Source organism: Carassius gibelio, chromosome B3 (assembly GCF_023724105.1).
Source record: "Carassius gibelio isolate Cgi1373 ecotype wild population from Czech Republic chromosome B3, carGib1.2-hapl.c, whole genome shotgun sequence".
NCBI classification, from domain to species: domain Eukaryota; kingdom Metazoa; phylum Chordata; class Actinopteri; order Cypriniformes; family Cyprinidae; genus Carassius; species Carassius gibelio.
The window spans coordinates 24,382,677-24,622,074 of record NC_068398.1 but is presented as its reverse complement, the minus strand read 5'-3'; the positions used below and the strand labels follow the sequence as shown (position 1 = coordinate 24,622,074).

General features: G+C 37.5%; 13 protein-coding genes, 1 long non-coding RNA gene, 2 other non-coding genes and 1 pseudogene across 36 annotated transcripts; 5 read left to right on the top strand and 12 right to left on the bottom strand.

Annotated features, from left to right (window-relative positions):
• Positions 1 to 1,269: 1,269 nt before the first annotated feature.
• Positions 1,270 to 27,309, top strand: mapk8ip3 (mitogen-activated protein kinase 8 interacting protein 3). Of its 15 annotated transcripts, none has more exons than XM_052552817.1 (34): positions 1,272 to 2,270; positions 5,931 to 6,051; positions 6,159 to 6,229; positions 6,614 to 6,687; positions 8,150 to 8,173; positions 8,473 to 8,524; positions 9,151 to 9,367; positions 10,248 to 10,350; positions 10,568 to 10,686; positions 11,186 to 11,197; positions 12,129 to 12,146; positions 12,572 to 12,629; positions 12,719 to 12,871; positions 14,143 to 14,200; positions 14,735 to 14,883; positions 15,750 to 15,806; positions 16,005 to 16,175; positions 17,179 to 17,305; positions 18,335 to 18,385; positions 20,030 to 20,116; positions 20,192 to 20,344; positions 21,358 to 21,523; positions 21,613 to 21,807; positions 21,883 to 22,039; positions 22,202 to 22,321; positions 23,309 to 23,389; positions 23,650 to 23,717; positions 23,844 to 23,992; positions 24,081 to 24,252; positions 24,476 to 24,589; positions 25,072 to 25,110; positions 25,899 to 26,060; positions 26,140 to 26,286; positions 26,371 to 27,309. In XM_052552817.1, exons 1-34 carry the CDS (start codon positions 1,971 to 1,973, stop codon positions 26,490 to 26,492), a joined length of 3,867 nt encoding a protein of 1,288 aa, XP_052408777.1. In that variant the 5' UTR covers positions 1,272 to 1,970; the 3' UTR covers positions 26,493 to 27,309. The 15 variants fall into 15 exon arrangements, with proteins under 15 accessions (XP_052408779.1, XP_052408780.1, XP_052408770.1 ...); XM_052552815.1 differs by having other exon boundaries at positions 17,146 to 17,305; XM_052552806.1 differs by having other exon boundaries at positions 8,473 to 8,617; positions 14,753 to 14,883; positions 17,146 to 17,305.
• A 577-nt stretch (positions 27,310 to 27,886) lies between these two features.
• On the bottom strand, positions 27,887 to 32,275 carry nme3 (NME/NM23 nucleoside diphosphate kinase 3). 2 transcript variants are annotated; one of them, XM_052552826.1, is made up of 5 exons: positions 32,163 to 32,275; positions 30,229 to 30,359; positions 30,042 to 30,143; positions 29,809 to 29,921; positions 27,887 to 28,562 (listed from the first exon to the last, which is right to left on the bottom strand). In XM_052552826.1, exons 1-5 carry the CDS (start codon positions 32,206 to 32,208, stop codon positions 28,445 to 28,447), a joined length of 510 nt encoding a protein of 169 aa, XP_052408786.1. In that variant the 5' UTR covers positions 32,209 to 32,275; the 3' UTR covers positions 27,887 to 28,444. The 2 variants fall into 2 exon arrangements, with proteins under 2 accessions (XP_052408786.1, XP_052408785.1); XM_052552825.1 differs by lacking the exon at positions 32,163 to 32,275 and adding an exon at positions 31,535 to 31,738.
• A 930-nt stretch (positions 32,276 to 33,205) lies between these two features.
• On the bottom strand, positions 33,206 to 36,291 carry mrps34 (mitochondrial ribosomal protein S34). Its single transcript, XM_052552824.1, has 4 exons — positions 36,154 to 36,291; positions 34,852 to 35,174; positions 34,648 to 34,690; positions 33,206 to 33,904 (listed from the first exon to the last, which is right to left on the bottom strand). Exons 2-4 carry the CDS (start codon positions 35,167 to 35,169, stop codon positions 33,603 to 33,605), a joined length of 663 nt encoding a protein of 220 aa, XP_052408784.1. The 5' UTR covers positions 35,170 to 35,174; positions 36,154 to 36,291; the 3' UTR covers positions 33,206 to 33,602.
• A 251-nt stretch (positions 36,292 to 36,542) lies between these two features.
• LOC127953600 (SPRY domain-containing SOCS box protein 3) lies at positions 36,543 to 42,164 on the bottom strand. Of its 2 annotated transcripts, none has more exons than XM_052552821.1 (7): positions 41,996 to 42,164; positions 40,637 to 40,783; positions 39,910 to 40,087; positions 39,641 to 39,828; positions 39,119 to 39,221; positions 38,882 to 39,007; positions 36,543 to 38,057 (listed from the first exon to the last, which is right to left on the bottom strand). In XM_052552821.1, the coding sequence occupies exons 2-7, from the start codon at positions 40,760 to 40,762 to the stop codon at positions 37,702 to 37,704; spliced, it is 1,077 nt and encodes a 358-aa protein (XP_052408781.1). In that variant the 5' UTR covers positions 40,763 to 40,783; positions 41,996 to 42,164; the 3' UTR covers positions 36,543 to 37,701. The 2 variants fall into 2 exon arrangements, with proteins under 2 accessions (XP_052408781.1, XP_052408782.1); XM_052552822.1 differs by having other exon boundaries at positions 40,728 to 40,783; positions 41,996 to 42,157.
• A 1,405-nt stretch (positions 42,165 to 43,569) lies between these two features.
• On the bottom strand, positions 43,570 to 48,042 carry LOC127953605 (V-type proton ATPase 16 kDa proteolipid subunit c-like). Its single transcript, XM_052552828.1, has 3 exons — positions 47,788 to 48,042; positions 45,534 to 45,717; positions 43,570 to 44,728 (listed from the first exon to the last, which is right to left on the bottom strand). Exons 1-3 carry the CDS (start codon positions 47,858 to 47,860, stop codon positions 44,521 to 44,523), a joined length of 465 nt encoding a protein of 154 aa, XP_052408788.1. The 5' UTR covers positions 47,861 to 48,042; the 3' UTR covers positions 43,570 to 44,520.
• Positions 48,043 to 50,026: 1,984 nt separating this feature from the next.
• On the bottom strand, positions 50,027 to 50,098 carry trnac-gca (transfer RNA cysteine (anticodon GCA)). Its single transcript has one exon. It is a non-coding gene; the product is annotated as a tRNA-Cys (tRNA).
• A 146-nt stretch (positions 50,099 to 50,244) lies between these two features.
• On the bottom strand, positions 50,245 to 51,990 carry LOC127953606 (uncharacterized). The gene is made up of 2 exons (XR_008153312.1): positions 50,822 to 51,990; positions 50,245 to 50,636 (listed from the first exon to the last, which is right to left on the bottom strand). It is a non-coding gene; the product is annotated as an uncharacterized LOC127953606 (long non-coding RNA).
• Positions 51,991 to 54,637: 2,647 nt separating this feature from the next.
• On the bottom strand, positions 54,638 to 69,633 carry LOC127953601 (LIM and SH3 domain protein 1). Its single transcript, XM_052552823.1, has 7 exons — positions 69,382 to 69,633; positions 63,643 to 63,737; positions 59,294 to 59,378; positions 57,682 to 57,789; positions 56,343 to 56,433; positions 56,155 to 56,249; positions 54,638 to 56,074 (listed from the first exon to the last, which is right to left on the bottom strand). The coding sequence occupies exons 1-7, from the start codon at positions 69,448 to 69,450 to the stop codon at positions 55,901 to 55,903; spliced, it is 717 nt and encodes a 238-aa protein (XP_052408783.1). The 5' UTR covers positions 69,451 to 69,633; the 3' UTR covers positions 54,638 to 55,900.
• A 3,068-nt stretch (positions 69,634 to 72,701) lies between these two features.
• Positions 72,702 to 72,773, top strand: trnac-gca (transfer RNA cysteine (anticodon GCA)). The gene has a single exon. It is a non-coding gene; the product is annotated as a tRNA-Cys (tRNA).
• Positions 72,774 to 80,432: 7,659 nt separating this feature from the next.
• LOC127953845 (ADP-ribosylation factor-like protein 5B) lies at positions 80,433 to 83,578 on the bottom strand. Its single transcript, XM_052553179.1, has 6 exons — positions 83,206 to 83,578; positions 82,387 to 82,447; positions 82,120 to 82,267; positions 81,903 to 81,986; positions 81,260 to 81,411; positions 80,433 to 81,129 (listed from the first exon to the last, which is right to left on the bottom strand). The coding sequence occupies exons 1-6, from the start codon at positions 83,249 to 83,251 to the stop codon at positions 81,081 to 81,083; spliced, it is 540 nt and encodes a 179-aa protein (XP_052409139.1). The 5' UTR covers positions 83,252 to 83,578; the 3' UTR covers positions 80,433 to 81,080.
• Positions 83,579 to 85,745: 2,167 nt separating this feature from the next.
• On the bottom strand, positions 85,746 to 119,080 carry LOC127953709 (voltage-dependent L-type calcium channel subunit beta-1-like). Of its 4 annotated transcripts, none has more exons than XM_052552977.1 (14): positions 118,795 to 119,076; positions 111,634 to 111,720; positions 100,520 to 100,639; positions 100,019 to 100,141; positions 99,683 to 99,819; positions 99,178 to 99,245; positions 97,598 to 97,740; positions 94,446 to 94,526; positions 94,292 to 94,350; positions 93,962 to 94,071; positions 91,565 to 91,716; positions 90,660 to 90,755; positions 90,175 to 90,360; positions 85,746 to 88,277 (listed from the first exon to the last, which is right to left on the bottom strand). In XM_052552977.1, the coding sequence occupies exons 1-14, from the start codon at positions 118,885 to 118,887 to the stop codon at positions 87,807 to 87,809; spliced, it is 1,926 nt and encodes a 641-aa protein (XP_052408937.1). In that variant the 5' UTR covers positions 118,888 to 119,076; the 3' UTR covers positions 85,746 to 87,806. The 4 variants fall into 4 exon arrangements, with proteins under 4 accessions (XP_052408937.1, XP_052408938.1, XP_052408941.1 ...); XM_052552978.1 differs by lacking the exon at positions 97,598 to 97,740 and adding an exon at positions 96,038 to 96,066 and having other exon boundaries at positions 118,795 to 119,075; XM_052552981.1 differs by having other exon boundaries at positions 85,746 to 90,360; positions 118,795 to 119,080.
• Positions 119,081 to 120,497: 1,417 nt separating this feature from the next.
• On the top strand, positions 120,498 to 122,649 carry rpl19 (ribosomal protein L19). The gene is made up of 6 exons (XM_052553226.1): positions 120,498 to 120,557; positions 121,368 to 121,474; positions 121,569 to 121,691; positions 121,870 to 121,990; positions 122,175 to 122,285; positions 122,457 to 122,649. The coding sequence occupies exons 1-6, from the start codon at positions 120,553 to 120,555 to the stop codon at positions 122,578 to 122,580; spliced, it is 591 nt and encodes a 196-aa protein (XP_052409186.1). The 5' UTR covers positions 120,498 to 120,552; the 3' UTR covers positions 122,581 to 122,649.
• A 12,518-nt stretch (positions 122,650 to 135,167) lies between these two features.
• On the top strand, positions 135,168 to 152,175 carry LOC127953592 (alpha-2,8-sialyltransferase 8F). Its single transcript, XM_052552793.1, has 7 exons — positions 135,168 to 135,776; positions 142,199 to 142,267; positions 142,580 to 142,660; positions 143,013 to 143,157; positions 143,242 to 143,354; positions 143,466 to 143,558; positions 150,719 to 152,175. Exons 1-7 carry the CDS (start codon positions 135,691 to 135,693, stop codon positions 151,197 to 151,199), a joined length of 1,068 nt encoding a protein of 355 aa, XP_052408753.1. The 5' UTR covers positions 135,168 to 135,690; the 3' UTR covers positions 151,200 to 152,175.
• A 3,167-nt stretch (positions 152,176 to 155,342) lies between these two features.
• On the bottom strand, positions 155,343 to 187,844 carry LOC127953947 (gap junction gamma-1 protein). 2 transcript variants are annotated; one of them, XM_052553320.1, is made up of 2 exons: positions 187,310 to 187,844; positions 155,343 to 159,384 (listed from the first exon to the last, which is right to left on the bottom strand). In XM_052553320.1, exon 2 carries the CDS (start codon positions 159,328 to 159,330, stop codon positions 157,897 to 157,899), a length of 1,434 nt encoding a protein of 477 aa, XP_052409280.1. In that variant the 5' UTR covers positions 159,331 to 159,384; positions 187,310 to 187,844; the 3' UTR covers positions 155,343 to 157,896. The 2 variants fall into 2 exon arrangements, with proteins under 2 accessions (XP_052409280.1, XP_052409281.1); XM_052553321.1 differs by lacking the exon at positions 187,310 to 187,844 and adding an exon at positions 163,988 to 164,162.
• A 5,688-nt stretch (positions 187,845 to 193,532) lies between these two features.
• LOC127952295 (116 kDa U5 small nuclear ribonucleoprotein component-like) lies at positions 193,533 to 200,418 on the bottom strand (annotated as a pseudogene).
• Positions 200,419 to 210,350: 9,932 nt separating this feature from the next.
• LOC127951820 (ATP-sensitive inward rectifier potassium channel 12-like) lies at positions 210,351 to 217,961 on the top strand. The gene is made up of 2 exons (XM_052549862.1): positions 210,351 to 210,997; positions 215,782 to 217,961. Exon 2 carries the CDS (start codon positions 215,856 to 215,858, stop codon positions 217,122 to 217,124), a length of 1,269 nt encoding a protein of 422 aa, XP_052405822.1. The 5' UTR covers positions 210,351 to 210,997; positions 215,782 to 215,855; the 3' UTR covers positions 217,125 to 217,961.
• A 6,817-nt stretch (positions 217,962 to 224,778) lies between these two features.
• On the bottom strand, positions 224,779 to 234,507 carry LOC127952294 (myosin phosphatase Rho-interacting protein). Its single transcript, XM_052550683.1, has 19 exons — positions 234,502 to 234,507; positions 233,496 to 233,883; positions 232,775 to 232,868; positions 231,721 to 231,943; positions 231,476 to 231,532; positions 231,327 to 231,395; positions 231,141 to 231,230; positions 230,953 to 231,062; positions 230,753 to 230,776; positions 230,113 to 230,620; positions 227,749 to 230,016; positions 227,505 to 227,652; positions 226,592 to 226,697; positions 226,318 to 226,477; positions 226,122 to 226,229; positions 225,773 to 225,859; positions 225,430 to 225,532; positions 225,260 to 225,333; positions 224,779 to 225,172 (listed from the first exon to the last, which is right to left on the bottom strand). Exons 1-19 carry the CDS (start codon positions 234,505 to 234,507, stop codon positions 225,101 to 225,103), a joined length of 4,695 nt encoding a protein of 1,564 aa, XP_052406643.1. The 3' UTR covers positions 224,779 to 225,100.
• Between the last annotated feature and the right edge of the window lie 4,891 nt (positions 234,508 to 239,398).

Here is a 239,398-nt window from a genome sequence, read left to right as displayed (position 1 = left end):
TGTCTTAATTCTACGTGGCTTTGATTCAACAAGGTGCTGAAAGCATTCTTTAGAAATGTTGGCCCATATTGATAGGATAGCATCTTGCAGTTGATGGAGATTTGTGGGATGCACATCCAAGGCACGAAGCTCCCGTTCCACCACATCCCAAAGATGCTCTATTGGGTTGAGATCTGGTGACTGTGGGGCATTTTAGTACAGTAAACTCTTTGTCATGTTCAGTAAACCATTTTGAAATGATTCGAGCTTTGTGACATGGTGCATTATCCTGCTGGAAGTAGCCATCAGAGGATGGGTACACGGTGGTCATAAAGGGATGGACATGGTCAGAAATAATGCTCAGGTAGGCCGTGGCATTTAAACTATGCCCAATTGGCACTAAGGGGCCTAAAGTGTGCCAAGAAAACATCCCCCACACCATCACACCACCACCAGCAGCCTGCACAGTGGTAACAAGACATGATGGATCCATGTTCTCATTCTGTTTACCCCAAATTCTGACTCGACCATCTGAATGTCTCAACAGAAATCCAGACTCATCAGACCAGGCAACATTTTTCCAGTCTTCAACTGTCCAGTTTTGGTGAGCTCGTCCAAATTGTAGCCTCTTTTTCCTATTTGTAGTGGAGATAAGTGGTACCCGGTGGGTTCTCCTGCTGTTGTAGCCCATCCGCCTCAAGGTTGTGCGTGTTGTGGCTTCACAAATGCTTTGCTGCATACCTCGGTTGTAACGAGTGGTTATTTCAGTCAAAGTTGCTCCTCAACAAGGCATTTTCTCCCACAGGACTGCTGCATACTGGATGTTTTTCCCTTTTCACACCATTCTTTGTAAACCCTAGAAATGGTTGTGTGTTTAAATCCCAGTAACTGAGCAGATTGTGAAATACTCAGACCGGCCCGTCTGGCACCAACAACCATGCCACGCTCAAAATTGCTTCAATCACCTTTTTTCCCCATTCTGACATTCAGTTTGGAGTTCAGGAGATTTTCTTGACCAGGACCACACCCCTAAATGCATTGAAGCAACTGCCATGTGATTGGTTGATTAGATAATTGCATTAATGAGAAATTGATTGAACATATATATATGCTTGTGATCGTTTTATAAGTTTTGTTCAAGAATCAGTACAGAAATGCAAACATTTTTGTAAAATCTTCACAGGAATTTTATTAAAATGGACAGTTTATCTTTTAATAAAGGTGCGTTCATTGCAATCCTATGTGAAGACGCGTGGGGGCAGCGGGCTAGAGAGCAACATGATGCAATCTGTGATGGGTTTGGCAAGAACTTTTGCGGTTGGCAAATTAATGCACTAATATTTACATTACAGATACATTAAATAGCATAAATCATGTCGTTAATGGTTGTTGGATCACAGCAGCGATGAGACATGGCGCTGTGACGTCACCCGGCCCCTCCATCATCATCATCGTCAGTCTGCGAGGGTCATTGACGGAAACAGCATCACGAGCCACCACCGGATTGATCCGTTATGCCAAAAATGATCAGGCTCACATAACGCTGCGATTCTCAATGACAACGCGAGCCCATATGCACATCGCACGGTAGCTATTTATTCACGTATTTATTTATTTATATATTTTTTCTCGGGTATTTTTTTTCCTCCGTTGATTTGTCGGTAATGGCTGGGCTCGCGAGCTGCGGCTGTTAAGAGGCAGGTGCATCGTCGGACAGACAGACGCTCGCGGGGCGTGATGCGATGCGATGGGTTTGGCTCCAGCGCAGCGACCGCGCGCTCCGTCTGATCGACAAATACTGAACATTAAACGGTCGTGCGTCCCGAATCCGGCTGTCGCTGGCGCTACCGGACCGTGGAGCGAAGCGGCATCATGTGCACCTGATGGCATTGTCATGAACTCGTAGAAGCCGTTTCGCCCTTTTCGATTCGCGTCGCCGGTGTGTTATTTACTGTTTCTCTAGTGACGAGCTGCGACCAAACGCCGCCAGGATGATGGAGCTGGACGAGGTGGTGTACCAGGATGACTACGGGACCGTTTCCGTCATGTCAGAGCGGGTGACGGGCCTGGCCAGCAGCATTTACCGCGAGTTCGAGCGCCTCATCCAGAGCTACGACGAGGAGGTGGTGAAGGAGCTGATGCCGCTGGTGGTGAACGTCCTGGAGAACCTCGACTCGGTGTTAACGGAGAACCAGGAGCACGAGGTGGAGCTGGAGCTCATCAAGGAGGACAACGAGCAGCTCATCACGCAGTATGAACGGGAGAAAGCGCTGCGCAAACAGGCGGAGGAGGTCAACAGTACTAGCATTTCATCACACACACCTTCATTCTCTCCCTACACTGTCCTGTTCACACTACAAGGTTTTTATTATTTGATCATAACATTTAAAATAGCCCTGTGAGCACTGACACTGGGGCTTTAACCCTGTAAAGCCTGCTGGCATATGACTTAATAGTTAGAAAAATCAGATTTGTCGAAATGGAACCGCTTAGAGAACCTATATAAGATGAAAATTCTGAAAGCTTGTAAATCTCTTACGTTTTTATGACGGTATAACAGACATGAAATGTATATAAATATAAGTTGTAACCGTCTTTCCTGGTGTCACAGACAGGTCTTAAGCCTAGTACCTGACTAAAATGTAATTCTCAGCTGTTTCAACTGAAAGAAACTTTGTTTTGTCTTGATGCACACCGGTAATGTTTTTTCTAAGGCATGTTAAAACATAAAAAAATTACTTAAATGTCCTAATTAAACCATGGCCTAGTCCTGGTTTAGTCTAAACCCTGTCTGTGAAACGGGCCTAAATCTCCCCAAAATATGACTTTGTAAGATGATATTTAAATGCATGGTTTTATGCACAAGACTCTGCAGTTTTAATGGTTGGGTCCATAGCATAGTGCAATGCAACACAAAGATAACTGAGAGATGTATAAATAATTGTTCACCAGAAGCCTGTTGTATAATATTTAATACTTAAATTTTAACAAGATTTTTCTTAAAAAAAAAAAAAATACTAAAAGGCCTTTTACTTATTAAAAAGTGTAAACTGTCAGTTAGACGATAGAAGGCACATTTGTGAACAACAGGTGTTTTGATCATGTTGATAATTTGGAGGTCATAAAAGTTCATGCAGCAAATATGAAACTGTAGGCTTTATAGGGTTCAAGCCTCTATCTACACAAATTTCAAATGCTACCTTCTTGCTTTACTTGCACACAGAACCTCATGTTGTAAACAGCTATTGCGGTTTGACCTGGTCAGTTCATTGTCCTTGACCCTGGGATGGCCACTTGAGAAACTTAAGACAACAATGCACTATAGTCATATGCACTATACAGATCTTCCATCAACTCCTCTGCTTTGTCCTGTAAAGAAAATGGTATGTGTTGCTAAGCCTATACTTGCTGGAAACCAATCTCTAAATCTCCTCCGATAGATTATTTCATACATGTTTATACATAAGTAATAAGCAGACAAACACTGTCTCTTATCTTTTTTGGGTGTCAGCACAGGCACTGCTACAGGGAACAGATGCCCTTTATGACTCTTCACATGCTTCGTCACTACATGCTAACACATTTTCCAAACGTAACTATATTATCGACTGCACTCCCGGAACATTATTGGGATTCTTCTCCTGTTAAGCTTTATAGCAGAGTTTAGACTGTAGCATGTAATCAAAATGTGTGTTTCCTCTTTAAGCAGAAGTCTTTGTTGTAATTGTAGAGATTAAGTGTGTGAATATATAATGGAGAGTAAGTGTTGATAGATCTGTCATAACAATAGGAATGTACTTTAAGAGCTCACTGGATCAGAAGAGAGTAAAAGGTACAAAACAGAGAAAGTATGGGCTGTTTTTCAGTATTGTAGATGTTACAGAGAAGGGACATGTGCTTATGAAATGCAGCAACTGCAGTGATGCTTGTCCCCCATTACTTGATTACTTCCATTTTGTTATGGAGTTTCAGCGTGAAAGCCGGCCACACTATTTATTATATTCTAGATCTATATTCTAGATCTTTATTCTAAAGATATATATATATATATATTTATGATTATTATTATTATTTATTTGATTTTTAAATGTTTATTCCAAAGAATCTGCATTTTTAAGTAATGTTTTTCCCCCCATTTTTTAAATTTATTTCTAGACGATATTATACACGCTCCCATAATACTAAAAACTATATAATGTCTATTGTGCATTTTCCCATGTTGCAGTCTCTTGACCTAAAATAACTAATGCCAGTAAAGAGTTTTGCATAGCAGGCTTGTTTCTACTGCAGAAAGAAATAGGCTATGATTTAAAATAATACAATTAATTAAATCAAATAGTTAAGTGTTAGGGATTTTATTGCAGCAATGCAAAGACTTATTTGCTTGGGCTGCAGCGGACAAAAGCAGGAGGATGATGGGCAGGGAGGGTGATTATGGGTAATCAGTTTTCTCATCGAAGGAGGCTGGCTGACGCTGTAACCTGATTCTCATGTTTTGAGTCAGAAGCACAGAGCGAGTGAGATAGTGAGGGATGGAGGGAGGGACAGGGGAAGTAAACAGCATTCTCCAGTTTCACATCCTGTGGGATTATGGCAGTAGACTATAATGGCCACAGTAAGAACATTTATCTAAGTGTTTCTCGCTGTCTTCCTCTCATACAGACTCATCCATGTGCGAACACATATTCTGAATGTCAGGCAGCTTGATATAATACAATTATTGATCCTCAAGGGAGAAATCAGTGTCTAATAACTAATTGAACACCTTTACAATGACCTTGCATTTTAGAATTTCAGCTGTTATATAGCTTTAGAAAAAAGTGACGTCTAACAGTATAAAAGCTTAATGTATACAGATTATTGACGACATAAGACACAAGGCATAGGAATGTTTTTGCTTCATATTCTCATCTTTCTAAATTGCTCCTACTCCAGCTTGACCTATATAATTTTTTTTCATTAAAATCTCATATCCCTGCTTAATATGCAAGACAAACACAAACAAGATTGTAAGTTACTTCCTACAAAAAGTGTAAACTCTGTGATTCTTCATATTACTCATTATTTTGGTGGCATCCCAACCAGCCTGACACAGCAGTTTAATATCATCCAATGCCGCAGGTTTTGGGGCGAACCAGTTGCAGACAGAGAGATCTAGAAACACTCATTATTTTGTGTATTCCTTTCAGTGTAACTAGTGATGCAGAAAATACGCACTTCACCTTTAACGGCTGCTCATAACTAAACTGCAGTATTGAATGAGGGATATTGTTATGTCAAGGTATAACAACAACTCAGATTAGAAGTCTGGAATTAATTTATAAAAAGCATTACATAACATTTAGTGCCTCTATTATCCCATTTGTAGACATGCTTCTGATATGAGGTGTATATAGTACTCTAGAAATGACTTCTAGTCAAACCACTCATTAGAATGACATGATCGGTCTAGTGTTCACTGAAGATGGATTTTAAATGTATAGCGTTAGATAGAGTGTATTTGGTTCTTCCCTCTCTTTGCAGTGCTAGGATTACTGAATTCCAGGAGGCTGTTTGTGGCCGGGCCGCACTGCAGAAAGAGCCTATTGTGTTCCACTTAAATCCATGCAGCTCAAAGTCACCACACACTGCACTTGGAGTGTGTGTGTTATGTACCCAGCCAGCTGTGTGTGTGTAAATGTGACTGTATTGTATTCGAAGAACAGTCCCTTGTCATGAAGGCTTTTTGACCTTGTGCTGTTCTGCTTTATAATGTCGTTATGGATAATTTTGCAATGAAATCAGTTTATATACAGACACACACTCTGCAGTGATATATCTCAAAGACCACATACATCTGTCTATCTATCTGTCTGTTTTATCTATATCCATCTATCCATCCATCCATCAAATTCAGGCTGTAAAATAAAGGCTCTGAGCTTATTTGGATGTGTGTGTTTGTGTGTTAACAGAAGTTCATTGAATTTGAAGATGTCCTGGAGGCAGACAAGAAGGAGTTGCAGACCACGGTGGAGACTTTGGAGCTACAAATAAAACAGCTGGAGCTGAAGACCAAGAACTATGCCGACCAGAGTGAGTCTGTGCACTTGAACAAACTACATTTGTTCATGCACACAAATTGACACAAACAAAGATTTGAGTTTCTTGCACTATGCATTTGTGACGTTCCTCTCTTGTAGTCTCTCGTCTGGAAGATCGAGAATCAGAAATGAAGAAAGAGTATAATGCCCTTCATCAGCGCCATACGGAGGTCCGTAAACCCCCCCAGCACAGAATGATAACTCAAATTAACACAGGGTTCCCATGATAATAGTTAACCTGGGAATAAGGACGGAAGAAGTGTGTAGGAAATGTAGGAAAAGTTATAAAATAAAATATAATGAAAGTTAATGGAAATTTCAATATAATTTTTTTTTAACGTGTTTTACCTGCAAAAAATAGCTTTTTGTGATTGTGATCTTAATACATTTATTTATTTTTTTGGCATGAAAATCATTGAAAACATAACGAAAATTAATTAGTCTAAATTTGTGGGTACACTATTAGCAATAACTTGAAAGATACAAATACAAAGCTCCACTTTCTTTGAAAATGTCGGCATGTACACTGACATTGTTTCTTTTTCTTTCTTCAGATGATACAGACATACGTGGGACACATTGAACGCTCAACGATGCAACAGTCCGAGTCTACAGGCTGTGGACGGACGTGAGTAACTTGTATAATCAGCGTGATGTGGCCATCGCAAGCCTTCGTCTACATGAAGAGTTCGGAATGTGCATTTGGAATTCATTTGAGTTTTGCATGTTTCTTTTGTGCTATTAAATAAACATGTTTTGTTGGTGACCAGTTGGAATAATTTCTCTGATTAGTTCTAAAGAGAATTTAATATTTAGAATTTTGAACTGCAAACTCATTTTGGAGCATCAGCTGTGACTGTATATTGCAGTTTGGATGTATGTGTTGGATGATTTAGATTTAGATTATACAAAATGGCCCAGTATTAAGACAGTTGTCTTGGAGACAGTGTTGCTAGGCGCTGGCAGGGTGATGATGCTCAGTGACAATTTGTCACGTCTTGCTTAGTCTGAGCTAGAGTTGTGGCTAGCTTGTAGTCAAACTAAATTGTAAACACATCTACACACACTTATTTTTTCATTTAAACACAGTCAGTTGATTTCATCTGATTTAGCATTGCCATAGACAAACTTGCAGTTTTAAATTTTGGAACAGATTTGTGAAGTCAGAAGTGATTTATTTTGCCTAGGAAAACAAAGCTTCATTTAATGTACTAATTTACTAAATCATTAGATACAGATATTTTAGATGGGTTTAGGTTTTAAACTTTGACATAACCTGGCAGAATGATGGTCAGCTGCACTGATAATCCACTTACCGACAGAAAGTAAGAAATATTTGAGTTTTTTAGGGGTGGGCGATATACTGGTATACACGATTATCTGTTAGAAATTTGTCAACCAGTAGAGATTATTTGGACTATTGTGGTTACACGCTCATGTAATGTGCTACGTGGTCAGGAAAATGAATTGTTTGCGTGCTTTTTTAAGTTTTGCAGTAAAAAAAGTGATTTTAAGCCATTGAAACAAACAGCAGCGAAAGACAACTCAAACAGTCTTAGAGACTATTTCTGAGTGCTGTCAGTGAGGTGCGCACGTGAAGACGGTGTTCATAGAGCACGGGAGCATTGAACAAAGTTATTTTCGACTCTTTATAGTCCTTGAACGGTTAAATTCACACATGTATGTGTCAAAATGCCCATCTTTGCAAGTTACCTCTTGAACACAGGTTTTAAGTGAAATTTAGGTCTTAGGTGAGAGAAAACAGCTGAGAAAGAAAACGTGTGCGATACACTGGATCTGGGAAGCTCTTAAAGTGACAGCAGTCTAATATTCCTGATGTCTGTCATTCATGTTAATCAGACAACAAAAGAGAGAAACTCTCTCACTGTTCTTGACTAAATCACTTTTGTAAATGTATTAAGTCATAAGTCAGTTCCATGTATTTTTTACATGCTGTGTATACTGTACGTAATGTGACATTATGTCCTGTGTCAGTATAGTGTGACTGTGTTTGTGAGTCTGCGTGTCTTCACCTTCTTTTTGTTTGCTTGTTTCTTTGTGTGCGTGTGTCTCTGTGTGTGTCTCTGCAGTCAACGACACAAGTGGAGGAAAAGGTAAAAATGCTGTGCAATCTCTGACAGCTCCCAAACTCTGATAGCTCCCAAACCCCTGTGTCTCCCCGTGGGCATTATATCTCCCATTTGACTCCTTTAAAATAAAAAATTAACCTGCCGTCCACCCAAACACCCAGTTTAACAGTCCTGAAGTCAGAGACTAAGTAACCTGTACCTCGTTCTCCTGTGTGGTTTTGTCTGCACCCTGTCCGTTGCGTTTTTGGCTCATGTTGATGTGCCAGTGTTGGTTTAGTGTTTGAAATATTTAACCTTTCCTGTCACTCTTTCTTTTTCTGCAGTAAAACAGAGCGCCCCTCATCACTGAGTTTGCATCCTGGCGGAGATGGCATGGTACGTGGGGGTCCTGGGGGGGCTAGAATGGTTTCGTCAGATGTCTGGCATTCCAGCGATCTCAGCAGACCTGTCTACGCCCCTGGCTATCAGGTGTGACAGATATGACTCCGCCCTAAAGTGGCAGGGGAGGAGTCATGTTAATCATCATTCTCTCAGCCACGCCCCCTTATGGACTCAAAAGGTCCATGATTTTGGTTTGGTTGTCCATCCTCTGCCTTGTCCTGTGATGTCTTTGTCGTCTTGATTCTTCACTTTCTGTTTTCCAAATGACTCAAGAGTTATGTTTGGCAAAGTTTTTTTTTTTTTTCATCTGTGGAACTTATATGTTGCCGTAGAATTTTTATAAAGATAAATATCTTGAAACTGGAAGGACGTAGTGGTACTGCACAGATATTTGATTATTTGTAAATGTTTTACATATGCATATGTGTATTTGTATTACAATGTATTTTTGTCCAGTACAAGCCTTGCTATAAATGTATAAATGCTATTAAGCATAAATATCAGTCAAACTAGTCAAAGCAATACCAAATCAACTAGTTTATAAGGTTAAGTTTAGAAGTTTAGCAGAGTGTGTTAATTATTAAAATGTGTGTGTGATATGTGGTTCTCTCTGTGTTAAGGAGGATGGCTCAGATTCAGACCCACCCAGCAGCACAGGGAGCAATTCAAACACGCCCACCTCGTCTGTTCCCTCGGCAACAGTTACCCCTCTGAATGATGGGCTGGTATCGGTGGGAAGGTACAACATGTCTCGGGGGCCGAGCCACAAGAAAACAAAGCGTCATAGTAGAAACATGGAGGTGCAGGTCACTCTGGAAACCAGGAACGTCAGCATTGGTGAGAAAGGAAGAAATGAGACAAAGAATAAACACTAAATAAAAGAAGAAAGAAAACTAGTGATTGACTGATGATGGCAGATGCCAATGCTGATGTTCATCAATAAATCAATATATGTTAACATATTCCCGTTTTTAAAAATGTTTTTAAGAGTATCTTTTGGTTACCAAGGCTGCGTTTATTTCAACAAAGATACAGTAAATACAATTTCCTATTATTTGAAAATGATTTTTCGTACACTGAAAAGTATTTACAGTCACTTTTCCACAGTTTAATGCATCCTTATTGAAATATTTTAAATCATACTGACTCCAAACTTTTAAATGTCTTTAAATTTTATTTTACTCTAAACTTTTATATTTTAAAGGAAACTTAAAATTTGTAAATGGCATATCCACAACATTGTTTCAATAAAAATCATCATTTTAATATTTTTAGATAATATTTACCAAATAATTAATTCATTTTAAATAATTAAAATGAATCATATAATAATTAGTTTATATAGTAGTCGTATCATGATGACAGTAATTTGAGCGTGACAAGTGGTAAATATCTTCCTTGATTTTGTTCTGTAATCTTATAATAGAATAGCTGATGATAATAAATGAAAAATGTCATAGATCAGCCTCGCTGATAAACTGATCGCCCATTACCGGACACCCCTCCAGTCACTTGCATTATAAGCAAAGAAACAATTTGTACCGACATTTCATGTACATCACACATAATGCACTGATTAAATCCATACATGATTTGATAATGTCAGATGAAGGCATGAGGCGTTTGTGTGCATTCTACAGATTGCAGAAGTCCAAGTTTTCATTACAGGAAAATGACAGTCTTCCTTTCATTGTCATGTGTGTGTGTGTGTGTGTAGGTATGGGCAGTAGTGATGAATGGTCAGAGTTTCAGGAAATTATAGACTCAACGCCGGAGTTAGATATGTGCTTGGACCCTCGAATCTACGGAGGAGGAAACAGGTGGACAGATACACATCATTCACACAGTTAAAAACTGAATAAAAGTACAAAACACCTGATCAATACGAAAAGACCATCACAGTTAAAGTTCTCAATCATTAAAAAAGAAAGTTTAGAAAGTGGCTTAGTGTAATCTAAAGAATTCAGCAAAAAACATTGAAGCTTTGAAGTGAAATAAGGCACAGAAGTAATGCCGCAAGCTCTTGTTCCTTCTCAGTCCCTCTCAGGGCATAGTGAATGAGGCATTCGGCATCAACACAGACTCTCTGTACCATGAGATCAAAGACGCCAAGTCTGACATCATCGGTGATGTGGACGCAGGAGCTGAACTTCTCGGTAAGCTTCATCGTTTTACCTCCGCAGTTGATTGACAGTTTCTCATAAATGCAGGTTACCTTGGTTTATATGTACCCTGCATTTAAGATCAATGATTTTCTGTTTATATTTTTTTTATGCACCATTGCTAAGCGTATGGTGACTAGGGCCTTTCTTCCCTACTCTTTGAATTGCATGCCTTTTGTCAGGAAGCCCCACTGCTATATATACCCAAAGCATGTTCTCTTGGGATATCATGCTTGCTTCATGGCTGTATCTCCTGCCCCCTAAGCACATTTTGGTCTGATGAAGTTATCCTGAGTTGTTTCATTTGAGTAATTCCCATTATTTACGTTGGCAGTTTTCCGACTTGTCTTGTTTCATTATCAAGGTAGAGCTGTTGATTTGTTTATCTCAGTGTGAAGGTGGATCTTTCTTTTGATTGGCCGTCTCACTCACTGACCCTTGACCCCTCTCTGTGCTTCCTTCCTGTGTGTGCTTCTCTCGGCCACGCCCCTAGGGGAATTCTCAGGTGTGTATCTGACCACTGATTGGTTGCTACTTTTAGTTCTCATTCTTTTTTGCTCTTCATGACTTTTGCATGGATTTAACATCAACATGAAACAAAATTAGTCATATTACTTTAAACACAGCTTTAGACTATACGACAAAAGACTATATGAAATGTTTAAAAAATACACTACTGTTCAGACGTTTGGGGTCAGAAAGATTTGTAATGTTTTGAAAGAAATTCATACTTTTGTTCATCAAGGAGTTTTAATTGATTAAAAGTTACAGTGAAGACATGAACTTTCTATTCATCAAAAAATCTAACAAAAATCTAGCAAAAACATATTCAACATTGATAATAATAAGCAATGTCTCTTCACCAAATCAGGAATGATTTCTGAAGGATAATGTGACATTTATGACTGGAGCAATGATGCTGAAAATTCAGCTATGCATGACAGGAATAAATGACATTATGAAATACATTTAAATAGAAAACAGTTACTTTAAATGGCAATGATATTTCACAAGATGTATTACTGTGTTTTTGATCAAATACATGCAGTTTTTCTTTAGATAAAAACTTCAAAATCTTCCTGCCCACAAACCTCTGAATGTGTATGTGCATGTTTTGAATAAATAGCTGTTTTTTTAAAGGCAGTACCTCAAAAATATTCTTTATTAAAAAATACTTTTTAATGTAATCGTGATAGCTGATCATTTGTTTTACTGATTTTGCTTTATAAAGGAACTATAAGGTGTGTGTGTGTGTGTGTGCGTGTGTGTGATGATAAATATCTAACATGTACCTGTCCATTTGTTTTTCTCTCTTCTCTTAATCTTTTCTTTTAATCCCATCTCTCTTCATTTCCGTCATTATCTTCTTCTTTGAATCTTCTCTTTACTCCTCCTCGCCACTTTCCTTCTGTTTCCTCCTCGGCTCTCTGTTTCAGTCCGGGATGATTTCTTTGGTAAGGCTCATAGCCTCCTTTTCCCCCTCCCGTTATTCTCAGTAGGTCATTGTGATAGGTTCCTTTGGTGAGATGTTCTCCTGTGCTTCTGCTCTTCTAATCCTGTTAACTTCGGCTGCTCAGTGCTGTGCTTTCGAATGCATGGCTTTATGGCTCATATGAATCACATTATCAATTCAGTTTGGATGTTCAGACCGTGATTATACCCCTTTAGATGTCTTGTAAATAAAACCCTTAAAGGTCATGTTCAGTGTGACAATAAAAAGGAGATTTCACTAACTTGTGAAGTGATCAAATGTACTGTAATTCTTTGTGATTGTGGTGTAATTTCAAACAATCGTGATGTATTTTTGAATCAGCTGTCCCTTAGACCTGGAAAGAGTTCCTGGTGGTCTTTACTCCTGCTAACGCTGTATGTCCCACAGGTATGGGGAAAGAGGTGGAAAATCTGCTAACAGAGAACAAACAACTACTGGAGACCAAGTAAGACAGACAGATAGACAGAATGTGTGTTTATTTGCCTGTGTATGCATGCATCTTCATGCTCTAATGGGGTCATTTGATGTGTGTAGAAATGCCCTGAATATTGTGAAGAATGACCTGATTGCTAAAGTGGATGAGCTGTCGAGTGAACAGGAAGTGCTCCGGGAAGAGCTGGAAACAGTCAAACAGTCCAAGAGCAAAGTGGACCAGAGAGTGAAAGAACTGGAGGAGGAACTAAAGAGGTCTGTTCTCTCACAACATTGACATTTGTGGACTGATTTTTAAGATTGTTCTTTAAAAACAGTTTTAACCTTTAAATACCCTTTAAATTTAGAAATACCTTTTAAATTTAAAATTCCTCAGTCTATTGATTATGAACAATATAACAAGAAAGGAAATATAAAATAATATGTGTTTTCTGATGTATTATGTAAAATGTATAGGGTCGCTAGCAACCCGAGGTATGCAATAGTGAAAATATGTTTTTCCTGCACAACAATAATTAAATATCTGATGCCTCAATAAGTGCAGTTCACCTTTATTCCTCAAAGTGACACTGTTTGATGGGATATTTCATGCATAATTACTGCAGGCATGAAGCAAATAATATCATCTGCAAAAATTCTTCTACTACAGAGTAGTTACTGTACGCAATGAAATACGAGTGTCACTGTTATTTGATGCTGGATGTGGAGAACAGCGATCAAAATTGTGTTTTTTTGAAGATGTTGAAAATGAGAGTCTTGAGAATATGTTTGAGATCCACATATTATGAGCCAGATAATTGAATGTGCTGTGGAAAAGCACAGTAATGGTCTGCTTTTGAACCCTTCCGAGTTTAAAAAGGTAATGTTTTATTTTATTCTTTTTTTATTCAAATATGAGGAGAGTCCTGCCACCACTCCTCCCTAATATTTGATATTATTGATGCAGTTCTGCTGCACTTCATTACATGTCACTTTCTCTGTTGTTAGGATAACAAAACTGTGAAAAAGTTCAATGTCTGCCTCAGTGCTTTAACATCTTGTTTATCATTTATGTGATTTATGTATTTTGCAACTGAATGAGACAAGGCAAGAAACATTTAAATAGCCTTTGTTGTGAATGTGTGCATATTTCTAAATAAAAATATTATTTACAGCCTATTTAAACTACCACTAACATTATTTTAATCCAGGACTTGTTTTAGGGGCCTTTCACAAAAAAATGTGTTTTTGAATTTTGCAAAAAAACATAAGACGTGTGGCAGTGAAATGGGCAGGAAATCAAGGTTTCATGTTTTATTAAAGTTATATATTTCAGTTTCTATAATGCCTTGTCGTGTGTTGTGTCACTGGAAAATATGTGACGTTTGAGCACAATGGTCAAACGTGTCCATTTAGCACATGTTTCCACAGACAATAGACAAAGCAGCACAGTGGAATGCAAAAACGTGTTCTGTGTCCGAAAGTGGCTTTTTAAGACTCTGTGACTCCAATCTTATTAAAGTCTGAATGTCTCCCTTTGATTTAAGGCTGAGAGCTGAAGCTTTAGGAGCATCTCAGGACTCTAAAGATGACGGCGGAGAGGATGTAAGTCAAAACATTTTAGTCTCATTTCAAACACTCCTTATTCTGCTCCAGAACGTTGTGTGCTGCTACACTGCTGTCAATAGTTAATAACACCTTGTTTGAGCTCAGTTCAGTGACACCATGGTATATCCCAGAATGCACTGTGATGAACTCAGTGAAAAAATCATGCTCACTAGGTTTTGGAACAGAGCTCTGAAATCTCAAACACTCAAATAATGCTTGTTTTCTTACATTATTAATAACATTAAAACCATTTATGATCTTTGAAGTGAGAATTTAAATGCTTTGCATTAAATCAAGTCGTAAACAGTCAATGGTTGGATATGAGAAGTTTTACTCCCAGTCACTTCTATACAGGCTTGGCTTTTTTAAATTAAATTGGTATGCGCAGTAAACCTTTAACCTTCTGGCAATGCTTTAGTAACCTCGTGTTTGATGCTGTGAATGCTGAAGGCCTGATGCACTAGCACTAGTCCGCTTCACTGCTGCCGTGTTTTGTGCTGCTGCTCTGTTCTGTGTGGCTCTGTGGTGCAGTACTCATCTCCACTGCAGGACGATGTGGCCATGACGCAGAGACGGCGCTTCACCCGTGTGGAGATGGCCCGTGTGCTGATGGAGCGCAACCAGTACAAGGAGAGACTGATGGAGCTCCAGGAGGCTGTGCGCTGGACAGAGATGATCAGGTCAGGGAGAAACACACAGACATACAGTCTCACATCCAGATCAACTCTCAGTCAGACACTTCATCTCATCTGGCATCAAAGCATGCAAACAAAATCGCTGACATTTGCACATCTAAATGACTTGATCAATACAATTCTCATAAAAACCTGGTCGATAGGGAGTGAAAATGCATTAGTAATGTAATGTAATGTAACATAAAATGTTACAAAACACCCTAATGTATGTAATTGATTACATACACAGCACAAATATTTTTAACAGTGATAATTATGAGAAATGTTTCCCGAATGCCAAATCAGCATGTTATCAGAATGATTTCTGGATGATCGTGTGACACTGAAGACTGGAGTAATGATGCAGAAAATACAGCTTTGAATCACAGAAACAAAGATTACCGTTTTAATGTGTTTCTGGTCAAATAAATGCAGCTTTGGTGAGCATTAGATACTTATTTCAAAAATATTAAATTGTCTTACCGACCCCAAACTTTGATTTGATTTGTAGTGTAAAAAAATAAAATAGATAATAATAAGTAAGTAAAAAAATAATAATTGCTTGAGATGCATCATCCAGGGACTTCTTGGAATATCCTTTTACTGTCCTTTTACATTTACATTTTTTTATTATTATTCCAAAAAAACATTCTAAATTAAATTTGATTTATATAAATAAAATTTAATTTAGAATATTTTTTGGAACTAAAAAGTATGACTTACCATATCATTTATGGCTTACTTAAAATTAATTTAGTACTCATCAGGAAAATACATGTGCTTTTAAAGTAAATTATTGTTAAAAAGATGTCTGTGTGATGTACATATATTTTACAGTGCAGACTTTCTGTTTTCTCTTTTGACTTCCACAGGGCATCTCGAGAGAGTCCTCCTCTACAAGAGAAGAAGAAGTCCATAATCTGGCAGTTGTAAGTATTACAGCGGTTTTAGACATTTTGCCTGTGTTTAACTCTTAAATCAGTTTGCAAGGAAAATCAGGGGCTTGATTTCACACAGCTGAAATATCTTAATGATGTTAAAAATGTTTAGCATTAATTTTTGTCATTTGCATTTTATCTGTTTTCCTGTTCCTTTAGCTACTCACTTTGCTCTGTGTCTCTCTCCAGCTTTGCACGTCTTTTTAGCTCATCTGCGAGCCCTCCTCCAGTGAAACGGCCGAACACCAGTGTCAACATTCACTACAAGTCTCCTTCTCCTGCTGGCTACAACCAGAGACGCTCCCAAACCATGTGCCAGATCTCCACCTCCAGCCGCGTACTGGAGTTCATGCCTGAAGAGTGAGAGGAAGCATGCATACCTGACTGTGTCTTTGTCCCATCTGTCCTCACATCCTCATCCACACACTGTCCTCCCTCTTCCTCTGTCCCCCAAGTCTGCTCTCTCTTTCTTCTGCTCAGGCAAGCTGACTCCTGCTAAATGCTGTGTGCTGATGCTGTGTTTGACTGTTAGCTGTTGCACACTCACACACACGTTTACGCACAGCAGGAGCTGTCCAAGGAAATATCACAGACTTTAAATAAAATTAAAAAAAGCTTTAAATAAAACCAATAATAAAAACTATTTCTAATGATTAATGCTAACATTATCCCTAAAACAAAACTTTTTGAATTTATGGCATTTATTTAATATTACTTATTTTAGGTTGTGGGGTTTAGTTTCAGGGAACATGCATAATGATTTTTATAACTGCATTTTTATTTAGCTTTTATTTTTATATTTTCAGTTTTAATTTAAATTTTAGTTACATTTTAGTTTGTGGTTTTTGTTTATTATATTTCTTTTTAGGTTCATTTTTATTTTAGTTTTAGTTTCTGTAATTTTAGTACTTCCATATTATTTTAGTTATTTTCTTTTTTCATTCAGTTTTTTTGCGTTAGGTTAAGTATTTCATCTAATAAAATTAAAAATTTTATTTCATCTTTTTCAATTGATGAAAATGATTTTTAATAGTTTCAGTAAAGAATAGCCAAACTGCTGCCAAATGAATAAATGTAAATGCTTTATTAATTCATTATGTCTTAAAACATCAGTTCACATCAACATATACATATCAAATGGTTTTTTTTTTTTAATCTGTTTGCCTCGCCCTCTATATGCATTAAATATCATCTGCCTAATGCATAAATGTAAATGAAATATAACATTTTGACATCACGCAGTGTGTCTGGCATTTGTTTTTGGCCTCTGGCTGGCTGGTTCTCTCGCTCTTTCGCTGACTGCTCCCTCTCTCTTTCTCTTCACCTGTAGACTGCCCAGTAACGGTGTTGCGTCTCTCCTCAGCGATTCTGCGCTCTGTACTCGCAGAGAGCAGCGGCGAGAGCAGTACCGGCAGGTGCGAGAGCACATGCGCCGGAAAGACGGCCCCATGCAGACCTGTGGCTGGAGTGTCCCGTCCCGACTGAAACAGGTATCTGCTCCTGTCTTCACCCTTGACACCGATCTCTCTAAGCAGATTATCTCCACATAGGAAGAAAAAATAAATAAAGATGGATCCAAAGGCCCAAAGGGGCGTGTCTTAGTTTAGCTCCTCCCAAGATAAGCAAAGTTATCTGAGTTTATGAATTGCTTGTTGAAGATGTGCAAGAAAAGTTTAGTGAAAAAAAATTAAAAAAATAATAAAATGAATTAGCTACACTACAAGATAGTGACAAAAAATGGCAAAGTATGTAACAGTGTCAGATGTTTATAAGATAAATATACAGGTAAAGTCTGCAGTTAGAGCTTCCATCTACCATAAAAACTGTATATTATGGTGAAATCATTAAAGTGAGGTTAATTGGAACTTATAAATCTAGAAAAAGTAAAAACAATCGTGATGAAGAACTTAATTTCACGTAATATTTCACAAGAAAAATGCAAGGTTTAAAAGGAGTCAATGATAGTGTTATTAATTAAAACTAAACTTTTTTGTTGTTAATTTAAATAAAGCTGAATTAAAAAAATGTATATGTGTATATATATATATATATATATGTTTTTTTATAAGAATTTTTTTTTAATAAAAGACAAAAATTTACTAAAATGGAATAAGTTTAAATAAGCTGAAGCATTAAACTGACTTCAATGAAAAGATGAAATTAAGTAATTATAGGTACATTTAAATATAAAATTGTTAATTAAAAAAAAAAAAAAAAAATTGTAACAAATTAAAATGAATAACAATTAATATCCCAACACTGTATATGAGTGATAGTCTTTGCTTATTTTTTCTGTAAAGCTGAAGAGTGTAAAATACAATGATTTAGTGCTTTGTCCCGTTTAGTGCTAATTGGCTTAACCTGTTCAGTGGCACGGCGTCCATCTGAATCCTGCGGGTTAGTTAGTGTGGCACTGTTAGTTGTTTTATGGGACTAGTTGACTGTTTTCTGGAGCGGCAGCAGTGTTAGGGTTGCTGTGGTGACAGTGTCGCCGTGGCTCTAACTGTGATCTCCCACAGAACGGCTCGCAGGCGGACAGTGCTCAAGATGCCACAGCGAAGAGGATGCAGGCAAGTCTGAGCGCCAGAGGACCAGCATGCACCTCTCCACCCTGTCCCTTTAACTCCCGGCCATAACCTGACTCAGCCTCAGTCAGCAAACCACAGCGTAGACGCAGCAGAAAACTGACAGAGCTGAAAATAATGCCTCTGCTAGGTTTAATAAATCTTTAGGAGTGAAAGCTCTGGTGTTTTATAGCTGTCGCCATGCTTTCCCGTCGTCTCACTAACACTATTTACTTGCATTTTAGACATTTGGCCAATTTTACAGTCGATTACAGCTAACGTTTATATATTTCCTATGCCAGTCCTCCTATGCTTTGTTGAAAGATGTAGTACCATGTATCAAAGTGTAATTCATATAGAGTGGTGCGTGAATATGGTAATCAATCAGCACTTGATATGCAATAGTATATTGGAGTAGGAAGGACCTTTGGAGTACCATTCAATGGTAAATAAGACAACACTTTTTATAATATTACTGTAATTGTATAGAAAGTCTACTGTTCTGCTAAATTTCAGCTCAATTTTAACTTAAAAAAACAATTAGCATTTAAAAAGGCCATATATGTCTTATTTTCTGATTTCTTGTAATAGGAAGCAGGAAATATATATTTCATACATATATTTATACATATATTTCTTTCCATTCAACATTTTTCATATTGGTTAGGCAAGTAATGCAGTGGCTGTAGTTACTATTACAAGATAAGATAATTACAAGTAAGATAACTATTACAGTTTAATTTTAAAACTTAGTTTGGTCCCTTTAATATATACATTTATTTCGTTTTTAAAAATTGTGCTTGCCAAATATATGATATTCTTGAAATAAAAGGCCACTTAGATGAACTAAAAGAGAATACACTTTTGTGACAGTTTCTGGACACGCTTAAGTAATCTTATAAGACAATATTAAAAAGTTTTACTTTAAATTATTACAGCTTCATGATTATAAATGTGGAATTGCAAATGTACTTAAATGACACAGGTCTCCATAGAATTTATATTTAAGCATATTTACCATATAGTTTATGGTTTATCATGCCTACTTGTCAGTACTTTTGCCAGTAGTTTAATCGTATTTCAAAAGCTAAAACAATATGAATTAAAAGTATGTGAAAGTCTTTTTCTTTTTCACAAGGGTTGCCTTTTTAAAGATAAAAAAGATAAAAGGTTATTCAAATCTAGTATGTAGGCAGAGTTTAGTTGAACTCTGATCTAATCGTTTCAAAACAAATTCCAGATGTCTAAAATGTAATGAAAGCTCATTTTAATATAATCACAATTTCATATTTATACAGAATGAAAGTAAAAAAAAATCATTCAGATGATAAGAAATACTTGAACATGATATGCTGGCCCGTATCGATCTGTCCCCTATCTTAGAAACACTTGAATCATGATTTGCTGCTCTCTCTGTCTCTCAGTGGCATTAGTGGACTATACAGCAGATTGACTGGCATTTCTCATGCGTCTGCCTTTAACAGTTTTTGATCTGTTGTGCTGGGTTTCCTCTTTCTCTGTCTGCCCTGGATGAAAGCAGTCTTATCCAGGGCATGGTGGGAGCTCTGAGGATGACTTGTAGTGAGTGTGTGGCAGTGATCTTATTGACAAAGGCCTTGTGAACATCTCTGTCTTCCTGTGTCCTCGCAGGCCAATGAGAAGGAGGATAGTCGCATGAAAAATGTCCCTGTGCCCGTGTACTGCCGCCCTCTGGTGGAGAAAGACCCCAACAGGAAGGTACAGGAGACACACAGGCGTCAGGCTGGTTGTTTTGAGGATTTGAAGTTGTGAACTCAGTCTCTTGTTCTTCAGCTGTGGTGTGCTGCTGGTGTGGATCTCACTGGCTGGAAGAGCCCCAGTCAGGAGCCTGCAGCTGTGAAGACGTCCACTGGCTCAGATCCTTTGACTGCTGAAGATGAAGCTGCCGACAGCAAGAGTGAGCAGAGCTCACCAGAGAAGAAGAAGGTAAACGGATTAAAAAAAAAAACAAGAATAGAATGCATTAAATTATATTGGGAAAAATAAGAAAAAAAAACAACACTTTTGTGAGAGATGTTGGGAAAAATGGGGATCAATATTTTTTTTAAGAAATTACCAATTTTATTTAAGGATGCTTTAAGTTGATCAAAGGCTACAGTTTTCTGAATGTTTTATAATGTCACAAAAATATTATTTAGAAAACGCAGTTACTTTGAACTCAAAGCATCCTCAAGAAAGTAACATCCTCTACAAAAAAAAAGCTACATTTTTTACATTGATATTAAGAAATGGCTATTGTGTATTAAATCACCAAATTAGAATGATTTCTAAAGGATCATGTTACCGAAGACTGGAGTAATGATTGATGAAAATTCTGCCTTGCATATATAAAATAAATTTTTTATTGCAATAATATTTCACAATTTTTACTATTTTTGTTTATAAAATAAATGCAGTTTAGGTGAGCATAAGAGACTTCTTTCAGAAAAAAATAAAAAATGTACCGACTCCAAACCTTTGAACAGCAGTGTTAATACACAGACACACCGGGGGGAAAGTCTGAGATATTCAGAAAGCCATTCAGAGTCCGTGTCAAACATTTAATTCCAATCAAATTTAAACCTGGAAAAAGCAGAAAATTATTTTGCAGCGAAATTTATAGTAAAGAATGTAAAGAAATTCTGTAATGTAAAATAAATAGAGTTATTTACATTTCTACACATTTGATAGGTATCTAATCAAATAAGCAAATTTAGAACTGATTAAAACAAAGGGCAGACCAACCAAATATTACGAATTAGATTTTTTTTTTTTCAGCCTTTTTACTTTTTTATTATTCACTAGTCACTAGTGGTCATATACTTTTGCACCCCACTGAACATCTTTTACATTTTACTGCTTCCCTTTCTTTCTTTAAGTAAATAAATGTTGGAAGTAAACATGATAATTATAATTTGAATGAACCTGCATCTGAACATTGGTCATTCTTCCTCTTTTAGCCTAAAGAGCTGCACGAGACCGACTCCATGAGCAGCCGCGTGTGGATACTGACCAGCACTCATTCAGCCAGTAAAGTGGTGATTATCGACGCAAACCAGCCCTGCTCACTGGTCGACCAGTTTAATGTGTGTAATGCCCATGTGCTGTGCATCTCCAGTGTACCAGGTCTGTGTAGTGCTATACTCAAACAGCCACTCTTGACCCTGTAGAAGATGTGTTAACCCTCACTTGTATTATTCTTGTTGTGTGTGTAGCGGCCAGTGAGAGTGATTACCCAGCAGGTGAGATCCTTCCGGAGCAGCAGGCTGGAGACGGGGCTCCAGAGGAGAAGGGTGGAGTGGAGGGCATGCTGGCAGGGATCACCATCGTGGGCTGTGCCACGAACTGCAGCGCGGTGCGCAGCAACTGCTCCTCTCGCACCGACACACCCGTGCAGGACCGAAGCCAAGGTCAGCAAACTGATGGAGAACGTATGTTCGGCATCTTTGAGACTACATAGTGGACATCATATGTCTTGTGTCTAGCTCCTACAGCTCCGGTGTGTAAAAGCCTAGCAGTGTCACAGTCTGCGGAGGAAGCCACAGAAGCCATTGAGGTGTCTGAGGAGCCAGGGCCTACTGAGAACGAGGAGAGCACACTCAGACCTTTCACCGAGCATGTCTTTACTGACAACACACACAGGTATAGCCTAGTGAACCACAACACATGCTTTTTGCTGTTTTCTAAACCAATCCTCTTTTTCTCACTGCAAAAGGACGGGATGCTGTTTTCTGAATCCTTTAGGGGATGGTTTAGGCGAGTGTGTTGAATTTCAATGGTCTGCTCTGTGTGTTGTGCCATCAGTGAGGCAGGTGTGCCGAAGGAGCAAGTGACATCAGCCGCCACAGACTCTGAAGAGGCAGGAGACGACGGGGCAGGAACAAGTGCTGCCCCGACCATGTGGCTGGGGGCCCAGAACGGCTGGTCGGGAGCATATTTTCACATTCTAAATTCTAAATTCTATCTCAAACGGGGTGGGCGATAAACCAGTCGACACGATTAACTGATAGAAATTTGTACACTGGTAGGGATTTTGGACTATCATCTCTTTCTATCTATTGCTGTGCTACATGGTCACGAAAGCATTATTTGCAAGTGATTTTAAGCTGCAAGAAACGAAATCAGCAGTGAAAGAGAACTCAACTCGGAACTGGTCAGAGGTGGTCAGAGAGGTGCTCTTTATAGTCCTTGAACGGTTAAATACACACACTTATATGTGTCAAAATGTCCGTCTTTACAAGAATCCTCTTAAACACCGTAATGTAGGTCTTAAGTGAGAGCAAACAGCTGAGAACAAAAGCATGTGTGTAACAGTGCATTGGATCTGGGAAGCTCTTAAAATGACAGTAGTCTAATATTCCTGATGTCTGTCATTCATATTAATCAGACAACAAAAGAGAGAAAAACCTCTCACTGCTCTTTACTAAATCACTTTTGTAACTTTTATAAGAAGAAATATATATTTAATTTACACTGTGAAGAATATGCAGTGTTTTATATATTTGATACATTATACAATGTATGCAGAACTCCTTATTTATTTGTTCCACTGTACTTTTTTGTCCTATCGCTTGTAATTAGTTTCTTCTTATTCTTATTTAATCGTTGACTGTTTACTTGTCTTCAGTGAGCTTGAGAATTGTCTTTTATTTTATTCTAATATTAGTTTAATTCTTTTGTGATATTGACACTGGTGTCAAGAATTCTGACATTTTTATGGTATTAAAAATGAAGATATCATAAAGGGCCTATTCAAAGCTAAAAAAAATAACTATATTATAATACAAACCATAACTGTGAAATAAAATGACTCTAGTCGTGATCTTTTGGTCATATCGCCCACCCCGAATCTCAAATATTATATGCATCATGGGAAATACTCTCTAAGGTCTCTGTAAACTCTCTCCTCAGGCTTTATGTCCACTCTGCAGTGTCCAACTGGAAGAAATGCCTCCATTCAATCAAACTCAAAGATTCTGTACTGAGTTTGGTGTAAGTAGAGTCTTAAGGAAGTATGTACACTACCGTTGCGGTCGGTTTTTAATGTTTTTGAAAGAAGTCTCTTACTAGTTAAAGCCTTTACTGTCACTAATGCCTGCTTGCCCAATAAAAGCTTAAAAATATATTTCAGGAAAAAACTTTTACTGAGTGCCAACTTTAGAATGGTATTGTATATACTGTAATAAAGGACTGAAAACTCCAGTTTTATGCAAAATACCAATAATTTTCTACTTTGTCTCTTTGTGGTTCAGACACGTGAAGGGGAGAGTTTTGGTTGCATTAGCTGATGGAACTCTTGCCATCTTCCACAGAGCTGAAGGTTTGCTTCATCTAACTAATGTTAAACCTATGAGAAATAGGAAAAGAGTTATCGGTCAAAACTGTTTGGGTATAAATATTTTTCATGCATGCATTTTATAATAACAAATGTGAAATGTAAACACAGATGGGCAATGGGATCTTTCGAACTATCACCTAATGGATCTGGGAAGACCCCACCACTCCATCCGATGCATGGCTGTGGTTCATGACAAAGTCTGGTGTGGTAACAAGAACAAGATCCACGTGATCCAGCCCAAGAGCATGCAGATTGAGGCGAGTCAATCGCAGATAGTGAATGTGATGGCCTCATTACAGTCTGTGTCTTGGGACTCTATGTTGTGTTTCTCTCTCCTTCATACAGAAATCATTTGACGCTCACCCACGCAAGGAGAGCCAGGTGAGGCAGCTGGCATGGATTGGTGATGGTGTGTGGGTTTCAATCCGGTTGGATTCTACGCTGCGCTTGTACCATGCTCTCACACATCAGCATCTGCAAGATGTGGACATCGAGCCTTACGTCAGCAAGATGCTGGGTAGCACTTCTCACTTTGTTGCGCTTACTTTAACACTTCTGATGTTATTTATTTAGCAATTTAACAGAAAATGTACACAAAAAACTCTTAAGTGTACATAAAATATGATTCAAAATCATCATGTTCATTGTTCTATTTATTGATGGAATAATTTTGCCTAATATTTATCAAATATCAGTTGCAATATAAATGTTTTACGTACTATGTTGTCTGTGGTCGACAGGTACAGGAAAGTTGGGCTTCTCTTTTGTCAGGATAACTGCGCTGCTGATTGGAGGAAACCGATTGTGGGTGGGGACTGGAAATGGTGTCATCATCTCCATCCCTCTGACTGAGAGTGAGTATAATGGGTGTTTGTATGTACACATGCTTTAATGTTAACAAGGTCCTTGATCATCTGATCCACTTCTCTTTCCCCTCACTGATCAGCTAAAACATTTCTCTGGCTTTGGTTTATGCTTGTAACTGACACTTTTGGTAGTTAGCCATCTTGCTCTTACTCTTGCTGAATCTGAAGCTGGCTGATCAGGGAAGTCTTGCCGGTTAAGCTAGTTAAGAGGCTTTAATCACAGCATCATTGAGTTTATTGCCACCACTTTGGGATTAACCTGCAAACTTTAATGTCATCATCCCAGATCATTAACCGCTAGGTCAACTTCCTCAGTCCATTAACTACCCAGCAAACCCTCTTGTTGTCTCTTTCCTAGCTTTTGTCCTGTTCCTTTTTCTCTATTATTCCACTTCGCTCTTTCACTTTGTCTCATGGGTGTTGCTCTCTTGTCCTGCCTTGTTCCCCTTCCCACCTCCTTCTTCCTGTAGCCGTAGTGCTTCATCGAGGGCAGCTCCTCGGACTGAGGGGTAAGTGTGGAGCGTTACATCTGTCATTATTATCATGTCCCATCACACTTATGGCTTCTCCATGTTCTTCTTTCATTTACGTTTCATTGATTAATAAACGTGTTTTTTCACGTTTTTTGCATGTTTTGGTCTTGAATTATCTGTCCTCATTATTTTGTTTAGTTCTTTTCAGTGTTATTTATTCATATAAATATAGACTAGAATCAGCTTTTATTTGCGCAAACAGATAAGGAATTTGTTGTGGTTTCTCAGCAGCTCTTGGTAAATACATGCATACCTATATATATATATATATATATATATATATATATATATATATATATATATATATATGGTAACATAGAATTTAAATAAGGAAAACTAAGGGAAAATGTTGAAAATAAAAAATAAATAATGTGGTGTACCTCTGGAACAGAAGACTATAAATCCACATATACAAATATATATCAGGAAAACTGAAAATCAGTAATATAATGAAATATTTGTTTCAACAAACTAAAGAAGTTAACACTTCAGTCTCCCTTCATGCACTCATTTGTCAGTGGTTTTAGCATGTTTTAATTATGAATGAATCATCCCTCTGTGCATTGCTTTCACCATGTTAATTATGTAGAATCTTTTTCATATTTTTTGTGTCTTGAGTATCTTGTGGATATTTCTGCATGCTTTGATCTGTTTATTACAGTTTTAATCTGCAGCAGATTAGTTTTCTTAAGCACTGGCAGTCCCTGTGAGTTTCTGCTATTGGTTGTTACGCTTTCTGATTGGCGGCTTGTGTTCCCTTGCAGCCAATAAGGTGTCGCCCACGTCGTCGGGGGGCGTGATCCATGTATACGCAGATGACAGTAACTCTGAGAAGAGTAGCTTCATACCATACTGCTCTATGGCACAGGCTCAACTCTGCTTCCATGGACACAGGGATGCCGTCAAATTCTTTGTGACAGTGCCAGGTTAGTGTCCATTTGAAATATTAGAGAACTATGTATTCAGTTAATGTTTTCTTACATTCGTCTCATCTGTGGTCTTCAGGCGATGTGTTGTCCACCCTTAATGGCAGCGTGTTGGACAGTCCGTCAGAGTCTCAGGGGTCCTCAGCCCCGACGGACACAGAAGCACAGAGCCTTCAGAACGTGCTGGTGCTGAGTGGAGGAGAGGGTTACATCGACTTCCGTATCGGTGTGAAACTATTAACACACTGTATGAGCGTATTTGTTCGGTCATAGATAGCCAATAATAGCATTTCCTTATTCTCTTCCTCAGGTGACGGTGAAGATGAGGAGACAGAGGAAGCAGATGGTGAAGCTCCTCAGATGAAGCCGGCGTCATCTAAAGCAGAGAGGAGTCATATCATCGTGTGGCAGGTGTCTTATGGTCCGGAGTGACATGAACAGACCCCTCCTGCCTGCCCCCCTTTCAGTCCGCCCCCAAAGATGAAGTATGAATCCTTTCTGTAACTATGCCCTGAATACTGTACCTAAGCTATGTAACTACCACGGCCTTGTAACTACCTACCTATGTTAGCCTGTATTTTCCTACCCTCGATTATAACTACCTGTACGATCCTTCGATCCACCTTGTAACGTTCCCTTCCCAACAAAAAACACACACAGTTCAAGAACTCCCTGCATCTTATGACTGAATTGCAATTTCAGATGAAAAGTAAACCGCTTAAACAAGTACCCAGTTTTTGCCAAATACCCTGACGTTTATATTTACAGTCCGTCAGCACACAGCTCACTGAACGACAGGATTCTGCCATGAACTCAAGAGATGAGAGGAATCATTTTTCTAGATGTGTAATGGAATACAAGAGGGAAAATGCAAACGAGACCTCAATATGTAAATACTGGAACGCAGCATGGCCTGCAGAGAGAGACATAAGAGTGATAATAGTGAATATCTGTGGATTTATCAGGATATAGCACAACCCAAACCTGTCCTAATGCTATTTACCAAAACAGCTCAAAATCCCTTCAACCGTTAGCAGCTATCCATTTTCCATTCTCAGTGAGATGTGTGCTGACTAGCTCTGCTAACTTCCCTTTTGGGATTAAGAATGAGGTTAACAGCCAAACCGAAGCCTTCAATTGGATGAGGTTTGGAAGAGAGGGACGTCCCAGTCGCATTGTATGTAAATCATCACTCTGTGTTCTCTGTGTGGTTAAGTATTAAGAAATAAACATGTTTATGTGCTGAATACTTCTGCCTTCAGTGCCATCATTTGTTGAAATGCTGTCAAGTCTGCATAGTATTCTCTTTCAATGTGTAGGTAGAGCAAAACTTTATACATGTTTAAAAAATATTTTAGTGAAAAATACTCTACCATTATTTTTAATTTTTTAAGGAAAATATCTTTATTCAAAGATGCATTGATCAATATTGAGCTTAACTAAAATACATTGGTAATCTTACAAAAGATTTATATTTTAAATAAACTTTTATTTTGAACTCTATTTACCCCCCCCCCCCCCCCCCAAAAAAAAAATATATATATATGAATTTCAGATTAAATCTACATATTATAATATTTTCTAAAGGATTATGACTGCTGATTTCAGCTTTGAAATCATGGGAATACATTTATTTCTATATATTAAATAATATATTATAAAGACATTTTAAATTGGAAGATGTTACTCTTTTGACTGTATTTGATCAAGTAAATGCAGCCTTAAAATGCTTGAGAAATACTTTTTTTTTTTTTCAAACATTTAAACATCTTAAAAAACCCAAACTTGTGTATAGTTTACACAAAATAAATACATACAAATACAAATGAAGAAAGCAATAATTTATTTGTAAAGTAAGGCGCCCTTTGGTCAACTGACTTCCAACCACTAGACTAAGAAAGCATTTCAGGGATATTCAAGTGAGTATTTTTCAGAGCATGCTGGCTCTTTATCATTCATTATTGCCTTCCTTTTGGGTCATGATGAATACAAGTATTTTACAGAGTGCATCAAGATGACAAGAAGCATTTCCACATTAAAAGTTGGAGGTAAAAATGTAAACAACATCTTTCAAAACCTCAAATAAATCATCTTCGAGTAGTGCATGACTTACTAAAGATTAGTAATGAAGTGAATATCTGTGAAGATTTAACATTTGCAAAGAAAGCAGTAAGAAAACCATTACATTCAACATAGCTTGACCAATAACTGGATTTCAGGCAATCCAAACAAATGCAGGTTACTCTGTCAACATACCGAGCTAGCTTTTCTTTTTACAATTTCTTGGTCACTTTATGGCTTGGGCAGAGTTTTCTCTGTAAGGAGCGGATGAAGCTGCAGTAGCTGTATGTACTGAAGACTGTGTGAGTGTTATACGACTGGTTTCAAGCATAGATCCAGTGCTCATTACACTCTTCCCAGCAGAACAACTCATGATGCTTGAACCACAGTGAGATCTCTCTCTGAGCACTTTCAACTGAATCACTGCCGTGAATCACATTCCTGCACAACACACAAACAAAAACAAAAAAACGTATGCATTCATGTAAATACAGTTATAGATAAATTCATGCAACACAGTCGTATCAATGAATAATACTTTAAATCTATACACCTTGTAGTGTTATCAAATGACCCAGTACTTCGGTACCAACTCGGTACTAAAAAAATGAAAGTGTCACGATACCAGGTTTCTTGAAGTACCGGTGGTCCAGAGGACCCGGTCAACCCGGTTCTTGTTGCCTACAGTGCTATGATTTCCGCGAAGCAGAAAACGCGGACGGAATCTCACAATCCAGTCATGAAAAGGAAACTTACATTTTAATATGGACAGTCAAGGAATTCGTCAAAGTTAGCATAAATTAATCAAATCAAATTTCCATATGGTCCAGCATTTGTAAATGTTAAGCCGCAAAAGTTGGTTGAAATATGAGTCCTGCGTGTTCTGCGCGTCTCTGTGTGAATGAATGAATGGTTTGCTTACTACATGGACTGAAGCGCTTGACGCTTGTCTCAATGAGGACATAAATACATCAACAACATCACCAGAACTGTTCTGAGTCACTTCACAAGCATTTTACCGTTTCATTTGAGTAAAACCAGTGTCAATTTAAAGGTATTCACAGCAACCCGTCAAATAAAAGTCATTTTTACATAAAGGCATTGTGCTAGAAATATTACTATTATTTAGTAGAATTATACAATTTTATTTTTTAAAGAAATAAATCAAACAATATTTCTTCCATGTTTTAATTTCAATAGCAAATCCTCTTTATTTACCAAAAATAAAATTTGTTTACATTTCATTAATTAAAAGACAAATTTAATTTGGGTGAAACTTGTTTACTGTTTTTCATAATTATATTACTTGTAGAAAAACTTTAAAAACAATTGAAAATAAGTATAAAGAATGGCACTGATTTTATCCTTATTGACAAAAAAGGTTTTTTTTTTTTTTTAATTAGCGTATTTTTGTGTTTTGCTTTAGTACCGAAATTGGTACCGAGAACCGTGGATTTTCACTGGTATCGGTACCGAATATTGATATTTTGGTACCGTGAAAACACTAATACCTTGAATATATATTTACTTTGAAACAACTTACTAGTGCTAAGAATTTAACAAATAATTACATCAGGAATTGAATTTAACAAAAATTGTAAATTGTAAAGCAGAAACACTGAAACAGTATTTTCTTCAGCTTTATCTATACATCCATCTATCTACTGTTTAAAACACACAAACTAACCTGCCCACTTCAACACAATAGTCTCCTCTGATAGTGCCTGGGAGAGAGTCTGCTGGGTTTGTCTCTCCAAGCATCTTTCTGGCAGTCTTGACCACATCCAGCCCTTGCCATACCTTGATAAAAGCATACAGAGAGACACACATAAGTGTGACATACCATTAGAAGTCTTAAGATGGTAAAAACATAACAGCATGAATGCAGAACTCATATTTTGGAGGGTCTGTGCTCCTTACCATTGCAACAATGGGCCCAGAGCTCATGTATTTGACCAAGCCGTTGTAGAAAGGCTTCTCCCTCAGGTCTCTGTAGTGCTGTCTGAGCTGCTCCTCTGATGCCTACAGGCGTGAATGAATGCAGTCATGCAGATGATATATTCTCCAAGTAACTGTTGTATGAAGGATGCTGCAGTGCTGCTCTCACCTGCAGGAGCTTCATGCCGACCAGTTTGAAACCCTTGCGCTCAAAGCGGCGGATGATTTCACCGACCAGCCTGCGCTGGACTCCGTCTGGCTTCACTGCGATGAACGTGCGCTCGTTTGTGCCGGTCCATCCTGAAATCATTGTCTGAGATTAAACTCTTGTTCTCTTGACTCTCAATGCCAGTGCTTCTTTGTGTACAGAAGAACTTTATTTAAAAAACTGATCTGATTGGTACAAGTTATGTGTGGTATTCTAAATTATTACACATTTCACTTAAAAACAGATTGGATTTGTAGAATTTACTATGGATGGTGTTCAGATTTATTACACAGTTCATTCTGACTGGTCAGTCGAGGCATTTAAATTTCTTATTAATGACAGTTTCTTTCATAACTATATATATATTAATATATATATTTAAAGTGGATTAAAAAAGTTAATCAAAGTTGTCCTAAGGTAAGAATGGATGTTTTGGTTTTAGGACAACTGTAATGAAAGTATTTTCAAAGATTTGAAAATGCACTTCAAATGTTGACAATATTTGGCCGAAATACAACTATTTGAAAACTGGAATCTGAGGGGGCAAAAAAATCTAAATATTGAGAAAATCGGCTTTAAAATTGTCCGAATTATTTCTTAGCAATGCATATTACTGATCAAAAATTAAGTTTTGATATATTTGCAGTCTGACATTTACAAAATATCCTCATGGAAGATCTTTACCTTAATGATTTTTGGCATAAAAGAAAAATCTATAATTTTGACACATGCAATGTATTGTTGGATATGGCTAAAAATATACCCATGCTACTTATGACTGGTTTTGTGGTTCAATGTCAAAAACAAGTATCTGAGTAATAAGGGAGATACTTTAGTGAAACCATTTGATTAAAACTCATTCAGTGTTACAAGGTTTATTTTGACTGACTGTACAATACAACGTCTAACATATATATTTTTATATGGTATATAAAAAAAAGTCAAAATAAATCTACACATTATTTAAAAACAACAAGGCGTTTTGAAAACAGCAGATGCCCTATTAATACCAAAGCAATAAACCTCTTAGTGCTGCTGCTCGCCACCGCTCTGTAAGACGCACAAATAACTGACGCAATCAGAACGCAGGTTCTTAATCAAATATATTATTTATATTTAAATAAAGATAAATATGATTACAATTTTATAAAAAGCCATACAAAAGTAGTCAATATAACACCATCTCGATCTTGTTCTATTCGAGGTCAATGCAATGTCGTGTGATGGCTGGAGGACTCTTTGTAATAGCAGGTGCTGTTCTGCATACCTGATTCAATGGTGCTGGTTAAATCCGCAAGCTCTTCTGTGTCAGACAAAGACCTTTCAGAGCCCATTATTATGTGTGCAGCAGTCTCGCGCGGAACAGAACCCCGTCTGACCAATCACAGGCGAGCACTGCCCAGGCAGACACTCAAGAACCAATTCAAACGCCACTATTAATACGATCAAGCTAAGAGCAGAGAGTCTGCGGGAACGCGTTTTATTTATAGACTGTGGTGTTATTACATGTTTTCTCATTTATTTTAGGTTATGAATGTTTAAGTCTGGGAACAATCACATAATCTCATTCGTTATCAGGGCAGACTGGGACTCAAGACACGTCTCGGTGGTAACCTCCTTAGGGAGATGAATGACGTGAATGTGCCGCATGTGTTAAATAGAAATGCTTGCATTGTAATGCATATGTTGCGGTAACTTCGTATGCTTTATCTCTGATAGTACAGTCTCGTCCAAAACCTGGCAGTTTGGGCGTGTATACGAAGCGCCGTAACACAGGCTAGCAAACAATAACTCACGAGATAAAGTAAAACGAGACGCAGACATGAGGACTGCTCGAGTCGCTGGCTGCATCACTTGAAACTGAATGAATCAGCAGCATAAGAACGGCTACTTACCAGTCTTGAAAACGTACGCAAATATCGTTAAGCAAAGTATGATCATCGTCGCAGTACAAGAGTTTCTGGAGCGAGAGACGCGCACGCGCGCTGAGGAGTGTCGCTATGTGACGTGCGCGTGCATGGCTCATTTTGCATGTCAGCATTAATTAGGCAACATCTTGAAAGAAGAGAATAAAAATCGCTTACATCTAGATTATTGTATTTAAAAAAAAATAAATAATTTGAATTCAGAAGTGCATCAATATCATTTATATATATATATATATATATATATTTCACGTGTAATATATGAGATTTGTCGTTTTCTTCTTTGTGACAGGCAAAAAATAGATCATACTGATTGCAAAGTTAAGGATTCATTAGTTTGATAATACACTGAAACAAAAACATCTTAGATGATAATTCAGTATGTTTTTGATAGAGAGAGCACATTTCAGTAGTGTTTTTGTTTTGGTATGGACCGCATCACTATACTATACTAATAATTTTAAGTTTTTCATTAAGTTTAATAATTTACAAAGAAAACAAAATATATATTTTTTTACTTTACTTTTTGATGCATCAGCTCACCCCCACTTTGTTTTTGTTGATAGTTTGATGTAGATTTCTTTTATTTTTTATTTCCGATGGATTATTTTTGATGGATTATTTGTGTTGTATGCTTTCCTCTTGTGCCTGTATTGTTATCTTATATTTATGTGTTGAGTGTTTCGAAATTTTCTTTGGTTGTTTGTCCTGAAATAGCAATTAAGTTTGTGACCAGTAACACCTGTTATATGAATTTTCACTGGGTGATCTTTGGACTTCATTTCTTTTATTCAAGAACTCTTGTAGGAAATGTAACTGTATGATTCACTGAAGAAGGCTTGGTATATGGGAAACATGGCTGGTTTAAGTATGCATGGTAAAGGTTAAAAACACGTTTTGTTAAAAACCCTTTTTGCCCAATTATTCTACATTTTGATGTTCCTTTAACTTTAATGACTGAGATTATTTGTAGAAATTAAATTTGACATTAGGCATAATTGCAAGACAACTCATTTTCAAATTTAGACCAAATTCACTTGACCCATTTTTATTCTCTATCTGAAAACAATACATAGAACTTCATATTTAGCTCACATACTGTAAAGAATATCACACAGAAAAAAAAAAAAAAAAAAAAAGTCTTTCCACAGAGGATTATCCTTTTGGGTTTGGTCATATGTCCGAACAGATCTCCTATCATAAGCCACATGATCCCAGGAAGAAATATGTAAATGTAAGGCTATATTTTGTTTTCCCAAAATACAGCATTAAAACACAAACTAGTCTTTAACCAGCCGGCAGTGACTATAAATGTAGGAACAAAAGAAGCAGTTCCTTTCAAGAAGAGCACTGCAACATGACACAGATCTCCTCGCTATGACCTTAACCCCTCTGAAGAGGACTGGAGCATCAGACAGGTGTACCCTCCTGTTTCTTCTTCTCATCCTGACTCCTGACGTACTCATGACTGAGCAGGGCATCCCGTATCAATGGGAGAGTGGGCTCTGGGATAGTGCTGGCATCCACACCCGGCTGCTTGGCCTGCTGGGACAGGATCATGGCACGCAGGAGAGGCGGGTATCTCACGTAACGCACAGGAGGCTCAGGGACGGGTTCACAGCTTTTGAAGACCTCTTCTTCATGTTTGGGCACCAGTCGCCAGTCATGGTACATCACCTTATCCACCTCACGCTCTGTAGGCTCCTCTTTACCTGAAACACACATCCACACAAAGTGTCGCAGTGAGGCTGCTGTATTTACTTGCTATATTTGTTTAGTTTGTATAATTTTACTGAAAATATAAAATCTTGTCATTCATTCATTACTGTTCAAGATTTCAATGGTTTAAGTCTGGGGTCGTTACATTTTTTGCTTATTTCAAAATAAATGGGGTGGGGGGGGGGGGTCATTTTTACCAAAGCTGCATTTATTTAATTAAGAATACATTAAAACAGTAAAATAGTGAAATTTTATTACAATTTAAAATGACTGTTTACTGTCATTTATTCCTGTGATGGCAAAGCTGAATTTTGAGCAGTCATTGCACCAGTCTTCAGTGTCACATGATCCTTCTGAAATCACTCTAATGTGATGATTTGGTGCTCAAGAAACATTTCTTCTTATTATTATTATTGCTAAAAAGAGTTGTGCTGCTTAATATTTTTGTAGAATCCTTGATAAAAAAATAAAAATGAATAAAAAGTTCAAAAGAATAACATTTATTTGAAATCAAACCCTTTTATAACATTATAATAGTCTTAGTCACTTTTTATCAATTTAATTCATTCTCGCTTAATTTAGATTTCTTAAAATAATCTGTAAACATCAGTGCAAAAACACCACAATACTACATAGCTAGTGTAAAAGTAATTCGGCAGAACAAAAGAGGAAAGAGCTTTAAAAAAAATAAAATAATTGGCATTATTTATGTTTGTGGATTAGCTTTTTTTTTTACCTTTAAATGTTAGAACGCCCCATGCTTTCCCATGATCCATGTTCTAAAGAAGAAAACATCGGTGTTTGAATTCACACACACACACTCACTCAAACAGTCATTTGCACAACTATTTATGTTGTTGTTGCACAGGTTTATACAATCACAGCTAGACTGACAATGCAGAAGACACAAAAAAAACACACAAACACAGGCAGAACATACCTCTGCTGTATAATCCACCTTGACTTTTGTTATTTTCCAGTAGCACGGTTCTGTATGCTCGTCCAGCCATGACTTGCGTGTGAAGATTCGACCCACACCAAACATGCGCATGCCAGCCAGTAACGTAAAGAGGCGTGTTTCTTGCCGCACATCTTTCCAAGCCAGCACTGGCAGCTTTTTGCCAGTGAAGGGTCGTGTCATGGTGTCGTAGTCTAACGCATATCGCTGAGAGTCCTGGGGTCGATTCTTCAGCTCCCGGTAGGCCCGGATCTTCCGAGCCATCTCGGCTATGAGCCTCAGACGCTTTTTCTTTACCATGCTGCCTGGATGACCAATAAAAAGAATTACAAAAAAAGCTAAATATGGACATCAAGTTTCACAAAATACTTGTGGAATTTATCCAGCTTCAGAGCTGCTGTCAATCTCCTGACATCATACACTCACCTTCACAGCATTACAAACCTTGTAAACAGTTGACGCTGGCCAATGAGCTTTGTTTTTTTTAAACATACTAGTGAAGTCAGTGGCTACCAGGAACTGTTTAATTACCCACGTTCTTCGAGATATCTTCTTTTGTGTTCAACAGAAGAAATAAACTCATACAGGTTTGGAAAACTTGAGGGTGAGTTATTTTAAAAAATTTCAGTTTTGGGTAAAAATATCAAAAACATTATGAAATTCACAGAATGTTTTCAACTAATATTTTCACTCAAATTGTTATGCTGATGATAATACAATTTTAAATAAAAGAAATAAAATGTAAAATACCAAATAAAATAATTATTACTATTAAGAGCATGATACATTGTCACATGGACATCTATGTATTTTGCACAAAAGCACTTAAAGACCTCAAACCTCATCTGAATTTGACTGATCAGTAATTATAAGTCTACTTTTAAATAAAAACATTACGACATGGGTTATATTTATGATATAAAAAAACCAGACCAAACGTATAAAAAGCATGCATTTACAGCTATTGCTGAAAACATTTACCTAATAAGTATAAAACACGCAGCGTTATGTGCTCATCTTGACGATATTTTGGACGTATGTTTATATAAACTTAAATATATCACATATAGACATCTGACCAGTCTAAATTTGAAGGAGCAGCTAAACAATCAGCTGCACAGTCTGATCCACGTGTTACAGCGCGCTGAATCACAGGATATTTGATTATATTACACACATGGACACAAACCACTTCTGCCAAAGTCGGCAGAAGAATATTACATGAAATGAACAAAAACAAGCGTGCATTTCACACCATATTTCTGTCAATGACAGTCATCTTACCTGTCTGTTTGACTTGACCTCCACACAAAACCGTCACGCCTTCTGCTGTTCGTCATTGAAAGCGGTCCGCACGCAACCCCGCGTGTGTATGGTTCCGCTTTGCGCAAGCAATCGTGAACCTCACAACATAAGTGCTACTATCTAACGTTGCTTTGAAGGAATATCTCAGACGTCTTCGACTTGATTTATTAAACCGTCCAGCTACAAACTCCATTATGCAACAATCTGTCAGAAACAGTCAGCACAAAATGAGAAATTCATCATGCAAAAGATGTTATATGTTGGAAAATATATAACTATATGTTACTTTTGCGTATTAAGAGCAACTGTATGATGTTTTTTTTTTTAAACATTTATTAAGATCTCAAAAAGAACAACAGACAAACACATATTCAGCCCCGTTTTTAATGCATATATAATTTCCCATATTTTTTTTATTCTTGACTCATATAAAAGGCCATGCTTTATGTATGGTGTAGAAGCGAGAAGGAAGAGAGAAGACAGAGAGTGAATACGCCTAGAACACAGCATAGGGACCTGTATATATCTCTACATACATACATACAAGCGCAAAAAGTGCTTTATGCATAACAAAATCATGACTTGCTTTTTTAAAACAATGAATTACAAAATCTGCAATATAAACCCCATATGAATTCAATATGAACCTCACGTAGAGATGTTGCACAGATTGAACATGAATCAACCTCCACTTAGCATCAGTCAGTTCGACAACTGCATCCAAGTATTTCCAGAGAAATAGACTTTCTATGGTAATACGGTTCAGATACACATAAACACAACTAGGGCCCAAAGTAATTCCTAGAGACAAGAACTGTCAAAATACACAGGCTTTTTTTCTCACCATTTCAATATAATGGTATTTCAAACACATTTATGCATACAATATTCATCATGACGTCACTGTTGTGTTGTTAAGTCCAAGTTGTTTGATAAAATAAGAATAAGTAAAAACATAGAATGATCGTTCAATCATACAGAGAAAACAGAACTTGACACTCTGCAGTGCTGAGATATCTGACTGGTCTGTAATCGAGAGACATGAATATCCATTACTTCAGAGGAGATCAGGTAACTTTTTCTGCCCCCACGTGACGGCAGTAATGGAGAAATGTACAGTTGACTCAAACTGAATTATTTGGGTTTATTGTGTGAATGCAAACAGTGTGTGTTTGTCTGCATTCAGATATAGTTCCCCAGATCAGAACAGGTTCATATCTTGCTTTTGTCTGAAGAGCTGATGGTCCTCATTCCACTGGGAGTTCATGTCATCATAAAAACTGACTACAAATACTGTAATATATATCCAAATGTCACCTGATGGAGCAAACTACTTTTAAAGCCTTCGAAAATGAATATTTACCAGCGATGGAACTAGTAAATCAGGCTTGACTGACCTTGAAGATACTCAGCCAGCCCTGTTATCCACCCTGTGTTTATATGTTGGTTCTTTTTTATTTTAATTTGTTGAGACATTTTCTGATGTGTGCATGATGATGCATAATGGACGTGCACACGGAGCCTGTCTCAGGTCCAGCGGCAACGTTTCCGCTGACAGGCCTCGGGGTCTGAGGAGCAGCCCTCAGAGTCACTGCCCGAGGAGGGTCCTGGCGGGGTGTGTGTGTTCGAGTGCGTGAGCATATGATCCAGGCTTAGCACCCATCCCAGTTTGGAGTGAAGAAGGTGTCTGAGGCCGGGCGGCAGGGGCAGGACTCGGAGGGCATCGACTCCAGACGGGAGCAGCTTGCGGAGGCGTGAGCAGCACAGGTACTGTAGAGAGGTGGGAGCGGACACCGAGCGAATCACCTTCATGCTGCTTTTGGCCGCGGTGGAACACGCCATCGGAAAAACATGCTTGTTCTTCATCTCTGTAGCTGCTACACCTGCCACACACACAACAGACAGGATAAATTTCAGTGTTAAATGTTATCAAATCAGTGTTAAATGTTATTAAACTGTGCTAAACCTGCTCCGTCTCCAGCTGTGTGATTGTCCTTTTGTGTCTCTAAAAACTAGGAATGTGCAGGGTTTTTACACAGGACTGGTACGTGGGTTGTTCGAACAACTACTAGTTATAGCCTTGCATAAACGTTCACCAGACATGGACAGGATGTTTCCCATGTATTTAGGGGCGCAAAGCACAAGGTAACTGAAAAATATCAAAATAAATGAGTGAGATAACTGTAAACTTGAATGAATTCATAGTTGTTACCAAAGAAATATATATTATGCATGCTTAAAGCAAGCCATTGTTCAGAAATACATGATATTTAGGCAAAATAAGAAAAATTTACACATCTTCTTCATTCTGTTCAAAAGTTATCACCCCCAGCTCTTAATGCATGATTTTCCTTCTAGAAAATAAACAACAACATGCAGTTTGATCCCTCTAATTTTGGCACATTAATTAACATTTTGCAGATTCTGCAAGGTGTATGTAAACTTTTGACTTTCAACTTCTACTGTATACACACAAACACACACACACACACACACACAATAATAGGAAAAATAATATAAAATGGCCTGTTACTGTCAATTATTAAATTGTTATACATGTCAAAAACATGTTTGGCTTGTTACTAAAATCAGCTCTGACATTTTTTGCTGAGAGAAATCTCAAAAACACTTAAAACTGTGTATTATATTTAAAAAAAAACAACGAAGATAAGATTGCAGCTGAAAGGAGTACTGTATGTCATCTTACCGATGCACTTGCGGTTTTTGTAGAAGGTGAGGGTGCCGTGCCAAGTGTCCAAGTGAACACCAATAATGGAACCCTGTCCGAAACGTGATGAAAAGCTCACTTTATCACCGTTATGATGTAACAGACCTGAGAAAAACACACATTACATTAAAAACAATTCCTTTCACACCATGCTTTCATGTAAAGTATAGCTGCTTGTGAACATGAGTATGTGTTTGCGAACTGAACCCGTTTTACCTGTATATGACAGACCCCAGCTGTCTTCATCTTTACCCAGCAGGCTGCAGAATGTGTGTCTATATTTGTCCAGATTCACTTCTGATGTGCCAATACCAACCATCTGCATGAACACACACAGAGAATTCAACCGTTAAGTTTAAACATCCTCACAGTCTTCTGTGTCACATGATCCCTCAGAAGTCCTTCTAATATGCTGATTTGGTGCTCAAGAAACACTTCTGATTATCAAATGTCAAAAACAGTTCAGTGCTGCTTTTGAACTGCTGTGTACATTTTCATGCATCGCGACTCACATCTTGGAAATCTCAACTGATTCAGCAGCTCTCATCCTTATTAGCTGTATGCTGACAGTTATGCTTCAGTCTGCTGAATCAGCTATGCTGCTAAAGTTTAATATCAGCCCTTTTTATCCAAAATGCCCTAAATAAGCTAACTGTCTCCTATTCACAAAAACCATACCGAATATCTCTACCACACTAAACATGCATATAGACACACATCTGCACTTTAGTTTCTCACCATGTCTGTGCCGTAGACTGGGGAAGTCATTTTAATCTCCCAGAAGTGCTGTCCCTCTGAGAGCTCTTTGGAGCCGCGAATGGCTGCCGTTCCACAGCTATACTCCGAGTGGAAGCTCACTTTCCTGTTCTCACAGCTCAGCAGCGTGGCAGATGACCGGCTGCCCTCATCCCACACCCAATCAAAATCTGACAAACAAATAAACAGCCAATAAGAGAACAAGCTTGATCAAGGTAAAACTAATGTATCAGTGTCGCATGTGGCACCACCTTGGTCATCTTCTCCACAGTGGCAGTCTCGCAGGTGTGTGTAACCCCGGAGCCGTGGGTTACAGCTGAGCTCCATCTGTGAATCACAGCTGCAGTATGACTCTCCGGTTACAGGCACTGCGCTCGGAACCGCCGGAACGATGGCTGGATACTCGGCTTCAGAATCAGAGTCACTGTACTGCAAGACACATGCGTGCAAATTCAGATCTGACATAGTCGAGGTCCTTCTGGTGTGTTATTTATGCTTTTTTTGAACAAAAATGGCTCCTATGATGTTCAGCCTTTTCAAACAAAAACTTAAAGGAATAGATCAACTAAAATGTAGATAAATTAGTTTCTTTATCCAAACAGATTTGGAGATATTTAGCATTATATTACATGCTTTGATATGAAGGAGTGGCATCAGAACGAGAGTCCAAACAGCTGATAAAAACATCATAATTAACAAACTGTGGGACTGTGAGTGGTGTGGATTCATGTCATGTTTTTATCAAATGTTTGGACTCTCATTCTGACGGCACCTATTCACTGCAGAGGATCCATTGGTGAGCAAGTGCTGCAAAGCTATGTTTCTCCAAATCTGTTCTGATGAAGAAACAAACTCATCCACATCTTGGATGGCCGGAGGGGGAGTACATTTTCAGAAAATCTATTACTGTAAATTTGTGTGAATTATTCCTTTGATTGCTGCCACATCTACAGGCCTTTCCACATCCCCCACACCCACCTGCTGGCGATCATAACCCCACTCCTCATTCTCGGAGGCAAGCACCAGCGCTCTTGCATCTGCATCCCGTCGGATTCCACTCCATACGTACCTCCATGCCCTGCTGTTTCTGCTCCGCCTCGACATGCCAACCAGGAGCCTCTGCACCTGTCAATCACAGAAAGAACAGATGATTGTTACAGAGCGAAACAGACAGAACAGACAGTCCTACTGGAAACACACAGCAAACACTGTTAAGTCGAATTCATTTCAACAGCGTTTTCACAATACACAATGTATCAAAGCAGCTTAACAGAAATATGACAGACATATGTGACCCTGGACAACAAAACCAGTCATAAGTAGCACAGGTATATTTGTAGCAATAGCCAAAAATTAATTGTATGGGTCAAAATTACTGATTTTTCTTTTATGCCAAAAATCACTAGTTTTTTAAGTTAAAGATTATGTTTCCTACTGTATACATATAAAAAAAACTTAATTTTCGATTAGTAATATGCAATGCTAAGCATTTGTACAATTTTAAAGGTGATTTTTTTTCTTAGATTTTTTTTTGTCCCCTTAGATTTTCAAATAGTTCTATCTCGGCCAAATATTGTCCTATCACAAACCATACATCAATGGAAAGCTTATTTATGATGATGTATAAATGATGACTGGTTTTGTGGTCCAGTGTCACAAGTGATAACTGTGACTTCAGAGATCTTCCAGTAATCACCATAAAAATCACGTGTGTGTTAAGAACACAGTGTACCAAAATATTAGATTTTAAGAAGCCAGAAACGTATTTTTATATCCTTACCACGTGTTCCACATTAAATCTTCAAATAATTAATAAAGTGACAAACGGATTGTGCCTTTCATTGCAACCCCGTTGTGCGCTCGTGAAGCTAAACTTCCACCGTAACAGTGTGTTTAGCGCGCGAGATGTAAACACCTAGCTGGCAACACGCTCGGTTTCATTTCCAGTGTGTATGCATTGAGTCAATTCAATACGCATAGGCAGTCATTTAAGAGCTAGCTGACATGTCGGTATACTGTAGCTCCTAAAGATAGATTCCGGAAAATACAAGATGTTTTCTCTGCTAGGCCTCGCAGAAGGTGGTCAGCGACATCCAGGCACCTATCAAGTATGTGGATATGAAGGCTAATTCGCTTACAGAAGAACAGATCGCCAACAATCATGCTAATACTATCGAATACTATTAGGATTTCACTATTATCCCAGCCCATATTAATTGTAAGACGCTTCGTCATATATACATGATCTTGGCGCTAAAGTAGGCTCGCGGACTTAGCAGGGCGCTAACGTTACATCCCGCCTGCTGCATTCACTCGGATAACCACAAGCAAACGTACCTGTCTTTCAGGGGCACCACTGCGAGCGCTGGAGTCTCGTATACCTGAAGGTTTTGGAATGACACTGTAATGTACGTATCTGTAAAAGCAATCGGGGTCTGTCCACCAGCTAACTGTCACACTTTCCTGTGACCTACTTTCACGACAGACGTAAACAATGCTTTAACAAGCCCCGCCTCCTCGGTTCAAACTCCATTGGTCAAAAATTCCAAGTAGGCGGGGTTTATTTTAAATCTTGCGTTACTATAGGCGTTTCAGCTGTCACTTAAATGTCAAACTCGTCCCAAGACTGAAGGCTAAACCCCATGCAGACAAGTGTAGCGACAGCACATCGAGATGCAGATGTTAAACTGTCATTATTAATGAACTAGATTACTTTTGGGCTGTTTCAGTAAGATAAACAGATATTTGCTGTGTTCTTTAACCGAACAGTTTAACAGACTATTTCAGACATTCCGCTACGCTTTAGAACAAATCTGTTTTCTGCTGTTTCAACTTTGTTCATACCTACAAAATTAGATTTTGTTCATAAATCTTGATTAAGATATGTTTTTTGTTTACGGATTACATGTGTCATGGCTGTTTGGATTTAGCTTCCATTCAAAAGGATAAATAATAATAATAATATTTGTTGTTGCTGTTGTTGTGTTCTATAAAAAAATAAAACCTATTTTAGGACAAATTTTAACTCTTTGGTTATATTATTTCTGTATAACATAATTTTCTAAAAGGAAAGTACATTTTAATTATTGTAAAAAAAAAAAGCATGATTTATATCTGCTTAAATAAAACAAATTATGGACATTATATAAAATAAATAATGTAAAAATCTGAAGTTAAAATTCCAGGCCCATTCTGAAACTTTTTTTTGTGCTTAATTGTCATTTAAATAATGTTACTGTGAAAAAAAAAATTATATATAGATTATATTTTTAAGCAAAATATAATTATCTTTGTGACCCTCACTCATAATCACAGTAGGCTAATACATGTTGCTGTTATAATAAAATCCAGAACTTTAATTTGTACAAAAAATGAGATAAACGGTCTATTCTATTGCTGATGTGATATAATAAACTAACTGTAATATAGATAGCACAGTCACTTTGTATTACAGTTTCTGGTCTTACAGTAAGAGGTCAGGGTAATGAAGGAGTGCTACTCTATAGCGCCCCCTTCCACCTGTGGAGGGGTGACTGCAGCAAAGCGGAGCGCCATGAAGTTTGGTTGAGGCTGCAATGCAGTGATTCAGACAACCAGATGGTAACCTGTGGATTAATCCCTCATGTTGCAGTCTATTCGAGTCTCTGTGATGTGAGAGCATCTTGATTATTAAATGTTTGGTTGGGGTTTCTGAATATATTTTATTGAGACACTCCTCAGATACCAATCTTTCATGTTCATCAGTGATAGATTAATTTGCATACTTGGAAATCATAATAGGCTGTAATTTGTGCACCTTAAATTGAAGGACACAACATGTTACAGACCAAAGATGGGCTTGCACTTTGACCGTCTGCAGTATATTTCCATTAACACATCACGTGTGTGTTTGAATAAAAAGGAAACTGAAATTAGGTTGAGGAAGTTTTATTCGGAAACTGGACAAGCTGCGCTGGTGTTCACCCATGAATGGAGCCAGAAACAGTATCAACTACAGGTAAAACACTACACGTCTGAAGAATGTCATGTTAAGAGTTAAAACACATTCACACACACACACACTTGCTCACAGGCACACGTGTGCATCCATTCATTTCACACACACTTAGTAAACTTGCACATTAATACCTTGATTAAGACAACGGTCTCAATGGTAATCAGTGATTACAAAAGAAACTCCACAAATTTCCCACAGTGCAATTCACCTACCTATACAGATTTATATGTATATATATATATATTTCTCATACACACACACACACACACACTTATGTACTTAGATGAACATGATTTCAATAAAGACTTTGATCCATTTAACGGTTTAATGAACATCTCAAAATCTTCATAAATAATCAGCAGAAACAAAAACAAACAGTAATAATTCCATCTTTTTTTTTTTTTACACTTAGGTCCTCAGCATCAGCATTCAACCTCAACATTTAGATTTGAATGGTCCCAAAAGTGAGAAAACTAAATGACGGCTGATTTGTTCTTTTGAATGTGAATAAAATTGTGACGAAATAAAAGGATGACAAACAAGTGTAGCGTAGGAGAAAGAGGGCGTCTATTGAAACACACACACGGGAAGAGAGCAATAGCTACACAGCGCATTTACAGGGGAACGCACAGCAGGCTACTATACACAGAGAGGAAGATCAATCACACATTCACTTGCAAACAGCACACTCACGATACACGCATGCACGCAAAAATTCCTCTCATCGTTTCGGATGGTGAAGTTACTCAGTGTGTATAATTAGGAAGATGTTTGTGTTTGTGTTGGTGCTTGCTTGTGTGTGTGTGTGTGTGTGTGTGTGTGTGTGTGTGGATGGTGGTTCATATGTAAGAGATGATAAGAGCCATTAACCCTTGGTGGACAGGATAAGAGCGACAATAAGCCCGTAGAGCCCCAGAACCTCTGCGAAAATGAGGATGAGGATCATCCCCACGAACAGGCGAGGCTGCTGGGCTGTGCCCCTCACTCCTGCATCTCCCACGATCCCGATGGCGAAGCCAGCTGCGAGACCACTCAGACCCACACTCAGCCCGGCACCCAGGTGCAAGAAACTCCTGAACACAGGACATGCACAGAGTTACATCTTTTCTGTTTCAGCACTGGTTACATTATGAAGACAATATAATAGACAATGATTGAGGTAAACATAATTAATAATTATATAAAGTAATATAAGTAACAACAATAATTTACAAAAAGAACAATATGGTTAAACCTTCATGTACAGATACAGTAACAGTATATATTCTCATATAAAGTTGTAAGTATAAGTCATTTATATATATATATATATATATATATATATATATATATATATATATATATATATATATATATATATATATATATATATATAAATAAGTTATAAAAAATATCTATCTACATACAAAAATTGTATTTCGTAATTATAATGGAGTACATATTAATAAATACCATATAATAATACCCAATTCATACAGATAAAGTAAAAAGTCTCTTTAATTGTTTATATACTCTTACTATCTATCATTTTTTATATAGTGTTAAATCTTTAAATTTAAGTCAATAAAGTGTAGAATCATTAAGATTCTTCTATTTTAACCAAATACAAAGTGAATAAAACCCTTTCACCTCCTGTACAGATAAAGTAAGAGCGTCTTTGGTTGTTTATATACTCTCACTACCTCTAAACTCTTCTACAGGGTTAGATCTAGATTAGTCACATCATATCAAACAGATAATATAGTCAGCTGTTTAAACAACATTTCTCAGCCACCAATAAAATGTGTGCTATTTATTTATTTATTTTTATGAGGATGCTGAGAGTGATTTGCAGGAAAGTCCTAAGCAGACAAGACACCAGCAAAGAGCATGACTCACTTGAAGAGTGTGATTTCGGCAGACATGTTGTTGGCAATAAGTACAGCCACCACCAGGCCGTAGATGGCGATGATACCCGCCATGACCACGGGAATGATGGACTTCATGATCAGCTCCGGCCGCATCACCGACATGGCAGCAATGCCTGTGCCGCTCTTGGCCGTCCCATATGCAGCACCCAATGCTAAACAGAAAGGAAATGGCTATTAACAAAGACACCGAGAGCGAGAACAAGCACTTAAAATGGGTTAAAGTTGAATGAATACAGGACAAGGCACATGTTGTAGGTTTAAACAAATACCCAGTAATGAACACCACTAACACACATGTCTTATAAACCAACCCCCCAAACACAAACCAACACTTCCAGGAATACTTCCGTCCAAAATAACAGATACGGAATCGAATCGCAAGCGTGTGAATGAGTATCAAATTGAATCAGTGAAATCTGTCAAAACCTAGCCCTAGTGTTTATAGGTCTTTCACATGATTTATATACATCTGTTCCTAATTTTCTTTTCCTGAATGTTGACTGTGTTTTCTGAAATGAGACATTCAAAATACCTACTGTATAAACCTTCAATAAGTTTGCATCTGCTTTTATCTGATGTTCAGAGAATGTTTTCAAATCCTTTTTTTTTTTTCAAATACTTTTTACCCACAGGTTACCCACAGTCTCCAAAATTTCTTCTTTTGTGCTCAACAGAAGAAAGAAAGAGAAAGAAAAACTCAAAAGGGTTTGGAACAGGAGTCTTTTTTTAAAGTTCATTTTTGGTGAACTGTCCCTTTAATTAGATAATAAATAGCTACAACCTTTCAGAAAACTTAATGTCTGCTTTAAGATCAAGTTAAAGCATTTTAATGCTGTCTCCTTTTGTGTGCGGTGCTGCTCACACAGATCTACTCGGAGTATGTCCTGTGTACATCTAAAACGGTTTGATTTGGCTCGGCTACTAAATCAGACATCAGAAGATTACATTGGACAGTCGGGACTGCTCAGAGGATTACTGCCTGCAACCTCCAAGATCTTTAAATCAGAACCAGAGTGAGGAAAAGGGCAGGTAAAACCACTCCGGACCCCTCAGCACCCTCCCTGCGCTACAGAGCACAGACCACCAGGACAGTCAGACACTACCTCAGTTTTTCCACAGGTCATATCTCACCTGAACAAAACATAACACAACTCAGGACTGCACATCTGTTAATAACACAAGTGCACATTCACAATTCTGTCTCTCACATTTATTTTCTCGCTATTGTTATGTATAATTGATTGGACCTTCTCTTTATTCTTAATGTTTCTATCGCATGCATGTCTGCACTCTCTGTTCTTGAAGCTCCTAACACTAAGAGAGAATTCCTTGTTTGTGCGTTAACACACTCGCCAATAACGCTCTTTCTGATTATGACCCTATTCATCTGTGCTGTCTTGCTTTAAAGACCTCAGAGACAAGGTCAGCAAAGCATTCACACAGTCTCCGACCGCTTTCGTCCTCTGTCCGTCACATGACTAAAGAAGCGAGTGCCTTTCGTTTATAGGAAGCGAGCGAGGAGTTGCGTCAAATCTATCAGGATGTGTCCTGGACTGAGGCACGACGCGCTGACACGGCACTTTAAACTCTATTAAATGGCAAGAGCAATGGCTGTCGTTTGAGTAACGTTACAGACAATACGTGTGTCCCTGTGATAACCAGTTAAACTGACAAGGACGTTTTCCCTCTGTTTTAAAAGATGGGCTGTCGCAGTAGATAAGCGCAAACCGGTTTATGTTCATTAACGCAATTCGTCTGGAGCTGAAGAAAATCAATGGCATTTAATCGGTCAGGCGACGCTATAGTTACAGTCTAGACCAACACACGTAAGGTGTGCGATCATACGAAGATAAAGAACAAAAATAAATAAGAACAATCCGACGTTCTTCCAGCCGCAGAGGACATTCTATAAATGACGTGCTTGCGCAAATATTCCAACAAGAGCTTCGGCTCGCCCGACACGAAAGCGGCTTGAGTTTAGCATCCACGCAGGGTTCAGTGAGCCGTAGGGATGAAGGAAATAATGAATCGAAATAAATAATTAATAGACATTACGTCAACCGGGACGTCATGTGCCTTGATGGAAACCATCGCATCCCTTCTCCTACTACAGGTACACGGCTCAGCGAGCATCGCGTCGCGTTGACCAGGCCTATACACCTAATAAGGGACTCAAAGTGACGGACACTTCAGTTTATAGGGTAAAACGACGCGTCTCTTACCACTGAACACCATTGCTGCCGAGGCACCCATCACTGCGAAGAAGGGAGCGTACTCTGGGCTCTGGGCGGACATTCTTCTTGCGCGTTCAGTCACCTACAACTAAAGACAGAGAGGGAGGAAGGCTTCAGTCTGGGAGGCTTGGGCTCTAGAGAAGCTCTGGTCTGGGCTGACAGGTCTTGTAGGAGCGCAGGAGACTGTCACGGATCCGACAGGAGCTTGATCGCCGGTGGAGAGGAAGAAAATGGCGAAATGGAGAGAGTCACATGATCAACCATGAGTGCAGGGTGCATTTCCGCTTCTCCAGCGATGACTTATGAATACGCAACGTATTTCTTTCTATGATTTTGCAATGACTGAGTGTCACGGGACCTCGGAAATTATTTTCGACGTTTTAGTAGAATTTAATACACGTTATTAGTTTTGTGTGGGCATTTGTTGCTTGTGTCGCTTGAACGACACCCCTGTTTTATTGGTGATTTGGTATGTTCCATTGCAGACTTCCACTACGATCTTTGAATGCGTTCACCGATCATTGAAATATATAGACTTGAAAAACAGTTGTTTAGCTGGTTGAACTTGTCTCATTTTTTAAAAACCGACAGATGTTGGCCACATATTATATGGATACATTTAAATCTCTTATGGAAGTAACCATTTTGCGAATAAGGTTGAGAAAGTGCAGGATAAAACAAACATATACACATAAATAGGCTATACTATTTTAAAAAGCTCAAAATCCAATAGACCAGTTTTCTCAGTGCATTTACTACAGCTATTTGTACACCTCCATTAATAAAACTGGGAAAAAAATGATTAGTGAAGCATTGAAATATCAATGAAATGCTGAAGAAACGTTATTTTAACATTGCATGTGGAGGTTGTATTAGCTGTACATTGTCATGTGCTTAGTCTCATGACTTGGAGCTGGAGACTCCAGAGGGGAAGTGACTTTATGTTGCTCACTCTCGGCCACAGGCGTATCCAGACAAGTGTAATATTAACGTTTCTTAGTTGTTCTGGATTGTGTGTGTGTGTGTGTGTGTGTGAACTTCCCTTTTAGTTATGTGATGTTTGATGTGAACCTAAATACTGAAAGTATTGCTCCATGTTTTTCTTCCTCTGCAGATTGGGTGCTGATGACAGTCACCTGAGATTATACCACCTACCACCTTTAACACAGTGGTAGTTACTATAAAACAGATCCGGGAGAGGAAAATTCATTCTTGTCTTCTACTGATTAACAAAAGGGTGCACATTGGGTGTAGGCTACTTTATATATTTGTATACTAAAGCAGACATTGCCAGATGCATTGTGGGGAAATATTTCTAGGAACTATAGATGTCTATAATACAGTATTGCATCTATTAAAAAAAATAACACACCAGTTTTCCAAATATTAAAATATGCAATGCTTTAATAATACAAATAAACTAAAGTAGGACTTTTAAAATGACCAGCCCCACTCAACCCAAGCAGCTGAGTCCTTAGCCATCTTCAAGAACTGGCTAAAAACACTTCCCTTCCATCTTTAGTTGACCCTCTAACTCTAGCACTCTCTATTCTATTTCTATTCTATCTGTTTTCTTTTTTATTTATTATAAAATAAAATAAATACCCTTGTTACGTGTAGCCTACTGTGTTAGGCTAAATGAGACTTGTAGCTCATTGCTCTTTTGTTGATTTTGATTGCTTCCATCTTCCTCATTTGTAAGTCGCTTTGGATAAAAGCATCTGCTAAATGACGAAATTGAATTGATCGAAGTGTTTTATATAATAATAACATCAACCACGCAATAAACAAATGTAACTTGACATGAAAAATAAAACAGCTATAATGAAATGTATAATTGAACAAGATAAAACAATTAAATGTTTCTGGTTTGACTGAGGGAAATCTCAATCCACATATATATTCAACAAGGTGTTTTTGGATAAGCTGGGTGGTTAATGTATGTGGTGCCGTTGGACGTCGCTGTAATTCTTCATATTCCTTTCTTTTCATAATTATTGTCTACGTGGCACTCTCTGATCTGCTGTCCCATACTGCTCCCTAATGGTTATCTGTGTCCAGCATCGCTCAAAACCAAACGAATCAGTTGACTGAAGTGTAAATGTGTCTTCATTTTCGTTTGTCAGGCTCGTCTGAAGATGTTACGAGAGCGGATGGCTTGTTTGCTCGCGTAATATTTACAGATATGCAATTAAATTACGCATATGTATTTTCTCAAAACAACTGTAGGGGGCACCCGGATTTGAACCGGGGACCTCTTGATCTGCAGTCAAATGCTCTACCACTGAGCTATACCCCCTATCCGTGATCACTCTTCATTTAGTGACACTTTATTTATACATATTATTCATAAAATATCATAAGGTAAATATACTATCACCGTAGACTGTTTGATCATGAGTTTAATACATTAATGACACATGAATGATTTCACACCGAAGGCAGTTTCATCCTCACAAAGGCTCTTTATTTTGAAAATCAGTCATTCATGAACATCCTTTGACAAAATACATGAGTTTGATGGTAGTGTACATTGCACTGGGAATTTGTAAACCGTTATTTGCAGAAATACTACACAGAGGAACAGAAAAAGAAAAATAATAGCAAGACATCCATAGATCTTGGGGTTTAGTGCTCCTGTTTCAGCCTGCTTTGGGAAAAACACATCTGAACAGCGTGTGCTAAATGAAAGGATTGAAACAACAGTGTGGTGTAGGTTTTGTGTCAGCTGCTATGAACAGTGTTTGTGTGACACAGAAATATGGGTGAGGTCTCATCTTGTAAGTGTATCCTCCAGTGAATTCACATCACGATGATCCCATTAACAGAGCTTCTTCCTGTAACATGTGAGCAACATGATCAGGTACAGCTTCATCTGTGGCCCCTCGTAGAAAGAGGCCAATACATCTATTGTAATCTATTGTGCTATTATATTTTACTTTATTTTGGAGCAGCATGCCTATATGCATTTTTTTTCTAGAAGAAATGTAAAAAATATAGAATTAGCTACTCCATCGCTAACCTGCGAGCTCAGATCTCTCCCGTGAGTCACGCGCGCGCTCTCACGGCGGCGCATCGGTGCTACCGGCCCGGGATCAGAGGACGTAGATGATGTAAGACAGGAACACAAGGCCGATGATGGCGAAGAACATCAACAGCAACACATCCAGCATGATGCTCGCAGAGCAGCGGGTCCAAAAGATGCGCAGGATGCTCAGTCTCGATGACGGCTGGAGACCCTCCTCCTCCCTTCTAGAAAGGTGCAGCCAGCAGTAAATGGGGCCAAACGCTGGAAATGGGATTCTTCCACTCTTAAAGCGTACAGACTTGGCTTATTAGGAGCAAAAAGATGAAGGCAGCTACATAAAAAAAAAAAAAAAAAAAAACTATGGTCCCCTTAGAATTTGAGTAATTATCAGGAATAAGAGATTAAATTATACAATTGTATTACATTTGAAAATTGAGAGGGATGTAACTGATTCTCAGAAGATTTGACTTTACATGTATGTTTAGATGGAGAACCACAGTATAACAAAATGCAACTATATATTTTCCAGTTAACGGAACGTTTTGAGTATCAAATACTAAAAAAAGCTATTTTCTTGAAACTAGGCCTACATAAAAACCCTTGTCAGGACAACAAAATCACCCCAAGAGTTGTCCCAACTTTAGCAATTTCCCATGAGAATGAGTTGGCAACATTGTATAAAGGAAGGTCGATTTGCTGCTAAATGATGTTGTGATGTCATTGCGCGATGACGTCATCACAACACAAAATTGCCACTGCATCAAGTCTCAGCAAAACGTTTTTTAATAAAACATTTTATAAGATGCTAATTTTGTTATATATGCTTATTTTGATTTGTTCATAAAATAATGCATAATAGGCCTAATATTCAAATATGAATAACTGTATCTAAATACAACATTGGATTATTGAACTCTTACACATTTTTGAAGAATTACAATTTAAGTTTTTTTTATTATTAGCTAGAAAACTAGTAAAACTACAAATTCTGAACAATTATACTTTTAAGCAGTGTATTAGCAAAGACAATTCTGTAAAAAAAAAACTATTCTATTATTATGACAGAATTTTCCTATTGATTTTTCAGTGGTTTATTTATTTTTTCTAAATACCTGCTTTTTAAGTTTCTTAAATACACATTGTGTTTTACGTTTTCGGGTTAGGGTTCGAACGGATAATGGATAATGTCCTGGAAACAAGCTGCTACTTGTGTATCACAGTGTGCTCGGCTTGAAGCGGCGCTGCGCAGATCGATCAGTGTTTGACATCAAAGATCCGCGAGACGACCAGTTATAAAGCATGCAGATCCCTCTAATTATTATTGCAAACAGCCGTTAACTTATTTCACATAATGTGTGTACTAGGCATCTTTGGTTAATTTTTTTCTTCTTGTAATTTAGATGGAAAATGTGAACTTTCTATTTTTTTATATTACTTAAAAAAATTCCTAAAAGTTGCTAAGTTATATATATATATATATATATATATATATATATATATATATATATATATAGCTAAATGTGTTGCTAAGTGCTTTTGGAAGAAAAAATTGATAAGTTAATCTGAAAAGTTGCTAAATCTAGCCTAAAATGTTAAAGCTGCGGTAGGGAACTTTTGACGCTCTAGCGGTTAATAAACAGAACTGCTTGCGTCTTGCGGAAGAACATCGTAGCCGGAACTACTTCTCTCTGTTTATGTCTATGAAGAATCACAACGGTACTGGGTTACTCCGCCGCGGTACCCCCGAAGCAATCTAAAATAGTCCGAATATAAACACTTATTATAGGTGCACCCTAGTGATTCAGGACAAGCCAAAAACACGGTTTGGAAAATGGATTCATGGTGTACTCGCTTATTATATACATTTTTCTACATTTTGAACACAAACAAAGTTACGGTCCGTAGCTCTGATTGGTTATTTTTTACCGGGAGCGCATGACTTTCTGCAAATGGCAATAGGACCACTGGGAGGAGCCAGAGGAGCTTGATTTTTTTCACAGATTATGTCTCATATTCTACTGTCAGGACATAATCACAGGTTTAATAAATATGTAAACATTTTTTTTTACAAAAGTTCCCTACAGCACCTTTAAGGCTTTGTGATTTCCCAGCATGCATTTCTGCATGAATTAATTATGCAGCCACTGTTATAGGATTATTGTTTTGCAGTTTGACTTTAAACTCTTTTGTTATTTTGTCAGTTTTGTTAGTTATTTGTTGTACTGTGATGTAAAGAGCTCTTTTTTTTTAACAATTGTTGATTGCCACCGTTCAACCAACTGAATCCATTTTATGGATTTTTTGTCTTTTAAGATATTTTACGAATGAAGAGTGTTGTTTACTTACACATTTAATTAAGATATCCATTAATATTTCCAAAACAGTTCACTGTTTGTCATTGGTTTATAAATATAAAATATGGTGACTTCTTAACACATTTTTGTTTACATCCAGGATGTCGAAAATAAATTACAACATTAACATCAACAATTGATGTTTCAGTTTTATGTGACAATAATTTTTTTCTATTAGTAAAATAAGACAATCTGCATCGCATGAACAAACAAATTTACGTTGGATAAACATAGTATCTTCAGAGTTAAAAAAATTATTGTTGAGAGAACTCTTCAGAAGTCTTACTGCATCAAGTCACCTTATTTTCTTTTTGCATTTCTAAACTACTTCTTTACAGTGCATGAGGGCAAACATTGAGTTAACATTCAAGTTTTTTTTTTTTTTTGACAAGAGTGTCATATTCCTCTTTATATTTTCCACCTTTTAGTTCCTTTTCAAAATCCTTGATGGTTATTTTTGGGTGATTTGTCATTTATCAATGATCATTACTAACAATGAGACATTTTACTATACGGTCACAGATTTTCCACCAAAGAGTGCGTAAAAGAAGAACAATCTACTTCAGCTTGAGCTAAAACAGTCAGATTTATGCAATGGAATGGAAAGGAAAAGATCTTGGATAATTATAGCATATTTACAAATCTTGTTGTATCCCTTTAGATGTCTTACCAAAATAAAAACTCTGCACGGCATAAATGTTTTAGAAAGGTAAAAATACATGAAGTTAAGAAACTGATATCTTTTTCAGCAAAGAAATGTATAGTGTTGTAATATTAATTGATGTTTTAATATTGAGCCGCACAAATGCTTCAACATTATAATAATGATGTTTCTAATCATTACAGAATGATTTCTGAAGGATCATGTGACACTGAAGACCGGAGTAATGATGCAGAGAATCGGGCTTTACCATCAAAGGAATGCATTCAATTAAAACTTATTTTAAATCATAATAACATTTACCAATTTTACAGTTTTCATTTTGTTTTTGATTAAGTGAATGCAGTTCATTTAATCCTATTTTTTTTTTTTCAAAATCATAAAATCTTACAAACCCCAAACCTTTGAATGCAGCAGCTTTTTAAATACATAATGTTATAAATGTACAGAATAAGGCATTTGAGGGGATGCATTAAAGAACCGGAGGAACACCGGTGACAGTTATATTACTGCTATTGAAGATTTCTGGAGAATAGGTTTTACAGAAGAGTAAAACTCAAATGAGTAACCCAGATATTATACCTTCGAAGTAGCAGTAGCGAAAATAGTGTCTTGAGAAAGCAAAACACTTACTTTGATCATTTTCTGCATCTATATTTAGGCATTTTTAGAGAACAGTGATCAGTAGAACCTCATTAGAGTCTTTGCACAGTAACATTGTTTCCAGTTAGAGAGAGAAATACATGCTAAGCTCTAAAGCATTCTGATACCGTCCGTCTGACAAACCCGCCTGCCTTGGTATACAAATAGATTTTTTTATTCCACTGATATTGATAAATTGACATTAAAATTCGGTCTTGTACAATACCAGCAAGGCAATGAGAATAAGCAATGATATGAGGAAAAAAACAAAAACATCAATAACGTCTTACAGAACAGCTCTGAGATACAGTTTGATACAATGCACATGGAATGTTCAGGAACCGAAATGGAATAATTAAAATCCAAAGCTAAAATGGTCCATAGAATTGTGCTTGGCCTCCTCTCTTCTCTCACTAATCTACAATGCTGTCCTGCTCCTCGCTTGCTAAGTGACTATATTGTTTCTTTTTTTTTTCCCTTTATGAAGAACAAAATACATCACTATATTCTCGCATTTTTTAAAAGCAAGAGCTGCAGAACAAAATGACACTCATATATTAGAAGTAATTCTGTAAAGGGCTAAAGGAATGTGAAGGAGCTTAAGAGAATATGCAAGTATCGAAAGGCTCCGTCCTTTTCATACAGTTTTAGGAACGTCCAGTTGAAAAAGAGGAGCCTTTTCTAGATTCCAGTTCCAGCACATGATGCAAACGCTCAGTCGTACGGAATGAAAACTGGAATGACCAGAAGTCCCACGGTCGAGAAATTGTTACTCATAGACCCACAGCCGATGAGATGTGAAACATTACAATTACAAGCTGCAAAGAAGATTAGAAACAATGAAAATATATATATATATATTTATATAATATATAAAATTTAACAACTGAATATCGGACCAGATTCTTTCATAAATTGTCATAGCAACTGATAAGAGAAGTGTGTTGAGATGTCTGCGAAGTGCTCTATAGCAAACCCTAAATATTTTAGAGGCCCGTGTGATCATGTGTTTTGAAGGTTGGTGTACGAGAGTCTTGTTAAGACTTAAGCGCCACTTGTGACAGCACCTTTCCACGACTGAGGAAACACTTACTAATAAGACAAACAGTCAGACAGATAGACAGCAAAAGCAATAGACAGAGAGAAAAAAGATGGGTGGAAGTAGTAAATCATTCACTATTTATGCGAGTGCGTGTATGCGCTGTTGCCGTGTATGATTACGTACTGAATTATGTTTGTTTGGGATCACGAGCGGGTCATAGAGGCCGACCCCTGATAGGACAGTTAGTGCAGGAAAAGAGAAGAGGAAAAAGCTGAGATCTTGAAAGGTGAGATGGCACTCGGCTAATCATCTGCGTCTTTCTGCAGCAACCCCCTCTTTTTCTTTTCCTCCCTTCCCCCTTTCTCTATTTATGTTCAGATGGCCTCGACGTAGTTAGCCGGCAGCATCCCCTGCTGGCCGGTGCGCTCCACTCTTCCGTACATCCAGCCCTCGTCGATCTGCTGCACATCCAGGATCATGTCTCCATCCATGAACGACACCTCGTCCTCATCAGCTGCGGTGTAGTCATACACCGCTCGGTAGCGCTTCTGCAACACACACACACACACTGTAAGGGCTTGAAAAGAAGGAGTGTGTAGGCCAGAGTGTGTAGGAGAGAGTTTGTTACCCCAGAGCTGGGCGGAGGGGCGGCAGCGGCCTGACGCACAGGCGCAGGCTCAGGCTCATAGTGATAGTTATGAGATGCTGCCGAGGGCTGATATGCTACCAGAGAAAAATGGGATTATTTTATGGCCTGTGAAATTGAGAGGTTCGTGATCTTCCAGAAGAACAGAGAACAAGCGAAAGGTTGTGTACCTGGAGTTGTGTTTTGTTGAGGTGATTGTGGGTGCATAGGCGGGCCTTCACCTCCCATCCGGCTCTTCTCAAAATCCTCGTGGTACTTGATCTAAAACACACAGAGACATGCACAGCCTTACATAAACATATGTGGAAACGTGGTGAATTCTGCTAAATATGTCAACAAAGTAACATTATTTAGCTGGATAACAGTGAAAAAAAGGAGCACATGTCTCGAAGCTGTTTGACAAGTTGAATATTACAAACATACACTACATATGACATTCAATTCCAATAAAAATGTGTACATGAACATGAAGATAACGGCTGTAAAATTGTCAGCAAAGCATTTGTTGTAAAGCAAAGGTGAAATATTTTAATTACATTTTTATGACGCATAAAAATGTATCATTTTATATTGTAGAATAATTTGTAATGCAGCAAAGCTAGTTAAAATGCTGACAGGGAAAGAACAAAAAATTTACTACTGTCCCAATTGGTCCATCAAAAAAAAACAACAAAAAAAAACAACAAAAAAAAAAAACATACAAATAAATGTAGCTCATGTGGTTAAAACATGTTAAACTGATACTGTAATATGCATCTATTTTGCAAGTTGGTATTCTTCCAAAGGCAATCATGTAAGTTTGGAGTCTATAAGACTTTGTTTTTCAAGCTTATGCTCAAAAAAGGCGCCATTTATTTGATCAAAAGCAATGTAAAAACATCCGTTTTTAAAAATCCATTACACTTTAAAATGAAAGTTTTGTATTTGAATATATTTCAAAATGTAACTTATTCCTGTGATGCAAAGGAGAAATTCCAGCATATTTCAGTTTTCATAATCACACGATCCTTCAGAAATCGATCTAATGTGCAGATTTTGGGTTTAAGATGCATTTCTTATAATTTTTTTATGTTAACTCTCTGGGTTAGCGGTTCAGACTAAATTAACTGCAGGAAACTGAGGCGAGAAAGAAAAAAACGGAATGCACGAAGCAGAGCGATGCAGTGCTCTCTCATAATTAAACCACTCAGAAAACAGCACTTCACTTGGTAAAGGGCTGGTTTCAAAGTAAAATGTTTTATTTTAATTAAACGTTATTCTGAGCCAGGGTGACAACTAATAGTAATTCCTGCATCTTCCACAAGGTGTCTTCTGAGCATGAAAAAGGAGTGCATCTTGCTTTCATACTGACAGGAAATGACATCGCAAAAAGGAAGTTATTGGACATAAATGTTACCAGGCAACCAGCGCAGATACTTCAGTGAACAGGTGTGGTGTGAAGAGAAAATATGAAGCACAGAAAAGTGAGTAATATGTCAAAAGAGAGAAACACACAGGTGTTGGACCTACGTTGCTGATTTGGTCTTGTGTTTTCTTGATTCTCTGCAGCTCTGGTGTGTCGGCCACAACGCTGAAGCCCTTTCCTTTGTTCTTCTCAAATTCCTCCTTGTAGAGCACCTGCAACACAAACACACACAGCCAATCAATCATACTTGTTCTTTACATCCGTAACAGGTTCCCTCCTTTTACAGTAGCATATATGAAGCTTAGTTAATGGATAATCATAACATTTGCCATTTTCCACATCCCACAGGCTACAAAGTCTTTTATAATGAACAGTCAGTGAAAGCAAGGTGCATAACATTTTAAAAATGTTTATACTCAATATTATGAGCCATTTCATTTTCTATTAATTTTATATATTCTAAATAAATATTCTAGAAACTTAGTTTTCTGTAAAGTTGCTATGCAAACTATAACTAAATGAAAAGCGCTACACAAATAAACTTGAAATTAACTTTATTCGATGATTTTGGGTCTAAATACAGTTGAAAACACAACTACAATAAATTAATGGTAAATGATATACATAAATAAACAAAAACAATCATACAATAAAATGAGTATAATGTTACAAAAAACTAAAAAAAAAACAAAAAACGGTTGCAAACCAGTCTCAGTGAAGCTGTTATAAAGTGGGGGTTAGCTTGTGAAAAAATGTTGATCGACACCAACTGATAAACTTATTTCCCATAAATTAAATATTTGCTAGTTCCTTTTTTTCCTGCCAGTAACACAGATAGCAGGCTTTAATGGTTTATCTTTACTAATGCGATCAACACAAATATTTGTACCGAGAAAATAGTTGTTGTAAAATGTTGTGATGTTTGGATTTGAATTGTTGCTTAGATAACAGTTTATCAGTTATATATAATAGTTCTCACTAAAAAACATGGGATTTGTGCCTCGGATGTTTTCAAAGGTCATAAATAAAAACACATCAAGATGTTATGAGCTCCACATAGTTGTTACTCACACAAGAGCAGTGTTGTGTTTTTGGGGCTTTCAGACTGGCATTTTAGTTTGACATTTTGGTTCACATGAAAAAAAATAAAAGTGAAAGCGGTTAGCGGGGTACCAAACATGAGACGACCTGTAGAAGATGGTCGGAGATTGGTTGCAGTGGAACTGTGGTGTGGCTCGCGTGACTTGATCAGGAAGTAACGTGCCACACAAATGTGTTTTGGCCAGTGACAACCTCATTCGTTTAACAAAGCAAAGGATGACAGCAGTGATGATTAACCTTGGATTCAGTGACTACAATCAGAGAATCAGCTGTCTCCACAAAACAGTTCATGCGAAGCACATACAGTAAATGCAAGAGTTGTTCACTTTGCTGCACATAAAAACACCAAATGAATAAAAAAATACAATATATTCTCCCATGTTCTGTTTTCTATATGCGCCGTACACCTTCGTGATGACGTAAGGTGAATGCAAATGCACCGGGGTTTGAAAGAATCAAGTGAGAATGAAACCAGACCAATGCTCTCAGGTTCGGACCGCTGCAAACGTGCCCAGTGTGAAAGCAGGTGGAGCTCTGGGAGATGATCATGACTTGATTTAAGCAACCTTTTAGGAATGGATTCGAGTGTTCAGAGCGTACGCTGGCGGGTCATACCTGGCTCTGCATCTTGCTTTGCTGTTTCAGGCGCAGGTTCTCGGGAGTGTCAGCAACACTGGTGAACGACGTCTTGGGATAGTGTCTGAAATACACACAGTTAACATCAGCATTCAAAAAACTGATTTGCAACTAATATCTCAGTATTTCTCCTTGTTGAATGACAATTTTTTTTATTTTTAATCATTATCATTTTTGCACAGTCACCAAATGTTAGGTAAAACCTTTAATGCATGAACTATTTGGGTTAATTTTATTGTATATCATTGGGCTTTTCATGTCAGTGACTTATCAAGGCTATCAGGACGCTCTTTATCCGTGTGACTTGCTTGCTGCTAAAGAGGAAGATCATGAATTAGTGGCGGTGAAGGTGAATGTCCACATTTGCTTATCGCTGATCTGTGTGAGCATAGTGAAGATGCACAAGTGAAACTTGAGCCTTGTGTAAACAAGGCAGCATATTTGTCCTATTTTTCACAGACCAACGCAAGACAAAATTAGCATGACAGTGACAAACCCAAGCACAATCATCCAACGCAACACACAATTAGATTGCCAGAAATAACAGAACTGTACAACAGAGAATATCAATTACAATTACATCATTAAAGTGGCTCTATTATGGATTTTTGAATATGACATTTCATGCAATTGAAACAAAAGTTTTAAATCTGAAAGTGCTCCGTATATAAAGTTATTGTCTCTCATAAGAAAGAGTCGACTCTGAATCATTGAAACGAGTCGTTTTTAAAACGAATCCCAAGCCGTTTAGTGTAGATGTCAACATGAAACATTACCATACTGCTGCACACTTGTTTCTCTTTTCATATTGGTCTGAATGAAAATGCTAATTCTTTTTGTTCATCTAGGTGATGATTTTTGAAGCAGTAAAAATAGTGCCGGTAACACTGTACACAAAGCAACACTGCGCTCACAAACGCTGCTTATCAGGCGTTACAGGCTCATGATGAAATGAAAATGAGATCAATCAACCAATCATCGCAGATTACCTTCATGCAAAGGAGGGGTTTGGAAATATTAATCGTTTGGGAATATTTGAGCAAATAAGTTACAAATAAATGCATATTATAAAGACAGTAAAAAAGTTTTTTTTTTTAAGTTTATTTTTTTACCTTGCATGCATGTTAACCTGTGGTTGGGGATTCCCAATACCAAAATATGAACCTTTCATTACCCATAATAGGTGCACAGTAATTGATATATTTTGTAATAAAGTCGTAATCATTTTGTAATACAGCCTTAATCTTTTAACTACAGTTAGTTAATCGTGTAACCATATAGCAACATATAGTGTGCAACAAAAGGATTTAACAGGGCTGATTCAGAATTCAGAAGAATCATATTAACAACACAACAACTGAGCCAATCAAAACCTAGTCTGTTCCTGGTTAGCACAGGACACCCTGTCTGCTACCTCTGTATAGTACACAGATGCTGTGTTGCTGCAGGCAACCTCCACATAAAACAACACATGCTCCGTAAACCAAATATAGACTGATCCAGCTCTACCTTAAAGAGCCCTGCCAAAGACTTCACAAAATTCAGGTAGCGGACTATAAATAAGGGTCAAACATACACGTTTTTTTTGTGTGAAAAATTACACTGGTACCGTACTTTAAGTTTTAGCAATTTGGTAATAAAATGGTTTAATTTGTATTGCTAATATATATATATATATATATATATATATATATATATATATATATATATATATATATATATATGTGTGTGTGTGTGTGTGTGTGTGTGTGTATATATATCATTATAAACAGAAGAACTTGAAGTTTCAGTCTAACTAATTTAAAGCTTTTTTTTGTTTTCTCCAAGAATGAATGAATTTCCAGAATTTTAAGAAAAACGCAAGCAACGATTGGCCGTTTTTTTTACAGTGTACTTAAACAAAAACTCCTGAAGTTTGGATTTTTCTCTTTAGAAAGTTGTATCTGTAAAAGACGTCTATTTAGTTTACTAACAATATAGATGTGTCCACAAAACGTTTAGGGAGTAAAGAAAATGGAATCAGTGTTATATAATAAAACACGGTAAAAAAAAAAAACAGCAACAGAAAAAAAAATGGAAGGTGAAAAATATTATGAACTTTATAAGAATTATTTACATATTATGCATAATATAAATGATCAATCTGCTGGCTGTACTTTGCATCAGAATCGATTTTACCGGGACATCGCCTAGCGTTGGGGAAGACAAATTCCAGAGCTTTATCCGATATGTACCTCAGTTTCATCCTTGTTTTTCATTTGTTTTATATCAAAGTACTCAGTTGCGTGTTTTTCTGTGCTTTTTCAGAGAGTTCTCTCATGCAAATGTGTTTTTTGTCTTGTTTTCATGCACGCATGCCAGACTTTACTTTCACTTTACACTGGCTCAAACTTCCAATGAAAAATCATAAATGGTGGTTCAAAAGACCAAAACCTGTTTATTGGTTGAATATGGGACAGTTTGGACCAATCTGGGCACAGGGGTGGGACTAAGCATTAACAATTGTTTCTGTTTGGCTCAGAGGAACGAAATGCATTGGTCGTCAAAATGTAATGATGTAATCACGTACGCTATGGAGCCTCTGAATATCCAAATAAGATGAATGTTATCTCCAAAAAGTTTTTTTTTTTTTTTCCCCAACACTTTTTTAAACATTCAGATAGGATTAGCGGTTATCAAACATTTAAGAACAACCGTTATTTCTTCTATTCTTTCTAGTTATGTCTTCTCTGTCTTTGAGAGTTAACAGACAATCCCAGCGTAATCCAATCAGATGTTTTTTTCTTACTTCCGGTGGACGTGTACCATCAGACCATCACTCCGAGAAGCAAACAGGCCTTTATCTGTTGGGTGCAAGAGGAAATTACTTTGCCATGGTCACTTGCTCAGATTATTTTCGTAATAAGGACTGAGTAAACAGTGGAAGAAGCAGATCTAGACAGAAGGGCAGTCATAAATCATTTGCTAAATAAAGACTAAAATCCCCTGGTGTATCACAGAAGTGTGTGAGAGTGAGAAATAAGGACCTTGAGATACACCGGCACTCACAAAAATAATACATTTGCATATTTTGTATGCCAGCTGGTCATCGTGACTTTATAAACATTTTCAAGCCATGTCAAAGCAGCATGCTAGGCCTGGTGGACTGCACTAAAACACTGCAACTTGAAGTATGAATGGTAACCTTTTAAAAACAGAAAAAGCTATAGCTGAGGTGTAGAACTCACAAGACTATTAGTGATCAGAAGTGGACGCCGGAGAAGTTAACTCATTTGTGTATGCATGTATGGGTCATTGTTTTGAAAATAGGAATTTCCCTCCAATACCCTTCGACCGAATGCATGCACAAGTCAGCTACTGTGTTCGCAGACGTGACCTTTCCACGATCAACTAACACTTACTGAGACAAAGGACAATCAGAAACAATTAAAGTATAACATTATATCAAAATAGGCCCATATATATCAATTTTGCCTTCTAAATGCATGTTTCTTGTCTTATTGCGAAAGATGCATCAGTGCACGTCATTCAAAAGACAACAGTGTCTATCTTTATATCCTCAAAATGTACTTCCTCTTCTTTTGAGACACTCTTTTTTTTCTTCCCACTAACATCATTTAAACCAAGCCTTTTACTGGAAACAGTTAGCCATTTGTCAAATAGACCTTGTTTTAGAAACCTTGCGTTTTATCTGGCTCCATTCTAATAATCTGATTCATTCTCAATATATCAACCCCTGTGTATAAAAAAAATAATATAAATATATATATATATATATATATATATATATATATATATATATATATATATATATATATATATATATAATTTTTTTCTTGTTAAATATCTTAACTAAAATAGGGTTGCAAAGTGCAACTGATGGTGGCTGCATCCAAATATGCCTATGTTCATACTGGATGGAAAATGTGAAAAGCATAATAGATACATATTCCTAATACTGTTCTTGATACCACCTGGATGATTTATGCTTATCACTTTGAGGAAGTGTAGCTGACTCTGGTGGATGTAGCACATCCATATTTTATTCATACTACATAAAATGCACTTTTTAATGTGATGTGAAGGATGTGAAGTAAGGTTAAAAACCAAGTACAGTACCTACTAGACAGAATGCAATTCTGGATGCAGCTTGTGAATTTATTTTTGTATTATGACGTATTTCCAAGTAAAACACACCAGTAACAGAAACATAATAAAATAACATTTATTTCACCACATCTTGAGGAATATGTAGCAAAAAAAAAAGCTAACACACAATAAGAGCAGACATTTAACACACACAAAACTCACAGAGCAGAGATACTTACGCATTACAGTATGGTCTCTTCTCAAAGCCTTTGTAGTTCTTCATGTTTAGAGTCATCTTACAGACTTCACAGCTAAAGCATCCTTTATGCCAGTACTGAAAGAGAAAGATACAGAGTGATCAGAGCTATAAACTGTGTTTGTATTAGGTGCATGCAAAGAAATAGGGAAATTGTCTGCAACTGATTTGGGAAAGATAAAAAGAGCAAATGACATGAAGCCCTTCAGATCCCTGAGCGTTGCTAACTCAGTCACCATAGCTGCTACACAGTCAGGATTAAATAGAAAAACAATGGATTGGTTGTTCTTTGAAAGCATTTGGAAAGAAAAAGAGGAACCAACACCTTGTGTGTCAAAAAAAGAAAACCAAATTGAGGTTGTGTCCATTTAAAGTAAAGACATGTTGTTGTTTCCTGGTGTGTGTGTGTGTGTGTGTGAATGCATCAGTTTTAAAGACTTTCTGAAACCGACATTTTATAAGCACCCATCTGGATCACACTGGTTGTCAAGTGGTTACTAACTGAGTTACATCACCATTTTCCCAGCTTCTTGCGACATAAGGGAAAACCAGAAAGAATGATCCACAACGAAACAACAAATGCTGGGAAACACCCTGACTGAGATACTGGACTTCAATAGCTATACACTAAAGTATGCAGCTGTAATTTATACTAGACCTTGATTACCAGCTTCCTTAGTTAATGTTGACCAAGGGAGTGTTTCAGTGATAAGAGACCACACACTCACACGTACTGAAAATGGACTGGGGGGACTGACCTGACCCGCTACCCTACATTACATCTATGCAGCCAGTCATGCATGCTGCAATGCCTATAATTTAGATGCTATTTTTGTCTTCCTATATCCAACACTTTTTTACCAGTCAGCTGGAGTGTAGTAGTTTGAACACATGTGCATGAGTAACAAAATGATGCATCTATCCTGCACTACCAGGGAGAGGAAGCTGCTAGCACAGGACTGAGCACAGATTCCGTTTATAACCAAAAATAACTAACCACCCCACCTCCACTCATGTGCTACAAAAAATCCTTTTATAGGTATCTAGTCTGTTGCAAAGAGTTTAGAAGTGAAGAAGCAGGGACACTATAAGAACAAAGCCCAGAAGAAGCACACGAGGAAAGATCTGTAGAGAGGTATAAGAGATTTATGATGTATTACAATGGAATAATTAATGATGTATTCTATCTATAGACTTCACACTGAAATTAGCTTACAATAGTACAGTGCATGGTGTTTTACTGATGGATAAATACAAAGCACTTTGCAAAATTGCCACTCAATTCCTTGAAAGTGACAATGGTTAAATGTAGCACAATGTATATGATATAAAACATTTTCTGCAATGGTCTTGGTTTCACACTGTTCAGCATGGCATCATCTTTGCATTATAATAAAAACGTCTGCTTTAAACCCATAAATACAATTGATTCATAAATGCACCATTGTGTAAATTTGATATTCAGTTACACTACCATTCAAAGGTCAGTAAGATTTTTTTTATGTTTTCAACCATCTTATGCTCACCGAAGCCACATTTATTTATTCAAAAATACAATACAAAGTAATACTGTAAAATATTATATCAGTTTAATAAGTTTTCTAGTTTAGTTTTTTATTTAAATAATTATATTTTTTATATATATATATATATATATATATATATATATATATATATATATATATATATATATATATATATAAGGATCTAAAGGATTATTAGGAACACCATCCTAATACTGTGTTTGACCCCCTTTCACCTTCAGAACTGTCTTAATTTTACGTGGCTTTGATTCAACAAGGTGCTGAAAGCATTCTTTAGAAATGTTGGCCCATATTGATAGGATAGCATCTTGCAGTTGATGGAGATTTGTGGGATGCACATCCAAGGCATGAAGCTCCCGTTCCACCACATCCCAAAGATGCTCTATTGGGTTGAGATCTGGTGACTGTGGGGGCATTTTAGTACAGTGAACTCATTGTCATGTTCAAGAAACCAATTTGAAATGATTCGAGCTTTGTGACATGGTGCATTATCCTGCTGGAAGTAGCCATCAGAGGATGGGTACACGGTGGTCATAAAGGGATGGACATGGTCAGGAACAATGCTCAGGTAGGCCGTGGCATTTAAACGATGCCCAGTTGGCACTAAGGGGCCTAAAGTGTGCCAAGAAAACATCCCCCACACCATCACACCACCACCAGCAGCCTGCACAGTGGTAACAAGACATGATGGATCCATGTTCTCATTCTGTTTACCCCAAATTCTGACTCGACCATCTGAATGTCTCAACAGAAATCCAGACTCATCAGACCAGGCAACATTTTTACAGTCTTCAACTGTCCAATTTTGGTGAGCTCGTGCAAATTGTAGCCTCTTTTTCCTATTTGTAGTGGAGATGAGTGGTACCCGGTGGGGTCTCCTGCTGTTGTAGCCCATCCGCCTCAAGGTTGTGCGTGTTGTGGCTTCACAAATGCTTTGCTGCATACCTCTGTTGTAACGAGTGGTTATTTCAGTCAAAGTTGCTCTTCTATCAGCTTGAATCAGTCGGCTCATTCTCCTCTGACCTCTAGCATCAACAAGGCATTTTCTCCCACAGGACTGCCGCATACTGGATGTTTTTCCCTTTTCACACCATTCTTTGTAAACCCTAGAAATGGTTGTGCGTGAAAATCCCAGTAACTGAGCAGATTGTGAAATACTCAGACCGGCCCGTCAGGCACCAACAACCATGCCACGCTAAAAATTGCTTCAATCACCTTTCTTTCCCATTCTGACATTCAGTTTGCAGTTCAGGAGATTGTCTTGACCAGGACCACACCCCTAAATGCATTGAAGCAACTGCCATGTGATTGGTTGATTAGATAATTGCATTAATGAGAAATAGAACAGGTGTTCCTAATAATCGTTTAGGTGAGTGTATATGTAACTGCCCTAGTTAAAAATTTAAGATGTTTTTCTTTTTGAAGCTTGATATTCATTATCTACTGCTATTGTCTGGAAAAGGTCTGTCTGGTCAATTTGCTAAACTTCTCTTTCTGTGTGCCACTCTAAAAATCCTTTGCTTATTGAACACCACAAGCAGGACCGTAGCTGGGGTTAGTAGGGCCCCGGTGCAGGTTGTACCAGTGGGCCCTGTTTGAAATAGTTTAATTTGTATGTTCGCTCTATTTAATGGTTTGTGCTATTTTAACAACTATTACGTTTTTTCAAGTTTGTAGGTGTCCAGGTACAGAAACTGAATAATTAAATGTAAAAAATAGCACTGCATAGTTTTCACTGTAAAAATTAAATATACAGTCAAACCCAAATTTATTGAGACAATAATTTATTTTTTATTGAGAATTTGAGACTTTTCTCACATTATCACAGCTTATTAGCTATAGTTTAGAAAATGTTAATAAAATGTCAAGAACTCAAGAGTTAAACTGTTAGAACAAATTCATCTTGATAATGTCAGATAACTTTGATAGAAAGGTATGTAATGGATTACAATTATTTTGCTATACCCACTTAAATAAATGAATTATAGTGTCCTGCACCTACTAGTAAAAAAAATTTTTTTTTAAGTATATCTGGTGTCTGAATAATTGTTAGTTTCACTGTAAAATTCTTGTTTAAACTACAAAGTAATTTGGTCGAGCAGTATGTGATTTTTCTTTTTTTCATTTTCTCGTATTAACATTACAGCAGCTACAGTAGTAGCTAAATTAGGCGCGGTCACTTTAAGAGACAATGCATCCATTATAAAAATACTCATCTGATTTTTTTTCTCAGCTGTTCACTTTAACTTAAGACATAACCACAGTTTTTTCGAACATACTTTCCAAGATGGGTATTTTGACATTTCCTCTTTAGTATTTGTTGGTACAAGAGCAAAAAGAGGCAAATTCAGTGTTCAAGCGTTTTGAGGCGCGTCTCTCTGCCTGAGTCCTGAAAACCTTGGGTGCTGAATTGGGCTCTTTCACATCCTTTTCTGTTTGTTTAAACAACTGGGATTTGTATTTGTTCATTCAGGTGCAGGAGGAACTTCCAGGAGAATTTCACAAAGGAGAGCTTAGGTTCAGTGTTGCGGTCTTTGAAACATGGCTCTCTTTGTGTGAACAGCTACTCAGTTCAGCTTTTCGGTGTCATGTGTTTGAATGCTTTAAACTCTTTTGAATGTTTTACTTGGCAAGGCTTAAAAACATGTGAAAATAATAAGCTTTCGTGAAGACGCACTGCACTGGCCTGTCAACTGTCCTGATCGTCTTTCAGACTGGCCTCAGCCAGACAGTTGAGATCACTGGGGGCCCCTCCTCAGCCGTGGGCCCCTATAATAGTCACCACCTTTCACCTCACTAGTGACGGCCCTGATGACAAGGAAGAGTTCATATTCGTTTTTGGGGGGCACTCTCTCTTAAGATGACACAGAAGCACCCTGCCCACCTCTCGCTGGTTGCTGTTCTTCAGAGATGTTCTCCAGAGTGACAGCTGATGAGCTCAAGCACTGAAGCAGAATCACAAGCGATGGTTGGCCTCTCTTCAAGCCGAGCGAAGCACTGGCATGCCTCAACAAAACAACAGTGTGAAGCAACTCAGGCGCGCGAGGCCTCTCCTCCAGGCAATGAATGGAGCTAACTTGTGTACGTGTGCGGGGTCAGTGCTGTTTGTGACAACATCTGTGGGAGGTGTGCCATCAAACGCCCCCCGTTTACACCGCATGTCTCATTCACGCATCACAGGTCTGTGGCGTCATTCCTCAAGCTGCTTCGTTCAAGGCCAATCGATTGATGTGCTCATAACGCCCATTACACGCGTTAGCACTCCGCCCCAGTTCCTTTCCCTCGCAAATACTTGCGCTGGATGAAAATAAAAGATGGCGACCCCACCCTCTGGAGCAATCTAAAGCAATTGAAAACTCAAGATTTCGCCAGAATCAAAACGAGAGCGATAAGGATATGGGTTAAGAGGGGGGTGGGGTCTGCATAGAAAGCGTTTCACAAGCGTGTCGAGAAGCAACACTTCCTCTGGCCAGTTGGTAAACATGCTAGATGGGCACATTGTGTCAACGTTAGGTGATATTTCAACAATGCATGTAACATTTTCCCAAAATTCGCATGTTTATTTTTTTTTCCTTAACAGGCCTCAACGTTATACACCCTTGAAGTTGCACATCTGCAAACCAGGCTGGATGACAAAAAGCGAGATCGCGTACAACCCAACCGCGCGTATAAACCCGTTTCGGGGCTGTTGGTTATAAGAGTATAATATCCACGTTAGCTTTTGACATGGCTTTGGCAGTTTTGTGTTTTTGGGTCCGTCCATGTCGCCCACAGAACAGACTGACACGTCATAAACAAACCTCCTCCTCCTCGCGAGCGAACGAGGCCAAGAACAAGCGTCGGTTTGAAAAATAACGACTCCAGCTGCGTATATCAGTTGATATCACACGATAGTCGCACTGAGGAAAAACGAATAAACGATAGACAACTTGTAGCGTGCTATGAAGTTATCTCAATCGAGTTTTTTTCATCGCTAGCCAGCTCGCTTCACGTTGCGCGTTTCCGCTCTGTCCACATTCTCAATAGTCATCGGAAACGGTCTATTTTAAGCCACGTAAAAGAAAATCTAGATATTAACACAAACAAATCCATTTATATGTATATATGAACCCCATTCTCGCAGCCAGGGGTGTAACATTAAGCTTTGCTAGCGAATGCTAAGTTTCACATAGCCTTACCTTGTCAAGGCAATTCACTTTTTCCGTGGGATACACCACTCGGTCACATCTGCTACACAGTGGATTCATTTCGGAGGAATTGTATGGCGACGGAACAAGACAAGGAGTCGGTCCACTGAGCGCTGTTTGGGTTGATACCGATCGCTGTCCGTTGATGAAGTCCGGTTCGCACCGCTGGCTGACTGTCAGCGAACCAATCAGACGCGGAAGGCGCGCGCACGCACTGCCGCTGTGTCCTGGCGCGCGCGTCCGTGCAAGGGCACTCCGCGGAAGACTTTCGTTCTCTCGAGAGTGTTTCTAGAATTCTTGAGCATTCGAAACGTCATCGTTGAGCATTTGAAAAGAATGCTAATGAGTTAAATGACTGAAGCTGATCTTATCTTGTGTTTAGCTTCGGTTTGAGCTGTTTTAAACCCACATCATCAAGCGGATGTTAGTGATAGATTTGTTGGGAGTGTACCTGGCCTCGCATTGCTTATTCAGTCAAACTATCACCTTCTAGAATAAACACTGATAACATAGTGTTTTACATAATGTGCGTTCAGCATACTCGAACTTTGAATAGTACTGACACAGCACAGCACTTTGATCATCCTGGTGTTTGTTCATGTAAATCAGTTTTCACACGAGTCGTTCAAATTCTATCCAAAGCAATGAAACGCACCATTGTTTCGTTTTCGAATCGGATGCGCCAAAAAATCTTCAGTGTAGAGTTACACTTTCTGTCGCTCTTTGTTCGAGCGATACCTGGTGGCTGTATGTGCAATTCTGTGTTAGAAGGCCTAACGTTACCTACATGACCGTTTATCTCATGCGATTGACATCTGTCTGTTTTGTGTTTTTGTCATACTCAAGGTTCATTAAATGTGTGTATTGCTCACGGAGTATATTTTAATTTGCATCTTCCTGTTAGGGGAGAGTGGGGCTAGTTGTCACACAGGGATCGTCACAATGGTTACATATCAGTAACTTTAGGTTTAAAGGCTATTAGACAAACGTGTCTTGTATCCAAACTAAAATTTCAATTGCACTGTATTTTTGTTATAGCTGAATGTACGAGCATCACACTGATAGACATTCATTGATATACAGTCAGGTCAATATATTTGGACACATGTACATTTTTATTTATTATTTTAGCTGCTGACCAAAATATAATCAAGTTACAGTTACATAATGAACGTGGGCTCAAAGTGCACATTCTGAACTTTGAGGGTATTATTATCATCACAATTGGAGGAAAAGTTAAGGAATTACAGCTCTTTAAGGTGTACCTCGCCCCTTTTTCAAGGGACCAAGCTGAGTCAAAAGCCATTTCATGGTCAGACATGGGCTATTCCTTCATTTCTTTCCAACATCAATTAAGCAGGTAAAAAAGGTCTGGAGTACTAAGATTCTAAGTGTTACATTTGCATATGGAAGCTGCTGCTGCCGCCCCACATCATGTGGTCAAAGGATCTCTCCATACAAGTGAAACAGACCATTGTTAGCCTTCAAAAAACAAAAGAAATATATCAGAGAGATAGCAGGAACTTTCTGAGTGGCAACATAAAAAGGCATGGACATCCACAGAGGACAACAGTGGTTGATGATCGGAGAATCCTCTCCATGGTAAAGGAAAACCCTTCCACAACATCCAGCTAAGTGAAGAGCACTCTCCACGAGGTAGACATGTCCCTGAAAAAGTCTACAATCACAAGAAGACTTCATAAGAGTAAATACAGAGAGTTTACCACAAGGTGCAAACAAGGCCAGATTAGCCCCCCCCCCCCCCCCCCCCCAAAAAAAAACAAACAAAAAACAAGCCATACCTGTTCTGAAAAGGATTCTCTGGATTGATTAAATTTTAAGAAAGTATGGAGAAGGCTTGGAACCGCTCAAGATCCAAAGCATACAATGTCATCTGTGAAACATGGTGAAGCGGTGTGATGGCATGAGGATGGCTCCAGTGGGTCTGGGTTACTGCTGTTTACTGATGACCTGACAGAGAGAAGCAGCTGGATGAACTCTGAAGTGTATGGGGATATATCTGCCCAGATTCAGCCAAATGCAGCAAAGTTTACTGGGTGCTGCTTCATAATACAAATGGTACATGACCCAAAACATACAACAAAAGCAACCCAGGATTTTTAAAAAGGTAAAAAGTTGAATATTCTGTAAAGGCCAAGCGAATCTCATGAGCATGCACTTCACTTGCTGAAGACAAAACTAAAAGCAGAACCCCCCCCCCCCCCCCCCCAAACAGACAACAACTGAAGTCAGCTGTAGTAAAGGCCTGGCAAAGCATCACAAATGAGGAAACCCATTCTTTGGGAATGTCCATGAGTTCCAGCCTTAAGGCAGTCTTTGCCTGCAAAGGATTCTCAACAAAATATGAACAATGAACGTTTCATATTTCATATATTGTTAATAAAAAAATGAACGTTTTGTTATGATTACAATTATTTGTCCAATTACATTTGAGGCCCTTTATGCTGTGTATCAAAATGATTGTAATTCCTAATGTTATATTGTTGTTCAACCCCTTGAATTAAAGCTTAAAGTCTGCACTTCAATCACATCTCGACTGTTTTATTTCAACTCCATACTGTAGTGGTGTATAAAGGCAAAAGCACAAAAATGTAAACAGTGTCCCAGTATTTCCAGACCTGACTGTGCATGTCTATTGTGTAATGAAGGTACATATTAACTGTGCACATATATTTATTTCAGGACATGGGTATTTTTCCTAAATGTCACAAAATGTTATAATGACAATTTCCATGTGGTTTAATTGTTCTAAATTTATACAGGTATTAACTGCACAGTTAAAAAAGAAATCAGGCCTCACATACAGTACATAAAATAACATTTGTTTAACAGATTTTGTTGTTAGGTCAAATTTCTTGGGCAATATTGGTGGCAATTTATTTATTTGATAGTTTTTGTAAATTCCTTTATTATTCATTTGTTTATTTTTTTAGCAAAGATTTAGTGACCAATGCTGATGCAATCCAATGCAATTACCTGGGCGATAATGTGTGACAAATGGCCCCAACCCCCTACCTGAAAAAATACAATCATAAATGGGATGAATAACATATGGCAACACTACTGCATAATATCATTGTTCAACAGATTTTCATACTTTGTGGCCTTAACCACATTTAAAGAAACAAAACAAAATCCTGATTATTACAGTAATTTCTGGGTATTGCAGCAGGAGGCTCTGAACATACACAAAACACACACACTCACACCTGTATACACACCCATTATATACACACCAACCCTGAGTGACTAACCTGCGAAATTATCACATGTGCTGAATTGTTACAGATGGGGGTATAGCTCAGTGGTAGAGCATTTGACTGCAGATCAAGAGGTCCCCGGTTCAAATCCGGGTGCCCCCTAGTTACTTTTTAATCCAGAACACTTAACAAATGAATAAAACAAGAAGAGGGTTTTCAAACAGACTTTGGGGATAACATAGGCCGGATGTATAAAACCTACCATGAATAACAACGAGCAATAACACAGAACCTGGTTACCACACACATGTCTAGATCCATTCATTGCTGCATGAAGCGTTTAATCTTTGATTATTTATCTGATTTTATTTAAAAGGTTGTGAAACTCAAACCAAATGTTTGTTGTTGTTTAGGCCAACAATAGTAAGATGACAATGAAATTATGTGAATATTGCACGGAATCGAACCCAGGACAAACTGCTTTGAGAAAAGAAACAGGCACAGACAAACTCCCTGAGCTGAGTTATCTGTAATGACGCGCAACTTAATCTGATGAAAGTGTCAGGATCAAAATCAAAATGTCTACTGTATTTGGAGAGGATTGCATGTAGTTGTGTATTTAGCCACTAGATGTCGCCCCAAACAAAGGTGAAACAAATCAGAGAACACTGATTATCAAGAATCTGGTGGACACTTTGACATGTTCACTTAATCTTACTTTAAATCAGTTTTTTAAATCAGTCCGTTTTTTTAGCATATTTAAATATAAAAATCTTCATGACCAACTTTACTAGAATTTATCACGTTTTATTGTATGCTTATCTCTTATTTTTCCACGTTTCTACGGTATACTGAAAAACAATCAGCATATCGTGGCTACGTTTTAAAGGATTTTATTGGCAAAAAATATATACAAGCCAACATTTACAGTGTTGACCCTTGTTCTTCATAACCTCTGGCATGCTGGATATCAGCTTCTGGGCTAAATCCTGACTGATGGTGGTCCATTCTTGCCTTATTAGTTCTCAGAGTTGATCACAATCTGTGGGCTTCTGCTTGTCCACTCGCCTTTTGAGGACTGACCACAGCTTCTCTATGGGATTGAGATCCGGGGAGTTGCCTGGCCATGGATTCAAAATTTCAATGTAATGATCTTCAAGCCACTTCTTTCTGACTCTTGCTTTGTGACATGGGGCTCCATCATGTTGGAAAATGCACAGATTATCACCAAATTGCTCATGGATCATTGGAAGAAGTCACTCTTGCAGGATGTTTTGATACCATTCTTTATTCATGGCAGTGTTTTTGGGCAGATTTATGAGAGAGCCCACTACCTCGGTTGAAAAGCAACCCTACACATTATCTCAGGATCCTTCACTGTTGGCACATCACAGGACTCATGGTAGTGTTCATCCAGATGTCCCAAACAGCTGGAAGAGAGCTTCATCAGAGACAATAACTTTGCACCAGTCTTTTGATGACCAATCCTTGTACTTCTTGCAGGATTTCAGTTTGTCCTTGATGTTTTTCTTGAAGAGAAGCGTCTTCTTTGCTGCAGGCCGTTGTCCAAAAGTCTTGGCCTCACTGTATGTACAGGTGCTCTCACACTGACATGCTGTTGTTCCTGAGCAAGCTCTTCACTGCTGGAGACACGATTCTGTAGCTGAATCCTCAGGAGGAGACGGGTGCTTGCTGGGACATGATCCTGAAGACTTCTTCACTGCAATCGAACCTCTCTCCTTGAAGTTCTTGAATCTTGATGATCTGGTAAATGGTTCTTTCAGGTGCAATATTCTTTGTAGCAATTGCCTTGCACGTGAGGCCATTTTGATGCAAAGTGATGATGGTTGCATGTGTTTCTTTAGAGATAACCATTGATAACAAGAACACAATGACTGGAAGCACTTCTTCCCTCCTTTTATAACAATCAGTCTGCTCTTACAATCTAATCTAAATAGTATGATAGTGATTAACTTGACTAGTACTACTAGTACTCATTCACTTTCCCATGTGCTGCTGATATGATGAGTCAATTAATATTAGCTGGAAATTTTTTATCAGGATCGAAAAACAATGAAATTTGTTTTTATGAGAAGTTTTTTTTTTGTCCAAATAAGCTTTTAGAAATTATTTAAAATGTATCTTATCACACACTGTAAAAACTAAAGGTTCCTGGAGGCACCTTTTGGGGTTCTTCACTTTGCCACACCGGCGGAACTGTCTGAAGAGCCTCTAGGCACCGCTCTAAATGGGGGTGGTTCTCTGAGGAACTTTCAATGGTTCCTGGAGGAACCCTTTTATTAGGATGGACAGGAACCACCTAATTATTTCCCTAATTTCAGTTCTTTAATGCCCCCCCCCACTGGTTTATTTGTCCTGCTATTGACCTTTTTAATGATTAAAAAAAAAACTGAAAAAATAAAACAAATGCGTATAAAACAGTTTATTGATAAACAACAACAATATCCATAATCACAATACTGCACATCACAAAATCCCATTCATGGCAACATCAGTGTTAATACTGCTATAAACAACAACAAACAAAAAAGCATTTACACCTTGGTAAAATTAGAAACAAATAAATGTGACTCAATAATCTTAGAACATTTTATGTACCTAAAACAATGATTTTAATTTTAGACACAATGCAATTAATAGTAACATATTCTTTCCTGTTCTAAATAGTGGTGACTGATTGGGAGAATTCACACAGGACATTTCAAGAAATTGCTAAGCCTCAAGATAGATGTATTTAGCTTAATAAACCAGTTTCTCAGCAGCGTAAATTGTTATAGTTGGGTTAACTTCGAGAGCAGTGAATGGGAGAGTATCACAAATATATTTTTGCATTCTCATTTACTCAAATAGCAAAATGAAAAACTCTACAACAGCAATTTCACAACTTTCAATCAAAGGAAAAAATCTGACAGCGACTGATAACAGCAGTCAGAAGAGAGAACAATGTCAAATTTAGCATTCCTCCCAAAGACTCTGGATTAGAAACACCCTTGCATTAGCATTAACTATTTTTTTCTGTAATTTGATATGAATGTGATGTAATACAAAGTATAGTGTTATAAATGCACATCATTAAAAAAAAAATCAAAATATACAAACATTGTGAGGATTTACGATACAAACACAGCTGAAACACATCATCAGTCTTGTGAAAATTGTCCATGATCTCCTCCTGAATGGCCAACAGATACAGCTGAAAAATAGTGCGCTTTAGTGAACTTTTAACCCTTTAAGCACGATTTTCAAAACAGGGCCCGTGTTTTCAAAACACTACACCCAATTAGCATAACACTACAGAACCTTTGCATAATTAAACACTCTTGGAAAAAGTATACACTTCTGTTTAAAAACCACACTTTTTTTGTTACCATATGAAACACGCACGTTTCACGTTACTATACTCCGTTTGCACAAGTTACACTCTGCTGTGATAAACCTAAAACACTTTTAGCACTTCTACTTCCCTATGATTAGAGTAGGCTAGCATCAACAAAGTACAAATATAATGTAAATTCACCAAACAAAACACAAGACCAATGTTGCAGACTGAAGAAACTCATTTCTCAACACGCCCAAAATGTTGACATGGAGATTCATAACAAAATGTCACTTTACATACTGTACTGCAAGTTTACTTTAAAAAGAAAAAACCACCCTAGACATCATCTCATCGCCTAGCTGGATCTGGCCAGAGAATTTCATCAACATCGGAGGCAAGGTTGTCATTACACCTTGGAAAGAAACATCTTGAATGGCGAATCCATCCTTGTATTGCTGCTACCTCCATCTGGTCACAGGCCTCCTCCATGGCTTGGATGAGGGGTACCTCGGCCTGGAGACGGATATCACATATCAGATAGAGGACGGTGAAATGTGGATGTTGCTGAAACCAGTTCTGAACCAGAGCAGAGCGGTGGAAAGACACATTGTCCCAGACAACAATGTATTGCATATGATCGATTTGATTTGCTGCCGTTGTGTTGTGCAATTGGTCCAAGAATGCAAGTATGAGTGCTGTGTTGTAAGGGCCCATATGGGCATGGCGGTGGAGGACCCCATTCTGTGTAATGGCTGCACAGAGTGTTATATTACCTCCACGTTGCCCTGGGACACTGACTATAGCCCTGTGGCCAATGATGTTTCTTCCCCTCCTTCGTGTTCTTGCCAGGTGGAACCCAGCCTCATCTATGTAAATGAACTCATGCTGGATCTCCGCTCCATCCATTCGTAAAACTCTGAAGAACAGTGTCAGGCAAAATTGTGTAGTTCAGTGTAGATCTAGTATACATATTACAGTACAGTAAAATATATGAGACAGTATGCAAGATCACACTGCTAAAGTGAGTACATGCCTCTGCATAATCATGCCGCAGTCGTTTCACCCTTTCGGAATTGCGCTAGAAAGGCACTCGATAAATTTGCTTCATTTGAATGTTTTTTTTTAGGATGTGTGCCAGTTTTGATGTTGAGACCTGATGAATATTGTTGAAACTGACGTGGTTATTGACAATGTTAGCTTGTAGCTGATTGAGTGTTATAGCATTGTTGGCCAAAACCAGATTTACTATCTCCCTCTCTTGCTGTTCTGTGAACATAGGAGGCCTTCCCCCTTGTCGTTCCTGACCCTCAATCCTATGTAGAAAAAAAAAAAAAAAACAGGAAAAGGTAACAGAAATGCTGATTTACATTTACATTTATTCATCTAGCTGACGCTTTTATCCAAAGCGACTTACAATTTATATATAGGTCAGAGGTTGCACGCCTCTGGAGCAACTAGGGGTTAAGTGTCTTGCTCAGGGACACATTGGTGTCTCACAGTAGATTCGAACCCGGGTGTCTCGCATCAAAGGCATGTGTCTTATCCACTGTGCCAACACCACCCCACAGCCTCCCTCAGCGTCAAGCCAGTGTTGCGCGGATCTCATTCGTCAGATTCGGTCCTCTTTGAGCACCTTCTTGTCTTCCTCCTCCTCCTCCTCCTCCTCCTCCTCCAGCAGCATGGGCTCCTTCTCTTCCTCCATCTCTTCCTCTGTTGATTCCTCTTCCTCCCCTTCCTCCTTGTCCTCCTCGTCTTACTCTATCTCCGACTCTTTCCATTGTGCTTAAAGACAGATGAAGTCACCTGCTGCTTTTTATAGTGTTTATACACCTGATTGGTGTGTCTACAATTAAGCAAACAATTGTTTCCACACCTGATGACTCTGTTGAACCAATTGGTTGGACGGTGCGGTGATTTGACAGTCAGTGCTTTGGTATTGCAAGGAAGTGACTTCATGATAGATTTTTGTGTGTAATGTATGTTAAGTGTGTTTAGTGTTTTGCAAATCACTGTGTGTAGAGTTTTGCAACAAGTATGAGGTTGACAATGTGCTTATAGTTGTGCAAATATGGGCTGATTTTTTGCTTCTTGAGTGTAAGGTTTTGCTAATAGTGTACTACTTTTAATTTTAGTGTGTAAGGCCTGGTTCACACGGGACGATTTTAAAATTGTCGGCCGATTTTCCAAACCTGAGAGTCCCCACACACTGCGATAAAAAATCAGGGATATCTTCTTCTTCTTCTTCTTCTTCTTCTTTTTTTGTGAATATTAGAAACCCTTAATTATTTTTTATTTTATTTTGCTGTGTCACACCAATATTTACTGTGGCCTCATCTGGCCACCACTAAAAAATGTTTCTGGGGGCGCCACTGGCAAAGCAAGAGTCTTCATCAACATTTCCTTTATCCACTTCGAAAACAAAATAACTTCCAGAAATCAAAACCGTTTTCCCCCCAGCAGGAAGCACGTTATGATCAACTGTAGCAGCGTCTCGTCTCGTGTTTGAGTAGACAGGTGTTATGCGCGCACGCACCAGCAGGTGGCTCATGTGAGTCAACATCTGTAACAGAACCAGCTAAATATAACGTTATTATGTAAAAATACCACTGATCTATATATATAGATCAGTGAAAAATACTCATTTATCTAATTTTAAATTAAACAAATGTAATCCTGATATTATTCACGCTTTTTACAAAATGTTCTGCAAAAACCGTTTACACTTCAACCCCGCCAGTATCCAAACCAAAACTACGCCCTTGCCCAATTGATATTTTCTGAAGAAGAATGTTTCACTCGCATTTGTGGAAGCAGTATATTTTTGGGGGTCCTAATCAAGATGTATATATATTTCACTTTCACTGCTTTCCACTCTGTAGCAGGGACGGCGATGAAGACCCAGTGCTTCATTAGATCAATTAAAGGCCAAGAAGCACCTCCTTTCCAGAGTAGAGTAACACAGCATTGAACCAGAAGGTTGGTATCCCTGGAATCCTGTATTAATCTATTTGAATGGAAAAAAAATGTATCAAACTCAGGCTGTCATACACACCTTTAAATACATTAAATTGTTACGAGTGAACCATTAGGGGACTGACCTGTGAGCTTTTATTGTGTGTGGAGGTATAGCTCAGTGGTTTGATGTCAGGTCGAGGTCCCTGGTTCAACTTTGGGTGCCCCCTATGTGAGTTCTTCTTTATAGTTTTCAGTTTGATGCAAAAAACCAATGTGACTATGCATATAACTAATTACATATATGAACAATAATATAAGCAAAGAACCCAAAGCCTTCTATGAATCTTCTTGACCTTAAATCTCACCTACCAGTAACACACAGACACCGGGCCTGCTTACCAAACACACCCTAACTGACTAAATAAGCTATTATTTCATTATTTTGCATTAATTTCATGACTAATGAGAAGGCGAGAGCATTGATAGACTGTCATAAACTTCGCTCACTCAACAAACCCACACTGTCATCAGTGGAAGCAGCAACTCCCACCTATCCCATACACACACAAACATTCAAATAATGAGACATGCTCATTTCAGTGATTGTCATCTATTGACTTTTATAATAGGTCGTCTGCATATATTTCATCAGCACATCAAGTTATTTACACAGGTTGGAGTATTGTTTAGTATTAATGGCATTTAATATTTGTTTGTTAAATATTAAAAGGTAAGGCTTAAAGGATTAAAATCATATGCATGCCTGTCAGTCATTTGGTTCAGCATATCTTGAGCAATGCTATCCAAATATTTGTACTCAACCTTATTGAGGCATCTTTATTGTGGGTCAAGATATTCCATAAAAAGCATCCTTTCTTTTCTGCAGTTTTTACGAAAACTCTATGTACAGCTTTATTTGAATATATTCTATATGTCAAATAGATTCATTTTTTAGTTACAGTAATATTACAATCTATAATATTTTGTGAAGGAAGGCATACAAATATTTCTCTAATTAAAAGAGAACTTATACTTATTTTCTCATATCTATGTATACTCATAATAAACTGTATTGTGACATTTGACCCATACTTAAACGGAGAAAATCTCTTGTGCTTCTGTAAAGATTTTCTAAGTTTAGCACACCACCTATAAAGGAGTGCAAATTAGATCTCACCTTTGGGAGGCGTACAAAAAAAAAGAAGCTATTCAGAAAGCTAGATCGTTAGGGACAGTCTGTCCAGTGACAATGATATTTACCTAAATGCATTAGCAAGTTAAAAATGCACACAACATGCATATCAAATAGGTCTATCCTTGGCTTTAATGCATTTGCATATGGATCTATAAAAGGACAGGACAGATTATCATCTAAATGATCAATGCAAATTGAGCTATAGTCAGCTTCTGTTTGATCTAAAAATCATTGACGGTCTTTATCTCACTTGGTTCGTGTCTCTATTGTACCTACTTAACGATCATATATTTTGAAACCTGGCTAAATATATTTGTCAGGGACAAAGAGGCATGTCGGAGTAGATTTTTATTTGTACAAAACTTTTGTACAAAATTATATAAGAAACATACTATGAATATCCAATATACATACTTTCAAAAATAAAATCCTTCAACACTTCCATTCTGCATGCACACATCTCTAGAACACAAACAAATCAATTCCCTTTAAATACTTCAAGTAATGCTTGTTCAGTAGCTTAGTGGCTCATCATGAATCAGTACAGGCATGTGAACCATCACCCCCCACCTCTCCTTTGAGATGTATGCCTGTAAACAATAACTCCATGTGAGAAGCGGAGCCGTCAGCACAGCCGGAGGGAATACAGAGGCGAAAACACATGATCAGCTCAGGTCATTGCAAAAGTCAGTAATGTAAACATGTGGACCTCTAGAACGGAGTCACATAATGTACAAACACAATGTTTATACACATTTACACACACACACACACACACACACTCTCTCTCTCTGGATTTCTCTCTCTCACACACACACACAGAGTCTCCAGGCTTGTTCTGGTATCCAGAGTAAGTGGATGAAGCGCGTTTCTATTTGAAGATTACTCCAACAGAGGCACTGAGAGCTGGAAGAATGTCTTAAGAAGGCCTGATCTCTATTTTAGCAGTTCCGGAGGTTTAAGAAGCATCACTGCTGGACTAATTCGCCACAACACGGGAGCGCATCCAATCTAGACTGGCTGGTAAGCTGTAGAGGGAAGAGAAAGAGGAGCGTGCACATCAAATACATAGGCTTTCACTCATATGAGGCACTTGGAAACATTTTAAACAAGCAAAACCCTCAGGTAAACATACACACTCCTAGAAAACACACATACCCTTCTCCAGTGAGTGCGCAGCAGGCCTGGACATGCCAGGAGCGAGCGTTGAGCGAGCCAAGAGTCAGACTCTGAGAGATCTCTGCAGCAGACATGCTGTTCTTCATGTCCTGCTTATTCGCCAAAACCAGCACGGATGCGTTCTGCAGATCCTGTGTGGACACACGAGGAGGAGAAGCAATGAAATTAAACTGTCAACATTAAAGATTAATGTTCAAAACACTTAAGACTAGGGCTAGTCTCACTTGGGCTGGTCTAACCCAACCCTAAGAGCCTGATTCAATCATTTGTTTGCATATCTAAAAAGTACACAAAGTCCCTAGAGTCAAATGTTAAAATGTTGTCACTGAAATAAAGATAAATGAACCCTAAATAATAAGAGTTTAAGAGGAAAACATTATAAAATGACAAAAGCACAAACAAAATAATTTTTTTTTAACTACAACTAAACCTTAGAAAAATAAGAAAATTCTAAATATTGAAAAAAATAAAAGCTATAGTTACACTATTTTGAACATACTGGAAATCTAAATAAATAAAATTAGGTAAAATAAACATTTTTATTAAACCCAGACATTAAACATTTAAAGTGTATGAAATATTCATAACAACTGTGTCATGAAGCAGCTGAATGCAAACTAACCTCGTGTGCAAGCATGCGATGAAGCTCCTCTTTAGTTACAGTCAGGCGTTCTCGATCCGTGCTGTCAACCACCAGGATGACAATCTGTTACATTCAGAGAGGCAGATTACAGGTTTTAGAAAGTTGATAACAATACACTGTCTGCCTCTAAGCAGTAGAGAAAGAAAAATCATGAGAATGTGACAGATTTCCCGTCACATTAGTTAATGACACACACCTCTGTGTTACAGTAATACGAGTTCCAGGTCGCTCGGAGACTCTCCTGACCACCAATGTCCCAGACGAGGAAGCGCGTTTTCTTCACAGCAATTTCCTCCACGTTGCTGCCAATTGTGGGAGAAGTCTGCACGGCTTCTTTAGTTAAACTGGAAAGAACACAGTGTCCGAGATTAAAAAGCTGAGTGGAAACAGGCAACATGTAACAACAGACCGACGAAAGTCATGTGCTTCTCCTGTTTATGCGTTCAAAAAGATAAACACTTACAACTGGTAGAGGATGGTGGTCTTTCCGGCATTGTCCAAACCGACAATAATTACTTTGTGTTCTAAAAACAGAGAGAGAGAGAGAGAGAGGACGTTTAAATCTGTTCTGTATGACTGGTCAACTGATAACATCGACCTGATTATTACACACCATGCATTTCTAAGAACACAGTGTGCAGTGATCTGTATCTGTTTGGCTTTAACAAAGTTCAGAGAAGCTGGGTAAATTGGTCTAGAATACCTTTAAGCAAGCAAAACACCTACGATCTTTGAACCTCAATGGCATCTACAATCTTATCCGACATGTTTACAGACAGAACACAAACTTAAACAAACATATGTATGTGTCAATGACATGTTATTAGGGCCACTAAAATGGGCTCTTAACATTAGAAACCTGGGTCAGTATTAACCCTGGGCACTCTTTGTTTTATTTGGCCTCAATTTGCCTATTAATGAGGTCAGTAGCATTGGATGGACTAAGAGTACGAATATGAACTTATTAATAATATGTAAAAAGTTCTGAGTGGAAGTCATTTTAAATCTAAAACACATGAATAGCGTCACCGTTAGATTAAACAACGCGTGCGAGTTTTAGAAAACAAACCAAACTAATGAATATTTAATGAACACGAGCTGAGGACGTTTATGATTGGCTGCGTGCTACTAAACAAAATCAGAGTTGGAAGAGTCGACCGTTTTACAAAATGACAAAACAAACCATTTTGACCAAGGCCACTATACGGTCATATTAAAGGCTGCTACAATACATAAAAATACGAATAATAATAATTAAAACGTATTTTTAAAGTTGTCTTACCTCTGTCTCCGAACACAGTCATCAGTTTGGCGAACAGAAGCCCCATCCCCGAAGGCAGTGAGTCTAAAGGCCGGTTTTGTCAATCGATCACGCCGGGTTTTCTGAATCCGCCGAGCGCTGGAGTGAATTTGTTCAAATCTGGGCTGTAACGTTAAATACTTCACTACGTTAAAACGATGATCCAACGGTTTATAGTATTCCCCTTCTGCTTGTTGCTCTGTATCTCAAACAGATCGCGAAGATGCCGGGACTAGTGGTCGAGACGTTAGGAGATTCTTCTTTCCCTGAGTGTCTGTGGATTGATCACTCATCTGGAGTACACGGAGTCTCGTCGTGTTTTTCGTGGGCGTCTGCACTCAGCGCATTTAAACGACGCGTGATGACGCAGAGGCCGCGTCACAAGTTTCAGGGGTAGACTAAACGACAAACCCTCATTGGACGCCCACGGCGATGACGCGGTTGTCCGTGCCGTTCGGGGCGGGGCGTTGTTCAGTGTGTTGTTTTGTTTTCGCATTACTGGGGATTTTGAGAGGAAGTTTATCAGAACTCTAATCAGAAAGTAAGAGAGAGAGAGAGAGAGAGAGAGAGGGAGAGAGAGATAGACCGAAGGAATTCCCTGGACTCTCTGGAAATTAGTTTCTGTTACATGTTCTTCTTACGGAAACAAAATCAGATATTGTCTATAACTGACTCAAATAGCCTTAACATTTTCTTCTTACTTCAGTGACCTGTGCGATTCTTTATCAACCCTTATACAAGCAGAAATCAGTCACCGACACCAACCAAAACAATATTACTGACTGTAGTATACTGATTTGAAAGGTTGAACTCCAAAGAACAAAATGTAACACAGGCTACGTGGACCCTGGACCACAAAACAAGTCATAAGAGTAGGTTTTTTAAAAAATTGAGATTATACCTCTTAGGATAGGACAATATTTGGCTGAGATACAACAATTTGAAAATCTGTAATATGAGGGTAAAAAAAAAAAAAAATTCATCACCTCACCTCACAGAATATCTTAATGGAACATGATCTTTACTTAATATCCTAATGATTTTTGGCATAAATAAAAATCTGTAATTTTGAGCCATGTATTGTTGGCTATTGCTACAAATATACCAGTGCACCTCATGATCGGTTATGTGGTCCAGGGTCACATATTATCGCCAGAATATAGCAAGTGATGAAACCACACGGTTTCCAGAGTGTCATGTGTTCTGCTCTTTCTGTTCCTCTTGATGTGATCTGAGCGTGATGAGTTTCCTGTTGTCACTGTTCCTCTAAGAGTGTCGAGCTGAATCAGGTTCCTTGCACACCCACACCTGAGGCCTTGTGTTTTCTCAGAATGAGACTGTGTTTTGAACAGACTGAAGTTAAATGAAATGGTATGCGGAATAATGTGACAATGTGAAAACATCTGCTACAGGAAGAAGAGATGCATGCGACGCACCGTGCATGCAGATCAGTCTGCAAATGCACGAGTGTGGTTAAGTGTCATCCGCACATCTAGGCAAGAATTGTGTAAAGTCTTGTTGTGGTGTGGTTCATGTACCCACATACCCACCTGTGGACAGAAACCGTTGTTGGTTTAGTTCAAGATGTTTGTGTTCAGACAATAAGAAGGAAAGAAAAAATGTTATCTTATGCATAATCACAATTTCCAGACAATGCAATCATATTTTGCATGTTATGAAAGAAATAATAATGAAAATTGTGTCATCATTTGTTCCAAACTTATATGAACCAAACAGCAGCCACTGATTTCCACAGAAATGACTTCTATGTTTGGTTACCAACATTCCTCAAAATATCTTCCTTCGTGATCAACAGAAGAAAGAAACTCATACAGGTTTGGAACAAGTGGATAGAGAGTAAATCAGTGGGTGAACTATCCCTTTAAGATGGTTTGATCAGAAAATGTTTGCATGACCTGCATGTAATATACGGTTGACTCGAGGGTTCGACTGTAAACCAGGATTGCCCCCATAAATGAGAGGTGATAGCCATCTTTTCAATTCTTCCTCACGCCCCACTGTCTCTATCCTGCATTGTTTCCTCGCTCCTACCTTTGTGTTCTTCCTGACCCCCCACCACCACATACTCATTCTCACCCTGTCCACCCCCATCACTTCACACCATTACCCCATTCCCCTCTATTTATCCCTTCACTTTGTCATGCCTTCGTCTCATGTTTCTCACAAGTCCCTAGTGGATCTTCTCAGACTTTCTGACTCAACAAGGCTCTAAAATTATATTTTAAGGCCTCCCCACACATACACTAACATACTTCTGGTATCGGTGTTGAAACTTAAAGTAGCTTTTTTTTTTTTTTTTTTTTAATAGATATATTAAATGTATAAATATGCTAATTAGTTAAACATTAACAATACTTAATATTTTATCTTTAGCATATTTAAAATTGAACATACCAAATTAAAGAATCATTATAATCCTAGAATTTGTATTCTGTATTCAAGAACTATATGCTCTTCGATAAAACCAAAAGTTATTGAGGGGAAGAAAAAATAAACAATCGTTTTCAGATTACATCTTGATTTTATTTGGCATTTCAATTTGGATTAGAGTTTATGTAATTATAGAAATGTATAAAGTTAACTCATTTTAAGTCATGCTTGGATGTTCACTGAGGCCCCTGGTTGAGAATGACTGATACTTTTCATCCATATGTATAGATGACTAAAGGAAATGAAAATAGCAAAGGCACAGGAAACAGTTGATCCAGATTAAAATTTTTAATTAAAATATTAATTTATCCACAGATTAAAAACAAAAAGTAAAATGGAGCTACAATCAGGCACCAAAGAATACATCGGTTTTCCTTATATTTTGAAACAATTGCAATAATGCAACAATAACATTATTTAGTAAGCTATCTACTTGTATATTTAGCTAATTTCATCATGATGATCTTTTCAAACATAGGGTGAGGGTAAAAAGAGGCTCAGAGACACTCACCAAGGCTCTGGTTACATAAAATAGTAAAGACTTCAGATTTTCTCGCATTTCATACACACACACACGCACACACATACAGTCTTGACTTAGAAATTGGCCACAGAGATAACAACACAAAAAGCAGTAGCATTAGCTTGAATTTGGCTGTAGGATGTGTGTATGTATGTACGTACGTCCACTTCTCAGCCTGTGAAGTGAATCCTTAAACTGTCATGCAACACACAGCTTGTTTAATCTTCAAATGGCTAGCAGTGCAAACATGTTGCTATGATAAGGTAAAATGGCAGTGTTGACTACTATCACACAACAATAACAACTATATGTGTTGCACCGAGTTAAGACAACCCACCATATTTATGGTGGGAGTGGCCTGATGAAAGATTATGGCACTTGTGATTGGTTGGCCTGTGTGACTGACGTGCAAATAAGGCAGAATATGTTTCAGTGTTACACTAGCGACACAGATGCTAAAAGCCCTTGAGCAGGCACAGAAGACGGGACAGAGCCGGTAACAATCAACACAAAGCTTTTTGTGTTCAGCTTTAGCGGTGGTCTCAAACATTTTGGGCTTTTAGTTCTAAAATCTAACCCTCTTAATTGTCTTATTTATATTTGCATATTAGCCTTTTAGAACTGCTTGTGGATCTGGATTATCATCTGTTGATACACTTTAGCGCTTTTAGCCCCATTAAACTATCGCATGTGAGCACCACAGCACCCCTTGTGGATTGGAGTACACAGCAGCGGTGGAGCCCGGTAAAGGTTTTAGCAGGCTAAAATCTGGATAGACCTTTCGAGACTCAATAAATAAAATAAATAGAATCAAATACGAAACAAAAACATGCTCTGCAGTAGTGTGGTCTGGGAAAACAAATTGGTGGGACACTCCCAAGACTACTGTGTGTCGGAAAGACCCTGTTTAAGACTACAGAGGATAGACACGCGTGCACACATACGCACCCAACCACGAACGCTAACATACACTTACAAGATTTTGGTTATACATTCTGAATCGTGTTTAATGCTCAGAGAGAACAGTTACTAAGTTTATAATGATCAGCAGTCATGCAGTAATATACAAAAGTAAAATAGAAATGAAGAAAGGTTCTCCTGCTTATTCTCCTCAAAAAAAAAAACAGATTTAAAACTAGATTAGGGTGACCATATGTCTTTATTTTGCCAGAATTGTCCAGGCAAAGATTTCTAAAGTCAGTTAGACAACTGTTAGTAACGGTAAAGTCGGTTAGTAGCGCAACTGCTCTCACGGTGACCCGAGTTCGATTCACACCTTGAGGTCCTTTGCTGATCCTCCCGTCTTTCCTGTCATCTCTCAACTGTCCTCTCACAATGAATCTATAAAAATCCCATAAATATAACTTAAAAAAAGAAAAGAAAACCTAGCCAAGAAGTAAGCCTTTCCGAGAAAAATAGGACATGTGGTTGCCCTCAAATATGTAATGACCGAGAGCTTTGTTAGCGTAAAGTGAATGTCGTGAGTGTTAGCTGTACAGCGTTAGTCAATGACTGTGTGTTTCTCTGGGTTGTAAACAGATCCAACTATAGAGATTCTTGTTAGTGTCACTCTAGACAAGTCCTCACCCTTGTCTCAGGTGAACCTGCTCTAGCGAATGTACACATCTCTGCTCCAATCCTCCTGGTTATGGTTGCGGCCCGTCGTCGCTCCGCCGCCTTCTGTGTCTTGAGAGTAGCGCTCCCTCAGCTTGCCTCGTCCACGCTGATGTTGATTGGCTGGTGGTGGAACCATGTTGAGGTTCTCCTGGTCAGGCTCCGCCCCTTCGTCCTCCCAGGAGGCCTGGCGAGGAGCGTGGTGGGCGGGGTTCAGACGGTACGAGCGACACGGGTCCGGCTCCTCGTACGGGTCGGTCTCCATGTCGTCGGTGTAGGCGGAATCACGGCTGCCCTGCGTTTCGGAATCGAACGTATCCTGCCGGGACAGACCTCGGCCACTGGTTAGCAACTGGCTGCGTGAGGAGCGCAGCGGCTGCTTGCCACCCAGGTCGCTCTGGTAATCTTGGAGTCTGCCACGTTCAGGCCCTTCCCTCTTCTGTTCTCCATGCACCAGGAATGGCCCCTACAGCAACCCCAAAACACACCACAACATGCCAATGTACACACACACACACACAAAACAGAGCATGCAGCATGTTAATACAAAGGTTAGACAACATATCCCAAGCAATACTATAACCTCAATAACAAATGTCATACATTAAATACATTCTTTACTCATGCTATTATGTGAAAGCCAATTTGTGTAGTGAGATGCCAGGGCTCATAGTGTTTTCTAAGTGCAACCTCTACATTTTATAAGATGCAATTTTAGTATGTAATCATAAATAATTATCTTACTTTACTTTAAAATATACAATCGGGTTTGATTTTCAAAAACGATAGAAAGTTAAATGTATTTGATAAACTGCAGACATAAACGCACACCATGCAGGTAATGTAAAAAAATATGAATCATAAGCGCCCTCTAGTGGCCATATCAAACACACCACACAATAAATAGTGCTCCTTTCAATTTTTTTTTTTTTTTGTGATGATTCAAAAATATTGGGCTAGATTAGTTCATATTAGATCATCTAAATTAGAGCAGTCATCTCTGGAGTTAAAATGCATCTCATATTGCAACCCTCTTCTGAAAAATGCATGTACAAAAAATTGCCCAAAATGGTTTATCTCTATCTTTTTATCTGATAAGTTATGTTTATATTTTTACCAGTGATTTATATATATAAAATGTAAATCAAATTAAGAAGTAAATCCATATTAGACTCGGATGAATAATTTGAAAACATTAGAAAAGCAAGTCACGTAAACATTGAATGTAAACATTAGCAAATAATAAATAATAAACTGACCATGAAAACAGTATTTTCCAGTCAAGATGGTAAACAGATTTTTTTTTTTTACCAAGTACCATTATGGGGGTACCAATATGTTTGGAAATCTGTATTGTATTTCAATCGCCATCCCACCACTGTTCTTATTCCACAGGTCCTTAAAACCTCTTCAGTTACATTGTTTACATTTAAGGCTTCTTAAACGGTACAAAAAGTCAAAATTATAAGAGGTCCTTGGGGACGAAAAGATAAGAATTGCTATATGGATTGATATGACAATTAAACTTTAAAAGGCTATGATTTCACTGAATAAACTTGCTGTCCCTTGTCACTATCAAAGTTGCCCGTCCCTGCTGTAAGAGGATAAACTGACTTATTCATCTCAAAGCTACGTAACTTTGGTCTCCTAGACAACTGTGTAATGGTGAAGACCGAGCAGATGGATGCTAATTTTTTTTTACTGTTCAGACTGCAGTGAGATCTGACTGATCTAGCCTCTGATCTATCTTTTGTCTCCCTCACTGACTCACTTTTGCACTAATAGTCTCTCACTTCTGCACGCAGACACACACACACACACGTTTGTTTATCTTGGGTAAACAACACTGGTGTCAATGCACATACACAAGCTTCTGTTAGAATTTGGGCTCAGTGTTAATAGGATAATGGACATGAGTGTGTTTTTCAGAGCTGGTGCCATGGCAGCCTGGAAGAGGGTAGCGATCTGAGCTACGATTCCCAGACAGCAAGAGGACACTGTAAAGTCCGGCAGGCGTTTCGAATGAGGGGACACTCTGTGGACTGTAGAGGACTTATGATCATGTTGATCACGTATGGGATGTTTTGATCATGTGTATGTTTGTTGCATTATTTTTATCACTGAGAGATCAGTCAAAGGAGAGGAGCAGAGACAGACAACAGAATTAGTCGGGCATTTCTATCTCTTGAGCAGCCATCGTTACATTTCTGTGATTGGGAGATGGGTACGGGACCCTTCAATATCCCATTGTAATCCTGGCCCTGTCTTTAGAGGGCGTGTTCTTCTTCCCGTTGCCCTTGCCCTGGAGCAGCGTAGCCATCGAAGAGCTCCAAGTTGCGACGCAGGGAAGTGAGCACCTGTACCTGCAGGTTGGAGACGGGTTCGGGTGAAGCTGCCAGGGCGGCCGTGGCCATGGTGCGGTTGAGCAGAGGGTTGGGGGGGTTGCTGCTCGGAGGGTGTGTAGCCTTCCAGTAGGCCTCCAGGTATTCAGCCAGGTGTTCACATGCATCCTCCAGCTGATTCTCATCTAATATTATGTCAAAAAGCTCCTGAAAAAGAAAAAGAAAGCAGACATGCAGTCTACAGGTTGGAGACAATAACTTTGTATATGACTAGACAAGACTGAATCTTAAATTTGAAAAATCCTGTATGTGCCCAAGAGACAAAGAATAAAAGGAAGAAATTAAAAAGAAGAGGAAACACAGAGGAAATGCATCCTAGGTATTAAATGTGAGAGAAAAGCGCAGCTTTCACAACTCTCCAACCACATTAAAACCAAAAGCTAATTATCCACATCTAAACGTGTACAGAAATGTTGATCAGTAGAAATCAAAAGTCATATTCTCACAGGAGGACACTGTGCAAGCTTGTCAGCTGCCACCATTTGGACGTTGAGATGTTTGGCCTGAGATTTACCCCTGGACTTTATCAGCCTCTGCAACACCTGATCGCGAGGGAGACAGAAACACAAATGTACATTCAATAAACATGTTCAAATACATTATGATGTACACACTAAAATATTTGAACCAAAAAGGCATCTTTTTTAGGCAAATGTATTGAAACCAGTTTTTAAAAAATACTGTGATGTTTGGGTCAGATATGAACTAACTTTTGAATAAAAAATTAAATGTAAAAATTGAACCCAACAGTTGGGTAAGTGCATATTTGACTCAAAAACGTTTTGAAACATTTTTTGTGTACTTTTCTTTGAAAGAAATTAAGACTTTTATTCAGCAAGAATGCTTTTTCATATTAAACTGATAAAAAGTGACAGTAAAGACATTTATAACGTAACAAAAGAAAATATATATTGAAGGAGTGGATGCCGAGTTGCCATATCCTTCATACTGATATTAATTATATTATTACATGATTTCTTGTTTAACTATTAATCAAGTTATGGCAAGAGTGAAATGTGTAACCTTATGTGCGCTTATGAGATATTAAAGAATCTGGTTCTACCCTGTATTTCTTTTACTCAAGATTAATGTCCACCTATTATGTGTGTGTATTTTCGACAGTAATGATAAGACACTCGCCAGTGCTAGAAAGCCTTGAATTTGAGATAAGTTCTCTGTGTATGTGTGTTAGTATCTGTCTGTACAGGGAGAAGCTCAGACAATTAATTTTTAAAGTTTAATAAAACAAATGTAACCATTGTGAGCATAAGAGACTTTTTTAAAAACATTCCAGAAATCCCAGCGGCTACAATCATTTGAACGGTAATGTGTATTTTCAGCTAATGTGTACCTTTGGAGAGGCGATCTTGATGTAGACTATGATAGGTGCCAGTGACGTCTTGGCCAACTGAGATGGATGGTTGATGGTGTCGGCATCCAGAGCCACTAACTGGAGCGTCCGGGCCAGCTCAAAGATCCTCTCGATCTCACTCTGTACCTCAGCTGCCAGATAAAAGAATAATCTATAAGAATATGTCATTATTAGTGGATATACAATATATAACTACATCCAAGCACAGAAATCCCCACTTAGTGTTCGTCTATTGCACATATTGGCTAACCAAAGTTCATTTATACACTGCAAAATTCATATTCTCAATTTGTATCTTGTCTTGTTTTCTAATAAAAATATCAAAACATCCTAAAAGGATCATAAAAATAACCAAAACGAATAATTTTTCTATTAGCATTTTCATTTAATTTAGCCATACATGTCACTTAATTTTATTTTTTTTTGCAGTGAGCAGAGAATAGAGAATGGACACATTAGCACACCTTAAGTTGCAATAAACAAGATGAATATCAGAAAGACTTACCTCACAGTTTGATTTCACACTCAAACCTATGTTAGTATATATCATGCATGTGGGGGTTATTATGGTCTGCTTGAATATATGCATGTTTGAGCGTGTGCTCGTGTTCGAATTTAGTTCCATTTAACTTGAAAGTAAATGGAACGCTGAACAGTATGAGGGCAGTCTGCAGAAGAGCGAGCTTGCTGCATTGATCCATGGAAGTCTGTGGAAAGCTGCAGTTATGTAGATCAGTATGCGTGTTTGCGCATGTGGGTGTGAAGTGCTATATGAGAAGTGGCATCACACTTCTTAGTGAGACAGAATCTATGCATTCAGCTTATTTGAAAAAAAGCAGAAAGCTATCCTACTTTTTAGTCAAGTTACCATTTCAAAAAAAAATAAATAAAATAAAATGTAGTTGCATTACTTTGAAGCTATTTAAGGGGCAACATCTATAAAACTAACCTATTACACATTTTACTACAAGGAAATCAGATCAATGTTTTCCTGAAATAATGAAGATCTCAATTAGGGTGACAGTATCTTTAAAACATTAAAACATAAATACACAGAAAAAAATAAGTACTACTAACTACAAAACACCATAATAGGACTGAATGAAAAACATTGTGATAAACAACAGTGTTGAACTGGTCCCTGAGCTTATACACCACGAGAGGGAAAGCTGGATTCCTCAGAGAGTACTGCACACACTCTAAACACTCTGCACACATAATGAAAATAGACCTTTCTGGTCACTTCATTTACATATACACTAATGTTTTTGAATGGAGTCTCCTATGTTTACCAAAACTGCATTTAGTTGGTTATAAACTCAGTAAAACGGCAATAATGTGAAATATTATTACGATATAACTTTTTTTATTGTAAGGTAATTTAAAGTGTAATTTATTCCTGAATTTTCAGCACCATTACCCCAGTCTTCGGTGTCACATGATCCTTCAGGAATCATTCTAATATGATTATTTATTGCTCAAAATACATTATCAATGTTAAAAAACAGTTGTGCTACTTAATCAAATAATTAAATCAAAAGTGATAGTATTTGAAACTTATACTCATCATAGAATCCTGAAAAATATATGACGCTAATTCACACTGCCATGTGTTGGGAACAATAGCTTGTTATTGGAAAAGCTACAGTGTTTTCAAAACATTTGAACTAGTGAAAATTTTGTTGAAAGGTTAGTGGTGTTCTTTTTCTAGTTAATAGTGTTAGTGTTATAGTACATAGCTTAGTTAATAGTTCGTGCTTTTTTTAGTTAATAACACCACAACTGTGCCAAAAAATGAAGACTGTGCACTTCAAACTCAAGAAAGAGGGTTAAGCACAGGGACAGATGGGTGAATGGATGAGGACATGATTGAATTGACAGATGGATGACTGCAGAGGGAAAAAGGGTGGGATGATAAGATACGTACCCAGTACGTCTGAGGTGAAGAGAAAGAGAGGAGGAGGAAATGTGTGGAGGGAAGGAGTGTCAGGAGAAAGCAAGATGAAAAAGAGAAAAAAGGCAGATCAGACAGAGCCAGAGGAAACACTAAGAAAAATGTTCAGGAAACAGAAAGAATGTTCACTACTGTACAATACTGAAAACTGACAGGGCTTGGCAAATGCATATTTGCAAAAAAAAAAAAAAAGATTTTGTCTACAAAATCAGAATGAATTTGCATTTCATTCATCCCAACACACAGGCTATTTGTCTTGCTCAGGACGTGAAGAGCTCTGTAGTTTGAAATGTGCTTGGTTCAGAACATTTGTTCTCCTGGTCACTCAGCGTGTTGATAAATCACATTATTCAGCCTGCTCTGGCTTTCTGACCACGTGAGGGAGCTCTTTCAGAAGCAGTGTGTGCATGTGTGTTTCATACCCAGACTGGATCTGGTGCTGGAGCGCTCGATGATGGTGTGTTTGCTGGGGTTGTTCAGGACTGAGCGTTTGGCAAGTGAGATGTCTGCTGTCACCCTGGTGATGGATATTCTGGAACAAACCAGCCATAACCATGGTATGCCAATTATAGCACGAGCATATTGTGATATTTCCAGCATTAATAATCTTCACACAACTTTGCCATTTATATTAACAGTTTCTTTAACAACATAAATCCTGCCAAAATTTCAAAACGATTAACCGATTAACTGAAATGAATTTCTTTATTAAATCTTTATGATGACCATGAAATGTATATTTTGGTACCCACCTGCCTTCGAATTTGTGTTTTAGAAAATCAAAGAGAGCTTTCTGCATCATATCTGTCACCTGCAACGATACACACACAACGGAGCACATGAAGAACATGACTAAAAATGTTTAATAGACATTTTTTATAGATAGACATAGATCTACTGTCTTGCCTCGTAGCCTTTAAGGGATGGTCCCACCAAAATAATGGGTCTCATGGAAGGCACCACATCATAAGGAGGAACATGTTCCATCTGAAAGTTCAACATGCAAAATAAAACCTCTTTAGTGAAATCATGATACACACATTTGCCAAAACTGACCTCAAACATCTGGATTTAAAAACAGCATTCACACCCAAGTGTCTTTTTCTAAACTTATGTTTTACTGATGCTTCAAAAAAAATTGTTTTTTTCTTAAACCACTTTCTTCTGTTTCCCCTCTCTAACCCCATCTGATATTTTTAGCAATGGTGGTCCATAAAGGAATTTTATGGGTAGCTGATGAATTAAATAATAATAATAATCAATGAATTTAGTGTAAACTGATAACAATCAAAATTGGTTTTCTTATTATTTAAGTCTTGTATTTTGTTTAAAATGTATGCTTATATACACAGTCAAATCTCTTAATATCTTAAAATGGTCTTTGTATATATTGTAGATTTCAGATTTAATTTAAAATGAATTACTATTAATATGATTATATATGTATATATAGGTTAATATATACATATACAAGTTAATATAATACAAATTATGGCTGGTAATATTTTTTTAAAAGAGTGAAATTATAATAATATAGGAGGTTTATTAAAAAAAATAATTAAACATTTATTATATATATATTTTTTTTTTAACAAAGACATTAGATTGTAGAAAAAAATTGGCGTTTAGAAATGAGTTAATATACTGTGTTTACTTCCACATCATGTGAATGACTCCTTATTTCAATTGCTTGAAATATGAAAATACATTTCTAATAAAATATATCTTAATACATTATATGCAGAACTGAATAAAATGGCAGTTAAAACATTTTACATACAATGTTTATTTAAAATATATTTTTTAGGATGCTTAGCTCCTCTTTTCTCCCCAGACAGACCATCACTTTAATCTAAATTAAGACCTCTTCATGTTCTTCACACCATGAAGTGTGTGTGTGAGAAAAACAGAGCCTGTTATACAAAACATAACTGACCAAAAGTTTCAGATGGGCAGCTAAAAGTAATACTAGGTCATCTTTTTCAACTGTAATTCACCCAGTCAGCATCTGTGCATGTGTGATTGTGTGACGGTAGCCATTGTGACAGCAGTAACAGGCGTGGGCTACTCTCGATGTCACAGACCCGTAATGGAAACGGAAACCGTGGAAACCTGTCAGGGTGTTTCTGCCTCATCGTGAGTGCATGTGCAAGAGCTGGCAGACTCCCCATGTGTCCACACGTGTGGGCGGACACATGGGCCGGATTCATTCATTCCTCGATTCAATCTGAATGATATGTACGTGTCCTATAGAGCTAATAAACCCTGACAGTTTTTTCCTTTCTTGACTATTTTTTGTTACAGGACTGGTAGAGAAATCCTATCTGTGTGCCACAACAATTCACATTCGATCCTTTAGAAAAGCAGGAAATAAGAAAAATCATTTGTCTTTTCTGAAATATATGCACATGCTCCTCTGATGACAATAGCCTTAAGATATCTTCATAACAAGTACAAAGACAGAAACACAAAGAAAGTTTGTTGTTACTATGACTCACCGATTTCTGTTTCTGTTTGGCAGGCCCACCTGTCATTCCACACGCACACACACAGCAAGAGAGAGAGGGCAAGCAAGCAAACAAACAGAAGCTTGTTAGTGGCAAATTGTTAAAACATTAAGGATGCTGGGAGAGAATGAATCAACAAATCAGAGGTGGCCAAATGAAGACAAGATGGAAGCACTTAGGTATTAGATAGACTTTCCTGATTAATCATCCAGGTTGTTGTGTAGTACAAGTCTCCCAGCATGAACACGCTCTCACGAGGATTAATCCAAATGACAGGAATTGTGAGTCCAGATTCACCCAAGAATGCACATTCTGTCGCTCTAAACATGTATGACTTGCTCACATTCATGAAACACAAACGGATGTGAGAAAATCACAGAGAGCATCATTGATGGACCGTAAAAGTAGCCCATATGATTTATCCACTATGCTCAATGATAGCTTTGTGTGAAAAGACACAATTTACAATATTATTTGTCAATAAATGTCTTCACTGGTGATGTTGTGCAAATATCAACATAAAAGTATTACACCAGTTATAATATTTCAATTTTTGTTTAAAAGCACGATTTTTCAAGTATACCTGAAATACACTTGCAATATATTTCCACTTCAGCACAATCAAATATACTTCAATATATCTTTAGTTTGACTTCAGCACTACTTCTGCACAATTAAAGTGCAGCAGTTTAGTGTACAAAAAGTACAATTGCAGAGTATTTGTATTAAGCACATAAATACATAAATGTACTGTATATGTAGTATAAAAAATAAATGTATTTAAAATATTTTTTTCATATATGTACCCTGGACAACAAAACCAGTCTTAAGTGTCAATTTCCCCAAAATTTAGATTTATACATAATCTAAACGCTGAATAAATTAGCTTTCAATTGATGTATGGCTTATTGGGATCAGACAATATTTGGCCGAGATACAACTATTTGAAAAGCTGGAATCTGAGGGTGAAAAAAAATATCTGAATACTGAGAAAATCACCTTTAAACTTGTCCAAATGAATTCTTAGCAATGCATATTACTAATAAAAAATTAAGTTTTTATATATTTACGGTACGAAATGTACAAAATATCTTCATGGAACATGTTCTTTACTTAAAGCTGCGGTAGGTAACTTTTGACACTCTAGCGGTTAATAAACAGAACTTGATTTTTGAGGAGCTTGATTTTTTTCACAGATTATCCGTCTCATATTCTACTGTCAGGACATAATGACAGGTTTAATAAATATGTAAAAAATATATTTTTACAAAAGTTACCTACTGCAGCTTTAATATCCTAATGATTTTTGGCATAAAAGAAAAATCACCATACAATGTGTTTTTGGTTATTGCTACACATTTACCCCAGAAACGTAGGACTTGTAATAATGCATTAACTTCATCCCTTGGATGTGAATTCTAATGCAAACAGCAAAGACTCCCCTAATGTTTCAAAGACACAGAAGTTGCTTGGTTAGGAACGAGTCTGATTGTTAGTCACATCTGAAGGAGGATTTCTACTGATGCATTCTGGGGTTATCACCAGGGTTACCTTCTTAAAGAAAGGGAGGCGGGATAGGTTGCCTTGAGGAGAGGTGACGCTTCCACCCACACCCTTTTGGTCACGGGTGTTGGCAGGCTCCACCTCCTCAACTTCTGAATCCGAATCGTCATAAAGCCCAGAGGACAAGTCAGCTAGGGGACCAATTGGGAGGTGGATGGGTTTTAATGAAAGGATAGCACAAGAGAGGATGGGGGGTGGGGGGTGGGGGGTGGAAGAGAGAAATAGAGAAGGAAACAAGGGTGAAAGAACAGAGAAAACAAGGGTAATGGACAGAAAATGAGAGAGGAGGAAGAGAGGAAGAACAGCAGCATGATGTACAGACATCACTGAGTCAGGAAAGTGATGAGAGCACAGAAGGTGTCTTTAAAAGGACAAGCAAAATTAAAAAAAGAAATGGCCTTTTCAAGAAATACAAAGAGAAAATGCTAAATCTAGTTTGTTTCTTTTTACACTTTCCAAAACAATAACATTACACTGTAAAATGTTTCTAATATTCACTAAAAAAAACTAAAGTAAAAACATGTCAGCTACAGTAAGTTACCTTACTATATACTGGGAGAAACTGTAAATATGTAATTTCACTGTGAAATCAAATGTATGTTTTTATTTTTATGAAATATCATATAACATAGGGTGAAAATAGTAAAAGAACCTTCCAAGACATCTCTGGGTGACACAATGATTATATTTAATATAATTTAATATACTTTTAAAGATAGTTTTGTTTCTGTACATTACTGCACACGTCTTAGAGGTGAACTTTCTATAGCTATGCCACTTAAAAAGATCTCGGATTCATCATGTGGCTTTCTGTTTTCTCAGCTGCATTATTATGGTTGTTATCATTTCAAGGTACAACACAAGTTTTAGTACATTGATATATTAATATATATTTTATGTACTACACGATTTTAAATAAGTTATACAATGATTATATTTTAGTGAATTATTTACAACCACAGCTGCCAAACTTTTACTGGAGGATATTTTTTTGCGGTGTCAAGTTTCAGTCAAAATTATTTATATGTGAGTTTTATACTTTACCAGAAGTCCCCAGAAGTGGTGAATTCTCCAGTTAAATAAGTTAAAAGCAGCACTTCCCTTCTTTAAAAATGTATATGCTGGTGTACAATGTTTACTTACTTATATTTGTTTTATTTTTGGGTACTGGTTTTGTACTTGTTATTATGTTTGGCTCAATTATATCAAGGAGCTCACTTGCCTCCTGAGAAAATGCCCCTGATTACAAATGAATCAAACTCTCAGAGCTGACACAGCCATGACAGATCGCATAAATCACAGGTAGCTCAGTGTAAGAAAGATTTGGAACTACAATTACAGATGATGATGACGGAGAAAAGGAAAAAGAAAAGAAAAACATCAGAAAAGACTTGAGGACTAGAAGAGTGAGTGATAAGAGGGATGGCAGAGGGGATCCTAAAAGGGCGCTCTAACTCTCATTGTGTTCAATGATTACCCAGTGTGAAAGTAATGGGATTATGTTCTGTAAATGTGTGTGTGTTCGGAGGGATTTCATAACCCATCACAGCACTACTGTCAGACCATACCTGTTCCAGGTGGAGTAGGCCTCCGGGCACCAGTGGCAACATCCAGACTTGAGCTTCCACCAGACTTACTAGGAAACAGATAGAGAGACAAATGGAAAGTAGTTAAGACAACAATATGGCCACTGGCTAAACACCTTTTAAATGTTTCTGCTAAATGATTCTGTAAATAGTCCACATACTTTTGAAAGAAGTCTCTAATGCTCACCAAGGCATTCCTAATTTATTAATGTGCTGATTAATACATATATGGAAACCGTGATGCAATTTGTTCAAGATTCTTTAAGTAATAGAACAGCATTTATTTGAAATCGTTTTTTTTTTAACATCATAAATGTCTTTGCTGTCACTTGAAATCAATTTAATGCATCTTTGCGGAATACAAATATCAATTTCTTTCAACAACAATCATGAGTGATATAAACAATAATGCGTGAAGTATGTGTGTGCTTCACACAGCAAAAACAGCGTAATGCAGCAGACATAGGCTCGTGTGATTGGCTGTTACCTGGAGCTAAGGCGGTTCTGTCTCATTCTCTGTTCTTGTAATTGACGGGTGCTCTCAAGCTTCACTGGACTGGGGATAAACCCCACCTCACACCCTTCCTTCACCAAACGCCCAATCCACCAGTCATTATTATACTTCTGTTAACAGAAAAACACAGAAAATGCACAAGTGAACAATTTCCGCTTAATAGCTTTTGAATCATGTTAAGCCAAATGTCCAGTTATCGTCCATTTAACATATGTATACATATACATCATCATACTGAAGATCTATATATTGATTACATTGAATATCAGATTACACAAACACTTTAAAAGGGAAATATGTCTGTGTGACCTCTTTGATGTGCAGGAAGTCTTTGGGTTCGAAAGAGATGGCCATGCCCTGAACTGGTACATCATCATTAGGGCCTGGGTTATAGCCAACGTTAGTCCTCACAGCAAACGCTACTGGCTTGGTCTTCAGAGAGGAAAGGGATGAGAGTTATAAATGGGGAAAATTTAAAATATGCCAAATTAACTTCCTGATGGACTGACTGATCAATAGAGTGCCATTAAAAATCCCAACTGGCAGTGATGACAATCACAAGACTGGATACTGAATTCGAAATTCAGTGCTGAAACAAAACATAACTTGAACACTTACTTTTGCTGCCTATAAAGTACTTATATTTCCGTAAATCTAGTTAAACATACAGGAGTTTTTCAGGGGTTAATCCTCTCAAAAAAAGATGTTCTTCACAATCAGGTCTATTATCTTCACTCGGAGCAGATTCTGAATAACAGACCAATGAGAAAGTGAAAGAAACTGGAACAGAACATGGAAAAAGTAAGAGACCTTAGCCTTCTCTAGCGTGGCGAGAGCTTGTCTATCAGCTTCTTTCCTGAGAGCCTCAGGGTCCTCCTCCAGAGACACGTCAGAGTCTGAAGGACGACTGGTGTAGGAGTCTGCTGAGCCCTGCCAGAGAACAGAGAGGGGGAGTGAGAGGGAGGCTCAATCGCTGTTAACAGCCCTTGGCACAGTGTTTGAAAAAGCCCTTTTTGTTCAATTCCTATTCCTTCTCTAAAATCACCCACAATAAAAAAAAATCTACATCTCTTCTTCCACCAGGCCAAAAGAGAAGCGGCTCAAATGACCACACAGTGAGTTATCATCAACATGCTAACAATTTGTGAATGAAGAACTGGTTGAAGGAGAGGGCAGGAACAGTGTGGGAGGAAGTGAAAGAGAGCAGAAGGTACAGTACAAACAGGAGAAAAGTGTTTCTAAGAATATGAGAGGAGCAAAACAGGAAGAAACAAATGTTTAGAGCAGCTGAATCAACGGAGATGAGCTTCCCATGATTCTTACAGTTTGTGTACGTGCAAGGATGTAAACAAACATTCAAGATACTGGTGTGTCCTCAACGACAAGAACTTGTTTGTCACAGGGGTTGATTCTTATTTTATTTTTGTTATATTAAGGTCATATTTCAATCATCATAGAAACGTTTCAACGTGCCTTTATCATTTATTCACGCTATTTAAAAAAAAATATATATTTAGCTTTTCGTTTTTATAGATTTTACTGTTTACCCATCAAAACTGGTGAATATATATAAAAAAAACAGATCATTTAAAATGAAAAAACCTTGATACTTCTGATATATAAAATTAATAATACCAATTTTTACATTCAATTACACGTGTCACTCCCATCATGATCAACAAATTAGCAAATAATGAAGTGTTACTGAATGCGTTATGAGTGTTAGTGTTACCAAGGCGACAAAAGATCTTTAGATGAAATATGACATGAGAAAATGTGGTTAAGAATGTGAGTATCACCTGTGTGCAGACCATTTGTTTTTACATCATCATCATTATTTTCAAGGCAAAATGCTAGCAAGCACAATATATAATTTGAGATTATGATTCAAATGCATATATAAACACTGCTAAATCTCCAGAGCCAGTTGAAGAAACACACATATGTCTGTATTGATTTGTCCTTGCTTGAGTCTGGGTAAGTTCATGAAGGTACTAAAAGCAGACAAAAACACATACACAAATCGTCTTGGCATTGCCTCTCACAGTACAGTACGGTGTCAGAACCTTTATATAAGCCTCCCACTCCTCTCATCACTTTTTTCCATACTTTCCTCTCGCTTCCCTGTCTATGTTTCAGGTGTTGAGCGGACTCTCGTTCGTGGGAGGTGTGGACGGCGTGCGGACAGCTGCAAGAATGACTCATTGGATGGATGCGCTTTGCGTGTGTGAACACGAGTGCATTAGGTTTGTCACATATTTGTGTGTATGTGTGTGTGCATGTGCGTTTTAAATAGAAATGAGAATGTGTCAGGCTGACATATGCCATATGCAATGATGTTAAATTATTCATTGTGAAACAGAGGGTCACAGGAACCCAGCGCACACGCTAAATATCAACGGCTTTGCTAGGCAGCAACAGACTGCACACACACACACTTTGCCTGCTAGACTATCACGGTTACAGCAGAGATGTTATATTTGTAATTGATGGTACAGCGGCCATAAAGTGGGCTATATCCAAATCCTGGCAGAAACGAATCACACAGACACGTTTTTATATCCTTGTAGGGATTTTCCACTGACATCTATACTGACCGAATGATATTTCTCAGGGCAAAAATGTTCCAAATGACATTTTCTTCTAGCAGACAGACTATTCAAATTTCAAATAAAACCATTTCCCTCAGACCATGAAAGCTGAGGACAATACAGTATCACTGACTGAAGCAGCAATTAATTAACTAAATTTAAAAAGCAAATCATTTAAGAAGATAAACCTGTATTGTGATTACATAAAGAGGAAATTCATCACACAACAGTTAGAAAGTTATGTTATTAAAATCAGCAGAAAAGACCTTTCCAACACAGTGCTGAGAAATGTACTGTAAACTAGCAAAAGGAAAAGATCCAGGGAAACAAAAAAAGTAACGAAAAAAAAAAAAAACTTAATTTATTTTCGAAATTAAAGGGTTAGTTCAGGTGTTTGTTTTCAACTATTCAGAAGACGGGAAACAGAATGCGTGCATCTGTAATAAAACGTCCCTCGCATGGCTTTTTTTCCTCACTTCTGCTGACTATGGGGAACTGAATTAACCCCAGATTTCATTCATTTGCTCATTTTTGTGCACTTGAAGGGATAGTAGATACAAAAATTATTCTTGTAGCTTCATGAAATTAAGGTTGAACCACTGATGTCATATGGATTATTTTAATGATGACCTTACTACCTTTCTGGGGCCTTGAACTTGTCAGTTGCATTTCTGTCTATACAGGTTCAGAAAACTTTCATCTGAAATATCTTAATCTGTGTTTCAAAGATGAACAAAGGTCTTACGGGTTTGGCATGACATGAGGGTAAGTAATTATAACACAATATACATTGTTGGGTGAACTATCCCTTTAAGAAGCTTCATGCAATCTCTCACTGCATTTTAATTCTAGTATTTGCACCTCGGCCCTGTTTTGTGTAACTGTCAGCCGCCTATGTGCTTGCCAGTTTTCAAGGTCGGTATCAGGTCACCTCAGTAAAGGTCTACGACATCCATTCTCTAAAAACATCACAGCAATATCACAGGCCTAAATGTTATGAAGTTGGCTCCACAGTAGTAGCAACGTATTAACAATAATATTAGCATAGGCTCTGCAGAGCTCGTAAACAAAGTTGACATTTTCCGTCTTCCTGCGAGTAAAGTTCCCCAGGCTGTGTAGAAAACAGCAGCGAACACTATACATCAATAACACTGTCAGACTCGCGCTAGTCAAGCGGCGACAAGACAGGAACGAGGAGCGAGGAAAGAAACAAAAGACATGCCAGAAGATGACGGCTGATCGAGGGAGAAGATAGCGAGAAATGAAAAGGACTGTGTGGGAGAGGTGGAGAGGAAGGATTAGTACTAGATCTGAAAAAAAAAAAAAAAAAAGTCTCCCACACACACATTGTGGGCTGATCAACTGTAACAACTACGCCTCTCTGTATGAAATCAACAACAAATGACTGGCAGATTATTCTGATGGTTTTCAACGTGCAATTCCTTTCTCCGGTTTTTAGAAGATATGATTTCGGTTTAAAGGAATGTTTTGTGTTTAGTATATGTTAAGCTCTAAAATGCAGAAATTACTACATAAAATAACTTCTTAGTTAAAAAAAAAAAACTCATGGTTACATAATGGAAGTTTACAGGAACATTCAAGACACATTACAGCCATATTAAACAATATATACGCTTCATTTTTCACCTTTTGTAGTACTGTAACATTTTAGTAAATGGACCAATTCTAAATATTAACTAGTTGTTTATTTGCAAGCCTATTATTAACATATTGGCTGTTTATTAGTTCTTAAAGCAAATATTCTGCATGATTATATCAAACATCCCTAATCTAATACCTAAACTTAATAACTACCTTACTAACTATTAATAAGCAGCGTATTAGTTTACTGTACCAAAACTCTTAATTAATGGTTTGATAATGGTGAGAATTGGACCTCAAAATAAAGTGTGACCAAAAATACAGTGCAAGTTATTTTACAAATAATATTTTAGTTATAATATTTCGATTTTACACATCCAGGTGGACATTTCACACTCGTGGTGGTTGAGGAGATTTCCTCCTTCAAAAATGTGTAAAGTAATTTGCAAAGCAAAGTGTCAAGGAAAGCACTATACAAACACAATGAATTCTATTTTTGTTAAAGTTAATGTAACACAACAATAAGTCAGGTAAAACCAATATTATGGTTTATTCTGCTTTCTAAATAACCATCAAAAGACTAAAATCACAGATTAAGCACAATTTTAATCTATTGACAGTCATAGCTTTATGTTTCTCTTAAGGTTTACAGTTACCAGTGTGGTGAGCTAAATATTTTTTTAGTTATATTTATATTCACATTAAAAATAGGGTCTTTACACATACAACTATATGGCTGCCTTTTACAATTCAGAAAGGGGGCAAGTGTATTAATATCTGGGGGTTCATAAGCATCAGATTGTTTAAAACATGCACTGTCTCTTTGATAAAAGAAACAAACTGAGGAACATACAACATACTGATTCTTTCAGTGATTTTTTACATTTTAAATAACATGTGGATCTGTTTACGTACTTTTACTGTCTACAGAGTCCAGTGAGTATAACGTGAGAGAGTCACAAATGCATGTGGCTTCTGGCAATGTGCAACAAAGCCATAAGCTTCTGAATTCATTTGTTCCCAAAGCACTACATGGATCAGATTATGCATTATTTGTCCTTAGGACAGCTGAATTGTTAAGGGTATTAAGTGAACAGTCACAGCATGACAAATAATGGTAAACACATGCACACAAACAGACAATGTTCATGTATGAATGCATTGAACCCTGCAGCAAAGATTAAGATATGCTTCTGAACAAACCCTGAATTCTGTTTGCATCTGATTCCATCTTCACAATCTGCATCAATCTGATCCTAGACACTCACACATCTTCAAGCCACTTAAGCAATAAATCACAGCTTTACCATGCCACAGGATCTGACCATCAAACTTAAAAAGACACATTTAATGCCAGATCACATTTAGAGACGTATTGTATATCTTACAGCTATAAATCTGACAAGCCAAACACCCTGCTGTGAAAACACAGTGGGACTAAACCTGTTGATGACACAAAATACAACATTTTCTTCATATTTCTAACTGTAAAAGATGCCAGTCAGCAGCCTTCAAATTCAACCGAACCATACAATTTTACAGTTTACAGTGCCACATACGATTCAGTCAACCAGTCATCATAACTGATTTTTTACCAAATACAGAGCCAAGCTTTCCCTCAGCAGTTCACCTGCTCTTAAATATTACACCACAGCATTTTAAAGCTCAAGACACTTAAGAATGGCTAATCTGGCATGAAAAATCACCTGTGAAAATAGCTTTTTCACCCTTATTTCTTGTTCTACCTCTTTAAAAGTTTATAATTTAAGAACGTAACGAAGAAACATAATTAAATCACATCTGATGCAGTTCCGTAACAACTTTATGAATAACTCCGTTAGTTGGTACGTATAATTTGGTTAAATAATCACACTCCGTGGGTGTCACGACCACACAGAAACCCCGGCAAAGGGCCCTGTGACAGGGCAGCCAGCACCGCAAGGTCCCTGAGCAGTGCTGGAGGTCTAATTTAAACCCAGCAGGCCCAAGCAGCTGCCCAGCCCAAAATGGAATCAAACGGCAGCATGAGAGAGAGAGAGAGAGAGAGAGAGGGAGAAAATAAAGGAGAAAGAGGTAGAGAGAGAAGGTGCAAATAAGGCGTAGGCTTAAGAAAAGATCCATGTGTCCGAGGCATTTTTTGGATGCAGTCATTAATACGCTTAATTAACCAGCACACAAACTCACATGGATGTTTCCGGGTGTTTCTTACCATTGCGGGCCTCTGAATCCGTGCGTGGTTCTCCATGGCATTCGCTCCTTGCCACGGTGACAGATTCACACCCAAAGATCCGAGTCTACGCCGAACACGAGGTGTGCGTGTCACACGAGGGTTTGTATTAATGTGTGTGTATCCGTGATGGGTGTGTGTTGCAAAAGTTAGCTAGAGGACTATACGTGTGTGTCAGGGATTGTCCAACTGCTCTGCTAACCTCATCACCCCCTCCTGGCTCATTCTGACACTCACTCACACACACACACGCGCACACACACACACAGCTGAAACCTGCACTCGGATTCTAAGTTGAAGGGGGTAAAGAGAGAGCGAGTGAGAGAATTGGTTGGGTGGGGGGACGATGGGGGGCATCAAATTGCAGGACTTGTGCTACATTTGCAGACTGAGGGGTTAAATTTAGCTGTGACAGGCAGTGGCAGATCTCTCTCTCTCTCAGCCTCTATCGTGTTTAGCTCTGGTATAGAGGGGCGAGTGCCAGAAAAAGTGGGAGACCGAAGTCAGAGACAGAAAAGAAAGAAAGAAAGAAAGAAAGAGCAGGAGGAGGTAGTGAGAGACCCTTTTGAACGATCCCCTCTCTGACACGAGGCCACTTGACTCATTGTGTCTGTTACCGGTGGATCCCACACATCCGTGTAGTCAGTCATCCACCTGAGTTTGACTCACACAAGTGGAACAGCTTCATTTAGTTCAAAATCACCTGCGTGAGACCTTGTTAATAGTGATAAACTGATATATATATTGGTCAGGCTGATAGTATTCGAACACTTTCACATTATTGGCCATTAAGAGCGCCTGCAGAAGTGATTGTTCTTCCTTGTGATATTTAAAAAAGTATACCAACAGGGAGGTCAACAAGTGCACCGTTTCGGTTTTCAAATATTTTCACTGAAATCAATTCATATTTATTTCCACTATATATGTGTAGATCTCAACTGATATAATTAAACTGTATTACAACACTACTGTGCAAAAGATTGGGGTCTTTAATGTCTTTGAAATACACTTGTTCTGCTCAAAAAGGCTGAATGTTTAATTTTTTTAATACTGTAAAAACAGTTATATTGTGTAATATTAGTACAATCCAAAATAAGTTTTTAAAATATATTTTGAAATGTCATTTATTCCTGTAATACATAGCTGTATTTTCAGCAGCATTACTCCAGTCTTCAGTGTCACACGATTCTTCAGAATTCATTCCAATACGCTGATTTACTGTTTAATAAACATTAATTAGTAGTATCAATGTTTCCTGCAAATGCAGTTGCAGGAAAATATTTATTGTAGTCAAACAATGAACAATTCTTAGTCTTCCATATTTTCTTACATGCATGTTTGAGGCATGGTTAAAATCAGGCATTACCTCTAGTGAACATCACATACCTACATTTTCTGCAAAAAAAAAAAACAAAAATCCATATTAGTTGACCACAGTCTTCTAAAATAGATTTAGTGCTTGTCAGGTGAACAAAGAGGTCACTTCAGATATCTGCTCAATGAAGCAATGCAAATGTAAGCACCAATAAATAAAGTACAAAGAAAACTAATAAAGCAATAAAGAAATGAGATACAACATACATTTTGACTATAAGAGTCCCAGACACTGGTGAATATATACGGACATCCTGAAGTGGCATGTGTTTGTCAGAACCACTAGAGGGCGACCTTTGACCCGCAGGAACAGCCGGTCCTAAACCTCTGGACCACTCTGACTGTCACCTCTCACCATCTCTGTTAAGTTCTCTCGCCTTTATGGCTCAAAGAGAACAGAGATTTATTTATTTATTTTACTTTTAAAGGGGCATAATATTTCTTAAAGGGGTCAAGAGCTAAGAAATCTAAACATATGAGAGGTCATTGTGTTATAAAACATCCTGTAAGTTTCAGACCTCAAAACTTTGTAGTTAGTCTAAAAACAGCGTATACTGAAGCCAATCCGCCAAAACGACAGCTTGTGGAATGCTCTAATCTATGATGTAATAGTGTGGTTAAACACAGCCTCTGCAGAAGAAGATCAACACCTGCTTCTACATCACTGCTTTAGCCCCGCCCACTGATTTAAGCATATGGTGTTAATGACAAGAACGGCAACAGCAGGTCTGTGCAGAAACCAAACAATGAACTTCATTTGATGAACTGATGAAGTGCCAGACCGCATCAGTAAGAACTTGGGCCTTTGTTCACTTCATTTTACCACAGATTTAGTTTACAAAACAGGCACAATTACACAAAGGATTTGCAAAAAGATCTAGATTGAAAGATGATGCTGTACTGACTAAACTGGATCCAACTGTAAGTTTGAGTAACTGTTTTCATTAGGTGATCACTATTGCTTTGTCTCTTCTTACATATTGCTTGATATGTACTGAGTATTTATGTGGTTTTGACCTAAATCACAGCAGTGTGTGTCTATGAGGAATGTAGGCTGTCAAACACACAGCTATTAGCCAATCATAGCAGAGGGCGTCTACAATCCGCCACGCCTATTCAAATCAGCGTTCACATGAAGGGGGGGTTAAAACAGGACAGAAAATAGCCTATAATCTCCCAGTTATGTTTTGGATGTAAATATCTTGATAACATTTTTAGTGGACCTCAGAGAACAGTACAAAATAAAAAACAAAGGCAGTTCATGACCCATTTAAAGGAATAGTTCACATAAAACTTGCAGTTCAACATGTTAATTGATGCCCAGGAGTGTTGTGGATTATAGTGATGTTTTTATCAGCTGTCTGCACTCTCATTCTGATGGCACCCATTCACTGCAGAGGGTCCACTGGGGAGCTAGTGACGCAATGCTACATTTCTCCAAATCGGTTCTGAGAAAGAAACAAACTCATCTACATCTTTGATGGCCTGAGGGTAAGACTTTTTTTCAAATCATACATTTTTGGCGAACCATACCGTTAACAGTGCAGTTGCGAAAACAGATAGTTTAATTTTCAAGGGAGGAACTAGTGATGTGAGGGCTAAACACTGGGGGAAAACTGAAGCTGATGCTTCGGTTTATAGAATTCAATGCATTGACCAGTGCTGACTCATGCCATGGCGGAGTACACTAGCCTTAATAGTTGAAAGTATATTAGGATATTACCACAACAAAAAACAGTGGAGAGAAATCCCCCCACAGCTAAGTGCAAACTGGCATTCAGATCTGCCTCCATTTTGTTAGCAATGCCCCAACAACCATGATCCAATCAATTTCCGAAGGATCAAGTCCCGCCCTCACATTTCAAATGTTGTTTCACTCAGATAGATGTCACAGTAGAGAAAAAAAAGACAGTCGCTTCTTCCATTTCATGCCGACTTTAATAAATGAACATTGGGAAAATTCATAATCCATCCTCTTTAAACCTGACTGAAGACATAAAAACATGCTCGAAATCTTCCTTATCCTCTTTCATATACTTCCTGCATGCAATGCATTTACATTTGTCCACACTTGAGTTTTATGCAGCAATAAAACCATAGAGATAAATATAAAAGTGCTACTCCAGACAAAACAGATATAACCCAGACAAACAAACACAGTAAACAACTCGCTCAAACACGTGCAAACACGCACACACATATGCACTGAAGCAGATAGCACATAGCGGCTTTTGTGTGGCATCAGGTGTGACCGTGGCATAAAGGGAAATGTGAGGGGATGTTCTGTTGTGCAGCTGCCATTTGAAGCCATGATCAAACACACCAGCCGGCCCTCAGAGAGCCAAGAAGCACTCAACCTCAGCACCAACACCATGGAGGTCTGCTCTAATGGCACCCAAACTAATGGGAAAATTAGAAAGTGATCTATCAGGAGAATCCGCGGGGATAAGGGAGTCAATTATGCAGGGGCCTCATCCTAATACACACTGGCTTGAGAGCCACACCCCTTGACTCACAACACAATACTCTGTGTGTGTGTGTGTGTGTGTGTGTGTGTGTGTATGTCTGACAGTGGGACTTATACACGATCCGGCTGGTTGCGATCACACATTTTTGTCAGCAATCAACACCCCCCCACCACACACACACACACACACACACCTATATACACAAGCACACTAATCCATTTGCCTCCTCCTCTTCCGACTGTGCAGCATGCTGCGGGGAGATTCGGGCCCTGTCACCATGGAAACCTGGCCAGTATAAGAGCACAATCGTGTATGTGTGTGTGTGTGTGTGTATTTGTTCATATGTGTATTTGCGTGGGTGTGTATGAGACCAAGGCCTACACAGGTTTTTGTACTTTCGGCTTCCAAAGAGGGGGCAGACACATGTGGAAACATACTATGTGATCATAAATATTCATGAATTCTCTAATGTCCTTAAAGGAGCATAATATATCTTCATCTTTTAAGGTACACAAGTTTCTGAGCATTTAAGGGATACGCCAACCCAAAATAACATTTTGGTTATTAATCATTTACCCCCATGTCATTCCAAACCCGTAAAGGCTTAGTTCGTCTTCAGAACACAGTTTAAGATATTTTGGATGAAAACCGGGAGGCTTGTGACTGTCCCATAGACTGCCATGTAAATGACACTTTCCAGAATAGTCCATCTGCAGTCAGTGTTTCAACCGTAATGTTATGAAGTGATGAGAATACTGTTTGTAAGCGATTAAAACTAAAATAATGACTTTATCCAACACGAAACCCCTTGTGGATGGGCAAATGTCATTCAGCAGTGGCTACTAGGAGGGCTTTAGGAGAGGAGGACACATTTGAAACTTAATACTAACTATGTATTAATTACTGCCTTACAGGACCTGATTACGTTTAGGGTTGCAAGGATATTAAAATTCAAACCAAAATGATGAGCCACTAATTATTTCCATGCCTGATAACTGATACATGGCTCATATTAACATTCCATGTTTTTTTGTCTAAATTAAAAAACAAACAAACAAGTTTTAAAAGTTACAAATAAATGTAGACATTATAACATTATAAAGCAGTATAACAAATGGATATTCATTTTGAGATTTGCTGAAGATCCCATTTAACAGAGATATTAAATTATAAATAAATAAATAAATAACTTAATTTCTGTTTTTATAAATGAACTTCAGGTGTAAAAATAATATTTATGTTAGTATACTATTTCAAACACACCCACTGTGCGCTTATGTATCCCTCAACAACATATTTGTTTGTTTCCATTTTAAAATAAATCTTGAAATAGCATGAAACAACAAAAATTTTGACTGAACTGCATCCTGCAGACAAGAAGAATAGAGACGTTTCAATGAAAAGGAGAAGAAGTGCACAAACACCCACAGACCAACAGCAGAAACTACAGGCCGCTGTCAGCAGAAGAAAGGTCAGTATGGAAATGACTGGAGCTACAGTCCATGCAGCTATAGAAGCTGGCATGTGATGGTTTTAAACTGGATGCTGAGAATCTGAAAACTAAATGTCATGGTGGATGATGGTTTAAAAAGGGGAATTATCCCTTACAATGACTTCTGCGACTGATGCAAGAGTGACAGACAAGATATTTGGGCGTCTTACCTGTCGGACGAAGCTGTTAGAGGTTGTGTCTGAGGAGGTGCTGCCATCTGAACGTTTGAAACGGCTCTTTCTCTTTGCATACTTCCCCTGAAACATGAGGGAGAAAAGAAATTAGAAAAGAATAGACGCTTCTCTGTATGCATGCCCACTCACGCACACATACAAAAGCACAAAATATGGATTCTGGGTCCTGTCTCTATGTCCAGATATGATTACCCATAATTACTCATGTCCGCCAGTTTTCTCTGGGAATCAGTAATCTGATTGGCCTTTAAATTGGCCAATGGCCTGGCTGCCCTCAGCAGGGCCCTCTATGTGGCATTCATAGGTGCCAGACTCCGTTGCCATGGAGATCAGAAGAAGGGTAATTGGGTTTGGTGGCACTAAAAGACCCTAATGCAATACTGTCTGTAATATGTTCAAAACCAGCCTTCACATAAATGCACACAAGCATGCAGGCTGAACCATTTTTTTCTTTAACTGAATCCCAGAACTCCTTCCTCTTTCCATCAGGTAATCTACTACAACAACCAGCAGACAGTTTTAGTTTAAAGAGAGATGTGCAAAGTGTGTCAAATAATGATTGTCGTCAAATTGTTTGACCTTGTATGTCACTCGTTTGGCAAACAGATAGTCCTGCCGCAAACTCTCACTATTGGTTCATCCAGTGTTGCTATATGTCGGGCTGGTTGAGATGCGCAAACAGACTGATCAATGTTTTGAAAGGGTTTTAGACCTTTCAGGGAATCAACTATGAATTACTTGGTTAAGGTTTGGATGTGATAAAGAACTTTAACAGAAAAAAATTAAACATCTAAATGGATTTGGAAAGTTATTATCTAGGGGTCATACAGGGTCCAGACAGTTAACATTGACATAATTGCTTCATGGGGAAGAACATCTGAAAGGTGCTATGTAATAATTTGGTGCTTGAATGCCTCAAATATAATATGAAATGCTTTTTGCGGTTAAGGAAATAAAATATCTAAAATCATAAGTAATGCAAAGGGACATTCTTTTGCTGTGTAGTAGATTTTGGGGACACACCGAAAACAACTGCACAATATTATGATTACAGACACAAACCAGTTGCAAGCTTACTTGAAACTACTGCATAAATCAAACCACAATGCCATATCTTTCCCAATATTGGTAATCTCCCAAGGTCTTGTCTCTATAAGAAATCATAAAACCATTGAAATCATAAAACATTCATTTCAAACTGAATAGAAGGTTAGAATTGCCTGCATTGCTATTGCGTCATTATAAAGGGTTCATAATAGACATTATGGTCACAAAAAAGGCATAAGTGAACACTGCCATTGCAAGTTACTGTGGTATATGCCAGACACAAGAAATACTTCTTTAGCTTAGATAATGCATTTCAATATTATTAAAGTTAATATAAAATCAGTTAACTCAATTTAGTTCCTTAAGCAGTCCCTCCAGTATTTTGCTGAACTTTTTTTTTTCAGATTTTTGCGGCCTTAAATGACTGATTTTGCTGCTGCTTTTCTCAAAATTTGCAGTGATATATGCGGCATTTCTTATTGTTTTGCAGTGTAAATATACCACAGACAACATTCTAACACTTTTATGACTTTTCTGACTTCGAGAGCCACTGTAGGGCTCCAGACGAAGGTTTGACAAACACCAGCACTAGTGCCATTAAGTTCTATAGAAGGTGGCACCTTCAAAACACTCACCCTAATCGCACATGTACATCTCAGAGACGCCTATTTAATGTCTGCATTTACATATGTAAGATATATTTTTAAGAATGCTTTCTTATCTGCAATATGTCTCCAATTTGTTTCCTGTCAGATGTCAAATAGACATTTATTAGATGCATGTAAAACTGCTTCTGAGACGTTTAGAGTACACAGCAGATGAATCCCAGATCTTTAGCAGATGTCTTACAGACCTTATTTCAGTATCTCAGAAAATTAGAATATAACTTAAGACCAATACAAAGAAAAGATTTTTAGAAATCTTGGCCAACTGAAAAGTATGAACATGAAAAGTATGAGCATGTACAGCACTCAATACTTAGTTGAGGCTCCTTTTGCCTGAATAACTGCAGCAATGCGGCGTGGCATGGAGTCGATCAGTCTGTGGCACTGCTCAGGTGTTATGAGAGACCAGGTTGCTCTGATAGTGGCCTTCAGCTCTTCTGCATTCTTGGGTCTGGCATAGTGCATCGTCCTCTTCACAATACCCTGTAGATTTTCTATGGGGTTAAGGTCAGGTGAGTTTACTGGCCAATTAAGAACAGGGATACCATGGTCCTTGAACCAGGTACTGGAAGCTTTGGCACTGTGTGCAGGTGCCAAGTCCTGTTGGAAAAATGAAATCTGAATCTCCATAAAGTTAAGCCCCTTTCACACTGCATGTCTGAACCCGGAAAATTGCCGGAACATTGCCGGGTCGCCTTCTGTGTGAAAGCAAACACGTCCCGGAATTAATTCCCGGAGACTGATCCCGGGTCGGGGACCTAGTAACATTGCTGGGTTCAGTCCCTTAACGAACACTGTGTGAACAAAAGCCAGATCTAATCCCATGTCGCAGTGATGACGCACGTTATCGCGCAACTCTTTTAATGGTTCTCTCGTAGTGGTTCTTGAAGCACTGACTCCAGCTGCAGTCCACTCTTTGTGTATCTCCCCCACATTGTTGAATGGATTTTGTTCCACAATCCTCTCCATGGTGCGGTTATCCCTATTACTTGAACACTTTTTTTCCACCACATCTTTTCCTTCCCTTCACCTCTCTATTAATATGCTTAGACACAGAGCTCTGTGAACAGCCAGCCTCTTTTGCAATGACCTTTTGTGTCTTGCCCTCATTTTGCAAGGTGTCAATGGTCGTCTTTTAGACAACTGTCCAGTCAGCAGTCTTCCCAATGATTGTGTAGCTTTCAGAAGATAAAGATTTTTGTAACTATTTAAAAGCCTACTATTAATATGATTTTAATAAAATATGATGTGTTATAGATTACTAGCATCAAGTGATTATCAGAATCAGAAAGAGCTTTATTGCCAAGTATGCTTGCGCATACAAGGAATTTGTTTTAGTGACATAAGCTTCCAGTAAACATTGACAACAACACACAGACAAAACAAATGCAATTTTTTTTTGGCTAATAAATAAGTGTATAAACAATTGTGCTATAAATGATAATGGAATAGGATTGAGTAAGATGCAGGGATGTACTAGGATGGAGGGGTAGCAAATAAATATAAGGATATTGCACGTTTTTATTGCATAAGTGGGCAACATTTAACTGTTCATGACTTAGATTGCCTGGGGGAAGAAACTGTTCTTGTGCCTGACTGTTCTGGTATTTGCGGCTCTGAAGCGCCGTCCAGATGTTGACCTGCCTTTAGTAGCCTCCCTTTGCTCTTTTGTCTTCTTTTTTTTGCGAAGGCCTTTTTTTTGTCTACAAAGTGTGAACAACAGCTAATTTTTTGTTATGTACAGTACAGACCAAAAGTTGGGACACACCTTCTCATTCAAAGAGTTTTCTTTATTTTCATGACTATGAATATTGTAGAGTCACACTGAAGGCATCAAGGGCTATTTGACTAAGAAGGAGAGTGATGGGGTGCTGCGCCAGATGACCTGGCCTCCACAGTCACCGGTCCTGAACCCAATCCAGATGGTTTAGGGGTGAGCTGGACCGCAGACAGAAGGCAAAAGGGCCAAAGGCAAAGTGCTAAGCATCTCTCGGGGAACTCCTTCAAGACTGTTGGAAGACCATTTCAGGTGACTACCTCTTGAAGCTCATCAAGAGAAAGCCAAGAGTGTGCAAAGCAGTAATCAAAGCAAAAGGTGGCTACTTTGAAGAACCTACAATATGACATTTTCAGTTGTTTCACACTTTTTTTGTTCTTTATATAATTCCACATGTGTTAATTCATAGTTTTGATGCCTTCAGTGTGAATCTACAATTTTCATAGTCACAAAAATAAATAAAATTCTTTGAATGAGAAGGTGTGTCCAAACTTTTGGTCTGTACTGTATATTTGATCTGATCGGGTATAATAATTTGATTAGAGATTCTAATTCTAAGACTGTGGATATTTTGTTGTTATCACTTTTAAAGACCAAGAAAAATCATTACCGAAAGAAATACAAAAACAAACTAACAAATGACTAATTCAGCGAATCATCCGCTGACTGTAATGTGGATGGTAATGCATCTACCTGTTAATGTAACTGCAATTGGGAATTGTGGTCTGCACTCCAGAGAGCAGCACGCACACAGATCATGAGAAATGCTGCGGAGCGGGCGGGAAAACACTGAGCGGATTAGTGGAATCAGCGGATCTTTAGCGGAGTGGGAACAGACCGCTTTGAGCTTGAGTGATGGGGGGATTGGTGAGAGGGGCAACTCAGCCAATGAGGGCAAATGGGCAGTGGCTCTAGCCATTGGGCCACTCCCCTGTGAACGGCCCTGCTTGTGACCGTCTCATAGACTGACAAGTAAAATACTCTGTCAAGGTCCAGAAAAGTATGAAAAACATCGTCAGAATAATCCATCTTCTATCAGTGGTTCAACTGCTACTTTATGAAACGCCGACAATAATTTTTGTACTTGAAGAAAACAAAAATAGCGACTTTATTCAACAATTTGTCTCCTGTCTCTCTCCACATCAGCATAATGCCAATTTGGAGAATATGAGCTGAACGTAGACAGCTTATGCTCTTTTGTGTACATTTTCTATGTGTATTTACGCTTTATGAAAGAAAACAGCACATCCTTGTAGCGCGGCTGACAGAAGAGTGTATGCTGCCTTGCGTTCACCACATTTTCTTCAAAATGGCGCTACAGAGATATGCAGAGACAAAAACAAATTGTTGAATAAAGTCTTAATTTTAGTTTTATTTGTGTACAAAAAGTATTGTCGTCGCTTCACAGTTGAAACACTGACTGCAGATGGACTAATCTGACGATGTCTTTCATACTTTTCTGTACCTTGACAGTGTTATCGACTTGGCAGTCTATGGGACACTCACAAGCCTCCCGGTTTTCATCCCAAATATCTTAAATTCTGTTCTGAACGACATGGGGGTAAGTGATTAATGACAAAATGTTCATTTTGGGGTGGAGTATTCTTTTAAGGACTCAAATACAGGACTGACAACCATATTCTGCTGCTGTGTGAACGTGGCCTAAATGTTTTAATCTAACAACCATCTTTAAACACCACAAATTGTTCATTCTGGAAGGTTTGTGAGAGGCTGGAGATGCTCATATACTGCAAAACCAGATCTGAAAAAGGCCAGCAAAATGTCATGGGAGGGAGGAGGGATGTATTGCTATGGTGATGAGAGATTTCCTGTTGACAAACAACCTCTGAGGCTAATTAGGTAATTAAGGAGGAAAAGCTGTGCCATGGTGCAGGGGGAAGGATTTTAGAGTTTAACAGTGTCACCACTAGTTCATCACATGAAGAGAAGAGAAGAGAAGAGAAGTTTAAACACAGTGTCCTTAATTGACCATGTATGGCTATAATTATATCAATCCAAATAAAAACTACATTAAATACCCACTTATGGTCTTATTCTTAACAAAAATTCAACAAAACTAGGAAATTCACTTTTTTATGTATTCAATCGGTTTGCTCTCTCACACACACATACACATTCACTTCTCAACACTCCACCTCCTCAATCATAGACATGATTCAGATAGAGCCCCTCTCCAAAGCACAGGTCACACGCATTAACACTACCACATTATATAAAGACCATTATATAAATACAGCCCTAGCCATCAGAAACATTACTGCAACATCCATCCATACAACACAAGCAGTAATAAGATGTGCCTAACAGGATGATTGAGTGGCCTGTATGGAACCGGTGTACATTCATACATCAACCATCCTCTGAAACAATTCACAAACACAGAACACGGCAAAGCCAGAGTGTGTCATCAGAAAAGATGGATTCTCAAAATCGTACAGTCAATGATAAAGGGGTCAAATATCCACAAAATGCTGAATACCAAAGAATGTGCAGGAGCTGGAGGATTTTTTTTATCGGACAGCAGGCAGTTGAACCGCTCAGGAGAATCATATACAAATATCACAAAATATAAACACTTGTGGATCATCCAGGTAATGACAGTATTACAATTTTTTGATCAGGGTCATTTTTATAAGTTTGGTTATTATTTTGTCTTGTGAAGCATATGTAAACATCTGAAATGGCTTATTCATGACAGAGCCAATTAAAAAATAAAATGCATTTTCCCCCCTCATGTTTGGAAAATAATAATAATAATAATAAATAAATAATGATAATAATAATTCTGCAGTGGATGTGTAAACTTGTGAGCAGAACTGAATCCAAATAAATGGTGATCGGGAAGCTGTTTGGGGCATTTTTGTTACTTTTTTGGTAATTGGTAATTACCAAATGGTAATTTTACACACTTGCTGCAGTAAAAGATAGATAGATAGATAGATAGATAGATAGATAGATAGATAGATAGATAGATAGATAGTCTGGTAAATGTATATGATATATCCATGTGGGCGTGGTTTGAGGTAAAATCCCCACAGTGGAAGCACTATGTGATTACATCACGTTTTTTATCGCATATGTTGACATCATCTTTCCTGTACTCAGTGTGTCAGACCACTTTTAATAAACTTTAACGTTAAACGGCTCATGAGATCAGCTCTGCTCTGAGACGCACTTTAAAAAAAAGCGATCTCTTATTTATCAGTGATGGTTCATAACTTATCAACAGAACAGACTGTCATAAAAAATGCAAGACTCTAGGCTAGCTGTCTAGAGGGGCTAGGTGATGAAATAATGTTATCTCCCTAATTACCGGAGGAAATCCACGTTATACCCAAACAAATATCCGTATTCAAAATAACTTGGCTCATACACAAACAACTTTGAGTCGCTTATTTCCTCGCGGCGCACTTTTAAAAGACCTTCACGGTATCAACAAAGATGCCGTGTCTTGTTGCCAAGTAACCACTAACGTTACTCGAGCTACCTTCTGATAACGACTAATCCTCGCCGTAAACAAAATCTGTGTTTTTCACTCAGTCATTCTTAAATAGCGGGCGGCGGGTAGTATTTTGTATTTCACCGGTTGCATGCACTTGTCTATGAGCAGTACAGTGGCTCTCTTACCTGAGGCTGAGAGCCTTGGTGATCAAACATGTCCATTTGGATTTCCTGGGTTGAGTTGGAAGGCGTCCTGGACATAATATCCTCCTGTACCATTAATTTAAACTTTAAATTCGATTTTATTGTTTCATGTAGAGCCTGCTTTCAGTTTATTATACATTGTTAAGTAATTAAAGGTAAAATAAAAGAAATGAAAGTGATTTTCCTCCTTCCTGTGGCTTACAGCTGGCTTGTCACTGCGCTGTGCAAATACACCGAGCCTAGTCTCCAGCTGTTCAGCGGAGGGACAAGCCCCGCCTTCCTCCGCTTATCAATCAATCAGATAGGGATGGGGCGGGGCTAGTCGACTGTCTTCGCACCGATTGGTTGATCGAATCGAAATTACCATGAGATGGACGATGGCTGCCCTACTCCCCACTCTACTGTGCATAATGGCATCGGCGCATTGCTGACCACACCCATCGTATATTAAGGAAAATCACAATAGGCCATTTTTGCTGTTTTTATACACTATATGGACAATTGTATTGGGACAACCCCTTCCAAATAACAGGTTTGACTACTTTATTAATTATGTGCTTCTAATTTTATAGCAACAGTTTGGACAGGACCCCTTTTCTATTCTAAAATGACAATGCCTCTCTGTATAAGGGAATGTTTTTTTTTTTTTTTTTAGATTTAACATTGATTCAGCCAGTGTGGAAGAAATCCCAATTGACCACCTCTGGTGTGACTTTAAAAGTCAGATCATGAGCCAAAAACTCATCACCAATGACTTTTTATGACACTTCTGAAACTGTTGCAACAGAGATAGATGGCAATGCAATTTTTTAAAGATATCGTATCTTTGTTGCCACAGTTTTGTAAGTGCATTTTTCTGTTCTAAAGAAGGGGGTGTCCCAATACTTTTGCCCATAGGCTAGAGTATGAACAAGTCATTGTTTTTTGGTGACGAGTCTTTATTCATTTCTCATGGAAATTACTAAAGTATTTAAACCTTTTCATTAGAAGGGGGTGTCCCAATACTTTTGCCCATATAATGTATGTAATATATTATTGTGTTAATCAGTCTAATCCATATTCCTGTTTTCTACAAATGGCTAGGTTAATATGGTTTGTTTTAATAGTTTACCTACTTGGTTTTCTGCATTGCCCTCTTATTCATTCAACAGTCAAAGATACTGTAGATAAACACGACCAAACAGACTGAGAATATTCAAATAACCAATAATCAAGACGGAAGCAACTCAGACTACATTATGCATCTTTTCTAGTAATTTGCACATTCTCATTAATTCTTCTAATACTGCACTTTGCATTCATCACACCACCAATTTATTTCAAACACGAATCCACAAGTGCTCATCTTTCAACAGGTAAAACACTGTCCTCGTATGGCCTTTTAATGAAACAGCATTAAAAAAAACTGGCCTACAAATACCATGGAACTACAGTTCCCAGCAGCATCATGTGTGGACCGTACCATTCCTGTTCCCGAGGTGGGCGTGTTTTGGTTTATATGTATATTAATACTCTTACTTGATGAGGTTATAATAGAATTGCTTGTAGCACTGATTGCACCTCGAATAAATAATTGTAATGCCTGTAAAACCATTTGTCATAACCATTTTCATTTGTAGTAATCTTGAAGTGGTTGATTTCCCGTGCAGTAATCGCACCCCTCCTTCCCGGAATATAACTGTATAATCTCAACGTCTCCGGCATTAACAGCCTCTTTTCAACTTCCGCTGAGTAGCAGCCATGAGGTAAATGTCTTTACACGTGCAATACTCGGTTTTTCTCAAGAATCTAATTGAGAAAACGTTCTGTCTTGATATAGACGTTCTTTACACGTTTTAATAAACAGTTAAAGAAACGTATTTGAGACGATTTATGGTTTAATGTCGCTATATGCGTATAAGCGCCATGTTGCGTTGTGATACTAGCAATCGCCCTAACGTCTGGAGTCTATTACATTGTACACAGTAAAAAATTTCTAGCAAAGGTTCATCATTATGTGGAACTTCGTTTTAATCTGCCTTTCGTTAATATTATTGTGTTGTATTTGTTTTATCGTAGGCGGCAAAAGTCCATTTGGTGTGTATCGTTAGCAAACGTGCTCAACATGCTCAGACATGCCCCGTATATAGACTAGGGTCACTAAGATGGCCTGCCTGTCCTAAAAACAGGAGCAGGTGGAAGACCATTTGGCCCCATTTTTCCACATTTTGCTAGATTTGAGTTAGATGACCGGTCTATTTCATGTTATAATCATAATAAAATACCCTTACTTATTGTACTACGTTAAGCTAACGGAGACTCTTCACAGCACTTGTATATCATTGCTCCTTTGTTGATTTTGATTGCTTCCATTGTCCTCATTTGTAAATCGGTTTGGATGTAAATGCAATTAGTTTTTTAAACCTAATCCAGTGGCTCATAGAAAGGAAAGACAACTTGTTAGGCAGTAGTGTATATTATGTTGCAGTTAGTGGGTAAAAAAAACAGGTGTTTCAGTAATGTAAAATTTTCTACTGAATGTCAAAAATTGTGATCTACATTTTTTTTTTCTCCAGCATGCTCAGGCTTCAGAAGAGGTTGGCGTCCAGCGTTCTGCGCTGTGGAAAGAAGAAAGTGTGGCTGGACCCAAATGAGACCAATGAGATTGCCAATGCCAATTCTCGTAAGTAATTAGGAACTCCTTCAGTTCTTGTCTCTGCATTGGTGCAAACAGTTTTTGCCATGGAGTACTGATTATCTCCCTTTAAATCTTTTAGGGCAGCAGATTCGCAAGTTGGTGAAGGATGGGCTGATAATCAAGAAGCCTGTAACCGTTCACTCTCGTGCTCGATGCCGCAAGAATACCCTGGCACGGCGGAAGGGTCGTCACATGGGCGTTGGTGTGTACCAGTTTAATGGCATTGGGTTATTAGTTGCTTTTGTCATGACATCAGGAATCATGTCAATCGAAAGGGTGTCTTTATGCAGTCAGAATTAACGGTGGAAAGTATAGGTCCAGGGTCGTTCGTACTTGAGCTCTTTTCTGGCTGTGTTGTGATTGGCTGTGTTTGCTGGCAGGTAAGAGAAAGGGTACGGCAAATGCTCGTATGCCAGAGAAGCTGTGCTGGATGAGACGGATGCGTATTCTGCGACGACTTCTGAGACGTTACAGGGAGGCCAAGAAGATCGACAGGCACATGTGAGCTCCTGTTTTCATTTCAAGTTTTATGCAGTGACACTCAGTATCTGTAAAGCAGGATTTTATGACTGATATTGATATATTGGCCAGGATCCTTTATTTTTTACTAACAATTTAGTGAACATGCCGTCTGAAGGCATTGATCCACAAATTAATGAATGTGTAACAATTGTTTCTCCTTCAGGTACCACAGCTTGTATCTGAGGGCAAAGGGTAACGTGTTCAAGAACAAACGTATCCTGATGGAGCACATTCACAAGCTCAAGGCAGACAAGGCCCGCAAGAAGCTCTTGTCGTAAGTGTCCAGATAATATTACCCAGTGTGCAATACATCACTACACTGCCCAGTTGCTTCATATCAAGTCTATTGAGTTTAGTTGAAAATGAGTGTAATATTCTATGGCAGTTAGCTGTAAATGTGATGAAACATGGTCTTACTCGGCTGTAATGTCTCTTCACCCTGCAGTGACCAGGCAGAGGCTCGTCGTACAAAGACCCGTGAGGCACGTAAACGTCGTGAGGAGAGACAGCAGGCTAAGAAAGAGGAACTCATTAAAACTCTTTCCAAGGAAGAAGAGACCAAGAAATAAGATTGTCATCTTTTCCTGCCCCAAATGTTCTTCAGCTCACCTAAGTGATAATAAATACACTTTGCTACAGCTTTTGGTCTCCAGAGTGTGTTTATGGATGCATATGCAGACAAGAGGGGTCATTTGAGGGTCAACACAGGATATGTAGCTTTAGAAATTATTCTTAAAGCACTGTCAAAGGAACAATTTACAGAATTGTTACAGCACATTTCACATGGCACTGCTGCCCCTGAGAGTTTAACCTTTTTTCAGACTAAGAAATGACTCTGCATCAGTCTATAGATTGGAAATTAAATAGTAATGAGACATCAGTGAACGGAATGACTAACAAAAACCCTACATTAATTAATTTTTTTAGTGTTTGCAGCACTGTATGATATCATTCAAAAGATTTGATAAATATAAGCAGACTGAATGATAAAGACTACTTGCCAAAGTCAAATCGCACAAAATGTCAGTGTAATGCATAATACAATCACCAGGCTTTTGATTGTCCACCTATATGTATTTCTAAGAGATGTGTGAACAAAGATGCAAAGATTTTAAAACCGATCAAGCGCTGTACCAATTAAATCGTAATTTTTCCAAGTAAGACATGTTTCTGGGTCAACATCTTTGTTGTACTTGGTGAAATCACACTCACCGTCCTCTCTCGGTGCTGATAAATTTTCTGTCAGTCGTAATCTTAAATTATAATCTCCTAAACACAACACTTAGAGTTAAATACATTTTAAAATATATATAGTTTTATAATTGACAATTTGTTAAAATAAGAGCAAATACAAGATGAATGTTTTTGTCTCACCCCCTGGCGCTAGGCATGCATTACATAATCCAGAACAGAAACAGAGCAACCTCCTGTAATGTGTTGATAGAACAGTGTAACAGACTAAAAATTGTTTTAAAAGGCTGATAAATGTGTAAAAATGTACCCACCACTTGATCATTTCTGTGCTGACTTCAATTTCTTCGTTATAGCCAATACTAGATTTAGGCTTACATGTGCTGTCTACTTGTAAAGAAAAAGTTTTAGAATCCAGTTCCTCATAATAACCAGGCTTGTGAGATCATGTCCTGTGTAAATGCTTTTTACACTTAATAAAATTAAGTATTCAGGGCCAGATGTTGTGGGTTTAACAAGATAACTTCCCTTTAAAACCGATGGCTATATATTTTTAAAAATGTGTAAAATATTAAAAACTTTAAACCATTATACCTTAAAATAACAAAATGAGTTTATGATGGAATTAAATCAACCTCCTCCTGACTGATAACTATTCTTGCCTGCAGTTTTTTTTAATGAAAAACAGCTCTAATGAAACCAATAACATAAATCAATTATTTCATTAAAAAAGGGTTAAGGGTTTGATCATACTTAAAACACATATCACAAGCACTAATATTAAACAGTATTTAAGTGTTTATGATTTATTTTAAAAACATTATTTCTAAAAAAACAAAACAAACAAATAATTTCTATTTGTTTTTAGTTTGGTCCGAGTTCTTGATGCCTTTACAAAGTTTTCACCAGCAGGTGTCGCCAGCACGTGCTCTTTCAAATGCTTCGTAATCGTAACATGGAATAATTTTTTCGAAGCAATTGGTTCAACTGATTAAAAGCTTCAAAAAGCTTTGTTTCTCCCATCACTACCGCTCAGCCCCAAACTGTGGCGTGTTTTCATTACAGGTGCTGGTCATATAATAAGAATATCAATAAAAAGTTGATTTATTTCACTAATTCCATTCAAAAAATGAAACTTTTTTAGTATATTCATTCATTACACACAGATTAATATATTTCAAATATTTTTTCTTTTAATTTTGATGAGTATGAACATGAAAAGTATGAGCATGTACAGCACTCTGTACTTAGTTGAGGCTCCTTTTGCCTGAATTACTGCAGCAATGCGGCGTGGCATGGAGTCGATCAGTCTGTGGCACTGCTCAGGTGTTATGGGAGACCAAGTTGCTCTGATAGTGGCCTTCAGCTCTTCTGCATTCTTGGGTCTGGCATTGTGCATCTTCCTCTTCACAATACTCCATAGATTTTCTATGGGGTTAAGGTCAGGTGAGTTTACTGGCCAATTAAGAACAGGGATACCATGGTCCTTAAACCAGGTACTGGAAGCTTTGGCACTGTGTGCAGGTGCCAAGTCCTGTTGGAAAATGAAATTTGCATCTCCATAAAGTTGAAGCATGAAGTGCTCTAAAACCTCCTGGTATACGGCTGCGTTGACCTTGGACCTCAGAAAACACAGTGGACCAATACCAGCAGATGACATGGCACCCCAAACCATCTCTGACTGTGGAAACTTTACACTGGACCTCAAGAAACCTGGATTGTGTGCCTCTCCTCTCTTCCTCCAGACTCTGGGACCCTGATTTTCAAAGGAAATGCGAAATTTACTTTCCTCAGAGAACATAACTTTGGACCACTCAGCAGCAGTCCAGTCCTTTTTGTCTTTAGACGCTTTTGTCGCTGTCTGTTGTTCAAGAGTGGCTTGACACAAGGAATGCGACAGCTGAAACCCATGTCTAGAATTTACATAACAACGTTTCCTTTAGGAATCTAATGTAAGTTCAGTTTAACTATGAAAAAAAATATCTGTTAATAACCCTCTATTAACACATCACTAAGTGTAAATATTGTAAAGCCTTAAGTAAATAGAATGGAATGAATTCCTGATTACAGTCATTGCCATGTCCCCCCCCCCCCCCCCCCCTTCAACTTCTCTGAGCAGAGTTCTGCAGTTAGACGACATATAGATGTTGATATTTCAGAGAAGTGCTTTAATGAAATTATAAGATTCACATTTCTGTTTTTTTCAATCCCCCAAAATGTATCACTTCCATTGTAAGTGTCTCAGCACAAATATACAAGAAGAGTTGTAATATTTTTTTGTAGTAATCAGGATTGGCTGAATGACATTTGTGAAAAAATCATTAGGACCCTCACTGGGTGTTTCGACCCTTTATCACAAGACTACCTCAGCCGAGGCAGGGCCACCACAGACTGATCAGACCCGGGTGTGTGTCATTGTGTTACATGGTCATTTGGCAGCCCACACTGTGTTCATCTTCATCAGCTACAGCAAGTGGCTGGTTCTTTCAGCAACAGTGGCCAGTTCCCTGGCTATCCTTCATTGGACCTGTCCTCACCCTCTTCCTTATGCCCAACTCTTTCATCAGCCTTATAGTGGAACAAGCCACAAAGCCACAAAACCCCTGCAGCCCATTTCCACCCTATATACCTTTATTGTCCAGCCCTGCGCCTCTGCCTCAGCTGCCAAGTTGGCATATTGCAGCTTCTTCTTTTCCAAGACTTCGTTAATGGCCTTTTCTCAAGGGACTGTCAGTTTGACTATTATGGCGATCCTACTGGAGTTTAACCAGAGAACCAGGAAGTCTGTGGATTAAGTCGACTCACATTTCCCAGTCCCTAGCTTTATTTAGCTTACCTAACAAAGGACTGCGTTTTTGGTGAGGTATTCTTGGCATTTTGGTGGATGGCATTTGTTTACACTCTCTTGGTCTCTATTGATGCCGCCAAGCATTTCAGTGCTTGATTGTGGTGCCATGTGTGCCTTCCCTGTGTCAGGCTGATCTTACAAACCACTAGGATATGTCTGAGGTTTGACGGGGCTGCACACAAGTGGCAGGTTGAGTCTTGTCCACACCATACCTGCAAGTTTGTTGGAGAGGGCAGCACATCATATGTGGCTCCCACAATAAAACTGAATGTACAGTAAATGTAAGAATGTAAATTCTACCTATTTTGACTGATACTGTACCTCATACAAATATGGCTAAACGTTAGCAGGATGTTTTAAATAGGTATACTTCATTTGATAGAATATTATAATGTCCAAGTGATTGCAATACGAAAGTTGTTTTCTATGGCCACGAAAATATAATATCTTAGAGATGATATGAAATTACAATGGGTCGAACAGATTAGATAATGGTTAATTAGTTAATTTATAATATTAATTCTGATAGTGTTACTACTTGCAGCTTGTAAAACATTGTAATTAATTGTAATTTTTTAAAAATACATTTCCCTTTTTAGATAATTAACATATCTGTAAGTGATTTTGCTTGAGCGCCATATTGCTGTTCAGTTCTCCAAATTATTTTTGGATTTTCCATCCTCTTGTACTTCCTCTATTACTATAAAAAAACAGAAACAAAAATATTGATCTCTGCTTGGTAATTCTCAAAGATGGGTGTATGAAGAAGCAGTTCTGTGAATATAAAATAATGACTCATTTTCAATGGGTATTTGAAAAGCAAATATTGTTTTGAGCCAAGCCCCTTCCATATTTTTTTTTGATCACTATCAAAGCAGAGACCTGGAAGTCTGCTTTTAAAAGTTACAAGGACCTCAGTGTTTAGAACGATGTTCAGTTTTTCTGTGAAAATAGAAAATAGGATGGACCATTATTTGACAGGAAGCAAACACTGATATAATGCAACCCTGAAGAGAAAATAGGGGCTCTATGTTGTAATCGCCCATAAACACAGGACTCTAGACAGTGAATGGATAAAATGTGACAAAATTTAAATGCTCTAGAGAACTTTTGTGTGGGTTCTTATGCAGTTTTGTCAAATAATATTGAAATAAGCACAGTCATTATCTGTATGCAACACAATTTAAGAAAAGTGGCTCTTATGAACCAGTTCTTTAATTGTCAAAAACACTCACAAAAAAGTTTTATTGAAATTAGGAATTTGGAATCAGACATTCTCAGTAAGTGAACTGACATCCTCACTTAACTGTTTGGTAATACAAATGAAGCGGGAACCATTACTGTAATGTACGGACTCACGATGTGGGAAGATCTGTATAATGCTGCAAAAAATACAAAGAAAGGAAGAGTAACCTTTATTGACGTCATTGCCACCACCACCACCACCATGTTGTGTAGATGCTGTGTTTTGTTGTGAAAGTGAAACTACTTTGATTGGCCTTCCAAAAAAGGACACAACTAGAAATCAAGTTGTATTTACAACATGGTTCCACAACCAAATATTCAGATGTGTGGAATGCATTTTATGGAGGACTGTTTTCTGATCCTGGGAGTAGACAACAGTGTCTGCTAGTCTGACTCATAGCCTGTAAGTATGGTTTCATATTTAAAGATTTTGCCACTCAAAATGCCAGTTTTGAGCAGTGTAGAGTAGGGGTTGCACCGACTAATCTGCTAGTCGACTAGTCGACTTCAATGCTCTGCCATGATGCTTTAAGCTTGACGTCGACTAGTCTCCGGTCCTATAGAGGGTGCAACAGTATAATAAATCTTTGAAGAACTTCCACATTTAGGCAACGTTTCCAAACAGTTAAAAGGACAAATAAATGTATACTCTGAAAGGTCCACAAGACGTGTGATTATATAACTGGATGCTAGAAATTGAACGGGAGAACGCACATTCTAAACAGCTTATTGTACAGGTAAATTAATCGCTGTTCTAATCTAATGCGCTGCTGCACTGTAACGCACACACATACAGACAGCAGCTCATGTGTCACGCGCGGATCGCTCACGCACAGAGTCATTCAGCGCGGAAGATGTACTGTCAACGCTGTTCTGTGATTTCTCAACAAAATAGCTAAGAAACTAAAGTTCAAGCATATATTTGTTGATAACTAAATCCCACAGCGTCACTACTACTAGAAAGACACTGCCATGAAGAAATAATTCACACACACAATTGCTCTTACTAATATTCATATGAATGTAATCTGTACTGTGCTATTTTATCTGTATCTGATTTACAACAAGCAAACATCTGTGAGAAATAAAACGACCCAAAGGCAAAATAAGTAATTAAAATGAGCTGTTATAGGAGTAGGCTAATAGCCCAAATAGCTGTGGGGTTTTTCACCGCTCCAGATTTATTTGTTCATTAATGACGTCATCAGTGACTAGTCGACTTAGACTCGACTTTCATCACATAAAAGTCGACTTTAAAAAATCAGTAGTTGTTCAACCCATAGTGAGTAGCGCTTGTTGTTTGTCATTTACTCTGATCACAAATACAGACGGGGTTTTATGTTTAAGCGGTGCAATTTGCAACATAACGTGTAAAGAGACAGTATTAGTCATTATAATCAGTAATTATGTCCCCACTGGATGCTACAAATGCCTTGTTTGTAACAGGTTTTATTAGTTTTGTCTTGTCGCACTGGGACACGCATCATCACAGTATGTTAAGGGGCATAACATTTCCATCACACCCTTGAAGCATTCAGCCAATCACAATGCACTGTATGGCTGGCCAATCAGAGCACACCTTGCTGTTCAGAACGATGAGCTACAGTAAGTAAAAGATGTTTCAGAAGGCGGGGCATAGAGGAGAAACAATAACGTTCAGTATGTGGAAAATAATGTTTTTTAACCTTAAACCACATAAACACATTGCATGCACCAAATACACAACATAACATTCTTTTTAGCAATCTCATTTGACCCTTTTTATTCATATAATGGTTTCCAAATTTTTTCCATTGTTTTGTCTGAAAAAGTGTATGTGCAAAAATTCTTTCTTGCACCATTAGACAGGTTTATTACAAGTTTGCATTACTTGAAATAAGTGGATTCAGTATAAAATGTGATGCTGTGCAGAAAGTCAGAATCCAGAAACCACGTGGCAGAATGTTGTCTTTTAATATCATCATAATATCTAATTTCATAATAACAGTTAACATAAAGACTGCTTGATCTCCCTGTCTGGCATGAGGCTAGATGCTAGATTACAGTTCATTATACTTTACATATAAATAAATAACTGGGCTTGTGGGTTTGTGTCAGTAAATGAACAGTAAACCAATCATGCTGTGAGTTAGCAACACACCTTTCCTAAATTAAAATGCTCATGAATGCACAGTTTTAGATATTTATTTCCATTAAAAAAAAAAAAAAAAAAAAAAAATGACGTGAACAAATGTGTATAAGCTTCTCAGCAGAAAAAGGAGGATAATGGAATATTGTTTGACATGCAACATTTTCTGTTTGCAATCTTTACATGGTGAACTTTAGAAGGAAACATAAATATTGACTTTTCAATGCATAAAAAAGCAACAATAGGCCGGCTGCAGCAAATAGGATAAATCCAAGCATAGTTGAGATAAACAGGTACTAAATATAGGCGACACACATTAATTCATTTTTGACAGTTGCACCATTAAACTTATAAACAATGTAGAAACTAAATATTTAGGAAAGCCTGTAACCAGCGGCCTGTAGCACAAAGCCAGTTTCAGTTTTTACTCAGGTCAATACATGATCAGTTCATTCAAACTCTGAGTTTTTGGGCTCAAGAAGGTGGATTGGTTTTAAGCAGGTTTCACCACCATGGTAAATGATGCTACCCAGCTACCCTGCTCCAAGAGCAGGTTTTGAATGAACCATGGTTAACCCTGAATGACTCAATTAACCAGACTTTTATAGGGCAATGAGACACAAGTGAATGCAATCAGTGATGATGAGTCCAGGCAAAGTAATGAAAGTGATGAAGACCATGACAGAATGGGATGGAGTGTCCTCTGGTGGCTATCAAGGGCACTCCAGATAGTGATCGTGACAGGAAGTCAAATATTCAAATTATGGTTTACCAATATTGAAAATATTGCTGTGACACTGATGATGAAAGCTGTGACATTTCACCACATCACGAGTGTTCTGTGTGTTTGCATGAGCATCATGTTACTGTTCAGATATTATTCTTAGATTGCCCATCCACTTTGTTCTTAAAAAATTATAATCTTCATTATAATCCACTAGGGGAAACAACATTGACCAGACCGGACAATAAACTGAGAAAATATTATATGGATTTATATGCACAGTGGATGATTCTTGAAACATCAGCTATGATGGAACTAATTACCAAATGTGACCCTGGATCACAAAACCAGTCTAAAGTCGCTGGGGTATATTTGTAGCAAATGCCAAAAAAGCATTGTATGGGTTAAAATGATAGGTTTTTCTTTTATGCCAAAAATCATTAGGATATTAAGTAAAGATCATGTTCTATGAAGATATTTTCTAAAATTTCTACTGTAAATATATCAAAACTAAGAGAGAGCGAAGGGAGGCTGCTAAAGGCAGTTCAACATTGCAAACATGAATACAGCAGGTAAATCATCATATCAAATATTTAACAGTTTGTCACACTTTAATTATTGTAATTAAGTACATTTCCTATTATAATCACCTGTCTTTATACTAGTAATCTATAATACATCACATTATATCAAAACCATATTAATAGTAGGCATATAAATAGTTAATAATATAGTATAAATTTTATAAATTAGTTGATTATTAGTATATAATATAGATTTATGCTGTAAAATATTACATTACATTTATAATACTTATAGGAGAGAGTGGGGCAAGATTAGCCACCTTTTTTTGCTCATGTGGTCCTCAAGATAAGGGAAAATGAAGCAGAAGTACAAAGGAAGCAGCTATCCTATCCAAATGAAAGTATTCCTATCATTTTAAATGATCAGAAAGACAAAGGGTTCAGAAAAATGTGGCTTTTTATGTATAAAAAGTGTTCCCATGGCTCAGTTTCCCCCGGGTTTGGGGTAGTTGACCCGAGTCGAGTTAATGAGTAAGACGTACCATCTGGGTGAAAATGACCATCTGACCAAATCGGTTTCAAACCCATGTGAAAAAAATAACTGTTTAAAAACTAATTAAAAATTTCCTTTTACAGAAAGTTCATATTTCTTTTCTTAAAGATAACTTTAACAACATAAAACCAACCAAATGAAGTTTAAATTTCAATATTTAATTGTTTGCATTTCTGAAATAACATGTTGAACACCAAAGTTGTAGCCTTCCTAAAAATAGACCAAAAAGAGAGTTTGTTGGCCATTAGTGACTACAGGTGGAAATTTTATGGCAATATCTGGCAACACTGCCAGAACTAATACTGATAATAATCAAAAGAGCCCACAGACATGTTATTGTTGTCAGATATCACATTCCGTTATGCAAAGTGCAAAAACATCATGATATTATCTGTCAGAAATGTTAATAATGCTAACAAAACAGTGGCATATAACACTAGTGCAGAGATCTGTAGAACAAGTATGTTCAGTCTATGCTATGTCATATTGTAGTAAAACTTTCACAAATTCATGGCAACAACATTCATAAGGGCACTAAACAAAATTATTGCATACAGGTGCATCTCAATAAATTAGAATGTTGAGGAAAATTTCATTTATTTCAGTAATACAACTTAAATTGTGAAACTAATGTATTAAATAAATTCAATGCACACAGACTGAAGTAGTTTAAGTCTTTGGTTCTTTTAATTGTGATGATTTTGGCTCACATGTAACAAAAACCCAACAATTCACCATCTCAACAAATTATATTATTGTGACATGCCAATCAGTAATCAACTCAAAACACCTGCAAAGGTTTCCTGGTTTCTCTCAGTTTGGTTCACTGGGCTACACAATCATGGGGAAGACTGCAGATCTGACAGTTGTCCAGAAGACAATCATTGACACCCTTCACAAAGGAGGGTACGCCACAAACATTCAGTGCCAAATAAGCTGGTTGTTCACAGAGTGCTGTATCCAAGCATGTTAACAGAAAGTTGAGTGGAAGGAAAAAGTGTGGAAGTAAAAGATGCACAACCAACCGAGAGAACCGTGGCTTTATGGGGATTGTCAAGCAAAATGAATTCAAGAATTTTCAAGAACTTCACAAGGAATGGACTTAGGCTCAAGGTATCAAGAGCCACCACATACAGACGAGGAATTTACTAAACCACAGACAACATCAGAGGCATCTTACCTGGGAGAAGGAGAAGAAGAACTGGACTGTTGCCCAGTGGTCCAAAGTCCTCTTTTCAGATGAGAGCAAGTTTTGTATTTCATTTGGAAACCAAGGTCCTAGAGTCTGGAGGAAAGGTGGAGAAGCTCATAGCCCAAGCTGCTTGATGTTCAGAGTTAAGTTTCCACACTCTGTCGTCTGCTGGTGTTGGTCCATTGTGTTTTTTGAAAACCAAAGTTACTGCACCCATTTACCAATACATTTTGGAGCACTTCATGTTTTCTTCTACTGACCAGCTTTTTGAAGATGCTGATTTCATTTTCGAGCAGGATTTGAATTTATTTAATACAATTAATACAATTTAATACAATAATTGAACTTTTTTTTGAGATGCACCATAAATAACAATGGTTATTTATGAAACTATAACAGTAATAGGTCTATGTATTGCTGAATTAATAAAAAACAACTGATAAAATGATATACCCCTAACCTTAAATAATGCTGCAATGTGATAGAATTTAACAGTGCAAATTCCTCCAAAAAAGAGAAAACATCTTTCAGAAATATCTACATATCTGTATCTTTTAAAGTGTTTAGTGTCTATAATAAGTGGGGTTATTATAGTACAATTCCAACCCAGAGCACACTAATTTTCAAACCTGGCTATGGCCGTGGTGCCTTCCATTCCCCCCAATGTGATTCTCCTTTTCACAGTTTGGCAGAAATGATGGGTGGTTCCAAAATATATGGTCACAGTAAAAGTTTACAGTTGCCAGGGTGCAGTGTGTGGGTCAACTTACCCCACTCTCCCCTCCTTCCATTGAAGATAAGGCAGAAGCAGGCTCAGAGAGTGAGGGAGAGCCCACTCTTATCAAAACATCTAGTCTGAAAATTATGAAGAAGAAGACTCGTGTCACTAAGACCAAGCCACAAACTAACCTAAAACGGCTGTTGCTGACAATCTGCCTCTGAATTTAAACATTTTAGAAACATTTGATGATAATGATCTTTTTAAAGGTATCACCTTTGGTTTTGTAGGTTACCCAAACACCTGATTTTCCTTTGATTATATACTTGTTTTTATTAACCAGCTGGGCAAAAAGTAACAGCTGTTGTTGCATTTTTTTAATTACTATCAGCCATGATTATTCTACTCTGTTAATTAAAAGCCTGTTTATATGCATATCCGCTAATTGTTTTTAAAAAGCATACATGTAAGAGGCTGACAATAAGCTGAACATATACTTTTTAAATTAGTGACACTTGTCCAGCATTTTAAAATCTTATCAACTGATATTTTTTATTTTCAAAACTTTATTAGAATACGGCAATATAATAGTGTGCTTAACAATATTTCCATGAATAAATTGCAGGGTTTAACAGGGCCCTATGACTTTCATGATGTGGAAAACAGAAGAAATCGCGAAATCCAGTCATAAAAAATGGAATGTTAGGCAGAATGCCATGGAATTTGTACTGCTTGTCCATTCTGTTTAGTTCTCAGCTTCTCTCATGCCTCTGAATCTGATGGACATCCTTTAGGCATCAAGGATTAAGAAACGCCAACTATAGAACTATACAACCTCATGAAATCACCTGCAATCATCCTACATTCTGTTTAATCACCATGCATATTTATGCAACCAAAGAGACACTTTTATTTTAGTTTAATTTACTGCTAGATCAAGAGCATATCAGCAACAAACAGCTTGAAAATCAGATAAAAAATTCAAAGCACATAAAATATTTACTGATGGTTCAACATAATAGGAACACCATTTGGAATCACAATTAGTATTGCTCAGTATTTTATACTGTGATGCAACAGGCTTTGACTGGGCTATCTATCCGTGACTGTTTTAAAGTGATGGATTTTCTGAGGTCTCTCAATAACTGAACTGTTTACCACACTTTTTTTATACACTCTTAGATAAGGTTTCTTGCATTGTCATGCTGTTCAAAATATCAACTACCCGACATCAGTAAAATATGATTCAGTACAATAATCGTGCTACAGTCATTTCTGTTTTCTTTAACATTTTATCATCAGTCATGATCACAAGAAGACCAGAGAGGAAATGTCTCACAGTGCGTCATGAGCTTTTCTTTCAGTTCACGCATACAATACATTTCTTTATATCCATTCTCAGTTCTTAACTAAGATGTTTTCTTCTGTATTTTGAGCCTGATTGCTTTAAAATCCATATTTATGACAACAATATGACTTTCATAAGGTCCTGTGTTTTTGTGTATTAGAGCATTGATCCGATGGAACATTTTCAGCATTTAGTATCATCATTTACTCACCATGTCTTTCCAAACCTGTATGACTTTGTTTTTGTTGTTTTTCATTGTCTGAATATCATTTCATATAAAGTACTGACTTGCATAGCACTGAAAAAAAGTTCATTAAAATATCTTCTTCTGTGAGTCACAAAGATTTGGAATGACACGAAGCTGAGTAAATGAATTCATTCACTACTAGCACTATAGACTGTTCCCCTTCTCGAACTCTCAGAAGACAGTGGGGTAGCCGTGGGGATCAGACGAGCATTTGATTGGTCGCTGCCCTTTGCATTCTTTGACCATCATTGGCTGAAATGAAGGGGAGAAATTCTTATCTAGTGCACACAACCCTTCCTCCCAGTCATGAGGTGCTGCCATGGGCTAATTCTGTACTCGGCACTCGTGTTACCCTGAGAGAGAATGAAAAAGAGTGTGTCTGAGAGTGAGCTAGAGAGGGAGGGGCAAGCAAGGGGTGCCCAGGGGGAGTGAGAGGGGGAGGGGGTTGAGAACGCAGAAGAAGCAACAGCTTGACATTCCTAGGGAACCGGACAGAAGGAAAGTCTGAGACAATGAAGTACAGAGGGAAGGATGAGGTTGAGAAGCATGGAAAAAGAATTAAGATGACTTAAAGGAACATAGCGGCTAAGAAAGGAGTGGGGGAATTTGTTCTTGTGCAAGACAAGAAGACATGAGAAGAAAGTGGGCTGATAGATTAAGAGAAGCGCAAAGGAGCAGTGAAGTGATAAAAAGCCAGGCCTGTCAGTAGAGAAAAGAGAAGGAAAAAGAGAGCAAGTGCCAGATAAATTGAGAGTAGGGAGCGTGAGGAGATTAACAGTCTGAGAGAAAGAGAGAAAGAGAGAGTAAAGAAAAGGGTTCAGTCGTCAAGAAACAGACTCAGAGGACGGCAGAGCACAAGAGGAAGTGGTTGGCAGGAGGAACCTCCGCATTTAAATGAGAGCACATGCATGTCAGCGGCTATGTGTGCGCCAGAGCTCGTGTGTGAGAGTGGACGCACGTTATGAGGACTCTTATGCTCTGGTTCCTTCCGATCTTCCTTCTGTGCTCCTTCTGCAGTGTGGCCTTGTGGATATTCCTCTGTAACAAGTGAGTATATCCATTTCACCCGGTGTGTGTCTTATCTGTCCTTCTATTTGGAGAGTGAACTTTAAAAGGCCTGAGTGTTACAACAGAAGTTCTTTTTCTGTCAAGTTAGTTACCAATCAATTTTTTAGGAAGCAAAGGCCACTGTAATCATTGTATTGTCCGATACACGCAGACATTTGTTTAGTGAAAGACTAAATGCAAAGCAAGACGACACTTCTGGAAAAAAAGCTCAGTGCTTTAGAATGCTGGAAAGGTCTTAAATTTGGACTTTAGATGTTTGTCATTTACACTGCTTCAGTAAAGTTTTGTATCACATTTCACTTTAGTAAATAATTGAAAGTTTCTTTTGCTTGTCTGAACACTGATCTCTTAAATTCTAATACTTATAAAGTCATTCAACTTGATCACTAACTTTAGCTTTTCAAAAGCTTCATGTATTCTTTCAGAGACATCCCTCTATTTATGTATGTATATATAGACCAAAAATATTTATTAACATAGATATAAATAATATTTTAGCATATATATATATATATATATATATATATATATATATATATATATATATATATATATATATATATATTTATTTATTTATTATAGGCATGTAATGAATCAGTATTGAATCATTTAAGGCAAATGTATCATTGTGCTATATTACAATAATTGTTAATGATTTAGTTGCCTTACATCAACTGACCTTTAAAAAAATAAATACAAAATAGTAAATTGTGAATATGTAATAAATGAAAAGCTCCTTTAACTCAATCCACAAGTAAATCATGATTTATAGGCTATAGGCTGCAATACAGTTCTGCATTTCTTGGGACAGAACAATTACTGAGTGAAACATAATCAATTCTATTATGAATTACAACCATCTTCAAATTAACCAGGATAATTAAATTAACAACTAAATGGCATCTATTACACGTCTCTCTATAAAACATAATTATGATCGGTCAGTCGCAGTATTTAGTCAGATTCCAATGGCAATGCTGTAACTCTTGTTTTAAACAAAAACAACTGATTGCAAAATATCTCTTACATAACACTTAATAAACAATGTATTTTCTCCAAATATTCCTCAATATACATAATATACTGCAAATGCATGGGAATGAAAAGACAATTAATTAAAAAATGTATGCATATCAATGCAGAAATTCAAATCCGGCTTAATTTATTTTGTACATCTGTTTTCTCAATCTTTGAGACAGTCTCTGTAACACTTTGAGTATTATCACAGTCACCATAATCGATGATCAAATTCCATAATAAATGTAATTTGATAACATTCTCGCTCTCAAGTCGGCTGGAACACAATAAGTGCACTGAAGAGCTCAAAAGCACGGTTTGTTTTAGGTTAGAGCGTTCTGAATCTTGTCATGTTTATGATATGAAAATACTGTGAGAAGTTGGATCAGATAAAAAAATTTCTTTAAAGTAACTTTTTTAGGTTACTGAAACAACCAAGTATTTTGTCGGTTAAACTTACATTTTGAAATATTGTTTCTAGTGTAATATTATATTGTGTGTCTATTTGTATCAGTTATTTAACCTGCTTTAACAAGTGCTTTACATTGCTTGAGGAAATATATAAATGATTATCCATGGCATTACAGAGGGCAATGTTGGGTTGTTTTCTGTCATGGCTGTAACCTTTCACTCATTATGTGCTGTAACATTGGCAACAGCAGCCTTTAATCACAACAAGGCATGTGGGAGATTAAACACGCTGAGAACTGCACGGCGTCACTGAATCACTGGGTGTTCCATCAAGGGTTATGTGATTTAGGCTTGTTATTTAGATGCCAAATTACAGGAAACAAACTTAAGTCTTTAATTCTTAGTTAAGTATAATAAAAGTGCATTTTGGTAAATTACCTCAGTAACATTAAAATGCTAAATAGCTAAATAGGCCTCATTAAGAGTAAACCTACAAATAGATTATAGCCTGAGTTTGGGAAGTCAGTGGTCACCTGTGGCACCCAACAACTCATGCCAGTTTGTCTGAAGTATGAAGGTCATTAAAAAATTATTTTAACAAGGATGTTTGTGTTTAGATTCACTGAATTGCTCAAAGAAACATTCTTATCTTTTTTTTTTAAAACATCAGTCTTAAAGTGTCAAATGCAATATTTAAAAAAAATTAACAAAATACTACATTTAGACCATAGGATCACTCTCAGCTCCGATCAGTGTAGTTTAACCAAGCTTGAGGGTTCAACTCAAAGACACCTATCTCTATTTTGCAAATAGCATGCAAGGGAGGCAGAAAGTGATATGTATGATATCAATGTTTTCTGTAGGATTTTTTCCAAGTTGTGGTGGCAGGTTAGTTTCCTGTGGATCATGTCTCCTTCGCCCTGCTGGTTAAACCTCCCCACCCAAGAATCATGTGCACTCGAACTCAGAATTGAATTGATTTAAACTAAAAAAAGACATAAAAAGTAAGTAAAAAAAGTAAAAAAAGAACAAATAAATGAATGACAAGTAATAGCACAAACAAAAACATTAACAAAATAAAAAAAACTGAAACTAACAGTACTTTCAGGAGTGATGATATTACTGCACTGAGGTCGATGTGCTGCGAAGTGCTCTTCTGCCATACATGATAGTCAACATTTTTATCTGCTTAGGAAATCCCCAGTTTATTTTGTGTCACCATACTTACTCGTGCAACTACACATGTAACCATCTTTAAATAGGGAAACATGGAAGTGTCACTTCTAAATTAATTCCTGTTTGGATCATAAGGAATGAATGGTGCTAATCTAAATGCTAGCATAGTGGCGCCGCACACTACAGCAATTGAGTGCATGGACTGAGACGGGAGAGGTATGTATCAACTCGTCTACTGTAAGTTGAGGAAAAACATAGTGGAATATGGATTAACTTTGGCGTTTTCCTTGAAGTCTTCCAGGTCGGACTAATAGTAATATTTAGATACAGAATTATTACTGTTCAACTGTAAAATAAGACTGGATAGTCCTCACTGTATAAATAAACAGTAATGACAGAGACCGCAGCAGGTTTGTTTAGGCTGCTGTCTCTTTTAAGACCTCATGCACGGATCTAATATACTGTTACATGTGCGTTTTGCTTCTAAACAGTTTACATTCACTTAATAACATATATACAGACTAAGTTCAACATAAACTGACTGTGTTTACGTGAACACTTGCCAAGACGGGTATTTTGACATAATTTTGTATGTATTTGGCCATTTACATGCATTAAGGTGCAAAACATAACTCTGTAGTTAGTTGTGCCGAATTTCAAGTCCTGCTCTGTCTCCTCCACTAACGTCCCAACTGTGAATGATGTGAGCAGCGTCACTATGATGTCACAGCAGAATGTTGTGGAAACACTGTGATGGGGTAAAACAGAAAGTACGGGATGGACAGAAAGTAAAAACAAAGATAGAAAGATAAAGGGAGAAATATGTAGTGAGACAGAGACAGGTTGTCTGCACAGAAAATATCAGTGCTCTCGCACAGCCTTTAAAAACCAAGGACATGGGAACTAGCTGTTGTTAATGCTCTCCTGATAAATTCAATAGTTACTGATATTTTAGCTGCTGTTATATGAGCTGCAAGCAAGGCCATAGCCAGGCTCTGACAATGAGTGAAGTCTGGGGTGGGGTTAAAAACTTTGCTAAAATAACCTGTACAAGTCAAGTCACCTTTATTTATAGCGCTTTTAACAATACAGATTGTGTCAAAGCAGCTTTACAATATCAAATAGGAAAATAGTGTGTCAATAATGCAAAAGGATAATAGTAAACACAAATTTTTCCATTAAAGGTAGTTCATCATTGAATTCAGTGAAGTCATCGTTTAGCTCAGTTCAATTTAAATAGTATCTGTGCAATCAAGTCAAGGATATCGCTGGAAATGAAGTGTCCCCAACTAAGCAAGCCAGAGGCGACAGCAGCAAGGAACCAAAACTCCATCGGTGACAGAATGGAGAAAGTTCTCCTCTGGTCATACGAAACCTGCAGTTCAATTCCAGGCTGCAGCAAAGTTAGATTGTGCAGAGGACTCATCTGGATCCGTGGTCTTGTCCCGATGGCCGTCTAGGAGACAAGGCCTTGACTGTGGATCTGTCTCTGGGGCTCATCTAGTTGTGCTGGTCTCCGTTTACATTCAGGGAATTGTACAAATACAACTCATTACAGACATGTAGATGTTGTGAAAGATGTTTTCTCTGTTTTGGAGGGATGAATATTGTTAATCATACCATATTTACTGCATCAAAATTTGTTAATACTTCACTATAGTTTAGGGGTGGATAATTTGATAAGTTGTTTATTATTAATGCAATAATACATAGACTATTACTGTTATAGTTTTCATAACCATGGCTATGAATGTTTTTAGAATGATTTTGTGGAAATGTAACTAACTACTAAACTTAATGAAATTAGACTTCTTCATGGCTAGTGTTTGCGTATTTCATTTCATTCTGCAGTCTACTTGTTCTAGACCTTTGTATTAGCGTTAAATGCCACTGTTTTTGATAACGTGAATGTTGTGAGTTCGTGTGGGTAAGGAAGAGGACAAGGGGTCGGCTGGACTGCTGACGTATTTATTAACATAAATTAAACAAAAACTTTTCTAACACCATATGGTGATTTCTATTATGCTGCGTTCACTCGGTGCTTTCGCTTTCCGGCTTCCGGTTTCCGGTCTCGATTCCCGTCAGCAGTCCCACTCTCTCTCACTTGCTTCCGTCTCTCCTGGCGTTTTATACCCTCTCCACGCCAATTACTAGAACAAGCAACAGGTGATAATAATTTCTGCCCAAACCACTCACTTACCGCTCGTCTCCTGATCCTCTCTCCCGCTGCAGACTTCGCTAAACCACGCCCCCTTTGCCACAGTGAATAACATTTCTGACGGATAATATATTTTGTTATTCTGTTAGCAATGTGTCTGTGGTCTTTTTTGATTACTGTCAGTTTAAGTACAGACGATGCAGCGTTGCCAGATAATACTATCAAAAACAAATAAAAAACTACTAAATAAATAGATAAAAACAACATACTCAGTTCAAATATTTTGTAAATAAGTAAAAGATATAGCGAACCTTAAACGTAAACTTTCCACTTTATAAACTTTCTTAAGTGTCAAATTAAGTAGAAAAGTCTGTGCTGATAGCCTTGTGGTTGGCACAACTGCACTTATGGCTACCCGAGTTCGATTCTTGTCTCAAGGTCCCCTCTCAACACTTTCCTGTCACCTCTCCACTATCCTGTCACATTAAAGGCATAAAAGGCCTTAAAATATAACAAAAAATAAATAAAAAATAACAACAGACTAACACATGTAACACGATCATCTGACATAAAACAGCATCAAAACTTTAACGTTATGGAATAAAATGTCGACCGATGAAGAGGTAATAATAACAATCAAGCTTTGGGGTGTCGATCGACTCCATCTACGTTTTGATTATCATTCTGAATCCAATTCATAGTCTTTTTCTCAGCTTTTTGTTTAAAATGTTATTTCTTTATTTTTTTTAATGAAACTTACCCACATTAAAGTGTTTAAAAAAAAAACGAATGCATGAAACTAGAATAAAATGTTTTTGATTACAAGCAGATGCCCTGTTCTTTCTTTGGATGTTTTGTATTTTCAGATATTCATACAACAAAATATATACAAATTCAAACCTAAATAGGGTTATAATAGTATACTTAGTTTACTTAAAGAAAACTACAAAACTAGTAGTTAACTGAGACTGTACTTCAAAGTATTTAATTAGTAAACTATCAATATACATATAAGTTCACTAAAAAGTATACTTTTATATACTAGAAAGTTGGCCAATTTAGTCCCAAGGAGTATTGAAAGTATACTACTAGAACACTGACATTTGTATACTTGCTACATAAAGTATACTTAAAAATGAGTAGTTCAGCCATGAAACTCTATTGGCACTCTAATTGGGTCAATCAAAACCCCACTCCCAGACAATCAGATTCTAATTACAATTACTGTGTGCCTATAAATCGGACACATACCATGCTCACCACACCTGTGTGTAATGTGTATCCTCTTCCTAGACCACCTCCTCCCCAGCACCACCTGCCTAGATCTGCTACAGGGGGTTCTTTCTCTATTTATAGCAGCATGTTTCCTTTTTATTTTATGATATGTGCATTTAGCCAAAGCAAGTCTACTTGCTTTGCAGCAGCAGCGTAGGAGATCTAGTCCGCCAAGAGCAAACACCTGATTTTCTAATTTTATCAATAAAGCTTTTTACAATCCTTTCCGAGAGTTGTCATGACTGAAATATACTTGACCTTTACTTAAGTATACTTAGTAAAATAAACTTGAAGTATACTACTTTTTGGTAAGGGGCATGCAAATATATCATAATGTGCATTGTAAATCTCTTTCTCTCTACAGTAATGTAAACCATCGCAATTCATCTAGGATTCCTCAAAAAAGCTCAGAATCATGCAAGGGATGCAGCAAGTAAGCTTTCACAGCACATAATGCCTGTTTTTTTTCTTCTACATAGCAGACACCAAACGGAAATACCTCCAGATGTTTTATACATTCAATTTATTTTCATATTTTCATTTATTAATTTCAGTCATATTAGAATATAATTATTTCAGGTTTGTGTCTACAAATCAGTTGTTCATGTTTACATTTCTGTCATTTGTCTTATAGAAATTAAACAGTTAAACCTGAAATCACTTTATGAATCTCTGTTTCATTAAAAGCACATGTTTGTGAACCACCACAGTATGTCATTTCTGTTTGTATGCATTTCATTTTCAGAGACAATGTATTTATTGCCAAGGCACTGGAGAACTACTCGCACAAATGGAAAAAAGATGAGGCAAACTTTAAAAGATTCAGGTAAAACAGTAGCCCATGAGATGTTCTCATAAAGGTTAAACTTTATTGGATAAGAGTAAAAGTATTGTTCTGTTGATTATGGATCGCATGAACCAGACAAATATGATACCGAAATGCTAATAAGGGGTAAGCAAAACAAAACAAAACTCCCTTGATCTTTTGACATATAAAGGAGGACACTGTAATATCAAAACATCCTCTAAGTTTCAAAACTCAAAACTTTCTTGTAACACAAAAACATATTGGGAGTTTCTGGCCTATAAACTATAAAAATATAAAAGCTTCTTTTTGTCTATTTATTAGATTTTCACATGAGTGCAACAGATCAGAATGAGCATCTGTTTCCTTCCAGGTCATTACTGAGTAGCAAATGTCATGCTGTGTCGAAGGCTGTGGTCACACAGACTAACACCCCACTGGGGTCAAATGTTATTTATGATGGAGAGAGGAGAAAGCCGCTACAGGTGACACAAGCCCTCTTCAACATATTAGCTAAGGTAGTGTACCAGCATTAAAACACTGGTTGAATTACTGGATGGTTTCTATAAATGAATTCGGAGTTACAGTGTGTGTTTCTGTAGGAGCAGCCCTTTGGAAATGCAACATGGGAGTCATGTGCCGTGGTGGGGAATGGAGGTATTCTGGCTAACAGCAGCTGTGGAGAAGAAATAAATTCAGCCCAGTTTGTCATTAGGTATGAATTAAATCAACCTGTATTCGATATAGATTACAGGCCAAAATTGTAGCTCTCTCTTTTTATTTCAGCAACAACAGTGGTCTAATCAATCTCTGTCTTGCATTTTAGATGCAACCTTCCACCATTGGATAACAGATATGAGAAAGATGTGGGCAACAAAACCAACCTGGTGACTGCAAATCCCAGCATCCTCCATGAGAAGTGAGTTTGTGATTGTGGGTTTGGCTTTAGTGACAAAAAAGATGTCATTCTGTTTTGACAAAGAAACAGTTTCTTGCTGCTATAAATGCAACAGTGCCTAATACATTGTGAATGAACGATTATCAATCCGTAATTTAAACTCACTTAAAGAATATTTTCAATATTTGATTTATGTGGACAGATGATTTACTGTGATTAAGGCTGATAAGAGAGGATCTAGGGTCCCTTGTCTCCAAAAATTTGATTGATGAGGGTCATAAAAGCCATCCGTTCTGGACACCTGTTTGTACACCCCCTCCCCTCCCTGTACAGCCCATTGACCTAAATATGAACTTATGAACCTAAGAAAGAATTTCGGTGAGGGAGGGGAAAATATGTTGGGATCTATGTGTTTTTTTTAAACTCTGAAAAGGGTGAAATCATGAAAATGGTATAAGGGAAGTTTTTATTAAGGTTTTAAATACACAGTGCATTTAAAGAAAAAAGGTTATAATCACATACGAAATGCAAACAATGTAAAAACGTTTTCAAATTTCTAACAAATGAAATAAAAGAAAACTAGGTTAGTGGTTATTTATCTAAAACAACCAAACAATTCAAAATAACTATCAGATATGTTTCGTTAAGCAATACGTGAAAAAGATGCGAGAGCTTGTAGCATTTCAATTTAAAAAGGTGTTTTGTTACCAGCTAGAAAACTAGGTTACAGCGTTTTATAGCATTTGTACCTTACCTCAAACTAAAAAAAGAAGTGAATGTAAAGTAAGGATACAAACCAGAAAACTTGGCGTTTGTCACGATTTTAGAAAAAGTTAAAACAAAAGAAAAAAGATGGTAGGCATTTACGCAGATTTAAAATAAAATACGTCAGACAAGATACTTGTCAAATCTCTGCTGTACTTTACCACTAAATACAATTTAAAAAATCGAGACTGTTACTGACAGAGAGTTAAACAAAAGAAAAAAAGACCTCACAGCAAAGTGTTACGACGTCTCCGGTAACGTTAGATCGACTCAAACAAAAAAAAAAAAGAAGCGAATGTAAAGAAATGATACAAACCAGAAAAGTTGGTCTTTGTCACGATGTTAGAAAAAGTTCAAACAAAAGAAAAAAGATGGTAGGCATTTACGCTGATCTCAAAGAAAATACATCAGACCTCGTCTTTAAAACACCAGCACAAGATACTTGTAAAACTATGTCGTACTCTACCACTAACTTTAAAAATCTAGACTATTACTGACAGAGAGTTAGACGAAAGAGAAAAAGATCCTCCGGCAGAGTTTGAAGAGCCTTCGGTAAAACAACCTCCCAGCACAGCCGACACACTCAGAATGCTTACGTCCGGTCCCACTCAAACCACTTCTTCTTCCTTTTGACGCAAAGCTTTAGGTGCATTTACCGCCACCTACAGGGCAGGAGTGTGGAGCATTGACGTTAATGAAAACTAACTCAAACATAAGACATAAAATAAAAATAAAAATGAATGATAATAATAAACTTAGTAGTGATTCTTTAAATCCTGTTTATCGACTCTTTGAGATAGTTAATCATTGAAACATTTCTATAGTCACATCTTTATTTAACATTTTATAAAATTAGATCTGGTTTATTTCTATATTAAGTGTAAGTAAGTTGTATTCTTTCATTGTCATATCTTTTACATTTTATTAAAATAGGTTCAACTGTTTCAGGAAGATCACATTTAACACAAAGTCCAGACACTTTGTTTTTCCTCTTATAAATAATGACTGATTAGATGCAATGTGTCCAATTCTATGGCGAGATTTTCTTTTCTATCACCAAAATTCTCCTTTCATTTCCAACTGTTCTTTGAATATTATATTTATTCTCATCACCCCATTTAATTTGCCACATATCTATTTAAGTTTTTTTATTATTATTTTTTTATTACCCCTTTTATTTCTAATTTACTCATTGGAGTATTAAATTTGATGTCTGACGTTTTAATGTTTTTATCTGATCCACTACTTTCATTACCTATATGCGCGGGTATCCATACAAAATAAATATTTGTTTTTGTTTGTGTTCTGAACAAACTCTGTAAAATGACTGACAAATTGTCTTGTCTAGTTGAAGATTCGCCACACTTTAAACTTGAAAGTGCTGAAAATGAGTCTGAACATATGACTACTTTAGGTATATTAAAGGGGGGGTGAAATGCTCATTTACACTCAATATCCTGTTAATCTTGAGTACCTATAGAGTAGTACTGCATCCTTCATAACTCCAAAAAGTCTTTAGTTTTATTATATTCATAAGAGAAAGATAGTCTGTACCGATTTTCCCCGGAAAAACACGACCGCGGTCACAGGTTTAGATCCAACTGTGTATATGAGTTACTTTAAAACTAGATTAGCCTATACGCTCTTTATTTTTCATCTAAACAGTCCTTGTTTTGTTTTGTTTTATTTTAATAAGGCCACTCACACTTACTTTAGTAGGCTAAACTAAATCCTTTAATGTGTCTTTTATTTTGTCAATATCAACTTCTGGCATGAAATTGTACATTCATTAATGTATGTTTTTCAAAACTCCCCACGTTTAGTGGCATTTAAAGAGGAATTTGTGATGTATTTGTAGAAGTTAAAAGGAATGAAAAGTCCCAAAGCAAGATTTTTGTATTCCTCATTAGTGGACTTTGGTATCTTAATGTGAAAATCTCTTACTCCCCTACTTTATCTTTATCTTTATTTTTATAAAAAAATTATTAAGTGTTGTTTTATTTATTTTACATTTATTTTGTTTTATGATGTACAGAATGTGAATGAAAATTTAGTGTAATCTCAGACCATATTTGTAAATCTAATAGTAACGTACGCCTTTATGTTTTTAATGTTTAAAGCATCGAATAAAAAATAAAAAACACCCACTAACACTTCCCCCTAACACCTCCCTATTAAAGTTGGTCGCAAAGGTTTAAATGTATGTTAAAAGAATTAAACAAAGTAACGTTTTTAATAAAAACACATCAGTTCTTATTTGATGAAAACATTCTACCTGGTTTTAATATTAGACCGATGTTTTTACTTTAAAATTAGGTTAACCTATATGATTTCCATCTCTACAAAAGTTCTTGTTTCATTTTATTTTAATAAGTCACTCACACATACTTTAGTGGTCTAAATCCTTTAATATGTATTTAACGTTGTCAATATTAACTTCTGGCATTGCTATATCGTTGCTATATCAGTTTAAACCCTGTAGACGCATACAAATATTAAACAGGAATGAATTCAAGATGGGCTTTTCTTGCCAAAGAAACTTTAACAACATTACAGAAAAAGCTAAATATTTCATCTCAAGTAGTGCGTAGAAACGCGTCTGGTGTCTGGCATCTGATGTCTTTGTGTTTACTGTTACGACCATGTCAGCGAAGATTGTAAAACATCTAAAGGTTTTGGGGTTTGCAACTCAACTCAACTAAATGGTGTGGTGAAAGCTAAAAAATAATACTTTTTTAAAACTATTTTAAACATCATGGTTAACAACACCATTTGGAAAGTGAGAAAGGACGTCTAATCTATTGTATAAATTTCTGTGAGACATTTGTAGCAACAAACACTTTTGCTTTCAAAGAAAACTTATGACAACTAATTTTCAATCTTATATAGATATGTTCGTGTTTGTGACCTATTTTGTTTGTTTGTGTATTTATGTACTTGTTTGAGTGTATATTAGTATTTATTTAGTTTGCATGTTCATGTTTTCTGTATGTTTACATTTGTGTGTGTGTGTGTGTGTGTGTGTGTGTGTGTTTATGATTGTATGGTTGTGTTTGTGTACTTGTTTGCATTCTCAGTACATTTATGTTGAGGTTGAAAGATCTAGGGGTTAATAAAAATTATAAATGTAACTAAAATAAACTAAATTAACTCGAATTAAACTACATCTTCCTATATGGTCTGACTTGTTAAAAGATTTCACATCCTTTTGACCAGTAAATGAACTTTCAGCTAACCTCGCGGTCACAGGCCTAAATCATAAAGTTGAAATTGTCACCCTTTGATCACTGAATACACAAAACATATTATTATTTTTTTTTACTTTAGCTGACCTGCAGCACACCATTTACAACACCAGAACCCCCGGAAAACTAATTAGATTACAGTTGAGTTGCAAACCCCAAAACCTTTAGATGTTTTACAATCTTCGCTGACATGGTCGTAACAGTAAACACAAAGACATCAGATGCCAGACACCAGACGCGTTTCTACGCACTACTTGAGATGAAATATTTAGCTTTTTCTGTAATGTTGTTAAAGTTTCTTTGGCAAGAAAAGCCCATCTTGAATTCATTCCTGTTTAATATTTGTATGCGTTTACAGGGTTTAAACTGATATAGCAACGATATAGCAATGCCAGAAGTTAATATTGACAACGTTAAATACATATTAAAGGATTTAGACCACTAAAGTATGTGTGAGTGACTTATTAAAATAAAATAAATCAAGAACTTTTGTAGAGATGGAAATCATATAGGTTAACCTAATTTTAAAGTAAAAACATCGGTCTAATATTAAAACCAGGTAGAATGTTTTCATCAAATAAGAACTGATGTGTTTTTATTAAAAACGTTACTTTGTTTAATTCTTTTAACATACATTTAAACCTTTGCGACCAACTTTAATAGGGAGGTGTTAGGGGGAAGTGTTAGTGGGTGTTTTTTATTTTTTATTCGATGCTTTAAACATTAAAAACATAAAGGCGTACGTTACTATTAGATTTACAAATATGGTCTGAGATTACACTAAATTTTCATTCACATTCTGTACATCATAAAACAAAATAAATGTAAAATAGGCTAATCTAGTTTTAAAGTAACTCATATACACAGTTGGATCTAAACCTCCTGAAACAGGACACATATGTTCCAAGGGTTAGGTATAGAATAGCAAAAAGAACATCTAATCATCCGTCATATTGCCATATTTTTGGCTCCTCAGTGGGGTGAACACGTTAATATACCTAAAGTAGTCATATGTTCAGACTCATTTTCAGCACTTTCAAGTTTAAAGTGTGGCGAATCTTCAACTACACAAGACAATTTGTCAGTCATTTTACAGAGTTTGTTCAGAACACAAACAAAAACAAATATTTATTTTGTATGGATACCCGCGCATATAGGTAATGAAAGTAGTGGATCAGATAAAAACATTAAAACGTCAGACATCAAATTTAATACTCCAATGAGTAAATTAGAAATTACGAAGGCTCCTCAAACTCTGCCGGAGGATCTTTTTCTCTTTCGTCTAACTCTCTGTCAGTAATAGTCTAGATTTTTAAAGTTAGTGGTAGAGTACGACAGTTTTACAAGTATCTTGTGCTGGTGTTTTAAAGACGAGGTCTGATGTATTTTCTTTGAGATCAGCGTAAATGCCTACCATCTTTTTTCTTTTGTTTGAACTTTTTCTAACATTTGCTTCTTTTTTTTTTAGTTTGAGTCGATCTAACGTTACCGGAGACGTCGTAACACTTTGCTGTGAGGTCTTTTTTTATTTTGTTTATCTCTCTGTCAGTAACAGTCTCGATTTTTAAAATTGTACTTAGTGGTAAACCACAGCAGAGATTTGACAAGTATCTTGTCTGACGTATTTTATTTTAAATCTGCGTAAATGCCTTTTGTTTGTATCCTTACTTTACATTTGCTTCTTTTTTTAGTTTGAGGTAAGGTACAAATGCTATAAAACACTGTAACCTAGTTTTCTAGCTGGTAACAAAACACCTTTTTAAATTGAAATGCTACAAGCTCTCGCATCTTTTTCACATATTGCTTAACGAAACATATCTGATAGTTTTTTTGACTTGTTTGGTTGTTTTAGATAAATAACCACTAACCTAGTTTTCTTTTATTTCATTTGTTACAACTTTGACAACGTTTTTACATTGTTTGCATTTCGTATGTGATTATAACCTTTTTTCTTTAAATGCACTGTGTATTCAGAGTTTAAAAAAAACACATAGATCCCAACACATTTTCCCCTCCCTCACCGAAATTCTTTCTTAGGTTCATAAGTTCATATTTAGGTCACTGGGCTGTACATGGAGGGGAGGGGGTGTACAAACAGGTGTCCAGAACAGATGGCTTTTATGACCCTCATCAATCAAATTTTTGGAGACAAGGGACCCTGGATCCTCTCTCTGATATATCAGATACAGTCTGTTGTACACGTGTATTTTTCTCCAATGCAGACTACTTTCTCTAATTTAACAATCCATAGTGCATCAATACAGACTCTTATCAAACCAGCCAGCCAGTTTAGTTCAATATAAGAACAAATGACCCTAAAGAGCAGCTTGTTTTAGAGAATCGAAAAATGTTTAGAGCAAACAGTGTACAATTACCTAAATGAATCAGTTCCATTTATTGAATCAAACACATAGCGCTGAATTTAGATTAGTTAGGACATTTTCTGCCATCGAAATTAGTGGCTTACAACTATGAGATCAATGTTGATACTGATGGTTGTTCATATGACAATGTTTAGCTAAATATACACATTATTCTCTTTGCCACATTGTATTTCCTGAATTTCAAAGTCTTATCCAAGGAATAAATCATAGATAATATAAAATTAAATATAACATCTTACCTTTAGAGTTTGTTATCCCACACAGCAGAAATATATTTATAAATTTAATAATAAATAAAATAAAAAGAAGCATTGAAATGTTCTACAGTGTAGGGTCCTGGATTAATCTTATCATTAAATGATCATTAAACACTTGAAATATAATGTAATCGATTGAACAAATTGAGTGAAAATGTTTCTTTCTTTCAACAATCATTCAATGTACTGTACCTTTGATATCAAATGACTTACAAAAAAGTATGAATATACATATAAATAAATTATAGATATAGCTTATATTAAACAATTTTACATATTGTTGTAGTTAAGGCCTTTTATCAGGCTTCATTTATGGCACCTCTGAAAAGTCTAAGAAAATCTTCAAAAAGTTTCTGTAAACAATTTTTTTATGCATATATTATTGGGTACATCTTTGGCAATGAAATTTCTTATTTCTCAGGTGGGGTCTGTTTATTCCTTACTAAACCTAAATACTAAACACATTGTTAACGGGACCGAATTACTGTGAGAAATATTCAAGATTTCTTTCTCCTCCTCATCTGTTACAGGTACAGTGGACTGATGGAGCGTCGTCGTCCATTTGTGGAAAGCCTTCGTCCTTATGGACAAGCCTTACTGCTGTTGCCAGCCTTCTCCTACGGTCACAACACACCTGTATCCCTACGTGCCTTTTACACACTGGAGGACTTTGGCAGCGATAGTCTGCTGCCTGTTTTCCTGAATCCAGAATACTTGAGGAGTTTGTCAAAGTTTTGGCGTGAGAGAGGCCTTAACTCAGTTCGTCCCAGCACAGGACTCATCGTGGCCAGCTTAGCACTAGAAATCTGTTCTAACGTCCATTTATATGGTTTTTGGCCCTTCAGCAAACATCCAAATGACAGTCGGCCGATCACCAACCATTACTATGATGATCGGGCGAGCAAGAAGAACGTGCATTCTATGCCGACCGAATTCGAACATTTATCAAAACTTCACAAGCAAGGTGTGATTCACATACACCTTGGCAAGTGCCAACCCCCTTTAAGTTAAAGGCCTTCCTTGCAGTGTACTGCACACTCCTAAAGAATATACCTCACAGTTTGATTAAGAATACAACAGGTCACCTGGATGGGTCTGGAAAGACAGCTGTGAATGTGCACTGAATTTGTATTGCCTATATTGTTGTACACATTTGCTCAAAGCAGAAGCCATGACCATGCACAAAATAAATCATAAATAAAAAATTTTTTTAAGTTACTTTGACATAATATTGAACATAAAAATAGCTGAAAACGAATGTAATTTTTCTAGCCTTGGTATACTGTGAAAGATTTTCATTAGGAAAATGACTCCTAGAGCAGCACTCCTAAACAGACCTTGAGCGGACTTGCCTTAGTCAGCTTTTTGACGTGCTCGCTGTTGGTGCTGCTCCAGCTCTGTTGCATTCATCACAAATGCCAGTCTGTCCTCTTTAGCAGTTATTAAAGGTGAATTTGATCTCAGCTGTTCAGAAATACCTGTATTAGTGGCACTGGATTATAACTCTAGACCTTGAATCCAGGACTCAGATCTCAGGAGATTGCAGAAATGTCTGGATGATTGGACACATGACACAACATTGTTACACTCAGAAACAACAAGTAGCATGGATGTGGGTTAGCATAACAGAGTAAGAATACGAGAGGTGTAAAAAATAATGGTGTACAAAAATCAAATGTGCCAATTTTGAATGCCCTGTCTTAGCACGGTATGATTCTTACAGCAATCACTGTAAATTAATAAAATTTGCTTAGAAATTTATTTTGGGGAAAATCCCTTTAAGGTTAAAAGGTAAAGGAGAAAAAAAATCAAACAAATTGATATTTAAGATTTCAATCAACATTTACTTACTCTCATGTCAGAACATGAATGATAGATTTGAAGAATGTTGGTAACCAGACTATTTTGGTTACCTTTGACTTTCAATGTACTTCTTGTTGACTGAAAATGACAAAATATAAATCTTTCTGTGAAACATTCCTTTAAATCATCTGCAGATTTATTAGACTCATTTGTTCCGGTCTTAATTTGTTTCTCTCAAAATATTTTACAAAGTAAACTCTTGCTGACTCTTTCCATTTAAATGGGAATAAACACTGAGGCATTCAGGGATAGACTGATGAGAGTGAGTTGGCCAGTACAAAATCTTTTTGTGGTCAGATGTTCTCACTGGAGCTTGTTATGATAGAACAGCTTGGCAATTTGTGCCTTCTGAAATTCCTTTGCGTGTGAATAAAAGAGATTGTTGATGGATGGGCCCCAATTACATAAAACTGTACCGTCAAACTACAATGGACAAAACTATTTCCTTGAATTAAATCTTGTGTGAAAATGTCATTAAACTAACAAACAAATGTATATAGAGTCATGGCCAAAAATATCGGCACCCTTGGTAAATATGTTTAAAGGAAGCTGTGAAAATTAATGTATTGTTAATCCTTTTGTCATTTTATTTACAGTTTATTTATTTTATTTATTTATTTATTTACTCACTCTCGGCGTCACGATGCTGACTGATGCAAAATGGGATTCCTACCAAAGCATCATGGGTGCTGCCCCTTCCAGTGCCCTGTGCAAACCGCTGCGCCCCTATTAGGTGTAGGCCGGGGCTCGGAACAAGTAGTTCCACTCACCATTGTCAAAGCACTACCTCACTGGGTGAGACTGGATAACACTGGGAAAACGTACCCATTCTGCTTGGAACAGGGATGCTGTGGAAACCCCATCCTTCCCGAAGGAGGTTTCGGGAGCAGATACACCTATAGCATCCGATTAGGTGTATATGGAGAGATTTTATGTGATTAAAACCCTCTTGGGAAGGCAGAGTCTGTCAGGGAAACACGAGCTCTAAGGCTATACCGTGGACTATACACATACGAACCCAGCCTTCCATGGTTCTCACGGATTCATCATGAAGGCCTGGCGCCGGATGTTCCGCCGCATCCAGCTGCCTAGGGTGATGGAGGATCTCAACAGGGTCTACAGTACGGACACTCATATGTAACAGGCCGAGCGGTGGAAGTGTCACTGTGGCCGCCATATGGCCCAGGAGCCTCTGTAAAAGTTTCAGTGGGACCGCTGTCCTGCCCTTGAATGTATTCAAGCAGACTAACACCGACCGCGCATGTTCCTCTGTGAGGCCTGCTGTCTGTTCGACTAAATCCAACTCCATACCGAGAAAAGAGATCCTCTGCATTGGCGAGAGTTTGCTATTTTTCCCAGTTGACCCGATGGCCCAACAGGCTGAGGTGCCGGAGCACCAGGTCCCTGTGCTCGCACAACTGATTCCGAGATTGTGCTAGTATCAGCCAATCATCTATATAGTTGAGAATATAAACACCCTGCTGGTATGCATTGCACCTGCTGCTTCTTATACTCAAGCAGTGATCCGCGACAGCTGGATGCAATAATTTCATGCCAATGTGCATTGGCTCGTTTAGTTAACACTTGAAGTAGATTGGTCTATCAAAGTGATATCCCATTTTGCGTCGGTCACCGACGTAGCGTCGAGAGTGACTGACTGAAAGGGAAATGAGCTTCACAAATTAGTGAAGTGGCTTTAAGAAGAGGAAGTGTGTCTCTATCATCCTAATGCATGGTGAGGAGGAGAGTTTGAGTGGACTTTAAACTCTCCAAGGATCACAGCTGTAGAACTGCAGAAAATAGTTGAGTCTCGGGGTCAGAAAACCTAAAAAAAAATTGTCAAACAACATCTACATCACCACATGTTGTTTGGGAGGGTTTCAAGAAAAATTTTAGCAGCAAACACTCAGGATGGGTTTGGTGAAAACAGGGATAAAAATTACTTCATGTGTACAATGAAATATACTGCTGTATTTTTAATGTTGTAGGCCTATATTTCTGCTGGAGGTCCTGGACATCTTGTTTAGACACATGACATCTTTGATTCTATCAAATACCAACATAAAAAAAATCAGTAAGTGACTGACTCTGTTAGAAATCTTATAATGGACCATGTTTGGATCATCCAACCGTACAATAATCCAAACACAAACCTCAAAAACAACACAGAAGTGGGTCACTGAGCTCAAATCCAAGCTTCTGCTATGGTCATTCCAGTCGTCTGACCTGAACCCTACAGAAAATGAGAGGAGTGAACTGAAGAGGAGAAGCTGGGAATCTGAAGGGTCTGGAGTGATTCTGGATGAAGGAATGGTCTCTGATCTCTTGACCTCATCAGGCATTACAGGAGAAAATGTAGACCTGTTAAACTGGCAAATGGAGGTTTCAAAAAGTATTGAATAAAAGGGTGCCGTTCATTGTGGCCAATGTCTATTAGAGAAAAAAATTATTTCATAATGATATTTTTCCCCATTTTAAATAATTTTTATCCAATGAATGGTTCGATTTTTGTGATTTTTTTTATTTTTATAAAAGATCAAAAGGATTAACAACGCAGATGAATTTTCACAGCCTTCTTTGATTATATTCACGAAAGGTGCCAATATTTTTGCCCATGACTGTATTTGTGTCATAAAAAATGGCCAACTCAAGCAGATACTCGCCATCTACAAAAATATCTGTTCATCAGGTGTGTTATTTAGGCTGGAGATGAGAGACCTTCTGCGCCCTTCTTTTGATATTATCTCTCTTCCTTTCGTGTCTGTGTTTTATCAATTTGCTGTCAATTCCGCAACCCTACAGAGGATAAGTGGTTTGGAGAATGGATGCACGGTGTACACTTTTGTTTTTTGAAACATTTTGCAAGCTGTTCTGCATGCACCCCAGGGATTCTACTTATGTTGGCCCAGTTACCCGTTTTTTCCGCATCTGTGTTACACTCTTTTAAGGGGAAAGACATTCCCATTGGGAGCCACATTTGACACTAAAGTTTTTTTTCTCCTATGATCTGTTTATGGTTCATTAAACAATCTGATGCCTAATGGAATGCATTCTGAGAGTAAACCTGCTCAGACCATTTCCAAGAAACAGTGTTATGGACATGAGTAAAAGCGACAAACGTGGCTCGCCCCAGCGTTTCTCATGCAAACACATCATATTTCAAAAATAGAGATGAATAATAGGCTGACTCCTTCACAAACCATCAAAATCACTCCTTTGACGAACAAAGAGACAATTGACACAGATTCCTTTAAATGTCTAATGCACATATTCTTTCTCAGACACACAGCATTGCCATTTAACTCATTTTATTAACAAAATAGCTCTGAACATGCATTTTCAAATCCAAAAGAGAGGGTTCTCCAAAATTGGAAATAATTGTTCATCGTTGGACAATCCAGCTTGGCACATTAAAAGCATTTTTTTTTCTCCCTCATTTTTCAAACACAGTGGCAACAATTATAGAAACACATACCAGTCAAGACAAACAATGGTTTTATCAAACACATTAGTGGCTTGATCATAACCAGTAAAAGGGCAATAAATAGAAACGCATGCTTCCACATTCACACACGCTCGTCAGTAAGAATGCCATCAGACTTCATTGTGACCTGCTGAGAAGGCTTGCTTTCAAAGAGATGTGTCAAAGTCTGAAGTAAAGTAGCTTACTACTTCAGTTTCTTTCTTAGACAGCTGACAAAAGTACGCAAGGTTTTTCTTGAGGATCGCCTCGGCTAACCCTGACTCCACAAATGCTCACACATTAAACGGCAACACACGCAGTGGTGCTCAGATGTGGGGCAGAGGGGTCTCTTATACTCACTCCATCTGGAGCGCGCCTCCAATATACAGCTGTTAGAAACTCCAACACACATCCACACAGAAAAGGTCAAAGTAATTGGTTACATTGCAGAATCCTTTTTGTTTACAGCATTCCCATTGGAAATTGCCCTAAAACATTCCTATTTCCCCTCCCATGCAAAATCATATTCGATCATGGCTATAAAAAAACAAGGATTCACTGAGCACACTGGGAAACATAATTGCACTGATTGACTACAAAATCATCACATAGTTTGTTGTTACTACAATTAAAGGCAACAAAATCCTAAAAAAAAAAACATATTTTGTAATAATCAAATCATATGGGCACTTTTAAAATGGAATTCCGTGTATTAAAAAGAATAAAAAAAGAAACCAAATTGATGTTTAAAAATACAAACAAGTCAAGTCTCGCTTAGAAACCACAAATATAATGCCACAGTCTTCAGCATCAAGAAATACTGCTGAAATGCTGATAAGTAGAGGTTTTTTTTCTTTTCTTTAATTCATTAATCAAATACTAGTCACATGCACTCATGCAATCACTCTCCACTGCCTCGTCCTCAGCTACACGCAAGCGCACACATGCAGGCACACACAATAGTGTTCTATGGCGTGTTTTCCTCAGTCCGCATGACTGCATAGTAGCTCGATGTCTTTGTGACAAACAGTATTTGGTCTCCCATGGCAATTGTCACAAATTGAAACATCCTACATAAAGGCAAAAGTCTCACAAGTTGGAATGTGGCAGTAAGAGAGAACGGAAGACTCTTCACACAGTGTGTATGAATTTGTTTGTGTGTACCTTAGATATCTACATTTCTTGATCTACAGAGTGTCACTTTTAAACTATTAAGCTCCATTTGATCCAAGTTAGACCTGCTACTTGGATTGGCTATATCAATATGTCTGTTAGACCTAGAGGATGTTCCCATGAATACAGTGATACACAGTGATTTTCAGACAATCTGAATGTAAAATGGTTTCATATGCACCTAAAAGTACAGGATTTCCAAACTTTATGAGCAATGAATTTCCATGATTTTTCCCCTTAACTTTTTTCACCATTCAATTACTGGATAAAGAATTTGTAAAAATATTTTCATAATGACTCACAAAGACTGATTTCTATCTAAAGAAACAAACAAGAAAACTGAGCACTGAAATTAATTTACCTTTCTTTTATTTTTTAATTAATTTCCTCTTTTCAGGTCTGGAAAAAAACACTTTTAAAATTCAATGTAATTTCCAGGACCTTGGGAACCCTGTATATATTTATATGGCTAATTAGACTAGATTGCAAATACTTTCTTCACCAGTAGGGGATAGTACAAGAACAGAGTAGGAAGTGGATTCACCAACAGAATATCCCAAGTCTTGGCTAGAAATACTACAGAGATCTCAAAACTGAAAAACATTGCACTGCTTCCTCAAAGACCCATAGCTATGAAAACATTTGCACTGGATGTGTTTGTGTCTTAGTAAATGTAGATTTACAGCTTATTTCACAGGACTGTTTGTTGGGTCTTGAAGACCACAGTGTACCACCAAAGCATTGGTGTATCATTGCATTGTTGTAGCTTGGCATCATGATGCAAAAGTTATTGTTTAACACTGGCAAAAGGAAGACAGCTGGTTTGGAATCGGATTGTAGCGTCATAACTCTTACGGAGAATCCTATAGGAAGACTTTCTCAACTCACTGATAAGTTCAGAACTTTTTTAAAAACGGACGGTTTTTCTGGATTATGAGGGAATGTTCTTAGAGCTTGATGTAATCATGAGCACACAAGTTTATTTTAGGTAGATCAATGAAATTGAATGAAAAAAAAAATCCACCTCATTCATGGAGTTTCTTTAAGGCACCGAAAGCACTTCAAAAAGATATACAGCATTTTTCGAATCAGGTGTTTGCAGTCTCTGTAATCTGTGGGATGCACACGATATTTTGTGTCTAAAAAAACTTTCAGAAATGAATGAAAGTGTGCACCACTGAGTATAATGTTCAGGTGTGCATGCAAATTTCAGATCCAGACAGATGGTTTGCCTTCTCCGGACTTGCTGCTGCTGGTGCTCCCAGCACTCCCAGATTTTCCATGCTTAGACCGTTGCTTTCGCTCCTTCTGAGGTGCAGTGGTGATGTTGCTCTGAGGCTTCTCATCGATGTCATTGGTGTCATTCATCTCATCGTGGTTATTGCTAGCATTGTGCTGCAAGGTATAGGCTTGAATCGCTGCCTCTAATTGTATCACATCTTTGTTGATGGGAGGCGGTCTCGCCTCACCTGCAGATGGGAAGTTGTCTTCATTGGAGCCGTACTGCTGCTGCTCTTCCTGGGCGATGTTGGCACGGTTTTGCTTGCAAGCCATCTTGGCGTTGCTCAGGTCTGTGTACGGCATCGTCTCAGGCTTCACTACGATGTTATACCCTGGTGGTGCAGAAGGAGTGTTCCAGGAGAAGGGATAACCAACATAGTCTGCTTCTCGAACACCGCCCCCAACTCCGCCTCCTGGTTCCCCTTCGCTGAGTGAAGGCCCACCTACTCCGACAGACACGCCCCCGGCTGCAAGCAAGCTAAGCTGGTACTCATCATCGGTGGCTGATTCAGTTCGTTTGCGCAGTGCATCCCGGATAGTTCCTACTCCGAGGTGAATCATTTCCCACAGGTTTAGTAGCAGGCAAATGCAGCTGACGCCGTACATAATTCGGAGGAAGATGGTTTTTTCAGTGGGGCGTGAGATGAAGCAGTCCACGTGGTGTGGACAGGGTTTATCTGAGCACACAAAGATTGGTTCCACTCGAAAGCCGTATAACAGGTACTGTCCCGCCAGAAAGCCTGCCTCCAGTGCGGAGCGTGTCAGCAGCTGTAACACATACACTCGCATCAGACCATCGTCTCGTATTCGCCGGCGCCCATCGTGGCGCACTTTGGGTTTGGGACGTGGTGGCACCAGCTCACGACGCGTGTTGTCTATCTCAGGCACTTCATAGATCATGGGGTCATCCTCGCGTTCCTCTTCCCCATCCTCATGTCCTGGCCGATGCTGCCGTGCACCAAAGTACATCTTTCTCGGTCTGCGCTGAGTGTATCCGTCCCCTACTGAGTTTCTTACGGCTGGGGCCCCGGCCCCCGCACCGCCCCTCAATTCCTCGTTGTGGGAGATCTTATTGGCTGCGTAGCCCATATAGAGCAGAGAGGGCATGGCGGACAGGATGATCTGAAAGACCCAGAATCGCACGTGCGAAAGCGGCGCAAAGGCATCGTAGCAGACATTCTCACATCCCGGCTGGCCCGAGTTGCAGACAAACTTGCTCTGCTCATCGTAGTATATGGACTCGCCGCCCACCACAGTCAGCACGATGCGGAAGACAACTAGCGCAGTGAGCCAGAGTTTCCCCACCGACGTGGAGTGGTGCTGGATCTCCTCCAGCAGACGTGTCAGGAAGCTCCAGCTCATGACGTCTGATGACAACGGGGCAGACAGCGTCCCACACTGCACAGCTCACAGACTCTGTGGACAAACACAGAGAGTTCCAAATATAATTCAAAGTTCATACCTTAAAACAATTACATACAGTATGTGAAGCATAATTACAGTATTTTTAGTGCAGTTTTTGATGTGCATTGACAGTTAATAAAATATATATTGTGTATGGAATGAATGAATAGATGCTCTTTTAAGTAAAAGAGCAATTTAAAACAACCCAGTCTTTCAGAAATTAAGCTATAAAGGAAAAATGTATGATACAACCATTACTAGGGATGAACGATATTGGATTTTTGGTGATATCCGATATGCCAATAATTTTCAACTCATTTTGGCTGATAGCCGATGCCGATATATATTTATTTTTAATTTTGGTTAGATTTTTAACAAAAACTCATTTGTTAGAATTAAATAAACAACAAAGTTATTTTATAATGACAGTACACTGAAGATCTGAAAGTACCTATAAATAAACTATATTAGGAGCCCGCGGAGGCTGCCGCTGCACGTGCTATTACTGTTTCATTCACCGAACGTTGATTCTGTACGTGCTTTCTCAGTTTAAATGCAGCAATCCAACTGAGTGAATCTCATCACCATTCAGGCAAAACTTTGCTGACATGATCTAATCGCTAGCACACCCTGAGAACATGTGAGTTAATGTATTCCTCTTGTCTGCAAGACATATCGGCAAATTCAGATATTGCTCCGATAATATCGTGCATCCCTAATCTGAATCTAAGACAACTTTTTATGTTTTTGTAAATGAAAACCAGTAAATGGCTACTATTACAATTACTTAGGGGTGTGACGGTTAGTATATAACCGTGAGACCGGCGGTTATAGTTGAACACCATCATTAGAACTCTATAACCGCCAAAACCGTGTCATTAAAATATTTTTTACAAACCTTTTTTATCAAAAATTATTTTCATTTTTTAGATAGGATCATAAGATGCACAATATATTGGGAGACATGGTTTTTACCACTTAATGAAGTTTTGTAAATCGTCAGACATGATATTTACCACTTCATAAAATTTTGCTTTGTAGAAAACCTTTCTTAAAAACGAATTTCGTTTTGTACAAATTTTATCTTAATTTTAATAAATGTTTCATCAACCAATGTCATGTATTTTAATAAATAAAAAGCAAATATAGCAGACAATGATAACCGTGACATGGAAGCACCAGCGCGCCACGTTCACTTGCACTGCACTGTGAACTACTAGAGCACATCTCATCGTAAATGAAACTCAGCGTAGGCCTATGCCTCATACATTAGCATTAAATATCTTTGCTGCATCCTTTCTAGAACAGACAATGGCTTTTTTTGCGGCTTGCATCAGCAATTTGAAATTTGCTCAAAAAACGTTGGTGCGGATGATGAGTTTTGTGACAGATCTCCTTAATAAACGGAGGTCTGAAATCTCTGCCCCTTTACCGATCAGAGTGGCGCTGATACGGAGTTAACCCGCTATCTCCAAGAACAACCAATTGACTCTACGGCAGATCCCCCACCCCCCGACGGTTATGTTATGAACCGTCACTTTTGACTCACGTCATAACCGTCATCACCAATTATGAAACCGGCACACCCCTACAATTACTATATTTCTAAATTAAATATTAAAAACTAAAATAAACATTGTGTATAAACCAATGTGTATAAAATTTTATAAAATTGTTTTTAAAGAAAAAATTACTGAACGTTAGATGACAACAAAGGTAAACAAATTAAGGAAATATGAAATTAGCACTATTAAAGATCCAATAATTTTATATCCAAAATTGATAAGATTGATAACAGATCTGGTTCCAATATATACCAATTTTCATCCGTATAGTTAATTGTGTATTCTGCTAGATATATTGTTTGGTAAGAGGTCAACCTAGTGTTAATAGACTCAATGAACGGAACTCTCTCTTTCACACACACATACGCAGACACAATTACCTTGAGCACTGAGCCTGAACCACACAAATCTTCCCTGAGGGAGAACAGCTGTGGTGAGCGGGTGAGTGTGTGACCTCTTGGGTTTGTCTCTACTCATTCTTCTTGTTTTGCTTTTTTTTAATGCATGTTTGAATTTCTTCTTTCAATAAAGCAGGTAGTGATTGTTATGACCATATTAGGCCATGCCTGAGCAAATACAAGGGAGATATATAATATTATAATATCTCATTTAATGTGACCAACTATATACTATGCATGTTTTAAAGGAGAAGAGAACAGACTAATTTATTTCTTCTCAAAGGTCACCGTTATCCAACTCAACAGGACCAGAGGGTCCAGGGCTTTCCTGCTCCTCCTGCCCAGAAGAGGACCTCAGCAGTGGGCATGCGCTCATATGTTCTAGCCCTTCACCTTTAATCTGTGTCTCACTATGCTGGTAGAGGCACTGGGGTGAGGAACAAAGACTTAGATTGTGACTCATATGTAGGCACACAAACAAAGTACAGACACAGAAAATACAAAAGACGCACAGAAAACGAGAAGGATCCACTGGTCACTCTGGAGCATCTGGCCTTGAATGACTGCTGTTGCTATTATGCCCCCATCATCTCACCATCACTCTTTTATTTCTCTTTCTCTATCATGCTCTCTCTCTCTCTCTCTCTCTCAAAGGCTGAAACAGCACTCACTCCCAAAGGGAATAAAGGACTTTGTTTGTATCTCTGCCTGTTGAACACGCTCAGTCAAACACAGGCGCTGGCCACAGGGACTCAACTAACAACCATAAAATAATATAAAAATGTTATTGTGTGTGTATTAGACATGCTTGAACAAAGTCAATTGTGCCTCAGCATTAGTATTGTGTCACTTTTATGATATGTCAAAGGGGGCAAGACATCCCTTTTTGGTTTCATGCCAAGTTAAAAACAAAAATCTGTTTGTTATGCTTTAATTAATTACATTACTTGATAAGAGCTAAGAGTTATTTATTGCAAAACAATTATCAACATCAAAGAAGACAGATACAATTATATAATGATATTTAAACACAAACTCATACGAGCTACTGTACTTTTCCCTCTACATAATGAATAAAAATCATCACCAGATATATTTCAGTCTATTTTATTTCAAACATTTGGAGTCAGTGTTTTTTTGTTTAATGAAATTAATACTTTTATTTAACAAGAAAGCATTCAATACATCAAAAGTCTTAGCAAATACATTTGCAATGTTACAAAAAACATATTCCAAATAAATTACTTTTTTGTTTTCACAAAAATATAAGCACAACCATTTTCAACACTGATAATAATATTTCTTGAGCAGCAAATCAGCATATTGATTTCTGAAGGATCATGTGACACAGAAGACCGGAGTAATGATGCTGAAAATTCAGATTTGCTTTCTCAGGAATAAACTGCATTTTACAAAAAATATGAAACTGAAAAAGAAGAGGTTACTCTAGTAATATTATAAAATCATTATAAGATCATTTTTACTGTATTTTTGAGCAAATAAATGCATCCCTTGTTTGCATAAATGGCCTTTTTTACACAGTAGTGTATATGTTTTTTTTTCCTATACAGAGAACAAGTTCATGCCGCACAAACCAAAACGTTTTGTCCTGAATACATTAAGGCATTCCTGGTATAATTGTTGATCCTATTCACTGATTAAAGCCTGAGTCCCGTTACGCATGTGGGTCTCTAGCTCCACACACACACACACACACACACACACACGCTCAGTTCTCATGCCCTGCCCCTTGGCGGGGACAGACAGTGTACAGATTCAGCAAAATGCCCCTGTGACCATGTCAAAGCCAATCTATACCCTTCACTTATCCATCCACACTCCCTCTCTCTCTCTCAGTCTGCCATCTCATTTGTTTACAGTGTGTCACAACCTTTTTTGACTTATGTTCCCAAGAGCCCCATTGCACCCCTTTACAAATTTTCAACCAGAAATGTGCTCTTTTCATTACATAACATAGTGAATATAATTTAGTATTTTCATTAGTATTAGTTCACAAACAAACAATTCCTTCGACAGCTCCAATATTACTTAAACTGTAGATTAATAAAAATATTGTTAGAATTGGCTGTTTGATTCTGGTTTAATATCTGATGTAGTCCACGCATTTAAATAAAAAATAAACCCAATATATATTTATTTTGCCTCATTATACAGTTAATATCATTAAGCACTTTCAGTATTATATGAATAGTTCACAAATACATTTGAAAATGAAAACAGACAGACAGACAGACAGACAAGCAAAGCAAAATAAATCCCAGATATTAAACCAGAAATGTGCTCCTCCTACCTCATAATATAATGAATATGATTTTAGCATTTTCGTTATTACATGAATAGTTCACTCTTAAATAAATAAACAAAGGAAAACAACAATCCTCTGACAACCCTTACATTATTAAAAGACTAATATTAACAATGCTGTTTTAGGGGTTTGGAAAAGCAGAATGTAGCCCCTGACTGAGATTCACTTGTTCACAGTAAACAGTGTCACATAACATAACACATGCCATATCTACAGAAGACACTTAAGGTAAAAGTCCCATCCAGTTCAAGTCAAATCAGGTCAAACAGCACTGATGTATTTGCCTGTTAAGTCACAGAAGCACATGCCATGAAAGTTGTACTCACACATACTCGACATTCTGTCTTTCCCTGTCTGCTTTCCCTCATTTTTGTATCCCCCTCCTTTCTTCTCTTTTGAAGAGCAGCCCAAGACATCAGAGACCACTGACCTTCTAGCAGCACATTAGAGACCAACACACACATACTGTATGTGCACACAAAGCGCGCGTCTCCATGAAGAATGCGTGAGGGGGAGACTCTCAGAAAAGCGCACAAAAGCCCTTTACCCCAAAAAACTGGGTCAGAGAGGGTTGTGGTTTGAGGGGGGAGTGTTATGTTTTGATGTGGGAGGTTGGGTGGGTTAATATCCCTGACAGCGCGAGAGCAGACAATGATGAGGGGAGAACAAGAGAAGAAAGCCAAAATTAAGGGTGATGATCAGCCTGTTACAAGAAACCAGAAGATTTACTCAACCTCTTTCCTCAACACACACACACACACACACAAAGACATGCACACTTGTCACAGATAAGTGAGTAAACAATATTTCTCCCTTAATCTTATCGCCTACTTCCTCTCTGAAGCCCCCCTTCCCTTCTCTCTAGCACTTTCACAGCACACTGCTGGAAGGAAGGGAACTTCTTAATGCTTGCTCTTGTACTGTATTCATCGGCCCATCTTTGGTCATGGCTTAAATTAGAGCTTCTAGCGATCTCCAGCGCTCACATTCTTATCCATACCCTGTGTTCCCTTTCGTTCTTATCACGCCCCACTCTCTCTTTCTGTGTTTCTCTCACAGTAAAGAGTGCGGCGAGATTAAAATCGCAGTATTTCACAGCTATTTCCACAGACAGTGAGAAGGAAAAATCTCATTAAAATTCGACACACATTTCCCAAGTGCGATAAGAAAACAATCATTTAATATGACTATGTTACTTTGTAAAGAGAGAAGCATTCCGGAATTTGCAATGAAAATTAGCATTTTCCCTGTAATTATGATTTGTTACGGAAGAATTTTATTGTAGATTATGGCTCGGAAATTGATGTGAAAGATTTCTCTGTTAAGTCAACTTGAAATGTGATAAATTAATTTATGATAGAATCTGATGACAGCCTGAGGTATCTTCATTTTATCCTGCACAATAAAGATCTTAGGGTTTACTCTATCATACTGTCCCTTGTTCTGTGTGCTTGTAAGTCTTTGGGTGGACTCTTTAAATCAGAAGCTCCTAAAATAAGCAGATGCATAAAGACTTTAAAATTAAAATCCAGTTGGTGAGTTAACTTAAAAGAATCCTTGCACAGTGTTGAACTGCACAGACAGACAAAACCAATAAAGAAATAAAAAACATCTATAACTAAAATACAAATTAAAGTAACATTGAATTTGTATTCATTAATTGGTATTTATTTGTATTAATAAAAAACTACTGACAAATAAAAGTAATACACCTCTGAATAACGTATTATTATATGATTAAAAAATCATAATAATTAATAATTAATAAATAAATAAAAAAAAGTTGTCAAACTCACTGTGATCAGAGTGCATTGGTCACGGTCTGTGTGTCCGATTCTCTAAAAAGAACTGACTCAAGAGTCAATTGTGCCAGAAATTTGACTACACTGGTTGTGGTGTATGTTTTTGATTTAATAACAACTGAAGGAGTCATTCTTTAATTGAACTACCAAATACACTGGCAGCACTGTAGATTAAATAACATTGCTGTGGCACCACTGAATAATTAATGCAGGAAACTCTAGCAGAGTATTTTACTAAGGATGCACCAATATTAAATTTCTCTGCCAATACTGATAGCGGATCATTCAGAATGACATCTCCCAATACTGACAGTTTGGGTTTCCCAAGGAAAACAATCTGTATCTATTTGCTCGCACATGAGCAGCTCCGTTTCATCTCGGAAACGTGTTCTGTGTTTACGTTGCCAAATTCTGCCGTGTAAATAGCAAATCCGTCATGGCATGGCATCCGTCAACTGGCTCTTAAAGGGAATGGAAGATGAGACTCAGATTAATTTATTGCACGTTACACCCACAAAAACACCCATTATACATTAATAGAACAGGGACAACCCATTTAGACCATGTGCCCGGGCGCGCCAACCATGTGTCCGTCGTTAAAATAGCAAAAGTGGATTGGAAAAAAAAAGTACCAGGTACTGTATCCAATGGAAAACTCCCCAAAAGTGAACCATACCAAACCACAGGATGCCATACCATGCAGTGGAAAAGTACCATAAGAGTCTGTCAGTTCATAAAGTTTAATATTAAGTTTATTTCTACAAACTGAAAGTAAGGCACTACAGTGCATTTGTATGCAGGCGGTTGAGTCCATTTGCCTAGAAATATGTATTTGATATGCGCCAGTTTGAGTCAGCGGTAAATTTAATTGTATAGCCTAGTATGCACTTGAACACAATGCCTTAATTTTGTGTTGAATCGTCCAATGTGAACTTTTAGCATACATGTTATTTTGATTGATGACGACCGCTGTGGTTGAATCAGGTTTAGATTAGTCTTGAATGTACAATGCATGCTTATCAGAGGGAAATACTTTGCATATGATTATGTATGTATAGGGAGGTGTACTGGAGTGGAAACATAATATGTTGGAGCACAGCTTGAGGCATTTGTAAGTGTCATGAATACGCAGTTACTCACACATAAACCCTGCTAAATACATAACTGAGAGAGAGAGAGAGAGAAAGGTTGTCATACCTCTACCTCCGCAGGCATCCCAGCACCTGCCTGTGTTCCTAACACTTTTTAATTAGTGGTGGGAGGGCAGATATTTAATTAGTGTTAACTAGGCAGACAGCGCTGTGAAAAACAAATTGGGAGGTGTGTAAGATTAAAATGTTTGCTGTTACGATAAGAGATAAATGCAGCATCTATTTTGCAATTATTTGAATGAAGCAAGGTCTTATATTCTTCCCACAGAGGCTAAAACAAATTAGTGATTTTAAATCTTAACACTGTGTCATATCTTCAGTATTAAGTTCATCTGACCTAAAGAAGAAAACCCAAGAAGATCCACTGACGCAGATTATACCTACATGGGGGGTGGGGGAAAATGCATACAATTATTTTCCAGCATTTGGTGTGGTTTCTTGCTAGCATGGTGTGCTTATTAAAGGACATAAAAACCATCTGGAGTTTACTGCTAGAGCTCATTACCACGCACCACCTATTATTTGTTTAATCCCTGATAACACCCAGCACACAGCAGATAATCATATAAAGTGTCTTGCAGCTAAATTAGAGTCTAATTATAGGCCATCAGTGTATTCCATCATCAAATATTAATTTAATGATTAATTAAAACATAAATGTACATGCAGAGAAACACTATAGACTTTCTTTTTTATGTAAGCAAGCGGCAAATACTTTTCCCCAATAAGGTTCATTAGTTAACCACATTAGTACATTAACTAATACTTCTACAGAATTTAATAATCTTAGTTAATATTAATTTCACCATTTACTAATGGATTATTAAAATAGCTAGTTGTGTTTGTTAACAGTAGTTAATGCTCTGTGATCTAACGTATAAATAATGAATTACAATTTTCATTAACTAACATTAAAAAAGTTTACTAATAGAGTAATAAATGTATAGTTCATTGTTCATTCATGTTAGTTACTACTTTAACTAATGACTTGTATGTTACCAAATATTTTTAATTTGTTTCTTCCTACTAACTAAAATCTTTTGATTGCCTTCATTAAAATCTAAAGTTAAGCTTTTAAGCAGTTTTTTTTTATAAAACTCATGATATGCTTCTTTACAGACCAACCTGTGAAACGTACATTAAAGTCCCCATGAAATCCAAATGTAATTTTTTTGGGTGTTAGTATCAATATGTTAGTCTTAAGGTTGTCTATAAGGCAGTGTGCTCCAAAAACAGTGACAAAATACACATTTAGAAGATGAGCATTCAAAGCTTGCAGTTCGTCACTTCCACCAAAAATGCTCATCAAAATACTTCCATCTTCTCATTAAATCTTCTGTCCAATCATATGCTCTCTAGATTCTGAAGCATCTGCCCCCTGCACTATAAATAGATGCTGAACAACAGACTGAGATCGGTCACTTGTTCACAGTGTAGTATTTCCTGTACAATGAGTGGTTCTTAGTGCACAATGTTGCGATAGGGAACAATTCATATATGCTTTCAATATATATGCAGTATATGTAAATGAGGTCTGGTTTCATGAGAAACATAATCCAGACTTTGGCTTTGGTCCAGAGACGCGATGGCACAGAGCGGATCACATGCACAAGTCGGCATATATTAAAAACTTTTACAACTACACAGCCTCAGCATGATTATAACCACTATTTTGTTTCAATAAGTGTTTCTTATTGAATCTAGGATATAAACAAAACGCTAGTCGCTATTTTTAAAAAGGGGGTGGAGATGCTTGATATGTCTTGCCCTCTCTTCCTGTTTCAGTGGAAATTACGTTACCACATAGAATAATGCTGCGTGTTTCATGGGACCTTTAATGCTGTGTTAGTCTTCATAAGACAGGGAATTTATGTTAAAATGAGACACTTTCTAACAGATTGCTATTTTTTATATGATCTGTCTGTATTGCATACTAGTTTATTATTAACTTTAGCTATTTACATTTTTAAAGGGGTCATTTGATGCCATTTCAAGTTTTCCTTTCTCTGGAGTGTAACAAGCTGTTTGTGAATAGATAAGATCCAAAGTTAAGATAAGATAAGATAGATAAGTTGCAAATAATGAAGTCTCAAATCCAAAGAGATATTCTTTATTAAAGTTAAGACTCCGTCACATCCCCCTAAAACGGCTCGTTCTTACACACCCCCACGTGTCTACGTCACTGTGTGGGAAGATTTGCATAACGCAGCACAAATGTTCACGCAAAGAAAGAAGGTGTAACTTTTATTCTCGCTGTTGCTGCTGCTGCCATGTTGTGGAGACACTGTGTGTTTCATTGTGAAAGAGAAACTACTTTGATTGGTCTTCAAAAAGAGGACACGACTAGAAATCAGTGGTTAAGTTGTATTTCAACAATGTTGCAGAACAGTCCAACTCAAATATTCATATGTGTTCAGCGCATTTTGCAGAGGAACCAGTAGCCCACTGGATGCTACAAATGCTTAATTTGTAATGGGATTTATTGGTTTTGACTCGTCGCAACTAGACACGTAGCATCACAGTATGTTAAGGGGTGTAACATTTCTATCACATGTTTGAAGAATTCGGCCAATCATGATGCACTAGATAGCTGGCCAATCAGAGCACACCCCACCTTTCAGAATAATGAGCTTGGTAAAAATGTACGCGTTTCAGAAAGGCGGGCCATATAGAGGAGAAACAATAATGTACATATATAATTTTATAAAAAACACAAAATAATGTGTTTTTGTAACCTTAAACTGCATAAACACATTTCATTAAACCAAATATACTGTATAAAATAATGTTCTTTTTAGCAATGTCAACGTTATCAATATGTTAATAAGATGATTAACCTTCACTAAAAAATTTGGATTTTCTCATCCGAAATGATTCAGGATGCAAGTTACTATTTTCTTCAGTAGAACAGTAAGGACGATTTTTAGCTGACCTGAGAGTGAGTAAATTATCAGCAAATTTGCTACCTCTGCCCAAAGAGACTTCATTACATTGAAAACACCAATATATGTGAAAAAGACTGTATTGTGCATTAAATTATGCAAAAGATTTATTCAAAAAGATATTAGCTTTTTTGGCCAGATTTATTTCAAATGACAGCAACCCTTTCATCGATTTCGCCTTTTATACTTAGGAGTAAAATCAAACAAACACAAACATTCGCTCCTTCTCGTTTTTCTTGCTCTTTGTCTAACACACAGACACATGCAAACAAAAATGTTTGTCATATACCACAGTCAGTTTCAAACTTTTAAAAATATGTCATCTGAACATTTCCTGGTGACTTTAAAAGTAGTAAATAGTACCCCTTCACAGAAGACACTCTTTACACTTCAACACTATGAAATGAGGTGAGATATTAGGTACATATTGACTATAGCAGGCACCTCCACACTGAAACTAGAAGATTAATCAAAACACCTTCAGGGGCAACATAGCTGTAGATTATATCATGAAAATACCTTATAAATGGCAATGTTTGAGTCAGCTAAATGTATTTTTCTTCAAGGAAGACCCTGACAGCCTTGATAACTGAGGCTTCTAGGCAGAAAATATACATATAGTAGATGAAATTATAAATGTGTTAAAGGGGAAAGGAGTGAGAGAATGAAAGGAGAGATATATTGAGCACAAGTGTGAAAGGGAGGGGTATAGGCATGCTGGAAAGGTGAGAAACATAGGACTAGCATTAGGCTACAATGCACAAAATGAACAGAAAAAACATAGAGAGAAGAACATGTGCTGTGGAGGATACAAAAGATCCAATGCTTGAGGCTAGCCACGTGGTCCACATTTAGTTTCACTTATAGCAAATATAACCTAAACGTTTAGTGACTCATGAAGTATATTGTGTGACATTTTAGTGGCTATTAAGGCTTGTTTCTGCCACAGAAAATGTTTAAAGGTAATTTTGATTTTACCACATAATTCTGATGTTTTTGTTTAGAATTGTAAGTTTATATCCAGTGTGTTTTCATTTAAAAACTTAGGTGAATGAGCTCAAAGATTAACAAGGCCTACGATCAATCAGTTCCAAAGAGAAATACAAAACTTGTGTTAAAAAGACAAGCTGACAAAATGATCCAAGATTTGATGATTTTTAAAAGGCCGCCAATTTTTGACCAGGAACACCAAATTAGGTACAGGATTTTCAGCACAATGCAAGGGTTGAGTGTGAGCCGCAGATAAGAAGTGAGAGGTGTTGCAGTGGAAGTTCTTATTAAGGATAATTCAAGATCTTTTTGTGTGGGAACATCTGCTCAGTTTTACCTAATGTTGGGGTAAAGTGATTAGTGATCCCCTACGGGAGTTTTGCAAAGTCACACACACAGCGTTTACACGTCTGGTGCGCTTTGTGTTCCAGTGTTGTAATATGCTGAATCCCCTAAGAGACAGTGTTAATTAAACAGACAAACTGGCATGTCCTGCTGAGGCTCTGAGGGAAGCTGGAAGTGTACAATGTATCACTGCACAACTATGTGAATGGAGTGCCTTTAACCGGAAAGAGACCCTGGATGCAAATCACACATAAGGCATAAAGCTGTGTTGAGAACTCGCAGAGACTGGTTGTGCCATCAGAGAAAGAAGGCGCCACAAAGTAATAAAAAGAAAACAACACAACCATCTTTCACATTGTTTTGGCTAAGTACATGATAAACAAACATGTGAATCTGAGGCCAGTTCTTTTTAATGAATTTGGTTCACAAATCCGCCCTGACTCAAACTCGTGAGTTTCACAGGTCTGAATCATTCTGAGGATGCACGGCCAGGTAGGAAGCCATCGAGGCATGTCTGAATCCAATGTCAGCTTCACTTCCCATCTGAGATGCTTTCATCTGATGGATTTTTGAAAGCAGCAGAGATGAATTCCTTGCTGCCTTTGATATCCCACAATCCTGTGTGTTCTATTCAGTGATGGTTGAGCTAAAAAAATAAAGATGCTGGCTAGTTTGTGTTTAAATGTATGTTTCTGACCAACTTTTTGTACTTTTGATTTGAGTAATTTAATATTCGCTTGGTTATCACCAAAGCTTGTTCTATTTTGTAGTCAATCATTAAGCCGTCACACTGCATCAGAAGCCTGCCAGAAATCAATTTTGTGAGGTAACTTTGTGCACAAACGCTGCCTCCAAAGTCATTACCTGATAAAGCAGCGAGGCACAAAGTCAGCAGCCATGGCCGTAGCCAGCTATGAGGTCACTGGTCTGGACCTCGGTAAATTTTTCATGTTCAAAAATAAAATTTGTTCTCTGATTGATTAATTTGCTGCTAAACTCCTCATATGAATGTCTGCTTGTATAATTCAGAATGTTTTGTGTCCGTGCATGGTATGCAAATGATCTAGATGAAGTGAACGAGTATTCAGAGTTGTGAGTGAGAGTGCGAGTTCCAGCTATTGTAAGCATTTTTTGACTAGTTTTTCCTCTTAATTTGACAATTTAGAAAGTTAATAAAGTAGGAAGTTGCGGTTTAGGTTCAGCGATAACTTTATCTTATCTAATTTCCAAATATTTTAAATAATTTCAGTTTATTTTATTTATTTATAGGTTTTTGTTTATTTTAATAGCAATATCTGGCAACATTGCATTGGCGGCATTAGTCTGGCAGTAGTCAAAAAAGGCAGCGGCTATTTACACTAAGTGCAAATAGCTATAGATGTTAAAATAGCAGGATTTTCTGCTATTTATAATACCTATTGCAAATAGTGACTATTATCTGCACCTCAGTATTGTAGTACATTATAAAACAGTATGCATAATTAGCCTAATGAGTGTAAATCTTTGTTTTAATTCCAATTATTAAATGGATGCCACCTTATTAGGTCAATAAAGCCCTCCCTACACCTACCCTTACCCTACCCAATACTTTATTTTAAACTTTTTAAATAATTTACTTAATTTTCATTGAAAATAAATACTTTTCTGATGTGATTTGAAAAGGGAGAAAAAAGTTTAAAACCCGGGTCGACCACGTCAAAGTATATATGACACAGGGTTAATCTTCTGTGCCACTAGAGGCGACGATCAGTGATGGTCTTAAAAAAAAGTTCAGGGACAGGGTATTGCTGACAAGCTAAGACATTTGGTAAGAAAAAAAAATGATATAACTTGTCACAAATGTTATCAATGCTATCAAAATGCTGTCTAACACTAGTGCAGAGATCTATAGAACAAGTAACTTAGGGTACAGAATGAAATAAAATACGCAAACACTAGCAATTAAGAAGTCAATGCTAAGTCATTCAGTATGGAAGTTAAACTTTCACAAATAATGCTATAAACATTCATAAGAGCACTATACAAAGTTATCAACTATATAATGGTTATAAATAAAAACTATAACTGCAATATGTACGGTTGCATGAATAATAAACAACTGATTAAATTATCCACCCCATAAATATAAAGTATTAAACTTTGATGCAATAAATAGGGTATGATATAAAAATGAGCATCCCTCCAAAAACATCTACATTTCTGTCTCTTTTTAAGTGTTAGTGTATATAATCAGTTGTATTTATAGGGGTTATTATAGCACAATTCTATAATAAGGGTTATAAAAAAAAACCTGGACCTCACCAACTTTCAAAGCCTGGCTACGGCCATGTCAGCAGCCTAAGCTTTCAGACCCAGTCATAATGTCCATCATAAACTGCATCAACGAATGTTAATATTCCTTTCAGAAAGTAACAATAAAAACACTCTTCATTTTATGTTGATTCACTTTAACCATTCTTTGCAAAACACGTTTTTTATTGTTTATTAATTAAATTTTCCCATAGCATTTCTTTTATAATTCCTGATGTTGCGCCACTGAATTGGAAATAAGACTTCCCATATTTTTCCAATATTTAATTAGTTCTATTTTGTCCACAACTCACTATTTACTTTACACAATTTACTTAATTTTAATGAGAAACCATGATAAACAGGCTAATAAAGACTGACTGTCAATGTTCAAATTATTTCAAGAAATGTGAAGCTTGGCCGTTTATGTGCATCCTGTTCTGTGAGATCTGTGTGGAGGGAGGGAGTGTTTTTATGAATGTCTGAATGTTTTCCTTCATATATTTGCCAACACTGCTTTAAACCATGCTGTATGTGTTGTGATCAAGACCAAGAAACATTAGAAAATTTGACAAAAAAAAATAAAATAAATACAATTTTTTTACAAAATGTTTTAGTTTGTCTTGTATTTTTTTTCATTAGATCAGTTAACATTTAAGCTGTCATGTGGTCATGCTACAGCGTGCCCCTCAGATGTTACAATGCATGGGGCATGTTGTCACATTTCAGTTCCATTCTTTTGGGGTAAATAAAGAAAAACTGCAATTATAAAACTACATATTTGTACTAGACAAGAGGAAAAAATTATACTCTGACTGACCCCCATGTGGAATAACAAACTGAGAATGTCAAAAAGTGTTAGTGTTATGCCCCACTCTCCCCTAGTGCTCTTGTGGTTCAAAATAACTAGCTTCACAATCATTACACTTGGAAGTGTGTGTACTTGTGTTTGTGTGTTTTTGGAAAACCCAGAAAAGGCAGTGTGCTCTTTACATCTGAGCTCCGCAGGCAGAAGATTTAAATGGCATAATTCACATTATTTAACAGAAAACACACACACACACACACACACACACACACACACACCATGCATTCAGGCAGTTTTTGAAGCTTTGTCGTACAGCTGCTGAGTCCATTTATAAGACAGCAGTGAGGTGACAGAGGCAATCCAGAGGCAAGAGGAGAATGCCAGCACAAGCGCTCCAGAGGAGCATTTTTATAAATGAATGCAATAATAATGTTGCCCAGCATTTCTATGAATGGTAATGTACTCTGATGAAAAACAAAAAAACAAGTAGCCTGCAGAGATGTCATTTTTAAACACGGAGCGGACAGAGCATGGACAAAGAGTATATTTAAAACCAAGAGGTTAAACCCACCCTCACTCTTGCTCTCTCATCTATCTATATAAACACACACATACACACAAACACTGGAGCATATTCATCAAACCATGCAGAAATTGTAAATGACTTGAGGGAAGAGAGACAGACTGCTCTGAATACCCACACGCTACAGCCATTTATACACACGATACTGCTCACATTCAAGCACCGTACACAGAAAAGGCCAGTATTTCACAATCTTCGAATGCATCATACACACATACGCGCTTCATCTTAAAACTGTGGAGAAATGGATCACAGACTGTGTGTGTATGTATGTGTCCATGTAAAAGGGTGAACGGGATTAATCTCCCCAGCAGCCCTTCCCCCAATCCCAGCTCTCCCTCTTCCCTTATTCATCTGCGCCTGTGTGTCACTGTTGACTTCATCCATCCTCATCCTCCCGCCTTCATCTTTTCCATCAAACAGGATTTTTGGGGGTTATGCAAAGCATGTTTGCTGGACTGGTAGCTTCTCAACTGAACTGTGTAAATCAAATTATAGACACTACACTTTCCCCCAAACCCCCAGTGATTCAGAGCCCTTCACCCACTTTTCATGTCCAGTTTCCTACCGTTTCATGACAGACATCTATTGATGATACAGTGAATGACTAGTGTAAGCACATCTCAAGAAGGCGTGCAGTTCAGCAAAAAATGTGAACTGATTAAAGAGTAAGAAAAAAGGAATTGCAAAAAATGCAAAAGTTCAGACAAAAGCCACTCAAAGATTATATCCCCATTACACTCTCAAACCCAACATAATTGATTCGTCATTATATACGCTAATGTTCAAAAGTTTGGGGTCTTGGAACATTTGAATGTTTTTGAAATAAGTTCTCACCAAGGCTGCAATTTATTTGATAAAAATACAGTAAATATTGTAAAATATTATACATTTAAACAATGAATAATTCAAACAATGCTTCAGAAATCATTTTTATATACTGATTTGCTGCTCAAGAAACTTATTCCTAAAAATTCATACAAATTGTGCAACTTGTAAAATATGTAGAAATTACTGTGAGATCGGGCTGGTTGTGCTGCTTAATATTTTTGTGAAAACCCTGATATGTTTTTTCTTTATGACATTATAAACTGATACTCGGAAACTGACTATTGTAATTCACTATACTATAATGTTACTAGTCAAGTAAAAAAAAAAGAAATTGTACTTGCATTTGGCACTTAGGATGTGTTGATTTCAGACCCCGCTCACATCCTTCATCTTCATCATCCTACCTCACCCTAGACGTCCATTATCATCTGCTGCTCCACCCTGACCTCCATTCTGCCTCTTTAGACATATACTGTAGTCCTATCAACTAGGAGGAATAGTTCATGAATATATACAGTATATGTGCATGTCTTTGTGCTCCAACTTAGAAATGGGTTAGCTGTGGGTAGGATCTTAGCTCTAATACATGTATGTAAACACACATTGGAGAAAATGGCTCATGATGCAAATAAACCGGGATCAAGAACGAGGCCTGGACACACAAGCACTCACACAGAATACAGTATTGATTGCTGTCCTTTCTGGAGCTTTTTTCTTTATTAGACTGCTGTTAAATTGATGAGAATCAAAGCGATAATCGTTAGCGGTTACACAAACACACTTAAATACACACACTGCTACACAAGCTCATGGCTCGAATTTGGTAAGCCCAATGTTTGAAAGTATTAATATGGTAAATATAATTAATAAATTCAACATAATCATTCTGTTATGATACACATGCAAGCATTTAACATTATGTTTATGATCCATCACCACCTAATTACAGATCTAGAATAAATTGCTTATAATATTGCCCAAGTGTGTGTGTTCAGAACCCACTGGATTAAAAGGATGAAATCATTATTTATTTTGTCTGATTGCAACATCATGCCTTTATATTATGCATACAGAATGATGTAAGCAAACATTGTATAAATGATCTGCAAAAACTGAATTAGCTTTTAGTCTGCAAGTGTAAACGAGGAGGTTAATGAACTGCACCGTACAATTGTTACTGACCTGAGAAGCCATTTCTGTCACCCCCTGAGTTTTTGACCAATGGGGCTGAACAAAACATGTTGCTGTAGTCAGTCAACAAGATATTACATAATCATCATAATTTTATTATATTTCTATATAATTTTAAAATGTTGCAATAAAACCATGCATGAACATCGGAGTGATAAAGCTTAATTTGAATGATTTTGTGAATGTGTATCTTTAATTACACGTGGTCAATCACTACTGTACAGAAATTTGAGGCCAGTAATTGTTTCTTCGGCAACAAAGCATTACATTGATTCAAAGTGAACAACATTTATAATGTTAAAAAAGATTTATATTTCAAATATATACTGTTCTTTTGAACATACTATTCATCAAAAAAAAAAAAAGTCCTGAAAAAAATCACTTTCCACAAAAATATTAAGCAACTGTTTTCAACATTAATAATAAGAAATGTTTCTTGAGCGGCAAATCATCATATAAGAAAGATTTCTGTTTGATCATGTGACACTAAAGACTGGACTAATGATGCTGGAAATTCAGCTTTTACCATCACAGGAATAAATAACAATTCAAAATACAGTATATTACAATAGAAAACAAATCGTCATAATATTTTACAATCTCATCAAAGCAGAGCAGCAAGGTCTTTTTAGAGTGATTCAGTAAAATAAATGGCTAAAAAGAGTCATTTGTTTTATAAATCAGACTATTATTATTGCATGCAGCCAGTAAAATAATGTTTCTTCTTATCTTCGTATTCTTTTCTTGAGCTATACTTTTAACTTAGACTGCAAACCCACACACTGCGTAATATCTTTTTTCCTTTGTTCGTGGAGTAGCACAGCCACTGAATAGTGATGCAGGAAACAACACACACATGCACACATGATTAATCAACACACACAGGGAGTGAATTAACTCAGGGGAACTGTGAATATTACCTCAGCTCACCTCATTATCTCTCTTCGTTTACTCATTCATGGACTCTATCACTTCTACTTATCACCCATGCTTTTGTTATTTAGCCTGCCTATAATTCATTTCTTCATTCCAGTCTTCCTACACCTGGTATTAACATCTGTCTCAGTTGATCAGATCACATGTGGTCAGCCGAAACAGATTTAATTTAAAATTAAAATACCATGCATCTTAAATGCACCTCTTATGTAGCTAGCCGAGTATAAAACCTGTTTTTGAGCAGTGCAGGAGGTGGCACTAAAGCTTTAAACAGAGTTGTCTTCGCCATTTCACGATGGAGTAACGATTTAATGCTTTGAATTCATCAAGACTGCACTATGTTTGACAATATTTTCTGCCCTGCAAACTAAAAAAAAAAAACATCAATTCTCCACATGACCTTGTGCATAAATTTGGCCAAAAACCTGATATTCCAAACACACTGTTGGAAATATTTGCAATTGCATGTCAACACTAATACTGTATATACACAGCTTGGCCCTAAAACATCTTTCACACAGATGTAAACAGTAGAGCTACAAGCCTCAAACTGTAGTCGGGCTGTTGACGTGACCTGCCATTTTCACTGTCCCACAAGATAAAAATGAATATAAATAATATTTTCTTTATTTAATCTACAGTAAATCATTAAACATTACTTTGTCCTACATGGACCTGTTGTTCAAAAAGCTGCAGTGTTATTCAGGTTTTTTTTTTTTTTGTGCCAAATCTCAAAATTGTCCTATGGTGTGACTGCCTCAAGCATGGTTTGATAAATTACAACTTTCATAAATGAAAAAGAAAAGCATAAAAATGCTTATAAATACCTCCAGCGTAATTGTACCAGTGTCTATTTTAGTATTGGCAATAATTTTTTTCCATCCATACATTTCTGAAAGCATAGGAACTTGATACATTTTGTCTCTGAAAACCATGTCCTCTAGTGTGACACCATATCCTGATTAACCTGGCCAATTCAGAAAAAAATGTAATTAGTTGATTGTTCGTGTTACTGAAGCCCCCTGTAAAGCCCATGACATGTGCATATGGTAAATATTTGTCTCAGAATTGTGCAAATATTATACTTTTTTTGGAATCACTACAAAAGTGGTTGGTCTTGTTGTCCTTTGGTGTGTCACCCCTAAATTATATATTTTAATTAAAAATGTAATTATGGAAAATTATGCCAATGTGTCTTGCTTAGCGCTAATGAAAAATTAGCTTGGAATTGCAAAGTCATTAATTGGCAGAAAAAGGTTGAAATGTCCCGTGGTGTGACAGATAATGTCCTCCGGTGTGATGCCTGTACTGTCACACCATGGGACAAAGATGTCACACCAGAGGACTAAGTCTCTTTAAGAAGCATTTAAATAATTAAGTTTTTTTGAACTCCTTTTTTTTCTCAGTGTTCTTAAGAATAATAATTACATTAATTAAACTATTTTCTGATGTTTTCACCGAAAACTTGTACTGTTATAAAGTGTCATGAACATAAAATGTGGTATAAAATGTGATGCTTTGTTTTTGAGACAGAAATAATTGAGGGAGAAAAATTAGTGGAAGAGGGAGTACATGGAAATATATAGAGAAGATTAACAGAGATCCACCAGAAGGGAGGAGATCCTAAGAGAACAATGCAGAAGGTAAATGCAATAAAATGATGCCTTAAAAAGAGTAGCCATATAGTAAAAAAATAAATAAAAATTCTTAATGAATATAGCTTGAATATGACTCATATTTAGCCTGCTAGAAAGGTTTTAGTAACATACTGATTGACTAAGAGACTGACTTTTGTTGATTAAAATATTTTTTTGATTTGTTTAACATGTTGAAATTGTTTGTATAATTTTTTTTTCCTTTGACATGTAAATTAAATAGAAATCATAACATAGAGTTATTAATCAAATTAACCTCAAATTAATGACATTAATTAATTAATAACTTTATCTTTAACCATGAGTATAACTTAAATTCAATGAATTTCTATTATTGTAAATGTTATAATAAATGTTAAAGTTATGGTTTATTTGTGCTCCATTATTCCAGAATAATTTGTTTTAACAAAGAAGCTTTTGTCATGTTAAATTGAGTTGAATTTGATTTAACTAATAATTTTAAGGCAACCGTGTAAACTTATTGGCTAATTGTAACAACAAACTATGTATTTAAGATTAAGTTGAGTGAACTTAAAATAGTTTGTTCATATAATATTAATTTAAGTTGAGTGAACTTAAAATAGTTTGTTCATATAATATAAAATTAAGTTGGGTGAACTTAAAATAGTTTGTTCATATAATATTAAATTAAGTTGAGTGAACTTAAAATAGTTTGTTCATATAATATAAAATTAAGTTGGGTGAACTTAAAATAGTTTGTTCATATTATATAAAATTAAGTTGCGTGAACTTAAAATAGTTTGTTCATATAATATAAAATTAAGTTGGGTGAACTTAAAATAGTTTGTTCATATTATATAAAATTAAGTTGAGTGAACTTAAAATAGTTTGTTCATATTATATAAAATTAAGTTGAGTGAACTTAAAATAGTTTGTTCATATTATATAAAATTAAGTTGAGTGAACTTAAAATAGTTTGTTCATATTATATAAAATTAAGTTGAGTGAACTTAAAATAGTTTGTTCATATAATATAAAAATATTAAGTTGCGTGAACTTAAAATAGTTTGTTCATATAATATTAATTTAAGTTGAGTGAACTTAAAATAGTTTGTTCATATTATATAAAATTAAGTTGAGTGAACTTAAAATAGTTTGTTCATATAATATTAAATTAAATTGCGTGAACTTAAAATAGTTTGTTCATATAATATTAAATTAAGTTGAGTGAACTTAAATTTGTAAGTTAACTTAATCCCTTTGATTACTTGAATACTTTGAAACAACATTTAATCTTAAATTAGGACAACAAAACAAAGTTATTCAAATAACGAAAAAAAAAATAGTTGAAACAACAAAATTGCTTGTTGTAAAAATACACTTTTTAACTTCAATGAACTCAAAATTTTAAGGCAACCAGATAACTTACTTTTTTGAGTCAAACTAACAAATAATTTTTTTACAGTGCAGCACTTGATGTGTGACAGGTAATATAAAGTTATCATTGTGTTAAATTAGAAAATCACCAAATAGACATTTCAAAAATTAGAAATACATTTTAATTCAACATACAACAATACAAATAAATACTGATATATGAAACGCTTAAAAACAAAACAAAGCTCTATATATTCTAGGTGTTCCTGTAGCTCAATTGGTAGAGCATTGTGTTATCAAGTGCAAGGTTGTGGGTTCGATTCCCCGGGAACAAAAGATAGGTAAAAACTGAAATTCATTTTCATTAATTAATAAAAAAAAATTTTAAACAAGACTTGTTTTCTTAAGTTATTTTATATATCAAGTGAAGGTATCTTCATTTAAAATACATTTAAGATAAAGATACTTCACTTAGATATTTGTTCTGGAAAACAAGACACAAATAATGAGTAAGAAAAAAAATGTGCAGTGAGAGGATGAAGAGAAAAGAAGAAACATAACAGTACCACGAAGTGAGAAACAGCTTAAAATGGGTAAAGGAGAAATATTGTAGTCTCCATGGAAATGACTTACCAAAGCGGGGATTTCTCCCAAATCTGAGCTTTAAGCCTTTGATCAAGGTATGTGTGAATGTGTGTCTGTGAGTGTGTTTGAGAGAGCGATGTGTTCCTCCACTGGCGACTCACAATGCCACATACCTGCAGATGATCCCACAGTAAATGAAAACCAATGTTCTGAATAAAAACGATTAGAGATTAGACTCGAACAATGGAATTCCATTTCCACGGACACAATCATTCCCAAAGGCAAACAGTGCAATTCCATTACAGTTTCAAACCATAGGAAAATTCAGTTGTTGGCCTGAAGGAAAGTGTTTGCAGGAATAGCCCTCTATGTTGCAATAAATCCTCTGGCAAATGTTTTCTTTTCCTCTCTTTCCTCTTTACCTTACACACTCTTACAGCATAAACACTCAGACAGACAATATAAATCAACAATGTTTGTAGATAGGAGAAACTCCACGGAATGTGTCTCACCTCATTTTCTATTTTTAAAGGCTGAGTTAAAGGTTGTTTGTCTGAGGGGCACTTGCCCTGTTTCCTCTACTTCTGTCCATCTTTCCTATTCATGTCTTGCCTTAGGAAGAAACCAAGAAGAAAAAAGTGACAACATGAGGGGAGACATTATAAAAACATCAAGCTATCTAAAACTAAAGAGAGATCTGAGGTTCAAGGACAGAGGGGATCAAAATGAAAGAGCAGAGCCGTGGAGCAGACGCAAAGATGCTGGGTTAGCGTTAGCAGGCTAGCATATGTGTCGCCGGCGGGCTTTTTCCTCGTCTGGAGCACATGGTGGCCCTGCGCTCTGATTGGCTCGGACCTTGTGGCCATGGAAACCCAGCCATGGGTGAACGATACCCCCTCTGAACATGACTTGGGGAAAAGACAGGAAACAAGGACATCTCTCTCTCTCTCTCACACACACACACACACACGTTCAGTCTAATACTTTCTGACCTGCGTTGGAGGACTCATGTTTCGTGTTGATGATGTAACCAAAGGGTCTGTCACTGCGCTCATGGCAGGATCACTGAGGGAGAGTTAGAGGTGAACCAAAAGGAGAAACAGATCGCACGGAAATGAAAAAGTGCAAGAGCAGCTTGTTTTTCGGACTCCTTTCTTGTTCTTTGTTCTTGATTTACTCTTGCTGTAAAAGAATAGTGTTGCGCTAGAAGAGACAGCCCCAGTGAAGTACTAAACAAAACAGTACTTCTCTTTTGGACGTAAGTTTTGTTTTTGAACATTTTTTGTCATAAACATCCATTCTGTCAGATGTTAATTCAATAACTAAGATTGAATAATTAAGCTGTTAATGATCTGATTCAAATCGATGACTGTCTGAGACTTTTTTTCTGATCCAGCAACAGGACCAAAACAAGAGAGCGAATTAATTAATCAAACAACACTGGTCATATTGGTCTTTTATTAATTTTTTTTTTTTTGGCAAAGAACCTAAGAAAAAGATGTTCATTTTCTGTTTACCGGTTTTGACAATTTTGTCTTTTTTTTCTACTGGCACAGAAGGATCAGCAATTCAGATTTATATTTCCCATGTCACTTTTCCACTGGACTCAACATAAAGAAATAAACATATCTATCAATTTATATGTAACATATTAGATTAGCATTTGCAATTTCACACTTGCAATTTTATTAGTTTTATATTAACATGTATTATATTATGTAGTAAACATTTTTGTATTATATTAAAAATATGATTAAAATGTAAAATATTTATAAAAAACAAAAAATACTGAGAAGCAGAATTTGCTATGTAAAATGCAAGTAAATAATAATAGCTAGATAGCATTTGCCTAAAAGGGCAGATTATAGCTCTGGGCCAGTGGCCATCCTTTTTGTTGATGCCCTCATCGTAGTCCAGTTTTCATCATCACATTCAATTCAGGTGTAAAGCTAACAAAAGAAAGCCAGGGTTTCAGATTCTGGGGAAACACATCACATTGTCACTTTAACTGCAAAAAATCCTGCTTGTTGTGCCTCCAATTGGGCATGAGATCTACACCTCTGCTCTACACTCCCAGGCAAAGGAGCCAGAGAGGAAGAAATGGAGACCACAGTCTTCAGTCTAATAGATGTCCTTAGTGTTTCTGTTTTCCTCTGTCTGTCTCTGACAGGGCCCAGACCTGGCTGGGTCAACAGAGCCCATGTACTTGTCTTTGACACAGGTTATGTGTCAGCACAGAGACTTGTGCATGAGAAAGAGAAAGTTTTGAAAAAGATGATGTTGGGCAGGCCATGGGAGGGAAGGCTGTAAATCAGGATGGCTTGTGTGTGTGTGTGTGTGTGTGTGTGTTTTATGTGGCCTCTGTTGTCTCCGTGTGTCCTGTCTTTGCAGTCATCCCTCGCTGTCACAAAGCATTAATAGTGAATGCAGATTTACTCACTCAGCCACAGAAGCTGAGAATGCACACTCACATCACATGTGTGTGTGTCTGTGTGTGTTTGTATGTGCGTGTGTATGTGTGTGTTTGGATGGCAAAGGTTCACTTCTGCACTGAGCTGTGTGGAAGAAAAAAATCAAATAAGACTCCTTCCCACTGGGAATGTCACTGAGAATCTATAACTTCAAACACACACTCACACACACACACACACACACACATAATAAAAAACATGCTGTGTGCATCACACAGAATAATGGAATCATTATGAATCATAATGATGATAAGGACAGAACTCCTTTGTAGAAAACGCACGAGTACACACACAAAAACTATTATAATACATCATTACAGACTCTTTATAGTGTGTGTGTGTGTGTGTACGGGTGAGGTTTTGTTTAGACTGTGGTTGCCAAATGTTAAAAATCTATCGTTCAATGTTTGCCTCCATTCATCTGAATCTCCATATGGATAACAGATTGACAGACTTTGTAACAGACTTACTGAGAGGCTTCAGAGCCTCCCCACTTCTCTGATGCTGCCTCGATCTGGGTGGTCAAAACTGGCCTTGACCAGCCGGAACGAAGCAGTCTGTTTTGTCTCTTTATGTGTGTGTGTGTATGTTCACATTAGAAAGCTGTACACAGGCCAGGTTCCTCAGATCAGGCTCCTGGACTTTAGAGTGCATGAGCGTGTGTGTAATTGCATGCCAGACAGAATGTGCTCCTCATCGCTCTTTTACTCAGGCGAAGCGCAACTTCCATTTCTTTCTTTACCATTTTCTTTCTGCCATTACATCCAAATGTCTGCTGTGTGTGTGTATGTAATAAGTCACATAGAAACTTTGTTGTATCACACACTGATATGCCTCAAAGACTTGGGATGAAAAGGGTCTAATGGAAAATAAGAACAGAAAATAGGATGGGTGTGTGTGTGTGTTAAAGAGGGGGTCTTGACATGTCAAGGTGTCTGTATGCATATCACATAATTATATTACATTTTATTAATATTCATACTAGATTAGGATTATTTGACATGACATGATATATATATATTTTTCAATACTCATGGACACCTTAAACATGATGTTATTAAAGTTTGCAAGCCCATCAGAGCTATAAATCCATCACTGGGCAAATCAACTTAAAGATTACCCTTGTGAAAAAGAAGTGTGGTTAATTGTATTAAAAGTGTACTTGTTGTGTAATTATAATTTTATTATATTTTAAATAAGTACACTTATTTTTATATATCTATCAATATACTAAAGCACATGTAAAATAATTTATTTTAATTTCAACTTAAGTGTGTTCTCCAAAATTACATTTGTTAATGTATTTTAAATGTATACTATTTAGACTATAATATATACTATGTGCATTAATGCAATTAATAAAAATAAACTTCAATACACTTTCTTATACAGTATACTCCAATAAAACTTTGAATTGTTTAATTTTTTTAAATTCAGCTCTTAGGTGATGCAGATGTGGTCAAAAGTTTACACACACCTTGCTGAATATACTGCTATATCAGAGCAGTAATTGCATTTTTTTATTATTATTATTATTCTACCGCTCTATCCTCTTACTACTTAAATTATTAACATTTTGTTGATACTGCAAGGTGTATATAAACTTTAGACTGCAACTGTGTCTATTGCTTTCACTTAACTGGACCATTTATAAGGGCTGGATATGTTTTATAACAATTGTTCTTTCCTTCTTTCCTCAAGGAATTTTCTGGGACTTTCCTGCCTCTTTGGATCATTTTTCCGTTCACACAGACTGTGGAGAGGTTTACACATCTTCCAGAATGATGTTTTCCATGATGGTGAAATTAGCATTGTTCTCCAGACTCTTTCTAAAAAGTGAGTTGAAGTGTAGTGTTGGGTTTTCTTGTGCATCAGCGAAAAGCATTTTTGTGTATTTGTTTTAGAGATTGTTTTGTCATTAAATGTAGAGGGTTTACCATTTTGTGTTTTTGCTTTGATTGTAACTATGTTTTTTAAAGGGTATTATTATTATTTATTATACTACATTTCAACTTCATTACCAGAGATATATGACATTGAAGTATATTTTAGTTCACATTAATTGCTTATCCAGAAGTACATATTTACCATATTTCAAATCACATATAAAATATACTATAGTCCCACTTAAGTGGTTCAAAAATATCACTCAAGAGTTCAACTTATTGCATTTAATGTAACTTTAAAATGTGATGTATTTTAAATTAATTACAAATAAAATGTACGTAAGCGTCGAAAATAACTTAATTTGCACTTGTGTGTATTCTTTTAAAGTACATTATTTACGTAATAAGTACACTTTATAAAAGTATACTTAAGTGCACTTCTTTTTCACAAGGGTATTTAAAGCAATTGGTCATTAAAATCTTTTAAACAGGATGCATTTAATAAATCCAGACATATAAGGCATCTAGCAACTTTTGCAAAAGAAGAGAGACAGAACACAGAATGAAGGCACATGCATTCTTGGAGTGAATGTATGATTAAAAAATTAAAAAGTATATATGGCTTACATTGGACTATTTCAGTATCACTCTCCAGCTTCAAGACATCAGGTCAAAACACAGGGAATGTTTCTGATGGATTTAAGATGACTGATTGGGTTGTAGTATCCTTGAGTGTCTGACATATAGTCTGCCTGATATAAATCCTATTAACAGTTTATATATATATATATACAAAACAAATGACACAATTCCTAGTAAATGGTTGTAAAAACACAAGAGGTACTATACACTGTGCCTCTATGCAGCACCACCTCACCTCTGCTGATGAAATACTTTATGCTCTGATATCAGCTAATTGCTTTAATCAGATGTTTGGTGATGACTGTGACAAATACCTGCAAGGCTTGTTGCTGTGGAGCAGTGAGCCGAACAGATACTGTACAGTGTACATTTAAACTGGAAAACATGGTGTCCGCTTAGCAGACATTAAACAGACAGACATGGACCAAACACTGAATAAAACTAGCTGGACACTAACAGTATGAAAGCAATAGAAAAAAACAAACAAAAAATACAATTAACTGCCTATCCCAATACAACTGCAAGAACAATCCTCTCTAAAACAAAAGATGCTTTTATGTACATGATCTGATCCCAGAGTATAATCTGACAATAGTGAGGGAGGGACTTTCCTGGAGATATATCTGCTTTATTGAGGGGGACTTCTAAAATATGAGGAAAAAATACATTGTCTTATTAACTGCTTAGTAGTAGAATTGAATCGCATTAAGTATAGTGATCAATACATAAATCAAGAATGCAACAAAAAGAGAAGAGCAAGAAACACGTCCAGTATCTCCAGGATTCTTCACTTAGGTTCACAAAGGAACCAAAGAAACCCTTTACTAAAACCTAACCTAAATCCGCAAGGTCAGCTGTGCCTGGTTAAAACCAAACAAAAGCAATGCGAAGAAAATGTGAAGTCTGTAATGACGCTTTGTTTCTGTCAGCAAAAAAACCGCTAAACCAAACCCGTGGATAAAAGTGTCATTACTTGCGCTCGTGCGCGCGATAACGTCTTACTGTTGCAACCACGTTATCAGTGGGTTGCTTTTTCCACAAAAGTACATGTAATTGTCCTTCATTTAGGTATTAAGCATCTAATTAACTGATTGACACTCATTATAACCTCGCTAAAATATGGTAACAGGCTCCAGTTCTGTCCTCCACGTGTTGTTTCTCTACACCAAACATCTTGATAGTAAAACACAAATAGACTCTTACCGCTCTGCGAGTCTGTGATGATTATTTTAAGGAGAAGGATGCCCGGTCAAATGACGGAATTGGTCCCGAGTCTTAATCGCAGCCCAGGTCCTCCGTTCACGGGCTCGCCTCCGCCTCTGTCTCGTCACGGCTGAAGACTTCACGAGACCTCAGAGCGCGACTCAAAGCGTCCGATTTGACCATGCTGCTCGGTAACAAATGCGGTTTTATTGCCAGTGTTGTTCATGTTCGCTTGCAGTCTGTCGCTCTGTTCATAAACTCAGCAGGATAAATGCAGTCATTACGAAGAACCGCTCAAACAGTCGTCGCGGAATTCATTTTCTTGTCTCGTGCCCCTATTTACCTGGCGAAATATTCTCGCGCGCTTGCCGTGTCGTTTATCGTGCTCTTGGAGAAACCTATTGCAGCGAACACGTGCGAACCGGCCATCCTACTAACTGTCAACAATAAATGACTGCGATATCAAGCTGTGTCCGCGTCTCCGTCCTCGTGGGGAGGCACGCAATGACTGCGTTCAGGACTCACCCACGCGACTTTTTTTGGTTGTGTGTCATGGGGAAAGGCGAAGGTGCACGACCTTGTCTGAAGGATGCTACAGTGTTAACACTGAAGGGAAGCCAGACAGATGCCTGCTCACTGACCAGAGGAATTTCTGACGTTCACCAAATGCGAAGGATGATTGACTTAAGCCCAACTCAATCTCATACATGGCACTTTCTTTGGACATTGTTCTAACCCAGTGGTTCCCAAACCTGGTCCTGGAGGCACCCCAACTCTGTACGCTTTAAATGTCTCCTGAATCAAACACTCAGTCATCAGCTCATTAGTAGAGACTTCCAAGACCTGAAATTGGTGTGCCAAAGGAGGCATGAAAATTGTCCAGTGTTTGGGTGCCTCCAGGACCAACGTTAATCTATGTTTTAGATTCAAGATTTTATTTGTCATGTACAAGTTAAATATGACAACAAGCAGTGCAATGTAGGTCTTGCACACTCTTATTAAATGAATATTTTGATACGTTATTTATACTTAATTTATTTTAGACATCAAAAGGATAGGCCCTATGTCAAGAAATAGGCAATTTCAATAATTTTACGAATCTCTGTAGTGAAATATAAGATGAAATAAACAAAACGTGGAACATAGACCCTTTTCACAAGTCTGTGATGACTCATTTAACCGTCATCAGCAAGTTTTTGTATATTTAGATTTTTTAATAAATGTATGTACACGTATAACACTATAATATAATAAAAAAAACTGGTAAACTGGTTATACGAGGTGTTTCTAAGACACAGGCTGTAAGAGGGATAGTACATTTGACATTGTTCTCTTTTCTAAATGCCGTTATCAGTCTTTCCATTTTTTTTCCTTTGATTGAAAGTCATGAAAACACTATCAGGGAGTTTTTCTTTTTCTATTTGAGCAAATGGGAATGCAAAAAAAAAAAAAATTGTGGAACTCTCCCATGCTCTCTTAACCCTACTATGATGACTTCCGCTGCTGAGAAACCCAGAAATGTGAAAAAAAGTTCCACTAGATTAGGTTTTCCAACAACAACAACAAAAACTAAATTTAGTTTTTATGATAGCTTCCCACACTCACGGTTTGGAGATCCTGCTGTTTATTAAAGCTGAAGTCGTATTCACAGCAGCCCTTCAACTTAATTAAGCAAGACTTCTAATACCTGCTCAGCCCTGTACCCTCTTACAAAATTTGAGTTGATGGTTCTTACCCTGAAACCGTGTTCCATCAGTCTAAAGTCTGAAGGAGCCATTGTAACCTCTCCATCTGCTCTCAACTCTGACATTCAGACACTCTGACAGGAACTTTGACAGGCGGACTGGTTCAGGTGCACAGGCTGACATCTTATACAGACAGTGACATTGGAAATGGGGTTTCCTCCTAACCAGAGGCATCTCTCTCTCTCTCTCTCTCTCTCTCTCTCTCTCTCTCTCTCCCTCTGTTGTCTTTGTGTTCTCTCTCTCTCTCTCTCTCTCTCTTTCCATTTCTCACTTGTCAAATGGTGGCATTGCTTAGCTTGGTTAGAGTCCAGGAGCATGAAATAATTATGGATGCTATTGATGGCATGGATTCGACCCGGTAGGGGGAAATCAGGCTCCCAAAGTTTGTGCACTCTGGGTGGTTTTGGTTTTCGACATATGGTGCTCAAAAACAGCCTGAAGTGACACAAATGTCTCCAATGCTTCTGTTTGTCAAATCATCTCGTGGTGTCTGTCAGAAATTCCCTGGTGTCCTGTTTAACCCGAATCTCTCTCTCCAACTTGTGGGAAAGGAGAAGAGTAGTCGGCAGAGAGGGGACACTGAGCTGTCAAATCAAGATGATGACAATGTCACATCAAATCAGTCCATTAATCAGTCAGTAAATGAGATTGAACAAATGATCAGACAGCCACAACTCATTAGAAGAAGCCTTTTTTTTTTTTATTTTTTTTATTACAATTGTGAATACAAAATGGCAGAGTTCTAAATCTTTTCAGTCACATTATGATTACATTTAATTCAGTATCATGAGGCTATAGTCGCCAAAACCCATATTTCAACAGTATAATCTTTTCTTGTAATACAGGTGGTACTTAGGCCTGTTGCTATCGATTCACAAAGTTTAGCAATCCCTTTCCAGTGTATTTAGGATCAACTTTTTTCCATCCCTTCTCTTAAATATTAGTGTCGCTTACATGTTGACTGTTACTAAAAATCTAGCCTGACTTGCCATGCAATTGATGCTTCAAGAGGCTTTTTTGAAAAGCTTTGGATTAATGTCATTTATTTATTTTTTTTTTTTTGAGAAATAAGCAAACTTAAGCTTAGCTCGCAATTCCCCCTGAGATTTATCTAGCCTAGTATTGTCAGGATCAGGAAGTCTCTGTCCATTCTTGCACATCTTCTGCTGTAGAAGGTCCAATTGAAGCTTAATCAGAATTTCTTTCTGACCCTGATTCATGATTTCTTTCCCTGCTGCTGCTGTGGAGTGACAGTGTGATGTTTGTGTTATTATGTACTGACTGCATGACCATATCCAAAAAAGCCTATATAATAGTATTCATACTATTATTTGGATATTTTATATCTTCTGTACATTTTCTCCCATTTCTAGTTAGATGAGTTTTATTGGATTACCATAAGTTAAGAAATATACCAAATTTATACCATTTTATACCAAATGTTTCCAAAATTATAAAAATGTTATACAAAGAAATATGCAAATTTTATACAAATGCAACATATTGCATATTTTACACATGCAACATAATAAGGTTTCATGAGTACAGCGAGCTACTATCTGAAGTGTTTATTGTTGCATGGTATATTTATAAAATATAGAGATACAGTGTAAACAATGCAGCTTGCATTAAACAATATGTTGCACTCCAATCAAAGCCTATGTGTTGTTTATGTCTCTTATATTACTGTGTGAAACGCTGCCCTCATGTGGTGTCATGACCGGGTTCTTTTCTCTTCTTCTGACAGAGTGTCATGGGAAGGTTATGGTTTGAAAGCGTAGCAGGGATGAAGTATTTTTGTGGACCAAACATGGAAAGGAGCATTTTAGCACTTCCAGTTCCATCATCCCAAGGTCAATACATTTTTTAAATAATATTATTTATTGGTTAAATGCCTCAAATAAAGTCTGTGGTTTCAATACTTTTAATCAAGCTCGAGATATTTGCATGTTTTATTCTATGACTTAAAATACATCCATAATACCAACTTGTGATTTAAAAAAAAAGGCTGTTTTGAAAGAGGTGGTTGCTAACTAGGACTACAGAAGTTGTCACACACACACACACACACACACACACACACACACACACACACACACAAACACAATCTGTTTTTTTTTACATCTTCACGTGTATAATCACATTCTTGTAAAGTGTTCTAACTCAAAGCTTAATAGTGGTGATATAATAATAGTGTAGTTTGTTTATAGTCTACATTTAGCTTTTTACAGCTGGTGATTTATTTATGCTTCAAAACTGTGTCAGAAAATGTAATTTTTGTTGGCCACAGAGCATATTTTCTGCAATAATCCAAAAGCTATAATGGAAAATTCCAACTGGATTTTTGTTGAGGAAACCAAGGTGATGCTAACTCACAGGCCTACATAATGCAGCTTTTTTCCAAATAGATAAAACAAGCTTCAAAAATAACAAAAACCAAATAAAAATAAGTAACAGCACATCATTACTACACTTATAGTCTAAAGGTTGTATAATCATAAAGGATTGGATCATCACATTGAGTAAACAATGACAGAATTGTTATTTTTGGGGGGGATAAGTATTGTTTTAAGCAGATACTATGAAATTATAATAACAAGAAATATTAATTCTTGAACATTGAACCAAAGCCTCATCTAAGCACTAGACCGAAACAATACCAGCTGGGCAACAACATGCTCAAAAGTGGTCATTTTTGATTCGTTGCGATAGAGCAGAGGTGACACTTGAGTAGCCAATAAATGTACAAGGCACAGCAGCCAAACGATATTCATTGGACGGAAGAAAAGGTCTGGAAATCCAAGGCAAGATGCCAGAGACATATGTGGCTGCCTAATAAAATATACACAAATGCAAAATCTTATTATGGCATCAAGGTGAAAGTCTATTAAGTCAGTATTTGGCTTAGAACTTAGAAATAAGATGCATGCACATCTTTTAATGTTGTGGCGATCATAAAGTGTGTATTACAAGATTTCTGACTTATAATGCGATTGTATTATGACAGTTTTCTGACTCTGAGGCAGAATGTGTGTGTGTGTGTGTGTGTGTGTATATGCAGTGTGACTGTGCGCAGCCCACGGCATCTGGTCTGATGGTAGCGAATGTGAAACGTGCCGAAACACACACTAACACAAACATTCACACACAACCTTTGAGCACAATTTGAAAATTACTGCTAAATATAGAAAGAAAACACACCAGTAAGCCAAGACCTTGGGAGAAGACTTTGACTCAGAATATTATTTCACCATTCATTCTGCTATAAGACCCTGGTATTCAGTCCTTCCTCCCCTCTCTCTCATTATCCTTTTCCCTTGACAGGCAGGTTAGGTTTTCAATAATGAGACCACCCCTGAGCTGCCTGACAAACTTAGCTGAGTAGCAAAATACTTTCCCGAGGAGCTTAATGTATTTCTGTGTGGTGAGATTAAGAAAATACTTGTTTAAAAAGGAGACATTGTGTGTCCGGACACGTTTCCGGCAACTATATGGCTTTAACTGCTGACAGATATATTGTATTATGCAAGTGCTATGTTATGTGAATGAGAGCACCACTTAAAAATCCTGTCACTCATGCTGCCACAACCATCTCACATATTTACATCACACACACAAACACACACATCATTTATGCAGGGAATCAGCAGTGTAGTCCAAACTGATTATTCATCACCATTTTACCCACAGACACATGCGGACAAACACCCCGACTCTGAATTCAAATGATGATTCCCTCTGACACTCAAACTTCAGCCAGACTTTGATTTGAGAAATGTCAGAAAATATAATCAAGTTCTGAATTGTATAAACAGTTTTTATAGTTTACTTATTCATTTTTACATGTTTTACATATAATTTTACTCTTTCAGCATTCTTTATATCTTAGTATTTATCAGATAGTTTATATTATAATTGTATTTTATTATAGGGATAGTTTATTCAAAAATAAAAATGGTCATGTACATTCATGTAGTTTTGTAAACCTTTCTTACCTTTTTCCACTTTATTCCTATATTTATTAGTTTCTGGTTTAGGTTACTTTAAATGTTACATTCACAACTGAACTGAAGTTCATTTAATATGAATGCATTTTTTTTAAAGAAAAGGGCACAGCAACAAAAAAAAGACATCTGTGACATTCACTTAAATGTCAGACTTGTGTCTGTTGAATGGCCTTCACTCATGTCAACTTAACTTAGCTCTGCTTCTGCAGTGTCTAAGACGGATCTGTTTTTACCTGCATGCATGCAGACACGTGTCTCCTGCCCTTTGCATGTACTTCACTTTTATTCTGCAGTCAGCAAATGTTCTCATGTTTGAGTTGAATATTCTCTTCCAAAGTTTGAGCATACTTTCATGCTGTATATCAAAACCATCTTCTCCTTCACATCAAAGAGTCCTCAAACCTTAAGAAGTACAATGGCTATCACCTTTAGCAATATATATAAAAAAATACATCCATAATATCCTCGAACTCCAGATACACAGACCAAATCCTTTTAATCACACTTACACAAATGATGTAAGATTTTACAGAGATTTCAGACACGTTTCAAAAAGACTTGCCTGTGCTTTACATTATCTTATACTACAAAAACACTTGTCAACTATAAAAATAAACAAAGAACAAAATGATAAGGGAGCTCCTGGAGGTCGCATGTTAATTTAGGAAAGTCTGCGGCAATGGCAACAGTGATCAATATTGATGTTTCTAGCACTTTACATATAAAAATGTCATTTTTTAATTCCATCATACAGAACTGGATTGATAGGGGCAAGTCTGGTAAAGCTGAAGGGGAATGATGGGATGAGTAAAGTTCATTTGTCGCATCACATCGGGTAATTGAGCACCATCTTGTTTGGCTAGCTCCAACAATATAGGGTCATCGAAGAACTTGCTGATACTGACGTCCTCGCTCAAACCCTGGAGGAAGAGAGAGATGATTGGGATGATGATATATGATGCATATTCAAACTAAACAAGTTGACTGACATTTCATTTATTTTGCGCCTGCGGGTTTTGATTGTAAACCCTCTGGTCAGATGAGGGGCTGGCTGAGGCTCTAGAGGACGAACCACAATGCTCTTATACAGAGGATCACCGGGAACAATCTAGAGTGAGGGACAGAGACAATAATTACTCAGGACAGTGGTGAAAATCTAATACCATGTGACACAAACATACACACACACACACACACGCGCACACACGCACATACACACGCACGCACACGCGCACATACACACGCACACACACACACACACACACACAGAGAGAGAGAGAGAGAGAGAAACAGTGTTAAAGGCAAGGGAGTGCAAGATAAGCTTCTGCTGATTCAATTTTCTGCTACTCAACATCAAACACACACGGGTGAATCTTACGCAAGTCATGTTTTCCCCAAAAAAAAAACACAAAAAAAAAACAATACTCTGATTCCTACTGGATTTAAATATATTATAATATAATATTAATATAATAATATTAATATAATATATATATATATATATATATATATATATATATATATATATTACTATTTAAATCACCATACGTTACAGTACAGTAAATACTATTTGGTCTAAATACATTTCTAGATTTTCTTCCTCAAATTCTCACTTTTTAAATTCAACAATTCAGACATTTTTTGCTGTTGTAATTTTCTATCATTAATGTTGAATGTTAAATCTCATTAGGTTCTTCGAGTAAAAATACTGTAATAAAACTTTTTAATTCAATAATTCATGAATTAATTTAATAAAAATTGGTATTAATTTTATTAATTTCACATTCAAAATAAACGTTTTTTTCTTCTTTTTGTTTACATAAAATAGCTGTGTATACCGGTATTTATTTTGTACATATAAATACACTATACAGTAAATATTTTGAACATATTTTTTTATATATATATATATACACATACTACTCTTACCCTCATTAAGACACACATACACACAACAAAGAAACAAGAAAAAAAAAGATGTGTGTGTGTGTGTGTGTGTGTGTGTTTGTTTGTACCTGCCAGTTGTGAAACACACTGAGTGCATAGGCCTGGCCCTGCGTGTGTGTGCGGAGATCAGTCTCAAAGCCAAACGAGTCAATAGCAGGAATGAAAGCCTTGATGGTGAGAGAGGAGAGCCAGGGATTGGTGCATCCTGCGTCACATGACCTCACGGGACACACAGACAAGAGATCAGTCAGAGGCTCGTTCTAAAAGGAGACTGTGTTTATTAGAGACTTGCTGACTTTTGCTGCCGTGAGCTACAATCTGCTTAATGCGAGTGTGTGTATGTGTGTTAACAGACGAGGAGTCAGCAATGTCCTCGTTCTGTTTGTGTGTAGTGTACCTCCTGCGTGCCAGCACCGTGTACACAGCAGAAACACAGTCAGCAGGGGCCTGAACCTCCACAAAGGAATAGGGCTCCATCAGCCTGGGTGTGGCCTACAGAAACCAACCAATCACAACACGAGGAAAAAGAGAGGGTGAGCAAGTGAGAAACCAATTACGATAATCAACTTAATCTACTGAACTGAGTTAATGGATCACGTAATTGAATGAAACAGTCCAATAAGACTAATGGAAACAATGATTAGGCAGAGAAAGGAAACGGAGGAAGATGGGGGAAGAAGAGAGGTGGTTAAACAGAGCTATGGAAGGATAGATTACCATCAGGAAGGCAGAGTAGATGACTCTGAGAGCTGTAGAGATGACCTGTCCTCCTCTTCTGTGTCCAGGATCTTAAACTTCACATTTCGGATTGCTGAAGGCAGAGAATGACAAGGAGATAGATTTGTTATTTAGTACAAACAGAAACACCAAACTGTAGCCATTTACAAAGGGGACATCTGCAAATGCATAAGCATTGTTTATTGTGGGGATGGAAAATGGTGATGAAAAGAAAAGAGGGGGAGAAAAAATGTAATGCTACAAATGTGCAAGTTTCGTGAAAAAATTTGAGATCATGACATTTAACTTAGTAATGCACTGATATTAACATTCTGGACGATAATTACTGTCATTTTATGGCTGATAAACAATACAATTGCTAATACTGAATTTCTATACTATGTCGTCTAAATAGGTTAAAAATAAAGGCACCAAAAACTAAAACCAACCAATCTACACATCACAATATTTTAATGTATGTGATGAACACTCCACATTCATTTGGAGATTTGTTAAAGATTACATTCAGCAGTGTTATTTCATTATTAGTGTTTTTAAAGATCAACTTTATGCGAGCGTTCAATGACAGCAAAGGCAAACTAAATGTAAAATGGATGATGATTGTCACACTTTATTCAGACTAATTCTCGAACCATAAACTACGACTTTTGCCTCAAACTCCTAATTTGCTGCTTATTAATAGTTAGTAAGGAAGTTAGGGAGGTAGAATATGGTAATGCAAAATATGTGCTTTATAAGTGCTAATAACCAGCCAATATGTTCATAATATGCATGATAATAAGCAACTAGTTAATAGTGAGAATTGGTCCCTGTACTAAAGTGTTACCTTGGCTGATATATACCATCAACCAATACCAATATAGAGAGCATCCCTGATTTAAACACATATGTTTACCCTAAGAACATTTGATCATTCTGGGTTGCTTTTTAGACAAAAAATCTAAAAAAAATATCATGCACTGTCTTACGTTCATCACACAAAGGACCCTCGCGTGTGCCCCACTGGAAGCCCTGTACAATGCAGCCAAGAAGAGCTTTATCTACCTACAACACACACAGAGAAAGAAAACAGATCATTTATCAAATTATTTAGCTGTCAACAAGTTAAGCACACCAGTGCACAAGCGCTCACAAAAACAGACACAACGTGTCACATGCAATCATATGCCACATCATTTTTTTCACACTTCTTATTTTCTGGCAAGCACACCGACACCAAACAACGACACACCAACACATCCATGATGCCAAAATACTCACACACACATCTACATTCAAATGGCCAAAGGCACTATTTTAAAATGTATGTCAATACAGTCAGAGGAGAAGTGAAGTCAAATATCCTGAATTTCATTCTTTTGCAACCCAATTACAGTTGAATTGTATTGATATATATATATATATATATATATATATATATATATATATATATATATATATATATATATATATATATATATATATATATATATATATATATTATAATGACTTAATGAATATAAATGATCCTTTCAGAGCATGATTAATGTTAGCTGATTTATGCTAATTACCTCAGAGGGCAGTGTCGTAGACTAAAATGCTGGGCCCGGTTGTGTCAGGTCCAAAAGCCCAACTGGAAAAACTCTGGAAAAACTCTCACAATTTTTTTCTACAGAGAGAGAAAGATACATTCATTGGTTTTAAAATAGTGAACAGATTTTAGTTGAAACAGTAGATCTTGTCGGTTGAACTGCACCACATAAACTGCCACTTAAACGTTTGTGGTTGTTAAATATTATAATTATTTTGAGAGAAGTCTCTAATGCTCAACAAGACTGCATTTATGTGATCAAAAATAGTTAAAACAGTCATACTTTATGTAATACTAATCCCATGCAAATAAGGCTAGTGACCTTTTGTGATTTTGAAATGACCCCCCACATCTGAATTTCGTTCGTGTGATAAGCAAAGCCTGTGACTTTACTCAAATTTACTGACTGATCTCCTGAATGTCAAGGGTTTGAGAGTCCCCGTTCTATGGTCTAGATGGGCTTTAAAATATATATTAATATAGTTTGTTGTGCTGTCTCATTTACATTTCACCAGGTTAAAATAACATCTCAAGCTTAATGCTTGATTTATTTGTAACACATTAACCTGGTGTACTGATATGACAGCACCCTCAATAATATCAAACACTCCAACGCAGCTCCATTCTTCACGACAAATGGATGAAAAGATGCACAGGAAACAAAAACTTTGAAAAATGATATACAACCCACCAAATCCAGGCCAAATCACAGAGATGCCGAATCACACTGAACTAATATTATCACAGGACTTGGTGTTCGGCGAAATATGGTAGGTCTTTAGTGGGGGAATTTTTCCTTTACAAATTACATTTACATTACATGGTCGATTCGCCCGGGATTAAGATCACAGACAACCTCCACTATTGAAGTACATTTTAAAAGAAAATGCTATTTTAGTCTTTCTACTTAAAATAGGATTTTAAATATTTTCTTAGTATTTTCTTTTAATATGTATTCCAATAATATCTACTTTATTTTTTATTTTTGACATAAAATTATTTAAAATAAGACAAAACAAGCACTAAAATAATAATTGTCTTGAAAAACCTAATTTTTTAAGTGTGACTTCTAGAAACAAATTAAAATATATATATATATATATATAACTGCATGGGCATTTTTATAATAATATCTTTTTTTGCTAGTTATGTCAATCTCAATTTTTTATGGGGTATACACTGAAAACTATAAAAGACTTCAAGTATTGTTGGGGAAAATGGGGGACCATGCTAATAATGCTAGGAAAAAAATGAGCAATTGGAAAGACAGAGTGTGACGGTCAACTAGCGACAGAAATCCACAGGCATCTGATAGTGCAGATCACTTTATTTTAAGGTTCAATTCTAGCTATCAACAAACCATTAACTATGACTTCTCTTAATATGCTGGTTATTAATAGTTAGTAAGGTGTTGTAAAGTTTAAGATTAGGGCTGTAGAACATGGTCATGCAGAATATCTGATTAATAAGCTCTAATAAACAGCCAATATGTTAACAACTGGTATGTAAGCAACTATTTAATAGTGAGAATTCAAGTCAAGTCAAATGTCGTGCTTCACAGGACCACATGTGCTACATAAATACAGACATACAACAATTAAGTAAATCAGTATAAATCTATGCACAACTAACGTAGTGACAAATTTTGACTATAAATTTACTATATATAAATGTTTACCTATACATAAACAAAAAAATACAAACTATACGAATGCATCCGTAAATACTGTACCTATACACCACTAACCTACAGGCGACTAACCTTCTGAATTGGTGTTACCAATTTTTTTCTGAAAATGTAATTCTTTAAAACATTGTACAAGCTGAATGTCACACTTACATCAGGGTCCCACTCAGACATTGTCTCTCCGAGGTCTGAGTCCGGTCCACCTGTGTAGCTGTGCTCTATCTTGGCTCTGGCACCCCCCTGAGGAGATGGTATGTGTTGCACACACATGTCCACAAATCCTGTTGAATTAGCACATATTATTAGATTGAACGAACCAGACCCGTGTGCAAGAATTATGATATATTGCAACAGCACAAGCGCACAAAATAAAAGACACTCGCCTGTAAACTCTCCAAAAAATTGGTTACAGACAAGGCACAGCAGAGGTCTGATGTTGAGCTTTAATTCCTCTTTAGTCAGATGAATGCCAAGCTCATCCAACACATGAGGCAGAGACGTATCTACATCCCCCTCCACCTACAGACACACCACAGTCATACAGCCTGTGTATCTGACTGCCCGAATGTGCATACATTGTAGCCAAATAAAAGAAATGTGAGTGTATTTCTCACCTGTGAAAGAATCGTGTACAGCGGCTCTAGTGCGAATTAAATTCAACAAAGCTGTGCTGAGAGTTGCTGTCGGGGGCTTTCTTTGTGAACTTCCTCCTGACAGACACAAGACACAGAGAACTAAAAAACAAAAAACTTCCTGCCATTCTGCATATTGTCTATGAGATCAAATTCGCTTGAGATTCTCACGTTTTAGGGTTGAAGTAAATGTCTCCCCACAGTCTTTTAGCAAACTCCATGTAGTTGATATCACCTGGGAAACAACTGAGAGAAACAGTTTGATGCTTTCAGGCTGAAGCATTGAGGATGCATTTGAACTCGTTTGTGTGTGTGTGTGTGTGTGTGTGTGTGTGTGTCACCGTAGGTGTCTGAATAGATTTTGGCAAATGAGCCAAGAGTTAAGCAGATGCTGTATTGTGAGGAACGAAACACACGTTCCCTAACAGGGGAGACACAATCAGAGACTCCTCCGTGGACTATGTGCTGCCAGAGAGGGAAAAAAGAGAGATTATTTTATAGAATTTCAGACAAAACTGTTTGACAAAAACAATTAAATTCATAAAGAAAGTGAATATCAATAAGCAACTGAAAGACAAACAGATTTTGTATCTACCAAAACCTCCTCCTTTGAACACTGTGCAAGCCGCTGACCTCATCCACAATGTTGCACAGTTTGTAGCAGGCATCAGTAGGGGGCAGCTTGAGCTCCACGATCAGACGATCCACTTTATTAACACAGATAGTGATGGCCAACCTCTCCTGCACTGCATGCTTAATCAGTCGCTCAGTTTAGTTTAGCATCACCTGAACACATTCAAATGTTTATACGTACATAACAAAGCTAATTTAATTTTGAAAAAGTTTAAGTATAAGATGGTTTTACTTCCACTCTCATAACTTCATTTATGTTGTTTCATATTATGATCATGTTACATAGAATATTATCTACAGCAGCTCCACAAGTTTATCTTGAAGACCCTAGTAAATATCACACATACTACAGACACAGAACATGATGAAACAAATTACCTACATACTGACAATCACAATACATCTAAAGATCAAGGATTTAGAAACGCCTCAAATAAAGCTGTTGACAAATCTAAACGCGCAACAAACATATGACAAAATATGAATGAATGTCTCATTTAAATAATCTATAATTTTTGTCTATCACATGTAAATGCACTACATTTATATGTTTGCAAATATAATAGAAACTTCATAGTAGGCCATTAGAGACTCTTTGATTAAGACTTAAAATATTTGTCATTTATTTTTCAAATAAAAAATAGTGCATACTTCTTTCCACAATTAATAAGATATATCCTCTCAAGACTATCCAACAGATCAAATAATAAAATATACTGAACAGAAGATGGCACCATAACACTTGTGTGTTACAGAATTTCTCAGTTCCTGTTTGGGTTTCATGCATTGGGCATCTCTAATATTTTCAGTCCCACATAGTTTACAATGCCCTAGTATGACTCAGGCTCCATTTGTTGATACAGGGATCTCATGTGGCACTTCAACATTGGCAGGACTACAGAGGTCAACAGCATCCACTGTTACTTTCCAAATGTAAAAAAACAGACTAGGCAAACAACCAACAGGAACATGTTAAATGCCCAGTTGAATACAATTGACATGTACAATAGTGCTGTATTCAGATGAGCCTAATACAAAAATTCATTCTGATCGTGTTTCAAGAATGAGGCCTAAAGTGTTTCTAATGATAGCAGTTGGATAAAGCATAAAGCACCTTACTGTCCATGTTTTCTGAGCAAATCAAACTGAACAATGACTCTACCACATTGTTGCATCACTTACAAAATGCAGGAGAAACAAAGAAATTCACAAAACTTCCTTCTGTATGAGTGCATGCATGTCTTTACGAATCAGCAACATGTTGCATCTACCAGACTTTATCATGTGTTCATCAACATTATGTGTGACACTGCATGGTAAATATGCATGAGTGGTTTATAGTATACTTTCAGACTGTATTAAATGGGTCATTGGATGCTACATGCACTTTTACAAGTTGTTTGAACTAAAATGTGTGTTTGCAGTGTATGTACACACAATCATCCTATAATGATATAAATGCACCCAGTGTTTTTTTTTTTTAATCTACAAAAAATCTACCCCTTTCTCAAATCAAGCCAATCAAAATGCAGTGGATTAATAATTTTTTTAAGAGAATTCACCCCCTATCTACATAAATGTGTCTATCTTCATGCAAATCTTTTGTGATACAGCCTCATCTACAGAAGAAGTGAGTATAAGGTTTTGTAATGAATCATTGCAAATCACCTTTTCATGATCCCATGTTTGTAATGTTGTTGTTAGAGTATAAATAATATCTGTAAAATTCTAATGTTCAAAGTTCAATGCCAAGTGAGGTATTTGATTTAACAGAATTCGCCTACAAAAAAACGACTCGTTTCGACTACATCCCTCTAGTTCCTGCAGTAATGACGTCACTAAAACAGTTTTTTGACTAACCTCCGGCCACATGAATACACAAAAAGTGGGCGTGGCCTTGTTGCGCTCCGACGGAGAAGAAGGAAGATGTTTAATGCCGGATTCGCACAAAGATTATTCTAGAAAGATGGAGCAGTTCCCTTTTTGTCTGGAGAAGGCGTTGTTTATAGATCACAACCGGTAAGTGTATTTTATTATTTAACTTGGTGCGTTTAACAGTTTCTGTAACTTATTACACAAAGGGCAATGCTGTTTAGCTTTGTTAACTAGATGTTAGGGCTGTGCAAAAAAATCGAATGCGATTTTCATGCGCATCTTGTCAGTAAAAACTCTCCTGTGATTATAAGTACATCTCCAGCACATGCTCCTGCCCACTTGCTTCTCAAAACTAGTCCAATCGCGTTTGCAGGAGGGCAGCTTGCTGCAAGCTGGTGTCGAATCACAACACAGGAACCGCTGGGCCAATCAGAACTCGTTACGTATTTCTGAAGGTGGGGCTTTATAGAACAAGGAAGTCATCAGCCCATTTTTATGACAGTGAAAACAGTGGTATACAGATAGGTGAATTATGTGAAAAATACTGTGTTTTTTTACACGCGAAACATGAACACATGTTATATTGCACATTGTTAACACAATCAAAGCTTCAAAAAAGCGCTTAAAAGGGGAACTTTAAATAATGTGCTAATTAGCAAGTTTCACGATGATTGCCGCTAAAGCCGCGTTCAGACTGCACGATTTTAGCCTAGTTGTTGGCTCGCGACAGGTTTTGAGAAATCGCTGACAAATGCCTGAAATCACTGGCAAATCTGAGCTCGTTCACGCAAGTGACAAACACACAGTGTGAATGAGCAAAGACGGGATCTGAGAGAATCGCAGATGAGTCACCGATGCCCGTGAGATATTTGGCATGCTAAATATCTGGACCTGTCGGCAATTCAAAATCATGCTGTCTGAAAAGTGTTCTGACTGAAAACTACATCGGCGATGACCGACAGCCAATGAGAGAGCAAGATACATAGCAGCGGGGAGTTCGGGGAGGAGTTATAGACCACAATATCAGCAAGTATGGCTTCATTTCAGAAAAAGGCTTTCTTCTCGGTATATTTGGACCCATGAAATGGAAGATACATTTGTATAAATTTAGCAGGAGCACCCGTGTCTGTCTGACGTTTTATCTGAGCTATCCCAGTCTCTCGTGAAAACTCCGGTCTTGCACGTGTGATATCGCGTTGTTTCCTTGTCACATCTTGCGTGTGTTTGGTTGTGAAACATAGTTTGCGTGCCAGACAGAGCTGTTGGCGATTCTTCCTATTGTAAAGTCATGCAGTGTGAAACCTTCTGTCGCCGATCCATCGTGCAGTGTGAATACAGCAGTGACTGAATGCTGGCCAAGATAGTCATGCAGTGTGAAAAGAACAGTGACCCAACTACTTTGAAATTCATGTCTGAACTCGGCTTAAAGTAAACAGTCTCTCTGAGAGCAGTTTGAAAGAGAGGGGCAGGGTCAGCAGAGCTCATTAACATTTAAAGGAAAATACTACAGAAACGGCTTACTCTTAAAAGAGTTATTTTTGACAGGATAAAAAATGAGTTTTTTTATGGTGACGCATTGCTGCCACACACATGTTATTTTTTCCACTCACTTATGTCGTAATGTGATGTTTTCTCGTAATAACGAGATGTTTTCTCGTAATAACGAGATGTTTTCTCAGAATTACGAGAAAAGATGTTGTTTTAACGAGAAAACATCTCGTTATAACGACATGAGTGAGTGGAAAAAATTATATGTGTGTGGCAGCAATACGTCACCGTAGTTTTTTACACTACCATTGAGAAATTTTAACCAAACTATGTTACAGGCTTTTCATTAAGGCCCTAAAGAATCATATCAACTTTTAACAATCACACATCATCAGCGTATCTTAATAAAGCTATTGTTATGTGATGGCATAATTCATGCAATATAATACGTGTCTACGTGACTGCATGTGAACCCTCATATCATCACAAATAGATCTCTGGATGGAATAAATCATCCTAAGTGCACGGGTGGAATAACAGATGACGTTTTCCACCGTCCCGCTCTGTTCGTGCAGAGGTTTTGGAACGGGTCAATGCTGAAACGTGTGTAAGAAAGGAAGCACCCATGCTTATTTGAAGCAGGGCTTATGTGCTATTTCTAAAATCTATCTGAGGAAACGGCAAGGAGACCTCAAGACCTCTTGGGTGCAAGAGATCCATTTTCCAGGGGCTTGATGCCAAATGTCACAATCACAAACATGATGGTGCCAAATGCACAGACCATGTATCATGAGTCTAAATACTCTGGCATAGAGAAAGAAATTTATTGCGGTGTAGAAATGCTGCAGCGGACACAATGGACAAGCAGGGGAACTGTAGCTCAGATGGTAGGGCATGGCGCTGCAACACCAAGTTCATGGGTTCAAGTCCTATGAAACATGCAAACTTTCTAGAATGTATTAATAAACACCTCGATTCAAGTATTTGCCATAAAAACAGCTGATCCTCCCTCCTTCTTAGCAGAATTCATGTATTTCGTTTCATAATCCTCTTTTGTGAGTTTTGTTTGCATGTATGCATGGTGTGTGAGTGTATTCTCTGAGGTGCTGCTCTACTAACTCTCTCATTACTCATTTTGATCAGCACACCTGGGCAGCGGCGAAAATAAATGGCACACTTTCCCCTGTGCGCAATCCCACTCTTCTGTTCCGTATCAAACACTAATGTCTGCTCCATTACAGCTGCGTGTTCATTTCCTGTTGCTTCTGGCTGTCTTTGGCGCAACCTCTTCTCCAGCATTATTTATATAGTCTACAGTAGATTTAGGTCTGTATCTCAGATCGCTTCATCTACTTACTTATGTCTGTGCTGTAGCTACTCCATTACTGGACAAACACACACACACGCACACACACACACACACACCTGTTAATCTGCAGTTGGTCCTTGTGCTGTAGTTGATGAGACTCTTGATTGTCGGTAGAGAGAGAAGAGAAAATAGCAGACAAGCTTGTCAACCTCATTTACATAATGAAAACACAACAAGAGGCTTAATTAATGCTTGTTATTTCATTCCTTTGTGAAACTGAGGCATTACATAAAGCTATTTTGTGTATTTTGCTATTTTCATTGCTATTTCATGTTAGTTAACTGAATACAACTTGATGTAATCTTGATTACATTATCAGATTTAAAAATGAAGTACTTGTAATTAGATTCAATTACAGCATTTGATCATTTCAGATTTAAGAAGTGTTTCAACATTTCATCAACTATAAACACATTCATTTTTATTTAATTTCAATGATTTAATTTATTTTTAGCTTTTCAATAAGCTAACAACCCCCTTTATGAACCCTGACGTAATATCATGTTTAATTGCACATCATGTTGTTAATAATAATAAATGGAATATATTTTCTTGCTGTTAGTATTTTTAAATCAACATGGTAAAACACTGTCATGTGATAAACAAGTTAGGTCAGAAGTAGTCTGATTTATAATACCCTAAAATGTGTAATGTCATGGATTATGTTATTAACTACAATTTTTGTCATGTAAATTGGAATCAGTCATAAGCAATACTAGACTTTCTTTTTTTAAAGACATTTTATTCAGCAAGGATGCGTTAATATGATAAAAACTGACTGATTTATGTAAAGACATTTATAAATCTTGATTGATATGTCAATAAATATGTTAATAGATTTGAACTATACTTAATATGTATTTGAAATGTTTTACTTTTTTACTAGGGATGTTACAAAAGGTTTCTAAAATGCTGTTATTTTTTTCCTATTATTCAAAGAGTCCTGAAAAAATGCACCATAGTTTGCATAAAAATGTTGAGCAGCACAACAGTTTTAACATTTATAATAAGAAGAAATGTTTCTTAAGCTCTGAATAACAGCATATCAGAATGATTTCTGAAGGTCCATGTGACACTGAAGACTGGAGTAATGACTTGAAAATTCTTCCATCACATATAAAATTAGAAAACTAGATTATTTAAAATTGATCTAAAAGTTATAATAAAAAAATGCAGCCTTGGTTAGCATAAGAGACTTGTTATTTCAAAAACACAGCAAAATCTCACAACCCCAAACTTTTAAAAAGTTCCTTTATATGATTTTTTTTGTACTGTATGTAAAACAGTAGCACTGAAAAAACGACCTTCATTAATAGTAGAGAGAAAGAGAGAAAGAAACAGATACAGTTAGTGTTTTGCGTTTATGTTGCACATTTTGGGTTGTTATTCCTGCAGGTGTCATTTTTTTTTACCTCCGATTAAGCAGGATACATGCAGGTCTGTCAGAAAGATGGAGAGAAAGATGAATGGCAAACAAGGTGTGAAACTAGTTTACAGGAAGGTGGAGAAACAGCACAGCATATTTGAGGTCACACACACACACACTTTTCTACTCTAAGTAGATCAGTGCGCCACTGTGTGTGTGTGTGATATTTATCAAATTCACATTGTACAAATGGGTCTGTGTGCTCTTTAAATTTGGTATAATTCCCAGTGTGATGCATACCTACTGTACACCATTTATCTTTAAAAAGAAATGTGTGAGAACTTCTCAAACAGGGCTACAGAGATGAAACACACAGCAAACAAAAATGAGTGTAAGTGGCAACACATAAGAGAGTCGGTGGCCTAAATTCCAAACTTGATAAATGTTGTCCCATGCATGTGCGTCTGCATGGCGTCAACATGTGTGTTGCTTTTGTTGGTAACAAATACACAGTCAAATCACACAAGCTCCTGTGAAAAGGCAAACAGCTCCTTCAGTCGACCCTCTAAGCTTTGCTTCCTTAGTTACTCTTGCAAGTTCAGACAAGCTTTACATTGCCATTGGAATGAACTCTAAATGTCTACAAGAGCAAGAAAATTGCTCAAGAAGTGGAAAAAAAAAAAGTGAATAGATATTATGTGGGCTGGAATGAAGCCTGACATAAAGCATCTTTATCTGCCATTATTCTTTAAAGAAAGTGGTAGATTACACAGTAATATGGAGGTGGCTGTGAATCAAAATTGAAGCAAATGGTTATTTAAAGCCTCATTTAATTGCACTAACATTCACGCAAGTGACCTGAATTAATATGTAAATTAATTAACATAATTTAGGGCTTGATTAACAATTTACCTTTGAGGAAATGTAGGTGTGATGTTACATTTCAATTTGGTAATGAAGGCACACACATAGTTTTAAAGACAAAGCACTTAGAGAAATACTAAGCAACAATATTTATGCATATATTGATAATTGTTTTTAAACCATACTCCATATATTTCCATACGGCACAAAAGCTAAACGATACATCTTTGTATCTTACTTTCCCTTAAATGGTAAATATTAATACCTTTAAGGTACTTATTGTACTTTTAAAAGTACTAAGTTGTACATTTGTATGTGTACATTTACCTTTTGAAAGTTTACCATTGACAGTGTTTTACCAATTTTTATTTTCTAGAAGTGTAGACTTATATTATAAAAGAAAAAAAGCTGGACTAATAAAGCTAGTGGCAACAGTTGTGAAGGTAGAATTGGTCAAAAGCTTTTTTTTAGTGACGTCAAAAGTACCATTTCACTTTGCTCATATCTCTTTCAATCAGCCTATTTTCCACTCATCTTTTTTTAATGCTCCATATGGCATAACGTTATAGAAAAAGGGGCACGCACACACACACACACACACACACACATATAGTCACTTCGATTAATAAACTGTCAGTGTTTAGTTGCACAGAGCTTAAGGAGGACAACATATAAAAGAGAAACTTCTTTCCCATCTACAGAGGACCAAGATGATCTTCTCAGTGGGAAAACATTCACACTGTTATTACATATATATAAAAGGACATATTGACATGACTGAATTTATGTGTGTGTCTCTACAGTAATAATTAAACTCTAGTCCATATGGACCCTTGAATTTCCACAACAGACATCTGTTCCTCTGCCTCAGGGCCAACATGCAGACATATTTCCTTATAAATATTACAACATTATTACATGCACACAAGCACTTGACACCCTGGAAGGACAGTTGTCTTCATAGCTTTGTTCAGAATAAATGAGCAATTATGTAATGGTTGAATTAGTCTCAATAGGTGTGCTTTAATGCAAAGTGTTCACACACTGACCATGTTGGCTTGTGAATGAAGATAAATGAGCATTCATAATTTATAATGAGCTGATGCCTTATTAACTACACCATTCTGCATGCGGAAAGTGTGTTTCTCCATGGATGGCCATTTAAAGTTGTGTACATTTTAATTACTTACATTTTGGTTTGTTCCCCACACAAAGTTATGATTTTAGAGGGCTTGGACTATAATGCACATGTTATATGAACAACTATAATACAATGTGATAGACAAATTTTACTTAGAGATTGCTAGTAAATTTCACGCAAAAAACAAATCATAAATTAATGAACAGAAAACCTTTAATTAAAAATTGAAATAATATTTTACTGTAAACATACTCCAATAGTTGTTTTTTAACCATTTTCTGTATACTTTTATGATGCTGTTTAGAGTGTGATATCTACAGCCGTCATTCATATTCTTATAAAAATTCATCATTTCTGTTCAACAGAAGAAAGATTTTAAAAGAATGACATGCAGATGGGTAAATGATGACACCTTTTCTCACTGAGGCAAACTTGAGGAACTTCGGGAGCCAAAGAAAAAGACAAAAGAGAATGAAATATAAACTGTAAGAGGGAAATGATTTATAATGCAAATGTAGTGCAAATAACATTGGGCTTTTAATGTCCAAAACCATTCGTTATAATTATCAGTATTTAATTACATGTACAGAAATAATTAGGAGGCCAACACACTAATAATGGTACTCAATTAGGCAGCATTTAAAAAATAGTAAGATGTCACAGAGCACATGTTGGTTAAATCACAGACAAATCTAAAATAATATTTCTTCACAAATAATATTCCTAATTTGCATATATATATTTTTATTAGTTACATTATTTTTGGAAATAATTCTCAAGATCAAAGATCAAACTCACAAGACAGCTCAATTCAGTCATACACTATTCAAATGGTTTTTATTTATTTATGGAAATACATTTATTTCATAAGAATGAATTTAATTGATCAAAATTAAAAGTAAAGACATTTATAATGTTAAACATTTTTTTTATAATAAATGCTCTTTTTTAAAACTTCCTATTCATTAAAGAAATGAAAAAAGCTACTGTATCTAACAACATTGATAATAATAAGAAATTATTTCTTGGGAAGCATATCAGCATAATAAAATGATTTCTGAAGGATCATGTGACACTGAAGACTGGAGTAATGATGCTGAAAATTCAGATTCAGATAAATCAAGTTTAAAAAAAAATGATATATTAAATATAGAAAAAGCTTCTTTTAAATTGTAATAATTTTTCACAACATAACAGTTCTGACCAGTATTTTCAATCAAACAAATGCAGCCTTAGTGAGCATAAGCAACTTCTTCCAAGAACATCGTATCAACCACAAATGTTATAACAGTACTGAATACTATTGTAAAGTATAGTCAAGCATGCCTATAAGTAATTTAGTTACATTCTATTCATTCACACAGGTTCATTTGGACAGTTTGTTGTTTACAGTAAACTTCAGACAGCTCTTCGTCAATATCAGATCAATAGCAGTCCTTGTAGAACAGTTCCAAACATAGCAACCAACGCAAAACATGAAACAGTATCAGGACAAGCCACTGCAACCCAAGCTGACATCACAGCTAGAGAGCCTTAGTATGTTTACCATGAGAGGTCAACACATCTAGCTATCTGTCTGTCTGTCTGTCTGTCTAATAGTTGGCAGAATCTTTGACACAGACACGTAAAAGCGACACACACACAGGTAGGAGTCGGATTAATTAACCAGCGTGTCCAGGCATGATAGATGAGCATATTTGTGTGTTTGTTTGTGTTTATTTGTAGAGACAAATGTCCTGGTTCTGTCACTATCCTTGCGTGTGCAACCCAAACCAAAGAGCCAGCCTCTTTAAAACGATTATTCATCTGAGAGCATGTTCACACACACACACACACACACACACAAACACACCTTATGCAAACACTATGAAAAACAGTGTGCACAAATCCCTGTTCCCAGCTAACAGAAACCATACAAAACCCTCAAACAAAAAGGATTTTTCATGTCATTTGTCAGTCTGTAATGTATTGAGCCAGTCTAGTAGTAGGGTAGTAAAATGGACTTATTTTGGGTTTGAGCCTGAGCACCAGGCTGCTTTTCAAGAGCTCTGTGTTTGAGGTAGCATCGGTGAGACCGTGCTCCCTGCAAATGCCAACTTCAGAGAGAGAGAGGGAGAGAGAGGGAGCAAACGAGAGAGAGAGAGAGAGAGAGAGAGTGTGAAAAACTGCAGCTAAGATCAGATAGCAGACAAGGGTGAGAGAGAGAAAAAAGGAGAGCGACAGAGAGAGAGCAGTGTTTGAAATGTCCAAAGAGGGAACCATTGGCGAGGTGTCGCACCGAAACATTAGGGAATCACTGGACATGCAAGACCCTCAGGGATGACCAAAGAAGACTACGGGAACATCGGAATCAATGCTAGAGAACGTTCTGAGGCTGTTAGCTTATAATCTGCAGCCTTTAGATAAGACCCTCCTTCGAATGCATGCGTACATGTGTGTGAGTTTCCATCGGTGTATGTGACACTAAAGATGAGGACCTCACTGGACAGTCAGGATCCCTTTTTTTCTTTAAAACTGTGATTTTTCCTGTATAGGAGAACTGTGAGGGACTCAGTGGAATCATGCTTTAGCTCAACTTCAGATCTCTTTCTGATATATTTCCATGCACACGAAGGGAAGAAAGCAGGTAAGCAGAATGTGTATTCATTGTTTCAGTTTCTGTCAGCTCCGTCTCACTCGCATGGACAGTCTACAGGTCTTTTCTGCAACCTGTAGATGTTTTTTGATGTCTGCGAACGTTCTGGTGCCTTTAATGTGCCTCACATGCAGAGTCATAATGAGCAGGTGATGGTGATCATCATTGCATGTTCTGTACTTTCCACTGGGTGTCATCAAATCAATGAGGGGACTGTCACACCCAGCAGTCCCAGATGTCCCCTGGAAGCTGGAATGTCTGCACATGTTGAGCTCTTCCTTGACTCTAAAGCTCCATGAGAAAAATCATACATGAATTTCAATGGAAATTCCATTCAATTCAAATTCAAATGAAGTGAATCAATAGATTTACGGTCAGAGTAATCAAATTCCTGATTATGTAAAGTCTGTATGTTCAACACACAGGCACCTGTTTGGACGGATATAGAATGCCAAAACAAATCAAATCATGCATTGTTGTTTCTGAAAACCAGACTGGCAAAAAAAAGAAAGAAAAAAAGTCACTACACACTACTCCATTTAAGCACCGTGCATATGGAGAGAGTGATATGAGTCGAAGTTCATAAAGTTTATTAAAGGAGACTGATGCAGCTCTTCAGGGGCTGTGGAAATGTTTGGTGGAGTAATATCTGAAGTCTGTCAACTGGCTGTCAAAGTTCTTACAATCTGTCATTACTTTAATTCCTCATCACATTTGCCATTTCGGGACTGGAGGAGCTGTGGGAATGGGTAGAATATGTTAATTACGTTCGAGGATTAAAATGACAGCTGTCCCTTTTGGTTGTAAGTGTGCATGAAAAGCAGAAAGGAAACAGAATGTTCTCTTCAGATGAAATTTCCATCGAACACTGCCATAGGGCACAGGTATTTACGTCAGATGCACATCAGCGAGATTATCTACTATATATCATAAAATATCTTCACCCACCATTCCTTCTGAATGCAACAATGTACAAAACCTTTTCAAAATGTATATTTTTATTTGTGCAAAGGAACCCAATTTAAAGCATTATTGCAGTGCAAAATGTTCAGTGCATATTTGAGGGTTCAGAGCAGAGATCATTTTGAAATTTTTGTTTTAGCACAAAATGCTTAGTGAATAACCAGGAAATAGATATTCATATATTATATTTTATTCATATATATATATATATATATATATATATATATATATATATATATATATATATATATATATATATATATATATATATATATATATATATATATATATATATATATTCACACATACGCACACATTTAAAGTATAAAAAATAATTGAGTATGTGTGTGTGTGTGTATGTGTGTGTGTGTATATATATATATACTTACAGGATATAAATATGATATAGATATAATTTAAATCTAATATATTTTAGATTTAAAATGTAATTACATTTGGAAATTTTCTACATGTAATTTAATTTCATATTTAGAACTACTGGAAATCTCCAGAAATTTTGTCTCGAAAACTCAGGTGTCATTAAAATGAGCAAAGAGAAAAGAAAAACTGACAAACTAAGAGCTAAATATAGCAGAAATACTGAGGAACCGTGTGTTTGTTAGTTTTCACCTTTAGCTATCACAGAACATGGATTAGTTTATCTTTACTCATCATAGTCCTGCTATTGAACCACTAAGTGGTCATTGGATCTGCTGACATTTAGATTGGAATGAGCTGACATCACATCAGGACGTCTCCCCTCGACTGGAAATCTACTTTGTATTCTCACAGCTATCATTGAGAAACTTATTAAGTGCACAACTCTTTCTCTCTCGTCTCTTCTCTCAATTTGGAGTGATTGGCCACCTGGATGATGACTAAAATACCACCCATGAAGCCGACAGTCACCCCTCAAACAAACACACACACACACACCTACACACAAAATTTCCACCAGACAGGTTTCCATGGAAACCTCTATATCCCAGTTTTTCATGTGATTCTTTTAGTTTAGATTATTGTAGAACTATGCTGCATTTTTTCTGCAATCATGGCTATGCATGAAGAAAATGATATGTTTTTCTCATTATCACTCTCGCTGAATCTGCGGCTTCTTAGCTATTTGCGCTCACCAATATAGCAGCACCTGACACTCCCCAGCCCCCAGTGTGTGAGAGAGTGTGTGCATGTGAAGTTTGTGTGTTTTGATGTCTCTCTGTCAGTACAGTATGTCTTGGAGCACAGATTCTTGCAAGTGTGTGTGCGTGCAGTAGGCACACTGAGACAGGCGTCTATTAATAGAAAGACAGATCACTTGACACAGGCACTGGCTAGACGCCTAAATCTGGACCCCACCGGCAGCTCCCGGCTCAGAGCTCTGTCAAAAAAAGTGCAGTGAGAAAATTCGGATGATGATAATCATGATAACCATAACAATAATGCGCGCAGTACGGCTCCTCTCGGGCTATGAGGTGCGTGCACTTCAGCACTTCACTGCGCAAAGGTGCGGAGCTTCACAGCAAAAGTGTGAAATTACTTTAATTAGCTACATCTGATGTGAAGAAAACAGACGACGGATCTGCACATCTGCTCTTTCCTCACTCACACTTACAGAGTAGCACTTTTGCACACTCTCACGCAATGGAGTAACACAGGTTTTTAGCTGCAGTGAGAATTCAGATGATTTATTTTGGGACTATTTTGGCCTGCATCACTTAGGTTTCCCTTTCATTGACTTTCATTGTTTAAATACTAAAACATATATTTATGATATGGACTCTAATTTCTGATTGGATCAAAGATAAAAAAATGCAGACACAGACTCCTGTAACCTCATGTTTTATATTAACGTGCCAAGATGTTAGAATACTATAAACAATCTACAGTTAGACAAATCAACTAAATTGCTCATTTTAATTATTGTTAATAGATCCTGATATCTGTTACAATTTTTCATCATACTGCCATTTTATGAAAGCATTAATCCATCTGAGGCCCTGTGTTACGGTGATTTTACCAAGGAGGCTTTGCATCTTCCCAAAGAACACCACTCTAACTACCTCCCATGGATTACTGCATTAGTTTTACATTTTATTCAAATAATTAATTGTACTCAAAATTTTACATACACCTCATGGAATATGAACTTTTTTAATGTTTTGGTAAAGTCACTTATACTTACTAAGGTTGCATTTATTTGATCAAATGACTAAAAGTAATATTGTAAAATATGTTTACAAGTTAAAAAGCTTTCAATATTTCAATATATTTTAAATAGTCATTTATTCTTTAGATGGCAAAGCTGAATATTCATCAGCCATTACATCAATTTTCAGTGTCAAATGACGATCTTCAGAAATCTTTTGTAAATAACTTAACTGACACTTTTGATCAATAAAATGTGTGTGCATTGAATAAACATTCATTTCAATTAAAGGTTATTAAACAAAATATTAAAACATTTTTTTAAAAGTTTATTTTAATTTCTGTAAAGGCATTTTATCTGTGGAATTTACTTAAATGTGTGTTATGCAACCTTTTTAGGGCACTACCAAATAAGAGGGATAAGATTTTATCCAATTTATTTGATAACACTTCAATATAGGGACCAATTCTCACTATTTACTAGTTGCTTATTAGCATGCCTATTATTAACATATTGGCTGTCTATTAGTACTTACTGTATAAAGCATATGTTCTGTATGACCATATTCTACATCACTAATCTTAAACTCAACTACCTTACTAACCATTAATAAACAGCATATTAGAAGTTTGAGGCAAAAGTCATAGTTAATGGTTTGTTAAAGGGTTAGTTCCCCCCCAAAATGAAAATTATCCTGTTTTACTCACCCTTGAGGCATCCAAGGTGTCTGTGACTTTCTTCTTTCAGACGAATCCAGTCGGAGTTATATTAATAATTGTCCTGGCTGTTCCAAACCCTATCATTACAGTCATCAGGGGTTTCTGTTGATAAAGTGCACACATTCATGATAAAATGTGCCTCACATGGCTCTGGGGGGTGAAAGTCCTCCTGTAGTGAATCCATGTGTTTTTGTAAGAAAAGTATCCATATTTCAAATGTAATAAACACTTTTCTCTCACTCCGGTCTCTGTCATACGTGGAAGCCATTCCGGGAGATGACGTACAGTAAGACGTCGGCGGCGCGTGATTAGGGATGAATGCAGAGAGAACAATAACAAAACGCCAGTCACAAATTAGAAGTACAAACCAAGAATTTGCAAAGAAAAATGTTGGAGGATTTTGAACAAAGAGGACCAAGAGGAGACTGGTTTTCCTTTGCTAAAGTAAGGAAACTCGCGAGAGTAGCATATCTCAGCGGCATGTGGGCTGTGCATATGTGCATACGTTTGCTGCGTCATCCACTGGAATGTCTCCCACGTATGACAGAAACTGTAAGTGAGAGAAAAGTGTTTATTATGTTTTAAATATTGATACTTTTCTTACAAAAATGCTTATTTTATGAATTGTTTTGACTGTAACATCCGCTAACTGAAATGACAGAGCTTGGAATAGCCAGGACAGTTTTTAATATAACTCTGACTGGATTCGTCTGAAAGAAGAAACTCATATACACATAGGATGCTTAGAGAGTAAGTAAAACAGTCTAATTAAAATTTTGGGGTGAATTAACCCTTTAATAGTGAGAATTGGACATTTAAATAAAGTGTGACAATTTTTTTTTTTTATTCTGCAAGGGATTTGTAATCATATGAGCTTAAACATATGACAAATGATATACAATGAACAAGGACTGCATGACTGATCTTATATTTTGCTTCATCTTCAGGCAACTCAAACTGATTCAGAGCTGCTTTGGTACTCTCTGTCACTTACGGATCGGTTCTGGTCGGGCAGATTGGCATGAGTGTGGGCAAGCCCCACCGCTACAACATCGTGTCATCGTCGGAGGAGGACGTGTACCGGCACGGCAACATGCCTGCCCTCGGCAATGGCTTTGGTAACGGCAAGATCCAGACACGGCGGAAGGTGCGGAGCCGCTTCGTAAACAAGACAGGCCAGTGCAACGTCAGTTTCGCTCACATGGACGAGCAATCTCAACGATACCTCGCTGACATCTTCACCACCTGTGTGGACATCCGTTGGCGCTGGATGTTTGTCCTTTTCTCCCTTGCATTTGTCCTGTCCTGGCTCGCGTTTGGTTTCGCCTTCTGGCTTATTGCTCTTGTCCATGGGGACTTAGACCGGCCCACTAAAGACGACTTCACACCATGTGTCATGCAGGTCAACAGCTTTGTTGCAGCATTTCTGTTCTCAGTTGAGACGCAAACTACGATCGGCTACGGATTCCGCTGCGTAACCGAGGAGTGTCCCTTAGCGGTGTTCATGGTCGTCTTCCAGTCCATTGTGGGTTGCATCATTGACGCTTTCATGATCGGTGCCATCATGGCCAAAATGGCCAGACCTAAGAAACGTGCAGAAACGATACTGTTCTCGCATAATGCTGTCATCGCGATGCGTGACAGGAAGCTGTGCCTCATGTGGCGGGTCGGGAACTTGAGGAAAAGTCACATTGTAGAGGCTCACGTGCGGGCGCAGCTTATTAAGCCCCGAATCACAGAGGAGGGCGAGTACATACCGTTCGATCAGATCGACATCAATGTGGGCTACGACCAAGGTCTCGACCGCATCTTCTTGGTTGCTCCTCTCACCATCCTCCACGAGATAAACGAGGAGAGTCCTCTGTATGGAATCAGCAAGCAGGACCTGGAAACATCTGATTTTGAGATTGTGGTCATACTGGAAGGGATGGTCGAGGCGACTGCGATGACGGCTCAGGTGCGCAGCTCCTACCTGGCCAGCGAAATCTTATGGGGCCATCGCTTTGAACCTGTGGTGTTTGAGGAGCGCAGCCAGTATAAGGTGGACTATTCGCACTTTCATAAGACCTACGAGGTTCCCTCCACGCCACGTTGCAGCTCCAAAGACATGGAGGAGAACAAGTCCTTGGAGTCCGCCGCCAACTTCTGCTATGAGAACGAGTTAGCCTTCATCAGTAGGGATGAAGAGGAGCAGGAAGAGGACAGGGGTGAGAGGGGGACTGAGCTAGAGACCCTTTCAGCCAATCTGAACTTCGATCAGAGGTCATATCACAAAGAATCCGAAATATGACCCTTGACTGTCACCTTAAAAACTTTGCTTTATCGTAGACTCAGCCTATTCCTCTAGTGTCGGTTGTAACGGTTAGCTACAGAGCAATGCAAGTGCCATATGAAACCTTGATCCATTGTCCTAGAGCCATGCTGTAGTTGGGGGCAGGTCAGGAAAAGAAAGTGCTTTTTGTAGATGTTGGAAATGTGAGGCCTTCCTGTAGGAAAACTTGAAATCTGATTATCTGTTTCATACTGTAGTTTGAAGTGATAGCTTTAAGTAGTATCATAATGCAATACTAAGCTAGCCTGGGTGCCATATTGAATAAATCTCTCTGTTAACAGAATCTGCACAAAATAGGTTATTAACCACTAGTGTGTTTTCTTGGATTTAGAGTATAACATGATACACTCTTGTTTTGGTGTGATTTACAGCAATAAAAATACTTTTTTTCCCTTTTTGTCAAAGCTAAGTCTGCAATATCTTATAGTTTTATATTTAATGTGTGATGAGGTACTACTTTAGAGGTGTGTGAAAGATGATCAAAACCTACACAGACGCTGATTTACTGCTAACTGACAATGAGAAAAATGGTTCCCAGGCTAGCAAATAGCAACACAAAGCTATATATTCAGTATTAGAAAGTGAGTAGAAAATATTTACTGTATGAGTGGAGGAGTGAAAGATAAGGCAAGGCATGATAGGATACAGTTTTTTTTCATAACAAACCACCATTTAACTTTCATGCTCAGGCAAGACACACTCGAGTTAAACCACTTGTATACTAACAATGACAGCCAGAAGAAAAACAACAGTTTCATGTTGCTTCAGTGCCATATTAAACTCATAACTTATGGATTTCTATGTGTTGTAGCCAAATTTTGAAGCTCTAAAACAAGATATTTACAACTTTACATGTTTTGCTAAAGCAACAGTTACATTGTGCTAGTGTGTGTGTGTTTTAGGAGTATGAACTTCAGTTTGACCTTTCTTTATTGGTGTTTCTTTCCTCAGTATCAAAACAGCTGCCCACATGCGAATGTGAAAGGAAATGATCGATACTAAAAGCTACTTCTATGCTAGATGTTAAAGAAAGAAAAGTCGGTATTGGATTAAGGGCACACCGCAAAATATAATAAATAAATAAATAAATTCACCTTGTAAAGGAAAACAATATAATTTGACATGAAAAGAAAAATTGCATAACATCATAAATATATAATTAAATACGTTTATTTGTATTACCTCAGTAGTATTTTTTATAAACAATCAGCCATGCAACGTCTTCACGGTTTAAAACAAAATTTTAAACATTCAGCATAATACGACATATTTAATTTCATTTATGAAAGTAGTTTATTTTACTATGAAGCTAACCTAAGAGCATTTAGAAATGAATTTCAACATGCAACTAACACCAGAGCAACACCAACCACCCACTTCTGGTATCTTACGTCATAATTAGTGACCATGACAGTCTCTCTCCTTTTCAAAATCAGAGCAAAGTGAATGGGAGAGGTGAGAACGAGAGCCAGAAACAAAGAAGGAACAAAGGAGAGAGTGTTCACCCACTCACCTCATCCATCACTTTGCTCTGTGGGGGCAAATAAGTGTGCCTGATTAAATAAAGAAGCCATTATATAAGATAATTTAAATAAATTAAACGTTTCATCAAGGTAAATTATAGCCAAAGTCATCCTCTTTCGCAGAGAAGAGGGAAAAAAAGAGATGATCCTCTCGACATCATCCTCTCCAAAGAATACAGTACCACACTCAATTACATCATGAAACCATCATATAACCCAGAGTCGTACAGTTTATTGTTTTTAAAAGTCCGTCTGGTTATAAAAGAAAAATGGAGTCATTATTCACCCCATTTTAAGCAGCCGCATGCTGTTTTCAGGTCACGTCCTCATAACCTCTTCAGCTGGGTTTCTGAGGGTGAAAGTGAGTCAGCTCATGGTGATTTCAGCTCTTCAGAAAAAGCAGCAAGACAGATATAAAACAGTGAGGTACTTTACAGCAAATGAGCTTAGCCCTGCAGGAAAAACCAGGTCATACCAGTTTAAGGTGCTCAAGCTGATTTTTGGATTATGCTAGCTGGTCTAGAGAGATATACCAGGGGCCCGTTCTTCATACGTCGCTAACTCAGTCTGCTGGATTTGACTGTTGATGATTTGGCGTGATCTTGGATTATTTGGTTCATCAAAGCTCATCCTGGACTTGCTGTCATAGCAACAGGTCCTCAGGAGCAGGCTTATTTCATGTAAACAGGATTAGACCGCATCTTTTAAAGGGGAACTGATGTTTAAAATCTATCCCAGCCACTGCTTTTCTATTATAAGAGTAGTCGACTTATTCAGGGACAATCATTTAAAATAATAACAATAAAAATATATATATATTATAATGTTGTGTAATCTATAATACTAGACACTGCCAGTTTTACTCATTGAAAGATTTATCTGTGATAAAATAATAACTTATAATTGTATGAGTGTTTTACACGCATACTGTACAGTTAATATGAGTCATGCATTAATTTTGGGAGTGGCTTGATGGAGACCAGGAGATGCAGATAAATTGAAATTTCAACTTCAACTTCGGATATAAAATTACATTAATTGCTAATTACAACACCGAACTAAGTATTTAAAGTCTATACAAATACTACTAATCGTGAATATAAATAATTTATAAATAAACAAAAAATAAAAACTGCACATTTCATTGATCTATTTAAAACATTTGTAGTTATAATACATGTAGTTTGTTCACTTGGCTGTTTCCTTATAAAAATCCAGAAATTTGTCAAGCTTTTCATCAGGTGTCTTTTTGAATTATATGATGTCATTATGTTGCTGTCTTGCCGCCAGCCAATCGCTGCCCTGCTGATCTTGGTTTTGAGTATCGATGCATCTGCCCTTTACAAGGGGACACAAGAATGTGCATTAATCTTAGACAACTTAATCCAGATATTTTAATCAAATATGCAAATTCATTTGAAGAACCAAATTAGCCAGAGATCAGTTATCACGTTTAGAAGATCTGGCATCTTTCATATCATCTCAGATGTATTCAGCAAGCCATGAAGAACGGGCCCCTGCTCTAACCAGCTTGACAACATGTTATAACCAAGACCAGCAGGTCTTCCAGCTGATCAACCAAGCAGCTTCTGAGTGAGTTAATAACCATTAAGGATCAGCCTGCATGGGCCGGATAGCATATAAAGACACCTACGACAAGATGTGGTTTTCCAGCAGAGAGGGGGAAAGTGGTGAGACAGATAAAGACAACACAGAAAGTCAAAATCTTAGAATCTTCTCAGCAATAGGATCCAGAAGTGTACCTTACTGAAACAGAACTACCGGCAGGATTTACATTTTCTAATATCGAACAGAAATAATAAACCCGAGTAGAGATGTGTAACTTGTGCAGATGTATGTGAGAGTGAAGGAGATTTGAGGATGTCTGCAGCAATGGTTTCCAGGTGTGCAACATATAACCATAAAGCATCTCACCTCCAGCTGCATGAAGTGATTACATACATAATCTAAACACAGAGATAGAATTAGGAAAATAATTCAACACTGGCGTGGCGTGAGGGTACAACTAAGGAACAGTTTAAGTACAAAACGCATACATATGATTGGATTTTCTGTCAGAAGCTTTGTAATCTAGCTGGAAACAAATGTCATTGTAATGCGAGGGAGTGAAGTGTGAGTATTCAGTGATTAATATCTTGACACTCTGTATAATTCAGCTGTATTTAAGCACAAAAATTACTAAAGACGTAAAGAAAAGTGAAACCTGAGCAATAGGTGACGCTCATATAAGACTTCACAATTGTAAAATACTAAAAATCCTGTTTTATAACAAATCTTGCTATTGAGCTACGGGTATCCTGCTGTCTGTCATCAGAAGAGAATCACAACACAGAACCATGGTGACAAATGTAACCACGGAAACAGTCTATCTATAATTACTGGACGTATAGGCCTATCTATAGATTTGTTTCTCTGGTGTTCCACTGTTGCACCACCGTGCACCTTAAAATTACACGCATTTACTGTGCAACAGTGTTTCATTAACATGAATACAACTGACTAATAATGTCAAATCAAAATTCAGACTTAAAAAAAAAATCCATTCAGTACAAAGGAAATGCCAATTGACAATCAACATTTGATCTTTAAACAACATAAGAATTATGGATTGCAATTTTAAAGACTAGAGTTAATTAAGGGAACATCCAGTATAGGCTACATACTCTGTTCCTATGTCCAGTGGGAGGAAGAGGAAGTCCACGCGCCTGCCCCAGTATCACCAGTCAACGTCTGTGCTTGTGTTCCACCTCAGGGAATGACTCTAATTAATTGCTCTCTCTCTCTCTTTCAGTACATTATAACTATGGGAACCAGAAGCATGTGTGCCCTATAGGTTCAAGCCTAAAAGCTTTGAGAATACTTGTCACATACAAAGGTCAAAGAGATCATGTACATTTGCCTCTTCTGAGAAGGCTGGTAATTAATGCCAAATATAACATAAAGCCAGGAGGGGAACATGGAACCGCGGATTCAGCATTTACACGTCTACTTGAGCACTCCTTACGCAATCCATGAAAATGGCAACAATGTAGGGATTTCAAATCTAGCTCTGAGAGCTCGTGGTTTGACATTATTGTTTTAAAAATACTTAATGTGAGGATTACGTTTTTGATATCGAGCCCAAGAGTTTTGGAAAGACAAAACGATGAACATGCACATCACACAAAAAAGATGCAGACGCAGATTTCTTCTCAGCAACAGCATCCTGAAGTGCACCTTAATCAGTCAGGACTACACAATCAGGGGATTTACTTTCTGAAATGAAACAGAGTAGTTCTGTCACTTTGTGTAGCTGGATGGAAGAGTGTGAAAGCATGAGGATATATACACCAATGAGTTCCAGGAAAACGGTGCATTTTACAACCAGTGATCTGTATCAACTCTCACCTTCAGCTGCATGAAGTCTTAAATCATGAAGCATTAAATTATGGGATTCCTGTATGTGTGTGTACTTTGTGTACTGTATATACTGTACGTGTGTGTTGTGTGACGTTTACTGACATGCTCCTGATACAGAAACCAAATTCTCCATTTCATGAGCCTCCCTCTTTGCTTTAAACCCAGCACAGACACCAAACACGATTATTTTTCCTTTCATAATAGAGATCTCATATAGACTAGGTTATAATATTTCCACTGGTATATTTTGCTCTAAATATGCTTGTTTTCTAAAACTGTTCATTAACAAACTTGGAATGTCAATATATGAATTAATAACTCTATAAATTTTAAGAACTGTGTAGACTTCGGAAATTTTTTTTCATAATAAAAGTAATAATAATATAACTTTTTATTTTGTTTACATCTTATATCTATTTATAAGCACTAAGCATTTAATTTAGATTATTGTAATAGAACTTAAAGTCTCATAAGCTTGTGAAGATATTTTGGTCTACTTATTTATATACGCTGCAATATTACATAACCAACCCACTACAGTCCTTGAAAAAGTATCCATTTTATTTTATCCAAAATATCAATTCCCCTGTTATAAAAACAGGACTTTTCTTACCCATCCTGTCAAATTCGTCCTTTATGTGGGTCTCTTTCGATGTTTGTGGGCCAGACAGGGAAATCCCAGGGACAGGGACAATCATGTACTATACAAGAGATTTTGCAAGCTTTTAAAGAGTACTGTAGCCCGCAGAAAAATATTGTGTTTGAATGACATCAATTTTGGTCACACAAGTTGGCCGATGGATTGTCCATGGATAAATTGGACAAATTAATTCAGAAGCGGCAATTCAAGTGAATAAAAAGTCAAAAATCTACTCTGGAAAAATGTAAAGTAAAAGTAAAAGTAAAGAGAAAAATAAGAATGAAGCTGCACATGGATGTAGAAGATGTGGACAGCTACATGAATTCAGACGATGTCCAGCATTTAGGGCAGAATCTCACAAATGCGGAATAAATAATCATTATGCCAAAAATGTTTATGTCGAGGGGCCTGTTAAAAGCAAGAACTGTTGACAACATGGAGAATGATATTGACATTGACATGCTCCACACTGGCACAGTCCTGCGCATAAATTCAGACACATCAGTGGGACAGGATTATATAAAGCATGGCATGTGAATGGTCATTTGAATGGAGTGGATGTCAAGTTTAAACAAGACACGTGATTTGCAGGAGCCTGTCTGCAGTGAACTGATTAGCCCACGAACACTGAAAGAAACCCACATAAAGAACACTTCCTGCAAAACGATGTAAACATGGTTCAGGTGGAGGAGCTGAGAGCTGCATATGTAAATGTGTTTCCAAGGTAACACAAATGCTCTGAAACGAGCAGGATGAACACTCATACACACCTTTGGTTAGAGAAGGGAAAGGGAGAATTAAGGGACGGTCAATTTTAAAATTAATCAGTGTTTTGAAAATGTAACATAATGAAGAGATCATCGTTTCAAAGAAACATGCATTATTCTTCAGAAGTAATTACTGACAAAGAAGCCATCAGAAATGTAATTAGCAAGCGCGCGCACCTGCCGCGCTCCCCTCTTCCTCTCTGTGGAGTTTACACAGACCCCAGACATGAAAACACTGCTTTACTGAGACGTGTAAGCTAGCAAAACATTTCAAGACTCATAAAGGATGTGAAACGATATTCAGCCCGTATTAAATGAGGGAAACAGAGCTACACGTCCTCGTGTCCAGATGCTATCGGATAATTGGTTTTTTGGCTAAATGCTTTCGACGGTTTTGCAGACTCAGTAGCACATAACGAAACGTATTAAATACCTGGTTCAAACAGGACTCCATAAATCTTCAACAGAACTTACGAAAATATAAATAGTGGCATCTCGTTATTAACATTAAGCTGAAAAGAAGCAGGTAAAGCATTTTTGCACTGGCAAGCAACTTTGTGCTGAGGAGGGCCTGCTGGTCTCCAGACGAAGCACGACATCTAGTGGTTAAAAAGGCAATACAGAGATTTGTAGCAGCCAAGTGACATCACGTTGATTTTAGTAAGAAGCAAATGTGAAGTAGCACTTTTTAACTTTCACACTAAATAAATGAGGTTTTATAAGTGCTGTGAAAAAAGTCAGGAAAAGCTTGGTAAAGGAAGATGCAGTGTCATTTACAGTTTATAACTATTTGTTAGATACTTAAAAATGTAAATTAATCTGCTTTAACAAAAAATACTAAATGATTCCAATAAGAATATTGTTCAAGTTAGAATTTTTATTATAATTTGGAACCATATAATGAGATTCTTCTTCTTATTATTTTTTTCTGGGATCCACTGGCATCACAATTAAATCATTTTCTTTAATGAAAATTGTGTCAGCAAACAAGCTACTGCAAAAATTTAATAAATAAATAATTTTAACAGGATAATAATAAAACCCTTTGTACAGAAAGTCCTAGATAGGAATCTTAAAGGAATGGTTCAAAGATACGATAGAAATTCTAATTAGAATTTTGTACAATTTTCTTCTTGGAATCCTTCAGGATTTTTTTTGACAACGGATACATAATGAAACAATTGTTAATCCAGTATGTAGTATCTAAAATCTGCATATAAGGGATGAAAAGTCACACAAACAAAAATGTGAAGATTGAAAAAGCTTGACTTTATTCATAATCAGAGATAAAGCAAATCGAACTGATGCTCAATCAGGCATAAACATGTAAATATAAACAAAGACGGTTTAAGATTAAGAGAGACAATGTCATATCAAAAATTAATTCTGCTGTCTAAAGTAGAAACGAAACAACAATTAAAATGACTGATGTACACACACACACACACACACACACACACGTGACTTAAGGTATAGTTAGAATTCATTGTGTTATAAAGATATACATTTAAATAATTAACCCCCATTAGACATTAAAATGCTTATCTTTCTCTCTCTCTATCACACAGACATACACACACACACTCAAATCTTTTGCATGCTGGTTAATTCAAAAAGTTTCATCCTCTCCAAAACAGTGAGTCCATCCTTAAGACTCTGAGAATAAAATGAGTGATAGTGAGAAAGCTTACATTTTAGGGAACATCAGTATTTTGTATCATGTAATGGCACAGAGGATCCCACCTTGGATCTGACAGGTTGTGTAAGTGTGGCATGGTCCTTTGGGAAGTCAAGGTTGCTCCTGGATTTCATCAGATCTGCAACAGACATTTACAAATTCTGAATAAGTGCTTGCTTTTCCACTTATCAGTTTGCCTTCAAAGTAACATGTCTGTTCTTGTAGATTTGCTTACCATATTTTAAACTCTGTCTTGCTGGCACCATCCTCGGTTTGGTGAAGCCACTTTGAGTTTTGACTTCTGAAGCAATCAACTCAGAGTCTAGCTCTTTAAAATACTAAAAAATAAAATGTAAAATAGAAATACAAAATACTAGTAAAAAAAACTTAACTTTCTATGTAAACATGGGTTAAGTTGGCTTTTTTTGGAAACTGTTATTGATAACATTTGTGAAAAAAACAATGTAATTTACATAAATGTGTCAGATTTATAATTTTTAAAAACTTTTTTTAGATTAATTGACTACTAACTTACTCAATATTCAACTATTAATGTGTTTTAATTAAAAAGGTGTTACCGTATTTCCTGCCTGCAGTCCCAGTTTAAGTGAGTTGATCTCCTGTTTCAGACACTTAATCTCTGATTCCTTTACTCTGAGATTTACCTACAGCATCAAAGAATGAGTCAGAGCACATCTGTTTTTACACATGCATACTTTACAGCACCTTTGATGGAATGTACTCTGACATAATCTCATCTGAGTAGTAATAAAACCCATGAAGGCTTCTTTTATGGAAGCCGATTAAATGTACTCAACCGAGAGTGCAGATAACGTTAATCTGCGTTCAGTCAACCATCCCCTGCTAGTTTTAGTAGTACAAGTCAAATTTGGGCACTTTGCCATATGAAAGGGTGTCAAGTTTTACCTCCAGCTGATACTTGTCTTTTTCCTGGGAAGATTGGGAATGTTTCACTTCCCCATTCAAGTGTGAATGCATCATGGATAATTCAGCAGCCAAAAACTCATTTAATTCCTTAGAAAAATACGTGATACATATGTAAGATAAGCAGTAAAGCAATGGCTATGTGAATATGCATATTTTTGTGTGCACATGCACGTACCTGGTTGTGAATGCGAAGTTCCTGGTTCTCTTTCTGTGTTGTACTCAATGCTTCCCTTTCTGTTTCTACAGTGCGATTCAAATGGGTATTTTCCAGGCATTTCTGAGAATACTGCTCTGACAACACTTCCAGCTCCCTGTGCAACGTTTCCAGCTCCTCACTACAGAAAATGCACATAGAGGTATATGTTGATATATAGTTCTGCAACCATAAATTGATTTTTGATGTTGTAGCTGTCAGTTCTCAAGAGTACTGACAGAGTTATCACACGCACTTGTATTGTGCATGAATCTGGCGGATGTCCACACTGGTTCCATTTTGCAGGGCTTTCTGTGTCTTGTCCATTTCCTCTTTATGAGCTTTCCTCATAGCCTCAATGGCTGGGGAACAATAAATAATATTACAAATTGTTCAGACAGATCTATAAAGACCAAGAAGCAGAGATACTAGATCATCATTTGTATGTCTAAGCATGCAGAGAACAAATTTACATGTATTCATTTAGCAGATGCTTTTTTCCATAGTTAAATACAAAAGAGTAATATAGATTTGGAACAAACCCCATGTACTGTACGAGTGCTTAAAGGGACAGTTTACACAAAAATAAAAATTGTCATAGTTTTCTCAACCCCATGACTTACAAATCTATTTGACTTCTTACGAGGAACTCATACGTAGTTACTTAGCAAAATGTCCATGCTGCTCTTTTTCTCACAATAACAGTTAATGGTGACCACAGCTGTCACTGTTTCCTAAGTGATTTCACAGCATCGCAAAAGACCAAGAGTGTACATTTTATAGGTTTACAATGAAAAGTAAAAAAAGTGACATACAGCCAAGGTGACGCATGCTCTGCATTTAACCCATCCAAAGTGCACACACACACAGCAGTGAACACACACCGTGAACACACACCCAGAGCAGTGGGCAGCCATTTATGCTGTGGCCCCCGGGGAGCAGTTGGGGGTTCGATGCTTTGCTCAAGGGCACCTAAGACATGGTATTGAGGGTGGAGAGAGCTCTAACACCGACTCGTCCACCTACTTTTCCTGCCACCCTGAGAGTCAAACTTGCAACCTTTGTATTACGAGTCCGAATCTCTAACCATTAGACCATGACTTCCCCCTTTATTTAGAATGAAGTATTTGCATGGTCTTGTAAACGGGAGCTTGTGTTGAGAGTAGCACCTGCAATAGTGGCATTCGTCTCTTCCTGCAGTACTCTTTCTCGCTCCTCAGTCAGCCTCTCCACCTCTTTCTGATGCTGCCTCTGCATCTCCTCAATCACTCGCTGGTGGCTGTCTTCCATAATACTGAAACCATGCTCATACGTGGCCTAAGACACACAAAGACATCTTTACCTTCACAAAGTACCTTCATCTTTGTCTAATTACATGTTAATATCACATAGTAGCAAGAAGACTGTGCATACCTTGATAGTTTCCAGGTCAAGGTGGAAGGCTTTGACATCCTGGTTACTAAGATCTGCCCTCAGACAAGTCACCTCTGTCTCAAGCTCTCTGATTCGGTCTTGCAGAGCGGTCATCTCCTCAGTCTCTTCATTCTCCTCTAGTTCTGGGAGAGTTGCCGCTTTTGGCCTTGACAAGTTTTGAATGTAATATTCGTGGAGACGGCTCATCTCCTCTTCATGGATTTTCTGAAGCTCTTGGAGCTTCTCCTCAAACTCCAAATGCAATTTTTCAACTTCTTCCCTCCTCAACTGAGCATTGGTCTCTGCAGAAACACGTTCTTGCTCTGCCTGTTCGACAACAACACGTTCCTCACGCAGCTTCTCTTCGTAACGCTCCGTCTGTTCCTGGAAAAGAGTCTCCATGCTACGACACATGGCACGACACTCGCACTCAGCCTGCTCTCTCTGTTTGCGTAGGGCACTAATTTCTTGCTTCAGGGCCGAACGGAGACGACAGGCCATGTATGCCAAAGTGGCTTGACAAATTGCTGCCCTCAAGATGGCTGAGGGTAGTTCACCAGGAAGGTCGACCTCTCTAACATTAGACTGTAGCTGTGTTGAGAGGTTCTGCAGTGACTGGGCCTGAGCACGGAGCTCTTCCACCAGACTATTTCTGCAAGCAAGCTGTACCTCCGAGCCCTCAAGTAAAAGATCGGTTGCCAGTTCTTCATCCATTTGTTCACTGTAAGGTGCAAGTTCTGGTGGGCTGATGTCAGCAAGTCTGGACCCCTGCTTTGAACAGTTTTCCATTTTGGTTCCAGGTGAGGTACTCTCTGGCCAAGGCAAGACATAAAAAAGGTCAGATCCCTTTTGCTCCTGTGAGGGATGAGTACAGAGAGTATGTATGAGGTATGTCATCTCTGCTCTTACACACATTCTATGGATTGCACTTTCACTCAACGTACTGTCTATCAGATCTTGTTCAAGAGTGTCCAAGAAGATCTGGGAGTAACTAGGTTCTACAGCCCCATTATGACTGCCTCCTTGAGCCATCCTAAGCACCTGGATATGCACCTCTGACAATTTATTAAGCAACTTTGAGCTGGGATGCTCAAGTGCAGAGGCAATCCTCTGGATAATCAGTGCCTCCAGTGACAAAACTCTGCTGGCCATCTCCAGAGTTTGATTTCTCCCTGAACTCTCACCAACCAACCTCCAGCTGTCAGGTTTTCCATCATCATAAAGTTGTTGCTGTTGTTGAAGATGCATGGTTAGCTCCCGGAGTCGCTCTTCAGTGTCACACAACTTGCACTCTAGTGCCTGGATCACGGAGATCACTCTATGTGACTCGTCTCCCTGAGCAGTTGGTTGCATTTCCGAATCACTCTGCCCTTTCTGTCTGCATTGTTGTGGCCTAATCAATGCCTCACAGACAACATTAGCTTCAGAAGAATGGGTTTGAGCTTCCTTGAGCCTTTGTTCTGTCTCCTCTAAACTACTGCCCAGAATGGCCATCTTAAGAAGCACTTCCTGTAGTTCTCGTTCCTTCCTGTCTAACTCTTGCTGTTGATGCACCAACTGGGTTTGAAAGCGCTCCTCACTTACCCTCTCACAGTCCAGCAGAGCACCTTGCAAACTCTGTATCTCCTCACAAGCTTTTTCATAATCATGCTCCATGTCATAATAAAGAGTCTCTTCGGTTTGGAGGCGTGCTTGCAGACGACAGACCTCATTGTCTGACTCTTCCAGCTGGTTTTGTAACTCCTGGCACCTTCGCAGAAGTTCATCAGTAACGTCCCCAGCTGGGCATTTCTGCAGCTCAGCCTCTTTCTGCCTCAGACGCTCCTCCAGTTCCTTCGATCGCTGTTCTGATTGGTCAAGGCTGTCACTGAGGCTCCTCCTTTCTCGTTCCTGGCTCTCTTGCAGGAGGCGCAAGTGCCTCTGTAGCCTGACCTCTTTCAAGGCTTGCGCCTCTTCGGTTGCTTTAAGACGACCCGTTACATCCTCCAACTGTCCACGCAGACTCTCCAGCACCTCCTCACGCTCCTTCAGAAGAGTTTCTGCCTCTTCAATCTTTAACTCTGTCCTCTGAAGACATTCTTTGCTGTCATTAAGCTCAGCTTGGAGTCGGGCCTCACTGATTCTTAACTCCTTTTCTTGAGTCTGATTCCTCTCGTGCTCAGCCTTCAATTCTCTACGTAGACTCTGAAGCTCCACATCCCACTGCCATTCTGTCTGCGCTGAAGATGAAGAGAAGGTGACTGGCAATGGAGATGTGGAGCGATCAACCTGTAATGAATTGTGAGACTATGTTTACAACCATGACAAATTATATGTAAAAAGTGCATTGGAACACAACAACCATATTTACTTGTTTTACGTTACCTGCTTTTCTTCTTTGGGTTTAGCTTCCAGTAGTTCACCACGGCTGTCACACTGGACATATACAGTTCCTGCATCGACCTCTAAGCTGTCTGGGCTGATTGATTCTGGGGAGGTGCGACTGGACACTGCCATAAGTGATAAGTTCGATGGTATATCGGCTGACATGATATTTAAGCGTTGCCTCTGAGAGATTCTTTTTTTCTGAAGATATTCATTCTCTGATGCCTCAGAGGCTGTACGTGTTATCTGCTCTTCAGGGGATGATGCAGGTGCAGGAGGCACTGAGCGCTCAATGTTATGGTTCCACTGCCTTCCAGATGGATCATTTGACAACTCTTCTTTGTTCTGTTTACAACTTAATTCTGCCCAATCAAAGGTTTTGTAACGCCCCTCTCTACGTCGCTCACGGATGCGACTCCTTTGCTCTGCCTCCTGGGGAACTGTACTGCATTGGCAGGAGCTTGTACGAGCATGTGCACTAGTCATCGGCACCTTTTGAGGAATTGAACTAAGGGAAGAACAGAAGTGGCTATGATTAAGGTATTTAAATTATATTTCTGATATTGTAGTTGTGTGCGTTTTACCATACACTTTATTTAAATCAAAAGAAACAATCATGGTAATGAAAACACATTCAAACCTGGGTTTTATAGCAGGATTTTTCCTTGTATAGCATAGGGAAAAATATAAAAAGCAGAATGAAAGAGTCAACCCACTAACATGTGATGCTGTTTTGTGAGAAAAATACAACAATAAATGCATTGGACTTTTATATCAATGTATGAAATAAGAGTAGTGGGTAAACATTTTTGGGAATGGCAGCTAGATTCGATGTTGTACCATGTGACATCAGGGGCAACGGTGGGATGAATGTTTTTTATTACTGCCTGGACCCAGTTGCGTCGTATCCCATAAGTCATTGCACAGAGAGTAAAGACTCCATTCTTTGTCTGTATGAAAAGAGTGATGAACAAAGTCAATGCAACAGACAAATACATAAGCTTAATGTTTAGTTAATGTACACTCACATGAATCTGAAAGCCATAGTTCCTTTGTACAGGGAAATCTGTAACATCATAGCAAGTAGACAAGTTGATCTCACCATCCACATCAGCTGCCTAAGACACAAAACACAGACAGACCTCTTAACTCAAATTGACAAAATACATTTTTATGATGACTCTTTATAGACTGAACATCACATATCATTTCACCTCTTCTGCTGCAGAGTCACGATAGAATCTCAAAGTCTGGTCAGTAAGAACAAACCAGTGTTTCCGCCACTAGAGACAGAGAACATCAGACCACTTCACATGGAGAAAATCATGTATACTGAGATAATGCACTCAAATCTCAAAATCACCTTTCCATCTTCTCCCAGTCTAGACATCCATCCCTTTTTGAAATTAAGGAGGTCAGGCTGAGAGGAAAAGAGCATTACTGTAGCAATGACATATGTGATATGAATAATCCATTACAATTAATTTGACGCCACATCCCATTTTCCCACATCCCAATTTATTGGATTTAAATTAATAATCAATTTAAAGCCATAATAAAAATACACATTAGAATCTTTCTTATTTGTGTTGGTTGTACTGAACTTACTGTGGGCGTGGAATCAAGCGGTCTGCGCTCCAGCGATTTGGAGCGGAGACTACATGACATCAAATGCTGTGAGTGATCAGGAATATCATTAGGGTGGGAATCCTGAGATGTATTGACAGTTGTGTTATGGTCGTTTTGTTCAGTAGAGGAAGAAGTGAAGGTTGAGGGGGGAAGCTCGGTCTCCAGACATGAACCCTCTTGTTGAACAGCTTCCGGAGATCTCCTAGAAACAACCATGCAAACATATAAAAGACAGATTTAGATTCAACTTTGAGCTCTACAAAATCTCAAACAATTAAAAGTGCAGGAAGAGACAGGAAAGGGTAAGACCGAAACAGAGGGTAATATGCAATACAGGCCATTTGGAATTCAGTATGCACACATCATACGGCTTTCATCATCAGTGTCAAGATATATACAGAAAATACACAGAACACCTAAATCTGAAATGATCCATAAAACTGTTTAATCAAACTGCAAACATCTGTTTCAGGAGCATCAGTGTAGTGCTGCCAATCATTGTAACATTTAAAGACTTTAACAAACATAATATTAATACATATGGCGGAAAATGGCGAATGGGAATGCAAGCAGCACGGTTTGATTTGACTGATGGAGATGGGATGACGTCTCCTGAAATACAAGCAGAGAAGAGTGCTTTTGACATGCTGTCGAAGGATTGGCAAAAACATGATGAACACTAGAGGGAGACATTACACACAGACATTACACATAAAATCGTAATCAGTGAATCAGAAGCAAAATGAACCTGTCTCACCTGTGTCGATTTCCAAACAGCCGGTGTACTTTTCTTCTTGGGCTGGGTGATTCATGTCTGAGTGTGTGTGTCTTGGATGTGTGTGATTGCCTTTCTACATTGGACTCCAAACTTTTCTCCCAAGAGAAACCTACCACATCTTCAGGATCAAACCCACGTGCCCTCTGTGAATTGTGATTAGTTGGTGGAGGGAAGGGGGAGGGGCCAAGGGACATTGAGGCAGGAAACATACACAGATGTTTGGCAGCAGATGAAGAAACAGAAACACAGTCACACCTGGAGTCAGTGTGTGCTTGTGCATCCACAAGACTTGGACTTGTCTTCTCCAGAGACGAATAGCCGCTTTCAGTGCCCAATCGATTCTTAGTTCCTGGGAGAGCAAATAAAAGCAAAGTAATGGGCTGAACCGGGGGGGAGGGGGGACTTAAGCAGTAATATATATATTTGTCATGCCTAGTAAAGACTGCAATGTGCAGAATAGCATAAATATATATATATATATATATTTTTTTTTTTTTTTTGACATTTCACACAAAAATGAAGTTTTGTCATCATTTACTCTTTTCCTCTTATTACTTTTTCCATGGAATCAAAACCTTCTAAAGAGCAGATGCCATAATTAACTTTATGTATTTGTATGAATAAAGCTTTGGGTGAGAAACAGATTGAAATCTGCCCTCGTTGTCCTTCAAACAGAAGTCATCAGATGTTACATTTCTAAGAGAATCATTTGAGCTGTTTCGTAAACCTGATCGACAGATTTGTTAAAAATATCGCTCAAAAGAACGAACTGATCACATGTTTTACAGCTTTAGAGTGATGACAGATTTCACATTTTCGTGCAAACTACACAGAATCCTTTACTAGAAAAATTAACAACATTCTTAGCTACCTACCTTTATTGTCCTAAGCTGACAAATCAGTAACTACTACAAGCATGAACAAGTACATCCAGTTAGTCACAAGTCCACACACAAAGGCCAGTCTGAGGTCATACCGTCTGTGTCAGAGCAGCCCGAGGACTGACTGAGCGATGAAGAGAGAGAGGACCCAAGCTGGGCATCGAGTGATGAAGCGTTACCAGTACTGGAAGACTCCTCCTCCAGCTCCTTCTCTGAGGAGAGCATCAAGACCTCCTCCACCGTGCTCACCACGCCAACTCTTCTGACATTTTTGGTGGCCCCTTTAGTATTACTGATGCTACTTCTGCTACGGCCTTTAGTGGCACCGCTGGTACTAGTGCCAGCATTATCACTGATGGACACTTTAGCACCGTTATTAGTAGAACCGATGCTGGCTTGTCTTTTAATGCTGTTGGTGAAACTATTTCCAGAAGTGCTACTTCTTTTAGCAGCAGCACCACCACTTTGGTTTTCTGCTGTCTGCTGAGAGAGAGAGAAAGAGAAGCAGAGAATATAGGTGAGTAAATCAGAGACTGACAGGATGCACACAAGCGCTCGGCCAGCGAAATCCAATTGGCACGGGTGTTATAGGAATAGCCTCTCTTTCTATATACAACCTGCCTGACAAACAAGCACACATGTCATTTGCACTCTGCTCCCACTTTACAAACTCTTCACCCTCCCCGGGGGGGATGCTCAATAATCCTGTCCAGATCACTTAAGTTAATTCTGTTAAACTTCTAACTGACTAATGCTTCATAATACACAAAAGCAAACACACAAAATACAGGAACACAGCATTTCATGTGCATGCTGTTAATTGTTGCACTAGATCAATTCACTCTGTTGTCAGCAGAAAGAATATGCAGAGGGGAGATAGAGAGGGATTAGTAAATCAACCGGACAGAAAGATGGGCACAGCACTTAGAAATGTAATTAAAGTAAAGAATAGAGGTGGAGGTGGAGGAAGAGGAGGAGGAGCAAATTTAAAGGAGCAGTACACTAAAACAGCACTGTTCCTTCAACGTTACTGTGATAATCTAAAACAAACTAACTAGCCTTTTTGCACTTATTTATACCAACAAATTATTTATGTGATACCTTCATTATATAAATTGATAAATCAATTAGATAGAAATGTATCTTGGTATCATTTGGTATTCTAAGTGTGGTCTGAGATATTGTGATCTCCAAATCTGGATATCTAATCCATTTAACGCTGAACAGTTGGTATTAAATCTTGCTGTATGTTTCGTGCATCTAAAGCTTGCAGATCACAAATTAAATACTGACATATCAGAAGACAAAAAAAAAGTGCAAACTGGAAATTAGACAAATCTTATGATTCTAAATCTTTTGCGCTAAAATATAATTCTTGGATAAACCGCTGAGGAAACGTCTAAAAAACCCACAGGGATCCCTAAATAAAAATAGATAAACTAAAAAGTATTTCAAATACATTAATTTCCTGCTAAGTATACTACAAATACATTTACATATTTACGTGCTTAAAACAAATACCCTGCATTTGTACTTTTAGTAAACTAAACTGTTGTAATTAAAGTCTGCTAAATTGTAAATAAACTCATTTTGTGCTTAACGCACTTTGATTGTGCAGAAGTAGTGCTGAAGTCCAACTAAAGATATACTGAAGTATATTTGATTGTGCTAAAGTGGAACTATTGCAAGTATACGTGAGGTACACTTTAAATATCTTGCATTATAAGACTCAATATATTGATATTACACAATGATCATACAATCCTCATCAACAATGACATTAAAAATATTAAATGTGCATTGTGATCAAGTAGTACTCCAAATTAAGTTTAATTAAAAAAAAATTATCAGTAAGTATCAAGTGATATGTTAGTGAATACATTAATAGATTTGAACTATATGAAACGTTTTTTACGTTTTTACTAGGGATACTACATTAAATGTTCAGTTTATTCATATTTTACCAAAGAAAATATGCTGGAAAGACTGGGATTGTCTGTCACAGAACATGATTGTATGACATTAAATATATTAAATATTAAATATGAATGAGACTCACTTGTGGTGGGTGAGCCGGATCCTTCCCCTTCTTCTTCTGATTTGATTTAACAGCTTTGGGGTGAACAATCAGATTTTCCTGCCACCTAAATGAAACAAACAACCTTTAATTCAAACACACAGCAGACCCTCAAAATGACCCAGGCTGGAAATTGCATAAATGTGCAAACTCAAACAAGCTTTCAGATTTCACTTACTTCTGCTTTCTGGACATCATGATTCAAGACTAAAAACCTCCAGTTGCAAGGAAACAGAGAATTACGAGCAATAAAAGAACAACCCTGAACAATCCCAAAAGAAACTGTTAAAAGCTGGTGTTCTCAACACAGAATGAAACACACGCACACCCACACACACACACTAATCCAAGACTCCTTGACACCTTTTATTACACTCTCAAGGGATTAGATCAACCTTGCTGAGATTTAGCGACTTATAACACTTAAGTAGAAACAGAGGGATGAGACTGAAGACAGAGAGAAAGAGAAGATTTCAGCCGAACTAGTGAACAGAGCTGAGATTTTTGGCACAACAAAAGAAACTGATCAACTTGACTTCACCTCTTTTGTTCCATTACATCCCAACATATGATTGTATACCTTAATGTATATCAACTGGGATAAAACAACAACTACTGACAAACTAGGTGTTATTTGTGGCCAAGTTCACACCATAGTTCAGTGAGTTTATTACCTACTGATGCTGAAGCTGTCTGTGTCTCTGTTCGGATGAAGTGGTCTCTGTCAGTGATGCACAACCTCAGAGCATTGGGACATATTTACACTTCCTTGGGGCAATGTACCTGGCTCGATTAATAGAGTCATTAAACTGCAAGCATTTGAGACTCATGTTAACACAAGGTAATCTTGCATGACATCTTGTGATCCAGATGTTAATGACTAAAATATGGATGTTAAACTGGGTGAATATGTACTGTGACTCGTTCTGATTTTCTGAAAAGGCTCGTGCACACGTGGCAGGGACACAATTAGACAGCGATACATGGATTCTGATTGTAGGTGTAACTGGTCAGCTGGTTTAGAGCAATCTGTGTCACCATTCACTGTGTGAAAGCAGAAAGCATTTCTGTTTGGGTTACATTCTGGTCTGTCTGTCTGGCGGTGTGTCTTACAGCATGTAGGAATGTGCGAACGGTGAGGGAGTCCCTGCTTGACTCACGGGGGGAGAATTTCACAATAAATTCAGTGAGGTACTTGCCATTTCTTTGTAATAATTTGAAAAATTGTAAAGAAATATCCTGAGTGAAAATTTTCGACGTGAATTGAATTTTAATTCAGAGCAAAATTATATATATATATTTTTTTTTAATGTAATATATATATTTTCTAGTAAACGTTGGCATCGTTGGCAATGTAATGTTTTTATAACAAGCGTTAATTTTTTATTTATAATTTTTTTTTCTTCACAAAATTGGTTATTGGTTAAAATCTAAAGCAAACAAAAATAAGAAATAATAATAATAATAATTATTATTATTAATGACTGTAAATTTGGGATGTGGTGTCAGCATAAATATTTATTTCTTTTCTTTTAAATAATGTGTTACATTTTTCATTAAAAAAATAATTATTATTTATCTTTTGAGTCTTTATTTTTGTAATAAAAGTAATAAAAGTCCCGTGTCTCAAAAGGGGACGCAACATAAACTGGGACATAAGAAAGCCAATTCGTACCATCAAATCAAATTGGCCGCCCGCTCCTCTGCCATCAAGCTTGCTTCTTATAAAGAGACAAGGGAAATTGGGCACAGGTGTCACGGATGCAACCAGGTTACGGGGGGGGGGGGGGGGGGGGTGGGGGGGGGTTGATGGGTGGAAGGGTGGGGGGGGATGCGAGGTGGTGGGGGGTTGAGGCATCCGACTTCTACTGGAAAAAAGCCCAATGAATACCCAGGTCGTCACACTCCTCCCCTTAGAACAGGGATCTGTTAAGAATCCCTGCAAACAAACACAAACAATTAAACAAAAAAATAAACCCCATTCAGAAAAGAAAAAAATTAAGTAACAAGGACAGCAACCAGAGGCAAAATAGTTTTTTTTTTTTTCTAACACCAACTTAAGCATCATTCATAGGGGAACGTGACAGTGCGTCTGCCACAACGTTTTCAGACCCTCTAATGTGCTTAATATCAAGGCAATAAGCCTGAAGAAACAAAGACCAACGTATCAGCCTTTGGTTAGGACCGTGAAGAGAATTTAAAAACGTCAAGGGGTTGTGGTCTGTATAAATAACAACAGGTTGACTTGAGCCAACATAGATGTCAAAATGCTGTAACGCCCAAATCAACGCAACAGCCTCCTTTTCCACCACGGAATAATTTAGCTGGTATGAGTTGAACTTGCGCGAAAAGAAGCTGACAGGCCAAACAACCCCCTGTTCATCAGACTGTTGGAGAACAGCTCCAGCTCCAACCTGACTTGCGTCAACCTGCAAAGAGAAGGACCTTTCAAAGCAAGGAGCCGCAAGGATAGAAGACGAACACAATAGAGACTTAACATTTTCAAAAGCTAGCGCACAATTTGACGACCATATGAACTTTGTTTTGGTTTTCAAAAGATCGGTAAGTGGTGCAACAACTGACGAAAAGTTACAGCAAAAGGAACGATAACCCACTAAACCCCAAAAACGCATAAGCTCTCTTTTGGTAGTAGGCGCAGAGTATTCTTGAATAGCTTGAACTTTTGCATTTAATGGTCGAACTTCACCACTTCCGACCACTTTACCCAAGTATGTCACAGTGGCCCGAGCAAAATCACACTTGGCTAAATTCACAGTCAAGCTAGCTTCCGAAAGGCGCATCAAAACTGCATGCAGACGTTGTAAGTGCAAATCCCAACTGTCACTGAAGACAACCAGATCATCTAAATACACAGCACACCCCTCAAGGCCTGATACCACACTGTTCATCAGGCGTTGAAAGGTGGCAGGAGCATTTCTAAGCCCAAAACTCATTACTTTGTAGGAGTAAAGACCTGATGGAGTAATGAAGGAAGAGATTTCTTGAGCTCGCCGAGTCAAAGGCACCTGCCAGTAACCTCTTAGCAGGTCAAGTTTAGTTACATACCTGGCTGAGCCTACCTGGTCAACACAATCGTCCACCCGAGGGAGTGGAAAACAATCAGGCTTTGTCACAGCGTTTACCTTTCGAAAGTCTGTACAAAACCTTACAGACCCATCAGGTTTTCCTACTAATAGACATGGAGACGCCCAGTTGGAACACGTAGAAACTGCAATATCATTTTCTTGCATATACTTAATTTCTGCTTCCATCAAATCTCTTTTTTCTGGTGACACACGATAATAACGCTGTCTGACAGGGGAAGCATTAATCACATCAATATCATGCTCAACCCAATCTGTTCGAGACGGCGTATCTCCAAACAACCCAGGGAAACTCCGCAAAAGTGCACTCACTTAAATCTAACATGTTGCAACAGATTTCATGAAAATGTAGAGTGTGTTGATGACGTATCCCCCTTGCAAGCATCTGATAGAATACAGCTCAGTCTGTAGGCACTGGTGGATTGTGTATTTTTCATAGCATTGATTTGGGTCAGGCTCACCTGAGAAAAGCGATACACCTGAGAAACCCCCTGAGAGAAATGCTCTTTTGTGTGTGGCAATGAGATGGGGGCCGAAGCGTGCACTCACTGAAAGAAACATGTATGATTTTACATGCCTATGAAGATAATATTTTAATAATCATACATTTTCGATGTACGATCCAAAAGTCAAATGAAAGCCTTATTGTTTTTTTTGTCAATTAAACCAAGGTGAAGACGTATTATCTTCAAACGCACTTGATTAATGATTATGCTTAATGGAAATCATTATGAAAAGACTCATTTCTGGTCTGGTGTCAGTGATGGGAATACTTGGGATATTTAGGTACGTAAGATAAAAAAAAGGACAGGAAACA

Excerpts from the sequence above, each read along its gene's own strand:
- mapk8ip3 (XM_052552805.1), top strand. The coding sequence starts at position 1,971 with ATGATGGAGCTGGACGAGGTGGTGTACCAGGATGACTACGGGACCGTT. Across the intron at positions 6,688-8,149 it reads TCTACAGGCTGTGGACGGAC|TCAACGACACAAGTGGAGGA; the intron begins GTGAGTAACTTG and ends GTGTCTCTGCAG. Across the intron at positions 14,884-15,749 it reads CGCTGGACAGAGATGATCAG|GGCATCTCGAGAGAGTCCTC; the intron begins GTCAGGGAGAAA and ends TGACTTCCACAG.
- nme3 (XM_052552825.1), bottom strand. The coding sequence starts at position 31,601 with ATGGGCTCTGAAAGGTCTTTGTCTGACACAGAAGAGCTTGCGGATTTA. Across the intron at positions 30,360-31,534 it reads AACCAGCACCATTGAATCAG|GATGGACCGGCACAAACGAG; the intron begins GTATGCAGAACA and ends CAATGATTTCAG. Across the intron at positions 28,563-29,808 it reads TATTGTGTTGAAGTGGGCAG|GAATGTGATTCACGGCAGTG; the intron begins GTTAGTTTGTGT and ends TGTGTTGTGCAG.
- mrps34 (XM_052552824.1), bottom strand. The coding sequence starts at position 35,169 with ATGGTAAAGAAAAAGCGTCTGAGGCTCATAGCCGAGATGGCTCGGAAG. Across the intron at positions 34,691-34,851 it reads AGGTGGATTATACAGCAGAG|AACATGGATCATGGGAAAGC; the intron begins GTATGTTCTGCC and ends TTTCTTCTTTAG. Across the intron at positions 33,905-34,647 it reads GGGCGTTCTAACATTTAAAG|GTAAAGAGGAGCCTACAGAG; the intron begins GTAAAAAAAAAA and ends TGTGTGTTTCAG.
- LOC127953600 (XM_052552821.1), bottom strand. The coding sequence starts at position 40,762 with ATGTCGAGGCGGAGCAGAAACAGCAGGGCATGGAGGTACGTATGGAGT. Across the intron at positions 39,829-39,909 it reads CTGTGGAGAAGATGACCAAG|ATTTTGATTGGGTGTGGGAT; the intron begins GTGGTGCCACAT and ends TTTGTTTGTCAG. Across the intron at positions 39,222-39,640 it reads CAGTCTACGGCACAGACATG|ATGGTTGGTATTGGCACATC; the intron begins GTGAGAAACTAA and ends GTGTTCATGCAG.
- LOC127953605 (XM_052552828.1), bottom strand. The coding sequence starts at position 47,860 with ATGTCCGCCCAGAGCCCAGAGTACGCTCCCTTCTTCGCAGTGATGGGT. Across the intron at positions 45,718-47,787 it reads GGCAGCAATGGTGTTCAGTG|CATTGGGTGCTGCATATGGG; the intron begins GTAAGAGACGCG and ends CTTTCTGTTTAG. Across the intron at positions 44,729-45,533 it reads GCCGAAATCACACTCTTCAA|GAGTTTCTTGCACCTGGGTG; the intron begins GTGAGTCATGCT and ends TCCTGTGTTCAG.
- LOC127953601 (XM_052552823.1), bottom strand. The coding sequence starts at position 69,450 with ATGAATCCACTGTGTAGCAGATGTGACCGAGTGGTGTATCCCACGGAA. Across the intron at positions 63,738-69,381 it reads AAGTGAATTGCCTTGACAAG|TACTGGCATAAAGGATGCTT; the intron begins GTAAGGCTATGT and ends TTTCTCTTTCAG. Across the intron at positions 59,379-63,642 it reads AAGAGACCATACTGTAATGC|ACACTATCCCAAGACGTCGT; the intron begins GTAAGTATCTCT and ends TGTGTATTTCAG.
- LOC127953845 (XM_052553179.1), bottom strand. The coding sequence starts at position 83,251 with ATGGGGCTTCTGTTCGCCAAACTGATGACTGTGTTCGGAGACAGAG. Across the intron at positions 82,268-82,386 it reads ACCACCATCCTCTACCAGTT|TTTAACTAAAGAAGCCGTGC; the intron begins GTAAGTGTTTAT and ends TGTTCTTTCCAG. Across the intron at positions 81,130-81,259 it reads TGCGCACTCACTGGAGAAGG|CTTACCAGCCAGTCTAGATT; the intron begins GTATGTGTGTTT and ends TTCCCTCTACAG.
- LOC127953709 (XM_052552977.1), bottom strand. The coding sequence starts at position 118,887 with ATGGTACAGGAGGATATTATGTCCAGGACGCCTTCCAACTCAACCCAG. Across the intron at positions 100,640-111,633 it reads CTAACAGCTTCGTCCGACAG|GGCTCAGCAGACTCCTACAC; the intron begins GTAAGACGCCCA and ends GTTCTCTGGCAG. Across the intron at positions 94,072-94,291 it reads AAACACAAATTCGAAGGCAG|AATATCCATCACCAGGGTGA; the intron begins GTGGGTACCAAA and ends GGTTTGTTCCAG.
- rpl19 (XM_052553226.1), top strand. Across the intron at positions 121,692-121,869 it reads GGGTCGTCACATGGGCGTTG|GTAAGAGAAAGGGTACGGCA; the intron begins GTGTGTACCAGT and ends GTTTGCTGGCAG. Across the intron at positions 122,286-122,456 it reads GCCCGCAAGAAGCTCTTGTC|TGACCAGGCAGAGGCTCGTC; the intron begins GTAAGTGTCCAG and ends TTCACCCTGCAG.
- LOC127953592 (XM_052552793.1), top strand. The coding sequence starts at position 135,691 with ATGAGGACTCTTATGCTCTGGTTCCTTCCGATCTTCCTTCTGTGCTCC. Across the intron at positions 135,777-142,198 it reads TGGATATTCCTCTGTAACAA|TAATGTAAACCATCGCAATT; the intron begins GTGAGTATATCC and ends TTCTCTCTACAG. Across the intron at positions 143,355-143,465 it reads TCAGCCCAGTTTGTCATTAG|ATGCAACCTTCCACCATTGG; the intron begins GTATGAATTAAA and ends CTTGCATTTTAG.
- LOC127953947 (XM_052553320.1), bottom strand. The coding sequence starts at position 159,330 with ATGAGCTGGAGCTTCCTGACACGTCTGCTGGAGGAGATCCAGCACCAC.
- LOC127951820 (XM_052549862.1), top strand. The coding sequence starts at position 215,856 with ATGAGTGTGGGCAAGCCCCACCGCTACAACATCGTGTCATCGTCGGAG.
- LOC127952294 (XM_052550683.1), bottom strand. Across the intron at positions 230,017-230,112 it reads AACCCAAAGAAGAAAAGCAG|GTTGATCGCTCCACATCTCC; the intron begins GTAACGTAAAAC and ends AATTCATTACAG. Across the intron at positions 225,334-225,429 it reads AAGACAGAGTTTAAAATATG|ATCTGATGAAATCCAGGAGC; the intron begins GTAAGCAAATCT and ends TGTCTGTTGCAG.